This window comes from Falco biarmicus, chromosome 1, assembly GCF_023638135.1.
Source record: "Falco biarmicus isolate bFalBia1 chromosome 1, bFalBia1.pri, whole genome shotgun sequence".
Lineage (NCBI taxonomy): Eukaryota > Metazoa > Chordata > Aves > Falconiformes > Falconidae > Falco > Falco biarmicus.
The window spans coordinates 39,401,408-39,645,200 of record NC_079288.1 but is presented as its reverse complement, the minus strand read 5'-3'; the positions used below and the strand labels follow the sequence as shown (position 1 = coordinate 39,645,200).

Sequence of the window (243,793 nt, the reverse complement as noted above, 5' to 3'; positions counted from 1 at the left end):
CAGATGGAGAGGATCAGCGTCCAATTCTGGTGAAATACAGGAAATAACGGCATTTCAAACTAACCTACTTAAAGGATTACAAGAACATTAAGTCAATCAGTAACTTGTCAAAACCTCCACGAGACAAGCTGCAGCATAGCCGTACCTTGCAGTAACTCACTGAAGAACACACTACTGCAAATGCAGCCTTCTGCTAGGGGGAAAGAAACACAGGAAGCAAGAGGCAGCTAGTAAAAAAAAAAGTAAGAAAAGGCATAAACCTATCTATGGCAAAAATGAAATTCTGTAATATTCTGGGGGAAAAAAAATTAGAGTCTGCTGTGAAAGCCAGAGGGGAAGATGGAGATATGAATTTTGACAAGCCAGTTCTTGGAGTTGTTACAGACCTGTCAGTTATAGCTAAGCTCTCTTTAGTTTCAGGTCACATTTTCTGTGTTTTCATATTAATTAGAGAAGTTTCTAGCTGCCATTATCCAATGATACCTTTTTAAGAGTTCACTTCTTTGGCACAATCAGATTTTAGGCTAAAAAAAAAGAAATCATTAAAAGCCCATTACAGTGATGTAAGCTCACTTGCACTGCCCCCAGAAATCACACATTTCAAACCCTTGGCCTGAGAAGAACCTTTTTGTAGTAAAGTGAAAAAATCTGGTCTCTGAGGACTGCTCAAGTAATTATTTTCAAGATTTCATGGGAACAGTGCGATAGCTATATGAATATCAGTTTAAGGATCATCAAAAAAGCCTGACTCATCAGGTACACTGGAATCTATCTGCATTATTCTATGCTCACCAGTTCAAAACACTGATGATTTCGTAACTTTCTGGCACCAAAGAGAGAACATTTCTGCCTGTCTACAGAGAAACTTCACTTGTGGTTCTTTTGGATGGCTTCCCTAATTTAACTTCAAGCTGGTATAGTCAGTACAGTGGAACACACACACTCGAGTATTTACAAATATTAAATGTAGGATACTCACTACCGCAGTGTTCAAGTGACAGTCATTTTTTCAATAAGCTAATGTAATACACATCAGTGTATCCATGGTTTATAAAACAGCAGTTCATTTCAAAGCAAAATTCCAGTCATTCTATATATGCACAGTACTATGCTGATTTGGTAATACAGGGACACAATTTAATGATTTTCTTTGCATTTGTTTTTACAAGATTCAGATGCCAAAAACAAAACAGAACATTAAGTTACCTGATTTAAAAAAGAAAATCACATACGTTTACAACATCAAAAGAATAAGACGAAATATAAACCTTTGCTACTTACAATTGATCTATACAGATTAACCAAATCACAAATCTGTCACAATATAAACGTTTAATTGTTACAATGAATAAGAACATACAGAAAATGATTTTAATTTTTTTTATAAAATCTTCCTTTGCTTTTTTATTTTTAAACTTGCCATTAACTAAATTAGCTATGCAGGACTTGTGGGGTACATGACTAAGAAGGCACCAACAGTACAAAGCAAAGACAAAGCAGTTTGAGTATTTTAAGAGTGCTCTACACTGATACAACACAAGAAAAGGCAACAATAGTAAGTAAACCAGCTGCAACCTTTAGAAATTTGTTCTAGATTTACAAAGGTAGTCCAACTTTTACATTTCCTCCAATGTTTCACTTAGCTTGATCACAGCACATGCTACAAAAAACACTGTAAGCTTCACTTTACTAATGTGCACTTTTCACTAATTTAGTGTCTTGATTTCAATTGTTAACTAAACCATTTTGAACAACAAATGTATTTAAAACTTAGTAAAAGGATTGTGTGGACTTTTTTGTTTAAACCACTGCATTTACAAAAATATTTCCCCTAAAATCTGGGATTGCTTGAAGACATTGCTGTACAAATATAAAAGTACTATGCAAGGGACCAGATTCATGAGTATATGGTATGTATGTATAGACCTATATTTATACCATATCACTGTGCTGTAACAACACAATAAATTTATCAATAACCAAGGACTATATAAACTACACTAACATAAGCAAATATATATTAATAAAGTTTAAATCTATAGTACAGTTGCTCAGCAAACAACTTCGACATGGTATAAATATATCGTAGCATATTACAGTGGGCAGCAAAAACAGGTTCTTCTTTTTCTCATTCCGTAAGGAAAACCACGCTCAACTCCTTGGGTTTCGTTTGGCCACTGCTGAGTTACATCATCACTGCTACTCCTGAAAGCTCATAGTGCACCACACCGCTCAGCCCATGTAGTGTGTTGTACACTTCAGATTTGATACAGCGTGTAAGATTGATGAGGAAGAGTCTGGCGACAGTCAGGATAGCAGAGTAAGATGCTTGTTTGCCAAAGCATCCATGAGAATTTTACGTTTGCATATTTTTCTTCAGCTGTAAGGTTGGAATGTTTTTGACTGAACTGTTTACATTCCTTATTCCCAAAACATCTTTACCGTGACATATGCATGTTACTTTGATTAAGAGTTGCTGTTCTCCGCTCTAAAATACAAAAACTACGTAAAGAAAAAAAAATTTATAAAATGATGAAATAAGTGACCTAACTGTGTTGTTATAGGCACCTTCTTTTAAACTATTTTCAAAATCTGACCAAAAAAAAATCATGCTTCTGCATTTGACACATCAACAAGTTCAACCCAACAACATTTACTAAATTCAGTAAAAGACTGATGAATGTGGTTACTGATACCAATGGCTGCCAATTAAGATGCAGTAAGAATAGCTGAAGAAGAAAGCCCGAAAGCACCAGGTGTTAGGTAAAGCAAACCCTCGGCTTCTCACTCTGGGAAAGCAAGGAAGAACACACAGGTAAGTCTACATCTCCCCAAAAATCCAAAATTAAAGAAAGTACTAAAAAAAGAATTGGGAAGGAAAAGGGTGAAGTAAGCTGCCAAAGTTCTTCCTTAACTTAAAACTGAGGTGTTACAAACTGATTTCAGTAACAGTCATCTTTCCAACCAGGCCACAAATGATTCCTGTAGTGATGATGATGGTACAAGTAGCAGAGATTCTAGAAATATTTCAACTTTTCAAAACTGAGAAAAGCGTTTTGGTAAAGATGTGTAGAAATGTCAAGAGAATTTCTACACTAGTATCAACAGTCAAGTGCATATTTCTATAGAAATGTTTTTCGCATAGGTTCCATACCACAACTCAATGATCACTTGTGCAGTGTCCTGACAATGCTCCTAATGTGTTCCCCACAACAGATATTTATGTACCACAGGAAGTTCCTAATAGAAAATGCCCTTTAATGATGAACCCTTGCTTATCAAAAATGAGTTTTGGCAGACTAACACTTAAAACTATAGGAAAAAGAAAATTTTGAAATGGAATCTTGTAAGCACCCTTATCTATTGAAGTCTAAGTTAATGGCTTTCTAGATTTCTTTGAAGAGCAGACTAAATGGTATGAGGAAGCCTGGAGTTATTAACCAGCAAGCATCCTTATATACTACGGTAGCAATTGAACCTGATTTCCATTCAAACACATTACCCAAGAGGAAACCAAAAACTAATTCTTAATGTTAATGTGAAGATATAAGATTTAAATTTATTTCCAGGAATTACAAGTGCATTTTGTTCATATTAGCAAGCAGTCTTTATACAATCCACTCTTCACTGCTGCCAAAATAAAATGAGAAAAAGACAGCAGAGATATGAAAAGCTAAAAATAGAACTATTTTTCCTAAGTTATTTGTTGAATAGCATTTCAGTTGAACACAACTCAGAGGTAACAATAGATTATTTTTTTTTCTCAATCATAGGCATGTGGCACTTAGACAATCATCTTTGCACAGAAAGCTTTAACAGTCATGCGAGGGCACAGTAATTATTTTAAACAAGGCAAATTTCTCACCACAGAGAGCAGTGGGGAAAGAAAAGGAGGCACTGCACTGGAACATAACACCTAGTAAACTCCACATTATACAATTTCAGTAACAAATACTTGAAAAGATCATTAAAAGGTATACAATTTTAAATGTTATTTAGTGCTAGCTTTGTTTGGTTGTCCTAACTCAGCATTATCAGAAAAGTTTGATAGTACTTGACAACAGAACAGTACTTCATGTCACGAGCTCATGGAGGCTTGATTACAAATCACCATAGTGTAGGTTGCAAGAAATGAACTTGAGATGCTGACATGCTGTAGGAGCAAAAGTAAAATCAAACTTTCTCATTTAAAGATGCAGTGTTCCTCTCTGCAAGAATTCTGAACGTCAGTGATTAGATTCAAATGTAAAAACTATCAATCCTCTTTTGAAGCATTTCATTGGTATGCAGGATGTAGACCGGGTTTATTAACATCATATTTTGGTTTCTTGCTTGCCACCAGATATGGATGCCTTCCACAGAGAAAAGCATTCACCATTAGGTCATCATGCCATTTTGTTCTTTGTTAATCTTCCACCACACGGTCAGTAAATATAAGTTGGCGAGCTGCCACTCATTCTCTTTGTGCAAGTCTTATAAACACTACTATATGGTATGAACTTTGGAAGTACTATGCCTCCCCAACATGGTTAAACTTTAAATGATCTCTTTTAGAAAAGGCTGGGAGAAAAAGGTACAAATTTTGTCAATACATGGAAAAAAATGGTTCTTAGATGAATTCAATTAAGTTGGGTTCCTATGTGGCTCTTAACGCTGTATAGAATTACCTGTATGTACAGCATAGGACACCCAAACAAGTGCATAAGCAAGATTAACATGAACACAACTTATGCTGTAACCCATAGCACAATGGTATAAACTCTGCTGGATGCTAACCATTTCTATTTAAAAAGGAAGTGCAAAAAAAACCTGGGATGTCACTGACTTAAAGTGCCCTGAATAGTAGCTTTTCTAAAAAAAATGCCAGCGACTTCAGAAGAGTCAGAAAAAGATAGTTCATGGTGTAAACGTCTTACAGGTTAATGAATTATCTTCTCGGATATTGATCCAGGAGTGAAAGGAACCACTGCATCTTTCAAACCAGAAAGCAAGCAGTTAAAATACGGCCAGCAGTAGGTGCACTTACAGTACAGTACTGCAACAGGTCAACAATGGGCATTACGCATAGGAGTGTCAATTACAATTCTTCAGGCTTAAAAGATTCATTGAAAGCATGAAAAGCCAAAACTACCAGGAACTGCCCTCCTGAATGGCTCAAAGGAGTTAGTGGATAAGCTGAGAGAGGCCACAAGACATGACCAACAATAAAGAACTGGGAAGAGGAACAGCAACGTTTGAGCATGCCCAGTCCTTTAAGTCCTTGCCCTACAAAAAAGAGCAGAGACATGTTTCAGTGAAGAACATTTTAACATCGCCTTTTAAAACAAGCATACTTTCCTATTTCTGTGCTTTAGGTACACTATGTTTACCATGAGTCAGACACAGTGGTATCAATATAAGTTAAAAAAAATTTTGAACAAATCAGACTGGATATCAGTACATTACATTTTGGATCTTCGAAAGATTAGGAAGATTAATTGTAACTAACAAATGAAGTACATTATTTGGTTGTCTGAAAATCTGTTATTTTCACATTGCTTCTCAATTCCAAAAACTACGGTCAAGGTGGAAGTTTTGAATCTCAAGAAATAACATGCTGAGAAGAGCTAGCTGATACAGTGCAAGGGGGGAGTGCAGGGGAAGTAGAAATGCACAGGAAGAGACCGTTACTGTCCATTTTAAGCCAGTTCGTGGCAATTGGCCCTCACTGGGAGGCCGACTGATGTTTAAACTGTCGTGATGTGGAACAGCTAATAATTCTGGCCACAAATGACTAGGACACATTACCAGCATATCATTATCAAGCCAAGTACCATATTTAAATTTCAGTATCACATCAGCCAAATCAACTCTTCACAGCAGCATTTGGAGGTAACATTTTTAGCAAACCAGAAATTTCCATCAGCACCTGATCACTGATATCTTTACCCCTAATCTCTTTATCCCTTAATCTCTAATACAACCTAGGTAAGTATGGTCTGGGCAAAGAGGCAAGCAGCAGAGATCAGAAACTATGATCTACCACAATGTTAGCTACTTGGTCTCCCTTCCTTGATACTACATGGCCTATTAGTAACAGGTTTCATTGTACTTCTAAAAATTTACGTCATTTTCTTCCAGAACATACACATGTACTGCTGATGCCTCTTGTGCAGAATTAGCTTTAGAAAACATGGATGGGAAATAAGCATCACGCATGTCACTGTGTCCCAGGTCTATTTCTGTGGGCGATGCTCAGCTAGTAAGAGCCAGATGTATGAACCTCAGATTTACCTATTTTTTGATTATTTAAATAGTTTCAAATGTTAACTAATAAGCTCAAATAAACAAAATACAGTATTTATAAAGATAAAAATTTCAACTGTGAGCTTCTATACATTTGAATATTCAAGCCAGTGGCAACAGAAGTTACCCTACTGAAGTAAAAAACTGCTTTCAAGAGTTTCCTCCACATTTCTTTCCTATGAATTCACTATTAAATAAGAAAATGGGGAATACGCAATACTGAAACTGAAACCCCATTTTTAGTGCAGAAGAATCATTGCTTACAGCAAAGCAACAAAGCTTCTACACACTGCTATCAGAGCCACAGATTTTTTGCAGTGAGGAAGTTCACTGGCTCAAAACAACCCTTCTGCTGTGACTGCCAACAAAAGATGGTAATTGTAGGACGCTGCTGCGGATGGAGAATAGCACAGAAACTACTTTAAAGATTGTAGAACAGACAATCTGGATTAGCCTGTCTTCTTCAGTTTGTTTTTCTTTTCCAGTCACAAAACTTGGATACCTTATTAGTATCACAGAAGTTTCACAAGTATTACAAAAATTATTCAAGTCATTATTTGACCAATTTTGTATGAAACTACTAAGACTTGCAAGCCTCGTGGTGTATGAAGGCCAGTTAAGTTCATTGATTTTTAAAAAAAAAAAGTTGAGACCGTGAATATCTGTATATTTTAAATTAACATTTTAAATCCTCAAAAGATTAAAAAGATTATTTGTAACTAATTTAAGAATAGGTATCTAAATATTCTTATTTACTCACAGTTTCAGAGGTACTTAAAACTGAAGTTAAATCACACTGAAGGTTCATAGGGTTTTTTCCCCTTTAAAATAATTTAAAGGGATTTCTCCTCTGTACATTACATTTAAGGAAGAATTTTTAAAAGCCTTCGAAGCCATATGACAAAGTAGTCTATAATATATGAAGAACATTGCCCCCCTTAAGAAGTTTTTTGAATAAAATTTGCATTTCAAAGTGTTACCACAGCTTTTATTCTGAGAAGCACTATTTAAATTTAATTCTTATTCCTTAAACGTAACATAAAACCTAGGTAAACGTCTCTGACAATCACAAAACTTTATTGAATAAACAGAATAGGACTGAAGTCAAATGAATAAGCATAAAGCTATCCTTGAACAGCTAGCTATGGTATCAATAGAAAAGGTTAAGTTCTATGTTGCACTGGTGGTAACAAAGTTCCAAAATGCTTCCCCCTGCCCAAGTGGTTCCGTATTGCTGTGAGACTTTACCTATGCACAATTTAAGATCGATATCCTGGCTGGAATCTAGCAGTTTCCTCAAAGATCAGCTCTTTCAGCTTTTCTTTCGGCAAGTCATCCAACTCCATATCAAACTTGAAGGGCGCTTCAGCTACAGGCTTAATAATATAAAGAAATATTATTACTTTTTTTAATATTACTGTCCTGTTGAATTTCACATCATCTTTTTACGGGGGGAAAAGTCTGAAAATGTGCTTCATGGAATTATCTAACACTGTGCAGTCTTCATGGAAGAATTCATTCTCTTAGTCCTTTGTAGGCTTTATATATTAGTTTACCAAATTTATATCAAACCATAGTAAGTAGCTACTCAAATATAAACCACAAGTTAAAACATTTATTAAAGGCTCATAACCGAGTATCTTCCCAAAGAAAAAATTTCCGAAACATTAGTATTTCTTGGAGTAAACATATCTGTTCCTTTAGGAAAACCAGCTTATTTCCTCCTCCCCTACTTCTCACCAAAAGTAACCTGAAATCTCATCATAGCTGTGTGCTAAACTACAGCGAGTTCAGATTTGGGCATTTTAAATGCATCATCTGTTGGGAAACTCCGTTATTCTCCTCCTTTATCTCAGACATTATGGAACAAGACCATAGCGAGCTGACAAGCTCCACAGTCAGGAGAGCACACCATAGCATCTATTTACAGTGTTGTTCTAGTACACCATTGCGGAGGCACAAGATTTTGGTAAACTGATGCAATTAATTCTTCAATGCCATTAGAGCAGTAGAAATACTGCCCTTAAACTACTGAGGAAAATAACCTGTTGCATCATTTAATCAACACTTAAACAATGTCTTTACCTCATCACTTGGATCGTAATACTGCTCCAGATATGGATGGGCTAAAGCTTGCTCCACTTCAATCCGCTTATGAGGATTAAAGGTCAACATTTTATCCAACAAATCAAGAGCTAAGAGGAAAAAAAAAGTTAGCAAGAGTTAAATACACACTTCAAAGTACAAAAGCGTTATAACATTGACATCACACAGTAAATATATGCTACCCTAAATTCTGCACTAATTTCAATTTGCATCTGGAATTCCCCAGCTGCCGCAGCAGTAACAGAGGGAGCAGACTGCTTCCTGTAACTGGGGCAGAGTATCTTTGCTGTCCCAGTGGATCGGCATTCCTTGGCAACAGTTGCATTTGGCACCACCTGGTCTAATGGAGGTGCACCCTCCTTTCAAGGGCTCTTTGGTGTCGGGATGAATGTCGAGGGAAGAAATGCGTAGAACCCTATGGTACAACCTGGTTTTAACTACAGCAGAAATTGAATAGGATTAGGCTTTTTCTTCACTCGAATAGATGCTTTGTGCCAAAAATCCAAACCAAGGTAGAGCTTTTCTGAAGCGAGTAAGTAATCAAAAATATGTTCTTGTTCTGAAAAGAAAACTCGGCTGTTCGCTGACAAAAGCGTCATCCAGAAGTCATTGGGAGTTCTAGATCAAAGTAAACTATTGTAACACAACTAGCAGGCCAGAAGATACTCTCCAGCTAAGAAGCAAATATATTCATATTCATGAGATTCCGGCAAAATCTGTTGAAGACAACTCAAAAAGAATCCATAGAGAACCTGAAGATCCAGTAAGACAGACAGTGAGGTCTGATGAAATTCTGGACAAATGCTACAAGTCAGAGTTACTGCAATTGCTCTGCTACTTTGATTGTAAAACATTTTCCTTTTCCAGGAAAACAGAATGATGACAGTACCAAGAAGCCCAAAGATATCTGCACTATCCTAAATTCTGTTCCATTTCTTCTCCTCACCACATCATTTATGACACAGAACTTTAACGGAGGCTGCTTACTGCAGCAAGTAGCTGTAGCTTTGCAGTAGGATGAGATGCTTACCAAGCACTGCAGAAGAGGCAGAACTTTACCACTGCACTCAATGGCAGCTTGAAGAAGCCACAAACTTACATGTCAATTAACATCAAATATTTTGATGCGGTTTTCTCAATGCTGGAAACTGCTCTGTCAAAGGTACTCTGAGGATTTAGATGAAAAGGTGCTGCAGGAGTCTTGCAAACAGCATGTTCCCCTAGCAGCTCAGCCTATCACCATCGCTACAATTTCAGCAGTCACAAACCCATGGTAAAAATTCCCACACTGATGAGCACACTCATAAAAGCAGAACAAACCACTGCTGTTTCTCTCAACAATAAGGATAATCACCCTGCAGATAATCACATCTGCAGAAAACAGCTTTTACACGGTAGTTCAGTACCTGATCATATTCACGAAGAGTAAATTATCCTATCACTTTCAAAAAAACCAAAAAGTGACTTAACAGTTGTGTCAGAGCAAGCAGAAGAGCACTGTACTGTGCACACAACCACCCTAAAACTGTATGAAGTAGAATGTAAAAGGCAAGTTAATAGCCATCTAGCAAAACAAAATCACATACAGCCTTTGTGAAAGCCTTGTTACGAGAGGCAACGATCGTTACCTTCCTTGCAGTTATGGTAAGTGGAGCAAAAGTTATAAAAGCGTTTGTTAACCCATTCGATTTTAACCTTTCACACAGGGTAAGAAGCCACACTTCGGTATTACCCTGCTTGAGCTAGAGCTGACACATGGTTTGCACAAACTACACTGAGTTCAGCAAGAAGCAGCTCTCTCATATCTGACTTTAGAAACAAAGTTTCAAGATTTGTTTGATGCCTCTGTCAAAATCCAAAGCCTGTGTTCCGCACTTGAGTAATGTATGGTGCTCTCAAAGACTGTAAGAGGAGTCAGGATTTACGTTTTACATGTAAATTAAAGATCAAACACCGCAACACAATCTGAGTTACTGAAATTGCTTTAAAAAGATAAGCTAGTAGAGGGTTTCATGCTGGTTCATGATTTTATATTAGACTTATACTGCCGTTTTAAGGGACCTGCATGTTCTATTTCCAATATGGATAAAGATAAATTCTTAGGATGGTTTTAAAAATCCCACCCTGCCATTACTTTCTGATACAGTGTAATAGAGCATAAAATACCTTTGGGGTCAGCATTTGGAAACAGCCTGTTCCATGGTACCTTATTTTTGTGTGGTAGGGAAAGCAAGTAGTTTCTGGCCTTTAAATTTATTATACAATTCAAATCTTCTTGGGAAGGGGATCCAAGTATACCTAAAAAATACAAACAGTACTGCATTCTATGAAAAACACATTAAAACGGTTATATCACATTTGCTAAAACTCCATATTAAGACTGCTGGGAAGAAGATTTCAGACTACATGTTTTTAAGAGTACAGAATGCCTTAGAAACTTTAGACACCTTTAGTAAAAAGGTTTAAGTTACTTTTTCTTGTAAACAAATGCATTTGAGTTTTCTAATGATCAGTAATATGTTTAAAAGATCCCATTAAGTGGCACATCTATTGACATTTTTGCAAAAAGGTGACCTGGACCTAATAGTATATCTGAGCTTTTTTTAATTGTAAATTTATTTATTTTTAAACCACCTCCCCTGATGTAGTAAATAAATTCATAAATACCCTCTAGTTGGCCCCCAAATCAATTATTTGTTATAGAAATCACTGCAGAAATAACTCCAGGGAACAGATGATACACCTACAGATCCATACGTTATACAGTGGCCAACAAGGGAAGGAAACTAGCGACCAAGCCCAGTGTAGCTGATAAAGGTGGAGAGACAGACAGGTGTGGAAATGCTACTTCATATAAAGCTTACCAAGGATATGGTTAAGTTGGTCAAGGTAGTGTTTTCCTGGAAAGATAGGCCTGTTGGAGAGCATCTCTGCCAGAATACAGCCTACTGACCAGATGTCAATAGACTTGGTGTAACCCTGCAAGCAAAGGGAAAACACATTTTTGTCAAAGAAATTTTTGCATAATTGCAGCAACATGTTACTTCAGTGAATTGTGAAAGTGTACGCAAATAGGTTTTTTTTTTAGATGAGTCGTGCTTATTGAAGCCGTTTGGTTTTCTGTACAGAACGAAATAATTAAGAATTGTATATCAAAACACTGCTTTGAAGGGGTTGCAAGAACTGAAGTATGCAAGATCTGCTTTTCCAAAAGGATCCTCTAAGTTTAGCTGAACATATTACCAACTGCAAACTTTTGAGACTCCCTGATTTCATAGGAAATTTTAGTAAAGATGATGTGGGAAGGCCAACAACAGTAAATGGGATGTAAGAATGGAACAAGAGGCCATACTTTCATGCGTATGAATTGCCCGTGTCATGCATAAGAACAGGCTTTTATCCTGAAGCACACTAGTTACACCAGTGCCTGGGTAACGTGGGGCAAGTTTACCTCAAGAACCCCTGGCCCCATAAGCTCCCTGGCCTGACTGTCCCACACCCTGCTGCCCACTACCTCCCCCTCCCAACTAGCAGGGACCTTCCAACAATCGCTAGTAACTTTGCTGAATCCACAGCCACCTCGGCATTTGATCACCTAACCATTTGTTTTCAAGGCACTTGAATTCTAAAAGGAATCAGGCTATAGGCCAGGAAATTTAGGTGACCACCTCTTCATGGAACACACACAGTATTTTCTTGTAAAAGCTGCTGATGTAAAAGCAGCTGCTTGCAAAAGCTGCTGATAAATGTATGTGGATATCCAGAAATACGGTTAAATTGCCCTACGTTTATGGCCTTAATGTGAGTTTAATATACAAGAAGTAGCGGGGAAAAAAACCCCCTTGATTGCAGAGTTTACTATTTTCTAAAAGTGCATTAGACACGCTATTGCCAAAACAAATTAAACCCAACAACCGATGAAGCAGTAACCCAACAGAAACAGCAAAGTCTTCAAGGAATATAATAACACGCAGGTGCAGATGTCACATAGGTATTTTGCTAACAAGTGCACGGCTGTAGAAACTAATGCAAAGTTTATGAAAGGTACCCATTACCCACACCACACAGGGACTGGGTACACCTTCAAACAGCCGCAGAAAAACATAAGAATAATTCCAAGTATAAAAACCACAAAGGGATGATTTCATTAAGACTATGGGAATGCAATTCAGATTGACACACAACAAAGATCACAAGCCTTCAGCATCAGATGCACCCTCATTATACATTCTAAACCCAAATTAAGATGTCAAGATAACATTAAGGCAAAATTTGCAAGCCTTGATGAAGGAAGCAGTAAAATGCTCTTATTACTACTACTTCTGTCCTCCTCTGGAAAAGCATTTGATGGAAAGAAGTCTCATGACTGGCAAGGAATTGGACACATGGAACTCATGCCCACAATTACTCAGTTGTAGTGTCCAATAACTGTATCTGAAATCACCAATTTACTGCAAGCCAGCAGATGTACTGCAAATCCTTATCCTAAAAACATGGGAGCAGGGTAGGGGGGAAGCAAAACTGGTACTCCCAGGTGAACAACCAGCAACAGAAGCGCCATAGCAGCGCACCATGGTTCCTACCTTAGAATTCAGCATGATTTCAGGAGCCCTGTACCAACGCGTGGCCACATATTCTGTCAAGAATCCTGTGTGATCATGATCTGGATCTGCAACACGAGCCAGTCCGAAGTCACAAATCTGGTTTTAAAAGAAGAGAGAGAGAGAGAACACTAGGAGTATTAGATATACAGCTTCCAACACTTCACCCTATCCCAACCCATGACGTAACATCTACAAATACAGTGATGGTCACCTATATTTTTAGAAACAGGTTACTGCATAAAGGTTAAGGAAAATATTTTTCGTTAAGTATAACAAGTATCTGATTAGGCCACGGAGGGGCCAGGAAGAATAAGATTTGGGGGAGAGAAGGGCGGGGGTGGAAATTTCTTGGTGCACAATTTATGTTCCACTATGGGCTTATGTAACACCTTCTCTGCCAGACAGGTGACAAGATACACTGCTCCAACTTGTTATTAGAAATTTACAAAAAAAAAAAAAAAGAGAGAGAGAGAAAGATACTAAGGTTTCCAAAAAAACCAAAATTATCAACGAACACATTTGTAGCAAAGTTCAATACCCCTTTTTACAAAAGCTACCATCACAACTGCATCTTTGCACAAGAACCATCCTACCCAGTCATGAGATAATGGTAGACCGGAGAGATTATAGGTTGCTGAAGGAAGTATGAGCTTCAAAAAACCCCAAAACCAAAAAAACACAGGAAAGTATTTCTGAACCCTGTATCAGGAAAAAAGTTTTATCTAACCATGAAAAGAAAAATAAACTGATCTAGTGAGTTCAGCAAAAAGGAAAAAGTGTTTTTATCTATACACTGGTAAGAAGGCTCCACAGCTTTCTAAGCTATTTTAGTGTCCTCTCTCCAGAGAGAAATTAAGAAAACTGAAAATGTGCAGTGTTCTAAGTACAGCAGCTGTTCCTTTCCTACCTTCCAAAAGGTAAATGGCAAGCTTGTTGAGTGGTACATTACACACATCCACATGCTTTTGCTACCACCAAACAAATACCAGTTTATGATAATTATCAAGTTCCACACAAAGTGCATTTGCATGAAAGAGTATGTACTCTCAGGAAAACACAGCATCAGATGTAGGAGTGGCAAACAGGAGGTTCCTCTGATGCCGTTTGATGATACATCTGATGATGGTTTGTAATAGTTACTCTTTGACAGTTAATTGTGGACACTGATTATATTAAAAATGTGGAGTAAAAGTATGTTGTAGTCAATAAAGACTGTAATGGACAATCCTATCAAACCCGCAGAAACCTCACTGTACCCTGGCAACCTACTCCTTTGCCTTCCTGGGGGGGCAGCCTGCGAACAGTTGATAGGTCAGCTAAGGAAGAAGTGATGCAGCTGCCTAAAGGCTACATCTGAAAGATGAGATTCAGCAGCTGGCTGTCACACAGGACTGAGGAAAAGGCAGTGATGACATTCATGAGCCAGGCTGCATGGGATGACTCCTCTGACTTCGGCTACATATTAAATCAGCACAAATAACCAGAAGAGCCTCCTGTGAAGACAGTTTATGGACTTCAGAATATAATGTGCAGGCAGGCAAAACTGTTGTAATCTCTTCCTCCTAACCTCAGAAAAAAGCTACATTAGACTATAGGCAAGGAGACTTAACCAGAATTCTAATACCACACCTAAGCAAAGTGCTATGATCTGTTATTACTAAGACAAAAGAAGACAGACACTCTGGTCCACAATAAGGAGAAAGAACTGAATTACAGTGTCTGTGAATCTCCCAACTCAAACAGAAAAATGCTCATGGGATGGAAAGGAAGATTAACGACAAAGAGAGCTCATTAAAATGTCAAAGAGCCCCTGCTGACTAGAGCAGGAACAGGTTAAGCAGAAAAGAAGAAACACCATTAGTGAGAAAGGCATCAAGGTTGAAGCTGCATGAAAGAGGCTTTTGGCTGTGCGCAGTGTGTTCAGCAGCTGCAGAGCTGACCAGGAGCATTAGCAGGGCAGAATAAAAGAGAAGCTGGAGGGGCCAAGCATTCTGCCTGAGCTCCCAGGCGCTGGGGCCCAAGCACAGACTGACTGCACCCTGGTGAGGGCAGAGAGTTGCCCTGTGGCAAGTTAACAGTGGAACGCAGTTACCAAAGCAGCTACCCTATTTAGGGCTGGGCGAGGAAACTGCGAGTCCACTATGCCTGTTAAAATAATTGGTGAAAGTCAAAGCACCAGAAGGAGGTAGGCTTCTCGGTCAGAACTAGAACAGAAGAATCTGTGAGAGCAACACAATGACAGGCAAACATTTCTTGGCATTTTGACATAGTCATAGCACAGAATAAAAAAACTACATAATGGAAGACCCAGGTATGTCAGTCAGTGCTTCATGCCTTGGAGCGACAGAACAGACACTACCAAGAGCAAAGGAATGACTTCCCCACTAAATAAATAAATAGTCAGCATCCTATTTATACATTTAGCTTCCACTTCTCGAAAACAACGTTCTTGTAATCAGTATCAGGTATGCTTTGCTTTGCCTTTTGTTGTTTTTTGGGGTTTTTTTCCCTTTTAAACAGAGATGGCTTAAAATCAGATGAAGCTATCAAGCAGACAGGAAGATTTATGAGGATCACATACATATGACATTCACAAAGCAAATGAAATGACACTCAGCAGTGCACCTACTATACTGAAATATGTGAAGTTGGATCGTTCAGTAGCCTCTGTGTGTGTGTGTTTGTATAAAAAGAAAAGGAGAGGCTTCCATTAAGTTTAGTTGTCAGTGGTAAGATGACATTTGAAACAAGTTATGTCTCTAGAGGAACTGATAAAATCCTGAAACAATAACTTGCAGTTTTCCTCAAAAACCCCTTTCTCATCTCTTTTTTGTCAAGCCAATTGAGGTATCTAACAATGCTTGGATGTCTAATACTTGGGAGTATTCACTATGTAGATAGAAAAGCACAACTTATAAATAATATTGCTATAATGTGTTAACGTTCCAACCAAGTCAAAGGAGTAGATTCTCAGCTAGGGTAAGCTGGTACACTGAAGACACTAGTTGAGAATCTGTTCAAAACTACTTTGACCTCATTTTCTGAAATACTAATGCCACTGGCCTAGGAAAATTATATGGTATTGGGAGTTTTTATGTAACTTATTTCGTTTACAGAACTGTAAAACAGGTCAAACTGTTGGATGCAGATAATAATGAAAGCATGTGAAAGTATTTCTAAAAATGTTAGATACTGTTTCCTGCCTGTATACATTAAGTTCCTTCATGGAAAGATGCCGAGCTGCAAAAGAGAAGACCAGTATCTTCACCACCCAGGACTCTCACTGGAGAGAGATCCCAAGCTAGCAGTTTTCATGGACTCTCAAATCTAACCTTTCACTGAAAATGCGTAACAAGAGGCAGCAGGTAGGTGGAAGGATGTGCTTTCACGAGCTTTCACTCACTATGTGGTAAGTCGTATTTAAGGTCTCATTTAACTCTGTAGCATATACTAAGGAAACAGAAACAGCTTTAGGTTCTGCACTTCTGCCCTGAGCATTTCAGCTGCTTAGGACAAGCTACAGGATTCACAGACAAACTGTGTCAATAAAGACTTCTAACACATCTTTCCTGGAAATGGAATCTACTATGATCCAGAGGTCAAGATCATGTCTAAAGGGAAAAGAAAGAAGGAGCTCTTGCTACAACCTGTAGTACTCTGAGCTCCAGAAAAGATCAACAGCTTGCTCTCATAACGCCATTAAAGAAAGAAGCTAACGGCATTACCACTGAAGATGAACAACCTTTCTATTTTCCTCCTTCCGAAAGTGTGATTAAGTTGTTCATTTTCACAGTATGCTGTGTTTTGAGTTTATGTACAATAACCAACTGTGTAAGCACACACACATACAGAGCTGACACACAGACTTGCAGAATGGCCCTAAAAGAAACTAGTGAGTACAAGTTCAGCATTCATCCAACAAGGCCTAACATGCACTAGTTTTCTCACCAATTCTGTTGTTTTAAAGCTTATGTGTGGTATTAATACAGCACCAGAGTTCCCTTTAGGTTATGAAGAAGCATATGCTCTGTCACGCAGACTACCGTATTCTGCACTAGGAAGCACATATTGCAGTGGCACGCTGCTTTTAAAATGTTATAAATATAATGTGAACTTAGTGAACACTGTTACAATTTATTATTTTGCCATACAGTGAGCTTACGGTCTTTTTCATGACCATCTTACTCATGTTAAAACATTGCCTTTTATTTTTTTATTGCCTTTAATTGCACATAGCACAGAGCTACGCTCATACTGTTCTTTTCTACTTCTATCACACAGTCGTCATAGACTCTACTCCATTTTTTTCATGAACGGGTTAATGCCTCGAAGCCATCTGATGTAATAACAGCTGCTGAAATCCCATAGCAGGAGTCAGAGGTGACTGGTCCAGCAGCACCGTGCATTAGGAAAAGCTGACAAGTAGCGATGGGAATGTAAAGCAAACTGATCACATAGCCAGTATTTAGAATGAACCAGCATCTGAAAAGCAAGGACTTTTCTTGGAATTGTGACAAACTTGTATGGCCAACAACTGGTTTGCATTTTTAATAAGTTATTTTTGTTTTGCTTGGGTGTTTTTTTTAATGAGAAAGCTAGAGCTACTTTAAAAAACAAAGTGTAATTAGGTGCAACACAGTATGCAACACAGTTGTACCACGTCAGATCAAAGTAATGTAAGCTCCATAATCTCGCTCCATCGGCGGCCAACAGCATACACGTAATGCAGTGTGTAAAAGGGAACATACTCCAGTGCTGCTCTACTAGTCCCTCTCATCTTCCACGGATTTGCCACCTTGAGACTCTTATCCCGAGGCAGCAGCACTCAATAGCTGCTGCTTCTACTCACTTGCTTGGTGTTTTTCTAAGTCACACCATCTGTAGCACCTACAGTGCTCTGTGGTACCAAATTCCACAGCTCAACAATGCTGCACGTTAACTACTACGCCTTCACACTCTGACCATGCCACCTGCTCCTTTCATTCCCCCCTCCAGCCTTTTTAATAGGTAAAAACAGTGAACAACTGCTCTCTGCTCACCCTCCCTAGGCGTAACAATTTTATCACATTCTACTGTGTTCTTTCTTTTCCTCAAGCACTACCTGCCAGCAGAGGAGACCTAAGCTAAACAGTTCTTTCTGATACAGAGAGAGGTACCGTGAAGCGCCGGTCTCATTTTAAAAAGGTATCATAGGGAGAAGTGTGGTAACTATGATCACACAGAACTGAAGACTCAAACCCAACAAAGTTGTAGAATGGCATGTTTTCTGTTTTATTCTCTATTTCTGTTCTAATTCTTCACACTTGGTTTGCTTTACTGAATGCCGCTAAGCATTGAGCTGACATTTTCCAAGAGCTACAACACCTCTAAGATCATCCTTCTGTAGTATTAACTAGTACAGAGCCCATCATGGGAAATGTAAATTAGGATGTTCTCTTAAGTAATTGCTGTGCATTTAATCAGCACTGCATTTCACATGCAATTTTAGCTGCCCACTAATAGGAAGTCCTTTTCCAACAATGAATAATAAACAGTTTAAACAGAGAAACTATGACTTAAAATACACAGTTTTAAGTTTACTTTCTAGGTAAATACAGTTCTGCTTCAGGTAAATATTTTCACTTAAGGGCTATTTCAAAGTCAGCCTCCAGATGGAAACAGCAAGGGACTCATTAAAATAGTGTAAGAGCAAGTTCTTAGTCACTCAAATCTTAATTATTTTATCAAAACTACTAATGCTTTGGCAATTGTTCCAGGATGAAAATCACATTAATCCCCAAACAAAACCACACTCCTGACTATAGCAGGTACTTTACAAAGACCATGGGAGCAAAATTTGTAAGAAATTTCAACTAACCTTGAGATCACAAGTGGTGTTAAGCAGCAAATTGGAAGGTTTGAGGTCGCGATGAAGCACGTTGGCTGAATGGATATATTTTAACCCTCTCAGAATCTGGTAAAGGAAATAACAAATGTGGTCGTTGCTGAGGTGTTGAGTCTTTAAGAGCTTGTAAAGATCTGTCTCCATAAGATCTTGCACAATGTATCTGTGAGGCATCAGATGTAAGGCAGCAAAACAAACGGGGTGTCAGGTTATACAACAACATACAGTACCCAACGAAATGTCTGTAGCAATTTTCCTCTCTTTGTCTGCTTGATGACAATTACAAAATTATGTAGCCGCTCCCTGATTTACAAGTTTTTAATCAAATCGATCCTGTTACATGATGCAGCCCTTTACAGAATTAACAGGCATCAGCACGTGGCCCTCTCAAATTCATCACCATAAACCTCTTTTTTTATATTAGAGCCTGATTTTTATTGGAACCTTAATATGATCAGATTCCTACCCTGGCTGACAAGAAATAAAGACTGGTTTCCAGTTTAATGACTAATAAGCTTCCAAGATACTTACTTCCAGTTGCATAAAAGCATGAAGGTAGAAGATCTGATCATTTCTGATCAGTCTTCTCTGCCACCTCTCCACTTCAAAAATTCAGCTGCTCTTCTCCTTTACTATAATATTTGTTATGCTAAATTGAACAGAGCAGGCCTTTGCTTACCAAAATTAAAACCTAGTATTTTCAGTCAGATGATTTTTTTTTTTCCGCCCTAAGACCGGAACAAACAAAAAAAAGAGCTTTTTTTCTGCTTTGGCAAGAATAAGTTAAGTACAATTTTCTCCCCCTTAACTCAATTTGGCTGCAAAGCCCTTGGGGGTGTAGTTCCATGATCACTTTTCACTGAAACAGGATTTAGTGCAAACACACTACTATTGCCATTCCAGCTGGCGTTCCCAGCCTCTCCTCTGGACGTTCAGACTGGATCACACAGCTGGGGTGTCTTTTTGGAGGCAGCACACGCTTACATCAGTCAAACTGGCCACAGAAACGGAACCTCGGAACGCTACATTGGACCGATTGAACTCCAATAATATATCGATAATTTACAAAGTGAAAACATTCAACAGATTCAATTCAGTTTCTGCCTGCATGCACTTACACCTGTTATGGGACAGACACCTGCCAAGACCTGCAAAACTAGCAGGAACCTGCGCACACGGACTTGCTAAGCTGTGGCTGACTCTAACCGAGCCCTTCTATCTCAGGCAGAGTCGCCCGACTAAGACTATTCTCATGTTAGATATCCACATGAAGTTGTATCTAAACAAAGCCAAGTTTCCCACAGAAGAACAATTAGTGTAACAGAAAGGACAGTTTTGCATATATTAACCAAGAAGGTTTACCTGCCCACGTGCAGTTTCAGACTTTTCACATATGCAGGAAGCACTGCAGAGCTGGGTGCTGTGCTTTGCTGTACGGTTACACCCGCCCCCCACCCCCCAGGTGTATCCATTCTGTTCTTTACTGACATTGTAGACAACTAACAGCAGAGTCTGGTCATTTTATTTTCTCCTCAAAGCAATCAGTTCTAACAGCAGCTCTGTTAAAAGCAAATACAGTTTCAGGATTAAGCGACTACATTAAATCATCTCTACAACGTTGAGTTCTTTGTCTTGGAAGACAGAAATGAACATGTATTTTCTTTCCTGAAAAAGAACAAATAAAACTAGTGTTCACCTACTTATCAAATCTATCTATGTATCTATAAACCAATAAAATGCTATGAACTTCCCTTTCAATTTACAGTAATAAAAGTTGGCTTTTATTAAAACTTACTAGGGAAGAGAATGAAAAGGAAGAAATAAAAGAGTTGGCGGCAGCCATCACTAACTATGCAGAAAAAACTTAAAACTTTGAAAGGATACACATCTTTCATTTGTTCAATAGTCGGAGCTCTGATAATATCATTTATTCCAATAATATTCTCATGCCTGAAGCGCAGTAGGATCTTAATCTCTCTCAGAGTTCTCTGGCAGTATGTCTGATGCTCAAAGGGACTGATTTTCTTTATAGCAACTCGAACTTTGTTGACGTTATCATAGGCAGAACTAGAAGAGAATCAGCAACGTTAGTTATAAGGAATATTACATTCATTCAATTCAGAAAGCAAAAATGTGAATTCAACTGAATATAGGGGCAGAACATGTTCTACATTTATTTTTATCAAATGCAGAGAGGTGACAGCAGCACATATCTTTTAGTTTGATAAACAGACCAAATATTGTTGTTCTATCACCGGCCTATTTGAGTATCATTAAGTCCTTAGTTCCAACCGCATCGACAGCCTGCTGATTCTCAGGTACCTGAACAAAGAAAGAAGTACTCCTCGTCTTTATCAGCCTGTGGAACAAACAAGTTTGAGCCTTTTTCTATAGGCTGTTAATCAAGAAGAAGTTTAAGAGAAAAAGTTCATCTGGAGTTAGCCCATTCACTTTGGGGTGCAGAAAAGCCTTCAGAAATCAACTTCCAAGCAGCAAAATTCCACGTCCTCTAACTCATGTGAGTAATTTCAATTGTCACCACCTCTTCCTCCTCCATTGAGTTACACTGTTGGCACCTCCACGAAAAACAGACATGGAAGAACAAAAGGGATGAAAAATTTGTGAAAACACCTTTCCAAGTTCAATTCCAAAGATAAAAGAGTTCAAGAGAAAGACTGTATGTGACCCCACATGAAGCAAACGCAAGCAGCAGCATGATGAGGTAATAGGTGATTGTGACCCACGTTAACGAACACACTGGCTGCTACATTTACAGGACCGTCACTGCAGAGGCTCAGAACAGCATTCCCAGCTACACCAACAACGCAGCCTCGGCGTTTCCGTTCAAAATGCCTACACCTTTACGAAGAATATCACAGCCTGAGCCTAATAAAAAGGCTCAGCAAAACACATAATCTTCTAAAATTTGGACTTGCATTATTATTTAGTGAAAATGTTGTGAATCCTTACAAATTTTAAGACATTTTCTATGGTATAGCTTATACGAATGACAAAGATCTCATTATAACTTCTCTTTGTATTAAAAGTACATGGTAATTTAATTAGAATTTAAATGTACATATATGATTCTTGTTCCTTTCAAATTTCTTCATCCTTACTACTATATTGTTTGGAAGTTAAAGAACAATCAAGCCTACATTTAAACATCTGTTAGCCTCGATATTTCCTATAACAATATAAACATAATAGACAAACAGGGTTTACATACTACCTGTTTTCTATAATCAAGTCCCAGAACATTCTTTGAAATGCTCTTAATTGGCCTTACTCTGCTGAGATGTCCAGGTATCTGGTGATCAGATAAAGCAGAATGAACCACGAAAATCCAATTAGAAAAGGAGATCGAAAAGGAACTCAAATGCCTGGCCACATCAAGGTCCTTCTACTGCTAAGCAGAGTTACGGCGCAACATGGTGTTTGTGAGACAGTATCGTTACCACTGTATACAAAAGGGTTTAACATTTCTCACTTTCATTATGAAAAATGACATTGAATTTGTGCCGCCAGTAAGATTTCCATACACCTCATGCATATGCAGTGGCACCCTTTTTGCATGATTTTTCCACAGAATCCCTTTGACCTGTCTGCATCCGTAACTCCAGTCTGTAACCACAGACCGACTGCACAATTTATTCGCCTCTAGAAACACTGAACTCAAATGCTCCATAGGGTGCTTTGGAATTCCACATACTAAGCAAGTCCTCATTACAACTGTTGCTATTACATATGTATAGATAACACATTAGCAGATCCTAAGTCCCAAAATAGATAATAACAAAGTGCCATAAGTGGAACTTGGCATAGCCTTCAAGAGCACTTGGTCTACAGTAATTTTCTTAGTTAATCAGTTAGTGAACCACCTGCAGTGTTTACAATATACCAGTAAGGCAAGTCACAAGCAGAAAACAAAACTAGAAATAATGTTGAAGCACAAGGAACCTGCATTTGGGAGAGAAATGAAAGAATCCTATGGACCATTTTATCATTATAAACAAACCTCCTACCTCCTTCTTTGTATTGACTTAAGCTTACTATTTTTTCTCCCACAATGCAGAATCTTTCTTCCTTTCAGACTACTGGACAGCAGCAGCTATGCAGAGCAGAAAAAGGCAAAAATGTCAGTATTTGTAAATTGATGATGCTTAAATAAAAGTTCCTAATCTCTTACATTATTTGTTAGATGTCTAAGTTATTGCTTCTCAAGCCAAGGCTGGTTATTGATGAAAACCTGCATCTTTCCTTGTACAGATTCAATGAACCTGAGTAAATCAATTAAGTATGCCGATATTTCCTCTCTTATAGCTGTTTCACTTACAGGTCTTGAAGCATTTTCTTAGCAAAAGGTTTATGCTGTTACTTAAAAAAGGATGGGTAATTTTGCTTTCAGATGGTTCAACTATAAAGCACATGATTCAGTGTGGAAAAAAAAGCTGACTATTTGCAGGAAAGATGCAATCAATTTCCTCTCCAGTGCATACTCTGCATGCAGTCATTTTTCTGTTCCTATCAGAAGATCTCACCACACTACTGTAGCTAAGCATGCACCGCTGTTACCGCTGCAACGCCTCAGCTAAGGAGGGCACAACTGAAATACTACCTAGTTGAAACATTAAAAGGGACGCTGGATTTATTTCTGTTGTCACACTTTCTGAAACAGGAGCTTTTCGGTAACTTGATTAAACATGTGAAAGATTATCTCAATTCCTATGAGCGAGAAGCTAATCATACAAGTAGTGAGTACGCTTGCTTATGCATAGTATTTCAAATGTGGTGCATACTTCAGGTACACAGCAAATCCGTATCACAAAAGTTAACACCATTTCACATTCTCCATCACAGCCCCCAAAGCCAATACAGCTTTGAGTAATCTCTGCGACCCAGTGCTTTTTCAATTTGACACATGCTACAGAAAACTGTAAAAGCTACATATTAGAGTGAACTTCAGTAGAACCGAAGAGTCATGTGTCCTCTCATGCATATATGCTACGATCAGACACACATTTGGCCTATGGAGCCATACAGCAGTATCTATTTCACTACCTAGGAAACACTGTAAACTGACAAAATTGGGTCAGACTGAACCATTTCCCAAAGCTTTCCCTGCTCCTCACTATCTCCATCCAACTGCTACCTGCCACCAGCACCAGATTTACCCACTCCTCTCCAGAACGCTGCTGAAGGAATGTGCTGCTCATACACAACGCCCATTTGTAGTGTTCGCAAATGAAACAGCTATAAAAAGTGCAAATCCAAACCCTCGATGCATTAACTCACTGCAGTTAATATAACAGCTTATCACTTAACACAGGATTCATCTTGCTTAGCCTCAGCTAGAATTAAGAGATCTAATTTTATGACTAATAGTCACCTGTGCTCCCCCTACAGTCCAGAAAGGAACAGCTCCACGTACACATTCCATCCACCACCCAGCACATCCTAAATTTACATTATTTGTGTTCTGGAAGCGCTGTCCCAGTGTGCATGGCCTAACCTAGTTGTCTACACTGTCAGCTGCCACTAGACCTCACAACAACTGTTTGTATTTTCACCAAGGCAGTTAACTGGGACACCTTCTAAGGGCAAGAACCTTCCATTATCTACTTTTTTTCCGGAGAAAATAAATATTTGTAAAGTGGGAACAACAGTCCACATACAAACAATTTTTAGAGTGCTAATTTATAGCTTTTGGGTTCTAATCCTTAACCACAGGCACCAGTGACTACACACAGAACTTTCCCTTTAACAGTCATTGTGTTACTCACTTTGTGATTAATCTAGTTACTGACACTTTAAATATTGAGAAGGATTTATTTCCAGCCCAGTGATGTGCAGCTTCACAAGCTGATGCAACCATTCAGCTGTGAGCGCTATTTATCTGTAATGTGATAAATTTAAATATAGATTTTGCAACTGCCCAACTCCAGTATACACAACATTATTCCTGTCGCAAGCTGCGATTACCACCCTGTGACAACCTGCAGTAGCACCATTGTTTGGATACTTCTAAAGCACCACGTGAAAATCAACATGAGCTGTAGCAGTACAGTTTATCATTCCTAATATTAACCATCTTGTAAATACGTAACAAAAGTTTTGACTAAGTCAAATGCCTTGCACAGCCGTACAAAATAAACAAACGAGCATTTATAACCCAACAAGCTGCACGACACAACTTTCAAAGCCAGTGTTTTATCCTTCTACTTCCCCGGTACCAGCTTCCTTTCTAACAAGCAGCCCAGGGTGGGGCTGCTCCCAAATGCAGTGACCAGCAAGTGCCCGCAGTGCCTGAGCTGCCTGCAGACTACAGAACACAGCAGCTAATTGCTCAGAGGAACCTCTGACACGTCCCTCTCCCATTAACTCCTTCTCGAGGAAGGAAAGCTTTTCACCAGGCCGACCGGGACAAGTGCCAACACTGAGCTCCTTCTCCCCACAATGGCTGCTGCATGTTCTTCCATCCATTTCTATTCTTCACATGTTTCATTTCAGAGCAGAGCTGGAACAAGTGAGAGCATGCTGCAGCTGCCGGGAGGAAAGAAGCCAGCTCCTGGCAATAGTTGCATCCCACAGAGGGCTGTTTCTTCATATAACCATTGAAAAACAACTGCCTACTCTGTCGGCATCCCCCATCCTCAGTGCACTCCTTGCCATGCCGCCTGAAGGCTCGCCCCACCATGGGATATTCTTCCAGCACTCTGAGGATTATTCACCTTACGGCTGTTTTACAGGCTGCTCTCAGCATATGCATATACATACATACAGAAATACACAACGCTACCGGCAAACATCCTAATTTGAAGTTTAAAAGGGATATTTTATCATAGCTTTGTGTTGCTGTGGAAACAAGATTCCAAGGGCATATCCAGGGATAAGAATCTCTCTGAAATACTGAATAATTCTGCTTGCAACTAGGAGAGGAAAGGCAAAAATAATTCCCAGCAAACAAGCTGATCTGTGAAGATCTTTAATCTTTCCACTCAGCCTACATTTAGCTCAATCACGGACATTTCTACAGTGCTGACATTTACCAAGTTACAACACAAATAGCTTATACTTATTTTTAAGACTGCTGTAAGTAAAATAACGCAGTATTATGGTAAGAGTAATAACCAGCAGTACCGTAACAGGCTGTTTGCTACAATTTTCAGTGGTGGGGGAAGGTGGTGTTATGGGTGCGGATTTGTGGAGGGGACTGTTGTTGGGTTTTGTTTTGGTTTTTTTTTTATAAAAAAAAACGTCCCCAAACCAACTAGTCAGATTATTAACCCCTTCAGAGTCTTCAGAATAATTAGGTTTTAGTTCTAGATTAAAATATAGGGAGCAGCTGTAGCGTATTATTGTTTTACCGAAAAGACTGGAAAAAGGATAGAAGCAGTCAAAGACAGCTGCAGATTTGAGAACATGGAGAAATGTGTCATTTTTATATGACTGAATATACTTTTTGCCCCCAACTGTAAACACCTACATTTACTAGAAATATTATGAATAAATGGAACAAAGTCTCAAATATTTTTTAAGTATATTATTCATTAGACATTTTTTTATCAGCACTAACTTACAGATCAGCATCTGGTTTAAAAGGAATACACGCCTATTTAATACGAAGATATATTTGCCTTGTTTTAACAGACCCCAGTTTATGAAAAGACAGCCCATGCCTCACTGGGAGTTTGGTTTGCTTTATTAGCTTCCTGTAGAAGAGGTTCTCAATAAGAGAACATCTCCCAGGCTTCTCAGCTGTGAATTCAGGACACAAACTATAGAAACACAAGGGCACCTTAATATGCTTCTACTTTTCTCCATTAAAGATTTAGTTTTACAAATTAATTCCTACCATGTAGTAAAGTCAGTAGACCCATGAAAATGGAGAACTACCGAAATATCAGATTCTTAAAAAACAACAAAAAAAACCCCACCAGAACAAAAAACTCACCCTGAAGGCTCTAGTTGCTTTTCAAGCTACAAAATTTTACAATAACCAAGTACCACTTTTTTCATCCTGTTCTGAGGGACAGAAGTCAAACCAGTCATCATTCAGCACTCTTGAATTATCTGTTGGTATGCTACAGGCACTCCCCATTGATTATTAAAACACAGCTGTATGTATTATCTTCTCAATCTCTGGGAAACACATATAAGCACTAATAGCTTATAAAGAGGCCAGAAAACTTTAATTCAAACTGAAATACTTCAGAGTAAGCTTAGACACAAGAATTACGTGCTGAATCACCAAAAGCTTAGTGTTTGAGAAGTGGACCTCATCAGTGTCAGAAAACTACCTGACGCTGTGAACTACAGGATGAGCTCAGATTTAGCTGAAGTCTTGTTTTTGTCAGGGAAAGAAAGAGAATACACACTGCTGTGACACACAGCTGCCCGCAGATGCTGAAACTGACAATTTCTCCCCATTTTCTGGCACCTCATGCTACAAAAATGGCAGCAGAGGAAGACAGCAACAAGAGAATATTGAAATAAATATACAGTAGATGCAATCCAATTTGCAGTAGTATTAATCTGGCCCTAGCTGAAAACTCCTAATTGCATGCTATCTGAAAACCCTGATTTTGTTTTAGTGTCATTTTGGGGTTTTTTAAGTAGTTTTTCATTCGTCAGGATTCTAGTATCAGTAGATAGATTATTGCTTTGGGGCTAAGAAAATACGAATCCCTGTTTCTAAACTTTTTATCATGACCCCTCCGCAAAGCAACTGTCATACTTTACAAACTCCTCTTGAGTTTATCCATATCCTTTCTCTGCTGCTCATCAACAAATGATCACTACAATGGTTTTGTTTTTATTATAGAAAATATCTAAACAAACTATTTTTTGTTTGTCTTATAAAGTTGATTTTTGTTCTTTTCCAGTAAGGGGGAAAATAAATACAATTTCTAAGTCAGCATCCTTTATTTTAGCACAAATCCACGGCAAAGTGCCCAAGTAATGACAGCAGATTGCTCTGTGATGTTGTTAGTTAACCTCTGAGGCTTACTGGGTCAGAAAATAACCTTCACCTTTACCACCTACTTTTTCAGCCACCTTTCTCATAACATTCAAAATCAATCCTAATATTAAAAAGTTTCTGGTACAATTATGCCAAGTCTTTCCTCTCATGACAAAAGTGAGTAATTACTCATAAGCAATTTTACTCTTTGGCATTTTCTGATCTACTACAGGTTATTGCCCTTCACACCACAAATTTTTAAGGCTCTTTTGTAATCTCCCATAGGAGATCTGTTTTCAGATATCTAATTCTATTAGGTTACAAAGGCATAACTTTATTTTTCAGAATTTGAAAGGCTGAATCTGATGAAACCTTCCAAAGCATTACAATTTTAAACTATTTACTATGCACATAATAACAACTTAATAGTTTAATTCCTTAGATCACTCCTAGTATTTTGAAAACAAAAAGCTAGTCATGCAAAATGGAGTCTGTTAAATAAATTACTTTTGCCAGCAGCTCAGTCAATTCATAATCCCGGGTGTGGCAGAACAGATGATTTATGTTTTGTTAGCACCTACTAAGCAGAACTATGAAAAGCAGCAATTGTAGAACTACACCTAAACATTAGTATTGGAAAACCATTAGCTACTTCACCCAAGGTTCTGTACTATTTGGCTAAAGATGTCATTTAATTTCATGGTGTTCTGATCTATCTTGGTTGTTGGGGCTGGGGCGGGGCAGGGATCACTTCTCTCAATCTCTTTGAATATATATTTTTTGTTCCTATACCTTAAGCTACGAAGCATGGTGACTTCAAATCATCATATGTGCCTACTCCATGTGACTTCAGTTCAAGTTGGTCTTCAGAAAACAGACAACTCTTACATCTCAGTATTTCATCTGCTTCTTGCCTTCCCACTTATCCTCCCCATTTCAGAGGTTTACAGGTTCTCTGCTGCCAATACTTCCTTTGATAGCATCCATGCCAAATTTAATACTTAGACTAACTTCACTATTACGTCTAAAGGCCCCTTGGCTAACTGCAAAATAACCCCCTCACTCCAAAAGCATGTACTGCTTTTAATAAGATACAATATTAAATATCACTGCCTTTCTTCTCTATATATAAACTTAAAGACAATTCCTGCAGGAATCAATTTCAGGGTAAAGCTGTAAAGAGCCTGACAACATCCGAGACAAGACAACCTAAGGGCTCGGTGAACTGAAAGGAGTGGTTGTGGTTCACACTTTGTTGTGCCTGACAACCCTGCCCCTTTCTCACTTTCTTGGCTGGGGCTGTGCCTTTCTTTGTGCCACTTCGGAGAACTGAAGCAGCTCGAAGTCAGTGCAGCTTATGAACAGGAACAGTAAAGAAGTCTTCACCTGTACAGTCCTATTCCCTTTCTGTGTCACATGTTTTCTGAAGGAACTTTTCAGTTAAATCAGTTTTCCAACCCAGCTAACTACAGCTGTGCAAGCATCGGATGAAGGACCTGAGGCACGGCAGGCCAGGCACAGCCTGCGATCAGCACAAGGCAGTTATGGAAACCACACTGCCATGAAAACCCAACCTCTGCGCATGTGCGGATGAAGCACCGACTTCCTCCTCCTGGGCTTATGGCTTCTCAAGAGGCAACAAAAAGCCACTAAGACAGGGAGGACAGGCCAGGTACACAACCAACATTACTCCAGAACCTGGAAAACACCCCCACCCCTAGCAGCAAAGCAGGCTCCTCAAACCAGTGTAGGAAACTTTTCCCCTTTCCTAGAGAGGGGGGAGAGGCACCACCAGAGGGCTGTAAGTGCTAATGGTGTCAACAAATCCCCCAACATGGTGTACTCTTTTGTCTAGTAAGGTTCTGATTTCACTTATATCCCAAATACTCCTAAAATCAGCTTTAGAGAAAGGAAAAAAATGCAAGATCCAGAAAACTACTATATTTTTCAGTAATTAACTTATTTGATTCCACAATATAAACCTTCAGAAGAGAGAGTTCACAGTGTTTCACCCCAACCGAAAATAAAGAAGTAAACTGCTGAACAAAATCAATCGTGCATACTTAGAAGCAGAGGTTTTCCTAAACCTGCTGGAACATCAGTGCAAAATGAAAACTATCAAAAAGCACTAGAGAAAGAGAGCTCATTGCTACCGTCCACCCTGCCACAGGTAGTTCAGTATTCCACCAGGAAAACACAACAAAACAGAAAAACCAAACTGCCAGCACTGAGCATGCATCTCGCCACTATCAGAAGTAACTCCCCTTCAGTATCAGCTTACAAGGCATTTGTTGCATGGTTTTTCCATCTTTTTCAAAAGCCATGCCAACAGTAAACCCCTGACCCTCAACGTATTAACAGCTTTGTATTTTATTCTGACAGGGTCACAGCATAAAGACATGTTGGCTACTGTACTAAAAGGAAGATACTTCACAATTAGGAAACACTCAGAAAAATCCAGTATAAAAGTCCGCCTGAATGTCATTTGGGGTACTTTCCACCATCCACATCCCAATAAAACCGGGTACATTCCAGACTGAAGCAGTTTGAGGAGCAGAGCACTGATCTGCAGTGCTCAAATGGCTTCAAGTTTTACTTGGGACCCATCAGCAATATTTGGTGGAGCAAACTGCCTTCCCTCCAAACAGGTGAGAAGTAAGGTACTGTAGTGACAGCTGTTATTTTTAAGAGAAACTGCAAAACTAAGTAATTGCATATTATAAATAGTAAGCCTAATTGCAAGTTGCTGGTAGTTAAAACATACTCACAACACAGATGAATTACTTTCTACCATGTAACAAAAACCTCTCATTTACATTCTAATCACCACAGAGCATTTCAGTATTTTACAAAAATTCTCTCAAAATAAAAAAGAACTTCCAAGAGAAGGGATTTTCCCTTAACAGAACTTAGGTTGTTGTGATTTTTGGTACTGTGAAACAAGATAGTACAAACACATGCACAGCTCGGTTAAGAAGTGGACTGTCATAAAGATGCTGCTCAAATCAACAGAACAGCATTTCTGTAAAGCATTTGTACAAGGTAGATAATACATCACACACACACACACACAAATCAGAATTTCCCCCACCGCTGACAGGCAGCTGGGCCTGGGGAGGCACGCAGCAGCCGCCTAGCAGCATCCCTGCCTGCAGGCAGCCAGGGCACAGCGGAGAGCAGTCCCTTCTGCCCGGGACATGAGGCTGCCTCTGCGCCAGCTCTCGCCCAGTGGAAAGGGTGGAGACAGGAATGTTCTCCGAAACAGAAACCGACCTGCTGCGCACCGATGAAGTACAAGAAATCTCATCTTGCCAAATTACCTACGAATACCTCATCAAATAACCCCATCTGAATTAAAGACATTTATTACTACTTGGATCTGATTAACCTACCTGGTCAAAGCTGATAAACTAATGCGTATGTGGCTTTTAATGTACCTTGCAAAAAGGTGAGTTTGAGAATAGCTTCTTTATATGCCCAAAAGTTGTAATAACGCAAAGGGAAATAAGCTCCCTTCTGAAAAAGATTCATTCACAAGCAAACAACTCTTTAAAAACTGACCTAGCAATTAATAGAATCTGGAACTCACCTGAAACAAAACAAACTACACTTTGCTGCACTTCACATACACTATTAGTTTAATTTACCTTACACACAGTAAAATAAGTTACATTCTAAAAATAGGTTTAGGGCTCCATATGCTTTGAGCTGTTTGAGAATCAAAATCAAATAGATTTGAAATCACTTAATAAAATGTTGTGGAGGTTGGGGTTTTTTTCCAAGACATTATTTAAAATTGCCTAAAATGCCTCACTTTAAGTTCAAGTATTTTCTGTATCACCAGAACAATGTCCAACTTCACGCATCAGCAGCACCTGATCACAGCAATGAGGCTAACCACAGACCCGGCTGTGTTATTAAGTGCATAGCCAGCAGGTCAAGGAAAGTGACTACTGTTGTGAGGCCGCATCTGGAATACTGCGTCCAGCCTTCCTCTCTCCCAGTACTGGAGCAAGTCCAGCAGAAAACCATTGGGATGCGGGATGCACAGGAGGCTGAAGAACATGACATACAAGTAAAAAAAAAAAAAAAAAAAAAAAAAAAGGAGAAAACGAAAACTGGGTTTGTATAGGCTAGGAGGGGGGGAAAGGGGGTGGGGAGGAGGATTGGAAAGCATCTAATTTCTCTTTTAAGTTACGTAAAGGGAGATCAGAGAGAAAACTGATCCAGACTCTTCTCAGAGGTAAAAACTACAAAGGACAAGAGGCAATGGTGGCAAGTTGCAGAAAGGGAAACTCATGTTTTTAAGGGCAAAAGTTCCACTGGGCACTTGGTTTACCACTAGAACCAGAAGGTGCCCAGAGATGTTGTGGAATCTCCATCCCTGGAGATTTTGGAAATATTGAGTGGACAAGTTGAGCAACTTGATCCAATTTTGACATCAGCCCTGCTTTGAGTAGGAGGTTGGACTACATGACCTCAGGAAGTCCCGTTCAATCTATACTATGTTGTGAAATATTCCACAGCAAGACGTCATAAAATATTTTTATTAAATACCATATTGATCAGTTGATTTCATTTCTAATTCACAGCTGAAAGCTATGACAAAGCATCAACATAAAAAGCATTAAAAAAATTACTATTTTGGTGAAGCATTAGTTTTCAACTCAAGTTGAGCTGCACACCTACTCAGTTGGCAAGTATTAACTCTTCTGTGGGCTGTAGATCTCCGCTCCTAAACAAGGAGCCCAGTGAACTAACAAAGCCTGGTGTCCTACAAATACACATTTCTGGTCTCAAGAGTACCGATAAATCCATCCGTAGAACTGGGGCATCTGTCATTTTCTCTCTGGAGGAGTCCGACTTCACCCGTGTGACCTCCTGATGCAGTCTCTTCCTCAGAGGAGCAGCATATACGATCTGTTCGCATTAACAAAATACCTATTTTTAAGAAACCTGCAGAAACTTTCCATCCTTAAGACATCTACCAACTGTCAAATTTGATGAAAGGCAGGCAGCAGGTTCAAGAATCACATGTAGGGGTACAGGAGACAGACTGATGCAACCCCATACTGATACCGTGAACGTATAAGCCTTATGTCCTTAATAAATCATGTTTCAAAAAAACCCTAAACACAAGTTATCTCTACCTGTTTCTGTGGGCTGGATCATGCCATGTTAAGGAAATGTGTATTTATTTATAAAATGCAAGTGTCCCTGAGCTGCCCTCTTCAACTGTTAAGCCAGTATCCCGTTACTTTGGGCAGACAGGAGAAGTTGCTACTTTTCACCTTCCGTAACTCTTGGGCAGTAGCTGCTGTCCCATCGCTGCTGCCTGCTGCACAGCTTGCTGACCACCCGTCCATCACGGGGGAGAGCGGGGAAAGCAGCCTTCGCTGCTCCTCTGGTGTTTCCACAGGTTAAGCAAGTTTGAGTGACTGAAAGGAAATGCTTACCTCTGCCTTCTCCCCAGAGGGAAGCAGCTGATAACTAGCCACCAATTACATTCCCTAATGCTCTACTCTGATCCTTGCACTACGGAGGATGTAGTAGGGTTGGCCAACTTGTATCAGCTCCCCGCTCTCCTTATCACGCAGACCAGAGCATGTTAATTACCAGGTATCGACACCCATACACAACCCCTGCTCCCTAAAAGCACACATAAACAGGGACATGAATTGCTACACTTGCTCTACCACAGAAGAGTACTCTCTCCAGATTAAAGCAACTGTTCACAGGAAAAAAAAAAAAAATTACAGGCTGTTTCTTATCCCTGCCACTAGGCAGTCCATCCCCCAACCCCCCCAGTCTGACCCTGACAGAAGGATGCAAGGTCTACCTTTTTATGTAACATTGGACACACCCAAAATAATATTACACAACCATCAATCCCATCAAGGTGGGTTTTTTTTTGTCTTTTAATATAAATATCTATGCCTTGCAGATCATTTATTTCTGGGGTGGGTTGGGGTTTTTTCCTGTTTTGAGTCTCTTTATGAATATAGTTCCAGATTTCATTTTAAATTATCCATCCTCTAAAAGCAGGGCTCTTCTGTGAGACAGTAGAAAGCAGCAGAACTTTGGAAAAAAACCCAAATTGCTAAATGTTTTAAATATTCTTTTTTGTATTACTTTCACATTCATCTATTGACTACCTTAACTTCTAATATCACCCATCTGTAGCACAAAGATGTCTTTGTAACAATGCAATCAAATTCAGAAATGCAAGATTTGAGCGTCAAGATTGTTTTCCTCCAGCTGCATTCAACTTTACTATTTATATGGAGTTATTTGCAGCAGTGATAATACTTCACATAAGCCTGACAACAAAAAGGGCTTCCAAAAACTAGACTATAAACCAGAACATCCCTATCACATTCCCATTCACTTTTTGTTTCCAGAACGATTACTTGTTTTATACTGTCAAATTATTGTCCTTGCCAAATTACCACTGACCAACTAGATGAACTGGAAATTTAAAGCTCAACACTATCATGTTTTTATTGCTGTTTCAGTGTGTTTAAAATATGGCCTGTTAACAGGTAGCTCCCCCAACCACACCACCCCACCCACCACCAACAAAAGAAAAAAACCCACACACATTTAAGGAGGAGGAGACAATCTTAAAAACCTTTCACATTTTGTCTGAAAGGTAGTTCTGAAACTTTCAGACTCGGTCTGAAAGCTTACTCTGAGGTTGTTAATCCCTTATCACTGGAAGAAAGGGAAAGTCACATGAAGTACATTGCACCAAAACCCCACAAAACAACTCTTAAGTGAAAGAGGAGGGGAACAAAAAAAACACAAACCCACAATATTTGCATGTATTTGGATAAATTAATTCAGAGTAACAAACATGACTGTATGACTAAACAAGTGCTCAAAGAATGTCCTGCAGTCCTAGGAAGTGCTGAGGATTTTGGCTAAACTTTGTTTGCACTGTGGTCATCCCCTAGTTTCACAGGCAGGAATACTGAAAACAAAAAATAGGTTAGAAAGGACACTGACATGGATAGCCACATATTAACCACTTCACCCTCAGCAACAAATGAGTGAGAGGCAAGCCTGTATCAAAGGATGAACCTTTTTTGGCAGAGTTTAGCTGGAGGACATTAAGATGGGGGGGCTGCCTGAGAGCATGCCTTTTCTGCTTACGAAGCGGAGAAAGTGCAGCCACGACACAGCAGTAAATATACTGCTCTGGTAAGTTTATTTTTACCCAAAACCTGATTAGGTTCAAAATGACTGCACTAGGGAAAACAGTCAAATGCCTTTAAAGGTTTTCAAATCCAGATGAGAGAACATTCGCATAGAGTTTAGTCAGTCAACATCTTCCTCTATTTCCTGTGCTGTTATTTTATGTTGTGATCAATATTTCTCAAACATTATTCTCTCCGCTGCAAAATCAAAATGGAAGACTGGCTTTAACTGCGCTATCCTAAGGATACTTCATTTGCCCTTTCATTAATAGAATTAAAAGAACATTTTCATTTTCAACTCCCTAATCCAATAATCCAGAAACATGAAAGATTAGGAAAAAAAAACAAGGAAAAGAGTGAAGGTTTTTAAGAGTTAAGTCACTGGTTTTCCGTGTAACAAGCCTTACGGCACAATGCACTTGTAAACAACTAGCATCTCCCAACTTGTTCACATTAGCTGTGGGCCTAAAACAAAACCATTAGAGCCTGCAGTCTCTTTCCTTCGTTAAAGTGTACAAATTCAAATGGATTTTGCAGTCGCAGGAAACATCTCCCATCTGCACACTCATAGCTTGCCCTCTACCCCGCCCTCCAAGGGAGAAGCTTCTGTGGATCCCCACCGCATTAGCAATCAAAGCAAGATAAGAAACATAGTGTTAAACTGCACAACCCATACGTCTGTTGATTGACACGTAATCTTATTTAATCACAGTAGCTTGTATGTTAGGCACTACAATACATTACAGTTGCTATGGCATTAAACTACAAGTGCATCCAACATTTTCCTTATCAAGTATACAACATCAACTGGGACTTTGTTCCCTATCATTTCATACCCAAGACAGAAGAGCAATAGTTAAAGAGCACAACGCACCAAATTTAGTCTTTCACATCAGTAATTTTAGATTAGAAAACACAGAGACCCAAGTGTATATCTCAGCCGAACCAGAGATTTCAATTTTTTGTTAGTAATTTTGTATAGTGTTCACAGCAGACACAATGTGTTAGAGTAAGTTTTTAAAGAAAAGATAACCCTTAGTTTTGGAGGGGAAACAGTTTCAGTAGAGAGCTTAATAACTTACCGTTTGGAGGGGCAGAAAGTGGCCCCGTTTCCCCTGTGGCTGCTTACTGGCATAGTGATGCCAAAAAAGGGCATCAATTGCCATCCTACTGCTTTTTGTAATCTCTGATCTGTGGCGAAATAATTTAGCCTTAACGCGCTGGCTGTTAAACACACTTCTAACACCCTGTTGATACGAACCTGCCTGTACACAGCATGCGTCCTGGAATTACTGTTTCGAAGCACCTTCCTAAATGGGACTGCGAGTGTCAATCAGTGCAGCTAGTACCGAGGTTATCTGCACCGGTTTATTCGCCCTAGCTCAGATAATAAAAGCACACCTTAATAAAACACAGCCTATACCATAAGCTACGCTAACAAGTTTTGCACTGGATATACTGCTGTGATTTCTAACACTAAACCCATAACAAGGATATCTTCACACCATAAACAAGATTTCTGATTTACATTTTCAAGGTTCTTCCCACAGCAAAAAAGCAAGGGCCGCAACTCAAAAGTTTTTGCAAGAGAGGCTCACCTCACAGCTAAGCTCAGGCCTAGATGAAAGCTGCCACCCTGAAACGCAGGATGACTTCATATTAACAGGCCAGCACAATTCCATGACTATATGCAAGAACCGATAGCTGCAAAAATCTGTAACATACAGCTGAAGGCTCTGAAGAACCTTTGCTGAGAAATGCACTTGTTTACAGAAGATTAAGCACCAGAGAGAGAAATTAAATGCTGATAAAGCTTTCATGAAGTCATAGCCTGTAAACCACCTCGTTTAGTACCTCTGGTCAAAAAATGCTGAAGAAACAGATGCAGTGCTGGAAGAAAGTTGACAAAACAATAACAACAAAATATTCCATCTGCATCCCTTGAATTATTTCAGAAGTAAAGGGGGTTTTTAACCTGTTTTACTAATAGAAGACAGAATACGAAATCTTAAGTAAGGTCACCAGGCATGTCACATTTATAACCATGACACTAGATCTACCACCACGCAGCATCATCCCAACACATTCAGATTGTTTTAAAAAAAAAAAAAAACCAAACAAACCTCAAACTCTCAATCGGGTCTGCTCCCAATTTCAGCATGCTGCAGTTTACTCGCCTCGCTCCTTACGCCCGATATTAAGCCAAGCAAAGACACACGCCCGCTTTTTAGCGAGATCTGGCACAAGTCTCCCTGACCCACCAACACCCTGGAACTGGAAGGGCCGAGCGCACTCTCACCTGCACGCCGGCACCGCAGCACCACCACCCCCCCCCCGGCAAGGGCCAGGCCGTTGCGGCCGCCGCACGCAGCCCCCGGCCCCCGGCCGCGCCGCCAGGTGAGCGGGCACACCGCGCCAGGCCGGGCTGTGCCGGCACCCGCCGCCCGCCCCGGCGCCGCAGCCGCCCTGCAGGGCGCGAGACGAGCGCCCAGCTCCGCAGGCAGAGGGGAAAATCCTGAGGAAAAGCAGGGCACGGCTGAAAGGAAACGAGGCGTTCGGCGGCACCCGCCGATGGAGGCATGTTTGGGGGGGAGGGGGGAGCAGCGAGGGAGGAGGGTGATGCCGGAGGACAATCCCGGGGAGGCGCGGGAGGGCCGGGTGCTCGAGGCCTGGGCCCCCGCCGAGGGCCGGCCCGGGGCGGCGGGGAGGGAAGGAGGGAGCTGCTGAGGGCAAGGGCGCTGCCCCGGCGGGGCCGGGCAGCGGGCACTCACCAGACCATGCCGTAGGCCCCCTCGCCGATGTAGGAGAGGTTGGTGTAGCGGGGCCCCACGTCGAACACCTGGCCGCGCACCATCTCCGGGCCCCCGGCGTTGGCAGAGCCGCCCGCAGCCCCGGCCCCCGACACCGCCGCCATGTTGTCCGTGCCGGGAACCGCGGTGACTGCGTGCGGGGGGGGGGGGGGGGAGGGGGGGGGCGGAGGCGGGGGGAGGAGAAGGAAGGCGGGGGGATACGAGGAGAAGGATGCGGGAGGGAGAAAAGAGGCGCCGCCCGCTCCGCCGCACCGGCCGCCGCCGCCTCCCGGGCCCCCTCAGCGCCGTCACCGCCGCGGCCGCTCTGAGGAGACGGAGCCGGCCGCGCGCGCGCGCATCTGCCCGGCGCGGGAGGGGGGGGGGGGGGGAGGGGAGGAGAGGGCGGGGGCTCGCGTGCAGGGAGCGGCGGGGGCGGGGGCGGGGCCGCGGGGCGGGGCCGCGGGCGGGGCCGGGCACTGCGGTAACCGCAGCCGCTGGGGAGGGGGCGCGGCGCGGGGGGCGGGCCGGCTGTGCGGGCTGCGCGGCCGGCCGGCGCCATTAGAGGCGTCAGGTGACGGCGGGCGCGGGGCAGGAAATGGAGCCGGGGCCCGGCCCGCGCCCCCCGCCGCTGCCTGCTGAGGGAGGCCGGGACGGGCCGAGGGAGGCGGCGGGAGCGGGACCCGCGCCCCCAGCAGCGCACGGCGGCCGCCCCGGGCCAGTGCCGGTGCCGGTGCTGGCGCTGTGCCTGTGGGGGGGCCGGCCCCGGGGTGCCCGGTGCCCCGGCCGCACGGCAGCCGCCCCGGGCCGTGCCGCACAAGGGTACGTGCGCGAAAGCCGCGTTGCTGTAACCAGGGCGGGTTCATCCGACACCTCCTGGCTCCGGCGCACGGGTTTGCAGCCGCTCGTTAGCGAACGGTTTTATGCAGAACTGCAGCGTCCTGCGCGGTGGCTCCCACCGACCCGGGCCGAGCGGGAGGCCCGGGCGCACGGCTGGCTTGGGCGGCGGCATTGCTGCAGCGACATTCCCTTGGACTGGCACTGTGCAAAAGTCACGCACAAGCATCTTGACTCCACTTAACACATCAGCCCCTGCCCTGAAACCCTCCTGCTGGTGCCGCCCGAGATGTGCTCCATGTTCCGTGCCTTAGCAAACCCGTTCGGACGCAGGCCTTGCATCCTTGGCATGCCCACATCTCCACGTTTATACCCAGCACAGCCCGTTGGAAGACCCCAGTGTGGAATCATCCCGTTGCCCCTTGAATACCCAGCATTTTTCTTACACGTAGTTCCTAATTCTGCACTGCTGCATAATGGTGCTCAGCCAGGAGCTGTGGCACGACAAGCCAGTTGCTCCCAAGCTCTCACCGGTTGTACTCTGTCCCCTTCTTTTTCAACTTTCCTTTCTCAGCTCTGCTCTCTTCCTGTTGACGTTTTCACTATTGACATCCCTGCTGGCAATCCTGCTGCTCCGTGTCTGCCCTTGCCTTGCAAGTGTCCCTGCCCTCCTCCTCCCAGCTGCCAGAGGCTCGATGCTGCCATCCCACCCTCTCCCATCACTACCTGCCACAAGCCAGCTTCCTCTGCCACCAGCTGAACACTTGCAGTTTTCCACAGCTGCTTCCAAAAGCTGTACAACCTGCTGATTACAACTGTGCTAACACTTCTCCAAGCATCAGGGTTGCAGTTTGAGCAGTAGAGAGGGAAGAGCCAGGGGTTCCAGCCGTGTGGCCACCATTAGCCACACTGCAGTCAGAGCCAGAGCTGTCCGCACAGCCCCAGCCTGGCCAGACGGAGTAAACGCTGGCATGATGAGCAGCGTCATCTAATAAACTCCTCTCTATTTAACCAGCATTCAACTATTCAGCTTGGGGGTTTATGTATTTGAGTGGGATAATGCTTCTGAGGTGGTGTTTTAGGTTTTTTTTTTTACTTGTATATAACGCTTTCCATGATGTGTCCTCCTGCAGTCGAGAAAGACAGCATTATTTTTCTCAGAAATTTCAGACAGCAGTTAACGTGTTTAACTTTTCTGAAACCATATACAATATTACTTAAAAGGTTCTCAACTCTAAAAATGAAATTACGCTTACAGTTCTGATTATGTACATAAATAAATCTGTCATCAGCAAATGCAAAACAAATTATAATAGAGAATCCAGCTTAAACACAACCTGTCACAGTAAATTTAATTAAGAACTGGTGTATATCTAGATTATTTTCTACCTTCAACCAGGATGTGTCTGATCAAAAGGAAACCAACTGGGCAGACTAGGAAATTGTGGAAAGACTGTCAGCTCCTCTGACTGCTGTGTTCAAATATATGTCTAATCCAATTAAACCTAAATAAGTGGTCAAAAAGCTATGGCATGCTTTCCCAACAATTTCTCCGGTGACAGAACTTAGTGTATGCATTTCAATGAAGTACTAAAGTTACTGAGATAGGCAGACCCGACAGAAGTGTTATCAATTGCTTTTCAGCCTATTTAAATACACTGCCATTACCAGCACTTAATGTTGGGTCTTTTGCTTTAACAAGGTGACTTTAAAGCCTCAGTTCTGGAAAGAAGATAAAACATGTTTTGGGAAAATTCTTAGTTCTGAGATCAAAATAAAGGGTTATGCTGGGGGAGAGGAGGTGATGCTTACTAAAAAATGATAGCAGATAATAGAAAACATGAGGAAGGAAAACACTTTTATTTCAAACAGAAGTAAAAGCAGAGTTTGTCCAAACAGAAACACAGTACCTTCAGTTTGAAAGCTAGGAAAGAGCTGAGCCATACAATCAGTCAGTTTAAAAATGCCATGATTTGGACCGTCTCCATCTTCATATCAAGTTCAGGAGTCACATGGATGAGTTCATCCTACAAGCAGGATCTAGAAATTCTCTGTGCTGTTATACATATCTACTTTAACTGTTAAATTAATGTTCTGTAAATAGGTCTCTTCAAAAGTAAACGTCCTCCTACAAAAGGCCCTGGGAGTCCTGGGAACAGCATTCTCAGATTTAGGCAAAGGACAAACACTATGCAGCTGCCCTGCAGTGCCACTCTTTAGTGGGGGTAGGAGCGATTTCAAAATTTGGTCCTAATCTAAAACTAAAGCTACATCTCCCAAGATTATCATCATCATCATTATATTAGTTGCATTATTTGCGTGGGGACATTGAAGACATGCCTTCCTTGCTAGCTGCTGTAAGAACCATGGTGTTTGCTTTCAGAGTACCTCTGCATGACGCTGAACCTCCCCGTCATCCCAACAAAATGCAGGCATTAAGTACATAAAACAATTTTCCCAGCATTATTTTAAAAGACCTCAAGGCTGTGTGTGGGGGTGACGGGAGAGAGAAATAAGACATGTAAGATGTTTTATAAAGATAAATTTTAACTTCTAAGGCACTCAGGAACCATGGTGATGAATGTGATACAAACTTAAATTGCTTAGATATGAGCTCTGATCCACAGGGAACTATCCTAAGATTCACAAGGAGCAGCAGATGCTAACAACCTCTACTCAGTACCTACCTGGGCTTGATTTAACTGGTGACATATAGCTGAAATCCCTTGAGACCGATCCTTGTTTCAATGTTGACTGCTGCTCTGACGGTGTAAAGTGACCTCAACAAAAATGAGGATCTCGCCATGATCTTATGCTGTTGGGAAGTCAGAAACAGTCTCTCACCCAAAATGCTGGGCAACTGATGCCAAAACAAACTTACTTCCCCCCTACCCCAGTATTTCCTTTCCCCCCCTCCCTTCAGCATTCTGACTGACTTTGCAGGAAGCTTATGGTGGCTTACACACCACGGAGTTGAAACCAGTAAACAGATTGCTATGTTTGTTTTGTGCATGCCAAGGGGAGCACAAACGATTATTAATTGCAGAACTATACTGTCAGCAACAACCTTGATCTTGCACTGGGTATCATTCTGTCACTGTCAGGATCTGTCACTATCACAGGAGATCTCTTGTATTATCTATTGCATTCTTGTTGGATTTGCTGTTCACAAATATAGTTTGAAAACACAGTTGCAATTTCAAGTCATTTTTATGTTCCTTAGTTTTGTGCAAGTAGTTTACAATTACACTATAAATATTTTAAAAGGGATCCATTTTACAGCAACCTGAAAAGCTTGTTATATAATTCTAACCGTTTCAATTAATATACTGACATTTTGTTGTTGTCTATATAAAATTAAGTTGTTTTTATTTTTCAGCTGCAGTAGCAGCAGTATCCAGGCACTGTCCTGCACTTCAGTAATGGAAATTTCCCAGCCTCAAAGCACACTCTGTCTCAGTCAGCTGCAATAAAACTCTGAGTGATTTCAATATTGTTGTGTGCTTTACTTGTCCTCAGTTATCTGGAGCTGGTATCTTTTGAAAACCAACTACTCTTCAGGAGGTTGCTTCATCTTGCCCAAAACTTAAAATTCAGCAAACAAGCCATGGATGATAAGAGAATCGAGCCACCAGATAAAAAGTTATTTTACAGGACGGACAAAACACCACATACATATAGTCAATATTTATACAGAATGTTATAGTGACTTGTGAGGATCCCACTGAAGTCCTGGTACGTGGCCGCTGTTTTCTTGTGCCTACGCTTCCTGCACTGGAAGGCTATTACAAGTTTTTACGAGATTTAGTTAGTGCATAATACCCACACTCTCAATTTCTGTATTTCTGGTATTATTGATTCCTAGGAAAATACAATAAAATACAAAAAAGGAAGTAAGATTATTACAAAACCTCAGAAATCTAATGATTTACAAATACTATAATATGCAGCCTGCTCCCCTGACTTGTTTTCAGTTCAGCTGTAGACAGGACAAGTGATGCCTCCAACAGAGGCAGAAGTCAAAGAATGCAGAAACACGATTATCAGGGTTTTATGTTGTCCAGATACTGCAGTAACTCCATTTTTTTGGCATTTCTTGCTCCTACCTAAACATTTAGGGAGCATTTGTGATGAAGAAGTGGGCCGATGTGAGGACAGAGAAGAAATGATGATGAAGGACAGAATAAAAGAGAATACGAGGGGGGGAGAATGTAAAATAAAAGCAAAATGAATGGGGAACGAGCTATGGGAATGGAAGGGTTCTATTTGGAGGGGTGATAGCCAGACCCCACTGCTTCTAGCTTTGTGCAAGTAAGGCACTTGGGAGACACACAAGTCCCCTCATGGGGAACCAATCTGGAGAATGGTGTCAGTTCTTCTAAAAGGAAGGGCTTGCTTTCACTGATGTTGTTGCTCATCACTAATACACGTGCAGCTACTGATATTCTGGTGGCACAGGTATGCTTCCTGGTTGTCTGCTGGTTTTATTTATTTAGTGTAAATGACAGGCAGTGGCTGAAGAGAAACAAGCACTAGGGATCAGCACACTAATGGGATTCTGGTATCTTCACAAAAAATGACATGGCTTCAAAATTCAAGCAACGTTGATAACAACAGCACACGGTGAGTGCGTGGCAGCCTTTCTGAGCAAGTTGGAGGCCACAGCACAGTTATTCTGAATATAAGGTTCCACACAAATGCACTGTCACACTTGGCTTCCTTGCTGCTAGCCTTGGCAGATAACAAGGAAACAGGACTGCCGCCTCTCCTTTCCCGGCCGGATCCTGGCTTTGCCGACACTGAACTGCAGAAGAGGCACCCTCCTATTTACAGCTGAGACACACCTCAAGCACCTGCAGGGAAATAAATCTGCATCTTTGCTCTCTCATCTGTACCTGTGCTGCGGCAAGGAGGGAAGGCAGTAGTCCCTTCTCCGCGCAATTTGTTCAGTCCACGGACTTGAGAGTCCAAGGAGCCCATACTGTGTATTTTCAATAGATACTGTATAAGTTACTACAGTCCAAAACTGATGAATCATCATTCATTTTTAAAACAACCATTTCTTCTGCAGTTTTGCATATCTATAGCAGATAAGAACTGTGCAGACGAGAGGTTTCCTGAAGGAAGTGGTGTCACCGTATTTTGAAAAAAAGAGCCAAGCTGTTGGAATCTGTGTTGCGTTATGGGGGTAATGCAATACCGCCGAGCGCTTCCTGTTTATCATGAGCGATACCGTTTTCACCACATCATAAAACTTTCAAGCATTTGTTAATAAACAGTCCTAGAGAAAAAATAATAATATCCAAATATACAACCCCCTGTGGCATCTGTCATTATAAACAAAAGAAGGTTTTCATTATATATATATATATATACATATATCAGGGGACTATTTGTGTAAAAGAAGCAGCTTTTGAGGGCCCCATCCACCTCCCGCTGAAGTCCATGTTGCGCCTCTCATTAGGTCATTGGCATATGATTTTTCTTACATGTAACTAGTAAGATGTTTGAATGAGCAAATGTAATTTTTACTCTCAGCATATTTTTTTTTTAACAACGTAGGTACACTGAGAACGAACATCTGCAGAATCACAGCACAGAGCCTTATATGAAAACAGCAAAAGTAAGATTTGCTTCTAACAATGATCCACAAGTGTGGAGGTACCTAATCAAATATACAAATTGTGCAAATGTTCAGAGCAGTGCTGTCTCGCTGTGGCCTTTCTCACTTGACAGCTTTGATGTGTCAATTAATTTGTCTGGATAAACTAACCTAGCCTGAAAAAGGTAGTGCTGGGGAACAGAAGGGTGCAGATTTTTCAACACTAGCAACCTCGATGGTTGCAATTTGCACCCCCAGCAGATAAAATCTTTGGCAAGGAAATGCAGATTACTGAGACTAATTCAGGATGTTCTCGCCATCATAGCTACGACTTTGCCTGCAGCCGACAGGCGCTTGGGGTGGGGGGGGTGGGGGAGGAAATTCAAGGTTTCAGCCAGTTCTATAGGGAACAAGCATTTTGATAGGTAACTATACAACAATGCAAAGACAGGCCTTGTGTCTCATACAGCTTCACCACCGAAGGAGGCTTGTTAAGTTCAGAGCAAACTATAGGGCTTATCTGTTCAAGCTTTCTGGAACAAACGTCTGACGTTCTGGGAGCACCTGAACTGCAGTACCTGCAGTAATCCTGCCACACAGAAATACAGGATGGGTAACAACTGCATACAGTCCTTACTTCTTTAGGTGGCTATAACGTTTTACACTCCGCCTGTTAGACCAGGGGAAAGACTGAGCCTCAGCAAGCCATTCCCTCCAGCCACCAGCACTACATCTAGCTAAATTGAATTAAGACTTTGTAGCTTTTTGGATTTTGGAAGTTTTAACAATGGAAAAATTATCTGGCTCATATTACCATTGTCTTGCCTGACATATGGTGGTTATTACTCCAGATATGCAGAGCCTAATGATAAGAGATGCCTCTTATAAGTGCAATACACTCATTGTAATCAGGCACTACGTTTATCTTACCGCATTACTGCGTCTCTGGGTCTCGTACAAGCGACAAAATTGTTGTGAGGATCTATCAGCATCCTGCACCTCAACTAACTTTTCAATATGATGTCTCATTTCCCACTGATGTTAACAGGGCCAAACTGAATCCCTGGCTTGAAACCCTGAGAGAAAGACCAACAACCATGAAAAGTATTTGTTACTATTACAATAAAGTCTGCTTAAAAAAAAAAATAAAAAAAAAAGGGCAAGAGACAGAACGCCAGTCATTTTGAGAGATATGGCAACATGTCTGTAGGATGATGCTCTGATTCCAGTTTTACAGGTACCTTTAATGGCAGTAGGGTAAGATTAAGTAATGGTGCTCTGTCAAACAGTACGTGTGGGAGAAACAGACGGCAGATGTCCAGCCACTTAGGCCTAAGCTTTGCGCACCAGACTGTGGAATGGAAACACGTGTGGATATTTAATTGTTATTCAACTACAGGTTGCCTGGATTTATGAGTCTGGGAAGCACATATGCTGCAGTGAGAAATGAGTGTTTATTAACACAGTAGCTGCGCTGGCCTTTCCCGCAGAGAGGCAAAGCACCCCTGTCTATAGAAAATGGATTAAAAGGGGGCAGTGTACCACTCTCATGTCCCATTTACCTTTGTGAAGTGCAGCTGGATAAATGTCAGTATATAGACACATTTGCATCACGAACCCTGAACAGCTTTTACCGCTGCTTGTCACACACAGTAAAAACGCAGCAGCTGTCCTCTTATGAAATCCCAATCTGGAGAAATGTATACCTAAATAAGGGACATAAACAGGACTCCTCCTTCAGAGACAGCTACATGGATACACAAGGATAAACCCTTTAAGAGCTGGATTAGGAAGATGGGACCATTGCCCTGTATTCAAGCATTTTTCTGATGCTTGTTGCAGCAATATTCTGTGGTTGCTGTGAACGTGCCCCCTTTCCTCCTTGGTTCTTCTTCCACTACCCTTACCCATGACAACATCCTCCTGGGCTCCTGCAGTTCTGTTCAGTCCTTTCTCTGCCGTGGGGGCTGGCACAGGTGGATGACCTCCCTTCACCTATCCAGTCAGCCTCCCTGATCAGGCTGTGTTGATCTTGTGCCTTTCTGAGGGTGTCACTACCTATGAGGTGAGGAGGGAGGTTAGGCACAGAACAGCAGTGAGGTATCCCCCAGCACACCCCAAATCTGCAGCAAAGATCTGACTGTACTTTTCCCATTCATTGCAGTTCCAGTCTCCATTCCCACGGCATCAAACTCTCCTCCTCTCCTGGGCTGGGATATTTTTTTCTGAAATAATTTTCTTACAGTTTATTGAGCTGCACGAACTCAAAGGGCCAGACAAGCACCAGACCTGTACAAAGAAAGCAGCAAGGCTGGGAGCAGAAGCAGTGTCCCATTTGATACTAGCAGTCCATTAGATTTGGCTCAGCTGCCATGCGGTATCACTCCCTAAGACTAGTTTCATCTGTGAAACAGGGAGGGTTGATGTCACTGCTGAGAAGCCTTCAGACACTTCTATTGCCTTTGCCATCCTCTGCTGCACTTTTCTCTGTTCTTGAAAAATACAGAAACAAAATAATCATGAAGGCAGTTTTATAGTGACTTCTTTACCACCTCCTTTCTGCTCATCCTCTTCCTCTCCTGTTTCTGCCATTTACCCTTCCCAAAATCTTTCTGCTCTAATTCTCCATGCTCCTGGTGACCTTGTCCTAACATGTCACAAGCAGCTGCTGACCTCTAGAAATGCACTCCTGATCCAGGATCTTTTCCTTTGCATACACACTACACAAGCAAGACAGACAAACACAGGCCTCCTTTCTCAGGACAAGCATTTTTTTTTAAAAAAAAAAAGGCATTACACAATCCACAAGACATGCGCATTACTCACCAAAACAATCATGGGTATCCTATTTCTGCAGCCCTGCCTCTCAGTGCTTGTTTCCTTCCAGCATCGTACCCATGCACCGAAGCCAGGACCCAGTAACAACTGCTATGTACAAACCCAGCGCCTGCAATGGAGAGGACCTTTTTGTACAGCTATAGTAATGAGCGGAGGCAGTCCTACTGTGAAGGACAGAAGTATCTTGCCGTGTTTGTTTTGTGATGTGGTCTGATCACTTATACTGTTGAACTAATAAAAATTACAAGATAGAGGCTTTCCAAATGGAATCCATTGCTAACCATCGTTCATTATTCTTATTCCACACATGTTAAGAAGTGCGCATTATCTGGTACATCAAGACATAAGAAACAAATAAATGCCTTTATACTCTAAAAATAAAAAGCCCCCAAACCTTTCTAGAAATACTGTAGAAACATTCGCATCCTCTATTTCTGTCTTTTATAAAAGGCAGGCTGTGTCTTATTATCATCAAGGAAAAAGTAAACAAACGTAATTTAATCAGTTCTGTCTTTCATTGATTTGCATCAGCAAGAATAAAAGACAAAGGCAGAATGGAAAACAGCAGCTTTGTGCTAAAAGTTTGAATGCACAAAATACTTCTTTCTCCAGCTGTCAAACATTAAAAAATGCTATGCATACCAGTAATAATAAAAGTGTCAAACAACTGACCACAATGGAAATCACAATGCTTCATTAAAAGCTCTAAAGCAGAGTAGAAAAGCTTACAGCCATTTGTTAAACAGAGCTAAATGCTAAGATACCTTCAAAACAATGTCAGAAGATGCTTTCATCTAGCCTAGTCAGGCAGATAAATATCTCCTTGTTTAGTTCAGCTGGGTCTTGGAGCTCGCACAGATTCAGCAGTAACAGCTGTACGTCCCATTTGCTTTCCTGAGGCTGGGGCATCTCTCAATAAAACAGAAAAGGTTAATGTCCTTTCCAGCACTCAGGCCTTCATTCCACGGGGTGCAGGGATATAATCAGTAATTTTGTATTTACATATGTAATTATGTATTATTTGGAGAACCTAACCTATTTGTTCAGCTGACAGGCGATGTTGTGATAAGGAATTTCAGCAGACAGGATATTTATAGACCCTTTATCTCTACGTACAATCAGAACTAAAATGTCAAACAATACCCCGAATGAAGGGTTGTTTCAGTTCAACTTTTCTCCATTGTTGCTTTTCCCTTTTTTTTTTTTTTCCCTTTTCTCCCTCTGTCTGGTTACTGCCTAAAACTTGGCAGTGAGAGAAAAAAGGGAATGTGACTCACACCGACAACTTCATTTGCTGTAAGAGACCTCAGTAATTGCTCTAACCCACTTACAGGAAAGCTACCCCTCCTCTTTCTCTCTTCCTCCACCCTTGTAGAGACAGAGGCCATACTTGTAACAGGAGCAGCCGGGCTGATCTCAGAGGTCATGCTATCACTTATGAAGTAACCAGGCCTCTTTCTTTTCACTTTTCTTCTTCTGGATTCATGTTAACCCCTCACAAGCTCTTAAAGCAGCCTGAGTTTAAGGGGCATCTTCCTGCCACGGATTTCTCATGAACCTAATAACCAGCATTTCCAAAGGACTCGTGGCTTGAGCACAGCAGGGTTGAAGCAGCTGCTCTCACAACACACACCAGCTTGGCCGCCGGCACCGCGGTGCTGGGATAAAGCTACTGAGGAGTCAAACAATTGGTGCCTTTTCCTTTTTTTTGTAGGGTGGGGGCAGGGGACGGTAAATAGGAACAGGAGAAGAATCAGCACAGATGCCTATGCAGCACTCTACCAAAATGTATTTTCATTTTTAATTACATAATCAACATAATGAGAGTGGCATTCATAGTGAGGTGGCGGAACAGATGGCAAAGACTTAGTTTTCAGCAAGACGTTAATTAACAACTCCTGTTTCTGCTAGAAAAGGGGGTTTGTTCTGCTCTAGGAGGGTTAAGACGGGTGCTTACTACGCAGGACAAAACTCGGTTTCCAAACACAGATTTGTGATCTTTCCCCCCCCCACCTACATCCCTGTTGAATCTCCAGAATACTCTTAAAACACAGCAATGCCCTACATGCAAAGCCTTATTAAAAACCAACACAAGTTTGGGTCCTAGCAGTAGCTTGGGATTCTCCTTGCAAACACTTCTTCATGCTCTGTGGACACACCAATACAAAGAGGAAAGGGAAGAAGAGATAATATGATTAAGTAAGAAAGTTTTCTGCAACTTAAACTGCAGGTGAGGCTTGTGTAATATACAGCAGCTCCACAGAGATACGGTTAAAGTTAAGCTTTCTTCGATGCTCTATGTGAAGTTCTCTCTCCTCTTTCCCACACAGACTTAAAATCTTAAGCACGCTGATGCAGCTGAGTTGGAAAGAGCTATCCCAAAGGGGACTAAAGCAGAAAGTAGCTACGAAAGATATTTATTAAAACCACAGGCAGAGAATACATCACCCCCACACAATGAATAGGGAAATAGCACACGCAGCCGAAAAGTCTAGCCTCTATTTTTCATCTGATAAGCTGGCTGGACAGCCAGGCACACTGAACAGCCCACAGACGTCCAGCTCTTCCCTCCCTGTGCTGCCAGGTGACTGGGATTGCTTTCTCCTGCTTGGCATTCACCATCAGAGGCTCTCCAGAGTCATACACCTCAGTCTTGCAGAGGCCTGTGGGCCACATTCCTCCAGGGATTACATCCATCCCCAGCAGGAGAGAGGGAAGAGAGATGCAGGCCAAAAAGGATGGGCAAGCGGTGGGGAGGGAGGAGCCGGGGGAGGTGGGGAAGGTGCTAGCTGTAGCAAATACCAAGATGAACACAGGCAGGAGCTGGAGGACAGTACTGCAGGAAAGGGAGAAGGGAAGCAGTCACACAGTGTAACAATATTATACAAAATAGGGCAACAGGGCATCTAGATTCATCCGCTGTGGAGCTTGGAAATGAACCTGTTATTCCCACGTCTACAACACTCATTCCTGTGCTGCCAGCAAATATCTAACAGCTGACAAGAAACATCTCTGCCCATTCTAGTGACATGCACATCTAGAAAGGATGCTTTTCCATTACTCCCACTTAACTCTGCGCAGGCAGTTGATGGCTGTGGGTCTGTGCTGTAAGCTGAAAATCATGCTCCTACCCATTACCCAGGGGGAGTGAATGATACGGTTGCAGATGATTTTTCATTTTCTTTCAATGTGTGTGTTAAAAACACAGTTGAGATGAGTTAAAAATTACATTACATGAATATTGTGGTTATGAACTCAAACATTGAAAAATTAGTATATGCCTGAACTATGAATGCCTGTTCCACCTTTACAGCAGCTACTTTAATTCAAAATATCAGGTCAGGCTCCTGCACCATACTGCAATTGGCTATAAGAAAGTGCATCCTGACATAATTATCCTGAGCATAACTAAACCTGCAGAATTGTACCTGATTTGGGCCTCCACCAGCTCACGCTGTATTAAACCAGAAATGGGCCACAGAGAGGAACTCAGTATCTTGCATACATCAGATGGCAGAGATTCTTTGCAGGATAATTTTCAGAAGCGCCAGATATCACTGAAACTGTGCTTAGGAGGTGCAAAGTAGAGGAAAGAAAAGAACTCAACAAAATTGTATTCTGCTTAACCTGTCCTCCTTTTGCAAGGGTTAAGAGGGAGATGCGAGAACCAACAGAACTGCTTTTGTACTTATAGCTACTTTTCTGGGAGGAGAGAAGGGTGACTAAATCCCTTTGCAGATATTACCTTAAAAAAATAAAACCAACATAACAAGAAGTTAACTCTTTAAGCAAAACCAAAAAGAAAAGCAACCAACAGATGTACAGACAAGCACTGACTTCAGTGGAGCTACAAGGCTGAATTTGGCTTGAATCCTGTGAAGTACTTTCAAAGCAGGAGTGTACAGCATACAAATGAGCGTTAAATAATTTGCATCATTAAAAGAGCTCTGAGCAGCTTCTCTGGACTTTGAAAAAAGCTAAAGCAAACGCACATTGTTTGAATACCATTAGGGACAGTCATTAACTAGCATTAAGACATCTACAGTATCGACACTTAGCGCTGTAATAAGAGACCCATCCTCCTTTCCAGGTTATTTTCTTTATCGATTTGTAGAATTTCTTGTACACAAGATATAGAGTGACACAGAACTCAGCAATTCATGTAGGAATACCTATTAAAGAACTATACAATTACTTCTTTTTTATATTGCATCTTTTAATTTTGGTTTATAGAAACGTAGTCCTATCTGTTTGGTGTGGATACCATATAATTTGGTGTTTAAATTGTCTATCAAAGAAACAAAGACACAAATAGGTAAATGGATTTATCCAGGGTGACACAGAAGGATGCAGTGTAACAGAAACAGACTAAAGGGTCTAGATGCCCCATTTCCTGATTTAACTTTTTAACTTGACCAGCTCTAAGCAGAGCTGCTGTAGGACTAGGATAAATTGTGGCCTCATACTGTATCTCAAATGCTTGAAAACATATTCCAGAAGTAGCAGGGACAGTACAGAAGAGGTCAGGTGAAGAAGGGAAGTTGTGCAAAGAACCCAAGGTACAATATACTTTAATATGGTTGAAGGTATTAAAGTGCCAGAGCTGCAGGAGCTGACGGGTGATGGAATACTGAGAGCTAAATATGGGCAGCAAAGTGCATAGGGGGAGGCAGGGGCAGGCAACAGCCTACAAGCAGTTGAAGGGGAGCTGGAAGGAATCTTTAATGAAGGCAGAAATCATTCTCCGTGACTCAGAATATTGGTATTCACAAAGAGAATTGAGAACAGGCAAAAATAAATAAAGCTGAAAGCAAAACCCAAAGGCCAAATCCCTCTCAATAGCCAGAACACTGATATAATCTGAGCAACCAAACAACAGGTCCTTGTGAAAACCTCTCTCCAGCTACTTCCTGCACACCAGCCACTCTCCGCGGCTGGCAATGGCCGCCAGCAGCTCCCACTGCCCCGGCTGGGAGCTCTGCAGGCAGCTGCTGGACTGACACCATTTCCCTTGCAAAATGCAGCCCTGGTGGTCTTCCCCCCACACCCCCAGCCCTTGGCTTCCCCGTGACATCTCAACTAGCGCATTGTGTAACTTCACAAACTTCCCTTGAGCCCTGCGCAGCTCAGCTCGCCTTTCATTAGCTGCCAGCTTTTGTACATGTCACAGGCACACACATCGGTCACTGACAGATTCAAAGTCACAGCAGTTTTATTTATGAGTGGGTTTATGCTAGCCAGCTTCCACATCCTGCTGCCATCAGCCTCAAATGTATGCAGGCAGCATTCAACTAAAAACCCAAGTTCTGCAAGTTTTACAGTGAAGATGGAAAAACAGATTGGGGGGAGGGGTTAATACAAGCATGATGGTTTTTGCCTTTCTTTTCTAATTTTTCATTAAAGACTAGTCAAAGAAGTTACAGTTATATATGCTGGAACAGAGATCAGTAAGACTGAAGAACAGGAAAGACTTCCTGACAGTGAGATCTATTAGGCAATGGAGTAGCCTCCCAAAGGAGGCAATGGGAGCACAAGAAGTGCTTTAGCAGAGCCAGTATTAAGTGCTCCAAGTGATGCAGCCAACTCCTAGAGGACTGCCATGAGACACACGGCCTTCAGCAGCGCGGGACGCCTGCCATTAGCCTGCTAATGCACATCCTGGCTTGGCCAGATCATTGACTTAAGATTTCATTAACAAGAAAATATTAGAAGACAATGGTCTAATGGTAGGGGCAGGCCTTTGCAACGTATCCTCCCATTGCAAAAGGTGATTATTGGCAGGGGGAAGAAATGAGCAGTTTCCGAGGGTATTTGTATTAGGGTTTATTCATTAACCTTTCCTTAAACTACTTCAAAGTAAAAAATACTGAATTGTTTGGATCCTCCCTCTTTCTCTTTTCCCCTGCGGAAAACAGCTACTTTCCAGTCTCCTGCTAGCATCACCAAATAAGTAAAAAAGTAACAGCCACCTGTTCCAATGGGGATTAAGATTGAGAACATGGATCCTTAATTTCTTTACCTTAGAAGGCACACAAAACCAAGACACAAACTCGGGTACTAAAATTAAGGCAAGAAACAGCCTTATGAAACATTTTCCAGGAGGAGGAATATTGGGGCGAGGGAGAACTGATTACACTCTCTTTCAAAAGGTTTAATGTCAGTCCAAAACCAAGCACTTGAAATGCTGTCCTTGTAATCTTTTGGTTGGCATATACTGCACTGTGCTAGGAGGAACATTGTTTCACTGGGTCAGCCCCTAACTTCCAAACACTGTGTTTAGACTTTGAATGTAACCTTAACACTGAATGTCCAGGGTTTGATGTTTATTATCTTCACCACTCACCAGTACAGGTAATCAGCTCAGATCTGTGGTAAGAGGAAGGTCTGTCCATGTACGATTTGATATTTCCAACATTTTGAAGAGATAAAAATCCATTGAAGGGTGGGACAGAGCAAGGGAGAGGATTACTCTTGGTTTTTAGAAGCAGACTCACCAATGCAACAACAAAGCCTCCCATGCTGTAGAACCAGACCTTTGCCTCAACTGCAATGTTTCATTTCTTCAGAAAGGTGTGAGACTTCAGGTGACTGGTACGCTAGAAAGGGGGAATTGGCAGGGCCATTTCAGTGTCTAACTCATTCTCCCACCTCGAGTCCCTCAGTAGCCGGGGTTCACCAGGAGCAGCACTAAAGCAGCTGTGCTCCAGGGAGTCTTTTGGGAGCCAACACTAAGGACACGGTACCTTTAAAGAGCAATGACATTTGGCCAGTTAAGTCTGTCAGGGAAAACTCTTGACATGCGTCCATGCTTCACCCCATGCCAGTCATTCCAGCTGCTGGAACAGTTGTGTGGTATTAGCTGCATCAACAGAAAGCAATTGGGTGAATTATCTGATGTCAGTGGCCCAACTCGCATTACGTGCGCCTGTCTGTAACCCAACAATTACATCCATCGTTAGCAGCTCAGCTTAATTATAATGTAGAACTTCTTCAAGCATAGACTTTGCACAAGATTTTAAATGACTATAATTAATTATACAGAAAGCCTGAAGTGTCTTCTGGTCCATTGTTGAGTATTTTTTTCCTTCTCCCACACTGACACCAGAACTTGGTTCTGTGAAGAACTGGGCTGTAGACTACAAGAGAGGGATCTCTTCTAGCCTGATAAACACACAGCAAAATACCTTTTATGTCTTCTATAATGAGAGAGGCTTCAGATTTTTTTTAATCTCAGCTAAGAGATGCAAAAAGGAGTATTATTCTAACCTATAGTTGTTTAGTCCCACTCGTCACATGAGCGATTTCTTTCCTGCCTCCCATTTAAAAAGTTTTTTGCACTCTCCCTTGATTACTGCTGCTGGCTGCTCTCAGAGCTCTGGTATATCAGACAGCTGTACCCCAGTCTGGACAAACTACTTGCATTTTAACTAGCAAAAAGCAAAACACAGAATCAGTGCCAGAAACACTGCGCCTTCTTAAAAGATACAGGGAAGGAAGGAAGGTATTATCATGCAAAGAAACCTTTCCCACTCAGCTTTCCCACCTGCAAGACAAAAATATTTCGGGAGTGAGACATAAGCAGCAGGCGCTCTCGAACGGGCACGGTCAGGCTCTGCTCCCTGGAGGTTTTGCTGCGCGCTGGCCAAGGCAGGCGGGAGCCCTCTAGGGACAGAGCCCCCCGCGCCGGGGGAGCCCTGGGGCACCTGGCCAGCTGCTCCCCCCCAGGCCCTCCTGCCTTACCTGCAGCCCGGAGCAGCTTCCTGGCCTGAGCCAGGGCTCAGAAGCCGGAGGTCTACGCGGAAAAATGAGGCCGGTTAGAAGGAGGTCACAGGCTCTCTTCCTGGAAGTGCTCACCCTACCGCCTGGAACATGCTGTGGGAGTCAGTCTCTTTTCTATCGTTTGTGCAACCTTTGTCAGAGAAAACAGAACATCACCACACTGCAGGCTGAAGTACTGTTGCTAGTCTGGCCCACCACAACATAGCTAGAATTTTTTCTTCTAGGCTACGCAAAAGACTTGGTTTTGTTTTACTGTATGCCTCAAGCATACAATGAACTCTTGTATAAAATGAGCAGGTTTATGTTTGTCAAGGCACGTTCAAAATATTTCTTTCCAAGAGCTACTTCTATTTGAAGGCTAGATAACAACTGCACCATTTAAACATTTAAATATTTTCTCATTCTAATGAGAACTTAAGATTCCTTCCAAACAGCTCAACATAAAAACGTGAGAATGTGGCAAACCCAAACTTCAAAACATTTTAAGTCTGGTTAAAAAAGGACAACAACCAAAAGCAAAATGCAAGTATCGAAAAGCATCTAACAAGACATTCACAATTAGCTGTAGTCCAACAGGTAATAGATTCTGCTAGATGTCCAAAACAGAAAAGTTCAAGAACAGCTTAACACTTTGGAGAAAAAAAAAAAGGGATGTTGACTATAGGATATCTGCACAGTGACATATGCAAAACTGCATTATCAGTTTGGTGAAACAGGTAAATATCCATTATAGTCTCCACACAATCCGCAAGCAACTTTCTGCATGACATTCAAGGTCACGCTTGATTTCTTAAAAGAAAAAAAAGTAACATGAAAGCCTGTAATCTACATTAGTGCTACTTGAATAGCAAACTTTATCTAGATGCAGAGAATGTTTTGTCTGGCCCTCCACAAAGAGCAGGGACATGTGAAGTCTGCATTACTAGAAGAAAGGCCGATATTCTTACAAGTTCTCCCAGGCTCTGAAGAAGCACTTCTGCTCACTCCATTTCCCAGGTGTAAAGGACAGGCATTTCCAGACTGACCTGGTGGAGCTGAAGAATTAATTTCTGTATAGCAGCCTCCAGGAAAGTTTCATAGAGAACCTGGATGGAACCAACAAATCCTAGTTAAGGTAAACTGAGCAGCTCTATGTGATTTATAGCCCTCATTTGTGTTGTTACAGTCACTAATTCAGGCTAAAACAAACATCTGCCTCATCACTGCTGTTATTTCATTACTTTCTATAGTCTAGGAAATAAGTGGCTACAGATTCTACAGCACATTGTCCGCAAATACATCAAACGGGGGTGGTTAAACAGGACATGAAGATTTCTTATTTCTTGCTCAAACAGTTGAGGTGGATAATGCTTCTGTGTCACAAACCCCATCAATGGCATCAAAGTTTAATGTCATGTAGCTTTAAATCAAAGTTTTACACTCATTTCCACAGGCTTATTGATTGCTTCTTGCTCAAACCCACCAGCAACAGAGACCGCAGATGAGTGATAATCACAGAGCAGAAGGTTGGCTGTGAGCCCCATGCTCAACATGGTCTACTGGAGATCTGCTAGATGAAAAAGAACACATTCATCAGTAAGATAGCACAGCCAACAAGAATCAGCAACGTCTCAGTTTCACCTCCTACTAATCAAAAGGAGACAGTAAAGTCAATGCTGAGCACCAGCAAGGAGAAACAACAGTGATGTCCAGTCCTTTTCTCAAATGCAGCTGGAATGGGCTCAGATCTATAGGAAGATGGCACCCTTCGTTAGGAGGTACCAAAGATGCCTACAAGACACTAAAGTGGTTTTGTTCAGCTCTGTGTGATCAGCACAGAGTAGCTGCAGTAGCCTTGGAGTGTAGAGTTACCTGGATGATGGATTCCTGTAGTTGCTTTACATGATCATGAAAGAACAGCAGCAGTTAGTTGTTGCTTATGCTCCTTCGTGAGCATAACCTAACTTCTAAGTTCCCTAACTGCTGCTAAACCTAAGTCAGACAAATCCCCAACCTTTTCTGAGAATTTGTTACTTTTCTAGAGGTTATTACAAGTGAGTTTTCACCCCTGGAATTCCTACTGTTAAAAAAACCCAAACCCACCACCAAACCCAGAAAACATTTAGAACTATGAAATGAAAGCTATTTTCAAGAGATTTGAAGTTTTACCTGAAGTAGGTTCAAGTATGCCCACAACATGTTGAGCAGAATCTACCTGATGACTGATTACAGTTATCTTTATTTTTGTATTTCAAGAAATATTTTATCTGCTTCCTTCTGATGCAGCACCCTGGGCTCTTCCTAGAGTTTTATAGTTCTTCTTCACTAGGATAAATACAATAGCATTTAGACAAACCACCTAAAAGACTGCATCTCTGAGACCCCCAAGACTGTTAAAGCTTACTTTTTTCAGGTCTCTTATCTCTGTCCTGCTCTCCTTACATCTTCCTTTCCTGAGGATAGGAACACCAGCACTTCAGAAACAATCACAGAAAAAGAAAGATTAGTTTAGCTTCCAAGCCATACTTAAATTTTGAAAGTTAACATCTTTCTCAAAACTTCCCCTGTATTCTGCAGTAAATTAACCCTAACATACTCCAAGAATTCACTGTCCAGCCTCCCACTTCGGCAGTTAAAGATCACTTCTTTAGTAAGTATGCAAGTGAACAACAAATTGTCATGATCTCTGCTGCAATAGGGTCTTTCAGATCACTATCCCATTACTGTAAGACATTAGATCATACACCTAACTTAACCTGCATTATTACTTTTCCTAGCTGGTAAAAAGAATAAAAGAAAACGAAGATCAAATCAATGAATTAGAGGTACACAGTCCATTTCTAAGATGGCTTTAAGTGACATCATCTTTTAAAGTAAGCATGCTGTGTGATCCCAAGATTGTCTCCTTCTAGTGCTTCCACTGGTCTCTTCCCAGAAAGGCCCTATGGAAGAAGGTAAGATTTGGTGACAGGGTAACCACTCAAAGATGTGTAATATGACCACCGTGGATCCAGCTACTTGGAAGTATTAGAATGAAAAATACATTTAAGAGAAGAAACAAGCAATACTTCGAATCACAATACTTTATTAATACTTCAGAAACATCAGATCATACAGTGGAGAGTTCTCCCCACCTGTTCCCAATCACTGCTTTGAAACAACTTCTTGCAATATGCAAACAGATACATGAGGCACCGTGTGAATACAAAAGTGACAATAAAAAAAACCAAACCAACAATGAAACCTCATGCAATACATACATATATATATATATATATATAAAAATATGGTAATGTAGCATAATACACACGAGCACTATTAGAACAATCCATGTAAATGAATGTACAATATGCATAGCATTTAAGGATCAATGACAACAGGTTTCTGACCTGTGCACAAAACCAGTCAGCTTAAATAAGAGTTTTAAGATACTAGATAACTGGTTAAGCCACAGCTTATAAAACCTGCTGTACTGCAGCTTTTCTGCTCAGGGTCACAAGTGCAGATTAGCATACAAAATAAATAAGGACTAAGATTCTACAACACTTGGCTAACAGCTCCTATTTCAAAGTCACTGGCCCTCTTACTTTCATTCAAGGTTCGTTAGCCAACACAGTGGCAAGAAATGTGCCTAAAGCAACAGTTCTGCTCTTGTACTATTTTAATACTGATAAGAACACATATTTTTAAGTCAGCAGGAGTAGTTACAGAAGTCTAACTTACCACTAAATAAGTACAGGATTGAAGATACTGTACAGAGCAGACACTGAAGAGTTACACTGACTGAGAGGTTGATTAGCCATGGGGTATGCTGCAGTTACCAACCTGCCTGTTCCGTCAGCTAGGGCAAGAAAGAGAAAGAACTGAAGCGGTAAAGAAAGTTAGAAAGCCCCCCCCTTCTAAACAGTGCAAATGTCTGAACACACAAACTGCAGGAACAAGGAAATACAGAGAAAAGACTCTTTCTGAAGTCCTGTATTCAGGACGAGAGCTACTGTTACCTGAAATAAGCTTAAGTATTCCTGCAGAATAACATGCAAATAACAGGGTTTTCTTCTTACACATCCAATACTGGTCAATGCCAAAGACACAACAGTTGTTGTAATCTCTTATCTTCCTAGCTGACATGGTACTTTCTACACTCACGGTGTTGCAGACCTCCAACTCCAAAGATCAGATCACATTCACTGAGAACACAGATGAAATTGAAATTATAAAGTGGCAACTAAACTGACTTAAGAGCTAATGGAGCTTACAGTCTAAGAGCAGCATTTTGGGGAGGGGGGATGACAATGTAAAAGGACATAAAAGATAGAAGAAAATTGGGAAGAGAGTAAGAAGGAGACAGAACAGGACTGACTTTCAGAAAAGGTATTTCAAAGTACTTAATTTTAAAACTTTACACTGGCCTTTTTTTGCCAGTATGAAGTTTTAACCCCCAATAAAACAAACATCTTGCTATTATTAAACCCAATGAAAAGGAAAAAAAAAAAAAAGGAAAAAAAGGGGAGAGGGAGGAGAAAGCAGCCTTAATCATCCAGTATTAAGCAGAATGCCTTTTAACAAAGTTAGAAGGGGCAACATGAAAAAGAGGAAGTCATAGTATTTCACTGCCCTGAGAAGGTCCCCATTGGATCTCTCTAGTTTCCCAGCAATTATCTCTTCATCCTTAGACATCCAAAAGGAACCATTACTCATTAGATAAAAGGATAAATACTTCCTGCAGGGAGCGATGGTCACACCTTCCAGCTGTTCGCCGAAGTGACAAACCTTCCACATGCCACACAAATGATAATGAACTTCAAGAAGATCCGCTAGATCAGGGAAGACTGATGTTCTTGTGTGTGGAAATCCAGAACCATTTAATCATTAGTTAAGTCCAGTACTTGCTATATTAATATCTCCTGGAAATTAGTAATCGGGCGTAATACTTGAGAGAAAATTCAATAATCATAATCTAACTGGTTACAAAGCCCAGATACATTCAGCTCCTTAGAAAGTTAAATATATCTTCTCTCTTCAGACTAAAAAGCACATAACAACAAGACATAAAACCCTGACTGAGAGGAGTTTGTTAACAAAATAAAGCAGACATTACAAAGCAGCCAAATTCATTTGCTTAAAACAGTGATTTTCAGCTGACAGTGCACTGCCAACTCTTCTAGGTTGCTTTTTTTCATACCATTGTTTGCATTCCAAGAAGCTTGAAAAAATTTCTTTTCTTATTGATTTTGTCCTCTTCTGTTTGACAAAAGCTGCATCTTGCTGAATTTTCTATGCTGCCAACACAGCTGTCTTTTGTTTATTTTTGTGTGCACCAGCAGCCGCATGCACAGCTTGGAAAACACATTAAACTAGCAACATTGATCAGTTTGTGGGGAAGTCTTGTGTGAGTGTTCAGGTTCTGATGGGTCACACCAAAATAAAGGTTTAAGTGATTCTCTCTAACATTTTGGTTTCCTGTTCTATTCAGATAAGGTTATTGCAAGAGCCTACCAGTCCATTTTAAGGTAGTATTTTAAGAAGGTCTATGACAGATAAGTGTTCAGGTCCAGACTCTCCCTCATCTCTCCATTCGATTACTCCTCAGATGACATGACTGATACCACTAAAAATAACTTTAGATAAAGTAAAATCCAGTAAATGTATTACAAACAATCAAAACATACGCAGAAAGCGGCTGGCTTAGCTCTTAGAACTGTCAATGCTTCAAAGCAAATGCTCAAGAGGGCTGGCTGTTTTAGTGGGCTCCATTTAGGAAAGCAGGGAGGACTAGCCCCTTGGTTTTGGTGCTGTCAGTTTTGGAAGGTTATGACTACCCTTGGCAGAAAGCCCATTGTTTTCCAGCCCAACTATTCAAATGCGATCAGACCTGCTAGAAACGTGTGCTCATAGAGCATACATCACTTAGCGTACATTGGCAAGTTTTGCACTCATTTGAAAGCTCATTTTTCTCCCTCTCCAACCCTTCCTGAATGACACTTTGTCCATCAGGAGTTGTTTGCTCCTCAGAAAGGGGGAATGGACTATTGCTTCCTAGTAGGATTTTGTCTGATGGCACAGGCCCAGTTGTAAAAGGGACAGAAAAAGAAGTAAGCAGGGAAATTTAATTCAGGCTTAACTAGAGCTAAATTACATATGAATCATCTGCAATCTGCTCTGTTGTGGCTAACATCCCCCCGCCTTCTCCCTAAAGCATTTGCTTGATACTTCAGTACTATAAGAACAGAAATAGACATATCTGGTGCTGTGCATTAAGTACCTGCATCCACAAGAGTATGAGTAATTTAACCAACAGAGTCTCACTTACACAAAGAGTGGAGCTGCAATCTGAATTTATACTTCAAGCAGCTCAATTGTCTATGGCCTTTACAGTTTAAGAGTTTTTTGTGCAGTGCCATTTAGAAGTACCTGTGTTCCTCAGCCACTTGTTTTGGAAGCACCTTTTTGTTAAGTTTTTAAAGGATTGCCTGGGAGGGAAGTTTTAACCCCAAACAGCTGCTTTAAGCTGTCAACCCAAAATGGGTTTTCCAGTGCAGACAGCCAACTTATCTCCAGAATTCAGAAAGCAAGAGAAGCACTTTTCCCAACAGCCAACAAAAATATGGAAATTTTAGTGGCTTTTCATGAAAGCTAATAGCAGTGGAAATGCTTTTAAAAAGAGCAGTATCTCATCTGACTTTGAATTCAGATAAGTGTCTATTAAATGCTATTAAAGTCATCACTGTGATTAACACTATTCAACTGCCAACTCTGCTGTAACCACTCCGTGCCCAATTACTCATCTTCTGAGAGCTCACCAGCCGTATCGATTCATTAACACACTTCGTGGCATTTACTCATGGCAGCAGTTGCACGGTGACCAGTAACTGCATATACTGAATGCTCCCTCTTAGCACTACCTTACACATAAGGATGCTTAGAAAAACCCATTTAGCATCATTAGCTTCCAAGACAGTGTTGAGGGGTCACAGTAAGTCACCTCGGATGCTTTTACTGTGATTCCTTCCTTGGCTGTTTGAAGACAGCTACCACATCTGAGTTTTGCCTTTTTAATGGGTGTGTTTCCAATCCTTTCAAGCACTGGTATTTCACTCGAAAGAACTGACATTTGTAGCTCTATTTTCCAGCCCACTTCCATTTTAAAATAGGCATTAATAATACTTAAATGCATTCCTGTCTCTCTCTTTCACTCCTCCATCACTCAGAGGGTGGATTTTACTTAATCTCCCTCTGTTCTAAAAATTTTCCTGCATTTCTGTCCTCTGTATTCTCAAAAAAAACCCACCCAAACCAAGCCCCCAACAAACATAATTTGTAAAACTGTAATCTTGTCTATGTCAGACCCAGAAGACTTCACTGTCTTAGGTGTGTTTCTTCGTAGGAGAGGGTGGGACAGGGAAGGGAAAGAAAGACAGAAGTACGAATTAGCCATAAGCAAAAGAGATGCTGGATACCCACTACGCAGCATGACTAAAGCTAGTTTTCAACCAAACAGAATAAGAATTTAAGTGTGTTCTGTTTTAAAAATGCAGGCTCCTTTAAAGAGCAATTTTTCTGATGCTGGATGTTAAAAATACAGCAGCAAACATTCATTTGGAGTCTAATAAAATATGAAAACACTTTTATTTTTCATTGAACATTTGCCTTGAATCCTCAGCTAACTTCTGCAGCTTCAAGGATTTTGGCTAGACTCAAGAATTTCGTTGCAGATCCATCAGGAAAGACAACAAGGAAACAAGCAAATTAGTTAATTTGTCATTAGTCAATTTGACATTGGTGGACAAGTGTTAGTATATTGGAGATGACACTGGGAAGGCCCAGAGAGGTGAGAGCATTCTCTCACCCAAACTACATACTATTTTTAACCAAAGGAGGGCAGGAAAACAGAACAAAACAGCCAACACCAGAAATCCAAGAAGTTTTAAAAGGAGAGATATAAGAAAAGCTAATGTAGCAGATTAGTACTGCAAATTCAAAACCTAACACCGTTCCATATTTTGAACTACACAGTTTAACTTCATACCTTCTGCTAGAGCTCCTGTCCCTCTCTCCTCACCACTCATACTAGTGGCACATCTTACAACAGTATTATGCATTATAACTGGTGGCTTCTAAAAGTGGTATCAAAGTCACAAGTGAAAAAAAGTTGGAGGTTGCCTGGTCATCCCAAGAGAAGACCATCCTGATGACCATTTTCAGTAGAATTTTAGAAGCGCACTTCCAAAATCCATACTTGCATTCTGTGTCACGCTTTCATTGCTGATTTAACATCAAATTAAAATGTTGATTTTTCAGTGGTTTTTTTTTTTTAAAAAAAAGACAGACATTTCCGTAGGTTATGATCAGGCTGTCAAGAATAGATGAGACATCTCCAAAACCAACCTTCCTCCCAAATAGTATTTGGAATTTTACTGTAGACTACACATTAAGACTTACTTATTCCACTGACAGGATACAAACTGCCATTTTTGACCCAATTACAACTCCTATAGACCCAACCAGACCTTTCAAAGCTAGTAAGAAGTTTCTGAAATCTGTATGAGTTCCCAAAGACTGTTCCTATCCACTCACATCTGAAAATGAGGCACTAGGTCATTCTGAATGAAAACATCTATATAAGGGAACAGCTTCTCAGAATGCAGAATTTATTCCCTAGAGCACAGCTTAAGAATTAAAATATTTGATTACCACAGACAGGATTCTAAAAGCCCATTTCACTTAGATCCCATTAAAAAAAAAGAAATCTATCATATTTTGAAACAAAAAAGGATATTCTCAGATAGCTATAAGTATCCATTGAAAGACCTAAGACCTTTTCCTCTGTAAGGGAAATCTGCCCCAAAAAGTTTGAAATAAAAGGATCATTACAAAGAGTTTGGCTTGTTCACCTTCAATGTTTCAGGAAATTTGGCAAGTTTCAGAAATTAAACCATACTATGAAACCAAACTTACCAACATTTCACATCTCCCTTCATGAATACAATAGCTTCTCCCTCTCCTGATAAACCTCAGATAACAGTCAGAACATTAATGAGAACTATTTCCAAGACACCAAGAGGCACTAGTGGTCATCAGAATTTAGCATAACACTGAATATCTGGGTTAGAAATTAAAGAGATAGGAGATGGTAAATCCAAAGGTATTACAACTGAAGTCTAAAGGTGTCCTTAGCTCAGGTAGGTTCACTACAAAAATTACTACCTACCCTACCAGCGTGCCATCACAGAAAGCCTTGCCCACGTTATTTTAGGACAGCAAAATGCAGGATGGAAAAGTGCTTGCAACCTTCTCAGAGGAAAAGCTCCTGTTGTTGCCCAGCAAACAAGGAAGCCACTGTCCAAGTTGCTATGTAATGAGATGGTAGCTCACCGAGGTGTTTCTCTGTTAAACCCTACAATCATCCACACTAATCCAGCAAAATACTCAAGTCGCTCAGGTAACTGCACTGCCCCACACAGCTAAAGATTCAGAGACACTACGAACATGAACTGTGCTGCTCTGTTCTTCCATTTAGCCATTTCAACTCTTCTACCTAAATTTCCTCCCGAAGCAACATTAATGTTCAACACATTTTAATCAACAGGACTGACATATTGCAATGCCATGTGCTTCTAAATTAGGCATACAATCTTGCTGCCAGATGTAAAGTACTTTTTGTTTAGATACAGAAATTACTAACACATTTACCATTGAGCCTTCAGATCTTGTTGAGTCCTGCTAGCCAGGCAAGACAAAACACAACCAGAGGCTCCAGCATGTAATGGATCTAACAGTCGCACAACAACCTACACATTCATTAAAATTCTTTCATCCTCACCTTAGCTTCACATCTCCTTAGAAAGTTATTTAGGCCCCAAAAGTTCATGAAGTATGGCCAAATTAACCATCTATTAATCAAAAACTATTACCAAACTGTTTCTAGTTTGTTTTATGAAATTTTCTTGTGAAGGTCAGAAGTGTATTTGTTTTTAATGAAAGTCGTAACAAATCAGACCATTACTTTATGATTAACTAACCAGAGCTTTTTGCATGGAGCAGGGGGTAAGTCACAGTAAGTATTGTGAAGCTTTTACTACAAGCCACAAGTTCTGGCAACAATGAAAGAGATGTTTTCCTGAAACCTAGTTCCCACTAAAATAATTCACAAAAATGAAACATTTAAGTGCATTAAACATTAGTATTAATGAAATAAAAAAGGTCACATTTTAAAAATGTTATAAACTGGCTCACCAGAATATGACAAGAAGCCAGCAATCCTTGGGTGAAATATTTAAGGCACTTGAGGGTTGTCAGTTTTTAAAACCAGATAATAAAGACACAGCCACTTTAAAACTCTAATTTAAATAAAAACCACAATGAAAAAAAGTAACACTGCAAAAAATGCCTCCAACTGTACAGTTCAGTAAATAAACAAATAAACACTCAGAATAAAAATAAAATCCTCATTTGTTATAGTACACAAAGAAGTGGCAGAAAGAGCAGATTTAACTGCTACAGCATACATACTTTAAAGATCTCCCTCAAATACAACAATAAGGGTCCTTTCTTCTCAGCCAAACAGCCAATAAAGTGTGTTTGTTAGGGAGAAATAATCCAGTGCAGTTGAATATTGGATTCCAGTTTATAAACCAGAGCATCACAGAAAGCAGCCAATTTTGTATTTGCCTGGGATATCTCCAGTTTGCTTTCTTGCTCTTTTTCTGGAGCATTCAGTTTCATTTTCTCCTCTCCATACACAAAAAATTAAACGTCTCCGAATAAAGAGACCACATCATTCTTGTAATATCATCTTTGGTACAAAACAAAAGCAACTTACATAGCATAATGTTGTAACCCACCCAGTCTCTTGCACACCAAGCCTGTCCCTACAGACCACACACAGCAACAAGCTTTTCTGTGATAGTGACAGCTCCTCTCCTCCCAATCTCCAAAGTAACATCACAAGCAAATACAACATACAACACTCTTTTTAAGCGCTAATTTAGATTTTCACTCAGAATTCACAAACAGGTATCCTCACCCATTAGTTTATACATACTATGGTTTCTTACCACTTCCAGGGCAGAGAGATATGACCAGCAGCCCTGAGACACACTTTAGAATTCTGCTCCCAGAGACGATAGAGCTGTACAAATCTCCACATCTGCTCACAGTTTTTTGAAGGGAGAGGGAAGGAAGGAAAAGACAAATGAGAACTCAGTAAAAGCAGTCTTGCCTTTCTATTAAATGTTTGTCCATTTGTCATTTTTCTCCTGATACATTTTGCCTATTGTATTAGAGGCTTCTTCAGTGGAAGGCAGCTCCTTACGTGAACTTACTTGAACGCTCTGGATTAAGCAGATTTTGTCACTGTGTGGCTGCTGCCTCACAGCTGAGGAAATTAAAGGGTGAGCTCCGAACATCATCACCAGCCCCAAGGCTCTTAGGGTCTTTGAGACAGTCTGCCAAGATGTCCTGAGGATCCCTCAAGAACACCACTAGAACAGTGATGTTATCACTGGATCCGTTTTCCTTTGCAGCAGCCACCAGTCTCTCTGCTGCTTTGAGACCCACTCCTTTGGTTTGCATTAAATGATCTAGGACCAAGTCTACAACCTCAGATGGCTTGATAGCATCAAAGAATCCATCACAGGCTAGGAGCAAGTAATCTTCAGAACCAGTCAGCTCAAACGAATCTCCATCTGCATCACCAGAGATATAGGGTTTCTGACATATGTCACCTAAAACAAACAATCAAAAGAAAGGCTTTAGTACTTCAAATGTCAACAGTTACTTCTTCACCCACCAATTGGTTTTTTCCGTACTCAGGGACAGCCAGGTCATATTCCAGAGGTACCTGATGCACAGTAAGAATAGTGAAAAGCTATGTAATAAGCATGGAAGGCCTTTTTTTCTTTATAAACACTTGGAACCTACCTAAATCAAATGGGTTTCTAAGGAGTTACTCTAATTCACACTTTCCTAATTTTGCAGGGAAACTAAGAAAATTATTTTGAAATTTTTTCTCTCTGAAATATATCTGTGCCAGGAGGTAGCCAGGCTTTCGTTTTGCATGGATGCCTCTTGTACAGCCTTCAGAATGCTATGAAAATAAGATTTTTCTTAGCTATCCAGATATACAGCACAATGCCATAAGAATCTCCTCATTGTGTTTAGTTCATCAGTTTCATATGGGCACACCTATTAAACACGGGCTGCTATTGATCCAAATTATTATACATTTGTATAATACTATTTGCTTCCACTCATGCATTACAGTTATCTACTGTACTTACCCAGGGTCTTTTCTCTTTTTGCCCTTAATCTTATTTAATAAGATTCTGAAAAATTACAATTAAAATGACCTAACTTGCTGGCTATGTGTGATTCAAAGGAGCAATCTGCAATCTGATTTAAGTACTGCAGTCAGGAGAAAGATATACTAAAGTGGAGGGAAAAAAAGCCACAAAGCAGAAATTCAGACACATAAAGAAGGCTAAACGAACATCTGTCACTTCCTCCACCTTTACAAATTAAATGCTCCACATTTGTTAAGCTACTGTAGAACACAACAGTATCAGAGACATTTACAAAAACCAGAAGATTTAGAAATATAAAAGAATTAGGACTTTCATGGCTAGTATGTAAAATAAAACAATATTCTATGCTTATGGTAAAACCAGTAAGATTATACAGCTGCAAACTACGCAAGTGATATACCTGTAAGCTAGCCTTATGGCAAAGACAATGAGTGGTTTACTATTTGGTCGATGCTAAGCAAAACTGCATTCACAGTAAACATACAGTCTCAGGTGGGGTGTTTCAATCAAATTTAATATGAACTATACCAATTTTGATGGTTTATCTTACCAATTGCTCTGGAAACAGCCAAGGTACCATTAACCCGCCAGCAGTCCATATAGGTTACACAACCACCCAGAGTCTCAATACGTGCTCTCTCATCCTGAAAGAGAGAAGAATACAATTTTTATACTGAAAGCCTTCCCATGGCTTACTGACCTTGCCGTTACCCAGTCGAGGGGAAAAAAAAGACAAAAGTAAAAACTAAGAGCTGTGTCAGCTTCTGTATTTATACTATGAATATAGCAAACACACCTATCAGAATCTAGCTGGGAAACATGCTCCTAAGATTTCTGGATACAACCCACCTACTTCGCAACTGTACCACGGCTTGTCCACAAAACCACAAATTCTTGATTTTTTGTATCATGACGTTCTTTCCCATATAGATAGGTACCCTTTCCTGCCACTTCTTCTCATCCCATACAACAAGTGGGTAAATATGTAAATATTTGGAATGAAAAGCAAGATAACAAGACTATGTAGAAACAGTATTTGCATTGATCCTCCTTTAATTACTCAGTTATTACAAATATTCATGCTATGAAGGCAGAGTCATGCAATGCTATCTGAACTCACAAGATCCCCATCAAATTTCATTTAATAAAATATCTGGCTACACAATACACTTTAAGCCAGTTAAGCTAGTAGATTATCGTTAGCTTTTGAAAGATGGTATAGCATATTATGAAAGACTTGCATTATGCTAAGATTTTACAAAGCTGTAAGTCTCAAATTAATAAGTTAATTTGTAACAGGCAGTTTTAAATTCACACACATAAAAATCCCATGGAAGTCTTTAATTACTACAAATTTTGAAATGACAGTCTCAGTGGGAACTGAAGTCAGGACTACCAGTACCATCAGTACATTCAAGAGGGCACACCTGTAGGAATCACCTTTTCAAGACGCAGGAGTGGATGGAAAAACCAGAAATTACCAATTCTCTGAATCCTACCATACAATATACGTAATTATGTAAAAAACCAAGCACTCAAGAAGGCTTGATTCCAAAACATTTCAAGAAAGATTCTGACAACACACATATCAGAGAAAATAAAGTCAGACTTACTTCTCTCTCTGGTTTGTGAGGTTCCATTAACGTCACAGCTTTTCCTTGCTGCACAAGCATTACCTGTGAGTCCCCTAGCCATGCTATGTGTAGCTTGTTTCCTACAATCAATGCAGATACACCTGTTGTACCACTCCGCAGCTTCTACAGAAGAAAACAGGTATGTTAGGTGAATATTCAACAAGCCCTACTAGGCTACATGGCAATATTATAAACCTAAGTTTAATCACACTTAAATGCAGCAGAGTAGATCTGCCAATCATAATTCAGGCACCTGAAAAAAAGGTACAAGATATCAGACAGACTTGAAATAAACTATTTACATATTCTAACATGCAGATGGAGAATAATGCCTTTGTTATGTTCTTCCTTCTCTGCTATCAATTCCAAAACTGATCCAGGAAACTAAGACCTCTATTGTTCAAAACACAGAGACACACAGAAAAAAGGATCTGAATTTCAGTAGTATAAACATTTCACAAATACACACAGGTCTCCCCAGTCCCTTTCACACTCTCCACTCTGCTACTAGCAACTACAGACACCTTGCTCTGCATATAACCCCTTATCCTTGGGTATTTAAATGAGGATGTCAACAAAGCAAGGAACCGAACTCTCCCAGATTCCCTGTAAAGATTATTGAGAGTCAGACCTCATGAAGATGCTGGTCCCTTTTTTTGTACCTCATTGACAGAAATGACGATATTGACAACAGACTTCCATATTCAGTTACTGCTACAATAAAAGAGTTCTCATTAAACTATATAATAAACCATCCTCCCATTACGTAGATTTGAAGAAAGGATGTTCATCATACCAACTGGATTGAAACCTGATCAATAAGTTTAATTAATTTAAGTCCTATTTAAATCACATAATATTTTTCATCTTACAACCACCTGTGACACTAGTGGCAGGACAAGAAAGAGGAAGACAGTGACTGTATTATCAGGAAGAGAGAGACATCTTTTCCAGGTAAGAGGTAGTACAACGGAACATCTAGAGGCTAATTTAGGCAAAGAGGCAGCAGAGTGTTCTCTTAAACAATTGGTATGTCAGGATCATTTAAACCACTTAACACTTCTTTTTAATCACTCATCTTGAACTTGCAAGCACTGTCATTTTGTTTTTCCTCAAAAAAAAAGAAATAATTTGATCAAAGAAAACCTTTACACGTAGCATAATTTCATAAAGAAGTCAGTGATTCAAAGAAACTGTACTGCCAGAATTTTCTAGATAATACCATGTTGTCCAACAGTTCTCAGTGTTATTTAAATACAATGGAATTAATCTCTACCCACTCACCTCTCTTTTGGCTTTGAAAAGAAACATTTCATCTGTCTTCTGGAAAGAGCATTTCAAGGCCTCAGCTGGATTCTTAACAATCTCTTTGTGTAGCCCAACATTTACATGTAAATGGGTTGCTGAATAATTGGCAGCATCCACTCCACCATGGCCGTCAAATACCGCAAAGTAAGCGCGATCAACGTCATCCTTTTGCGGGGAGGGGGAGAGAGAGGAAGACACATTCACGTTCAAAACCAAAACAGCTCACAGACTGGTACCAGCAAGCAAAGATTCTTTATTCTGGACTTTCTTCCATACAATACCACATAGGTAAGGGCAATTTAAGTCAGTTTACCATGTACAAAATGCATAAAATGGGCAATTTGCAGGGGAATTACTTTTCTTTCTTTGCTGCTAAGTCATTTAATATTCTTGAAAATAATCTGGGATTGAAACAGCAGACAGCTGATTACGTAGTCCCACTGCAGCTTCATTAATTGGTGCTTATACTTGTACAACTGCTGTTCTCCCCCCTTCTTTTCTTAATATATCTGCTACCTCAGTCACAAGAACGTTGTAATTCCAACAAGGTAACACCAGGTGAACCACCCATCACCCTGTATCACAACGTGAAACCCAAGGTCACAGGATCCTTCTGTATGAGGGCAGTGGTTAGCCCCTAGTGATCTGAGTCAGTAAGTCTTTGCCTCCAGCACAGATGTGATAAATAATCTGTGGCAACAAATTCTTACCATTTCACAGATGATCCATCATGAGGTCATTGTGTTCACAGGAATGCTGAAAAGCTAACAACCTGCCCTCCCCAATTCTGCCCAGACTTACTGATAAACCAAACAGCTGATTGAACTCTGGGAGCAGAACATGGCGGTCCTCCATTTTCCGGCGAGTGTTACGGATGGCGTGGATGGAAACAAGCAGGAATCGCTTCAGTGGTCTCAGTGGTGGCAGCTGCTTCTGCCACTCAAAGCAAACATCCCGAAGCTTGTTAAAGAAGCAGCGCTGCAATGACTCTCCATCCAGCACTGACAGACAAAGAGAAAAAAAACCCATTGTTGTGCACCCCATCTTCCTACACTACTCCATCTCTTGGCCTCTCTTTCCTTCAAGTCTCTTTCCGTAGAGCTACATACACACATTGTCTTTACAGGCTCTGTAAGAATTAAAATAGGCTCCTGAGAATAATGTGGAGACAAAGTGGCAATGGAAAATAATACAATACTAAGGATAAGAGCAGCTTCTTTACTTACTAGTTCTCTTTCAAAACTGAGGCTTAACAAGTAGGTGATTACATTTCAAAAATCCTAACAAAGACCCCAAAATCCATCTGGCATATTAGATATTAATGTTGTTATATGAGTGAAATGCACAAGGTATAGTGGTAGGAGTGCACCCCTTATAAAAAAAACAAAAACAAAAAACAAAGGGAATAATCAAGCAGGCAGAAAAGCCTCAGAGATAAGAGACTGCTGTCTTCTTGGACACAAGGGTTGAAAAAGCATTAGCCTGGTTTTGGGTCAGGTTATGTCCTACTGAACCACTTCCACAGAAAACAACAAGGAAGTCTGAGAATGTTTTGTTGAGGTCAATAACTCAACTCACAGTTGAGCTGAACAGATTAGAATTTTAAGCTTTTTTAAATCTTTTTAAATACACATGGTTGCAGGAGCTAGAGGGACAGAAGAACACTTCCGCCACCTTCCTGCTTTGTCATTACAGAGCAGAACTGTAAACATCCATTGAGCATAGTGTGAAAAGCTCCAGCCAGACACTCAAATCCAATCCTTTTCTGACAGGTCCCAAAGATCAATTAATCCAAACTTATTGTTCATTAGACTAAATGGTTTGGTGTTTGGCACTGTGTCTAGCTTTGCAATGCTGTGTCTCTCAGAATAGGTAATAATTTAAAGTTTTGTTATTTGAGTAAGAACCCTGCCTCAAAGCTTCAGATGCAGCTCTGGTCCTGGTGAATTGAAAGCTTCAATTTAAACACAGATCTTTGATTAGCAGTCACTACCTATTAACCAAAACTACTTTCAGTTTGCTTAATATGCCGGTCTGAATGGGCAAGATATTAAAACTTTTAAATATTAGGTCATCCCATATAAAAATATAATTAAATAGGACAGCACCTTAGACAGCTTTGTCTACAGCTATTATTAGTTTACATATTTGTAAATGTCTTGACTAATACTGACCAGAAGACTTGGACACACATTGCTGTTTAAATAGGAAGCTTGTGAAATATGACATTAAATTTAGCACCTTAACACCAGAAATAATTCCGTAGTATACCACATCAAACAGTGGTACTCATATAGGCACACGTACATACTTTGCTTTCATATAATCACTTCTCTTTCATTCCAATTACGTTGTTTTGCCAGTGAGTTATTATTGCAATGCAGGAAGACAGAGTCCACACTATGCTGCAGCACAAGGAACATCTTTCTTCCTAGTTTTACAGTTAAAGTGATGTAATAGCTATTACAAGACAGGGAAAACAAGTACAATCCAAATGCACAGAAAAATTAATGCCTTTAAAGTAGATACTCCTTGCTGAGATTAGATAATGCAAACACCTGAACAGTAAGCAGATTGCCATAAAGTTTGATAGGGGAATGGTGAATAGGGAATTGAAATGACAATGGTGGCACAAAAATGACCAAACATAAAATAGACAGGAATACATATGATAGAAATTTAAAAAGGTTTCAGCCATCAGAACAGGGAAGATTCTAGGGCATTTGTTGACAAGGAGTGGTGAGAGAGGACCTGAACTAGTTCAAGATAGAACTCATCCAAGGAATTTCTGATTTTGCCTGCGCTATCTTAAAAGCGGACTCCAATCCTGTACCTTTACAGCTTTTACAGCAAAACAGTAGCAGGAATTATTGTACAAGTGTCACCAGTATAATGGGATCATACACAATTTCAGAGACATTACATGCTTGTGACCAAGCAAATGCCTGTGTGCTATCAAGTTCTTCATTACCCACTGTTTCTAAACATTATAATTTCTTAGGTGTTCAGGTAAGATTCACTAACTGAAGTTCCACGAGCCCAAGATTTTCATAAGGCCCAGAACTAGAAATTATAACCCTAGGCTCACAAATACATAGCAGTTCACATCTTGTATTACTGCTACAGTTCACCTCAAAGGTCATTACATGGGAGTCAATGAAGAGTACCCAGCAGACTGACTGCAACATGCTCTGCTGACCAGTTTCCAGCTGCTTTGTCAACTATTTGTGCCGAAAACCTACATAATTATTGTATGCGGGTTACAATATGCTGTTCCTTATTTTTCTATAGAGGTTGAGTGATAGCAAGTAAAGATACACTACTGGAGCACAAAATCACAACGAAGTAAGCCACAATTCTCTCTGATGTAAGGCAGAAAGTATGATAGATGCATTTATATCGCTTTTGACAATGGTGTATCTTATCATGTGCCTTGCAGCCAACGCTGCAAATGTAACATAGGGCTTCTAGTTATGGAAGATGTGTACTTTCATCTTCCCCTGCACAAAGCCACCTAGCCACGTAAAACTCCTCAGTGGCAGCAAAACCCACACAATTGCTCCCAGACAGACACCAGGGAGCGCAGGGACAGGGCGCTCCGGGGGGGCTCAATTCAAAGCGAGTGGCAGAGGCACCCGCAAGAACCTCTGAAGGCCTGCGGCATGATCTGGGAACCTGCTTCTGCACGGGTGGCGGGAGGGCCCCCGCAGCCCCACCGCGGGGCGCCAGAGGCCGCGGCCCGATCCGCCAGAGGGCGCCAGAGGGCGCGGGGCAGTGAGGGGCAGGGGTCCAGGCCGTGCCGCTGCCCCCTGCCCACCAGCCTGCCCTCCCCGCACCGCAGGAGCTGAGCGGGGGCTCGGCCCGTCGTTCAGACCCCAGCCAAGCTGATGCGATGCCAGCTCTTCCCATGCAATGCGCTGGAAGCTTGCTGAATCTCTCCGGCCAGATGAAGGCCACAAGCATTAAGGCAAGGGATGGAATATTCAGGGTGCAGCAGAACTGCATCACATATGTTCCCCCTCCTGCCGTTTCAGACTTGCAGGTGACTACTGAAATAGGTGTCTGGGAAGTGTGGTATCCTGGCTGTTGCCAGAGCTCTGCTTGGAGACATATCCTCTGGGCACGCTGAACCACCTTTCAAGTCATTACAGGGAAATGGAAGGGCGAGTATTTCCCCTTACAGACACACTAGTTTGCCTAAGACATCTGTGCTCCATTTTTATCTCCCACTCCGCCTGCATCCTGCTGCATTTAAATCCTTGGCACTGGGACTGAAGGCTTGGTGAAGTCTAATCTTAAACACTTCAGCATGTAAATGCCGTAGGGCCATCTGTTAGATGAGGCACAAACCCTATACTCAGTCACCAAGGTCTGCTCTCACTCCAGTTCACGCGGACAGGAGAGAATGCAGGCATCAGGCAGGAGACTCAGGCATCACGTTTTTCATCCCTCAGCATCCCATCTTTATAGAGGAAGGTGGGAAGAGAAGTAATCGATAATGACAGAGACTGCTGAGAAACTTGCCAAGAGAAAAATCTGGAGTTTCACAATGTTCAGGCTGTGGAGGGGGCCACAGGTCCCAAAATCTGGTTCCCAAGGACAAACAAAAGCAAGATGGATTATACAGATGAATTTAAGGTGTCAGCATGGCTGCACAACAGCAACTGTGATGATGCCAGTGTCAAAACGTAGGAGTCATTAGCTAAGGTCAATCCACCAAAGAGAAAAGGGCACACTTCAAAAATATAAGAGGTTATCAACTTAAGGTAGGAACTGAAGCAGTTCAATTTGAATGAAATTATTCAACAAGGAAAAGAAAACTTCTGAATCAGCGCAGTTCAGGAAGCACAGTGGACACAGTCATTAATTCTTTTTGGGAAGAGAAACTCTCTTCCCTTTCCAGAAAGCCAATCCACACAATCAGTCCGGGGCTCTAGACACCATGTTTGCATCTTGCCCACAAAACTAGCATAGCTACCTTTCATCACACAGATACGCAGCAGGAGCAAGTAAAGTTCTGTTCACTGCTGCTTGCCAGACAGCCTAACCAAATATTCTGGGAAACATTTCAAAACACTGAAGTCTTCCAAGAGACATCCTCTAGGAAAACCACAGAAGGAAAAAAGTATACTTACAGGTGAACCTTTCCTCATCTCCTTCTCCCTCTGTTTCCACACTTTGCTGCTTAAATTCAGTCAAGTCTGTTTGGAGAACTTCGTCAACCGCAGCATGGATCAATGATGCTGCAAGAAGTGGTGAAACACCTCTGCTGGTAAGAAAAGGAAGGGAAAGCAAAACAGACTGCATTAGTTTAAATTGAGCTACAACTTCGCTGTTTATGGCTGGTGACCTCGGAATTAGAAAGCATTACACACAATCAGTAATTCCAACTTCATTAGTAAACTAGTAGAGGAAACCATATGTTCAATATTTATTCACAGATCTTTAGTAAGATCTTCAGTTAGACAACTGCTTTCTCAAGAATGCAAAGAGGAAGATGCGTATGAATCATGTTTTCAAACTGCTGCCTCACGCTCCAGTCACAGATGGTACCTTCCTCTCTTGAGCTCTTGGATGGGAACTGCTACCTTCAGTTCTAGCCTCTGAATACAAACATTTTGGCTCTACTCACTACACAACATTTCTTGCTTGCAGTCTACTGTCTCACCACAGACAGTATCAGGATCTCTGCCTTGTGGTACATGCAAATCTCCAAAAAGGTTACTTAAGACTCCAATTCCCTTCCCTCCACAAGAGAAGTCATGCTCAGTACTAACCCACAGCCCCTTCACACTCAGTTTCTCCTGACTAGAAGTTCCCCAAAGAAATCACCCAGGAAGAAGGTGCAAAGAGTTGGCACTGGGGACTAGGATAAGAAAAGACTCCAAGGCTTATGATTCAGCTGAAGCATCTAGAAGACAATAATGATACACAATCTACACACCCTCTCCTTTTTACTTAATGCTTTATGCAAGTTATGTGCTTTACAGGAAGCTCATACTTGCTATAATGCTTTTGAATCTATAAACAAATAAGCCCAATCCAACTTTAAAATGGGGCTACTAGAAAATAACTCTTTTCTATTCACTATATTCCCATGGCAGGCACTAACAATTACAGTACATAACGCGCATTCCAGACATTGCCTATAAGCACAACGAAGAATAAGCGTGGATGTCCATAAAAAGCGTTTTATCTGCCGTTCATGGTGTGTTTGACACCCACAAAGCTTCAAATTATACAACCAAAGCAAACAACACATTAAGGCACCTGCAGCAAGTCAAAGACAAGACTTTTGTTTTGCCAAGAAACATTTAGAAAGTCCCACATAAAACTAGCTACAGAGTAAGAAATGGTGGAAGCAACCAGTCTCTGCAGATGTTCAACAGAGATGACTGGTTTTGCGCATACAGAAGAGTGGGAAGGGGAAGACCATGAGGTTTTAGATCCCAGTGACAACAAGCTGAAATGCCTTTTGCCATTGTGCTTCTGAAAGAGAGGCCTTGTCACAGCCTCACAGCCATGTATGAGTACCTCCTGTGGCAGCAAACAGAAAGCATTGTGTTAGTCAGCAGGCTGCTAACAGAACCGTGGTTTATGCTACACATTCGGTACAGTGATGGCCTACTTTAATGAGTCATTTTGGTACTTCAAATAGATGGCAACGTGTTTGCAGTCCTTTCAGTGCTAGCTACAGTCATATCACATCAAGGGAAGCCAGAAACTGGCTTTTTATTTCTTTTTTAAGGCTAGTATGTTTAAGGGAGTCAGTTCCTTTCCTACCCAAGATACAAGTAACAATGCCTGCTTACAATCACTCTGACACTAACAGACAACCTTTTAAAAAGTCAAGCAAGAAATACATCCAAAACTGCTCTGGCAAACCCCCACACAAAGTCCTACTTCCTGTTTTTGTTTGTATAGGTGAAAAAGAAAGGAATATGAAGATGTAAGCCACACAATGTCAGATGTGTAGCTGGATGCTGCTGAAAGTCAGAAGCTTTAGTTAAATCAGGTTTCAGCTCCAAGAACAGAGACAAAAAAATATTAAATGAAACAGCTATGCATTTAAATGCACAGTGAGGGCCACAGCTTCAGTCATCTTCAGAATCTCTCTGCTATGCTGGAGGAAAAATGCAAATCTTGTCTGGGTTTCCAGCTCAGCATCAGAAAAGGGCTTAATACTTTGATTTTAAACGTTGCAGACTTCTGCTTTCCACAGCCCTGACTTACTGAGCTGGGTCCACACAGAGAAGCTTAAACAAAAGGCAGTATACAAACTGCTGTAATTCACAAGTCCTGTATAATCCTCTGCTTACAGGATGCCTGTAACAAAGAAAAGGTTTACAAGTCATTATGTCACATCCTTCAACTTTTTCCAGTTGCCACCCAGTTCCTAAAAAGGAAATTCAGATTCCTCAGTGACGATACACTTCATTCAGCTTTACTTCCTATGCATTTCCTCCCCCTCCACGGTTTTGCAAATCTATACAAAGAAAATTGTTGTTTATTAGGATTTTATTTGTTACGCAGCCACCAACAACACTGAGCAGTTGATTCCGACACATTGACAAACGATAAAATAAAAGCCTAAAAAATGACACTACCCATTTACCTTGGTTCTGAACAGAACATATTTGTTGATAGCTTAATGAAATCTTAATGCTAGTACTACCATACTGGTAAACCTGGTTTTCTTCTCAAGCTCACGTAAACAGAGCTCCACAGCAATGGCATGTTCCGTTCAGTTTCAACGTTTACTGGTTCTAGTATCATCCTCTAAATCAAAGATTTCAAGAGTTAACAAAATATACAATTAAAGAAGAGTAAGGACTGCTGCTTTAGTTGAGAGCTACAAGGTCTCACTTGGCTCGAGAGTATTTGGAAGCAGGCACAGTACCTATGGCAACCAGTGTAAAAGTAGAAGCCCACTGCAGTTACCGTAACAGACTTCAAACCTCTTCTGTAAGCAAAGAAGAATGTCACTTATTGTTAAAATCTTACTTTCAAAAGAAGCCCAAGACACCCTGCTGACAGGCTGAACCAAGCATAATTTAATCTTCATGAATCATAAGAAATACTGTAGCTGCTTCCTAAGTGGAAAAACAACTGTGTTGGGAAGAAGACAGAAGCTGGTGGGGCATGCTATGTGGAAAACATGTTACCTTTTCTTAAGAGAATCATGTCAGCCCCATTTCTATGACACACACAACACTAATTACTAGCCTCAGCATACACAGGCTAGTAGTAGTACTTAAGAATTTCTTTGCTACAGGCTATTTCTTTGCTAACAAAAAGGGTGTGTTTTGACCACAACAAAAAAATAATAAAAAAGAATTAATGCATGTTGTAACAGTGCAGATGAGGCATTGTAGCTTCACCGCCAGCTAAAGTCAGATCGCCAGTGCCTGCAGCACGGAGTTCATAACCTCCAGCCACTTACGGTAAAATTCAAGCCTCATTTTTAAAACTTGGGTATAGATAAAAGTGGCAAGTTGAACAGTAAACCAATACTTATGCTAATAAAGAACACAAATGTATATGTCATCCTCCTCGAAAGATTCTGGACTACTGGACACATGCAGTGTTGTTGAAAGGAGCTATGCAAAGCTACTGTTGGTACACGTACCTGTGGGCCAAAATAAAGTTACACACGGAAGTAGAAAGCAATTACGCTATTTTGCATACTTTAGATTTGGCATGAGTTACAGAACAGAACTTACTTCTCTTCTTGTTTATCTTGTTTCTTTTCAGTTTAGTTCTCTATTTTATTTCACTTTAAAAGACAAGCTGTCATGCCACCACAGCCACAGCATATTCATGTATGCCAGATCAATCGTAAGACTGTTATTAACCCCTTACGTATCTGCCCTCAGAAAGAAAAGACAGAATATACGCATCTTCCTTCAGGAAGCAGAAACCCTAGTAAGATCACATATTTGGTTTTATTTGGGTTAAAAGATCCCCAGTACCCTTGCAGTGAGTGTTGCAAACAAGTCCCAAGTTCAAAGATGCCCCCACCTCTTCTTCCTCTCAAATTTAAGAGGGTTTATTCAGAAGTCTCTAGTAAACAGCTTTGCAGGGCAAGGGGGAAGCATCCAGAGCATCAAAGGTCAGGCCACCACATCTCATCCACAGCCTCAACTATGACTACACTTTTTTCAAAGGCTTGAAAATAGATGACAGACTTTCCGTTGTGCTCTATGCCCACAGCTTACAGCAGCTTTGAGAAAGCAGAGCAGCGCAGCAGATGGCAGACTCTGAACAGCTGCTCTTCAGCACTTTGAGCAGAGAGAAGCAAGCTCTGTGTGACCTGGCGGAGAGTGGTACAAAGCCTCACTAGGCCATATCAAACACCCAGTGTTTATGCAAAGCCTTCTGAATTTTTTACTTTTTTTTGGAAGGAAAATAATTCACAACCCCCAGCCACAAGTTCCCACACTGTCAGGAAACCTTTATACAAAGAGAAGCACAGGAGATTACTAATTGTATTGGTCATGTAGTTGATCATTTGTCACCATTCATACTGGAGGGGGCAGGGGGAGGTTACATGATGTTCTTTCTAGGTATCATTACCAAAGTCATGGCAACAAGGCAGCAGTGGTATTGCAGGCAAGCACCACTGTACGATACTCTTTTGCTTTCAGAGTGTGCGTACACACGCGCGCACACACACGTACGTTGTTGAGTGAAGAGGTGCTCTACCTCCTAGCAATAGCTTCTAGCACAAGCTTGCATACCTGAGGGAAGAGGTATTTGTGCACTTACTTGCTTGCTACATGGGCTCTGCAACACCAGATCACATACAGCACAGCTTTGCCAGTAAAGCAAAGTTTGTCACTGTGGACTCAGTGTGCATTTCTAGCACATTACAGCTATATCAGCAAAGTGTTTCTAGTGCAGATCTGCAAATGCTAGCAGTTCTCTAGTAAGTGAAAGATCCTCTCATACTGCCAAAATAATAGCAGGTCACAAGCTCCCTCATAAACAAAAGCTGCTTGTATTCAGTATTTTCTCCCCAATCTGCTAGTTTTATTTCCCTCCCCCCTTTTTATTCTTATAATCGACGACAGAATGTTTCCACTCAAGTGGCTCTAAGCATTAGTATTTATTACAGCAGCACCCAGAGTTCCCAGGGTGACGGTGACCAGAAAAGTACAAATATGTATCTGCTGAGGAGAGAACATCTGATATCCTACAACACATAGAAAGCTGTTTCCTGTGTTAATGACATCAGGTCTTTTCACTAGATGAACAAGATGTTATCAAAACAAATATATAAACAATGCCAGACACATAATTTCAATCTTTTATGTTTCCATCTTCACATGAAGCAGGTTTTTTTCAGTTTTATTTCTGCAACTATTAGAAGAAGCAGCTTTAGAATGCAGAATCTATCTGTTTAGGCCCTTCAGTCATCACTGAACAGTTTTACAGAAAATGTGCAATGGAGAGTCACCTGCTACTTGCATTTCATTCTCAGCAGGAAGAAAAACCACACAGTAGAACATGAGAGGCTTAATTTGACAAAAGCTACTTTTCAATTAAGCTCTAAATCTGTTATTTCAAAATAGAGTATTTCTTATCTTGGTGCCCAATCTGAACAGCAATAGAAAGGATGTTTCACACAGATTGTAAGAGCAAAATACTGAAGTCCTAAGGAAAGACAACTTCAGTTTTCCAAGCAAAACCAAAGAAACTGGCAAGCCCTAAAAGTTTCCTCATCATTAAGATTTGATCTTTTTTTCAGCATTTAATCAAGTTTCTTTTCTCTTATATTGCAGGTGTCCCCATACATACACTTTCTTTTTAAAGGCAAAATGATTCTTTCCCAAAATTACTACTGAGGGTATCTTGTAACAGGGAAAACTCCCTGAGAGTTTTAAATTAAGAAATGTATTCTAAAAAGCAATTTACTGATCACAAAATTAACAGTTTCTCCAACCTCTATATACTATTAGAGGCAGGTCAGAACTGACGCAAGCTACACAGCATTTCTTTCAAGCCATTTTACTGTCCTCCCAACATCTTCAGAAGCAGCAGCAAACAAACCACACACAACAGAAAATAAGCTAGTTTTAACCACTACCCAAAATTACCAGAGCCAGTTTTGTTAACTAGTAAACAGCAGAAGTGCCACATTCTTCCTATGCGTTAACTTTATCCAGACTTCCAATTCTAACTTTATTAATCATAAACCAGCGAGAACACTCATGTTCCTGAAAGAGTAGGCTGTTTCTGCTAATCCCATGCTTGCTTTTGCTACCAAACACAACTGGTCCCATGAAAACTAGAAAGTTTGTTTGCAGGCAATGACACGTGAAATTGACTTTCTTGTCTGAAGTAGATGGATCACCGATACTGTAAATAGATTCCTAGAAACGAGAAGTATAGTGCATTATAATAACATACACTAAATGGTACAAATTAGGAGCAAGGAAGTAAATTTTAGGGGATTTATTAAAAGCAGAGGTCACGGTAAACAGGGCATTACTAGTTTTCACAGAGGAAGAGACTAAAGGGAGTTTTAAGAAGAGACTGGGTAAACCAGAGGCAACAGTCCACCCCCCCACCCCCACCCCTTTCAGGCTTATATCACATAAAACCATCAAAATATCAGAACTGCTGAATTAACTATTCTAAGAGCAGTGAAATGCTGAAAATAGAGATACCAGGGCCACACCCTGGGTGTAAGCTTTACAGTGTAAAACACAAAGACACAAAACAGGATGCTGAGGCAACTGAGAGATGAAACACAGTGAATCGTTTGGGAGGGGGCAGAACAGGAAGCTGAAGTCTCACAACTGTTACTGTAGTAAAGTCTCCTCAAACAGGAAGGCTGCTGGAATTTCACATTGTTCTTTAGCTATGTCACAAGATGGTCATACAAAGTTTCTTTCTCCTTTCCCTTGACAGAAGCTTTTTCGTATTTGGGGGTCTGATTTAATCTCATGTTCTGTTTCAGAGCAAGTTAGTAAAATTTCACGTTAATTTCTAAAGTTTTGGAAGTAACTAATGGACTCTACATTCACATTCATCCATTTCCACAGACTGTCAGAACACATAGCTCTTACCAAAAACCATGTATTAATTCAAATTCTGCAAAACGAGATTATTTAAGCCTGTCTAAATTCTTCATAATTTTACATATGTATTTAGCTCCATACAAGGCAGGCAGTTCCATTGATTTGAATGAATTATTCAAAGAAGGAACCTGTGCAAAGCTTCACCAGATTAGTGATTTAAGTGCAAGTCCTGCCAGGAAGCAAAAGTGGTTGGCTGTTTTAGCTAGTGTTTGGCTTAGCTGCATTTGCCAGAGTCCATTGAAATAGTTCATTTCAGATTAGTAAAGACATTCAAGGGGGTTAGCCTGAGATATCCAACTGCTTCCACATAAGAGATGTGTGTAGCCTTAGAGAAGCAACAGCATTCAGAAACTCCTTCCAAATTAGAAAATTTGGACCTAACAAATGTTATTCCTTACCCCATTCTCTTCTCAGTGAAAATCCTGATTGGTGGTGGAGGAAGATTGTTTTGCCTTGCAGAGACACAAAGGTTTATGCCTCCAAACAACTGGAAGAACACGCTAAACATCACCGTATGTCATCTCATGAGCCAAGGATATTGCTGGACCTGTATTGGCTTGGGTCCTTCAAGGCATGACCCACACATCTGTGCAAGTGTAAATGAAGTATCTGACAATGCAGAAATGAGAAGCAGAACAGCAGAACTGTGTGCCAAATACAATTCCTAACACTTCCTTGATCTACAGAGAAATCCTTCATCACTACTAATCATCACGTACAATACATTCTATGATGCCGGAGTGTCAGAAGAGTTTCAAACTGAGGAAATACAGAACAATCATGAATGCCACCTGCCAGCAAGGTACATCCAATAACATCTTCATGGTGTTAAACCGAGTTATATCGACACTGTGATATTTGAACGTGTGTATTTTCCACTGAGCTGCCATCTGCATGTTAGGGATGCTACTGTGATAGCCTGCAACAGCACATCACTGGATCTAAGCTACAGTGACCTCTCGTGAACTCGCTTCCTAATCTGGCATCACTTCTGCACCTTTAACAACTTTTACACAAACTTTTAAATGTCTTCTAAGCTTCATCTCCCTCCCCTTGTTTTTCCTTAAAATGTTTAGCATCCTTCCTTCTCCTATTTCCTTACATTCCCTATCTATTTTAGCAAGGATCTAGGGGATTCTGATCAATTAAGAAGTTTATTTAACCTTTGAAACTGCATTTTGAGTTGATCTGCAGCAGTGAACGTGGAAAGAAAGCGTAATGTTCGGCGATTTATCACACAATCAGAGACTTCAGGTTTAGTCCTTAATTACATGGATTACGAGAAGGCGGCCTCCACTTTCAAAATACTAGATCCTTCTCTTGGGCTCTACTGGTCTTTTCCTCCACATGCAAGAAGTTAGCACACCCAACAGGAAACTGCAGCCTTTTTCAAATTGCAAAATTAGGTTTCTTTGCATCATAGGAGTCCAAAACTGAGCTGTAAATTTGCTGGGATCCCTACATTTGACACTTTAGGCACGATACACTGCACCCAAGCACACAGCATCACACACAGGGTTGCTTCACTGTTTTGCCTGTCGGCAGCCACAAGAATTTGTAAAAACATTTTCCTTACATATTTCTGTTTTCCAAGTACATTTTGTGAAAAGAAAGATAAATAGATTACTGCACTTGTATTCTGCTTTACTTTCTTTAAGAATCTGTCCTGGTTTTTTTTCTTTCCTTTTTTCTTTTCCTCCAGCTTGCAACTTAAGACGCTGCACAAAGCACGCTGTCTAATCAGATCTGGCTGCAGGGCAGGTATGTGAAAAATGCAGCTTCTGACAGGGCAGGCTCCTTTCTGTGTAAACACCAGAAGTGACAGGTGAGATGAAAGCACTCTAAAAGCAGCACTCTTCTGCTGCTTCCACCTGTTAATATGTCCACTAGAGAACAACAGAATGTTAGCAGATATGTTAACTCTGAAATGCTGTTATAAAAAAATCACTACAGTTTTAAGAACCTATACCCCGTATCTCGTACAGCTTCCTACCGTCCTCTCAGAAGTATTTTAGAAAACATTAGCCTGCCCCACGCAGCAAATGGGTTACCATATGGTAAGTATTTTTCAAGACTGGCATTGCTGTGTTCTTTAAAGTGCTCATCCAGAACCACTGCGGCTCCAGAGAGTTCTAAGATTAAGTGCATACAATGAATTTGCAATCTCATTCAGGAATGCAACAGCTATGTTTTGTTCAAGAGCAATTTAGTTAAAACAGGACTAAGCAACGCAATGATCATCTGGGTCTTTTTCAACTGCAGCCTAAAAAACTTTTTTTTTGTATGCATTTCTCAACTTCAGGTTTAGGCACACCATCTACCTGAAGGATATGTCCAGGAGCACCTCTGTAATATAAAGAAGTAACTTCATGTTTTAAAGGCAATTTGCATGCCTAAAAATCACCTGTACACTTTCAACAACAATATACCTACTCAACAATAAAAAAAAATACCTATCCAGTGTTCATAAATGCACCAGATGGTAGACAGACATGTAATTCAAACCCTGTTTTCTATCAAATTCCGCTAGTAATGAGGTAACATTCAGCATATACCTAAAGAGAACTGGCCTCCCTTAACTCCTTGTCTTCACTAGTTACCCTCGGCACAAAGTCAGCTCCCCACTTAGATTCTTTCAGGCCATCCATAACCCCTGTTCCCACTCTTTAACAAACACGTTACCTAAGCAGGCCACGGTAGGAACTCTGTAAGACCTGGAATGTGCAGGCCCTACCACTGAAGTGCTTCAGGAAGCAGCCACGAAGACAAGAGGTTACCAGGAGATAAGAGGTTAGAGCAAGACAACTTGTTCTTTGGTGGAGACTAACTTGCTGAAAGAAGCATGCTGCATCCAAATTCTTAGCGGTGTTGAAGTCTAAACTGGTCAGGATGAAGGCAGTAAGACGTCTCTCCTGAAATCAGGGACTGACAGAAACATTGCTGAGAGAAGTGCTGCGTTTCCCAGTGGCGGTGCAAGCATGCTCTTGGAAGTTTTGAGGAAACATCTACTTGAGAAGCCCATGCCAGCGTGTCCTACTTGCCGAGACAACCCAAGAGGGCTGGGAAGCCAAAGGCCCGTGTGGGCCCACTGCCCAGGCCTGGCAGCCCTGCAGCCCACCAAGCCCCCTCCCGCCGCAGGCCTGCAGGCGTGTCGCGCAGGTTCCCATAGGAGCTGAGCTCCAGCTGTTGGCCCTGTACCACAGGAATGGATGGCCCTGTCACACTAACTGCGGAGAGAAACGTAATCTCTCCTGCACCCAGAGTGGGAGAGAAACATCTCCGAGTTACTACAGAGGCACCGACCCGGGCAGGCCTGTGGCAGGAGCACGCTGCCAGAAGCCCCGCTTTCAGGAGCATACGCACAAGAACAGTTAAGAGGGGGGCGGGGGGCCAGAACCCCCCACGAGAGGCTGAGCGGTGCCCGCGGCCGGCCCCGAGCGGCCCCCGGGCCTGGGAAGGCGCCTCAGGAGGCGCCGCCCGCCGCCTGCACCTGCTCCGGCCCCGCGCCCGCCGCCTGTCAGCGCGGCGCCGGCCCTGAGGGGCGCCCGCCCGCCCGCCGCTCACCTGCCGCCCAGGAGGCTCCTCGCCCGCTCGGCCAGCGCGCCCGGCACCTCGGCCTTGCTCAGGGCGCCGCTGCCCGCGGAGCTCCACGGCAGCGGCTCCGCCGGGCCCAGCGGCGCCGGGAAGTCCCTCAGGAAAGAGCTCAGGGGAGCGCCAGCCGCCTCCACGTCCAGCGCCATGGCGGCGCCGCGCTGAGGCGCGCTGCCCGGCCGCCGCCTGCCCTGGGCAGGGACGGGCGCCGAGGGGGCAGGCCGGGGAGGGCACGGCCAGCGGGCGGCCGCGCCGGCGCGGCTCCTTTAAGCGAAGCGCGGGGGTGGGGCGGGGCCTCCGCGGCGGGGGCGGGGCCGGGAACCATGTCTGGAATGCGGGGGGGCGCGGCAGCCACGTGGCCGGACGGGCGGGGCGGCACAGGCGGGAGCCCCCCGGGGGCGGGGGGACACACAGGCGGGAGCCCCCCGGGGCGGGCGGGCCGGCTGGCAGTTCCCTGACGCGAGCAGGCAGTGCTGCCCCCTCTGCCCCCCGGGGAGGGCTGGCACCAGCCGGCGCGGAACAGACGCACGTTGGCAAGCGACACCCGCGCGCCGAGCTCGCCACTTCCCGCCCGAAGGCTGTCCCACCCGAAAACGCTGATTTCCTAATTCTACATCAGACTATAAAGAATTACGCGCCCTGGCAAGTCGGGTGCAGCGGTACCTGCGGCTGGGAAGGCTGCACAGGCTGCAGGTTCACCCAAAGTTACTCACGGAGACACCCCATCCCCACCCACCCACCCATCTTGATCCTCACGATCCCTTCGTGTTTCCATTTCCACTGAATCGCCTATAAAAACTGGCTTCAAAGCCGGATTTCACAGCCGAGCCAGGTTGTTGCCTATTCACTTTCAAAACACTGGCACTAGCTTTAAAAACCTTACCACTGGCGAAAATACACGCCACCGTCGCTTCAACAGACTGCTCACTAAAGCCATAGCGAGTTTGAAGAGAACTATACCAAACTGACCTGTTTCTCAAACTAGTTGTAGTTAAATAACCACATCCACCAATCAAATTTAACCTTTTCTGGCTCGTCCAAGAGTAGCTCTGGTGTAGAAAAGGGAGAGTGTCAGTAAACTAGATGGATCTTTGTCCCAAGCTGGAATCTTCCAAGAAGAGTGAATGAAAATCCTGCATCCTAGACTCACAAAAAGACTATGGTATCAAAACCCCCAGTGAGGTTAGTAAGATGCAAGCACCTAGAATCTGACCCTGCTCATAGATCTTTGGGGACCTTCTGGGAATTCACAGCGTATCAACTAAAATCCCATCTTGCCTCACACAGAGCAGTGTAACAGCGTGACTTCGCTGAAGTGTGGTACCACAGCACAATGCCATTCATTTATCTCATCCAACCAAGAAATGGCAGAAGTTTTTCCCAAAAACAGGACTCTAAGTTTATTACTTTGTCTACTGGCTTTCTGATTTTTAACACTGTAAAACACAGGCCTTTCGTTTGGGAAGTATTAAACACATAGTTTTATCAAGCCATTAACCTGAATATTCAGTTTGGGAAAAAAGCCCACCCGAACTTCCAAACTCTTTCCCCCTCCCCTCCCCCCCCCCCCCCCCCGACATCTTTAATCCTATTTGTATTTCCCATCTCCTCCTCAGCATTCAAAGATCTAGACATGAACAGGTGATGTCTTCCAAACAGCAGCAGTTTCCAGCATGCACAACTAGAAATACTTTTTTACTTCAGGTATTAGAAGAGTGGTAAGGATTCTGTCCTTACATTGGAACATCTGCCAGGGGTAACTGCATATAACAGAACATTTTTAGAGGAGGAAGGAATAAAATACCAGAGGCTGCAAAGCCAGGACAGACAGCAAACTACCCAGAAGCACTAGTACATGTTCAGTGAAATAACACTGCTGCAAGCATGTGCGGTACCTTGATTTCTTGTCTTCTCCTTCTCAGACACCTTTATTTCAGAGTACTCTCTCATGTGCTGTCCCCATTTTACTGAAAAAGTCTGCAAACACAATATACTTCACACTTTTTTTAAATTACAAGAGATCTCTGAAAAGAAACGGGAAGCACCGTTAATATTTTCAAAACTTGCTTGTTTTTATACCGGGATACTTCACAGAGGATCACATAAAAATGTTATCACAGTTTTAAGCAGGCTTTTAACTCAGTAGTTGGACGCTCCATTTTGTAAAGGATCTGAGTGCTCTAAACTCCTGCTGAAGCTAATAAAATTTTAGGATTCATGACAGACTGAAGCATCAGGCACAAAGTTTACTGTGTTCAGCAACAGAGACTGCTGAGGTTTTCAGAGATTTCCAAGCCATTGACGTTAAGGAGATTCCTATACCACCTCTTCCCTTCATATTCCCACACTGAATTACAGCGACCTGTATCCTGCAACATCCCTGCTGTAATCACTCCCTACCAGCAGTTCCAAAAAACAAGAAATGTTTTTAAATAGTTGAGTGATTTAGGAGAGTAACCTTAGATACAGAATGAAATCACCCCTTCGGTATTACTGACCATGAAATGGCCGCTGATCCCTTTCAGTCAGGTGCTTTTTGTCTGCACTGTATTCTTTCCCTGCTCCTATCAGAGATATATTCTCTTTTTTCCTTTCATACAAAAATAATTACTGAATTTTAAAAAACAAATAAACAAACAAACGACTGCATTTTGATCCTCTTTGTACTCCTGAGCACTGTCTGTCTTTTAGCACCAACCTTCTTGGAAGACCAACTGCTACTTCCCTCTCCCCAGGCCGACAAAAGCAAGCTCCCTGGGGCACACCAATGCCAGCTCAGCAGGGACAAGCATTGCAGCCATATCACACAGACAATTTTTATTCTTTTATCAGCTATGGGAGCCAAATCAATTCTCCCCTCTTGAGTGAACGATGCTATTTCAAAGGTAACTTCCTAAGTACTAAAAACTCCCCTGAGGTTTTTCCATGGAATGTAAACTGAAATTTCATATGCCATAATTCTTTTCTTTTTTCCCAGTAAGAACCATAAACACAAGACATGCAGTTTTCACCTGAATGTTGGTGAGATACACATATCCAGGGACTTCGTAATTTTAAGAAGTTTCTTGCTCTCTTGTACCTTTTAAAGCAATCCCAGGAATATGCCTGTCAGTTTTACACAGAAACCAAACCACTCATCACCCCTGCATTTTTTCCACTCCACTTTGGAGACCATTGCCACCACCAGCCTGTGTGCCAGGCCACAACACTGACAGGCGCTGTGGCACCTCCCGCACCGTGAGCCTTCTCCAGGGCCACAGCCACCCCGCGCTGCCCAGCTGCAGAGGGAGGACAAGCTTCCACAGCTGCTGGTGCAGCACAAACCCAATGCCTTCACTCCTCAGCCACAGGCACGGGCAGTTCGGAACAACTGTTCACAGTTACTGACATACCTATATCAGAAAGAACTTTGCTGTTTGCAGTAATTACAAGGGAGCCACTGAAATCTGCCAGAACACATCAATGGCTCATTCTAAGCACTTGAGAGAAAGTTCCCAGCACTTTATTTCCACCGGGGCTAATACAGCAAAGAGATTTTACAAGCAGAAGTTTGTCTGCAACTGGCCAAAATAAAAGCCATGCTTGGAGAAAGAGGAAAGTGCTCTCGCACCCCTCAAAAGCCATGAATAATGACTAGTGAGAGGTTTCCCACACTTCCAGGGCCATCGTCTAAGTAGGACGGAAATCCCAGCCAACAGCCAGCTCTCAGCAGCACAAGCCAGCTGAGCACACAGGTATTTTCAGAGCAGTATCCTAGTGTACCAAAGCAGGCTACAGAGCTAAGAGAGGACTTGGACAACTGAATCAATACAAGCACCCTGAAAGCTACTCTAGTTTATGCCAAGATCTGCAGCTCTGAGACACTATAGCAAGATGATCTTTAAAACATGAGAAGATACTCACTCCAGGCTAAGGGAGAAGCAAAGACCATTTGTTTTTACCAGGAGGAACATTTAATATTTAGGAAAAAAACCAAACAAGAACCACAGAAAGACATTCTACCTATGGCTGGGTCTTTTAAGCAATACTATTAAAACATAGTTCATGTTTGAGCTGTAACTGTATAAACATTTGATCAGAGGAACAGGCTTGGGGCTGTGGTGTTTCGTCTGTGTTCTCTTGTTCGGTAAATGCACGCACCGTGCCAATTAAAACAACCGAGTTGTACATTACCTTTTTGTAGGGACTTGTCTTTCCTCCCTGTTGCCAGTGAATCACGTGTCAAGTTGCTCCCTGCATATTCTGTGTTCAAATGCAGTAGCCTTTGCACCATGTAAAACTGCGATGGCATCCTCCCACCCAGCCACAACTAGTGCTGAAACTGTTTTGGGGGTACAGATGATACAAACTGTACTTGACCAGATGACCAGACATGATCAGCTATGCGCACATGGAAGGAAAGGAGAGAGTATTATGTATCTGTACAATTAGATTTTGCAGTGTGGCACCCAGTGCCACAGTGGTTAGATACAGCTCCAAACAAAACCATGAGGACACTGTCCTTTTGACGACAAAACTAACTGACACCAATATGACAATCTGGGGCACAAACAGTACAAACTGTATTTCATAGTATTGTTTAGATTGGAAGAGACCTTTAAGATCATAGAGTCCAACTGTTAACTCTGCACTACCAGTCTACCTAAACCGTGTCCCTAAGCACCACATCTACACGGCTTTTAAACACCTCCAGGGATGGGGACTCAACCACTTCCCTGGGCAGCCTGTTCCAGTGCTCGACAATCCTTTCATTGAAAACATTTTTCCTAATATCCAATCTAAACCTCCCCTGGCAGAACTTGAGGCAGTCTCCTCTCGTACTATTGCTTGTTACTTGGGAAAAGAGACTGACACCCACCTTGCTACACTCTCCTGTCAGGTAGTTGTAGAGTGGCAAGGTCTCCCCTGAGGCTCCTTTTCTTCAGAGGAAAAGAGCAGCAAAGGTATGCCACCTGTCCTCCAGCAGCAGGACTGGGACCCATTGACCAAAAGATACTAACTTGGCTGCATAGACCATAATCTGGGAATCACTGCTAAGGCAGATATTCCCCTTTACATTTATAATTTCCATTTTGTATGTCTCTTGGCAATATCCTCTTATGCAGCAGAGAGACAGATTTGAAGTAGTGCTCTTGCTATTGCAGATGTAACTTAAAAATATAACAGTACCAATCATTTATTATTTTTGAAGATTCAAAGTCAGATGAAACAAGTCTCATTCCACACCTAAAGACTACAGCAGCATAGCACTTAATCAGCTTTTACACTCCTGGCTTGTACTGCTGACAGAAGCCCCAGGAAGGGCAGTAGAGGGAAATTTAATTTCCTTTCTATCAGCCACAGGTAACAGTCTAGGTAGACTTTTTGAGTCTCCTACTATTTGTGAGCTCTACTTGGACCAATGAATTCCAATTAAAAGCTTTAAAGCTTATTCAGTTACTAACTGATCATCAAGAAGAATTTGTTTTGTGACTAAATGAAGGTGTAAATCTAAGGTGTTTAACTTTTCAGAGAACAGGAAAGTAGTGAAGATCAAAAATACTTAAAAATTAACTTGAAGGGAAACAAATTTTTATAAGAAGTTTATTTTTCTGTTGTGTGGCCATTATACAAAGTAAGCAGCCAGAGCTGCCATTTTGTCCTTGGGTTTCTTTGGATTGAGTCTTCCTCCAGGCCTCCGGCCTTTACCTCTTCCTCGACCTTGCCTTTTCCCTTGTCCCCCACGGTGCATGGGGTGCCTCATGGCTGCGTGTTTCAACTCCACCAGGTCTTGAAACACAGGATCACAGAATATGCAGCCTGAATGCTGGGTCTCATCACCAGGTAAAGGAGATTTGGCTTTGTTAAAATCTACGTCCACAAGGGCTGCATCACACAAGTCGCAGGTCTCCGGTGACACTCGGACTTTGTGGGCATTCTCAAAGAAGTGCACAATCACATTGCATTTGTTGCAGGCCATCTTCCACTTGGGACCCGATGTCGAGTCTAGCACCAGAACCCCATTCTCACATTCAACGCACTGCCCAATTCCAAGCATGCTAAGAGAATGCTGGCATGTGGGGTGGGTGCATTCATTACAGCCCATTCCTGGTGGAAGAAGAGTAAAACCATACTACAAGGAATCCGTTATACCACTACCCGCACTACCCAGTCTGGAGGAAGTGAGACACAGGAGTCAAAGACAGCTTAGTATATTATAGGTTTTCTAAATCACTAACCACTCCCCAAATAGCAACTTGCCTTTCACAGATTCAGAATAATCCTTTGCTCAAAAATTTTCTTCTAGAATGGCTTTCAGAATTGCCAGATCCTGCCACTGTACAGTACAGGCAGTTTGGATACATCAGTGACGGAAAGTAATTATGTTTTCAATTAAATGCCCAGCTCCTAACTGCTGTTTTATACTTGCACTATACCCTCTTAGTGCAAAGACATTTTTAATTAAAAGATGGTAAGAAAAAGACGCCAAAAAGCTCCTGATGCTAGGAGCCTCAAAGCATTACTTCAGGTAAGTTTTGGCCTCACAGTTACCAAACCAACTGCAACTTTTACCCCTTCTTAGCCCCTCAAACAGCTTTTGACACACCGTCTAACTCAGTATCAAAACACTCACAAGACCTGATCTTAATCTATAGCCCTATCCATACCAAGCATACTCCAATTCACAAGATGTCAGAATCTCAGTGTCTTTCACTGCATACTGAGTGTTACGAAGGTCACCTACTCTGCGTGCATGTACATTAATTTCTTACTTTATAAAAAGTACCCAGAAATGAGTTAATAAATTTTGGTCAGCAGGTTTGATGTGAACTTTAGGTCATCTGTAATCTCATTTGAATGGCACTTTATACTAAACAACACTGATTAAAAACTTCTAAAAAGCACACTGTACAGACTGCACCTAATTTATTTCAAGTGAAGTTGATTCCTGCATGTTTGCAGAAATCCTACCTTTTTTCATGTCCCTGAAGGGAGGATGGTTGTAACAGTATGGACAGAGTGGGTAGCTCTTTCCCCTGGATCCAGACGACCACAGCACAAGCTCAAAGTCATCTAGGGGGCATCGCAACTCTTTGTAGAGTTTAATGGTACCATTCTGTGGGAGACTGTAGGTTTCATCACAGTGAGAGCAGTGCAGACGACTTGGTTTGGCCTGCAAATGGAATACAAATCTCCTGAAAAACTGCAGTGCCAGTAGAGTTCAAAACTTGTAGTAAATCCAAGTAGGGCTGCTCTCTGGCTTGCTGCCTGTGGAAAACCTCCATCAAGCTTTTTGTTTTAGAAATGCACTCTTTGCAACTACATTTTAATCCAAATTCAATAATGGCAAAGGGGTTTCTACTCAATGCTCCCCAGAAAGTGAAATTTAAATTCCAAACATGAGGTCAACATACCTGAATATACTTCATGAAACGATGGCATTTACCACAGCGGGAAAGAGGCTTACCCGTGGCAGCTAAGGGTGAAAAAGACACTTCCATCAGTTCATCCATACCTGCCAAAGAGATAATCATTTTTATGTTAGAATTCCAGCTCTTATGAGGAAATCTCGCACAAAATCATCTACAAGACCTGTGAAGAAGTGAGAATTAAAATATTTTAGTCACAATGCTCTTCCTTGTTTACAAAGACTTTAAATACACAGTGTTTTGCACTGAGCATGCACAAACACACAAGGTTAAGCACTTCAGCTAGTCTGAAGTTTTAAAAAACTCAGCACTACACAGTCACAAAAAAATCTGAAGTACAGTTTTGGAGCCATGATTCAGTCCACTTCCTTTTGGACAGCAATTTAATTTCACTGGAAACTTACAGTCCTGGCACAACTTTTCAGTAAGTCTAAACCTCTGAAAAAGAAACCTAATACATTATTTTCTACTAGCATTTTTGCAACAATTAAGTAATTGTAGGGAACTTCACATGTAAAAGGTTTTACCTGCAATAGAATCCACAAAATAGTGAAATTTCCTTTTGAAAATGTCAAGGGTGTGCTCCAGGACCTGATGGTAATTCGCTTTACCCAGAGCTATTAAGTTGAGCTGCCTCTCCACAGCACTGCGGATTGTGGGAAGAACCAATTCTGCATCTAACAGAAAACCAGAAACAGCATCAACAGAGAAGCAGCAATGAAAGATCAAAAAATGGTGGTAGAAAACCATACATAAACTGACATCAAAATAAACAAGTTTCAATTGTTAATCTTTGGAATTAGTAATACTTTCCCAGATGCATCACTTGAGACAGAAATGCTACTTATACAGTGACAACAGCCCTTGACATACTGAAGGAAAAGAAGGTAAAAGGATGCAAAAAGAATATTTAACTGACCTATTTTGTAATAACCATGAACCAGAACAATGCCAAGGTTTGTAGGCTTTAGTCTCCGACCACTCTCCACTGTGACATAGTTTCGCTGGCAAATGTTGTTAATGTGGACTGGAATACTTGCATCAGTTCCTGCCACACAAAGGAAAACAATATATCCATCCTGAACAAAAAGTTTTCATCGAATTACTCCTGATTTCTCTGGGTTTATGTCAAATTATAAGGCTCCTGAGACTGCTTAAAATTTAGATACCTTTTCACTGTTAACCAACTTCCAGTGGATAACTTCTCTCTCTAGTAATTCTTACATTAATTTTCAGTTCTGAGAAGTCTGAAACATATGTTTTAACCTTAATCCTTTTGTCTCTTCCAAGGAAGACACTCACAATCACTCATTCCGGAAGAACACAGTAGAGTATGATATGTTTTGACTGGAAAAATTTATGAAAATGCACCAACAGAAACAAGTCAGATTGAAAAAGAAAAGTAATATTATGGTAAACTGTATAATAAGATATACAAGGACTACTGGAGCCCGCAAAGCTGAAGCAAGCTGTAAAGACAAGAAATCATTCCTAAGAGTGGGGAGATACCTGATGGGTGGAAGAATGTCTTTCTGACAGGGAAGTGACACGGACATGTTATGAAAGGATACTGCTTTGGCCAGAAATGAGGCATGAGGATAAGAAAGGGAAAGGAATATGGGAGAAAAGACAATCTACCATCTGCTAAGAGCTGCTACAGGCACTGTGATTTGAAGGGGAAAAGGGATAATTACTGTATGTATTCAAATAATTACTGAAAGGTCACTACTGACAGAGTTCAAAGGAGCAATTCAGACTCTTTGCACTCTTGGTGGATGTATTACAGGATAATCTAAGTTAAGCAAGTTCCTACCAATGCCATGCTTTTCCATCAGAGTGATAAGCTCTGCTTCTGTCAGGTAATCAGGAGGACTAGTTTGCTTTTCCAGCAATTTTATTTCACCAATTGGAAAAAGATCTCCCTTGTCACAGTGGGGAAGGCTCTCTTCTAATGGGATGCTGTGCCATGGCATAATTTCTGTGAACCCTGGAGGTAAAGAAAGAAACAAAAAAAAATAATGACAGCTTACCTTCACAGCTTTCAAAAAGCCAAGGCGTATGTTTCTGGTCTTAACTTGGGCTGCATTTTACAGATCAGTGTTAAGAAGTTGTCTGCCATACCATGCAGAAAATGCCTGAGGCTAGGAATACTGAGGAAACACGGTACCACAAGACAGTATCTCTCACTACACCACATCAGATGTATGAAAAAAAAGAGTAAACACTTCCCTTGAATGAAAGCACAGTGCCAGGATGGATGGGAAAAGTTTCTTAAAAAGGAAATACAAATACTACATCATATTAATGTAATAAGGGCTACTGGGCCAGCTTACCACAAAAATATCAGTGGTGCTGCTACATTCTTTTTACAGAGGCCCAAGAAAAAAAAAAATTGGCCTTTGTGTAATTTATCCCCCAAAAGACATCTGCTGTCTGTAAAATGACTGGTCTTCACACTGGCAAATATGGCACTGAAACTTTCAGACTACATGAAAAGTAAGACTTTTTCTATTGTCATTGAAGTATGGAAACAAAGACAAAGCTTTGGTCTCTGGTCTTCATAGCTTAAAAAATATCTTTAAAATTGTCCTTGTCCCCAAAGTGTCACTTTATATCCATTCAATGTATTAATGCAGGGAAAAAAAAAATAGGTCTGTAGCTGACTACTTATTCCCTGATTAGTCTTACCTGGCGAAGTTACCACTTTTCCAATACAGGTAAAACGTTCAGGGCCAATACTGAAAGAAATGGTGGTTTGTAGGTACTTGCAATCAGCGCTGACAGTGGCTATGAAATGCCTAGTTATATACTCATATAGTCGCCATCCATCTCCACCTAAGGATAAACAACATCTTACCCACAGAACTCACATCCTGTAGCTCTACATAAAGTCTGCACTAAAAGGTACCAGATTTCCACAGATAGCACAGGAAAAACTGGTACCTAAAAGAAAGTAACATTCAAAAATTCTTCCAGTTTCTTTTTTAAAACTTCCAGCCTATAAAACCATGATGTCATACAGACATGAGCTGCATGCAGATGCTTTTGGAAAAGGACCGCCAATTTAGCCAGCCTATCTCCCAGTCTTGCAACAAGTCTGAATGACAGTGTGAAGCAGAAAAGATTTTTCTTTTTTGCTTAAAAAAATTTTTCTGTCAGAGGTTATTTCACCAGTTCATGAAAACCAGAAGTTATCAATCTTCTACAACAATCTCAGCTATATCTAATAAACAATACAATACATTCCCTACACTTTATTATAACCTTAAAATAATTTTTGAGGGATCACAGTGTGCACAAATTGAAATACTACACCTTAACATAAAGCCCACAAACCACAGAGACTAAATTAAAATGCAGTTGAAATCTGACCTACAAGCACAAGAATACAATAGAATTTCAATACTTGGAAGCTATTATTCTGGGACATATTTCTCCTAGAGAATGCAGGCATTCAGTTGTCAACTACTCCTTTTTCTCAGCACTACCATGGTCCCTAGGATCAATTACTGAAGAGCAGACCAGCTGTGAACTCCACTGTCACCAGCAGTTTAAGTTCAGATAAAGCCCAAGCTCTATTCACTTCCTGCCATTCAAGTAATTCTGTTTTCTGTTGAAACTCAGGGATTTTCAAACTGGCTCCTACACCTCAAGGAACGATTTTCCTCATCCACTGTTCCAACACTACTGAATTTGCCTATACCTAATTCTGCTTCTGTTGCAGCTCTCATTGGGGTGATGGGAGGGTGGTCTCCTGCATCATGGCCTTTCCTTGGACGATTAATGCCTTCTGATAGCAATGCTTTTACCTGGGTGAACGAAGAGAGAGAAAACAGGCTGGCTGAAGTGGGAAACAGGGGTCTCTTAGCAGGTTAAAAACTTTGCAGATCAAATCCATAACAATACAACATCCATAAAGAAAAGCAATTACAGATATTTATTGTTTCTGAAGACCTGTAAATCATAATACACCAAGTAAGATATATTCTAAAACACAGACTAGTCAATAATCAGTACAGGTTTTGCTCTGCATACTCACAGTTTCTGCCCAGTAAGGATTATTGGTTTGTTGTCTCAAACATCCTTTCAAGTCAAAATTTTCTGGATAATGGGTAGTTTCCGTTCGAGGGTAGCTAATATAACCCTGTGTATAAAGACGCTCTGCTATTTGCATGGCATGTTGTGGACCCATTCCTAAGATGGGATAGGGAAAAAGCAAAAATCAGTCACAAATTACTGTGATTATGATTTGTCTGCTGCATTTGAAAGTGTACTTTATCAAAGCATTTAAATAAATCATGGTTTGTCCTTTCCATAAGACTTTTGTACCTTGATCTTACCAACATTTCACTTTTGACAAGCTTTCTAAATTTGATCCTTTCCCCAGAATGATGTATTACAAGGAGAGGAGGTTATCTAACTATATTTGGTATGTCCTTGATTATTTCATCTGAGAAGCCAAAATATTTTGCTTTAAAACAGTGTGAAAATCTGAACTTTTACACATACCTAAAGCAGCACTGGCCACTCGTAGCATTTCTACCGTGTTCAGAGCCAGTGGTCTCTGCTTCACCTTCTCTTTTTTACTCACAGATTCTACCTAGAAAATAGCATTTTCCCAGTAAAAGTTTTGAAGTTTGGTAACTGGTAAATGTGTAATTTCAATCATGCCTATAAACATGTGGCATACCTACCATTATCTATTGTCACATCTGTTTTGTTTTCTTAAAACAGTAGCCACTAATGTATTTTTACTTTAGAAAATCTGCCTGGAGACAATTTTACTATATTCTAAAGTTACAGTCCTAAGGTCCCTTTGTGCTATGGACCAGGTCAGTCCTACAACTGGGAACGCAGCAAGATGGCGTATTGCTGTTGTTATTCCCATTTACCTCAGCAGCACGTACTTTCAGCACTACAAGCATTTAGGGGTCCTAACTGTACGGATCCAGATTTGTAAAAGCTTCATGCAGTCTTTGAACCTTGATGGCTATAAGCACTTAAATCCAAACATACTGTCAAACAAGTATTGAACAGAGCAGAACTAGAAGTTAATTGGCTATAAAGACTGTACCATACACGATTAAAAATCTAACTACAGGAATATTGCCATATAAGTAATTAAATTCTGATTTATACAATGTCTCACAGGAAATAAGAGGTCTGCTCAGAGAGATCTGAATGGTATTTCTTAGCAGGTTTAGTAATGAAGACTTCCTATCACGAGCGATGATCGTTTCCGAAGTCAATACTAAGAAGGGGCTTCTGCTGGGATGACCACACTATCATAATATGAACTACAATAAAAAAATCTCTTGCCTTTTATTCTCATTTACACAAAGCTGAATGGACTAAAATCCAAGATACAGACGTTCTACACTAGTCTTTAACAACAACAAACAAAAAACCTCAATATGCAGCAAATGACATACTAATTTCCTTTATATGAAAGAGGGCTCCACTGACATTTAGTGAATATTCTTACCTTTGCTTCTTTTGCCATCTTTGTTATATTCAGGAACATTTGAGCAATCTCACGATCAAATACCCTCACTCTATCCCAATCCAAAGTAAGAGAACTTTCTTTTTCAGGGTTCACCTTTTGGAGGGGGAAAAAACCCAAACACTATTACCAGAAGCATGAGAAAGCGCATTTCGAACAATAATCCAGCAAGCAAATCCTAACACCACCTGTCCTAGGACACAAGTGCTTCAAACATGCACTTGTACTCTTTTTCACAGGGCTTTTTGAGAAAGACGGAGTACTTTGAGTTCTGGGGCCAAGGGAATGACTGGAATTATTCCTGCGGTTAACTGAAATACTGTTCTTGGTTTTAGTGCTGGGAACAGTAAAGGCTGAAATGGGCAGAAATTCTAAGTTTACCATTTTGATCTAGCAAATTCAATCATATGTATTAAACTGTAACTAGGTCGTGGTTTAACTCCCATGTACAAAAATAACTACGAAGCAACCAATGTAAGAAAGCACTAAACTCTGAAAACAGGCACAAATATTTCCTAGCATGACATGAGACGTGTCAGAAGGGAGATGACAGTAGACACCAGATTTCATCTTCCTTTATTTTAAAATCTAAAAATGGCAACTTTTTACCATCTATCCCTTATTTGTTTAAAAAAATCCTTGTCATCACAAGCAGTAAAACCATATTGGTTTGCTCTCAGAGCTTGGACAGCAGCGAGGCTATAAAACTGCCATAAGCTGCCAAAGTACTCAGAGAGCTCAACTGCCAATTAACACAATGAGCATTTTATTTGCTTTAAAATTCCAATACTTGGCAATGCTAGTGTTTGTTGGCAGCCTAATTAATCTTGGATTCAAATTAACAACAGAGTCAGTCCAAGGACCCCAGGGAACAAAAGAAAACCGTTTTAAGTATTCTTTTTGGCTGAATCTAAGCTTAGATGGTTAGCACTGAAAAATTCTTATAAAGCAGCAGACAATAACTACTGAAATACAAAACTGACATCCTGGAATGTGTTCTCGAGAGAATGGTGACACACATGTGAACTGAATGAGAACACATGAGTAAATTGTAGGCATTGTGAATTCTTGTCAGCAGCTACAAATTTATGAATGAACAAAATGAACATATAAGTGCATTTCTTTGTTAAAAATGTATGGTCCTCGTATACAAACACATATTGTAAAACTTACTTTAGCTTGCAACACCCAGTAAGTCTCAGGCTTAAATGACTGGATTTTGTCATGCCTTTCAACACAGAATCCAAGTGTTGGAGTCTGACACGGCCCAAAGGAGATAAGGGAGCTGTCTAAGTTCCCGTATTTCCCCTGGAAATATTTAGTCTGAAACCTGAGAGAGAGAAAAACAAAAACACAAAAACCCCAAGAACAAGTACATTAACATTCTCATTCCTATGAAAAGCAGAAGTTTTCATTAAGTTATACACACAAACACGAGTAATTTATTAAATCATTCAGGCATCAGGAAAAAGCATTCTGAGAAATATCATCTCTTACACCTAATTCAAAATTACTTTGCCCCACTGAATCCTGTTTATTCCCAGAGAAAAGTGGGAGAACATCATAAGATCATACCATAGTTGCTCTAAGTACTTTACCTAGCTCAGTTAAAGCTGTAAAACAATTTTTATTTTCTTTTTATTTGTCTGTGCATAAAACTGTTCGGTTTGGTGCTGAGCAGAAACAGCCACCAGAGTTCCGAGATGTACATTGTGGGCACAGCTTGTGGCTGGGGCAGAGTTGCTTTTCTTCACAGCAGCTAGTATGGGGCTATGTTCTGGATTTGTGCGGGAAAGAGCATCGATAATACAGAGATGTTTTAGCTATTGCTGAGCAGCGCTTACACAGTGCCCAGGCCTCTCCTGCTCTCACACCACCCCCACAGGCCGGGGGTGCACAAGAAGTCGGGAGGGGACACAGCCAGGACAGCTGACGCCAGCTGACCAAAGGCATATTCCATACCATATGATGTCACGCTCAGTGTATAAAGCTGAGGGAAGGAGGAGGAAGGGGGTGATGCTCAGAGTGATGGTGTTTGTCTTCCCAAGTAACTGTTACACCTGACGGAGCCCTGCTTTCCTGGGGATGGCTGAACACCTGCCTGCCGGTGGGAAGTGGTGAACTAATTATTCCTTATTTTGCTTTGCTTGCATGCGCAGCTATTAAACTGTCTTTATCTCAACCCACAAGTTTTCTCACTTTTATTTACCCTCTGACTCTCTCTCCCATTCCAGCGGTGGGGAGAGTGAGTGAGTGGCTGTGTGATGCACAGTTGCAGGCTGGGGTTAAACCATGACAGTGGACAGAGCAGTACTCCTGAACCTTTCAAAAACCTGTCTGTAATCTAAGCTGTCACCTTGTAAACGCACAGCCAATTCTAAGATCCAACTCCTGGCGGGCATCCACTGAAAGAGCTTCATTGCGATTGGGCTCTCCCAAGTGATTCATGGCATTGCAGATGTCGGTGTCAGTAATAGAACTGAATTTAGCTCTATAAATCGTCCTTTCGGTGCTACGAGGTTTGTTCATAACAGGAAGAACAGCATCAAGAACCTAATGAAGATCAGAAGCATATTTTAAGAGTATTTGAAAAGTAAGGGCTTAACTTAGTTTTTCTCTCTAAAGAAAAAAAACCCACTCTCCAAAAAATATTCGCTTATATGTAACTACTTTTTTAATTCACTAAGGTGTCACACCAACACACTAACTAATAAGCAAAAGCAGTATTTGTCTATCCACTCAGAAGCATATTAGGAATTAGAAAAACTGAAGGATTTATTTATTAAACAGCAACTGCTGGAAGTGAAGAACTAATCGTAGCTAAGTGCAAAGACATTCACCAGTGCAGCTGCAACACCTTTTGGTAAGAACATACCAGTTTCTATCTGGGCTTATTCTACCTACGTATTGCCAGGGCCCAGTTATGATACAGTGGCATTTAAAGAACTTAAAACAATTACTTGATAAGATGTGCTTCTTTAAACAAAAATAAAGAATACTCTTCAAGTAGACCTCTGGGAATAGGATGTTAAGAAATCATCTTTGCATATGAAAGTTTTAATTCTATACCTTGTATGTGCAGAGTCCAAATTCCTGCAGTAATCCTACATCTAAAAGCAGTCTCCAAGCTCAAAAGTGTCTAATTGCTTAATAATGAAGTTTTATAAGGACAGCAAAATAACTACGCCAGCTGCGAAATACAGACCAAGTCCCAAAGCACTGGAAAGTTCTAACATTTAAGAAACCTAAGCATTCACCTCAGATGAGCAACATCTATGAAACTGATTTATACTCTTTAACTTAGGAGTTCAAAAGCACACAAGTTTTTCTACCAATACCCTCCATGCTTTTAAAACATTATTCAACTTAGCTTGAATTTTACTGTATATTCCAATAAAACAATACACTGCTAGTATTGTATGTCACAAATCCAGTACAGTATTATAAGTCTTAGAAATTGAAATCTTACTTCAAAACAGATGTTTTCTCCTTCCTTATCACAGTCCAGCCACAACACAACATAATCACAACCTCTTCCTTCCACCTGTGAGAAAAATTAGCACAGTTCTTCAGCAACTCAAAGAAAGAGTTAGCCCTCACTAACTGTGTACTTTTAATTTCTACTTCAAAGTACCAGTGATAATTTACTTGGTGCAAAAAGTATTGGAAGAATATAGCAGAAGTGACAAGAAGTCTGCATGTACTGGAACAGTGGTCAAAGAGAGAAGCAAGCTGTGCTGCTTCATGGGAGCACAAGTCTGCCTACATGCTGCTTTTCTGCAGGGCCTGAAAAAAATCAGCATATCTCTATAGCAATGGAAGTCTCCTGAAACTGCCACAATACGTGTATGCAACCCTGGGCACAGTCCCTTCCCCTTTCTGTACCTTAATTTCTACTTCATTAAAAAAACCCAACAAAACAAACAAAAACAAAACAAAAACCACTTTTTTAGTTCATAAAGATACCACAAAGTATGAATTTAATCTGACAGAAATCAGTTTCACACCCCATGTGCTTGCCTTTCAGAAAGTTTTATTTTGTAAAAGCATCCAACTACTGCTTGCCTCTCAGAGGGGTGCATGTGAAGAGTGATCAGTAACTAACACAGGCTTATTTTAAAGAAGGCATTTATAAGCTAGAACCAAAACATGCACCTAATGCTCCAATTTTGAGAAACAGGATATCAACAATCAAAAAACCCAGAAGGTGATGGCAAAAGTGAATTCAACATGGCAAAGACTTCAGACAGTGTAAGAAACAGTAAAATTACTGAGACAGATATAACCATGACAAAAAGTTGCTTCCTGCAGGGAAGAAAATCCTAATTTAGGAACATACTTCTTTTCAACCCTAGAAGAACGCTAGCACATTGTACAGCATAGTGCCAAACACCGCCCATTTTTGGGAAGCAGATAAATAGACCCGCTAAATCAAACATTCAAGTCTGCAGTGTGAGAAACACTACATTCAGATGGCCTGTCTGCCTCAGTAGAGGGAAGATAAGTAACAAATGTTTTAAAGGACAGAGTCCTCTGGCATTGCCCTCCAACAGAAAACTATCTGTTGTGAAGACAGACTCAATTTTTTTATACTAGAGTGAACATAACTGATCCACTCTAAGGGCTGGAAGAGGGTTATACTTTTGGTTCTTAAATAAAGTTGCCTAACTTTATGAGTATTTTTTTTAGAAAGCAAGGCTAATTCATAACAACATGCTACATCTCTTTCAACTTTATTAGTATTTTTTATTGCTTTCCAGAACCACAGAATAATTTCACTTCTTTTTCTTGCAGGATAAAAATAGGTCTCATTGCTTTGTATCTAAAGACGAAGAATACAAACAATGAATGTTTGAAAATGGAATATGGTCCAGATGAAATAAAGAAAAAGAATGCCAAGAGAAAAAGATATCTCTCAAACACTACTCATAAAAAAGAATACCTGTAAAAACTTCACCATGGTCAGTTTTGGATTAGCTTCTTTCTTTTCTGTGGGAGCTTTGCTAAAAAGTTCTGCTGGATCCACTTTGTCCCAGCTGTTATATTTTCCTGAAAAGTAGAAGTATGTGAAGTAGAGCTATAAATCTATATTTTAAAAAAAACGTTACTTTGCAAAACTTTGCTTTCAAAATTCATATTGGAAAATTTTCTACACTAACACATCTTGCTTTACTGTGTATCAAGGGACGCCTTAGCTTTTTACACGAATTGCAACTATCACTTTGAAACATGACATACGAAGTAAAAAAAAGTAAATACTACACATCTTTTAGAAATTTTAACACACTTTCGGCTGTACAGTAATTGCTCAAGCCAAGAGGAAATAGCTTTCTTTCCTTGTTTTCACAGTGCACATATAACATGCACGTTGTCTGTTTTACTGTTCGTTACTTATGATTTACATTACAATCCATTTGTTCAGTTCCATTTCTCTGAAGTAACCATTAATAACATTGCTTAGCAGCTACACAAAACCAAACCTCTTTAAAGCACTGTGTGAATAACTCAAAATTCAGTCCTCATAAAACTTGTGAGGCAATTACCATTAGAGGAAATACAGTAGTTACACGACTAGTCCAACAATTTCAAAGCAAGTTAGTGACAGGATCCTTTGTGCATAATCCTTAGCAGACATCTATTTTGCAGTAATAACCTACAATGTTTCAGAAAACATCCTTTTGGACTCCGCACCCTTTAATCATTTTTCATCTGAATTGAACCTTGCCTCCCCTCATTTTCCAGGGACATAATTCAGGCACAGAAAAGGTAAGTGGCACGATCAAAGTCATGCAAGAAGTCTGCCAGACATCTACAAATAAAAATCAAGAACTTCTGACCCCAGTGGTATTTTCATCCTCCTTTTCTCTCTACTTCTGTCCTGAAAACTCTTCCTGAATGACTTCCACAATAACCATTTTCCTATCAGAAGTCCTTGACAGCTCAACAAGTGGTATCAGTTAAAATATCTTATGGACAGACACATACCTATGAAATCCAAAGTCATGACATGACCGCACACAGATGTCATCTTGAAATGGGCACTCTGTCCTACAAATGATCCAGTGTACTCATGCACAGAGCACACACCATTCAGTCCCTTGCGAGAGGACATGTTTCCTGTGAAAATAACATCATAAATGTCAACAAGAAAAACTATTGCAATAAGTTACTTTGTTCAAAATCACATCCTCCTTTTCTTAGATCTTATGGCTAGGGTCTTCCTGGTCGCAAAATTCTACTCATTTAATCAATGTTTTTATTTCAGTTAATTATCGCTTTACACCTTTTTTAAAGCACATTTCATTTTCAATTGAAACTATTCCTTTTCTCCTCCATCCTTTCCCTCCCACCAAAAAATCCTTATGAAAATACAGCTAGTTTTCTAGACCCGCACAGTTATAATTAACTCATTCTATTTTCCACGTGGTTTATAAAATATTTACTATAGCTTCAAAAATCTCAGCACAGCTACTTGATTGACACTTTCTGGAAACGCTGTGCACTAACATATGCCACAGTTACATAAAGTATAACCCCAGATTCCTTGATTCTTGGATTGTATAGGCACCAGCACATAAAAATAATCCGAATGTGAAAGGCCACCCAGTTCTTTTATAAACTGCAACTGTGGTTCCCAGCGGCAGCTGCCCCAAGATAACTGCCCGGGATGTTTCTCCATCTCACTTTACCCACAGCAATGCCTGGCAACCTCCGCATCAGTTTGCCCCCAGGCAACTAACCGGTACCCCCGCAGCTGGGGCCCGTGCTCAAGAGCACTTGGACGGTGCCACTGGTAGAACCAGCGGGACAGAACTCCACGCTTCCCTCCCTACCTCTCGAGAGGATCTTGGCGATGGACTGCGCCAGGGAAGGCTTCTCCGCCACCATCAGGACAGTCTTCATCTTCAGCTGACGGGACACAGAGTGCCACGGGGCCCAGGGGTACGGCCTGGCTCACGGCCCACCACGGCGCTCGGCCCACCAGCGAAAGCCGGTCCTCACCCTAAACAGAGAGAGTATGAAACAGCTTTGCCGCACAACCGCTTCCAGTAAAAAAACACCCCAAAACTGTGGAACAGGCGGTGACAGACTTGGCAGCTCCTGGGGCCGGGGGGGCGCGCCACCCCCTCGGGGCTCCGCCGGGCCCGCCCCGCCCCGCCAGAAGCCCAGCGCGGCGGCGGCCCGCTCCAGCCCCAGGCTCGATAGCGGCCGGCGGGCAACGAGAGGCCGAGGGCAGCCACGCCGCCGCCGCCCGGCCGCGCTCCGCACCTCAGCAGGCGGCCATGGCCTCGCCTTGCGCTGCCGGGTCACCGAGCCGGAAGGCACGGGCGGCCCCCCCGCGGAACCGGCTGCGGGCGCGCCCCCTGGCGGCCCGGCGGAGCCACGCCGTCCCAGACATCCCCGGGCTATTCCGAGGACTTCAACACGGAAAAGGTCCTTAGGGATTCATATGGATACAAAGCCCAACACAAGCACGTCAGAAAAATGTTCCGCCACCATTCCCTTCCAGAAGTCGCCGCGCACGCTGGAAGCGCCGGCTCCGTTCCGTGCCCGGTGCCCCGCAGCAGACCAGCAGCGCGCGGGTGCCTCCCCTCGGTTTAACAGCAAAGACCTACACAAAACACACCTTACAGAGCTCTCCAAGAACGCCCCTGCATGCACGTTGGATCTGTTTTATCCAGGCAGCCAGCCAACGCGCCCGCGCACACCCGTCACCCCGTGCCTACTTGCTGCAGCCTCCAAACGCTGTGAACAGTCTGTGCCACGCACAGCATCTCCTGCAGGGCAGAGATGCTCTGGGAGCGTTCGGAGCACCTGACTCCCTTGCACCCAGACGAGGTAATGGAAATCATGTTGATTTCAGAATTGTGCACTGAAAAAAATGCTTTTTTTTGCACACTAAATTTTAGTTGAATGTTGCTTTCTTACTTAGGCAGAAAGGGAAAGAAGGGAAAGGAGAGGGAGAAGGGGCGGCCAAGGCAGAAGCACGCTCTTTCCCCACCCCGCTTTCCTTGGGGAGGAGGCGAGGACTGCCCCAGCCAAGTCCTGCCCCCGGGACCAAAGCCCCTCTTCTGCCCTGCTGCCACTCCCGAGGATGCTGGGCCCTGCCGATGGGGCTTCATCAGCAGACTGGAGTGGTTTCCAACCTCTCCCGCAGCCTTCGACTCTTCCATGTGTCCTGAAACCTTTTTGTCAAGGCTAGCACTAAAGAGGCAAGCCTCAAGTTGATGAGACTTATACGCCTTCATGGAGGAGCCCAGCACTCTGTTTTTACCCTTGCGGCATGAATCAATCCTTGCCGATGTTCACAGCGCTTTTCCAAGAGCTGCTCAGCACCACACCAACCCAAAAAGCAGAGATTGGGCAGCAGCCAGGATGTGTATAGACTTCACAATGCCTGGAAAAAAAAGGAACTAATTCACCTTCAATGAGATTAGTAGACAATTAATAGATATCAAAGTTACTAAGTGAAAGAAAAATCAAAACAAACCCAGGACTCTTCATTCTTTGACAATACCAAAGTTAGAACTTAAATGTGTTCTGCTGTTTCAGTGCCTGGTTCCCTTTGACATCTGGGGAACATCTGGCACAGTCAGGATGCAAGCTGAAACCAACTCTTCGAATATGTCAGATACATATTTTTTCATTTCCTCTAGTAAAAGCCCTCTAAAAAACCCAACCTTTTCTTTTTGAATGCGCAACGTGATGTGCAAACTCAGACCCGCACGTACCGCAGGCGGGGGTCTCCACTGCGGGGCCGAGGGACCCCGGGCACCGAGTCCCGGTGGGCCTGGGGGCACACGCAGGCAGACCTCCCCAGCCTGCAGGAAGGAACCCCAGCCCGCCGCACCGTGCCGGTACGCCAGCCCCCCTCCGCCCGACCCAGGGGGCACACCGGGCCATCCGCTCACCCACCGGCGCTGTAGGAAGCCCCCGGCGCTTTGGGAAGCCTCACCCCATTTCTGGCCCCCGGCGTGGAGACGCGCCACGGCCGAAAGCACCGACCGCGGCTCGTCCGGCCCCGTGCAGCGTGCGCCGGCCGCTAGAGGGCGCTGCCACCGCAGGAGCCGCCGCTGAGGCCAGGCCCCGCCCACCCGGCGGCCAGGCCCCGCCCAGCGCTGGGCTACGGCTGGGCGCGACGCGCAGGCACATCGCTCCCGGCTTCACCGTGTTCTCCGCGGGAACCGGCTCCCGCCCGCCGCGACAGCCCCTCCGCTGGGCCCGGCTCCCTCCGCGACCCCCTCTCGGAGGGCGTCTGCCCCGCGGGCTCCCGCTGCTCCGGGCTTGCCCGCCCTCCCGCAGCCCTCCCGGCGGCTCCAAAGAGGATCTTGCCGTACCCCACGGCCCCGGGAGGCTCCTCGGCCCTACTAGGAAAAACGTGCCCCGTTTGCCAGCAGCCCCGGGGCAGGCTGCAGCCAGGGCTGCCAACAGCTGCCCCAAGTCTCCTTCGGCCCTGCTCGCTGCTTCCTCACTTGCTCACCGAGACCCACGAACACAGCGCTCTTGCTGTATGCATGGGGCACAATAATAAAACCCCAAAGCAAGTAGCTCCTCCTGTGGTTTTCTCCGAGAAAATCAAGTTTGTTTCTAGGTTTAAATCATTAGCTAGGTATTGTTTTACATCGACTTGGTAAGCGTATCACATCAAGAAAGCTACTGCTCCAGGTAGGCACTTTGCAGGCTGAGGACACTTCAACCTCCCTGGTCCTGCTGCCTGTAGAGTCCCAAGTTTTCCAAACAGTTTACCCCCCAGGTTATTCCAGTGAATGGTTATTTAAGAAGCCAAAGCCCTCACCCTGACTATAATGCCCACATATCACTTTCCATCAGAAGATCTTGCACAGCAGTTAGAGCCTTGGACCTCCTTGTTCTACCAGTGACTCACCGATTCACTCCAGTGGCCAGCACCTTGATGCCTCCTCTCACCTCCAGGACCATTTTAAGAGCAAGAATAGAAAAAGCTACAGCAATGTATACTATTGTTTGGAGCATGACCATCCCTGTTTTGCTTCCCTGGGCTCATTCTTGACCTTAGAGTAACTTTTCCCTGTTTGTTTCCAGCCACTTGAAAAGATTGCCGTGAAATTAATAAGTATTGACAGGAGGGTCAGGCAGGCAGAAACACATCTGGAAGGATGCCACAGACATTAGAAATTATGAAAATGCAGGTCAAATTATTAAAACTTGGGTGTTTTTTTAAAAAAAAAAAAAAAAAAAAAAAAAAAAAAAACAAACCACAAAATAAGAGGCCACAAAAATGTGCCTGAATCTTGACTACAAATCTGGGCTCCAGATACTTCAGTTCTGGGAAAAATGAGACAGAGCCTACCACATACAGAGCAACAACAGCGCTTGAAGTGTTTTATGCTGGAATGAAAGTTATGCTTGTGTCTCTTATAAGAAATTTTAAAAGAAATAATATTTGAATAATGGAAGGGAGAGAAGAGGGTAAATGCTTGCGTCTTGACTGTTCTCCCCTGAACTAGTAGCCTGTCATTCAAAGCAAAATGCAAAAATTCACAGATAACCAAAGCTCTGTGTTAGCAAACATCCAGGTTTCAGTTCCATACATATCCAACGTACATCTGCCAGTTAGTACAGTACTGCTTAGAAACAAAGGCTCACCTACTAAAATGTGTGTGTGTGGAAATACCAGAATAGAGTCTGTGGAGTTAAAAGTGCCCATTTACCATATGCAGCATTTCTTCTCACTTTAAGGCCACTTTAAATTGACGAAGAGATGCGGAAGGGATCTGTGTGAATGGATCCACAGGGATGGAACAAGACAAACCAGACACATACTTTTGTTCAGGTCTGATTTCGCACCAATAGCTGTACAATCCAGCTCATTTGTGGTACTGACAATAATTCATAATCCAGGTGGGATAAGACAGTCCCTCTCCAAATGTAGTGTGCAATAACAAAACAAAACAGCAGAAAGAAACCCAAAGGCGACATTGGAACCTATATGGGGCTGTACTGCAGACCCACAAGTATGGCTGGAGGAAGCACGGATCTCACCTGCTTTCATGGGGTTACCTGCAAATTAACAGCAACTTAGCCGTGGCCAAAGTCCCAACCTCCGAGCAAGTAGCTGAGACCTGGGTAGCGCAGCCCACGTGGGAGCCTGAGTAGAAAGATCTGCATCAATTGCAATCTCACCACTTCGGTGTAGGCACGCCCTACATGTAGGCATGCTATCAGCAGACTCAGCAGGCTTCACCTCAGGAGAGCTTATCCTCCCAGCGCTCCCAGGGAAGGTAACACTGTCTTCGTGTCACACACCAGGGAAGCCTCTGGCACAGGGACATTGATGTGCAAATTTCCCAAGAGCTGAGCTAGCCCTCCAGCTCCTGCGCAGGGTTTCCCAGCTCCCACGGTTGAGTTTCACCCGAGAAAACTGGCTCTGTTCTGCCCTGCACTGTGGAGTTTCTCATTTCCTACCCTGAAGACCAGCTACTGCTGCCCACCCTCCCTTCCACTGGCTCAGGCAGAGCTGGCGCTGAGACCAGGCTAATAACTGCCCAGCTGAGCCAGATCATGTAGAGTGCTCATGTCTGCTCCACGTCCACCCCACCTATACATACACTGCAGCCCCAATTACAATACTGTAACACGGAGACACTCCAGTTGGCCTATCAGAAACCCAGCACTGATCGGGCAGAACAGACCCACACGTGCTCTGACCGTGCTGTGCTTGCACTGACTATTGACTCTATTTGCAGTTTTGAAGTTCTTGTTCAAATGATACAAGTCTAGATTACAAAATAGCATGCCATAAACAACGCCACTGGAAAAAAAAATAATACCTGGATGTGAAGAAATACATAATTTGTAATTCATGACCATATGGGGAGATTTAGACAGCCTTGTAATATTTAGTGTATACCTAATTATTCATGTCCCTGCTTTCTAAATGTCTGAGTTGTGTAAGTCAGGGTTCTTGGCTGTCTTGCAGAAATCTCAGCTGGTTTTTGAACTATAGTTTTTATTGGGTTTGGAACGTGGTATTTCTACTTTGAATCAGTGCAGAGAGGGCTCCGCCAGCTGAACCCATGCGGAGCCAGCCAAAAGCTCATCTTTGCCTGAATTTCACATCTCACTCCACTCAGGATGGGGCAGAATTGCGGACTCTGAAAACTTCATCATATTTTTATATGTTCTATCCTTCTTGTTGCAACCACATTTTCTTATGGCCTTTTTCTATCTCACATCTCTGAAGTTAAAATGATCAAAAAAATTGTAGCTACATTGCTCACTCTTTGGGAAAGACCACCCATCTCCCTACAAGTCTAGGACCTTGCAGAGGTTGAAGCAGCTGTGGAAAAAACAAAGAACAAACTCTGAAAAAAAACACAAACCAAACCAAACAAACCCAAATCTAAGAGTCCTCATTACCAGAAATGTCTCAAAACACAGTTCACAATTACAGTGTTTTGAAAATTATATCTATGTGAGAGGTTCATATAGCCTCTTCCTTCCAGGGACTGTCTCTGCCACCTAGCCTAAACCTAAAACTTTGTGAGTTGTGGGGTTGCTGTTTCACTGCTTGTGGCCCTGGCCTTTGAGCTGTGAGTCAATTTTGCATTATACATTTTGAGCTAACACCCACGCGCTTGTGCTGAAGTTCAAATTTGCCTTGCATCTCCACTGTTTGGAAGTTGCTTTGGGTCTGGATCCATGCCACAGCTCCCTCACCACCAGCTCCAGGCACACACAGAGTCCGGGGAAAAAAGCCACCCCTCTTCACAACTGGCCCAATTACTTATTATAAAACCTTTTACCTCTCTCCTACAGGAGACCAGCACTTTCCTCACTCTTTACAACTAGAAGTAAAACCAAAACCAGTTGGGTAGAAATGTAATAGAGAGGAAGGAATCTGACATTTATTGTTGCTGACTCTCCTGCTTTGCAGCTCTCAGCAGCACATTGTAGCCTACATTGGTACAAACTGGCTTCAAAATCCTACCAGATGCAGCCTACAGAGCTCAGTGTCTGCTTCCTGAAGTGTTAACTGCAACATACGCTGAGAAAGCGTCCCTGAATTTTGCTTCCTTCTGTAAAGCTCATGTTAGTGCCTCAACCTCCCAGCCTGCCCTGGGCTCTGCATGCTTTTTGCATGGTCCCAAGGCAGCTCTGCCATTCCCATGTCATTTCTGAACAACTGCAGCACAGGTAAAGCATCCAAATGCTAGCTCTCTAGCATAAACTGTTGAGGGTTTGATTACAGAATTGCTGCACTGTGGCTCTCACTTGCAGCAGCGTTGGCACCTTTGTGAAACATGTCCTATCAAGACTATTTTACTAGAACACTGAAAACCTCTTTACCTGGGTTTTCTTTTACAGCTGCAGCTACCTAACTCCACCTGGATAGTAAAGGCTGTACAACTCCCATTCAGACTACCTTCAATTAATTTGTTAGCCCATAAATAACATCAATCAGCAATTGTTTTTGAGGTAGGGAAGTAACTTGACAGATTCTTTCAAAGGAGAATTAGGTTCCTAATTATCTGTGACCTTGCGTGTTTCAGATTCATTACAGGACATCGCTTGTCTTTACTTTGACTGTTCCTGCTTCCTTTGCATTCTACAACATTTTTCCTTTTGATTTTCAAAAGAAACTGATGGGGTCACACTGTGGCCCTCAGCAGACATGAATTCTCAGTACGTCTAGCAGCTCATAAAGAGAGCGTGGAGTGAAAAGCCATATATTGCAGGACCAGTTAAACTCTGAGCCCTGCACTGCTGCCTGGCCGATTGAGGCAGAAGCAATGTCCATACTGCACTGGGGTGGACTTGCCAGTTAGGAAAATCGCCTGAAAAATGCACTACCACCCTGGGGAGCTGCTGGGATAATTCAGCCCTCCTGGGTCCCTCCTGCCTGTGCTGCTGTTAAACCAATGCCCTGCAGAAGTGACAGTCAGGCACGCTGCCCATATTTTCACAGATATCCCAATGCCTGCTGCAGGCACTTGGCAGGAGTATAGCCATAGCTCTTGCAACAAAACCTTAACAGAGCAGAGCGCTTTGCACAGTGACCGGCTGGTGCGACTGGTCCCGAGTATTTTGAAGCTGCAGTCATGTTTGCAATTTGATAGCTCTAGAGGTATTTTAATGCACAGCCTGCTGCCATCGTGTCACCTGAAGTTGAGGGGAGAGAGGCTGGATGAGCCAGTGGCAATGTGGTATTTTACACATGTATTAACTATGAGCTCAAGCTGAAATCAAAGAACCACCAGCTGTCGAGAACATTTGTGCCTGAGGTAATTTTTCCATAGTTTTCAGAATAACTCAACATCTCTGCAGAATTGTCTGGAAAATATTGTGTCCAAGACACTTACTTCTCTTTCCATTTTTGAGTCTCCATGGGTGGAGTGATGGAAGGGGTTAACTGGGCAAGAGAAGCGTGAATTCTGGAGACATTTTCAGATACCTGGGGTACCTTGGCTCCACAGTGTTGACCTCTGACTCTCAAAGTTTATCAGCACGTTCACTAATCAGGGGTGTTTAATGGAACAGCCACACAGATTCCTGGCATACTTGAAACGTTATGACCCTGTCAGTTGTATGAAGACTAAAAGTATCCTGCTTTTGAACTCACTAGAATTTGCACTGTCTTAGAAGTCTTTGATAAATACTTGCTGGATTTCTTACCAAGCTGTTCTACTCTGCCCAAGGTCATCATTCCAGAAAAAGGGTTTTACTTTGTGGGCATTTGTCACTTCAATGAATCAAATCAATGTTTTCTCAAATTCTGGAGTCGAAAAAAAGTATTTTGTGCCATGTTTAGGAAAGCCAGCAGAGAAAAGATTTATTTTCATGCTACACTGTTTTTTTGTGTTCACTGCTAGTCTCTAGAGATCGGTAAAAAACAAATATTGAATATGTTTTTCCACAAAAAAAACAACCAACAACAACCTAACATTACTTAAATACATCTCACACAAGTACCTAAAGGTTTTATCAACAAGAGTCTGCATGCACGTTCTTCCTTCACAGTTCACACTAGAGAGTATAAGCACAAAGGTCTGGATTCAGTTACCATTAAAGATCCAACCCTGGCTGGAGGGATATGTGATCCAAAACCTGGCCAGAATTTACATGGACCCAAATTCAAATGGGTTGAATTCTCCATGAATGAGGTACCCAAGTCACTTTTAAAAAAATCAAACTAGAATTTAACAGTCACTTTGAGCACTTTTAAAAATTTACTTCAAGTCCAGCATACAAACATAGAACATCAATGTCCAAGTAAAATAGCTTGAATTTTGAGCAAGAAATATTTTTGTTGAATTTCTTGTGAATAAGTTCCATAAGCCTTGCTGGTACAAATAAGACTGGTAACTCATCAGTGTAAGAAAGCTTTGCAATCAGGGTACTGACAACAGGCAAAGAAAAGAGGCTGGAAATAACAAAAGTTAACAGGTGACTTGATATGGATGGCTGTCTCTGCCACAAGGCTTTTAAAAGCAAACAGTTCACATAATTTATGAATGGTTTCATAGGAAGGCTCACATTTATCCCAAGAGGCCATGCCTCAGCATAGCAGACCTCCCAGGAGACTTTTCAGGTGATTCTTCCTTTATCAACCTCATTTTATTACTCCTAGTTCTGTTCTTCTTCTGTTTCTCATGATATGTCTTGATATTTTTAAACTCATCACCTACCGGCATTTTGTCATTAGATTACATTGTTCAGCTGAGCTACGCACCCTTATTTTGAGATGGACAACAGTAAGAGCATGACCTTTCACAGGGCAGGGGAAAAGCATATAAAAAGAACTGAGGAGGTCAGATTCTGCACACAGTGGGAGCTGAGATGCTGCTGTTAAGCTGAGCATTGAGTAAAAGCATCTCACTTGCAGGCTAACATAATGCTCGCCCATTCCTTCACACACATCCTCCTCCTCCACCTCTTGGCTTTGACCTGATGTTGTGAGGAGCTGAGGAATGGGGACACACAGTGAGCAAGATTATTTCTGCTGCACTTGACCTCACCAGCACCCAGACAGATACCAGCTCTCACGTGGTGCAGCACAGGTACCTTGTGTTTCCTGCTGAGCCTCCTCATGTAGGCTCAGAACCTGGGAAGAATTTCACAGCAATCCCTGGGACATCTTGCTCTCCTCATTACCTCTCCTGAATTAGCAAATGGGGGGCAAGGTAGGAGTGATCTTTGTATCTAGGTCAGATCTTAAATATTTTTTCCCTTTACTGCAGAATCACTTCCTTCTATTTCCTCTCAGCTCTTTTTCAGGTTTGCCTTTCAACTTCTGGTTGATAACTTGTCTGTCATTCTCTCCTTCTGCCCTCTTCAGCTCAGGGCAAAATCATTTGTACTGAACAGGATGGCACTTTTCTTCATTTTCTGTCTCCCACTTTTTTTTTCACCCCATCTATCACATCCCCACATCTGACTGAAGTAATACAATGAGATGTGCAAAACAGATTCCCACCACCCTACGCACCCCCTTATGTAATGGTAGAGCAGAAAGCAGCCAGGGAGGCACTGGTGTAAAACTCACTTTACCAGTGAGACTCACCTGTCCTCAGCATCATGTTCCTGCCTGCCAGATTCAGTCAGAAACAAGCAGGTCCCATATTTTGGCCACATAGTTATTTGCTGTTTCAGTTCCTTTGGTGTGCGCATACAGGGATGTGCCAGTGCCAAGCAGCAGGCAGGCTAGATGGTCAGCTTGGACCTCAGCCCATTGCTCAAGAAATGTATGGCAGAGCAGGAACTCTGCAGGGCAGCCAGGTCCTGGCCTGGCATCTACCCCCATCTGATCCCTCTCTCAGCTTGCCCTCTAAGAGTGAGTTCTGCTCTCCTGGTAGAGGTACATTGAATGCTCACTAACACTAGGAAAGTACTGGATTTTGTTCCTTTGCATTTTTTATTTCCTCCCTTGTTCGTTTCAGTTCCTTGGAGGCTCAAACATTTTCCACTCACATGAGTGTTACTGGTTTAAGACTATAGGGCAAAATGCTCATTTATGACAAAGCTAGTGAAACGATAATGTGTCCATCCCCCTGCTCAGGCTGTAGGATACTTTGGCTACTGGTGAAAGTTTAATCATCCAAGCTTAAGTGAACAATATAGCTGAAGCGAACAGTTGGTTTCATGCTTCACTTACTGAAATGCTCTGAGCTGTGAAGCTCCCCGTTTGCTGCAGTTTGCTGTGCACTGCATGTGGCTTGCTCTCCATGTGTGCCACTTGTGTCTGCTCCTCTGATTCTTGTGTGCACCGTTAAATTAGAGCAGTGAGAGACTTTAAGGTAGACAAAGTGATAGCGGGGAACTTCAGTCACTGCCCCTACAGTTGGCACTCACAGAAAGCACCACAGCCTCTGTGGGCTGCCAGCGGGGAGGAGGCTCAGCCAGAGCACGGCTGGTTGGGACCAGCTGTGCACTTGAAGGCAGAGGCTGCTTCCACAGCTCCTCTGCTTCAGCACCTGCAGTTCTCCGTCTTTTGGTCCTTGGATGAGAAGTTATTTTTGGCTGTGTTTTGCTATATTAAATATTAGCTCTAGGCTTTCCCCTATGTACTGTGTAATCCTGTTCTGTGGGGGTTTTATATATTGTTCTTTTGACATTATCACTATTGCATATTAATAAATTAAACTTTCAATTCATGTTACTCTCTTGGGCCAATGTATATTGCTAGGGGGTGAAAAGAAGGGATTAAATCAGCTTAAGGTGTTCTGCTCTTGTACCATGTTACAGCAGACGCATAAGAAGGATCAGGGAGTTTTCTTGGCTCTGAATTGTTATATTAATAGCAGAACTATGGGGTCATAATTTTTATTACACTCTTAATAAGCAGACACATTTTATACCTATGGAGAAATATAATTATGCTGGAACTGTAACTCTGGATATTCTTAGCAGAATATCACAAGGTATTAGGGAGAGAACAAGCCTTCACGTTACACTGAATGAAGTTTTATCAAGCCTAGGGGGGAGTGAAGGTTCAAGATAAAGAGGAGTAAAAACAACCTGAATGTCTCTAGATTTGGGCTTTGAGTTACTGATTAATATAGCAACTGGGGAGCTGGTGGCATGGACTGAACTCCTCAACAGGAGTATACACAGGTGCACGATGTGGTGCTGCACATAGTCAACAAGATCCAGTAATAAGAATGTACTGGAGTAAAGCCCCCTGGTAGTGTACAGCTTATGCTGGGGCTTCAAGACTTACTTCGCATCTCTGTCTTAACAAATGCAGTGTTGAGTTGTGGAAAAATAGGGCAGAAAATGAACCAGTGTCAGATGCAAGCATCCCGTCAGCCAGCTCCAAAACAAGGGAAGTGCTAAAGCTGACACTGGTTTACTGAGATGGGGTTTGATGAGGCAGAAGACGTTAGATACTCTATGAAACCCCTAATAAGAAGCAGAATGACAGGGTTGAAAGCCTAGACTAGGAGAGGTTGAAAGCCCTGAGGTGGGCAGCTACCCTGTGTTAACTCCTATGCACCAGAGGAACCAGTGCACATCTAGCTGCTCTGCAAACATAGCCTCTGCCCAGACACCTCCACTTCTTCACTTGAAACAAAATACACACAAAAAAACCCCAGATTCATGGAGCTGAAGCCACATACTTCCCCCTGAAAGCCCACACCATGTTAGGCTAGGGCAGAGTGTCTGCTAGAAAAGGTGTCTTTTTTTGAACATATCTGGTAGCTCTTACAGCCTTTCTTACTCTAGTTCATTTCATGCTTACGTACCACCACCACGAGCCCTGCATCTGCACTGTATTTATATCCTGTCCATGGCTTAAAGACACTCTCCCCAGACCAGTTCCTGTAGCCTGGTAATCATGCAATACCTAAAAGATGTACAGTGCCACAAACAAATCTGACTACTATTTTTACTGTGACTATTGTTGTTATTATATCCTGCAGCAGTACAGATGTGGCAGCATCTTTACAAACATCAAAGGCAGTCAGTTCCTTGCTCTGAAAAATCTCTCCAAGAACAGAAAACTATTGCCTTAGCTCTTTTATTTTGTGGTTTGGCACTCGACATCACACAACAGCTGAGATACAGTCTAGTTCTACAGAGAAGTTTGCATTTGTGTCCCAAACGGTGACTCCGGGGTTATGATTCCTGCTTGAAGCCTTGTCAAAAGTACCTTAATTTGTTAACAGTTTTGCTCCATTAGGCTAACTCTGCTAAAAGGCTATAAAAAGTAATAGTCCATTTGTGAGTTTACTGCTATTAGCTACAAGTGTTAATTCATGTACAGAAAACTATATAGCTATATACATTCAGCCAGTAATGAAGTGGAGGAGATTACACAGTGGGTGAGGAAATTATTCCCATTGTAGATTTGGTACATACTTATCTGTAAACAGTCACCCTCCTGCCTCAAGAAAAAAGTGGTAACTTCTGGGTTTTAATCACACTTTGTCAGTTCTAATTGCTTCACAAACAACATCACAGGGTGGGTAACTGGGCCCTTCAGCTTCTCCATCGTAACAGCATGACTACTCAGGAGAGGAGAACAAATCCTCACCCATTCCACAAGCCAAAATAAAGCAAGTGATGGAAAGGGAACCTTCTAATTTCTGTGCAAGTCCTGACCTACCTGTGCAAGGTAACACTCACATGTTAACACTTAATTAACCAAGTAAGAACAGGGATCTCCCCAATAAGTTACTTGCTGAGGGATGCACAGGCAAAGCTATTGCATTTGGAAAAGTACAGACTCAAGCCCACCACCTGCTTTCACACCCATGCAAAGGAAGGTGAGCTCATTGCCACCTTTCACTGCCCTGTTTGTCAGCACTCTTCCTTTCCCCAGGACACAGAGAGAAGTAAACAAACCCTGGCAGGTGCTGGGCAGTAAATATTTCTGCCAAAATGCCCGTTGCCTCCCCAAGCACCAACACAGCAGCCACCACTCTCCTGCCCCAGGACTGCCTGCCAACACTGGGCAGAGCCTAGACAAGGGCCACCAATGTGCCTTTGCAGGACAGCAACAGCAGCATCAGGTCTTTTACTGATACTCCCAGGTAGGCTGACATCACCAAGCACAACTTGACTCTCAAGTAAGTTCCTAATTAAGCCCTAAATATTAGGGGTGATTCTTTTTTTTAACAGCAAATTCTGCAAAACTAAAATCCATCAAGAATACCAATTGAACTCAATGTTCCCTAGTCTCGTAGAGCAAAGAACTGTAGTTTTCTAAGATTATTTTGAATCATATGCCTTTTCAGGAAACCACAGAATGAGGAAAGCATGACAGCTCAACATCCCATTGCTGCAGCGAAATAATTGCTCAAACACATTGCAAACTGCATCAAGGAAAAGCCCCAATCCAGCAAAGTGCATGCTGTATGTGTGTGCAGCTTCGCTTGTACATACAAGCCATGCTTCTTGAGAAGCATTTTCTGGCTTTCTGGGTACCGCTACATCAGCGCTGTGACACTAAGAAATTTTTGCCTGGCTTTAATAGGAAAAATAAACGTGGCTGTGAAGATAAGATGAATAGGGAAATGAAAGAATTTATCATAGTTAAAGTAATACTCAAGTGAGACCACATGGAATGAGACAACAGGGAAGCTAAGCAAAGAAAAACATTAGAAAAATGCAGGTCGTATTTAGCGGAACAAGATCTTGAAAATCTGGGGATGTTTGCAAAGCAGTGCTAGTTCCTGTGGGATACCAAGTACTGAAAACCTTCCAGAATTTGTTATCGGGGGGGGTGGGGGGGTGGGGAGAAGCAACAATATTTCTCATTATTTTATTTTTTGCAAGTGGCAGGTCCCTCCCTGTACAAAGGTCTCCAGAAGAAGAAAAAAACCAGGTTGTGACTATGGGTGTCAAGAAAACAAAAATAAAGCAATATGCATGCAAGAGTCTCATGCTACACCACACAAACAGAGAAAGCCAAAGGGAGTTTAACATTACTTTGACTACCCAATATATTGAAGGAGGAGACACTAAATCTCATTTTAGCATATGTCTGGAAAAATGCTTATAAGCCGTAGGGAAATTATTCTCAGCACACCCTATGGGAATAGTGAAAACAGGACTAGTTTTGTGACACAATGGTCTGCAGTAGCATGTAGACACCGATTTTCTGTGCACTAGAGCCTATTTTATGGTCATATGCATATAAACATTATGGTACCTTCTTCCATGTCAAACCTGCCCTGACCAAAACTGTTATGGAAATATTTCATTCAGTGTTTAGCCCCCCAAAACAACACTTGTTTGATCCAAACATCTTGCTTGTTCTTATTTGAATGAATTTTAAGAGGGCAACTTTTAATTATGTTTTCGTTGAGTTCCACCTTGTTTGCATTATGTCACACAAAAACACACTGCAGGAAGGTTCTTCATAATACCGTTATGCTGTTAGTGATATTGCGAGAAATTGCAATATTTAAGTATCAACAGAAATAGCTTCATTGCCTTTCAGAAGAGATGGGAAAGGAAAGAGAAAAAGGGCCAATCAGCTGATACGTCAGACATCCATGTACAAACTGATGATTCAGAGAGGGGTTATAATGGTACCAAGGCTAATGAGACGCTACAGATAATATGAGACACAAAATTATGTTCACTTTACAATCTGAATGTATTATAGAGCTAATCAAGAGGAAGGAGGAAAACAAATCATTGCTTGTAGAAGTGGAGAGTGGGGGGGAAAAAAGTCAGTAGATGACTCAGTGCTGCTGGGTCATTCGGGTTTCACATATCCATCAACCTGCCTGGAGAAGTTTGAAGAGCACTTTTAAAAAGGTTTTAAGTGTGCACTATACTTTCTTGACTGAAAAGGCAAAACCAGGACAAGGAAGTGGGAATGGAAGATTTCTGGATCTGCCATTTACAGCTGAGGAAGAAACAGAGCAGAAGAGGGAGTCTTGATGGTAGCCTATTAGATAGTTGTGCCTGCTGCAGGGAAGCATGCATTCACATCAGCTAATACTGTTCTGTTGATCAAGTTTGGTTTTTTTTTAATTAAAAATATTTTGCACGTACTAGCCTTTTAATAACACAAGGTATTTTGTTTTAAGTTTTAGGTTTATATCTCTTTTATCACCCTGCTTTCCCTGTATGGGAAGGAATATTCGATGCTTTTACACTGTCGAAAACGCTCCCCTGCTAGCCAAACTGATGAAAACAGCAAGCATCCAACAGCCAGTAGTTGAAAGATCTGAGAAACGCCCACCCAGGATTCACATCTGAATACTGGAAACGAAAATGAGCCAGACTCAGGGTGCATCAAACTCTCTGTACCTCTGGGAATAGAACTCAGTACAGTGAAAACCTGACATTTCTTACTGCCTGCCCAGTTTCCTGAAAACTTGTTCTTAAGTGCTGAAAGTCAGAAACTCCTTTCATGCTTTGCTTTCCGAATCCCACAGAAGCAAAGGGACCATTCTGCAACTTCTGTAGCAAAGTATCTGATGATGCTGTCTGATTACAGTGGGTACCAGCACTGGAAGATTCTGGGTTTAGGTTCTTCAGAGAAAATAATTCAAAAGCTTCTGTAGCTGGAACTGATTCAACCTCTAGCAAGTTAAAGAGAAATTCACTAATATATTGTAGCCTTTTGTAGACAATGCATTATATTAGCCTGTGTGTCCTGTCATAATGTATTCCCAGTGATATGCGATGACGGCAAATCTGTTATCCATTAAGAAGGTGCTGAAGACCAGCTTGTCGGAAGACTCTTTTTTCCCCAATTTTACTCCTCATTAGTTTTGGAAGCCTGGAAGTTACAGAACAAAGTTCATGTTAAAGGCTACCACTAATATTATCATGCTGCTTTAATGCTGAAGTAATCAAATATGTGTAAACTATATTCCCAATTCCTAGCACCACATTTTTATTCTAAACATTAGAAAAGCACACACATCCTGGAGGGAAAAATGTTTGCAGCTGACTGATATTTATCCAAAAAGTGTGATTTCCTCAAAAGCAGCTTGATGCAGCTTCCTGCCTACAGGTCTCGCACTGCTGGGGCTCTGATTCAATACTTGCATGCTCTGCAAGTGGACACTAAGGGGTGTAAATTCATCAACTTCTACCGAAGTTCATATTCACATGCTGTTGTAAAGTGAAGTCAGAATAAGACTGCAGACTTCATTTAGCAGTATTATTCTCTTTTCATGAGCTTGGAAGGGTTTGGTTTGGGGATTTTTTGTAATAAAAATGCAGGGAGGCAGAATTAGTTTTATTCTTTACATAAAAATTAATGGACATTACTTTTTTTTTTTTTAGAGGAGGAATTGATTTATATTTAGGCATCAGACATTCTCCTCTGAATTGAGTCAGGTGCCTTCCACCCCAACCTTCACACAACTTTTAAAGCTTTCTCCTTATATCAGCTAGCAAGCCTTGGAAGAGACCCTCAGAAAGCTTTCCTGATCAGACACAGCTATTCTTCATTCCTGAAAAGCAGCTATTCTAAGAAATCTCTTTGTAAAGACAACAGTGTGAGAGCACATGGCAGCTTTCCAGTATTAACATTCTTTTACTAAAGGTAAAAGGACTTTATCAAGTAGTTGGGCTTTCCTGATCCCCGAAATGATCATTTGCAAATCCCTCCATATATTTGTAAATGTTTTTAAAGAAATTTTTGTTAAAGAGGGAAACACAATGGCAGAAGACCTCTCTGTGGCAGGGCTCCCAGAAAGATTTTACACTTCTGTTCCCCAGTAGTCACCTTCATCCTTGCTCTTGCCTAGAAAGTTTTGGAGACCTTCACTCACATCTCTGAGTACAAGGAAGTTCCAGCATAATTTTAAAGAGCAGAAGCTTGACAGCAGACACAACCTGCAGATAGAACTGTTTATGCTGATGCAGAATAAATGGATGGAGATCTCCATTAATTGTAACCACTGGGGTAAACCTGGAAGTGTTTTCTTGTACAGAGATAGCAGTGCAAGCAAGGAGTGCAATGGAAGCCATGCTATAACTGCAATTGGTTGTTTGCAGGGAAGGTTCCTGCTATTAATATCATTGCTATCATACCAGATAATACAGTAAAAGGCAACAGCTTGCAGAAAGGCTTAGGCTAGAGTAAACTGAGGAGTACTTTTTCGATTACAGCATAGGGTAAAGTCTGCAGGGTGTTTTCATATCTCTGCAAGCTAAACATTCATCGTACACCAGGACAGTCCTGCTATTTGTATTGCAGTAACACCTAACAGACTGACCAGGAGAGGGGATGACTCTGCTAGATGCTGTGTAAAACGGTAAGAGTCAGGCCTCAAAAAGCAGGGACGAAATAAAGGCTGGGAAATGGGAAAACACTGATGTCCATCACAGTGTGCTGGGACAGACCCTGATCCCTCCAGGGAAGGCAGGCGTCCTGTGATCTACCATGAAAGGCAGATGAGGTCCCTCTGAGAAGACAGTGACACTGCTTGGGGCCAGTCCCACCGGTCCCTGGCAGTACTCATGGTGGCAGACAAATGTAGTATGTCTCCACAAAGCTTTGAACCCTTGAGAGAAGTGTAGCTCTTCTCTTCGTGCACCAGTCTTTCCTGATCTACTTTCAGTTCCTTCCTGCAAAGCAGCCCTGTGCAGCAAGTCAGGGATGGAGAATTCCCCCCCCCGGCTTGAGCCCTTTGGAAATGGCTAATTTACTACAACATAGGAAGAGAAAGAAAGGATAGTGAAACACAGCCCAGCCTGGGCCTCAGAGCCATCTCAGGTTCAGGAGGGAAGGAAAGCACAAAGAGCTCAGAGACCCCCCAGCCTGGCTTTTTGCAGGACCTCAACATATCAAATTGAAATGGGCCTCTTTTTGCCCCTGGCTGTTCCTATAGTTTAAATGCTTTAACCTTTAAAGGTAGCATTCAGGAACCATGGTACTTAAATGTTAAAGCTAACTTGGAGTGTATTTTTGCAAAGGGGAAGGAGTTTTACAGGGGCTTTTAAGTCTCAGACTTAGATTTCATTTCAACATAGGCCACGTGTGGTGCTGGCTCTGCATATAACCTACCCATGGTCCCTCATCTCACCAGTTTCCTCAGTTTTGTCCCAAGAAGATCAATTATTAGGAGCAAAGAGGATTTAAGCCTTCTTTCACAGTGGTGCTGAGTGCCTGCTCCTCCTAGTAGTTTTGATAGGAAGAATGCTCAGCACTTCTGCAGGAGGCAGCAATTCATCTCTATCAGTGCTGTTCTTTGCCCTGGTCTTTAAAGATTATTGAAGACCCTGTGGACAAGAAATTAAGAAAATCCTTTCCTATCAAAAAAAATCAAAAGTTTCTTCAATTTTGTTGATACCAATATCTCTAACTACAGACCCTCTTCATCCTCAGAGCAGGCCCTGTACAGCCTTTCTTCCTCAAAGTTTTTTCTTGTTCTGCTATTAAGCAAGCCTTACCCCCATGTCAGAAGCATCACTTTCTTTTTTCTCAGGTAGTTGCTCATCCAGTCCCCAAGCTCCCGGGTTTGGTCCCCCTGTCCTTTTCTCTCATTTCATCTCCACTGTTATTTTCTATTTCCTTTGTTTGCTCCTATACATACAGATCTTGGAAAAGGCACTTTCTTGACATAAGCAGCTTTCTGCTTCCTCCTTCCATCATTTTCTAAGCTTTGCTATTCTTCCATGTGAAGACCCTTTTCCATTCCTCCCATGTGGCTTCAAACATCTCTTTCCACAAGCACTCTCAGGGGTACCAGTGGTCTCCTTACAGCTGAGCCAAAAGGGGACCTTTCTTTTCTTACACCTGAAGAACTCATCCTCCTTGTACACAGGCCAGTGTTCCCTCTTTCCAGACCTCCTCAGCTACTTGTTTCCCTTTTCCCTGTCTGATGCTCAGGCTTCAGTAATTTCTCTTCTGTTCTGCCAGTACCCTGGCACTCCAGGAGTCTGTTTGTCTACTACAGTCTACCATACAAATTTTTTCCTGCATATTTTAATTACCAACAACTGTCTCTGCAGGTGACCCCCCACTCATCTGGCAGTGAGAAAGGAATTTGTCTTCTGGGACAATTCACCTGTTACAGACTGGTTGCTGAGATCACCCACAATAGCTTTGAGAAGATACATTTTCTTGTAAGGATACCTCTACATTAAGAACAAGAAGCAATCAGTTCTTTTCATGCTCTGATTGCTATTAAGATACGCAAGTTTGGGGTTTGCAAGTAATTACCTGCATTCCTTATATATTATGAATATGGCAGAATTTCAGCAGCAATCTCCCTAGGACAGAGTAGTCACCAGACAATAGGTGGCTGCTTCTCAGCCTGCCTTGCATTTGAGCAGGGCAGAAAGGTGAACATCTCTACATGTCATTAAAACCAGGCTTCCAGCACAGCGTTGCAGCCAACAGCTTGTCAATGTTTCCGTGACTGTATATCACAAAGTAACTGAGCATGCATACTATGCAACCGATCCCACCCACCAGACACCTGATTTCAGCAAAGCCTTCAAGAGAAAACGTATTTCAGGTTTCTAGCTAATTCTTCTCTGAAATTGGAAAACAAGTGGTACCTCCACTTAACCAGGTATAACAAGTCAAACCTACTGCCACTAACACTTTAGCAAAGCCCTCTTACTCCCACCATACCCCATGATTTTCCTATTTTATTTATCACTTCTCTGGGCAGAGCAAGCCAAAACAAGAGATTAACTTTACTAGAAGCCAAAGCAAGTATTATTTTGGGGGTTTAATGGCACATGGACATAGCTTGCAGTCAAGTCCTCAAAAACTAGAAGACATTCCCCGCCATTAGTATGGTGCTGGAACAAAGCCTACATGTCTACCTCTTCCTCCAATTGAGAAATGAAGCCATTAGACTCACAAGCAAAACACAGGAGGTAAGACATACACAAATTGCTTCTGAAATAAAACCAAAGATGCACAAAACATCCTTATAACAGAGCAGGCTTAGCCCCAGCTGAGTTCCAGCTTAACCAACGCCCAGCACTCACCAGATGCCTCAAAACAGTCTTTAAGTAGTTGGGCTCTCAGAAAAGAGCAGAGGCTGTATGAACTCAGCACTGCTGAATGACTCCAGAGCTTGAGAGAAGAGCAAGCCCCACAGCCTTAGGATCCCAAGAAGATGCAGCAGTTGGCCAGAGAGCAGAGCAAGCCTAAAAATGCATTTACTGCCTGTAGATGCCTGTAGATCTGCATTAGTTCACCACTAACAAGCTTAAATAGGTTTTCAAACCAAAGGTGGTTGATTGTATTTTTTCTTGGTTTTCCTTTTCCGCTTTTTTTTTTCTTTTCCTTTAAGTATCTTTTTACAAAATAATCCTCATCTTTCCTAAATTGTTGTTTCCCCTCTTTGTCTCTTGTTGGTTAAGTCTGGGCTGAGGTTTGATTGCTGTAGAACAGAGGTATGTTAGGAAATTGATGCAAAGGACAAGAAAACAAAAATCAGAGGTATTTGGTCTGAAAAGAGGCTTTGTCCGAGGCATAATTCTTGTGTGTTTAAGGACAGAGTAATAGATTTGGAAGGATAAGTCATATATCTTAGGATTTTCTTCCCTGCCCCCTTTGATTGATTCATTCCAGTCTCTTCAGATCTTTGCCTGTTCCCACAAACCTGGAATCTCAGGATTGTTTGATTAAGTCATGGTTACCATGACAATAAAAGTGCCTCTGGCCAGTTTGACCTTTGACTGGATTCAATTCACTCTGAGAAATGGACAGAGACTATAGAAAAAGCTTCAGCTTCGTGTCCACTACTGCATAGAACAGTCTCTCCTGCACTTTCAGAGGGTGAGCTAGTTGCCCTTTTTAAATTATAAATTGGGCTGGATTGCTCTGGAAAACATTTCTAAGGTTTTGGTAACCTATTTCTTGATGAATATAATTTTAGATATAAAATGCACACAATCATATGGTGGGAGACTTAAAGTGTAGCCTTTAGCACAAGAAAAACAAAAGCTGAAATCAGGCTTCACATGTCTGATGTATACACACACAATTTAAAATCATGTCATATCCACATATGCCAAATGTTTTAAAGGTATTTACAAATATCTAGCTTTTTGTAAATATGTAGACATGTATAAAAGCAGATTTCTGACTTAAGACGCATTTCTTCTGATCGCGCCCTACCCCCACACTGCAGGCTGCAGGCATTGTGTTGCTGTTGCTCATATAGATAATTATTCCTTTTCAAATACTTTCATTGTAAATCCATTTCAGCAAAAATAAGGTGGGGGGAGAGAGATTTCAAAATTAAACCTGTTATGTGGTTTGTAAATGGGCCTGACAGAATGACAGCCGAGTGGCCGTTGCAAGGCAATTCATGCATGCAAGATTGCCAGATCCCTGGTGGGAGAGTACATGGTGCCCGTGCACATGCGGGGGCTCCACTTGTGCTCTTCTCCTGGCTGCTTTGCCCCCTTAATTTTATTGCTTTCTCTTTGCAAAGGAGGGAAATCTGTTCTGTAGTCCAGCTCAGAATGATAATTAAAGACAGCTAAAAAGAAGGCTTGCTTCTTGAGTCATTGGCTCCCCAAAATGCAGTGGGTCAACATGATGGCAGACTGAATCAATGGCATGAGCCATTTGGAAAGAGTGGGTTTCACTGGGCACACCACAGATGGAGCCATGAACATCCCTTCCTTGGAATATCCAGCCAAGGTGAATGTTAGCCAATGAAATGGCATGGAGCCAAATAAAGGGAAGAAAAATAAACCCAGGCAAAGTGAAAAAGGGTGTCTGGGCTGAGGTAATAGCTGCATTGACCTTACCTGGGTAATAGACAATGCCAGTTTAAAAGAGAGACCAGAGTGGGCAAGCTGTAACTTAGAAATTAATTTTCCCAGTTTGAGTCATTTTTTTTGGTTTTGTTTGATTTGTTGCTTATTTACTGTCAGGAAGTTCTTCCTTCTCACCTAGTTACCTTGAATTCTGAAGTCATGGGAAATAACTGAAGCACATAATTTGAGCCTTCCCACACAGGCTCTCATATACAGAACCCTCCTACTTTCCATGCTGGCTGTCAGGACTGTATTCTATCAATGGCACAATTTCAACAAGTTCAGTAAGAACTGCCATTGTTATAGGATTTTGGTTCCCAGAGCAAGAATTGGAAGAGATATTTGTTTGAGAGGGGACAGGAAATGGAGGATTTTGTTTGGCACTCCCCACCCTGCCCCTCCTTGGTGAATTACAGTGGAGAAAATGTCAAGAAGTGTATACAGGAAAATTATCAACCTGAAGAAAATATCTCCCTACTAGAAAAGCATTCTTGCCTCCAAGACAAGCCAAGGATAAAATTTTCAAAAGTACCTACCTGACTTTCAAGGACAATAAACTCCTAGAGAACCTCTGACTTCGGAAAAACATATCTGAATCCTTCTACTTCCATAGTTCATAAGTGAAACTCTGATTTAGATGATGATGATGATGATGATTATGATTTCACCTCTGAAGAAATAGCAGGCACCCACCTCACTGGCTTGTTTGCCATCCCTTGCCAAAAGACGAGAGAACATTATTGATGTAGAATTTGCCTGTTCCATCTCGGCCTTTTCCTCCCCTCATTCTTTTGATGCCGAGCGCTTCCAGTTGTGCCCGTCTGTAAACTCCCAACAATATTTTGTATTTGCCTTCATCCTCTCTCTCCCTCTCTGTAAGATTTCACCAGCCTATTAGTGTTAGAATATGAGTGTTTATTAAATCCAGATATCTATTTATCTATTGGTCTATCTTTATGCAATTCATATACACGCATGTCTGCTGAAGCACGGTCCCGGGTATAATGTTCCATTAGAGTGAAATGTTTACGTAAAGGAAACCGAGGAGTTTAGTTATTATAAACCTGGACACTGTCAGTTTACTTACAAGAATGTCATATACAGTCCATGGCCAACCTTAAATCGTGACCCTATCACATCTCTCCTTGCCTATCTGTCCCTTTTCGTCTTCACTTGCGGCTGATTGCAGACGTATCACGGATGAGTTCAGATGGAACAATAATCTTAGTATTAGCAAGCAGTATAATTACTGGCAAGACATTGTGTCTGTGCAGTGTAAATATCGGACTTTTTTTTTTTTTTTTTTTTAATCCCGAAGGGTATCTGTTGCTGTAACCTCAGAAAATTGCCACACAGACTGTTATAGCTGTCTTTCCCTCAGAAATAAATCTACACACAGCTACTAATTTTATTTTCTTTTCCTACTGAATAAAAACCTACTTGACAAGCCCCCAGTCCCCGTCCACCCAAGGTAAGCAGTGATTTTAGGAAGGTTAGGGAAGGAGGCAAGGGTCGCTGGATGAACCAGAGATACCTACCACAAGGAAAGCAATTTGGAAGCACCTACCTTTTCATACAAGCTAGATTCTCTGCTCTGGGAAAACATGCTTTATTTTTAGCTCCAGTAAATAACAGGATGTTCGGTGATCACCAAAGGCAGAGACTGCTATGTTTAAAACCCTGCCAGCTAGTTGTACTCATCTCCAGAGTAACCCTTGGCATAATCACAAACAACTGGTGTGATTTTTAAACATAAGTGTCTGGCCATGGCTAGCAATGACATTAGCTGAGGAGAGTAAAAACCAGCCTCTTTCCGCTCTCGCCCCTGTTGCCAGAGCCTGCTGATCGCATGGTGGCTCTCGCTCCCGGCAGCACGATGCTGCTGCCTGCACATTCTGCAACCCAGCTCCCTCCCGCCTCACCCCCTGAAAGGCAGCAGAGCTCTAATGACCTCCCATGCACTTACATCTAACAGATACATTTTTGAAAACAGAGTCAGACCTCACACATCTACGACCACTTTAAAAGGCTTCTCACCACACCTTCTGCTCTGTTCTCTACACACAGGTGGAAGAATTGCACAAATCCCCCCCTCTCCACCTAGCTCTTCCCAACAGCAAGAAAAACTTAGCAGAGCCAAAAGAAAGCTAAAGAAACAACTCTGGGTCCTGTCTGCTCAGGTGACAACTTCCATATCCTTCACTGCTATTAGACGGCTGGGTGGTGCAGCTTTACTATCACTTCTCTCCCTCTGTGTCCTCTGCTTTCCATGACTCCACATGAGGAAAGATTTTGTTTGCGGAGTCAAGCTAGTCAATGAGAGAATCTTTGCATCACCATGTCCCAAAGACTGCCCCTCTTTCCCTCTGATGCTCACCCATTCATGAAAAAGGGAAATAAAATAATCCCAGAATCAGTCTTGGTTCACATCTTCTCCCTTCCTTTATTACTCTTTAGTCCCACCCATCAGATTTATGGACTATCTTTTATTGACTGGTGTAGGCAGTGTCACACGAGGACAAATTTACAGGGGTGCATTAGCCTGCATGTGACACAAATGGTGTGCAGTCAGAGGCTGGAGACAAACACATGCATCACTGATACATTACTGGGACTTGCTCACAATTGCAGTGGTTAGTGTGGACACTCAAAATCGTGCAAGAGTATAACAGGCTTCCCCCCCCCCCCCCCCCCCCCCGCACCAAAACAAACAAATAAAAACATTGTGGTAATGAGTCACAACACCACTGTTTAGCTGGCACACCCTTGTACCATCTCCATGACAGAGAACTGAGACAATGTGATACACCTCTGGACATGTAAATTGATAGCAGAGCCAAAAGGTCTACTCAGTCCTGAGATAAGTCAGTAACATAGTGGAAACTAGTTAGGAGGTATTTAGCTTAGCACTGGTTCAGAAAAGCCACAGCCAGGTTAAAATCATTACTTTGGCGTAAACTTATTCTACAAATTCTGAATTCCTAACAGTTTGATATGGCAGTCCTCATATTAAGAAGTTTTACACCAGATCAGGTATCATCTGTCTGTGCCATTTTCTTGGTGCTGTGCCAGGTGCTGTACAGCAAAGCCAGCAAAAACTCTGTCATGTGCTGTGGGTAATTGAGCAGGACCACAATCATGTGGCCATGCCCAATTTGGATAAAACCTGGGCTGCCAGGAGGTCTGGCACTGCACAATGACACCTGACTTACTTTCCTTCACTTGCTCTAATTATGGCTCCTTTAAATAAATAGTTGCAGTAAGTTATTTTGCAGAAGCAGACCAGAAAGACCACTACAATCCATTTACTTTCAACTAGGAGATCACAAGACAACTACGCCTCCCTCCATGAGCGATTCTTTGTTACAAACACTTCCTTCCCAGCAGCCACTGACGGGGCTTTCTGTTCAGTGCCACTTGAACCCAGATGGGTTCTTGGGAAATGGTTTACCTTCCCCAAATAGAAAGCTGAGGTACTGGTTGCTTCTTAAAGTACTCATCTCTTCCACTAATTATTCCCCTCCTCTTTCACAGTCGCATTGCCTGCCCTTTGGTACTGTTCAGTCATGTCTTCCCTAATGCCTCTTTGGTGACTAAAAGAAAACAAAAGCAAAGAGCTGATTCACACAAACTAAAATGGGATTTGAACTTCCTTCAGTCCTGCATTTTTTCTGAAACAGAGCTGAGGAAACTGCCAGTCCAAAGCAGAGCCTCCTCAGCCAGTGTATTTCCCCACTGCTACCCCAACATCGTCCCCATTTTTTTGGAAGCAAAGAGATTCACTGTTAAGAAACACCTGAGGTGATGATTTTTCTGTTGTTCTCAGGCCAAGGAAAGCCTCTGGCTTTGCTGGATGCAAGGTGGCAATTTTAATTCTCTTAACTGCTTCTTCACTAAATCTGCACTGCCTGTTAATCTCCTGCATCCCTGTAGAAAAGTCATGACTGAAGACTCAAGTTGTCAAAACATCACTTTTCTTTTCCACCAGTGCTGGTGGAAGCATGGCTGTGCTCAGCCGGAGCAGAGTTGAGCTAGCTTTTAGAAGGTCCCTGTTTCCAATTTAGCACAGCTCCCAGGAGATATTACATTTCCTGGTGCAGAGCAGAAAACACTTTGAGATCCTCAAGCACAAAGCCTTGTTGTTTTCTTCATTTGTACTGCTGAGCAAGTTCTCTTTTCAAGGCTTCCAGTGGGGAAATTTCCTTCAGTCTCTCCATAGCAGAGTCCAGATTAAAGCTGCCTTTACCCTTTTAATGTCTAGAAAGCATGATTCCTTCAAAGACTGGCTTTATTTCCTGTATTCCTGGAAGATCTTTTTAATTGCAAGAAATACTCTGTTCCTAATTACAAAAGCATTTGAGCTCATCCTCTGTTCTGTTGCATTGTTGGCAAAGCCCCCTAGAAGACTTCTCCAACCTGAGACTTCCAAGGAATCTATTAGGAAACCCATCACAGCTTCCAGATAACATGCTGCCAGCTTTATTAAAAGAGCAATGCTCGAGCAGGCTCATACTCGCATTGCAGTCATTCTTGGCACTCCTGCCATTTCCTCCATCCAAGTATTCTGTGCCGCTCATTCCACTAGCTGCCTCTTCCTACCATTCCCACAACCAACGTACACAAGCACCTTCCAGGATCACCTGAAACACATGTACTTTATAGCACTTCATGAATTGCACTTTATAAAGACTCCCTGGTGTCATGTCTGCTTTTCCCAAGAGAGAAACCGAGGCAGGGAGCTGATGAGAGAAGACGTGGTCCGAGAGGTCTTTGCACCAGCAGACAAGGGCAAGCTGGCTGTCTTGTGAACCCGGGACACTCTCTGATGTTCTAACACGCTTAACACAACTCTGTCTCCAAGCACTGTGCTGCTGTTAACCAACCAGATCCCAGTGTTTTTCTCGAATTTTCTCCAGATTACAACCAGGGCAAGTTTGCTGCTGCTTCAAAACAATGTTTCTCTGATTACAACCTAGACTGACAATTATAGTGATTTAAAACCAAACTAATTCTGAAGTACTTTGATCATGCTTAGCACAACTTGTGGTTTGTAGGCTGCAAACAGTTGAAAGGAACCCTTGGGTTCACAATTTCCTTGAATATAAATTTTATTTTGATACATAAGGTATGATTTTAATATTAAAACTAACCTTGTGTTTGTTTTCCCCCTCATCCCACTCCTTCTTTGAATATTATTGCTTGTACAATTTTCTCTCCCTAAGCTTAATATTTACCACACAATTTGTTTTAGCTTAAACATAACTTTCCTTACTTATTTGCTTTTATTAAGAAGAATTTCCTAAAGTATTGGGGTTTTTATTTTGGTCTCAGACATGCAAGTTTTTGTTTGGCTTTTTTTGTTTGTTTCTTTTTGTTCAGAGCACATGGGTTGGCAATGCAACAAGGCAAATCGCTTTCTTGCAGGGCAGAGAGAGAAGGCATCAACTGACTCCAGACCTGGGTTACTGTGAGGATCTCTGCTGGTATTACAAAAGTCCTAGTAGCAATTTGCACTGCATTAATTCAGCCCATGCAGTTTTTGTTATCATAGTATAGACAATAAATCCCTCCATTTCTCTCTCCTTTCTTTGCATTAAGAGTATAGGACATTTGCTTTTGGAACAGCAACTAGCTGCATCAGTTGGTTGCAGCCAAAGCTCCTCTAAATGTTTCTTGCCAAGCACCGTACATGGATAGATTTCAGATCAGGTTAGCAGCATTCCTTGAGCACAACTAACAAGGTGGCGCAGACACTGACCCTCTTCAGTGAGATTCTGTTTCCCACCATCACATTCTGCTGCTTCTGCCCGTTCCTGGGACAAGCCTCCATCCTGGGCTGCTCTGGACTTTTCCTGCCTCCAGCCCAGTGCATGGTTGCTTTCAGTGTGACTTCAGGTATGAGTGGCTGGTTCAAAGGGAGGTGCACATGTTGGCCCCATCCCCGAACTGGCGCCTCTCTGCCTGGGAAACCTGAGAGTTTCTGTCCTTGCTTATGAACCGTGACATCTGCACATTCCTCGGGCGCTGACCCCCGGGGGCCAGAGGTCACCCCAAGGTCAAGCAGTTTCCTCTTTCACCACCAATAGAGACCTTGACTAGAGGTAAATTATGTTGCAGTTTAAGGAAATAATTTGAAACACTCTTGTAATTATAATAAATTTTGCTGTTTACATTTTAATCTTCAACCCTTTCACCCTCTGGTTCTCTTGTTTAAGAATAAAAAAAGTGGGGAATTATATATTTAACAGAAAAACTCCTGCCGTGGTGGACAGTTGAATAAATAACTGGAGTTCCAATAACACAACAGCTCCAAGGTCTTTTGTCTGCTTTCAGCATGAGCATGCACTTTTGTAAGTGCAAGATCTACTTAATCTTCAGATAAGTATGTTCATGCAGCAAGAATGGAAACATAATATTGTGTTAGGAATGTCACGTGATTCCCAATTCTCCATGTTGAGTAACTGTAAAGTTACTTGAAGAAAAATCTTGAGCACCTTACTCGGGCAAAATTCCAGTTGACTCCAATGGAATTTTGCAGTAAAACAGACTTTGACTCATGGCTGTAGAAAGAGCAGCTGTTTTACTGAGCATACATTGTCATTTGATCATTTTCTCTTGCTGCTCACAAGTGCCAATGGGCTTAGAAAATTGTTCGTTCAAAGGAAAATGCTCAAATAATCACAATAAAGTCCTGTTAGTTTTCAGCGGGGTACCATTACTCCATCCGATACTTTAAAACAAGACCCTGCACATGTACAACCTTTCCTCATTATCCTGATACACACCGTCATCTGAAAACTGAATTTGGAGCAACACATGGAAGAAGCAGAGCTGTTATAGTAGTAAGGTCTACGGTGACAGTAAGAGGTGCAAGAACAAACACTTGAGGAAAGCAGAGAAAACAACACAACTACTTGGCACAAAACATGAATTCTTAGGACTGAAGCATGGGGCTTTCCTTGCAAGGATACCTGAACTTTGTGCCCATCACCACCCTGAATGAGAATGAACTAGAACTCCCACCTGCAGGCGTCAGGGTTTTTGCAATCCTACCTCACTTCAAGGACCCTACTTGTGTGCTATGTAGCATAAGCACAACACAGTAAAGCCAAGGGAGCAAACAGAGCTAGCAGCTGAGATCACTGCACTCTATCTAATCTTTGTTCTGCAAGAGATGAGATGTGTGTCCTAGGGCAGGCAACTTAACTTCTGTCTGCTTTAGCAATGACACTTGCAAAGCAGATATAACAATCACCTTCATAAAATGCCTTGAGATTTACAATTGCAAGCTGCTACTCTTAGCAATATCTTGTTTGTGTTAGGTATTATTACAGTGCCGCATGTTGTGAGAGCCTTGGATAATAACAGCTTATGAAGAGATAAACATTGCTTTCAAAAAAGAAAAAAAGGAAATACAGAGAAATAACACAAGCTAAAGGTACTCACTCACCAGCAAACAGAGAGGAACCTGCAGCAAGGAACAGTCAGAATAAAGTGGCATACCCTAAACCTACCAAACTTAAAACCTAAACTCTCAGAACAGCAGGGCTTTCTGGGGACAGTGTTCCTATAACGGGAGGCTCAGTGCAGCTGGGTAAGTGCTAAGGAGGTTTGCCTGCTGTAATGAATAGCTCGCTAACACCAGGTGATCCTAAAGCATGGGCAAGATAAGGCACAACACAGCTTACTGGGAAGAGAAAAGGGAACACAAGGAGTCACTGATCAATCATTTTTTTTTATGTTTATGTTCATGTTCTTGCTCCTGGGCTGACTTGTATGAATGGTCTCCATCCCAGGAGGCTCCCACCCACCTGTCGATGCAGCGCTCTGCAGGGGCAGAGCCAAGGGGCAACTGCAGTTCCTCCCTTCCCAGAGCACAGCCCTGTTTGGGGCAGCACTACAGCTCTGCCCACGCCACTGCTGACCCCACCCCACACTTAGTGCTGTGAGTTATGCATTTGATGGATGCACAGGCAGCTGCCTTGTGGTCCTCAACTGAATTAATCCTGTTCTGGTCTGAAGGGGTAACAGTGGCAGGGAGGAAGAGTGGACCTCTTCTTCTGCGGGAGAATGGGAGGACAGTGTCTCTTCTCTGCTTGAGAGCACAGGGAACAGCAAGACACTGCTCTAAAATGTGGCAAGAGTCTGTAGCTGGCGTGTGCAGTCTTCCTGTTGCCAGGGCATGATCTAAGCCTCTCATCCTTTTTTTTTCCTTCCTGGGGAGCCCTTCCCTGGCCAGCTGGAATAGGGTACCAATATCTTGGTCTCCTGTCTTGGCACAGAAAAGAATCCTCTTGTAGCAAGCACTGAGGACAGCATCCTGTGCCTTTGACTAGATAGTCTCCCTAGAGACACACACGCAGCCTCCAGCCAAGCCAATGAAAGGTGTACCCTTGTGTCCAGAAGCGGAGTTTCAATCCTCACACTGATCCACATCAATGATTTCAACAGAAGATGCTTTTGGCTGGATAGGAACTGGAAGCTCTCCAGACCTCAGTTCTGGGCTTTAGTGCAAAGTCTATTTCTTTAGCACTCTGGTGCACTTGTACTGCACCAACACAGCTTGACAGTGTAATTCTACCTGCATTCAAAGTCAGCAACAGAAGTCCCACTGCTTTCAGATAGAAACTGTTCCAGGCCCTTAATCTCAATTAAGTGTCCAAATTAGAAATGAATCAGCCTTCCACGTTCAAAGAGTTGAAAACAGTGATACTCTATGTGTTCCTAAATCATGACAAATTAACCATTTCTAAACCCAGTGTAAAAAACAAGACTACACAAAAGCATTGAGCTGGTACTTAGACAGTAAAATAGAAACTCCTTTACATTGGATGTTACTGGTAAATCTGCTCAGTTCCCAGATCTGACCTTAATGACAGTCAGTATGGAGTATGGGAAATGAAACTTGGCTTCTGCAGTCCTTGCTTTTCATTCATAATGCCCATCTGCTGCTGAGAGATTTCTTAAAAGCAATCTCCACCTCCCAGTGCAGAAGACCTCCCATCAATAGCTGGAGTTTGACTACAGGGACTAAGAGAGGTTTCCCCATCCCTAGTTTCTATAAATACATTAAATTAGATCAGCATCTTGTTTCAGGACAAACCTAGGCAGATTATTCTTTTGATGTACTGTGGCCATGCCTATGTTCCTCCGATGACAGGATATCACAAAAATCATGTAGGAGTTTCCATGGATCCTCCCAAGGAGTAGCAAATACCTGTCATTCCTATCAGTAGTACTCAGAGACTTGGCAGCAGTGCTAATCCCGAGTCCCAGTGCACAGATGTGCATCAGTGGAAAGTGTCAGACAGTACAATGCAATTAAACGTTTTACTGTTCAACTTCTATGAAGTTTTAGGAAACAACGTAAAGCAAGGGAAGGCAAGTGAAAACCTGTCATTAAATAGGGTGGACCATGTTTTTGTCCAGCCCTCGGCTGAACCCAGAATCCTTCAGTTACTTTCTCCAGAGGAGCCAATTCTCAGTCAAATCCTAGAGACAAGTTTCTCTGGGAATTCAGCCATGGGACTCCTGTCCTGCATTAGCTGCAAACATGAGACAAAAGGATATAACTGAAATCCAAGAAGCCTGGACTAAGGACATGCCAGAGTATGAAAGCATCAAGGTACTGTGATCATTAGCAATCTCAGTGTCATCTGCTAAGAATACGTATTTAAGCAGATCCATGTTCTGAGGATCCTCTTCTTTATTTTCCTGTTGACCAAGAGACAGTTAATAAGATTCATGCTCAAAATTTCTGCTCCCTCTCCCATTTTCTCTCCAGAATGGAGAGCTCTATGTCCCACACACAGCTAACCAGATGGCATGGATATGAGGAGTAGAGGTCAAGATGTTTGCTTTGCCCAGCAATACGTAAGTACAGGATGGATCAGGGTAAGACTTCATGATTTTACCCTTTGAGAAGCAAGCAAATGTCCTAGTGACAAACTCATGGGAATCCAGTATTACTCAGAGCATTTTCTCTTCTTGCATCCAAACATGGATGATCATGCATGACCAAGTTGTAGTCACCCTGCAAGAGGGATGTTCTACCACAGGGAGATGGATGGAGGGACAGGAGGAGCAATGGGGAAACTTTCCCCTGCAGAACCTCTCCACCCTCCTCTCCAACCTGGTCCAAGGTGCCAATGATGGCTGTCCAGCACAGAAAAAGGCAAACTGAGCTTCTTTCCAAGAAGCACCCAAGTTCTTGTCCTTCCTTAGGAGAACAGTTTGAGAAAACTGCTCCTTCCTTCTGTGGAGACATTTGAAGTTCTTATTTTCCCTGTAATTGTGTGAAAGTTTTTCGGCTGGTCTGGAAGAAATGTTTCCATCCCTCCTTCCTGAGCATTCATTTTCTTCTCTTACCCATCCTAGTTTTGATTATTTTCTTACAGTTGATTACTATATCTCCAACTTCCATTTTGATTTAGTGATAAGAAGGCTAACAGGGAGGTTTCTGCACCACAGGGTTAAAGACTTATTCTGATTTATTCTAGCTACTTACTCTTTCTTGAAATAGTGAAGTTAGCTATTAAAATGTTTTGGTAGATTTTGGTTGGTATTCAAGCAAACCCAAAACTCAGCTGGTGCTTAGGTAATCCTATGGATCACAGGAAAGCATTGTGGGGAAGCAAATGGAGAGGGTAGCTGATTCATCTTTCTAACCTCCACATTTGTACAAGTGTCTGGTACTCAGATGAGAAGCAAAACATGCTGCCTGCTATCAGTGTGCTGTCCTGGTTGCCTGTAAAGCAAAAATTGGTTGTGTTGGGATAAACTCTTTGCCTGAGCTTTAAAGCAGTCCCAGGATTGGGAATGGTCAGTCCCAGCCAACAATCAAAGGAAAACCAGGGTGCAGAGCCGATATACCTCATGTTCTCTTCTGTCTGACTCCAAATGGACACTTGGCTGTTTAGCTGAGGCTGCTTGCAACAGCGGAAGGGCTCTAACCCCTGTGGTGCTTGTACAGCATTTGCCCACTCTCCCCTTTATTGAAACAGCTATTCTTCTCCTGAATCAGTGCAAGCTACTTGGGGCTCTGACATTTCTCTCACTTATTCTTCGTGCAAACCACACAGTTCAGGAACCCACTCCTGCTTCTGTTCAGGCAGCACAGATTATTCATGTCTCTGTTGCCTGACTTAACCCTTTTTAGGTCCTGTATCCCCACCAAATGTAGAACTTCTGTTGTGTACAACAGTGCTGTCAGGAAGCAATGTGTCCTGATGCACTTGACATCTAAAGAAGGAAGGAACTGCAAATTTTCATAGGAACTGAAGAAACTGCAATAGGGAAGGGAAGGATTTCAGTCACATCTCATAGACAAGGGCTGCCTTACAATGAGCATGTAAAGCACCTAAGGCACCTGGCACCAGAAGCCTCTGCCTCATCTGCTGCTGGGAGGCACGGTGGCAATGCAGGAATAGTGGAACTCTCACAGGACAGATATTTATGTGAGTGACCTGTTCAGCCAGTGAAATCATTTTGAAAAACAAGACAGCTTTTTTCAGTCTGAAGAAATCAGTCTGTTCACCCCAGCCACTATTTATTTTATAAGTGTCCTGCATATAATGAAAGGAACAATCTTTCTTACCATCTGCCTTACTGAAAGGCACATTTTGTGTGCTGAACAGTTTCAGAGAGCTGATGGCAAAGTGCACATTACTAGCCCAGCAGTGAAAGCATTTGTAAACATCATCATCATCAAAGAGGCCTAGAGCTGCAAAGGCTGTTTTTTGCCTTGTGAGTTTATGTCTGTAAATGACTAATTGGTAAAGTTTTATCTGCAGAAGGTGGTTGGTGGTGGAAGATATTTACAAGAAAGAAAAGCAGGAAATAATTCATCTTGAGAAGCTGAATCTAATCTGAGATGTTCATGAATTAAAATGGGCTTTTAAAATGGGTCTATTTTCTTTAAAAAAAAGGTATAGAAATACAACTTTTCATTAAATGAGAAATAGAAATGCACAGCCAGAGGGTGTAAAAAGCTAGAAAATAAGTGAGAATGAGACCGTATATCTCCAGCTGTTAGACCATGCAGGAGTGTTTTGGGATGGAGGTGTTGAGCACTTGCACCCACTTGCTGCACTTCCCATTAATTTATTAAAAACAAACAAAATACCAGATTTTGAATGAAACAGTAGCTCATCTAGGAAAATAACCATTTGCATTTTATTGCTTTATTTAGTATAACCCTCCAAAAACTCTTTGTCTTTGAAACGAAACCAAAGAGAGAAAAAGATCTTGTAGGCTGGAGAGCAGTATTTTCCTTTAGGCACTGAAGTTGTTAAAGTAATTTCAAATGAGCTTGGTGTTTAGTCTTCACTGCAGGAAACATTGTTCTACCTGTCTGAAATAGCTCTTATCAGGAAAATAATGCTGACTACCTATGCTGAAAAATCAAGAGCTGACTCTTTAAAACAGTTATATGACCTTTAAAAAGTACACAAAATAAAGGAACAACAAGGATGCTGGAATCCCCTTTAGTTAAATGGCCTCCTAGGCTTTCATTGGGTTGTGGATGTATTTAACTAATAGAAAACATCGCACAGTCTGATTCCTGTCTTAGAAGCAAAATAGGTATAATTTAGTATCAAGAGTGATTAATGTCATTTACTTACCCATTTTGTTATAGCTGTTACTGAATTTAAAATGCTACTCACAAATTAAATATTTTACAACCATTTTGCTCCTAATTGGTTGCAGATCACAGATTTCCTTTAAACATAATGGCTGTTTAGGTGGTGGGGTTTGCAATGCACATTAGTTTTTTACAATCACTTTTGACATTTTGAGAATTTGTTTAATTTTGATTAATTTCAGTTAAATAAGATGAGAGTTTATAATCTCTTTGGAACGATCTGTTGTTGCAAAGTGTAGTTTAAGTGTGCAACATCCTTTGGCATATTAATTTGCACACTTTGGCATATACATGTTGGCCTTTAAGAGTCTGAATTAATGTAGCTTAAAGAGATGTTATCTTGATTGTTATTTGGATCAGGATAGTTTAACGTACCCTTAATAAAAACAAATACCCTGTCACATAACAACGAGACTTAATTTTTTAGGGATTTCTTTTGATGATATCTTTTAACAAACTGTTTAATTCAAATGAGAAATAGTGGAGAGTACACATCCTCTACATGAGCAGCAGAGAAAAGCTAGTTACTTTTTTCCAGCAGACTAACAAATAGCAATTTTAGCATGTCAGTGACTTCTTAAAGTTGTACTGAAACCAACATAGGTCTGCCAAGAGCCAGGGAAGAGCAGTAGACTAACTTTATACTGTATTTGAGTCCACCCCTGTTAGACAAAGCTTATACTCATTCTTGGAAGAAACCTTAATAGCTTGTTTTAAATCTTATCAAGGTGTTCTTATTGTGTGGTTTTGTGGTTATTATTATTTTTCTTGTAAATCACAGTTGATCTACACCTTTCTTCTCTTAAATTTTTACACAAGAAAGAGAAAAAATGTCTGAGCTGAAACATAATGATGCCTGAAGTTTCCATTGCCACATCTTAACAGCAATTTTTCAGCTTCATTCTAAGCTCAGGTCAAAACAACGTGCTATCTCTGGTTTCTGCCAGAAAGTGCAAGTCTTCCTCTTCACTGGTAATATTACATCAAGTATTTGGAAGAATTGGGGAAGTGATTCTGCTCTGCAGTCACTTGCGCTTTGCTCTAGTTCCCTGTTAATATTGTCCACACAAAAACCAACCCTTCTTTGATGGCATTGTTAATTCCTCTGAATTTTTCCCTGCCTAGTGGAACTGCCCAGTCATGAAATCCTTCAAACATCCTCTAACCATCTGAATAGCAGTCCTTTTCTTGCCTTCCTACAGCAGCTTTGCCATGTGGCAACATTTGCCCACCTCAAAAACATGTGGGATGTGCTACAGCAACAATGTGCAGGTTACATTTGCCCCTTCCTTTCCAAATTCAAACATTTGCTCCCTGATCATCCAAATATTGATTTAAACAGTCTTTGATGTCTCTTGGGGAAACACATTTGAATGTTTTAAATGTGGACTTAGTCCACTACAAGGAATACTCAGAGGATTGAGACAAACAGGGACCCTTTGCACTCTGTTAGCTAATGTCATATTCCCTGCAGCATTTACTAAAATCATTTAGTCACAAAGATAACATTGTGGATAAGGAATATTTTAAAATGTTTTGAAAAGACACTGTTATCTGTTTGATCTTAACAGATAACTTGTACAATCTAAATTCCATCTTCACTGATAGAAAAAACTCCTATTCTGTAGGAGTGTTTACAGTGAACCATATCTGCATTTGTCCTGGGTTTGGTCACAGGCTCCTAACAGGTTTGAGCTCTCATTGAAAAATTAGTTCTTCTTGTGGGTTGTTATTTTCCAGGTACAGATTTCAATTAGCATGAAGAAGCTCTCATTCCCACATAAATATTCCTAGCTACAGACTGGTATATTTAACCAGGACTTCCAGCTTCTAGGTGTATAAACACCAAAATTTCATTGCTATTTTTCCCCCATTGACATGAAAGGCATACATAAACATGCTCAAGAGCTAACAGTGTTGACTGAAATATTTCTAAAGGGTCTTTTACACCTTAAGAACCCGCTACTTTCCTGTGGTTAAATGCACAATGTGTGGGAGATGTTTACCAAAGAAATTCTGTAGTTGCAAAGATGATTTTCCAGGGTTTGTTAATTCATTTATTTTTCATTTTCCTCTTGTCCCAACAAAGTCTTGCTTAACTAGTTCAGTGTCTTTCATTAGAAGTGATGAGGAATGTTAGATTATAATTAAAGGTAGGTGCTCTACTTGGTTAACCAGAGATGCCTGGAAATGGGGTGTGATCTAACAAGTGATATTTTAAATATAATTGAAGAACTAATCCTTGATGAACTTGAATAACTGGCATACAGCTTGAGAGAAAATAATTTAATAAAATGCCAATATTAATTGTTTTGGATTTGTGAGAAAAGCAAATCACACAAGTTTTAAAGGAAGGGGAAATTAATCTTGAAACAAAGTTTTTAATAAATGTTGTTTAAAATTAAGCCTTACTAGTGCTAGTGAGCAATACAAAGATTAAATTTAACTTTGGAAGAATTCACTAAGGCTGCAAGCTTAAAACAAAGTTATATTGGTTAACAGCTAAAAGCAATGGAAATGAGTTTTCAATTCATTTCTACTATGCAATTCAGTAGCCATGCCAAGCAAAACTGTGAATGCTTCTTTCTGCAGTTTTCTATTTCGTTTTGAAAAGACAGTTTATGAGATGCTCAGGATGCTCAGACTAAGATCACAGCCACATGTTCACCCCTCTAAAACCCCCAAATTTAAGCTGAAGCTTCACAAGCCTTTTGAACTAAACTGTTTGTTTGATAATGAAACCATAATTTCATAATTTTATTTGTACAGATTGGTTGCTTTTAAATATACCAACTACATCTGCACAAGTGTTTACTGGTGGGATTTTAGGGTTAAAAAAGGAAAGGCTGTTTTCAACATTTAGCAGAGAAACAAATCAATCTGCTAACACTGCCCAGAGACTGCACTCACACCTCAACACACACACACACAACTATCTTCACATTTAGCACATATTTTACAGATACCATAAGAGAGAGAAAACCTTTATAATGATTTATTTTCATATTAAATTCTTAACTCAGAAGTGAGATGTGACTTTTGGATAAATCTCCCATAATACCCTGCTGATTCCTCCCGTTTGGTCAGAGCTAACAGAATCATATTAATTGGCAATTCTGCTGGGGGATAAAGAGGTGGGTTTTTTCTCCAGCTGCTTTTCTTGAGTGTCAAACAGATTTGTGCACTAAAATGTCTTGAGAGAAAAATATGCTGCAGATTTCAAACAAATGAAATTCCAAAATTGTTTGTTAAGGTGAATTCAGTAAATGAAGGAAAGAACTATCTTTTTTTCATGCTCTCTAAACTGCAGGTCGTACACTTTATTTTGGTTTAGGTTAGGTTTTTTTTAATTATTTGGAGAAAAAAAAAACCCTAAGAAACAGATTTGGAAAGAAGGAAAGAACTGAATCCCAGGTTTCACTTCTGATTAAGTTTTGTGGATTGTTTTTATTAAAAATATATATATATAGCCTGAATGTTCTCCTTGCCATTAAAACAAAGAGTGAGATCCTGAAATACTTTCAAGTGTAGGTTTTGTCACTTTAGTGCACTCCTAAAAAAACCGCTTCAAATGTTTCACAGCACAACTCTCTCCTCTCCCTGCCTATCTGAAAGCACACTTCAATTGTTTGGTACAGCAAAAAGATCCTTATACCTTTGTTCCAAAAAAAGCCTGAAGTACAAATCCACAGAATTTTGGAGAAGAGCATATCCTAGGTATTTTAGGAAGGCATTTTATTTTGTAAATATTTTGTTTTAAAATGTACATACAAAAGCTAGTACAATGGTGAAAGGATGAACTTCCTGAAATTAGTTAAGTGAATCCTGAAAATGATTCTTTCTATTTAAAATTTTGTTTGTTACTAAGAAACCTAGGGTTCTCTAAAATGAAAATGTCCTGGAAACCTTCCTACTGCATATTCTGGACTAGATAAAAATAAGTGTTCCATATGAATATGAATTAATACAAAATGTGTGGGCAGTTTGTGCTAAATAAAAATCATTAAATAAAATTAGGAAGCATTTGAACTATGACTTAAATAAAATTTTACATTAAACTATCTGTAAAGACATACTCTTAAATTTTAACAGTATTAGATAGAGAAAATAATTTAAAATACTCCTTGTGGTTTTTTTTCCATGTACAGCTCCACTTAAATTATCTCACTGAAAGTAGTGCACTTTTGAACGAGTAAACTCATTCTTAAGTTAGTGTTACACTGATAAACTAATTTCAAACAAATGTAACTCAGTGCCAACACACAATTTCAACAAGAAGCAGAATTACAACCACAAATATCAAACGAACTATTTGACTGTTTGAGCCTGTGTGAAATCTGAGAACGGTGGATTTCTCAAACAATTATTGTAGGAACTTTGGGTTGTTTGTTGGTTGGGAGCTTTTTTCTGTTCGATGCAGTGACGTTAGATTTTACTGACTGAACACTTTCAGTTTGGGTTTTGTTTTTAAATTTTAGATTGAAATAAAGCTCCAAGGCACAGCTATGAATTCTCTTTTAAATGATGACTAAGAGTTACTTGCTTTCTAAGGAGAGAACACAGCTATTCGCTTTTATGCCCATGCCAAACCTCTGCAGTATTTCTTTGAGCTAACCTTTATCCCCTTTCTGGACTTGTATTGGTCTCTGCTAGAAAGCAAGTCAGCTGTAATTACTTACAGGTGAGTTATTCCATCCTAATGAAATAGCTCTATGAAAACGATGTTATTGAATTGAAATGTAGATGGCAGAAACACCTTGATTTATTTTGCACGGATTTTTAAACGCTTAACAATCGCTCTCTCTCCCCTCAGCGCTAAAGAAATTAAGATCCAGCAGAGAGAGAAGTGAACGTGGAATTCACTTGTAAGTTAGAATGGTATCATTTTTGCATGGTTTGGGGGCAGAATGAAAAATAAACTTGGTTTAATAGTTTCCTAGTAAAATGTCTCATTTTTTATTTCCAAAAGCCCAGTGCTGGACACAGCAAGGCACAGCACCCTTGCTCTCTTACCTTCCTCCTGACACTAACTGAAAGATGAATTTGTTTACTCTGTTGTGCTTTTTTTTAAAAAATGTGGGTAACTCCACCCATAACTCCGCAACTTCCCACTCACCCAGTCCTTTTTAACCTCTTAAGCACTGCTCCTGATCCTCCATCCTCCCTGCCACTGGAGCAGGCATTTTCAAGCCACATCCATTTTTATTGACCAGAGCCAGACTGAAACGTCCAGCTCCCAACTGCAGCCCCCTCCCAAAGTGCCCCCAGCAGCTGTGAAAATAGGGGCTCCTTCCACACCAGCCCGAAAACACCTTAGCCCCGGGTTGGCAAAAGGAGCCCACTGCCCCTTGGGTTTGTCTGCAGGGAGGAGGCTGCTCCAGCGGGGCTCTTTCTTCCCCTCTCGCTCCCTATACATATATATTATTATTTTCTGGAGGGGGAGGGACAGGATTTTGTTTTGTTTTTACAGCAGCCATCCAGAGCCCTGGGTATTGATTTTCGGGCACATGAAAGGGATTTTTTACAGGCCTTCCCTGTGGAAGGGAGCAGCAGTAAAAGGTGATACCACCCACTCCGAAGGAATGCTGTGCATGCAATTAGGAGCAAGCTCCCAGCCAGGGGGTTAGAATTCAAAGCAAGGCAAAAGCTCCCCACCTCCCACAAACAACAAATCCATTAAAACTACCAAAGCCATCAATACTAATCAATGCATCCAGAGGCCGTTAACTATTTCGCTGCTTGGGTTTGGGTTCCCCCCCACACCCCTACTCCTTCCCACTCTTCCTTCCACCGCCCCGCAGCCGCATCCCTCCCGCTGATGAAATCCCCCCACGTTTGGGTCCGTAGCGTTTGATTTTCCCACTTTTTCCCCGCTCCCGGAGCCGGCCGGGCACTCCCGGCGCTGCAACCGGCCTCATTAAATACCATTAAGTACAAGTGACTTCAAAGGGCCAGCCGGGAGCGGCGGGGCCGGGAGCGGGCGCTGGGAGCCTCCCCGGGGCAGCCCCGGCCGCCTCCTGCCCGCCGGCCGCGGTGCGATGCGGGGCGCTGCGGGGGCAGGCGGCGGCTGCAGCGAGGCAGCGCGGAGGGGTAGCACCGAAGTGGTTAATCAATACCAGGGCTGCAGGCAGGGGAGGGGCGGGGTGGAAGGGGGATAAAAAATGCAGAAAGGAAGGAAATGGAGGGAGTGAGAATTAGACTCACTATAAAACCTCCTCATTCTGATTTACAAAAGAGGGAGGGGGGAGAGACGGGGGACGAGTAAGGGGGATGGGGGGGTGGGGGAGAGAGACGGGAGACGAGAAAACGTGAGCCGCTAAGCACAATGCTCCTCTTTCCTGGAGCGAGGATGGTTATTGGGGTTTGGGCTAGAGATGTTTATAACTACGAGCCCGCAGACGCGGTGGGATCGGAGGGAAAAATCACATCAATGTAAAACCCATGGAATTAAACTGATTTTTGCATTAGCTGTGTCTCTCCTCTTTTTTTCTTTCTTTTTTTTTTTTTTTCCCCTCCCTTCCAATCCCTCATTCATAACTTGCATTTAGTGACTGTTTTTCTCATTCATGCTCCCCTCCCTCTCGGACACTGTCAAACCGAGCACAAGAGCCTGCTTTGTAGAGGTTTGATCAGCAGAGATTTGAGCTCTTTGGGCTGACTGCATTTTGGTTACATTCAATCACTTTTGAAGCTATCGATTGGATACGTTTATGGAAACATGCAAGGTATTTTTGGCCATCTGCTAGCTAGGAAATGATTAAGGTTATTTCTTTTTAGCGAAAGGAATGAGATTTCTCTGCCTTTCTTATTTTCAATCCTACAGACAGGAAAATGTCCTTAAGAAACTATTGCATTTTTATCACATTAAAACGATTGTTCCATCTAAATAAAGATGTGGTGGTGGGGGGTGAGCTTGGGTGCATTTTAAACTTTTAGAAATCGTTTCTGACGACTTTTAAATTACTGAAATGTTTCAGAGGATGCCTTTTTGTTGTGAATAGTGCTTTTGTTTCTATGTTTTAATTTTAAAAATCCTTTAACAAGCTGCATTTGTTGAAAAACAAATCTGGGGAGGAAATAAAGAACAATTTGGATTTCAGTGATATGTAGGCACATATATGTGGATAGACATACACATACATCAAGTAACTTTAAGCTGTTGTATTCTCACGTGTATGAATCAAAGCCCATTCTAAGAAAACTTTTTTGTAAGCTACTTGGCTAAAAATATGGGTATGGTGAAATCTCACATAATTTAAGGCAAGTTTTAGGATCATTCAAATCAGTGTTTAAATAAAGGGTCCACTTGGTTTTACAAGTCTGTGTGGTAAAAAAAAGAAAAGTCAGGGTAGCTGTGCTGAATGAAGAAAAGAACTGTGATTTTAGATGAGCTCAGAGGCAACTTTGATTTCCAGCCTCTCTGAAGAAGTGATAGTGATTTTTCTGAAGTTGAGGCAAACCAAAAGTCCAGTCTGTATAAGTTTAAACGTTACTAGTCAATGCTGCCCTGTGAACATTTTATGAATCTATTTGTTCCTGTTTCCCGTGTTTTATCAATTCGTTTTGAACCCAGCCTTTTAAGTTTTGTCCACAGGAGCAAATGTTTGCAGCTAGAGAGCTGGGAATAAAAGACAAAACACAAAAATCAAATCTATCCTTCCTAAATGTAGCAGTTGTCCACAAGGATGGATTTTAAGGTTAATTTGTAACAGCCTCTGTAAATATCTTTGGAAACTTCTGTGGAATTTTTCTTGCCCTCCTCTCTTCTCTTTGTTTCTGCCTGTCACCCACATTCACAAAGCATATGTATGTTCAAGACCTAATTAAGAAGGTTTTATATGAGTTTGTACATGTGTTTTCACACAGACGATAACGGTGAAGCATGTTACTGTGCTGTTTGTGCGGGACATTAACCTTGCAGATGGGGAGAGTGTTATGAAAGAAATTATAATTAATAGCATTAAGAAGCTGATTAAAATAAAAAACGCGTTATTGCAGCAGGGGTCTCATTAAGGAATAGTCATGCCTGTCTGCCACAGATTTAAGAACTTTCAGCCACAAGGCCTTGAACTGAGGCAGCTCCAGTTTAAGCAAACGCAGCAGAGACTCCACCCCCAGTGACATCAGATTGAGTTACACTGCAAAAACACCCCAAGATCTGGAGGGAAAAAAAATAATATCAGCTTTTCTCCCTCCCCTCCTTGATGTTTAAAAATGATAAAAACACCATTCTTCTCCAGCACTGGACATTTGCAATGAGCCCTTCTTTAAAGCAAACCACCAGCAGAACAAATGTGTTTTCTCAGCCTTCCTTTCCAAAGGGAGGGGACAGCACAACTGCACATTTGCAGCAAAACAACACATACACACACACACACAAAATATATATCCAAAGAATTCCCCAATGTCCCCCAGCCCTGAAACACACAAATTAAACCAACCAATCCAGCATTACAGCAGAGCGATTGTCCTTTCACAGAGCAGGAAGGAGACCCGCAGAAAGGACTGTGGTACACAGCGACAGATCTGGGGCTAGGGACCAGAGACTGGTGATGGGCACCTTTCATTAACTTTATTTGCAGTTTGGCCAAAATTAAACTGACAAACCCGTTTGGAGCTTGCTGTAAAGTTACATATTTTTCACGTAAACATCCAAGGCAGTTGCCTTTCTCTAGGATGTGTCATTTCCTGTGTAGCTATAATAATATATTAAGTAAAGGGATAGCAATGGATTTACATATTTACATATGTATAGGCACTGTGCATAAGAAAGATAGCAGAAATCGGCAGAAAGGGGTTTTGTTAAAAAGTTTGGGAAATGACCACACTGAAACAAGAAACACACTTCAAATATTCTTGGCATTCAAGACAAGGCTGGCAAGGAAAGATTTACTGACAAGTCAGTGTGGAACAGGAAAGCTTCTATGTTTAAAGATTCGGGGGAGGCGGATGTCATGCTCAGGACACAGGTCACCAAAAAGAGCTACAAAACCAACTTAGTTCTTACCTGCTCCCCACGGGCTTTATTTTACTCTGAATCGTGCAATGCTAAAACATTTAGCAAGGCAGTCATAAGGAGACGCTCTGGCGACTGATAGCAAGCTGAAGGAATGAACTGCAGGGATACAGGGGCTCACCTTTGCTCCAGGAAGGACATCTTTCTTTTTGCTGTAAGATATCTACTTTTTTTTCCAGCAGTAAAGTGTCAAAACCACAAAGGAAGCGATATAATTAGTGCTGGTACCTACTGCAAAACTCGGATCTCTGAAGAGAGACCAGTGCAGCTTTTCAAATGTCTACCATTTTGAAACCAGAAAAACATTTTTCTAACAGACAGAAGAATCCCTCTTGAATCCCCCCTGGCCCTTTTGAATTCACGCCCTGCCTTACATCAAACGCTTTTTTGCTGATTAACTGCACAATCAGGTCCCTGCAGATCAGGGGAAGAATGGAGAAGAGAAAAGCAACCTCTTTTCCAGAGAACAATACCATTATTTCAGCTCCATTGGACAGGAATGTGTGATTTCACAGCCCACTGCCCTTCTCTCCCATCTCCAAAAACACTGCCAGAGATCCACTGCTCCAAGTCCCCACCCATTAGTACCCACATCCAGTATTTACAACTTGGGTTCAATATTTGTACGGGGGGGGGGGGGGGGGGGGGGCGGGAAGGGGTGGGGGACGACCCACGCAAATATATGCATACATATATGGAGAAAATAACCAAATCAGAACCCTCTCCCAAGCCCAAGAATAGAAATAAAGGAAGTTTAGTTTATTTTTAAAAGTAACTAATATCCTTTTTCTTGTATAATGTAAAATTCCAGTTCACACACACATGAGTTGTATTTTGGGGTTGGATTTGGTATGAAGGTAGTTAACAAATGAAAGGAAAAGAAACTTTAAAATTCAAATAATTCATGAGTTTAGAGGGAAATATACTTTTTTCAAAGGCAGGTTACTTAATAAAATGCCACTAAATATAGGGTTTTTTTAAAAAAATAAAATAAAAAGCCTTTTTGCCCACAAAAGTGTATTGCTTTCTCACAGTTTACCGAGTTTCTTTGCTGTTAAGTTTGAGTATAAACTCAATTTATACTCCATTTATATTGGACTATAAAACCATTTTCATTTTACAAACATCTGTTGAAATCAATTGTTGAAGAACTGAGTCCACAGGAGGAACTATATATTTTAAAGGGGAAGCAACTTCACAGTTGTGAGCTTGTTAGTTAACAACATGGCAGAAATATTTCCAAAAAAGAAAATCAGGAAGACATCTATCTCCCTGTAAGAGAGACTGTCTCTCAATGACTCTCTCAGTCTTTGTTTATTAATTTTTCAACGATTCCTACGTTTTACAATTTGCAGGATAAGAGAAATACTAGAGAGCTTCCCTCCCTAGCCCTTAAACTTTGATATCGCCTGATTTCAGCTCACCCGCGTGCACAAAAGGAAAAGCTGTTGTTGTCATGAAAGTGCACTGAAGTGACCTGGTGTGTTTTAGTCGGTCACAATTAAATCCCCTGCTTGGCTCAGCCCGCGGAGAGCGCGGCTGCGAGAGGAACGGGCGGGGAGCGTGGCGGCCCCGCCGCTGCCCGCCGGCCCGGGAGGGAGAGCAGCCGTGGGCAAGCACCCCCCGCCCCCCACCCCCGGCCAAACACTCCCCACCTACAGCAATAATTGCTATTCGGAATGTGACAGATGTAGCGGTTTGTTGTGCCCGGGCTGGGCTTGCTTTTCTGCTTGCGGGAAAGAGGTTGAGCTTTGAAACCGAAATACACACAGAAAAACTGCAAGCTCTCGGGCAGAGCGGCCCCCCCCACCGACCACACCTCTCCGATCCGGGACCGCTGGGGATCAGTTGTGTTCCCCCAACACCAGCGCTGCCGAACAAAAGAGAGAAAGAGGGAGAAAATAATATTTGCTCAGGTCCCCCCTCTGTTCGCCTTTGATTTATCTGTTTACAACCGGGACCCCCTCAGTTGAAACAAAAAATCAATGAAAATGTAGTTGGAGAAAAGGCGGGCAAACTACTGAAAAAAAAAAAAAATTTGTGAATGGAAGAATGTGTTTGTGCATTCATTGTTAAAATAAAGAGCGTGCAGTGACGTGAGCGCCCGAGCACCAATGGGCGAGGGGATAATATTTTTAAATATCCTCCCCGGGAGCCAATGGCGGAGGCGGTGGCAAAGACTAGCGCAGGGGCGAGCCAATGGCGGGGGAGGTATGCTAATGAGGAGTTGGTCAGGCAGGAGCTGAATGTCAACTAGTCAAAGATGGAGGCTGGAGCAGGGAGGCCATGAGGTTGGTACTGGAGGATTTGCCCACGTTTTGATCGATCAGGGAGCGACGCCGAGGCGCGCCCGGGGCGGCGGCGGCCGGCGGCGCGGGGCGGCGGGAGGCGGGGGTGGGGTGGGGGTTTGCGGAGCCGCGCCGCTCTCGCCGCCTCTTTTGCGCCTCTTTTGGCAACTTTCCCCCCCGCGGCGCGGGGGATCCGTCCCCCCGCCGCCAGGCACCGCGCCGCGCGGGCCCGCCGGCCCTGCCGCCGCATCCGCCGGCCCGGGCGGAAATGGCGGGAGCAGCGGGCCCCGGGCGGGGGGGGCGCGGGGTGACGGCGGGGCGCGCCGCCGCCGCTCTGACAATGGTCCCGCGGGGCGGGCGGCCGAGGGGCTGCCCCTCGGCCCGGGCGGCGGGGGCGGGAGCCTGGCGGAGGGAGCGGGGCGGCCTCGCGGGGTGGTGGCGCCCCTCGCCCTGCCCCGGTGCGGAGGCTCCCCGGCCGCTCGCCGGAGGGCTTTGCCGGGGGAGCGGGCGGCCGCGGGCGGCTGCTCCTGCCCCTCGGGACCGCGGCGGTCTCCCGGGCGCAGCTCTCGCTGGTCGGTTTTTTTTCCGCCGCGCGGTCTGTACGAGGCGTCGGAACGAGCCGGCGGCCGGAGCCGCGGGGCCGGGAATAAAACTCGGGAGCGGCGGCGGGCAGCAGCCGGCCGTGGCGGCCGAAAGCGGGGAGAGAGGAGGGGACGGGGGCGGGTGTGCAGCGCGAAGTGCTGGCGGAGTACGGGGGGAGCCGATGGCTGGCAGGCTTGGCTGAAAATCTCTAGATAGTGGTGAGCCGACAAACCCCCCCACCCCCCAAACATTTCACCTACGCAAACACTTCGGAGCCACCGAGTGTGATCCCACGAATCGAATTCTTGTCGCCGGAGCTGAGCCCGCTCCCTCCCCGCCCCCAGCCCGCGGGTTGTGTTTCTCGGGAGTGTTTGCGGGTGCTGCCCGCTCGCGTTTGTACCACCGGGCTCCTCTTGGAAAATACTATTCCCGTTTTCCAACGTAGCAGAACTCCTGTCTCCCTAGAAAGCACGGAAATGGTTTTGCTGAAAGATCCTGATTTCGACCCCCCTTCCTCTTTTTTTTGCTCAACCCCCCCAAAGAGCGAGGCAATAAGTCACATGCTATCTCCAGCCAGTATTTATATTGGCTTAATATTTAAATCTCGTAAAACTAATGCTTTGCTTAAATAGTCCAGAGTTTTTGCAATAAACCAGGGTGCGCAGCCCAGAGTGTTTCTTTGGCATTCTTGCACTTTGCCCCAATTCCGCTTCGTTTCCCTCCAGTGTGTGGTCTTCAAGTTGTGTAAGGAAGGCTCGTACCCTCGAACACAAACCTGGGGCTCTGGAATTAAAAAAAAAACTTCCTAAAGTTTAAAGCACATTCTTTCTTCTATTTTTTTTCTTTTTTCCTTCCTTCTTGCTCTTTTTCTCTCTCTCTTCCCCCCCCCCCCTTTTTTTTTTTTTAACATTTCCAAACTAGCCTAGGTTTCCGGATTAGGAATGAATTATTGTACAAAAAAAAGGAGGAAAAATTAAAATCAGAAAATAAGAACGATACAGTTTAAGATTCTAATTAGGTTGTGACATGACCAAATCAATTGGCTTTTTGTTAATACTGCTCTGAAAATTTGACAACTAGAATTCATTCAGTGCATTTTCTCACTCAGCCCAAACTCCCCCAGACTTGAATCAGTTTAATTCATTTTAGCATTTGGTACGATTCTTCCTTGTCTATACAGTTTATGGAAAGTTGTTTCCAAGTTTGGATTTCTTTGCATTGTTTGAAGTTCGAAATAAAAGTATTTTGTAATTTCTCAAGTGATTTTTATTTAACAAATAGTTACATTTTCCAGCTTTGCGTTTGAAATTTAGAGAAACAAATGCTAAACAGTTTGAAGCCTAAAGACTAACAAGTTGACTTTTAAATGTTATTTACTGCTAAAATTATTTGAAACGTCTGATTTGTAATGATTAACTGATGTTTTCTCCTTACTACCCATATATTCTTTTTGGAAAAGGAAAATTACAATAGTGATTGTTTTCATGCTGCAAGTAGATGATTTTTAAAGGTATCTCACTCCTGGGTGGCAGTTGTTTTTGAAAGCTTGTTTAGATGCTTGTATAAAATAGCAAGACTTGCTTAGCAATTAAAAAGAAATAATTTAAGCTACTGGCAAGCATGTATGTAATAAATACCAAATATTTTAGCAGACTATTCAGATGGAAAGCAATAGAAAGGATATGAACTTCTCCTCCATTGTGTCTTTAAGATAATGCTTAATCTAATTCATTACACCTACTTCTGTAAAATACTGGGGGTGCTGAAATGCAAGGAGGACAATCCCAGTTCTGGTCTTTGCTTTCACATGCTCTGGTGTGATACATTTACCATTGAGAAGAAGAAAAAAGTCTCTAAAAAGAGCTTATCTAAATTCTTGCTGAAGTTAATTCAAGGTGGAGTTGTGAAATATTAAAATCTAATTTTAAAGAATGACATTGATTCAATGTGGTTGTTGAAGAAACTCCTTTTTTTTGAATGTAACAAATCTGTTTTAGAGTAAATTACGCACAGAAGGCCATCACTTGGAGAAGTTTCTAACTGATTTATCATTTATTTTGGAAAGTCTCTGAAGCATGCTGTTGTCCAGAGCCCTTTTTCTGTTGTACTACTGGCAATTATGATGAGCAGTGCAATATTAAAAGGGCATTGGCTGGCAGAAACATGACCCCCTTTAGCAGCCCACCCTCTTCAGAGTGGGCAAACAACCCTAAAATAGATGCCTCCTCCAGTGTATTTATGCACGTGTGTGAAATAAGGTTTTATACATGTGGGAGTGGTTTTAAATAAGGAGTGAGATTCTGGGTTATACATTTTTATATGTCTTTCTATGGAAATGAGCTGGAATAATTTAAACACATCCTATTTAAAACGTAAGCCCCAAATGTTTCTGGGGGCTTTCAAGGCATCACATTACCTGCTTTGTTTACCAATAACTTGTAAGTAATTATTAATTTCTACACACTTCCATACAATATCTACATTGAAATTTTATAGTGATTTCTTTATAGTTTTCCCCTTTTAGAAACTTTCCCCTAGATGTTTAACATGGTCCCTATCAACATCTATAGGATTTAATGCTGTTGATTTGGTTTTAAGAATCTGTGGTGTTTATACTGTGATTTTTGAGTGGTGACACACAGATACGTGTGAGATTGAAGTACAGGCATTTTTGTACACAAGTCTCATCATTTCTGTAATATTTTCCATAGCAAATCAAAGCACTGTATATTTATACCATTCTATATACACATACATCAGCCTTTTTCATCTGTACTGGTCAACCACCATAAACTACACAGCACAATTAAGACAACTTCTGAAGGCAGAGGAAAGGGCTGGCACTTTCTGTGATTTATTTAAATTACATAGTTTAGATTCATTGACTGACCAATTTGGATTTTATGGAAACACATACATTTGAGGATGCTGAATTATGTCCCTTGTTCTTTTATTCTCCATTACTGTAGCAAAATATTTTCTTGTATAAAACCTTTATAACATACCGTGTCTAGATATACTGGGCATGTAGCAAAAGACTTGAATGGTTTGTTTAACAAGCCATACTAACAGTGGTCTCTCTCTCTCTCTCTCTCTTTTTCCTTTCTCTCTTTCTGTAATTTTTTTAAACTAACTTTTTGTTGTTGTTTTTTTACCTTGTCTAATTACGATTGCAAATAAACTTTGTCATGCAGAGTTTTATTGAGGCTAAACATAAAAACGTTATTGTGGTTAACACTGTAATGTAACAGTCCCTTACAAAAGGATGCAGGGACAGCTGTGCAGAACGTGACAGTGACTGCTGGTATCGCTGGCTCTGACAATGTTGCACTACTGTCTGCACAAATAAAGCAGTGCAATAATATTGTCAAAGCATTTGGTTCCAGTCCTAATACATCCTTTATGATCAGTTACTGTTGCACACCCAGCCCCTGACATTATGGGATTGTGTAGTTATTTAATGCATTTTAGTAGAGAACCAGCCCCCTACTCTGATTTCTTCCCTCCACCGCAAAGGCTCGAGCAAACGTTAAAATGTAGAAATTGCCTAAACAAATCCCTACCCTTGTGTTTGTTTGTTTGTTTTGTGTTTAGGTTGAGTGGTCTGTATGGAAATTCCTTGGGTTTTGTTCCCTATTTTGACTGCTTCAGTGTACAAAATGGATTGCCCTTTCTGCCACTAGCGTGGGTTTGTGTGTCGAAGTTGTAAAATAAAAAGCTGGCCTATTCACATTTTAAAGCCCTCTTGTCCTCCTTTAGAGCAATCACTACCTTTAAAAATGTCCTGACCAGGTTTGAGTATTTTCTTGCTACGGCTTTAAAAATTAGAGTTTTATGAACCTGAGGATGTTATTGTTGTGTATAGAATTCAGTTGACTTTAATATATACACATGTATTCACAGGCAATTTAATTTTTGCTTCCTATTGATGTATTTTTCAAGTTCCATCGTATTTCACTTTCAGAGGAATTACTGTTAAGATTAAAGCAATATTGATACCTTCATTTTAATTTAAAAAAAAAAAGTAATAGAAGGCACCTAAATAATAATCAATAGGTTTTGAAAGACAATCTCTCCCTGCACTTCCCAATAGCAATGTGGAGCGAGTCTGATACGCAGGGATGATGTAGGCCTAGGAACAGGAATATTGCGTTCAGAATTGATCTTTAAATAACAATATGTTGGTGACTGTCACTCGCGGTGTAGTTGGAGGCAGATGTGGTATTTTCTCTTGCAGCTGCTAAGAAGGGGGTTTGGAGGGCTGGGGGATGGGACCTTCCTCTCCTTTTTTTTTTCCTGAAGCCTTGAGCTGTTACCTTGGGAGCAAAGGGTGGGGGTGGGGAGAGCCGTCATATTGGAAATCAAATCTAGGTAAAGGAGCATTTTCGGATTGCACTGCACATCCCAAGCCAGGCTGGAGTGTGCTAGTGAGTGAGCCATGGGGAAGCAGAAAATGGAGGACCAAATGCTGAGGGGGAGCGTGTGTCCCATTTTAGAGGGATGAGGGGAAGCAGAATCCTCAATAACACACTCCAGTTCTTCAATGAACAAGGGAGCAAACAAAAGACACCTTTTCAGCCCCTCTGTTTCTGGTGAGGAGCTGAAGCCCATCTCCCTTGCACACCCAGAGAAGAAGGCTAAGCCTCCGCACCTGAACTGGAGGCAGGGTGGTGGATGCAGTACAGCTCCCAGGCCTCAGTGGAGGTAACCTGAGCCGCCATGGCTCCCTTTCTCTAGAGCTTTTCTTTTCATCCATCTCTCTGCATTGTAGCACGGTTGCCATTTTTGTGTGCATTAAGGAACGGGGAGGCCTGTTTAGCTTTGGCACTTTCTCCTCCTAATTTTTTGATTAATTAAAAAGTAGGAGAGGGTGAAATCTGTATGGGCTCTGCTGGGGGGGTGTCTTCTCCCCCCTCCGCCATCAATAGGAGCATAAGAGTGACCGGAGTGGAAGCGTGAGGGGCCCTTCCCTGCCCCTGGCCAAGGATTAAGGGAGGAGGGTGGACCAGTAAGGAGCTGGAAGCCACCCTGGAGCAGGGCAGGCTTTGTTCTGTGTGTGTGTGTGTGTGTGCGCGCGCTCATGGAGCCCATCAGCGAGTGGAAATAAACGCTAGTGAAAGCCTTGGTGGGGCTGATGCCGAGCTGTAAAATGGCCTCTCAAGATGTGTGAGCCTGCCTTGTTTGGAGGTGGAGAAATCACAGGGGGAATAGATGCATACTTGTTTTCCTGTATAAATGTATGTCTTTAAAAATAATACAGTTGCTGCACTTGAAACCTCCCTGGGCGTGGGGAGGATTTGAGGCATGTGATACAGGGAAAGGCCTGTGCGGTGACAAGGACCATGTCCCATGCACAGAGGGCAAGGGGACACCTCCCAAGGCTGCTTGGCTCTGGCTGGAGTGATGGAGCCCACGGAGGGCCCAGCCCGGAGTGCCAGCTCTCCTGAAGGCAGGCCCCAGGGATGCTGGGGGCGAGGATGGGGTTCTCTGCAGATCTGGGCCTGGGGTGGAGGTTACACATTCCAAATCCTCCCTTCCCCACTCTTTCTCTCTTTTTTTTTTTTTTTTTTAACCCTGCCTGACTGAGGAATGTAACAGCGAAAAAAAAAAAAAGAAAGAAAAAGAAAAAAGCACTGGAGGAAAGCAAAAAAAAAAAAGGGGGGGGGGGGGGATTCGGAAGCAAAGGCCCCTTCAGGAGTCTGTATTTGTGCAAGGGAAACCATTTGCATGTGTGTGGAGATGCCAGAGTTTGTCTCCAGTTGGGTCGGAGGGGGAGGGCGCGGGAGGAATGCGGGGAATCAGGTCGGGCTGCGGGGGGAAGGGCTCCGGCAGAGCCTCCATCCTGTTGTTGCATAAACTTGTTAAAAGAACCCCTCCTCTGTGGAGGCAGCACACATAGGGTATTAGTGTGGTGGAGGAGGCCAGACCTGCGCCCTGGCTACACAACCAATTGGAGCGGAAAGTGAAATCAGATGGTTTAAGTTTTCAGAGGGATTTTTTTTTTTTTTCAGGGGGACTTTTTGAGTCATTGCATTGAGTGCTAGATCTGTGTTAAGGTCGCTCCTGCTCTCGGCGCTCATGGGTGGTTTGGGGAAGGGAGGCGGCTGGGCGGGACAAGAGGTGCCGCTTCCCCTCTTCGGGTTTCTCTGGTCCGGCCGGGCAGGCTCGGCCTTGGAGCCCCGGGGAGCAAGCGCACCCCCTACCCCTGCAGGCACGTGGGCGGGCAGTTTCTGGGCAGCTGGGGTATGTAACAGGGGAGTCTGGCCCCAGCCATGGGGGAAGATTTATTTGGGGGACCCTAAGGTCAGCGCTGCATGTGCTCTGGCCCCAGCCAAGGCAACTACAAGAGCTTTCAGCTGCCGTGCTGCACATGCAGGGCCAGGAGTGGGATTGGCACTTCCAAGGTGATAGGATTTAGCCCTATTTTGCTCCTGCATTCAGTACCAGAAGTCTTTTTTTTTTTTTTTTTCCATCAGACAGCAGAGTGCTGGTAAACACGATGCAGAAAAGCCGTATTGTGGGGTTACAAAGTCTAGGCTGTTTAAGGAGCTCTGTCATTCCTTTTAATGGAGCTCACTGACGCAGATCTGGCTTCTGCCAGGCGAGGAAATGTTGCTGCTGAGAAAAGGGTTATTGAAACCCACAAACTAAATATTATAAGTAAGAATCAAATGGCAGGACATTCTGGAGTGTAATCCCTCCTGATTTCAGGAGAAGGGGAATGTATTGATCAGTGGCCATGGGTGACAGAATCCCCAAGCTCGGTGGGTGAAACGCGCTTGGGAAGGTGGTGTTTTCAGAGAGGATTATCAAAACCCTTACTCTCCAGAGTCTCACACCTGGACAAGTTGACTCTTGCATGGAAGCAAGAATCCCCTTTTTCTCTGGATGGATTTGTACAAACTTGCTAGATAGACTTAAGGAGCCAGGACTGGAATGCTAAGAATTTTCTCTCTTAAAAAAAAAAAAAAGAGAGAGAGAATTAAAAAGGCAACACTTCCCAGTTTTAAAACAATGATAAAATTATTAAATAGGATGGAAACCTCTAAACCACCTCTCAGCCTACAGCTGTTTCCAAAGTGTTTGCTCTGACCTTTGGTAATAGTGTCAATTCCACTGCAGAAAATATATTGAAGACTATATAATGTTTTTAATTGCAAGATGGCTTTTAAACTGTCTCCGTTCCTCAGGCTAGTGAAACGCTGTGACCAGGGAAACAAGACTGGACTGAAGCTTTGTTGCCCTGCTATGTTTTGTGTGGTTGCAACCGAGATGAAAATTTAAAAAACCCGCTTGCCCCAAGTGGCATCTTTAACCACAAGAGAAACAAACAAACAACAACAAAGGGAAGGGGAAATGGCTTGCTAAACTAGACCAGTGAAGACAAGGTCTGATCTCACTAGGAGCAGAGGCCTCTCAGCACCAGAGAGTCAGCTCACTACTTTATTTATCCCAAAGCTTCATCATAAGGACACTTCAGTCTATTTGTCTGCTAATGCCAGAAAAGGGGGGGCTTAAATGTACAGCAATGACTCCACTACAGTAAAAGATAACCCCCACACACACTCCCAAAACCCCAAAGGTTTCCATTATTGAGCAACACAAAGTCTTATTTCCATACTAGTCTGGGTGACATTTCCATTTAGTTTCTATAACTGTGATTACAGGCAAGAGAGGTTTCTAAACATATCTAGAGATGCTGAGCCTTCTGGTGTATAAATAGCATGCATTTCATAATCTCGTGTTTAAATGTTTATTTTAAAATAACCCCCATATACATTCCAGAGAGTCTCCCTGCTATAGGACATAGCACGACCTAGACGTCGTGCACATTGTTTGCAAACTGGGGGAATATTACTGGAGATTGAGTCAGTCTTTATTTTCCTGGTCTTGTTAAAAAAAAGGGCTAGGTGTGGGGAGTCCTGTGCCAATACACCACTTGGAAATAAGGAAAATTTTTAGACACATCTAGGCTCTCAGCACAGATCCAGAAACAAGAAGACAAAGTATCTTAATTGCCTTTGCTTGGAACATAACTTGTGGCTGACATTTCTAATTACATCCCTTACACTCTCCTGCCAGTTGTAGCTTCTGCAACTACTGAAATTATTAAGTTGTGGAGAAATTGTCAAGTTGTGCTTCTGCCCCTCCACTACCGATCCATTATTAACATTACTTCATGTGCAGATTGTATGCTTCCACTGTAAACTTGCCAGTGGGTTTGTCTCTCAGGCCACTGGAGAAGTTAAATTGTGTGTATTAAGTATAAGTCTTGTTTGAGATAACATCGAGGCTGAAGAGTGGAAAAGACATGGTAAACAATAAACAAAATAGAGACTGGACGGGAATAGATGGAAAGGTAAGGCTGAGCCTAGCAGCGTCTTTTTTTTTTTATGTTCTCAGTCTTGCTGGATGTCTAGGTGCCAGGGATTGTTGAGAAGAAGTGGCAGGATTTAACAGGAGGTTTTGCCAAGGAAATGAGAATACAGAAGTTTGATAAAACTCATTCTGAGCTGCTTACAGCAATCTCTGTGAACATGGCCTTTTAATTAGTGTGAGCAGAGGTTAATACAAATAAATAATGTGGAAAAAAAGATCCCTGTTTGCTTCCAACAAGCATCACAAAGGATGGGGAGAAGGAGGGGTTGGGGCAGATCCGAGATTTTGTTTATCAGTCCATTAGAAAAAACAAACAATTAACGGAGCTTCCCCCCTTCGCTTTTCTTTGGCTGTCCTTGGTTTTCAGATGCTTTGGGCAAGTCAGGCAACATCAAAGGGGACGCAGGGCTGCCTCACACCAGCATGCCAAACGCCAGGGATCTCTAATGGCAAAGACCAGATCAATGTGGCATGCATAAATTAGCCAGGAATCCATGAATTAGGGGATTGTCTCTCCATTACGCTCCTATTTAAGCCACTGGAAAGCAGGCTGAGGAAAGAGAAGCTTAAAGTGTCAAAATCATGACCTGGTTTGGGATGGCCTGGGAATGAAGTTTCCTTCCTCTGGACTCTCAAGCGTTCCTACGTGACAAATGCACTGGGGCAGGTTAACTGCGAGCCAGATTGCAGAGGAAGAGTCTAGTTGGCAAAGCAGCCCTGAAGCTGGAGGTGTCTCAGCCCCTCCCTGGGAATCATTTCTGTGGCTGTTAGCACGTTCAGTGCTAAACCAGCCTCAGCAGAAGATTGTGCCTTCCAGCCTAGGACAGAAAAGGTGCTGGGGAGGGGAAAGAGAAGAAAAAGCCAAACAAAACAAGCTAGGGCAAAACACGCGTGCGTCTCCAAACACCATTTAATCTGTGTGCATTAATGTAAAGTCAGTGCTGGATAGCCAGCCCCGGAGATCCTGTTTCGCTTTCTAATTTTTGGTGTGTACTTAATCCTGTGATTTCCAATGAAGGGAGGGATATTTTAAAACATTGGGCTCTCCAAGTAGGACAGCCCTAGAAAGGAAGTTCTCTGAGGGCTTGATGCCTGTGACTAAGAGGTTCAAAATACAACTATCAGTTAATCAAATAAATAGCACTTCTCAGCCTCTAACAGCTAGGCAGCTAATTGACTGAGGTTATTAATAAGGGAGAAAAATTTACACAGAAGAACGTGAGAACTGGGGATGGAGGTGTAAAAACCTGGGTAAAATCCACACTGGAGTTAATTATGTCCTGGGAGAGAGGGGTAGCGCCCATGCACAGATTCTGTGGGGTCAGAGGTTTACTCCATTCCTGCATCCTCACCCTCCCGGGAGCACATGGTGCTGTGATCCATACGGCAGTGCACTGCTTTCTAACTTTTTACCCCTTCCCCATTTGCAGGCATGGAATGAAGCTCCCTCCAGTCACCTGCTGCAAGACACATTATCCAGCTTCCTAACCTTAAGGATGAGACCCTATCAATATTGCCTCTGCTTTTGTGATCAGGGTAGTAGTGCAATATTGCTTATAGGGTCTTTTCTTTGGAGGGTTATTCTTCATGGAGAGAAGAAAGCCACAGCAGGAAAAAAATAATCCTATGTGCCCATCGAGTTAAGGGAAAAGTTGTGAAATGCTGAGCGTTGTTAGATAGGCAAGTAATTGTGCGGAGATATCTGACGAATAATCGTGCTATTGCGGTGACTCAGGTTGTAAGTAAGGAGTGTATTTTTGATGCTATCGCACAGGATTCAAAACGGCCTCATGTTTAAAACACACAAGCAGTGATTGAAACCGGAGAAACCCATCATGGCTCCATTTTAAAATAGTATGAGTCCCAAGACGTTTGAAGGGTGCCTATTTTACATAATGATGTAAACACCCACCAAGGGATGGGAGGAGATACATAGCCGCACTTGCTGTTTCTGTGCCTGATCCCAGCCCGAAAACCAGTGCGATGCGAAGCAGAGCACAGCACAAAGAGGCCGAGGCTCTAATCCCAGTAACCTCCTCGAAACAAAGCTCATGCCTCTGCCCGGCGAGCGCGGGCAGCCAGCCCGGCGGCCGGGGCTGTTGCGAGGTCGGGCGGCGCAGCGGGGCTGGGCGCTGCCTCCGGCCCTTCCCGAGATCTGCTCACCGAGGTACGTGGGAACGGAGCCGGGACGGGAACGGTCAGTCTCGTCTCCGCTTTGCGAGGGATCAGCTGGGGGCTGACAGCAGCCGGGTGGGTGGCCCTGCCTTCCATTTCAGGTGGTCCCCGCGGTCCCTTTCGGGACCTCGGGGGCCCAGGGAAAGGGATGGTGGGAGGGGATTGGGGGCCGGAGCAGGGCGCGGCGGAGGAGCCGCTGCCGCGGGGCTTTCCGAGCCGGTCCCCGGGCGGCGCGGAGCTGCAGCGGCTCCTTCACTCACGGCGGCCGGGCTCGCCTCGCCGGCCCGGGGGCGTGCGGGGGAGGGACCGGAGCGCTGCGACGGAGCCGCGCCCGCCGCCTCCTCGTACGCCTGACCCTGACGCTGCCCTTGGTTTAAACCCCCCCACCCCCAAGCATCATTCCGAGCTCGGGGACAAAGCCAGGACATAACCCCCCCCGGCCGCTCCGGGCTCTCCCTCCGTGCCCCCGGCCCGGCGGCCGGGCTGCAGGCCGAGGGGCGGCCACGGCTGCTGGGCCAGCGCTGGGACCACCGGGCGGGCTGCCCCTCTTTCCCTGTTGCACTACTGTCACGGTCGCAGCGAGCAGTGCAATAATGAAAGGGCGTCAGTGCGCCGGGGAGCGGCGAGAGCCGGGGACGAGCCGGTGACCGCGTGCGGGAACGGGACGTCCCACCACCCCCCGAGAGCCACCTTAACGGGGGGGTAAGGGGCGGGTAGGGGGGGCTTCGCTTGGGCAACTTTCTTTGTTTAAACACGCAGCGGCGGAGAGTGCGCGCAGGGGCAGGGCAAAGTGACCGGCTCCGCGCACCGCCCTGCCCCGGGCCCGTCGGTCCGGCCGCCCCCCGCTGTACCCGGCCGACACCCAATAAATAAAGTGACTCCCACGTCCCCTCTCGCTGCCTTTTCTTGCTGGTGGGTTTTCTTGCAGGTCACCAGCCCTTCCCGCCTCCCCAGCAGCCACACACTGATAAAGAACCCCCTCGACGGGATTTTGTCCAGCAATGCAGCGTTATATTCACCCATTTGGTCTTTGTGGGGAGAGGGTGGAAATGCTCATAGGAAAAGGAGCATCTTCCTTTGCTGTGCAGCCTGAAAAATGGGGTCAAGTCGTGCCCCAGTGCTGGGTTCAGCAATGGGGGAGCACAGGTAGGGAAGGGAGTGTGTGGGGTGGAAAGGGAAGGGTTTGCCATAATGGAGACGAGAATGGTGCTCTGCATCTGGGAGCTGTGCTGGGAAGACCAGGAAATAGCCCTTTGATTATTAGTGGCCATGGTGAAATGGATACTTCTATAAAGAGGGTTGGGGAGGGGGGTATTTCCTTTAGCAAAGGACCTTTCCACTCTGGCCTTTTGAACCTGTACTTCTCCCTGGGACTGTTTCTGCTTCATCATGACTTTTTGCAGAGGAAGGTGAGTGCAGAAAGCAGGCTGGCTGTAGGAGAGGGATGCAATCTAATCCTGATGAAAAGGCTTTTACAATCTATGCTTAATTTCCTATTTCTTTTGGATTCTGTCTTTCTTCTGTCCCTCACATGCACAAGCAGATAGAAAAGCTAAATCCTTCCCTGCAGTCTCTCCCAGGGAAAAGTCGGCCCCCTCCCCAGCTTCACCTTCAGGCTTTGCGCACACAAAATGGCTGCAGCAGCCTGTGGGTGGGCATGGAAAGCTCAGGAAGCTGCTTTTCTTTTTCCCACCCTGCCTGCCCAGGAAGCCCTTCTGCTTTTATTTTCTGTGGCATTTTGCTCTTGCATAGCTCTGTGCAAATCCAAGGGGGTCTCCTATGTGTAATCTATGCATGGAATGGGAGCTGGGGAGGGAAATGGCCAGTTTGCATGAGAAGGGGACCTGTCGGGCCCCAGTGTTTATTTTTTTGCTGACCTTCTGGGGATATGGTCAGCGAGAGCTGTGACAGCTGCTGGAAGCGGCTGGGGCTTTGAAGATTGTGAAGGTTGTGACCTCGAGGCCCCTTTCCTCCCTCTGTCCCAGGAGCTGCTGAGTCAATCAGGGAAAAGGGGAGGTGAAATGGGGGCTGCTCTTTAGCCATTTTTCAATTGGTGAATGAAACAGGAAAGGACAAATGCAAGAAGAAAAAAAGAGCGATTACTTCCACTTTGGTGCATTACTGAGAAGGGGGAATCTCTCTTTGGCAAAAGATTATAACAATAATGGGAAACCACTGTGCTCCTAAGATCCAGCACCTTGAATAAAGGATTTAACTGGGCAAGGAGCTGATGGCAGATCAATAACAGTAAATTAGGGGGAAAGCCTACAAACTTCTCTTGGTTCAAAGCAAGAGGAAATCCACCTCTTATTTCCACCTGATACCAGCTCTAGATATGGCAGCAGGAACATGTTCCCAGTTGGCCCACTAGCTCCCACCATCTCCTTGACCCTACGCTAACACATCTTCATCTTTGCTGAGCTCAGCTGAACCCTGTGGCTGGGGTTGCAGAGGCCACTGTGAACAGCTGCACCACACATGCCAAAATAAAGGGACAAAGTACATTGTGTGGGGCTGTATCCTTGATGTGCCTGTGCTTTCAAATGGCACCAGCTCCCTTGGCAATCCACACCCCTGGGCAACCCAAGAGAGGGCTCTCACTCAGTCCCAGAGCCCTTTCTAAGCCCAGTGAGTGGGGTTTAAGTCTTTTTCACTTTCTGGATAACATGATCCTGTGGATCTTTCCTTTTAAAATAGTAATCAGAACAGCAAACAGAGCACCCAGCTTTGGTTGACCAATACACAACAGAGGCAAAGAAAGCAAACAGCAGGCTTTTCAGTTAGTTTACACAGGGGGCACTTAAATACTGTATTGGTTACATAATACCATTTGGGGGTTGGGTTTTACACATTCTTCTACTAAGTATATCTGTGAGATTTGTTTTAAAGTGATCAACATAAATCCAGCCACAGCTTTGAGGGGAAAACTCCTATGATTAGACCCAATACCAGCAGGTAGCTCATAGCATATTTACTGAAAACCAAGGCACAATAGATTTTTTTTTTCCTCTGGACTTGCTGGTCAGCACTGCACTCACTCCACTGCAGTGGAGGGTGTACACTGCCTCTAGAAGGGCTGCCACAGCCAGCCACTTCCCTGCAGGAAGCACAAGCTGCTGGTTTTTAGGGCCATATCCTGCCACTGCTCCATATCCAGTCCTCAGGATTCATCCCAGCACACACTGAAGACAAGATACTTTCTGGCAATTATGACAAACTAAGTGCTAAGAAAGAGGGTGAGGTATATATTAAAAAAAAATAAAAAAATCCTAGCTGCCATTGATTAGGAAAAAGGTATTCCCTGTTAACTCCTCCAGAGAACCCCATTTACATGGGGTACCTTGAAAGTATGTATATTACCTCCTGATAAGCCCTGCAGTAAGCATCCTGTTCCCATCCAAAGGAAGTAGCAGGTGGCCAAACTGCTCCACTGGAGGGTTGACAATGGCATTATCCACCAAGCTTTTCAGCTGAAGCCTGGCTCAATCTGTACACAACTTCTGAGACTCCAGCTAAACCCTTCCTGGGAACAGCAAGCTTCCCCAGGCAAAGCCTGGATCTAACAGATCTGTGCCCATGCAAAGGACCCATCCCTCTGCTCAGAAGTGAACAGATGGGAAGAAGAGTCTCAAAGCATCAGAGCTTTAAAACCATGTTCCTCTCTTTAGTGTGTTGTCACCAGAAGCTCCACGGGCAGAGATCTCTGCCATAAGGAACTATCATAAGGAACTAGCAGAACAGGCGGCTAATTGAGAATGGAAGTTCCTTGGGGCAAACTAAAATAGTCTTTGTGGTACTACATGGAACTAGGTATGCTGCCTGGGCTCAGCATCAAACACAGACTCAGTAAAAATCCTGCTTACTCACTCACCTGGGAGGTAGGCAAGCCCTTGTCTTGTAAACCTCCTTAGACACACAGAATAATCAGGTGACAACAATAAGCTGCTGTGCACAGTGCAAACTCACATGTGCCATTCTGCATGGGTGTAATAAGTCAAATATTTTAAAGAGTCACCCTGCTACTACTACTTCAACAAAGGGCAGGGGTCTCCTCCCTCACACAATGACCTCCTGAGAAGCAACACCTTTACCAAGAGTCGCTACATCTTTGCCAGCAGTTAGCCCAATTAAAATCAATAGGGAGTTATACAAAGTATGAAAGCCACCATCACAAAGTGCTAGAAGACAAACTGGTTTGTTCCTCCACTGTGAATTCCCATAATGTTTCAGAACAAGTTTAGGGTGACAGCAATCTGGTTTTACACAGCTCACCAGCAGAAAATTCTGTTGCCTGTTTTCTTTTTACAGTGGTTACACCTTTAACACATATCTAAATTATTTTGAAAAATCAAACAAAAAGGAGGCTCTGCTCCAGGAGAAGCAGAAAAAGAAAGACTTCCCATTCTGAAGGAAAAGGGGATCTCTCAACATCTTTAGAGAAGTATGGAGGCCACCTTCACATGCAAGCTGTTACAGACAACTTAAGTACCAGCAAAGCTAAGGATTCCTCTCTGCCCAACCCCAAACACCAAGTGATTCATTTAAGGAGTTTACAGCAGCATTTGGAGCAAGTAAAAGGATAGTTCTGGTGTTCCCCTGTTGAATCTTTGGCCAAATTTACTGATTAGAATTGATCCCTTCTTCCCCTCTTCACACACATACATCCCTATGGAAAGGTAAATGATTACAAGAAAAAAAACCCACACAAACCAAAAAACACACAAAAAACCCCCCACCAATCCCCTAAAAACACCTCTCACACACAGAGAAAAAGCATAGGAGAAAATTTAAAGAGAAGCAGGGGGAACCAGGATAGTATTTAAATCGGGAAAACGAAGCCATTCATAATGTTGTCCATTCGTACTTTGTATAAGGGAGCTGGGGTAACGGGTCTTTGAAAGCCTCGACCAGCTGAATGGCTGTCGGCACTACAGCAGGGAAACCCTTCGCGGGTGGGTTAAAGCCAACAGCCTGCCTCTGCTCCCGGCCTCCGCTCCGCGTCCGCTGCCCCGACGGGCGGGACGGGCAGCGCCGAGCCGCGCTGCCGCCGGCAGAAAGAACGGGTTTCCGTGCCGGGGTCTCATCTTCGGTGCTCAGCAGCCGGCCGAGCCCGACAGCTGGTGCCGAGTGAAACCGGCCTCTGCAAAGGGATTGCATGGGGATTTCGGAGGGTCTGTGGCTCGTAGCTCTTGAAAGGACCCGCGGACAGTCAGCGCCGCCGCTTTGTTTGCAGGGCTCTGCCCGAAGGGAAGGTGTCCAAGCCCGAGGAGCCTCCCTCACCGGGCCAGAGGAGTGCAGAGTGCGGCCCCCCTTCTGTCAGGGAAGGTGTGCTCGGAACGGCTGCCTGCCCCTCCGTGGGAGGCTGACACAAAAAATCACATCCACCGGCCCTAGTGGGGGGGGAGCAGGCTCAGGGCCGTGCAAAGGGGACATCGACTAAAGCCACTGCTGGACACAGACATCTTGAAATATTTTTATAAACTTGGAGGCACACAATAAAATGGGGGGTGGGGGAGGTGTGGCGGGGGCGTGGAGACAGATATGCAGCAGGAAAGACTTCTCAGTAAGTATTTCTCAGGCTATTCACTCACACATTTCCGATTATTTCTACCTAAAATAGCGTTGAAATCCAAGCACATCCTTCCTTGGCTCTTCTCTATTCAATCGTAAACCCACTGATGCACACAAATGCCCCGAGAGCAGCCTGGAGGAAGCCCGCTGCTGCTCCGGGTGCACTGCCGGGAGAGCCTGCTTGGGCACCCCGGGGGACTGTGGGGCGACCCCGCTGCCGCACTTCCACCCACAGCCGGTCGGTCCCGGTGACAGAAAGGCGGCAGGCACCGGGCAGAGAGGGGCTGCGAGGCATGGGGAACCCCTGTCACCCCGCAGAGCCGAGCAGAGCCACAGGAGCCCCCGAAGGGGCGCTGGCTCCCGGCAGGACACCTAGCCTCCCTCCGGCCATGCCTCGGCTCCCACCTGCACCCGGAGCCCCCGGGCAGCCCGGCAGGGCCACACAAGCTGCTGCCTTCGAGGGACAGGGTGGCCATCGCCATTTTAACCTGCTCCAAGCAGGCCCAGGGGAGAGAGGTAGCGGGTGACCTTCCGCCACTCTGCGGAGCTGCAGGGGAAGGACACTGGGGAGGGCAGGGGTTGTCTGGCCAGCCAAGGGCATGTCACCCAGCCTTCCTGCTGGCTTCCCAGACACCGGCCCCAGTCCCAGTGCACCGCTCAGACCAGGCAAAGGAAACCTATTTCCTCTTCCAGGTGGGACCAAGAGGTACCAACATGTTGTTTGGGATTACTCAGTTCTGCAGCTACAAACCAAGTACTGGCCATCAGTCCCAGTCCAGTACCTTAAGCATGGCTCCACCTATTCCTTCCAAAAGACCCCTCGACTTTAGCTCACACTTTATTTGGCTCAATACTTAGCCTAAAACAAGATCCATCCTTTCTTTCAGTATGAACCAGTGTCTCATAGTGAAAAACAGATAATCATTGTTCTAAGGTTTCTTAAGGCACCACGAATAAGAAAATATGATCCTAGTGTCAAGATGTTTTTCTGGAAGGACGATCTAGACTGGACAACTTTCCTATGGAGAAGAGCACAGAAAGCAACCTGGAAAGAGGAGCCGTTCTCCATTACTATTTCCCCCTTCAAAAATCACCTCTTCATGTAGCGTCGCGCTCAGCCCAGCCCTCCTAGCACCGCCTCCTGCAGCATCCCTTCCCGCGGCACGCAGCCGGCGGGAGCTCCGCCGCCGGTGCTCCGCCGCCGGGTCCCAGCCAGGGGCGTGCTACGGGGCAGGGAAGGGCTGAGGATGCTGAAGCACCCTCCTCTAGCCAGCTCTCATTGTACGTCCTCTCCACGCGTGCGCCCTGTCCCACGCAGCCCCCGCCCGCCTGCCCGGCCCCCTCCCACCGCCGCTCGCCCCCAGGTCCGCGCCCCTGCCCTGCCGGGGACCGCCGGGCTCAGAAACCCTCGTTCTCCATCACCGACACGCATATTCACTTTGTTCTGATATTCTCCGCATTTGGGACCCCACTTGCCCGCAGAAAGGAGCCGCCGCCCCCCAGCGCTGCGGGGACACAGTGCCCAGGCGGGGCTCGCTCCCTGGCAGGGCTCTGGGCGCTGGGGAGGAGGCTGTAAAAGTTGCGTTGTGAAACTTCAGGTCTCGGGAGCGTTTTCAGGCTTTTCTTCGCTACTCATCACAGCTCTCCCGGAGGAGGGCGTCCCTTCCACTCCAGCTGCCGCTTCCAAAAATCACAGTTACCTCTACCTTTTTGGGTAGGGAGGAAGGATGCTGTGCTCTCCCTGCTGAGAATTTATGCCCCAAGGAGCAAATGCATCTATTCTGGCCGGCCGGCCGGCCACCCCCATACCCCCTACCCCGCCTTGCTGAGCAGCATCCTTCCTGCCCTTCAGCGCCTGGCTGTAGCCCCGGGAAAGGCAGCTTGCCCAAGGGGCAACACGGAGCACTTTTATCCCCAGAGCCGAGACCGGGGGGGGATTCGAGGTTGCTAGGACTTTTTAGCAAGGATTCAGTTCATCACTCATAGTGAACAGCCTCCCATCTCATGAGGGAAAACAGCGGCCATGTAGGGAGACAGACAGATTTTAACATTTTAAGGTCTTCTGCCCCGGAGCCCGAAGTCTCTAAGCTCGACTGAGAGCCACCCTCACCCCTGTGGGTTTGTATTACTGAGGAAATGCAGCACAACATAAACGTGTTTTGCTGTGCAGCTGTATAAAAAATTGCCTCCAGCTCCACAGTAATCATCTCCACACCCGCACCCAGCAAAGGCAGAGGTAATGCGCTCAAAAGTATAATATTTGCAAGAGAGACAGCAGATGGTGCTCCCTTGGGTGCAGTTTCAGGAGAAGCCTCACATTCTGCACACCTCCCGATGTCTGTTTTAGCCGCCCGGGCTTAATGCTACAACTGCCTTTTTTTGGTGATGGAGTCACAAGCACACAGGACACAAGCCCAGTATCAGATGTTGATGGCACGACTCATGAGCCTTCTCGTTTTGAAGAAGCAGGGAGGACAAAAGCAGAGTAGACAGGTGATTAAACAAGTGCCTATACAATTATTTTATCACATCACACTCCGTGTGCCCATCGAAGCCAGTTGCCAAGCTAGATCAGTTTGTAGTATAATGGGAACTGCTGGAGACGCATCAGTTTCCTTTACAGCATCAGCAGCCGAACAGGGCTAGAAACCCTCCAGCAAGCCCTACAGCAACACGGTTCGAGGTTCCATAAGCACGGAGTCCTCCGGACACCCCAGATGCTGTACAAGCGGTCCGGGCACCCGGGAGCACCCGTGTTTCCCTTGGCTCCCGCTCCTGGGCAGGTACGGACGCGCTGCTCTCTTTTCTTGGCACAAGGAGGCACCGCTCCCCTGTAATTCCCCAGCCCAACGCTTCCGTCTGTAGCCTTTCGGGCTCTTGAGCTACCGCGCTTTCAACTTGCCACCTGGCTAGAAGTCGGATGGAGGCAGCAGGAAGGGACTCATGCTCTCCACCGGGCACAGGGCGGCGGCGCTGCCGTGTGCAGCCCCCCCGGGGTGCGGCCGGCGAGGAGCTCTCCCACGCGTGGGAGCCGGACTGTGCCCACGGCAGCGCCGGCACACGTGGCTCGGGGCTGCGCGCATGAGGTGGGACCTCCCCGCTCCCCTCCACGCCTCGTTGCAGCGGGCGAGGCTGAACAGAGACCACGACCGTGCCCGGCGGAGAAGGCGGAGAGGAGGTGGGGAGGGACGAGGGGAGGGGGCAGAATGTAGCGGGAGGACGGTTTCGGCTACGGAAAGCAGGTCTTGGAGAAAACCTCCTCCCATCACCCGAGGATCGCCGTTAGCAGAGGCTGGCTGTCAAGTACTGGTACCCGGGATCGCAGAAGGCTCCTGTTCAAGATTATCTTTCCGCTCTGCTAGGAGGATCGGCAGGCAGGTGATGCTGAGAAACCGAACTTGCACTGCCGGGCTGATTTGCAGACAAGTCTAAGTCTACCTAGCAAATGAACAAAGCCCTCGGCAGTAACCGCGCCGGCAGGGAGGGGAGCTGGACCCGCCAGCCCGCAGTCCCCACCGAGAACGGCTAGCGTGGCGTGGCGCGGGTGACCCACGCAGCCCGTGAGAGCTGCAGCTCCGCAGGGTAGCGGGGAGAAGCCGACGGTTGCAGCCTCCCACCGGTTCGCAAACCGACACCGTCTCGGTAGGGGATGGTAGTTCGGCGTTCATCCTAACGCCAAAGGGAATCCACGGCCGGTGGCACAGAACCCGCTCTAGGGAAAGCGGTCCAGGCAAGAGCCGGGTGAGTTACACTGGGAACAAGATGCGTTCATGTGAGTATTACCACTGACGTGCAACATGTCTTATACTGGCTAGAAACTGATCATTTGATTTTAGCTTTTGCTTTCGACATTTCACAAAATGCAACTGGGTTGTTACAGATGACAGAAAAAGGAGAGCTCCCTGTTTAACTCCTTTTGTGTCTTTCCTCCCCCCACAGAGTGCAAACCGGTTTTTAATTTTATGATACAGGTAATTGCCTTAAGTGTCTATTGTAAGCAAAAAGACTTCAGCCTTTGCCGCATTTTATCGATCCTCTAGAAAGATAGTAAACAGAAACACCTGAAGCATCGCTTCATAGCCCACGCCAATATTTAAAACTTGCCTTTCAAATAACCGAGCGGTAACGGCTTGGCAGAGCGCACTGAACGCGAGACGCGGCCGCACAGGTCTTACAGCAGCTGATGGCCTTAGCAACGTATAGCGGGGGGAGCGGATGTTATTTGTTTCCCCTCGAAGAGCATAAATTTGCCGGCGATCAAAGCTACGCTGCAGAGACCCGGCGGGGCTGCTCCCGGGGCGGCGGCGCAGCGCTCACTAGCGGCCGCCCCCCGGCCCGGCCCGGGTTCCCAGGCGGAGCGGGGGAGGAGGAGGAGGAGGGAGACGCGCCCGCCCCTTTTTCCTCAGAACAGCCCTGCTCGCATCTTCGCCACTCGAGGGTGGATGCAGATCATCAGAAGAGCCGTTCCCTAGGCAGGACAGAGCAATCATCTGGATTTTAAGCGAGTAGAAAAACTCTAGTGGCAGTGCTGGCTGGGGGCACCGGCAAGCCCCCGGAGCAGCGCGAAGGGGTTTGCAGCTGCCCGACCCTTCCAGCCCAGCGGCCGGGCAGGTAGAGATGGGGCCGAGAAAGCATCAGTAGAAGAAAAGTCACATTGGGTGGGTACCCACCGTGTCTTATGTTTAGCTGTAGTTTGAGTTACACTAGATTCACCTCAGGGACTTCTATTTTCAGTACAGCACACAGCTCTACTACAACCAGTACTCTCACAAAACAAAGGTTAGGTGAATGAATACATGACTATCACAAAGATCAAGCAAAGAGTCTTAGATGCAAGTCCAAGCTCAACAGACCTCCAGACACGCAGAGCCAGCACATGTGCATTATTTTCATAGTTTAAAAAAGCATATAGGAACTGATTAGGCAGCTTTATAGCTTGAACACATTCCGATTAATTTGTAATGTGTTTCATGAGGGTTTGGTGCCCTTGAGATGTCATACAGCTTCTAACCCTAATGAAGCTGGACACCATTTTCCCAAAGGATTGAAGACAGCTGAATCCCACAGAAAACAGTGGCTTGACAGCTAGAGCTGTCACAGGAGAATTCCACTGCAAACTTCATGCTAATTTAGAATTAGTGCAACACCAAATATAGTAAAAGGCTTTTATAACTGCTTTAATTTGCTGCATTTTAAAGAGAAAGATGTGTTGACCTGTGTGGATGCTGAAGCCTTTCAAGGTGCCCACTATATTCCCTCCTTGTCTCATACACACCCAAAGTAATTCAGTACTCAGAGGAACCGTCTGACCATGCCTCAATCAATTCTCACACATCGCTGAAAGTATTGCAAGTTTGATTCAGGAATCAGATTAGAAGGAGCTATTCCTGGTATTCTGTCTTTTTGCACAGAGTAAAAATAGGTTGTGAGGTATCAATACTCAAGGTCCTGCTGAAGTACTTAAAAGCAGGGGAGCACTGAGGTACTTAGAATGTCAGCAGGAGGAGGGGAGAAAGTGTAATATATTTATTCCTCTAAGTATTTAAAACAACCTTAGGACCCTAAAGTTTATTACTGTTTGTGACTTGCATACATAATAAACACTACATACCCTAAGGTAAGTTTTAATTGCCTTGTGTTTCCAATGCAACTCCAGGTTGATAAGGCTGAACATTTTATTCTTTCTCCAGGAAGCAAACCATCCCCCGTGCTTCCTACCCCACAAGACAGAATCAAGGAGACTAGAAGAAGAAAGCACTTCCTTAGCTCTGAGAATTCCTTTTTAAGAGTAACTCTTTTTTCCTAAACTCTTTCCCTAAAAAGCTTAATGACACAATGGGTGGTATCTAGTAAGGCCAAACACATTGGCTCCTGAAAGGCAAATGATGTAACAGCCACATTATGAAGCAATTAATTATCAACAACACTTGAATGGTGGCCCAGACCTGGATTATGGGAAGATGTGTTTGAAGAGAGAACTGCAGAAATCAAAAAGGCACAGATAAGAACTCAAAACTGGGAAAAGAAAGCCAGCAGCACCATGGCACCCTACACATGCAAATCCCTCACAGCTCTCAGCAGGGAACCCAACCAAAAAGCCAGTAAGCATGCCAGCCAGGGCATCCAACACCTGGTGAGATGCTGCTGCTAGGAGAAGCTATTTCTAAGGTTCAGCCCCTGCCTAGTACAGGTGTGAAACATGGTGCATCTACAGCGACAGCTAGTGCTAGAGAAGAGATGCAGAAGAGAAAGAAGATTCAGCAAAACCAACTGGCTTAAAAATAATGCTGTGAGCATCACTGTTACAGGGTTGTTTTGATTGTAATTTTTTTGTTTTGATTTTTAAAAATATATGCTAATTTAACTTAATAAGAACAGACAGACCCAATTACTATTCCCAAACATGATAAAATTAAAACAAAACATTGGTTTATGCTTAGCCTCCAAAATTAACATGTCTAAGGTTCTCTTTTGTCATCCTACATTGAACCAGATAGATACGTATATGTAAAATGCCACATCTGACATCGTTTTCAAAGTAGGTAGATTGCCTTTAGTAAATATTCCCATTGAGAACAACCATAAATAAGGATCCCTCTAATTCTTTTTCCAAAAGGCTTTCTAGTTTAAAGGACAAACAACAACACTGGTGCACCTTTCCAGAGTTCTTGTAGTAGCAGCAAGCAAGAAATTAGAAAGCACCCATCAAGATTTTTGAAAGTTTTTCTGCTAGCATCAGAAGCCAAAATAGTTTTCACTTAACCTTGAAGCGTATAGAGAATTTTGACAAAAGGTATTACAAAATTCAGTTTATCACCTTAAAATAAAGGGAAAGAAAGAAGCAAAACAGCATTCCAACTTTCGTATCTACATTTCAGTATTTCGTATGTTTTACCCAAGAGTCCCAACACCTTTAGGCAGATTATAAAAGTCATACGGAAAACAAATAACAAAACCCAACAACATAAAACACGGGATTCTTCAAGTCTTTAGTCCTCAGCTGTGGAGGAAGGACTAAAAAATTGAATGGTAAGCAGCCAAAAAAAATAAACCCACCTGAGTTAGATTCTGAAATCTCAATACTTCAATTTGAAACATAAAATATGACATTAAACAGATATTAACACAAGCCTTTTAAATCTAGAAGTTATATAGAAAGGAAGGCACATTAGCACAAGCCATAATTTTTCACAGCTGTAAGCTTTAGCACTTCCTACATTAATTTATATGACTTTTGTAGTTTGCATTTAGCATGTTATGAGTACCAAAATTTATTTTAATGCTGTTAGACCTTCCCGAAGTAAGATTCACTTTAGCTAGCCTTAAATAAGAGTCTGTCAGCACAACTTTTATAGTAATACAAACTGAAAAAAAAATATTGTGACACGTGCAAGTGAAATATTAAGGCCAAGAGATTTGCACTTTGGTCAGAATCAAAGGTGAAGGAAATTCAGGTCACAGGAATACTGTTGAACATGTCTTTAAATAAGGCATTCATGGATACACATGTGCGAGGAGGCTTGGCTCCTTAGGAACAAAAGGTACAAATGTGTTCAAAACTGGTATCATATTAGAAAGTAAGCAGCAAGAATGAAAAGTCAGTTCTTTCCCAACCTCAATAAACCAATATGTCTCAAATCCAGAACAGAAGAAGAAAGGTCCAGTGAGATCCCACTCAAGCATAAGACTGATAAATACCTTTGCTAGGGACAGAAACATCCAGGCAGAGATAAACAGTGGGTAGGGACAGTACCCGGCACAGACTGAGATGAGCAACACAGCTCTACCCCTTCTCAGCCAAGTCAGTATTCCACAGGTGCACGAACACTAAGCCCATATGGTTTAGGCATAAAGTGTTTAGCTCTTAGTGACAGAGAACTCATTGCCAAATTTCTTCCTCCTGACAAAATGCTACCACTCTTTTTGTGTTTACTAATATACCAACTTCAAAAGAAAAGCCCTCCTTTTTAATAAAGGAAAGGAAGAGTCGGCTTGTTTACGCAGAAGGTTCGGTTTGTTTTTAGTTACCCTTTATAGCTACAACTTCAATACCAATTAGTCAGGAATATCAGTGAACCTGAAACATTCATCACATAAAAGTTTACTTCTAATACAAAACAGCAAAAGCTAGTTTACTTACACTCCAAAAATGCCCATAATCCTTAAGTACCTACATGCAACTAAGATTCATTGAAAAACAGTCTTCCTTTGAAGAAAAATAATCAGGTACACAAAATAACTGTTACAGAGGTTTCTTGTTCCATAGGGTATGAAGGATCTTCACTAGTAGTAAACCCTTAAATAAAACCTAAAGCTAGCCCGTATAGCACAACTGCATGAGGCGTAACAGAGTAGGAAGCACGTATCAGCAGGTATATTTATAAAGCTCAACTGCAATTGCCTGTTGCACCTTCTCAACACAACACTAACACCACAGCACGTGACTGGAGCTGTAAAAGCAGTAAATCAGTTTCCTGCTTCTTTAACTGATTGACTAATTAAGACCATAATTGGTAAACTATTTACACATGGAGACAAGAACATCTTAATTATTTGACTTTTCACACTCATTTTGTGAGCTTTCCTGTTTAAAGCAACTAGAAAATGTACAGTACTTTGAATTTTAATCAGTACTTCCAGTAACACCATGTAACAAAACACACTCAAGAATTAGGTTTTTTTCACAGAGGAAGAGGAACACAGAAATTCATGACTCGTTAAATGAAGATTCCTTGCTAGCACTCCAGAGCATAGCATTCTGTCGAAAAGCAAGGACCAAGCTATTGTCCAAGATTCTTTTTTCTCTTCTGGATTTACACAAAAATACCCCACATGGGTATATGCCCCACTACTTATTCATCTGGATTCTCATACTGATCTTGCAGAGTGACATGCAAGTCCAATGTAAGTCAAATTCAACTGTTCCTTTGCACCACATGGAATTTTATAAAATTCTAATATTAATTAAAGAAACCATAGCTTTCTGCATGAGTTCATTGAACAGAGCAGTCTTACCATTTGACAAGTAGCAGTATCACTATTACCAGAAAATCTGAACTTTTTAGAGAGAGTGAATAAATAAAAACTTGGTCTTCTTACTCCAACATACACAGTATTTTCAACTCTTCCAGTACAGTATGCAATGAAACTCAAGAAAGACATTGGAAGCAATTTTCAAATGGATGACATTTTCCTTCTGGAAGGTTGAATAGCTGACTTCAAACCACTCAAAAGACACCACATTTGAGAACTATTTTTCCCTTCCTAGACTCACTCCATCTCCTCATTAATAACATTTTCTCACTAAGAAGTAGAAATCAGTTTCCAAATATTTAATTATAATTAGAAAAAGATTATAAAAGACGAAGTTTTATTGTACTTGGGACTACAGAAATGTATTACTTCAGTTTTTCCATTTCCTTCAAATTTGAGAAAAAGGAACGAGCAAAACAAATGACAACAAAAACTAAGACGTATGAACTGGTTCCACCCATTAAGCTTGAAAATTCAGAAAAGATTTTGCCAAATAAATTTCAATGGCTGAATGTGGCAGACGCCACTCCCCATGGAAGTGCTGCATTCCTAGAATGAACTAATGCCCTTCAGTAATACCAAACGTCAGTCACTTAGGCAAGGCGGGACTTATAAGAGACCAAGGATTAGAATCTCCGGACACTGGAGTAAGCTGAAGCATTTTGGATCCTCTATCAATTCAGAGCTCATCATGTTTTGCAGGGTCCATACTGGGTTTGATGAAGACTCCTTCCATTGCTTTCCAATAGTTGTGATGATTAGCAGTAGGCATGCCATGAACTTCCCGTTGGCCTCTAATGGGATGGCCATACTGCTCCCCTGTTATTGAAAGGAACACCTCAGTTCCCACGTGCTTGAAGCGCACTGCATCCTCCCGCTCCCAGTAAGTCCCACTGCATTGCACAATCCATATATCGAGGTCATCTCCTTCGCCATCATCACCAAAGGCACTTACTTCCTGTTAGAGACATAAACTTCCTGAAGTGAAAATGTAAGCAAACACCTCCAATACACACACACAAAAATATCAACCGCAAAGTCAACAGACTTTAAAGGCAAGGATGAAGAAGAAAGAAAAAGTGTGGTTGCATTGCTTTGTCAAGTTATCAAATCCAGAAGCAGTAACTTTCTACCACTACAATCTGAAGACAAAGTGCCAACAAACTCCAACATGTAATCTGAGCAAAAAGTGCCAACAAGCCCCAACATACATTACAAATTAAATGAAAGAGGACTTGAGCACAGAGATCGGAGCAATCCTTCTGAGAAAAAATTCAAAAGAAAACACTAATGCCTGATGCAAATTTTCCTCATTCAAGATTTTGTAACTGTAGACAGTTAGTTTTGTAGTATGACCACCTTCATAGTTACCACTACAACAGTTTTTTTCAGCATGTGTTTTTAATTACAATGTCCCAACAATTTAGCTTATTAAGTAATCACATTCCTTTTTTACTTAATTATACCAAGCTTACAACTGGGTGAACAACTATTCTGGTTTACACTCTTTCTTCAGATAGACAGATGAATAACTCTTTAAAAAAACAAGGACGACCACTAAAGCAAATGAATTCCTGTTAAAACAAAAGTTAAGAGATTAGGTTTCATTATGCACAAAAAAAAGCCAAGCATTTCCAGAAAACAGACAGGCTAAGCTTCAACTGTTTAGGACTCCAGACAGCCTTTAATTCCTAAAAATCTGGTAACTAGAAGTGATGAACAACTTGAAAATAGAAGTGCAATACTGTGTGCCTAGCAACCTAAAATTTTAGGGTCATGTTAATTCAAGTTTATGTAGTCCAAAAACTGCGAAAGACAACATACTAACTGAAAATCCAACTTCTGTTAAGAATATGAAATAAAAAAAGTTTGTGTTCATAACTACATCATATTTCAATAATGTCATAAGTCACAGTCCTGTCAATCTCTGGGAAGTCATGCAAACTTTCCTTTTGCCTACATACCATGCAAACACGTAGCAAAACCAAAGAAACACAATGACAGTTGCTGAATAGTTTTACATCAACGACATTACACAAATTATCTAAACTGACAAATGAAAACTGGGGGAAGGGTTAAGAGTCAATCTGTTCTTTAAATAATTCTTCTGAAATGCTATTTTTCCATCACTTCTTTTGTTTTAATAAGATCATCTAGATAACCCTACACAAAACTGGACCTTATTGTTTCAGCCACTTTACTCATGGTAAAAGACAAAACTTCTTCATTAAGAGTCAGTTCTTCCAATCTTGGATGTAATGATCTATCTACATAGCCTGAAGGAATGCTAAAATGACTACTAGTGACAAACTTTCAACAAATTTGCATTAGTTACTTTAAGAGAGATTTTCAGTCTTGGAGAAGCATTTGTTCAAGGACAAGACTGGGATGTAATAACAGAAATTATACTCTTCTAGATATGTACAAAATGATAATTAAATATCTGATTGTGAGAGCAGATTCATTTTTCCTGTTGAAGGAGAGCAGATAAATACAAACAGCAAACTAAAATAAGGATAGCAAGAAGATGACTAGTAGATTGGATCACCAAGGAGCTTGGTTATAGGAATGCCTACTGTTATAACACATTAGTTGCCTCGCTCTGGAGAAATTTTCACAATGTTGAGGAAGGCGCCCAGTCTCCCACACCTTGGAATTGTTTAACATTTCAGAACAGTCTTCCCAGTAGCAAGTGCAGAATAAAAAAAATATGCAGATTTGTTAGAACTAGTACGAAATACCGACAGTGGTATATAGTACATGTTATATCTGTCAGGGACTTAAACACATTATTCCAATATGCAGAAAAGCAAATACTTGTACTCTGGATATGCATAGACACACTGTTTCTGGCAGCTGGTACCCAAGCTTGATTCTTCAAAAACATGAGAAACTGGAGAGACTATTGTCAACAGCATGCACTACTTATACAAAAGCTTAAGATTTAAAACAACTCACTTGGTTATTGGAGAGTGGTGATGGGAAGTGATGAGTGTGTAAATTTTTTCCTGTGTTAACATGGGTAAGTCGTATAGCTTGCCCACATTTCACTGGCGTCCCACGCTGGCAACTGCCGTCATTCTTCCCACGAATACGCCAGTAGCTGTTAGCATCATCTGAAGCTTCAACTCCTGTCACTGACTGCTGCCCACTTCCTGTTTGAATAGAATGGCAGGAGGACTTAACCCACTTCCCCAGTTCAAAAAGTCCTGAAAGAACTAAAGAAATTTGCTTTAATGTTCTCATGACTTCATGTTTAAGAGATGTTTAATTCTCACAGTACGTTTACTGACTGCAATTGGAATGCTGGTACCAAATAGTCTTTCAGATCAAAGAAGTTAAACAGAGCATGTATTAGTAGATGCAAACTGTCAAAAGAAAAATCTGACCCATGATGGACGCTGTCGACACCATCCTGCCTTTCTCAAAAATACTACCAAGTTCTTTGCATCCCCAAACAAACCAGCACCCCTGTTGCCAGCACAGAGGCTGCGACGACACCGCTGAGACCCTGGACACAAAACAGGGCTTACCTCAGGGACGAGGGCGAAGCATCCCTGTCACAGCCCCGCTCCCGCGCAGCACGGCTGCAGTGCCTTCCCGCAACCCAGGTCTCAGCCTCCTCCGCTGCCGGCCTGGTCTCCAGCGCACCCCACAACACCACCCCTGGCCTGCTGCTCCCTCCGCACCAGAGAAGCGAACCTCAGCAACCTCTGGCCCCCGCCCTCCCGCCATTTTCCTGCCCCTCTCACTGCCTGTCCCCCAGCGCCTCCACGTTCCCGCCATTTCCCAGCCTCCCTCACGGCTCCCCGTTCCCGCCACTTCCCTCAGCCCGCAGGCCCCTCAGCACGGCGCCCCCCGGCCCAGCCCTGCTCACCGGAGCCGTACTTGACCTCGTGCGAGTGGAGCCGCACGCTGTGGCGGGTGTTGAGCAGCTTCAGCACCGAGCCGCAGGTAACAGCGCCCGGCGCCGGGTCCCGGCCATGGCACAGCCCGCGCAGCAGCGCCAGGAGCAGGAGCGGGAGGAGGCGGCAGCCGCCACGCATCGCGCCACAACCCTCCCGGCACCGCCGCCCCTCCGCCTCCCTCAGCGGAGCGCTTCCGCAGCCCCCGCCAGCTCAGCCAATCGGCCCGCGCCAGCGCCGCGGCCGGCCAATCGCCGCCCGGCCTCTGCCGGGCCTCGCCTCCGTATTGGGCCACGGCTGAGTAACCTCCCCACCTGGAGCCCTGCAGCAGGAGGAGCTCATTGGGCCAAGGGAAGACGATGGCCAATCAGAGCGAGCGGCGTGGCACCTCCCAGGGAGCACGCGAAGGAGGATCGCGGAGCTTTTACCTCAGCACTTTTACCTTAGCGCCGCCTCAGGCGGCTCTCCGGGCTGCGAGGGATTCGCGGCCCCAGGGACGGTCCCGTGGGCCGGGCCAGCGCCCGTCGGGGTTCGCAGCGCCCCCACCTCCAGGTGCCTTCGCTCCCGAGTTCAGAGCATTGTCACCCCGGGTGCCGGCCACTCCAGCAGGCCGCAGCCCTCAGCGCCGCGGGACAGTGCTGACAGGACTCCATGGGCTACTGTCGCTGGGAGCTGGCTTTTCCCGAGAACTGGTTTATGTCGGAGGAGATAAGAGCAGGCCAGGTTTGTTACAGCAGCCCTCTCATCATCTAAGGTAGTCTGGGCTATAAGCAAGCTGGGTCCCTGACTGGCTGTTAGGGGCCTTGGGAGAAAACATGCTGCAAGTAGGACTAGTCAATCAGTTACCATCAGAGTCAGGGAAGAACAAATCTCTTCACAGTGAGAGCATTGCCAGACATAAATCAGCTTTAAGATCACTAGTCCGGGTATGAGCAATGGTCTAGGTACAGCCTCGAGCAGTCAGAATTGGCACAAATAGGTCAATCAACCTGTGCTGTTGTGTTCAGGCCACTTTGAGCTCAGAGTAGGCAGGTGGCACGTTTAGGTCTGCTCCTCCCTGCAGTTCTGGCTCTTACAGTTGGGTAAATATGTACCCATTTTGGGGGATTTACAGACAAATGTAACAATGTTGAAAAACAAAGGAAACTCATGGTACTGAACTCTCTTGCATAATATACTACTGCTCCAGTCATTTCATAATAGAGCTCCTGATGATAGGGCATAAATACTATACAAAGAACAACTAACAATAATTGCTGTTTCATTAAGCTGTAGTGATTACACCTTTGCTTTTGGATCTGGAAATTCACCTTCTGTGATTCAGTCTCTTTTGTGAAGTTTTAACAAAAAGAGGTTATTAAGCTCTATGCTGTGTTAAAGATAGTTGCAAAAATTAACATATATACTGTCCTTCACGGGACGTTTTTTCAGACTGAAGGCCCCCCAAAAAACCCAACAACACCCAAACCACCAAACTTGTCATTTATCAATAGGAAGCAGCCATGAACAAAGGACACAGAAACTCCTCCTACACAGTCCGTTAGCTTTTGACTCTGAAACTTCTCATTGGATTGACCTGTATGTCACATCGCAGACAGTCTGGTGCATGTCTGGGGTAACACTCCAAGGAATACAAAGTAATTTAATAGAGCAAAAGCTTTTGACCATCTTAGCAGCAAGGAAACAAGTAGAAGGGCCCCTGCTTTGGTGTGTAAGTCTTACTTTGTAACAATAGTATTTTGCGTGTGCAATAGCAAAGAACTGCAGCACTGCACTTTCTGTTATAGGATGATTTAGAAAGCACTTCAGTGTCCCTGTATATCAGAAACATTGTAAGATGCTCAGCTGACTATCTCTACCACCAGTCTGGGAGTTGTGAAACTTTTTCCTACCTATGTGATACCACTTGTTTGAATGGTTAGTTTTCTTTATGCTGGCTTTGGCCCATTTTACGTAGCTACACCTACATGTAAGAAAAATCTCAGACTTAAATGTCAGGCCTGTATTAAAACAAGCTTAAGTACTAAACTCAGGCACATATGCACACACAGACTCAGTGTGTTTTCTGAGGACTAAAAACTCATTTCCTAGTGCCAGAAATATAAATGTTTGTTCACAGAAAAACAAAAGATGATCCATTGATAGTCAAATGCCATATTCCTATGGTGTTCTAAGAAGCCTTGCTGTAATAAAACAACAGCTCTCATTTGCTGCTGTTGCTATAAATGGTGCAAACCCAGATGTCTGTGGTTGCCATTTTAGCCGTGGAAAATCAATCATATGGGGCTTTAGCTGGCACCTGTCTGTCTTTCTGGGAGGTCGCACGGTCTCAGTGCATTTAGTGCTATTTACATGGTGCTCCCTACAATGCTTTTCAGTGCTACTTTAGAAACATAATTGGGTTAGAACGGTTGCCAACAAAGAACCCCATCAATGCCAAACACCCATGGCAATTAACAGCCACCTCATTGCTACAGGGCCCACTATTGTTTCTAGTAGACTGCTATAAGCTACAGGTAAAATTGCCTCAGAAATTATGTGGCGGTGGACATCGGTGATGGAAACATCAGCTTTTGTGATAGGAATCTCATTATAATTCCTGTTTATGCACATGAACAATAATTATAATTCAACAGTGCTGTAAAAGGGGAGAATGTAAAACATAATTAGAATGCCTTCTGCCTTCAATCATTTAACCCTGCAGTCCTTCTGCACACTTGATTTTCAAGGATTCTGGAAACGCCTACCATTTCCATGCAGGTGCACCTGTAGGTATAACTTGGCCCTCCCTGAAAAACAGGTTTTAGCAAATTTGGCAGTGCCAAATGCTTTTAGCGTACACGAATGAGAAATCTGTGGCACAAGAAAGTTTCAGAGGATGTATGCTGGCCCAAGGCAACATATTACAGAACAGGATTTTCCTTCTTTTTATACATGCTTTAAGCTTTCTGTTTTGCTTTGCATGACAAAAGCAGTGACTGACAACTAAGGTGGCATAGCAAGCAACTCCTGGGCTTGATCTAAACCCCAAAAAAGCACTGGTGCATCTTTGGGTACGGATAGCCCTTGATTTACAGAGAACACCGCTAACATCCCCATGGTTCTTCCTCAGACTGTCACTAATCTTAGGCAAAATAGACAGGGCACAGTTGTGAAGATTGTAGTACCTGATACAAAAATAAGTCCACATGACTTCCACTGACTTTTGTCTGCACCTGGTCCTTTCTCTTATATCAATAACAATGAACCATACTAAAATCAAGGGGGTAACAGTAGAGAATCAGGCCTGTAAACGTTCTGTGTTTTTTTCTGTCTCCTCCTTTCACCCTATGCTGATGAACAGATGGTTATAAACCTCACTTCAGATCAAACATTTGTATCCATTGGCATGCCTTACAACAGAGCTCTTCTGTGACACCTAGGCATAATACAAATAGAAACCAGTAGTAATAACAATAAAATGCTGTCACCCAGGGAGAAATTGAAATGACAAAAAAAGATTGCTTCCCAAAAATTTATAGAATGACATGGTTTCTTATCATTCATCTCAAGTTCCTTGAGGACTAGAGAGACACAAAATCAGCTAGTCAGATTTTTGCATTTGGTAGATACAATGTAGAAATAAGCAGAGGAAGTAAATAAGCAGCAGAGATTTGACAAAAAAAACCCTATTAACATACACGTATTTAAATTGAAATTTTTTTCATCTGGGGGAGAAGAATTGATTTTTTTATTGCTGTCTTCTGTTTCTAGTCTTTGAGGAAGAGAGGACTTCTTTGAGAGTTCAGCAGAGTCCTGGCAATCTGTGTCTGGTAACAATGTCAGCACCTCTCAACTACTCTACTGACTGATGCTAGTCCTTCAAGAAGATGGGATCTCCCCTCAGAGCTCCAAAGGAATTATCATACATTTCCATTAAATCAGCTGAGATTTTCCAGGTGCTTTCAGTGATGCTGGGAGATGACAACAATTGCTGTAAGTGATCTGCCAGATTAATTTACATGCATAGTAACATTGCTGAGGAGTTTCTGATGTTCTCATTTGTAATGCTAGCTCTTTTGTAGAAGGAACTCTTTTGAGGTGACAAGTAATACTCATGGTTCTACAGCCATCTCTTCTTCCACGTCTGATAAAATAGGTAGTTCTCCCTTGCTATCATTTGTACTACTAGATTTTTTTAGAGGTTGCTGTTTCTTGTTAAAGCAGTAGCCTGCTTTAGTGAGTCTTCTACTGCTCGTGGTAGACTTTCAAGACATTTTGGAGGCAGTTTGTCATCTCTGGCAAAGGAGTGATACTTTGGCTAATGGGTTTCTTGGTTAATTCTACTTTGCTGATACTCATTTTTTGTTTAGGAAAAATAATTTTGTCCCCCATTTTTGATGTAAGCTTTTGAGATTTATAAGAACTCTTCAGATTACCTTGCTTCAGCCTTATTAATCTGTGCTGATAGCCTTATGCCATTGCCCTTCAGTTTTTTAAAGCCAAACATAATCTCAAGGTGTACTTTTTTAACAGGAACAAACATAAATCCAAGCTAATCTGCAAGTATTTTTTCACAGTTAGATAAAAGTGTGTCAGACTGCATTTTCAGCAGGAGACTCAACAATCTCCTTGTGACTTCTGAAAAGCCTGTATCCTCCCAAGTTCACTTTTTTTGCTTCCCCACTCCATCCCAGCAGAGTGCTTAGAAGTAGAGAAAGTGCAAACTATTTCCAGATGTCAAAAAAAACCAAACCCAAAACCCAACAAACACAATGATTTAAAATGTTATGCATTAATACTTCATATGTAAAATATAGCTTTTTTCTTTTTCTTAACATGAGTACCTGCCCCTGGTATCTTTAATTCATTTTAATGGCTCCTGATCAACATTTGTCAACATCAGATTCAGGCTTAACTCTGCTCTCGCTTAGGCAGTGTAAATTGAAACTGAGGAAGTTACTTTGAATTTGTAGACATAGATTGGAATTGCAGTTTTGATGACTAACTTTCTATTTCAGTTTAAGAATGTAAAAATGCAATGTATGTCACATCATCTCAGGCAACCTTTAAAATAATTTTGTGCTTAACGGGATTTGAAAAACTTCAAAACACCTATTTGTTTCAATAGTAGGTAAATATTCATGTAATTCAGAAAATTCCATTGAACGTCTATGCATCTTTTATAAAATCTGCCCCTTTCTGACTTCAATAAATGTGTTATTTTGCCTAGAGATAACTTCCTCTAGGTACCTTTATCATAAATACCAAAAAATGAGCTCTGGATAGTATAGTAACATCTAGAGAGGGCAAACCGAAGTCCTGAGGTTTGATGCAATCAGGCAGTTAAAGGAGTCAGTCTAGGTTAAGCGATTAATGCTCACAGTTAAACAGCACCTATTTTGGACCCATCATTTAATTGTCTAGTAAAAGGATTCCCTGCCCCAACTCTTTCATGACCAGGCATCTTTGTATATTTAATAGACCTCAGTATCAGGCAAAGAGGCACCTTGAATAGGAATGGGCAGGCTTTACATCATCTGAAACCCAATCAGAAATCACAGATGCTGTAGCTTAGTTCATATTCAAATATTTATTTTTATCCATGAGACACTCTGAAGGAAACACAGCACAGAGAAAATAATCTTGTGAAGAAGGGGAAGGTGAACGATTAAAATTCATGATCAACGAGCAATGCATAGGCTCACTGAAGACCGGAAGCCTGCTAGCTGTGTCGGGGAGCATTTGAGTTTGCTACTTCACAGTATGCCAAAATTTAATACAAATGTCAAGTTAATAACAAGGTCATAATGGCAAAGTTTGCCTTTCACTTTCAGCCACCTTGCTAGCACCAAACACCTTGTCAGGTATTGACATTACTTTGCACAGGTGTGAATTCATTATTTCAGAAAAAAGGGAAAGGGAAGGTGACAAGTATACCACCTAGATGGCCTCACGTGGTGTGCAGAGGAGCCTTTTGACTCTTAGTTAGCTGTACCTGAGTTTGGGGGATTTCAACTCTTTTTGTGCAAGATGGAGGAAGCCGTTTTATGCTGTGTATTGCAAGCCACAAGTAGGAGGACTAACCACAGGATTTTGGTGTGTTTATCCGGTATTATGTGATTGGTTTTGCATCAGTTTGGAGCCACGCTCTTTGCTGCTTTTATGAGGTGACAGCGCTTGTGCCGAGGGTCACCCCTGGGCAGCACCCACCTGCTACACCCCCCCCCCCAGGGGGGGCGAGGGCAGCCAAGCCATCTGGCACGCCCTGTACTTGTGCACACCCCAGAGCTGCCCAGGAACTGCTCCCTCCACCCGCCTTCTAAGCCGGGTGCCATGGGGAAGGCCAGAGGCAGCTGCAAACCCCACGGCCAGCTCAGGCCCAGCCCTCCAGGGAGGACCCCCTCAGGGCTGCCCAGCAGCTGGGCGGGCAGGGGAACGGGCACACGCTACTCCCCTGCGCCCTCGCTGCCAGCTATTCCAGCCCCGCACACCTCCCCTCGCCACAAAATGGCGCCCGGTGCCCGGCGGCCCCTACCCACAGAGCCCCGCGGCCGCGCGCGGCACGCCGGGAGCTGTAGTGCGGGCGGGGGGCGCCGGGGGCCCCGCACCTACGGGCAGCGGCCCGCAGCCCGCCGAGCTCCCCGCAGCCGTTCTGAAGGCCGAGGGAAGCGGCCCCTTGTGTTCCCCGGGGCTGATCGTGCCTCAGAATCCCAGGAAGCCGGCCGCTGGCAGCCCAGCTCTCCTCGCCGTTATATTTCTTCCCTGCTGTTTAGGTCGGCTCAGCTCTGCCGCCGAATATCGCAGCTCAGGAACAGGTGCCCCCTGCGGCGCTCTTGCATGGCACCTACCTCAGCCTCTGCAAAAGGCTGCTTATTTGCTTATCCTTTCTGCACTACACCCGGCTTCAGTGCCCTCCGCCTCCTGCCCCAGCTGACTGACCAGCCAGTTTTGTACCTGGGCTATAGATCATTTTGTGGGCTGCAGCCTCAGAGCCGCATGCTGCATCGGCTTGTTGCAGGACCTCCATCTCTGCTGCAAAGGAGGCTGGAATTGGCCAAGGCATCCCACTGCTACTAAGAGGGAACTGGGACGGGTGCTGACAGTGTGGACACAAATGTCTTGTTTCCTCTGAAAACCGACCTCAGTAGAGGGATGGAAAGGCTTTAATTTAAGCATTTCTACAGAAGCCACTGAAATTCTAAGATTTTGTAAATCTTTGAGACTGGGGAAGAGGAGAAAATGCTAACATCCTGCCATTTAAAAAATGGATTTTCCTTTGTCTCATTCAAACGCCTTTTACAATTCATACTTTCAACAAAATTTCAGGCAAGGAAAAGACAAACCAAGTCCTACTGTGCTACCATTGTAATCCCAAATGAACTAACTCACTGCAGCCAAGGGAACAAGAAAAAACATTTTTTATGTCAACATGTCAACAGATGGCTTGTTGGAAGCATTAATTGTTAGGAAATGCTTTTGTGAAATACAGGAAACCTCTAAATCAGCTACTGAATAACTCAAAGTTCAGGGAAAGAAATTCAAGCCCCACACCAGTGAAGCACTTGAGGATGGAGAGAGCTGCTGCTGGCTTCTGCAACTAAGATAAGGTAGGGCTGTGTTTTGTTTCAGTTAAGCTGGGAGATGCAGCCTGTGCTTAGTACATGTCCTGGCTTATGCCACTCCACCAGAAACACTGGCCAATATTCTCATTCTTGTCTTCACTGAAGAGGAGAGACTAGCCAGAGGAAGCCTGCCTTGCCTTTCAGCTCCAGGCTGAATCTGTAAGAGACTTTCCTCCGGATTATGTGGGGGTTGGCTGCAAGCGCTGTTTTGGCAGCCAGCTGGGGTATGCAGGCTGCGGAGTAAACGTTGTGCTGGGATCCAAGGGTGATGTGGCACAGTGGCAAGATTGCTTGCTGGGGAGTTTTTGCTTCCAGTCATGGGAAGGAAGGCTGGATAAACAGGAATGAAATTGGGAAAGAAAAGCCTCCAGGAACTGCATTCAATATTTAAGAAGGATGTTACTGCTAATAGTATTAAATGCATACTAAGGTTAAGAAGGCTGAGAAGCTAAGCTTAGTCTAAGATTCTTATGTAGTGCCGCTCACCTGTGCGGAGGCAAACAGCATTGACAGTACTAGAAGAGGCAGAAAACCCCAGAGTTTTTATTGGTAAAGGCAGGAAGTACTTGTTTTTGATTCATGACATTACTTCAGGGTTTGCTGACTCCATCTGTTAAAGTAACAGCCCTCAGCAGTAAGTGAAGCCTTGGGCATATGTGGGCAGGCTGTAAGGTTCATCTCCCAAAGGGAAAGCAACTAGCAGTTGCACCAATACCTGCTTGGAGATGCCAAGGGCACTGGAAACCCTTACAGGGCATCAAAACCTTTTCTGTAACACAGGCATACAACGATTAAATTATGGAAGTGCTCACAGGAATTGCTAGAATGAAGATAGAGCTAGTTCCTTACAACATTTTAATGTGATTTGTTTGGAACTTCATTCCATATGATTTTTTCATGAGAAAGGAGTCACTAAGGGGGCAGAAGGCTGTCTCCAGCTCTCATCATGATTTTCTGTAGTCAGTGTTCATTTACATGTGTGGGAAGAGTAAGCTCTAGAAAGTGAGGGACAGCTGATGTCCACTTTAGATCCAGCAGAAGTTTTCACGCTACCCATTTCAAGGCCTATAGGGAGAGCACAGCCCTATTCTTCCGAATTCTTCCATGAATAGCATTGCTACCACCCATTCTACTTCTATCTTCCTCCTTCAAAGTATCAAAATACTCTTAGAAACAACCATCCAAATCTTAGCTGCCTCCAAAAGTGCCCTCAGGCTAATGGAAACATTTTTTTCTGCGGCAGAACAATTGGAGGTGGAGGCAGTCATTCTCCTCCCAAAGTTCTGTGGCACTTCGCTGTGTGGACTGCAATCAATGAGAGCCTAAAGATCAACAGTGCTGCAACCTGCCCCGATTCACTGAATCCAAGTTCCTCATGGAGAAACAGGCATGGAGAACTGACGTGCGGAATTAGACTCTATAACTCGAAAGTTATAAAGTAGGTATGTTCATTGCGCGCAGATGCACGGGGGATCGCTCCTCCACAAGCGTGCATACCCGAAGTGACGAACCATCTCACATTTATACAATGAACAAATGAATATTCAATTAACGCCTATACATATTCGTTACCTAAACCCCGCTTCGTATGTTAATTAGCTTATCAGTCCGTTTCCTGGAATGTGGTGGTCTTGCAGGTTTGTAGGTGATTCATGTTCTTGTGACCATCCGATCTTCTTCAGGTGATTCATGTCCTTGTGACCACGCAATCTTTTCCAGCAAGGAGACTTAGCACTCCCTCCCTCTAGATAGCATTTGAATGTCTCTCATCTTTTCTCATTCTCTTTTAAATAGCCCCTTTGTTAGAGGAAGAGGGGCAGGCGTCTCCCCGTCTCCCCTTTGTTAGAGGAAGAGGGGCAGGCATCTCCTCAAAACTGTAGTTGTCACTGCACCCATGACTAGTCACCATACCCACATTCCTTAAGCAGACACATACAATCACAATCCATGTCCATTATCCCCATTTCACATTATTTCTCCATATCAGAACCACTGGCTACACTGTATGCCCCACATACAGATGTTTCATACCTCAGCTCTGGGTGTGAAAGCAGGGGAATTCCCTCCGCTGAACTGTGCTTCTTTATCTCCACAAACTGATGGTTCTTCCTTTGCTGAGAAGGACGGTCAGTCTCTGGGTGTGCCTGCACATCATCACTTTAACTTTGGGGCTTGGCTATGCTGGCTGTCTTTCAGGAATTGAATTCTGCAGAAAGAGGGAACACCTGGAGGTTTCTTTATGCAATGACCACCCAGAACTGAGAACAGGGTTGCAGCTGACATGAAAGAGAGCTTTTAGCCCAAATGCCTTTTCAAGTTACTTTGCCTTAGCCATGAATTAAGCAGCAGGATGGTCAGTCTGTTTCCACAGAAACAACCACTGAAGCCTTTTTCAACCTGTTCCACGCCAGCTGCTCTTCCAAGAAGTCCATGCTTGGCCTGGCAGCTGTTTCTTCTCTTCCTCAGCCCTCTTACCTCCATGTTGGCACAGGTTCAGAGATGGAAATTACCATCGTCCATGCAAGGGTCCCAGTCCCAGTGTGATCCCTGCTTCCTGGGACAGGTCAACAGCAGCCACCAAGACAGCTACGCTGAATCCATGGACATGTTACCCTTGCACTTTCTGAACTATCACTTTCTCCCTGCCCTGAATACTGGCTGCTTGTTTCTCCTGCAATAGCAGGAGAGGGTGTATATTTTGGAACAGCATTGCAGACCAAGAAGGAGCATGTTCTACTTTGAGAGAACTTCATCTTCTCCTTCCACAGGTGAAAAACACAGGCCAATAATAATATATATATAATATAATTTAAAAAAAAAATCACCTGCTCAACATTTCTCAGCTACTCCGTGCTTTCACTTTAATTCTGGTAGATCAAGAATAGCTTTTCTGCAGTAAGAAAAAGCAGCAGTTCACTGCCAGGTCAAACGGGGTTTTATATGCAGCCTGATGGGGAACTGGCTTACATCCAGCACTGACTGACAGCATGCTGGAAGCTGCCCTACCTGGAGATCTGTCTGTTCTCCCTGCCCTTCCCCAGCCCAGTGTCAAGAGCTGTGGGGGCTTTCTGACCAGGGTTTACTGAACTCTAAATTCACGCTGCTGGCAAACCGAGGTGGGGGAAAAACAAACAAGTGGCTGCTACGGAGATCACTAGTTGAGGGGTTGTATACCCACGGCCTTGTTAGGATGACTGACTGTGCACTGAGGCAACCGGAGCGCATGACCGAGCTCATGTCCCACCTGCAGCTACAGGTGCAAGCCTCATCTCGGGCGTCCGGGGCAAAGGGCCGCACCTGCCCCGCACCCTGCCCCGGCCTGCGCCCCAGCAGCCCCGCCGCGAGCCGTGCCGTGCCGTGCCGTGCGGCGCTGCGGGCCGCGGCCGCCAGGGGCCGCCGGCGGGGCGGAGCGGCCACCCCGGTGCTCGCAGCACTGCGGAGGCGCTGGGCGCTGCGGCGGGGCCGCCGCTCGCCGCGGGTGAGCTCCCGGCTGGGGCCGCTCGGCAGTGCCGCTGGGGGGGGGGGATGCGCGGCGGGGCGGCGCGGGCAGAGCTCCGCCGCCGGGGCCAGCATCCCCCCCGGGGCAACGGCGACAGGCACCGCGGCGCGAACGGCGGCGGCCGCAGCCGCCCACACCTGGCGGCGGCCGCCCGGGGCACGGGAGCGGGCAGGAGCAGAGGTACGCACCGGCCCGGGCGGGGCCCCCTCTGCCCCCGGCGCGGCGGGAGGGCCGGGCCCGAGCCGCGCCGCCGGCGGCCGCTCCTTCCCGGTTCTCCCCGAGGGCACGGCCCGCGCCCCCTCCAGCCGCCGGCAGCAGACCGGGGCCGGGGGCAGCGCGGCTGCTCCAGGTGCTTGGCGCCAGCGCCAGCTCGGCGGGGAGGAATTTGAACCCCGGGCGCACCCTCGGTGGGTGAACGCAGCCAGCGGCCCCTGACCTGCCGCGCCCCCTCACGCACCAGCAGCGCGCAGGGTGCCGGCAGGCCCCGGCTCCCGCAGAGGGGGAAGGATCTGGCGCTCGCCCGGCAGGAGCGGGCAGGTACGGCGTGTGCCAGGCGGCCGCACGCAAATCCGGCTGCTCCGCAAGCTGTGAGAGAGCGGCGGGCTGAGGTGGAGCAGGAGGAGTTAGTCAGGGGCTGAGTCACGCTTGGGTTCGCCCCCGTTGGGCCTGTCTTTTCCTGTTTGCTTGAGATCGGCAGGCTGCTGATTGTCCCGATTTTCCCTCTTTTACTTTTTACTAGGGATGACCTCTAAGGATGCTTCAGGTGAAGTTAATAGTAACTGGAGATGACTTTGGCTATTGTCCTCGGAGAAACCAAGGCATCGTGGACTGTTTCCTGGCTGGTGCAGTATCTAATGTGTCCCTTCTAGTCAACGGAAGTGCTGCAGCAGATGCAGCCAAGCTGGCAAGGAGGTAAGCTACTTTATTTAGCTCCTTCGTGGTCAGCCTCCACAGGCTAGCCACGGAAAACCAAGCCTGCAAAATCTAGTATTTTGTAGCCCCAGTATAAACACTGTATCAGTTCAGGCTGATATAAGAAAACTGGATTCCAGGCATATTTGCTAAGACTCTTCATAGGAAAACCAGTGACCTGCCAACCTGCCAACATAATGACTCTTTCTCTGGTATTAGCCACTGCACTGCACCTCTTTTTCTTCAGGACAGAAAGCCACTTACACAATTTGACTAGTAGAGTTTGGGTTTGTTGGCTTTTCTTTTCCCACCCAGAAGATGCAGCAGCAGCATGAGAGTTCACACTATATACCCAGTCCAAGCTGCTACCCCCTAAAACTACTGAAGGCACAAATCTTTAAATCTCATTTAATCTGATGAATTTCAGGCAGGCTGACTGCAGGGTCAGCAGGGTTCACCGCAGAATCAGGGAAAGGTGTGATTCTGCAGGAGCTTAGTTATAAATCTGGGCAGTGGAAGACTTTATTTTTCCACCCCAGAAACCTTTTAAAAAAACATCTCAGTATTTCTGTTAATTATAGGCTTGATAAATCCATTTGTAAAAAATGCATACATAAAGAGAGGCACAATATCTTGTATGTACCACCTTTACTCCTTGACAAACTTTTCAGATGTTGCTGGTGCAGTTGGCTCTGTAGCAAATCAAATCCATCTCATGGACTAGCCCAGCAAATCCTGTAATAGGAAGCATTACTTGTGTTTAGAAGGTAAAACCCAGCTAATGCTTCAGCTCCAGTGTGGGCTGGAGTATGTCCTGAAAGAGAGAGCAGGGTTGAAAAACAATTTAGGAAAACAGAAAAGGAAAGGAGCTGTACTGGTACCATGAGAACGGAGACCTTATACTTCAAATACAGTTGTTGCAGGGGTCACTTTCAAAATTCATGCTGTCCTTGTTCTCCTTGAGCATCTCTCCCCAATTTGGCCGTGATTTTAGGGGTACTTGGAAGTTGCTTGTAGCTTCTTTGGTGTTGGGTGGCACAGGAAAGCCAGGGTGCAGCATTAGTGGCAAATTTGTCTTCTGTTAGAAAGGTTAGACATCACACACAAACACTGAGAGAGGAACTGCCTCTGGGCTTGTCAGGGGAGAGACAGAAAGACACAACATTGTTGAGATACCTAAAATCCTGTTAATAAATGAAACAAATGAAATGTAAAACACAGAGATAAAGCCAGCACTTCTCTCGGACACAAAGGCACCATGAAACCCTTTAAGCTCCAATACTCTGGTGATGTTGTCAGCTATTTTAGCTGTGGTCTTTAGCAGGCTTTTAAATATAGAATCCACCTGGCCTCATTTCCATAGCCAGAAAGTAGGCCATGTAATCAGAGGTTTAAAAAGCATCTTTAAATCCAGGTCGTGACATTTGTAGTGACAACTGATATAGGTGTGAAAAGCCAGCTTGGAGGGCAGGCAACAGCAGAAGCTGCAACCTGCTGCTATGATTTCATTCTTTTGGGGGGCAGTTTGGAATTGTAAATGTGAATGAAATGAATTAAAATCTATTTCTAAGAATATAAGCAGGGTGACTTTGGGAACATCTGTTAGCACTGAAGATGAACAGCCCAGGTTGTGCAGTTCCTCATTTGTGTAACTCTCTGCAGCTGTGTTCAGCCCTACCCACACACGTGGCAGGCATTTGCAGGTTTGGGGAAAAGGGTTGGTCATATTCTAATGCAAGCCCCACTTTAGCTGTTGCTAGTGCACATGCACTTAATTGGCACCTGTAGCTGTAAACAAACTTCTGCCACCCCTAAGATATTTGTACCTTTATTGCAAAGGTTCATGAAAACTCTTTTTAGACACAGGGGTCTAAATAGGTCAGACTTACTAGAAATGTCATTGAAACCTCCTCATCTTGTGATGCAAAAATGGGAAAGTATCACTGTTGCTTGACTACCTTGCCCACTGTTATTCCCTGTTCCCCCTGCTCAGTGTTGTCTCCCATCCCACTGAATATTGAGGCTTTGCAACATTTTGCTTTTCATGGGATGAAAGTCTTCCCTGTTTTTTTCTCCCCATGGTTGTCTCTCCCCACCCACCCGCCCCCCCAGACACCCAACTAAGCAAGTACGATATAGGTATACACACATGTGTATATGCTTAACTCCACAGCAGACATTTCAGCCTTGACCAGTGGTGTAAGCAGGAAGACTGGATCTAACAACAGCTGAGAGAAGAGGCTTGAAGCAAGTAGCTTGTTCTTTCCTGTGGTGCATTCCAGTGTTTGGGATTGGCCTTTTGCACACGTGGTGCCAGGATTGTCAGAGTACTGCACAGTTTCTGTGGCTTGTGGAGATTATCTGGGTGGTTCTTGATTAACTGTCTGTGACCTGGTTGCTGGTCACTTGAGCTCTCTCTCCTCACCTGGTTTTCAGTTAATTGGACACAGGCAAAGCTAATTAGTAACAAGACAACTTTTCTTGCAGGATAGTCCTTCTTAAGCACCGCATGCTGCCCTGTGATATTACGACTCAGCATCCTTCAGAAAGGAACACAGTTCCTCTAGAATGTTATTCTTCCCTTCATTTTCACAATTCTGTAGGCTTACGAGTACACCATCTGCTGCCCTGTGTTTTGATTAGAATCTTTGGCAGAAATGTGATGGCAGTCAGCAGATCTTTGTACCAGCTCTAACACAACCTAATTGCAAACCAGCAGAACCAAGCAGTGAATAATAAACCTTCCCCAACATCTAGGTTCTGGATCTTGGACTTTACTCATTCACTGTCACAACTGGGCTAAAAGAAGGGACCCACGCAGTTGCAATTGAGTATTAGGACCCTTCAGGCAAAAAAAATTTAAATAGTTTCAGCAGAGGCCTGATTCATCACCAAATGACAAACTTATTGATAGCAACTGCCAGAGCAGTCCATAACCAGAACAGCAGGCGGGAGAACAGACTTCCATTGTAAGGATATTTTTTTTTTTTTTTTTTTTTGTAACTCAAAACTTTTCTCTTTATGGGGCATAGTCAGACTGCGACTTCCTGGTTATCCATATAATACGATCTTGATTTTCTATTTATCAAGCCCCACCTTGAAGTCAGCCACTCTTCCTGGTTACTCCAGAGCCCTTCCCAGAGATTGGAAGGGTTATTTTGTTACCTGAAATGAATAGGTTCCTTAATTTTCCCTTAGAAATGTGGAAATAGTAGAGACACCTAAGATTGTTTGCTGCCATATTTTCCCTCCTTTTTAGCAACCAGCTCAGTTGCGACTGAGTATTAGGACCCTTTTCCAGATGATTATATCCAAATACTTGATGAAGAGTGACATATTTTAGAACACAACCTCAGTCTTCCTATTTTTTTGCAGTTTAAATACTGAACATCAGCTACACAAAAGCTGAAGCCCCCACAACAGCTGGGTACATTTAGCAGAAGAATCTAACAAAACCACATTTAATTGCTGTCTATGTTTTCACTTCCTTTCCCATCAACACTAATTGCAAAATGTGTGTGCAAATTGTGACTTAATTCTGACCCTCCCAGTCAACATCTGAGTAATCTAGAAGATTCTCAGGCTTTCTCATCACCCTTTTATCTGACTGTTAATCACATAGCAGACAGTTCCACTGTTTAACTGTGTTTGGATTAGGGGTGGAGTCCAATCTGAAGCCTTAAACTAGAATCCCAGATCATATTAACTTTACTGGCAACAGCACTTTCTGCTGATGTAAGGGCACAGGAGCTTCAGTTGATACAAAGATGTAATCAAAAAGAAAGTCAAGTCCCTAAGCTATGTTACAGTACCAGTTCTTAAAACTGCAGAGGCTTTGGAGTGTTTCTTCCAGCAGAAATAAGTCCTTAGCAGTAATGGAGCAAGACAAGGTGCTATTTGATGAAAGATGGTTAGATCTTACAATTTGCTGAAGGGTGAAATTTGGGGCGGGGGGCCTCAAAGTATGCAAATGCCAAATGGAGAAACTAAAAGGTGCATAAAACATACTTTGCTTTGTCTTGCTTCAGGTGCTTGGATGTTTACTGAAGCAGGATGGCTAGATACAGATATTTATATGAGGCTCTTAATCATGTCACACTTGGGATGAAACCTGATGAACCAGTAATTTCCCAGCGAAGGATACAAACAGGGTGTTGAAGGTGGGATCTAAATAGTGATCCCACTAAGGAAACGGCTAAGTGCCATGTTTATGGCACAGCAAGACAGCTGGGACTGTGCTTGGCAAATCACGTAATTCCCACAGCCACTGCAACTGCTCCCAGGAACTCAGGGACTGCACAAGAGTCTGTGCCGTGGCCGGGCAAGGACCCAGGGCACTGTTACTCATCCACTAAACTCAGAAATGTGCAAAGTTGGTGGGCGCTTTACAGAGTGATTCAGTATAGTAACAGTCTCCAGGGACCCTTTACTGCTAAGGATATGAATGAATAGGGACTGCACAAAAGCCCATTGCCTCAGTAGAGACATTTGTTCAGAGCACTCGTGTGGCAAAACAAGCAACTACTTGAAAAGGAAGCAGTTTAGCTGATTGTATTTCCCCTCTATTTGATAACTGAGGGCTTGCTGACTCAGAAATCTTTCCAGACTGAATTCCTTGTTGCCCCTTGTAGCATTTGTTGTAAGAGTGTCTCCATATCCCCCCTCCCCCAGGGGATGCTGAGCAGAGAACCATAGAGCAGGGCTGGCTTTAACAACCAACTTTGTCTCAGTGGGAACAGCTCACTAACGGACTAATCTTAGCGGCTACAGAAGCTACTGGCCTGAACCTCTTCTCAACAAGCTCACAGACAGCCCAGTCTAATGCTGCTTATGCTGCAGGAGCACACACTTGTAGACACTGTCCTTTGGCTTTATCAGGAGTGAACTGAACCCTGGGATTAAATCCTGCCTCACACCTGTGCATTCCCCAGGGCAGTGGGACAGACTTGCCAATACCTAAGACATGGGCCTCAGAAAACAGATTGTAGAAGGGTCATTGCTCCTCAAAACAACACCAAAAAGGGCTTAGAGACAGCAAGCGGATTCCTCAGCATAGTTTTGTTTTGGCAATAGTAGCTATTACTGTAGTGCTTTTATTGCAGAAACTAAACTGTTGGTGAAGTTCAATGCCAATCCTTTTATTTTGAATCTTGGGTGGAGCAATTAGTGGTTAGACTTGACTAGCAATGACCAGCAGGGCTCACCCTGTCCCATCTATAAAGGACTTAAGCAGAGTGGGTATGAGGCCAAACCCACAACAGCTGAGCTCTGTGCCCAGTGTGGCATCACATGCTATAAGCGGCTTGAGCTGCTGGTCTCTGCTTCAGTATTGCAGCCAATAAAACAGCAGATACTTTACAGTCCTTGAAAAGTGTGTTTGTGTAGCAGAAACAATCAACTGTTCTCTGAAAAATGGGCCATTCCAGGATATTCCCATTGACCCATGAGTTTTTGCACATTTATGATTCCCCCATCTCACTGTAAGGAGAGTGAGTGGCTGCATGGTGCTTGGTTGCCAGCCAGGTTAAACCATTTGACTTTCCTCCCTTCCTGTTTTACAATACAGCATGCCTTGGCATTGCTCTTCAGTTGCAGTAGCTACATTTCAGTGGTGAGAGGCATTTGGGAGCAAGAGTTAGTCCAGTGTGTATAGTAATCAGTGGGGAAAAAAGCCTGTTGGTTCAGTCTTAAAGCCTAGGCCTCTGGTTAGGACAGAGCATGACTGGAACCCTGTCTCCTAATGCACAGGTCTCCTAATGTACAGCCCAGGTAATTGCTATAAGGCTTTAAGTTTTGGTCTTGTTTTCATCTCAGGATGCACTTAGGACTTCAGTACTCATGCAGTATCAGGACTGTTAGGAATAAACATGGGGCAGCAAGACATTTGGTGCCAAATAGGAGCATCATCTGGCTCATCACATCCAGAGGAAACACACGGTATTTAGGTACAGGCAAATGCTAGCTAGCAGCAGAACCCTGCTGTGCCCCCTGCATTGTCCTCATTCCCAAATCCTTACAGCTTTCCCAGCATGCCTTCTTCTGTGCATCTCCCACAGTTAAGTGTTCCCAAACAAGTTTCTCACATGCTGTGTTTTGATTTTGGTTTCAGTCCCTGTATCCCAGAGCCATTAAACACTAACAGTTCCTCTTTAGATGCTTCAGCATGGACAGTCTGTCAAACCAGCTAAGAGAAAACTATTAAGATATTCAGCTGGTGTTAGCCAAAGCTCCAAAACATGCTCTAACGTTACAGTGAGAGTCTCCCCTTACAGTGAGAACAAGGCCAGCTCTCTCTGCACTTCCACATTCTGCACATTCCCCAGCTCTGGGGCTGGTTTCAGCTCAGGCTGAGGAGCAGCTCTAATGTTACACAGCACAGTGCTTGGCTCCTTGGTGTCCCACACCTGTTGGAGGGGCTTGCCTTTTCCTGGAAATAGCTTCCCTTGCAGCACTTGAGGCACTGCACAATTGGAGGTAGTTCATTCGATGCTCCTGGGAGACAACGCTGAGAGGCTCAGCTGTTCATTTCTTGCCCTCCCACAACACATGAGAAGGAGAGTGCTCAACAAAAAAAGTCTTCCATCTGCTGATTCATGGTAACACATGAATGCTTTTTCTTGCAGACAGCAGTGGCTGTGGTACAAATAATACTATCAGCTGACGCAGTCAGAGCTCCCCAGAGACATGATAAAAAAACTGGGGAGGACTTCTAAAAAAACAAAGCAGAACCACAGGCTCTCCCTCTACCTACAGGCTCATGCAGGGTATGCACAGGTCACAGGGCAGGGGGGGAAAGCTTTCCTACCACAGCACCCCATCTGCACTGTAGCTGCCTCCTGCCCTGCCGTTAGCTGCCTGCTTAAGGGCCCCCACTCCCAATGACAGCATCTTCCAGCTCTCGTACGAGCAAGGAGTTAGTGTGCACATGTCATGTGCTCAGGCCACATGTAGGAAAACCAGAAGAACATTTATCATCAATTATATAATCAGGCCCTACTGCAGACAAGTCACAAATCAGAAAAGCCAGAGAGGACCTTTGTCTCCACAGGCTGTTTTGCTCCATTAAGCGAACATTCAAGCTCCCTAATCGCACAATGGACTGGAAGGACACGGACTCATTTTGTTTCATAGAGCTGTCCGTACAACTTGACTTATAACATTTATGTCTCTGAGAAGCAGCAGTATCTAGCAATGACTACGCTATCCACCTGGAGCACAAGACATGGAGGAGCCAGGAAAAAAGACTTTCAGCCCTGCAAGGCCCAAAGCCTTAGGGCCTGAAGGAGCTAAATGACTCTGACTTGGTCCAATTCATTCACAATCCTTCTGTCTCCAGTAACTTGGTGCTTCACTCGTCAGCTTCAGGGCAGCAGACAGAAGGGAAAGATCTGTTTTTTGCACACTTTGCCTACATGGAGATTGCTTTTGTTTTCCTCCTTGTGGCACAAGGACTGTAACAGGGACAGACCATGCCCAGTTTTAGCAGCTTCATGCAGAAGTTCCAGGAAGGATTTAAAGCATCACAGACTTGTTGCCTTAAAATCAGCTCTGCACCATGACTCAGACCGGGCAGCACAGAAGGAACACTACAGTTCTGTCATTTTCTTAGTGGGTCAGCCAGAGGCTACGGGTTGTCTTGGAAAAAGTTTAAAAGCATCATTTTGGCTACTGATTCTGAGGATTTCTAGAAGTGCTAATGAAACTTGGCACAAATCTGAGCAGTTTTATTGTAGGGGGAATCCACAGCACAGACCAAGAAAGAAACACCAGCACTCTGCAAAGCCCTGGCCCTGTGGCTGAGAGGAGCTCTGCACACACACTAGTTCCATAGGTTTGGTTTTTTTTTGTTTTTTTGTGTTTTTGTAATATTGCAGAGCATAACTAGTTAATAAATTGTACCCTTGTGATTCCTTAGCAAGGCTTCACACTTACACTGCAGACCCCCCTGCAGTAATCCTTCCTCTGTGCCAGAGAGATGCTACTTTGTACAGCTTAGCCTTGTCACTCAGTGAGTGATCATCCGCACCAGTAGACAGAAATCGGCTGCTGTAAGCAATTTCAGCTGCAGCCTCTTGGACCAGGAAACTCTTAAACTCAGACAGTATTTACACTTGTAGCCTATGCTGTTGCCATAACAGTTGTCTTGGGCACTGTTTATATATGACTGGATTCTATTTAAGGGCAGCTTTAGAAGTCGTCAAATAAAACTCAAATGCAACATCTTTAACAGGGTGAACAACTCAAAGGAATACCTAGCAAGGGCTAATGAAGTGCTTTAGAAAAGGGTTGCAAGGTCTAGATTTTTCTTTTAGTCTCTAGTGACTGCAGGGCAGTTACCGGTACCATGCAGTTACAGCATTTTAATGCAGTTAAGAGCATTTAGCTTGAAATACCTTGTGGCTGCTCTCTCCACAGGTCAGGGTAGGAACAGAGTTGGGGGAATCTCACACTGGCCCTTAGAAGACTGCACAGGGTTGTTACCTGGAAGTGTCCTACTCTGGTTAATGTCATTCTGCTTTCCTTTCTAGAAGGGCAGATATACAAAGATGTACTCCATTGAGTACAGCACCACTTTTCAGATCAGTCTAGATCTTTGACTGAAGCTCCTGCTTTGGCCACAGGAAGGAAGGTAGAGGTGCAAAGCTTAACAGATATTTCATTCCTGTTACAGACACAACATCCCAATAGGCCTACATGCCAACCTCTCTGAGGGCTCTCCTGTCTGTGAGGTACTCAAGAAAAACTCTTCTCTGCTCAACCAAGACGGATTCTTCCATGGGAAAATGGGATTCAGAACAGCTCTATCAAAAGGTCTCCTGAACATGTCAGAGGTAGGAGAAAGCCACATACCACCACGCAACTTGCTTTCCTGATACAGATCAGCCTGCGCTTATCCCAGTACGTAACAGCTGAAGAGCTTTCCCAGGTCCCACCTGTGAGTAAGCTTACAGATGAATTTTGACTGTGTTGCCTGGGCAGCTGGAGCTGGCTTTTGGGGTCCTGAGCCTAATTCTGCCAAAGACTCTGCAGCCTTTGAGAACTCATTCTTCCCTGCTTCAGTGCCAGCATACACTAATGTCCTGTTGACTATTTATCTGAGGGGGCAGAAGAGGCATTGGAACAGATACTTACAGGCTTTTCATCACCTGGTGAGAGGCTTTTGTTCTTTTGTCAGGGAGATGGCTGGTTTTGCCCCATGAGCAAGAATGAATGTGTTCAGGTGATCAAAACTGCCTATGGGATATAAGCACCCATTTCCCCATTCATTTTAAAGGGAAATGGGCTAAATACTCTATGTGTTTTAGAAAATCCCAGTATCAGCACCATCTACATAACCAGTACCATAGAGAGACCCGCACCTAGGGGAGGTTCTGGGCAACCCAGCAGCATTGCATGTCCATTCATACATCATAGCACTCTGTGGCTCCCAGGGCCATGTACTGAGTACCAGCCAGCACAGTCTCCAGCAGCTCCTTGTGCTCTCCTGATCTCAGCCTGCTGACAGATCTTGCTCTGACCCTTCTCTGCTGTGCAGGTGAAGCAGGAGCTAAAGGCCCAGGTGGAGCTGTTCCATGAACTGACAGGTCACCTACCTCCTCACATGGATGGGCACCAGCATATCCATGTCCTCCCAGGTAAGAAAGGAGTCCTCTTCTTCCCGGTGACAGCAGATGAGAGAGTCAGAGTCTCAACTCAGAGGGGACTCCCCCTGGCATGGCTCCCTGTTTGGGCAATAAACCTCACCATGAGACACTTGCTCTACAATTACCATTTTCACCTGGCCCAGTTAGGACTGTATCCCCCAGGCCTGAATGGGCTGCTTGGTGACCTGGGTCTTCCTGTAGCAGTGCAAGGGGATTAATGGCACAAATGGCCCAGGTTATACCTTTTCCTCCAAGGAAATGAGGTGATCATTCACCTCGGTAACCTAATTCCATGCTCCTGGCCACAGGGAAGGAGGCAGACCAGAGCTAGCAGCAGACTGGCCAGTTTAAACTGGAATGCTTGAGTTTTTGAAGTTGGTAGCTCTTCCAGGTGCTACAAGAACTCCATCCTGTCAGTTGTGTTTCCACATCAACCTGCCTGCAGGTCTCAGCATGGTTTACAGAGATGACCAAGTCTTTTCTGTCTCCATTTTGCAAATAAGGTGCTTGTGGTACAGAGGTGGAAGACGGAGTGAGCAAAACACCCCACACTTCCCCACTCCTGCACTCAGCTGCCTCTGAATGACATCACTCTTGGCAATTTACCCTCACCACAAATCTGGCTGTGCAGGGGCTTGATGAAGAACTTGCTCCTGACAGCGCAGTCACCTCTGGTGCACTCTAGGACCAGAGTCGCTAACGTAGAAGGGGTTGCTGGGCTAAATGCTCAGTGCTGAAGTAAAGATAAGGCACCCATAGCAGCTGTTGAGGGAGTCATGTTTCCAGTATAGAAGGGGACTCCCATCCAGATGATGGAAAACCATTTCAGCAGAAGATAAGGCAAATGGGATTATATTTTCTTAAACATAGAAAGGAGACATCTCTGTGCTAACAGCTTGCAGGGGACACAATGAGCTGTTTTGATTCCTGACTATAGCGTCTGTTTTTACTTACAGAGGTCAGGCATGTATTTGCAGAGGTGTTAGAGGAATATGGGATTAAGTACACACGTGTCCCGATAGAGCCAGGCCTTCAAAACTGTGACTGGATTCCACCATCCCTGATGGACTTTTATCTGGGAGTAGAAGAAGATTCTTTTAACACAGTGGATGTGTTTACAAGGCATGGAATAAGGTAAGACAGGCATTACTCATCCTTTCTGTAGTAAAGCTTTAAGATCTTATCAGTTCCCAATAGCATCTTTTCAGAATGGAACACCCACCTTTCTCTTTCCGGGCTTACAAAAAGGCTCAGGACTACAAAAGTGCTGGGGGCACTAGGGTTTAATAAGAAGTTTTGTTTGAACAGAGATGACTCACTTCTCACCTGAACAGAAATGTTCTTCTCAGGGTGTGTTTCTCAGCCTTTCTAGTGATGCTGCATTAGCCTGGCATCGGGAACGGTAGGAGGCTGAAGTGCTGTATCAACACTGGAATTTAAAAAGTATGATCGAGGGAAAGTTTTCAAGAAATAACTTTTCATCTCCCTGCAACAGTGGAGAAAGGGTTTTAAGTAGCAGGGAAGAGACTCCATTAGAAACAAGTGTGTGTTGTTAAGGGGAGGCAAGATGCTCAAAAGCTTGCAGTGCCACAGCTCTAAGCATGCAGTCGTGTCAGTGTCCTGCATCTCAGAGGCCAAACCCAAAAACCTCAGCCCTGTACCCTTTTCTTAAAAGCCCGGACAGTGTTTTATGGATGAAAGACATTTCATTTGAGACCCCTGCAGTTACTTGTCCTTTGAGGCAGATTTCATTACTTTCTCAGTCTACTGGAAGTTTGTTTTTTGTATATCCATTATTCTGAACTCTAGCAGCATGCTGGCATTCCACCCTGCTCTTTCCAGCCAGAGCACATGGACTGCACTGAAACAGCCCGTTTCTGAGGGAGAGAAGGGCACAGCAACTCACACAGCAGTTCATCAGGAGAGTGTAACCCTCCTTCTGAGGCAATTTTACAACAGGGACAGTGCAGGGGAGTTTAGTGGAAACCCTGCATGCTCCAGGGCTCCCCGTGCTACTGAAGGGGCAGGGCTGGTGTCAGTCTACCTCTGAGAAGCTGCTGCTTTGGCGATCCACCTCTCCAGGGGCGCAGGGAGGAACTCGTGGGGCTGCCTCCAGGACCTGTGCATTTATACCCACCTGGCCCACAGCCATGGCCACCCGGCTTGGACACACTCTGTGCTCCAGCTCATCTCCTGGCCTCAGGGAAGGCAAGGAGGGACAAACTTACAAAAGGAACATGTAACATGAGGAAACCCAGGAAAATGAAGAGTGTGGTCAGCTGAAATCATCAGGAACCCAACTCTGCAACTCAGTTTCACCATCCGTGCAAAGAGGTACCACCCTGGAGTCCCTGGAGTTCAGTTTGTGATGCTGGAAAGCACACAACTGTGCTGACTACATAGTGATGAGGCATTAGCAAGTTTAGCCAGTTTACAGTTAAAAAAAGTTACTTTTTCTTCTCCTAAGTCAGGCAAACTTCTCAAGAAGAGCTGAGTGTTCAGCTGAGCTCTTCCTTGATGCAGGTAAAGGCTCCAGCCTTGGTTTCGTCCAAAAATGTTTTCATTCTGCCCTCACATATACTCTTGCACCGCCCTCCTGGGCTCCTGAGTGCCATGGTAGAAGAACAGAACTTTGTAGCTGGACTTGAACAAAGAAATGTGTTAAAGTTACATTAAGAAACAGCCTCTAGCTGGTGTCCTCTTAGCTGTATGGTCTTTAGTAGTAAGATTTCATCCAGTGTTTTGTCTTTTGTTATGGCTCTTTGATACATTCTAGCAGAATGCTTTGTTAGTATGGTTTCCATTTTATTTCAGTCACTTTTCCTGTTTTCACTTAGCCAAAGGTTACTACCTAGAGGTGGTTGTTGTTCAGCTTTTGATTGACCTAGTAAGTTATTTTGACAGTGTGGCCTTTCTCAGTTTAGCTCAGCTCTCCCATTTTGTGCCATCAAAATGCACCTGTGAGCTCACGGACACCAAAGAACCCTTGTGCAGTGACACAGTACATGTAAATACAGTAATAATAGCAGTACTGGTACTGGGGCTTTGCTAGGACTTTCTGTCAGACTGAAGAACTGCTCCTTTAAATAGTATCCTGGTTTCAGTAAGGAAAAAAAAAGCATTACTGGCTTATAGTTCTGGTTTTACTTTTGTTTATTATTAAAAGTTTTAAAGTCTCTCCCCACCTCCCCTCTTTCTATCTTAAGTTTTAGGTAAATTTTGATTCTTGATCCACTGGCCGTAACACACTCTTTCCTAACCACCTCGTTAGCATTAATACCAGCGTTCCCTCCTCTGGCTACAGGTGGCCAGACATTTACATTGGTTTAAGCACCATGGGCAAGAACATGTCTGTCAGTAACATCTGGAGCGCCATCGACACAGCCATCGTGGAGTTCACATCCAAGGCTCCCTGGCCCGCACACCCGACACCACAGAGCAGGACTGTAACGATTGAACTGATGGTGCATCCCGGGTACCCCAGTGTCCCACCTGTCGGCGGCTGCGGGGAAGGACCCGATGATTTCTCACAGTCCTGGGAGCGCCTCCATGAACTCCAGACGTTAATTAAGCCAGAGCTGCAGAGCCATTACAAAACCAGGAACATTCAGCTCTGTTCATTCAAAGATCTTTAAGTAGACAAATACACATACATACATTTATTTACGCTCTGAAGACAGGCAGTTGCTAACGTCCTGAGCAGCCAGACCACCGTTATCAGTGTAATACCTGTAATACCTCCTGGTACAACTGATGGGAGCTGGGAAGAGGAACACCCTGCGAGCAGCTACAGGCTGTACCCCAGAGCCACAACTGGCAGCTTTTAGGCCTCACCATCTCCTCTGACCATGACAAACCTCTTCCTGCGTCACCCACTCGCACACTGTTCCAGTGCAGCACAGCGGCCAAGGCAGAGCCCGCCTCCCAGGGCTCAGCTCCTGCCAACGCAACGGCGAGCAGCACACAGATGTGCTTTGCTATGAGACCCAGCAGCACACTAGCACCCTGGTGGTTCTAATCGTTTGGCTTTTTGGACTTACCTGCAAAAAAAGAAACATGCTGGGGAGCAAGTGCTGCTTCGGAGCAGCTGCTGGGTGTAGGTTGCCCACGGGAGGCCTGGCAACCTCCAGCGTATGGTTTTCTTTAAAGCAGTCATGGTCCCTTCCCCTCCACACATACCTGCGCAGCGCCGTGAGGGGAGCGCAGGGGAATGCCACCTTCGGAGCGGGGCTCTGCTCAGAGCAGCTGGATCACAGGTTTAGCACAGTGGTGTCTGCAGCCATAATCCACGCGCAGCCTCAGCCAGCAGTAATTACGGCTTTTCCTATTTATGTTGCCCATTGGCATTTAAGCCACCATAGGAAAGTAACATCAGCTACAGCCCCTTCAGAGAGGCTTTTCTATTTTTTTTTTTTTTGGATGACTTTGCAAGAACAGCAACTGTTGACCCAGCTGCTATTTCAGTAACTGCTGCATGTGAGAGCTCACCAGCAACTGTTCCTGCTCTGCCCACCGCCTCTCAGCAGGAATGCGTGGGATGGCTGCGTACCAACTGCAAGCGAGTTTTCAAGTGGAGAAGATCCTTGTGTTTGGCCATTTTTACTCCTGTCATTAAAGCATTCGAACTTCAACAAGCCATAATAATACTGATAAATTTCACTGCAGCTCTGTCACTCACAACTTTCAAATGGGAGCAAAATATTTGAGATTGTTTATGCTCATTTTCTGCACAAAAGTGATCTATTTATCATAATCATTTTTGGTTAACCATTTTTTTTAATATTAACAGTTTCAGTATGATCAACATTCTTTTAAGTGAAAAATAAACTCAGGCCTTTTTCTACTGTAATGGTTCAAGATGCTTTTGGTTTTAGTTTGAGCTGGAGAGCAAATGAAACCCACTCCCCTACCTGCCCCGCCGCGGCCACCTGCGGCACGCTGGGAGGCTGCTGCCTTCCTGTCACTAGTGGGAACTATCTGACCTTCCCTGTTAGACATCCGAGCAAGTTTTTGTTCTGTACAAACATGAAAAACAACAACCAGGACGCTTTAGAAAGTATTTTCCCAGGTTCTTTCCTAAATGATTGTCACAGAATTAATCTAATATGTGACAAGTTTGTTTCTAAAAAAAACCCTTCTCCTGTGCAAGTCCTACACCGCACGGCCAGGCAGAGGGAGTTACCTGCTGGAGGGGCTGCAGTTCTGACGCTTGTCCCACCGGTGTGTGACGGCCCTGCTCCGGCCACCCGGTGCCCGAGCACACCCCCCCCGAGATAGCAGAGCGGCGGGGAAGAGCTGCAGCTCCCGAGCGCACTCGAGCCGTGAGCGCCACCTAGTGCCGACGGCGCTGCGAGGAGCCGGACGGCAGCTCCAGTGGTTCAATACAGATCTCAGCTTTTTATGTAATGCGACCATATGTTGATGGATTTTGTTTTATACTTATTTTTAACATTTAAATTGCTCCGTATTCTTAACCGATCCATTTGCTCTGATCACAGCCATCAGGATCCTCATCACACGCCTGTCGACTGTTGTATGCGTGGTCTGCCAGTGGCACACTGAAAACACCGAGTTGTGTATTGTGAACAACAAAGAGAAATATTTTGCCAATTCCGTATTTTTAAATGAACAGCATTAACCCCCGAATTTTCTTTTAAACACAAGGGAATTTTAAATGGAGAAACATATAAAGAACTACTAAAAGACTTCTAAACGGGGAACCTTCCAATTGCATAGAACAGAAGGAGATAAGGAAGTTTCTCAGTGGTTCTGCAAGAGCTTTAAAGACAACACAGAGTTCAAATTAGAAGCACACTCATACTGCTACCTGCAAATGCCACTGCACCAGGATACTTAAGAAAATTCTAACCCCCAAATCTCTCTGAAAATAAAACCATGCCACAAAGCCTTTGAGAGCAATTTTTATTAGGGTAGCAGAATGGAATTGCAGAAAGCCTATACCAGTACTCCTGGGTGTAGTTTCACCAGTACGTTGTTTTTATTTTGGGTATTAAACTGCACGTTTAGAGTTCAGCATGGCTTAGGGAACCGGAGAGAACAAGAGCTTGATTTCCTGAGTTAACATAGGACTTGGTACTTGATTTTTTTTTTTTTCTCCTCAGACTTCACCTGTACAGTACAGTATTTATCTCTGTCTTTTCTCAGAAGGCTGCCTACAAACAAAAGCCATCACTTAGGTTACACATCTTGTAGTTTAGAAATTGAACTATGAAGAACACACCAAGAGAACTGATAGCAACATCTGTCTTCTACGTGACCTTTGCAGATGAAATTGGAACAGCTGGAATAGCACTGCCATGGGCCTGTATGAACGGACTGGAGTTCCTTGAATGACACAGCCCTTCCAGTTCCCTTTCAACAGCATCCAAGTCACACCAATTCAGACAAATGCAGTCTTTGTCCTGAGAGGCTTACAACCAGAAGGTATACTATTTAGTAGTAATGAGGGCAGTAAACTAGTGCTACGGTTTTGTTTTAAATAAAATTTAGAGAATGGCAAGTTCCCATGCCAAAAGACATGATCAAAAGACAGTGACTCATGTGATGCAGAAGTTACACACTTCAGTTTGACAGATAATTTGGCATTATTTTATTATGAATCCGAGTGAGCGTGAATGAAACAAAATCAGTACCAACTTTCTGCAAATGAAGACACAAAGATGTGAAAATTTGGTAATAGGCAGTGCTCTCACAAGCCTGAAAACACTTAGGAAATGCAAGTTTCCGTAAATAAGGTGAATGTGGTTTAGCTTTATATACCTGCCAAAGAATCTGTCTAAGAACACTTAAACATAAAATTTCTTAGCTCCCTAACTTATAAAAAAATTTCCTTTCAACAGAGGTGAGGTACTGGGCTGTCATTGTTTACACTAAATCAGAAATGAAAGCCAGATGTGACGGATGAATGAAGAAATAGCAAATACACAAGACATTAAAACGAAGAGAAACCTACTGCTTGACACACTAGTTCTGAAAGGTTGCAAAGGCAGAGGCTGTATTAAAACTGAATTCAGGAGTACAGACAACCATCTGGGTGCGAGGGATTTTCTAACTTGGCTTCCTGGACATCAAAGTGATATGTGCTCCCAGATACCTATGGATTTCTGGAGATAAATGTTTGCTCAGTAACATACCCAAGTTCAACAGGCAGGGAAGAGGCGGCAGTTTGACTGTATGGCAGTTTGACTGGAGCTTATGATTGCACTTTACACTGGGGAAAAAAAAGACAGGCAGTCAGGAGAAAAGCAACAGACACAGTAAAGGATGCTCAATTCTGAACAGAAAGGGCTTCCTTCAGCATGCGTAGGTGTGCCCTGGAGCAACGGGAAAAGAGCTCTGCCTGATTAAGTTAGAATGATACTTGAAGTACTCATTAAATCATCTAACCCATGTGTTTTTAACACAGGAACAGTAGCAGCGAAGGGCACTCCATTACAGCTTATTGCTTAATCCTATTCTCACAACATTTTCAGTAAGAACTGTACAGCAGTCGGGCTGGGAAGAGGCACAAGTGCCATCCCATAAAACACAGATGTTTGTTATGCATTCTGATGGAAAAAATGTTCTAAGACTACTAGCAGTGCTGTCAGATTTAGCATCTGAATTAAAAATTAACATTTCCAATATACCAATTTTTAACTCAAAAAGCAGTTTATCACTTTGGTACCTCTTGGTCCCCAGTTTCTGAAACACTGAATGGCTGCAATGTTGTTCTGTGCACGTTTCCCTAGTTACTCTGCACAGCTACTAGAAATAGAAGTGAAAGTAGTTTGTAATCACATTCCACTACTCATCTGCTGCAGAATTTTTTTTCCAGTTTTCCAAAAGCAGGACATAAGCCACATTTTAATTCAATGACGCACACAAAAACTTGAGTTTGCCCGTTTAATAAACATTTTGTGGTAACATCAGCCAGATTTACATAAGACCTGGACATTATTTGTGATTGTTTTTGTGAGGTTTGTTTGATTTTTGTTTATTATGTTACAAACTGAAGGGGAACTTGCAACAAGTCCCACAAAGCACAGTGCAACATTTAAGAAAAGTAAACAAAACTGCCAAACACTCAATCATTTTCTGCCAGAACTGGGATATTTTTTCTAAGACATCAGTTTGGGGAGGGGGATAAAGTTCAGCGAAGAATTAAATGAACTCAAGATAGTGGGAACTGCAAGGAAAAATAAGAAATGACAGCCACAACCTTTTCAATTTAAGGGCAGAATATAAGTCTAAGATATTTTTGATAAATTCTGACAAGAAAAAGAAAACAGCATACTTTAAAGTATATTGAAGCAGTGATTTTTAAACAAAGAAAGCAGAACTAGAACATCTTAAATTTTAATCCTTTCTTTACAGGTTACCTAGCCCACTTTTGATTAAGAAAACTGTAGAAAGTTAGTAACAGCCACAAGTTAACACCGAAAGGTGGCACTTGTCAATTTTCCATAGAGTCCTGCTTTACGGGGTGTCTCAAATGCACTGCTCCGATCTTCTATCATACGTTGCTGACATCAACTGTGTCAGATTTTAGTCCACTGGTCGCTTTTCACCATATTTCTTTGTAAACTCTTCAGCGTTCTTACAGAATTTTTTACGGTCCTTAGAGTATTCTTCAGCTAGGTCAGCCCGAAGGGGATGCTCGGGCTGTGGATCATTCACCAGTGCTATGAGGGACTGGATTACTGTCAAAAGAAGTATAAATACTGTCAGAGACTAAGATGGTTAATTTCTAAAAGTCAAAATGTAAGCAAAATTCCCCAGTAAGAAAAGAGCTTTAACTGCATTTAAATACACCCCCATAAATCTAGGGTCTTTTCAAAAAGCAGAGCATGAATAAGCTATAGCAATATGCCAAGATTTAGTTCAATGACTCTGAATGAACACCAGAAAATCGGTATTTGTAAACAAAATCAACTTGAATAGACCAAAACACACTACAAATTATTTCCCGTGTAACTGGCATCCTAGCTGAAAAGCTCTCCTATGGCTAAGGAAGAAACTATGTTTCACAGACAAGTTGGTCTAAAAGGGGCTGGGTAAAGATGGAATTTCCATCATAATTTTTTCCCGACACCTGTCACAATAATGCAGTTGTACCTGGGCCTGCTTGTGGGAACCAGCTTTATTTTTCTGACTCTCACCTCCCCTATGAACAGCAGACAAATTTTCCCTTTAGACTAAACTGCCAAATACATCTACTAGTAGAAATACACTGGGAAAACAAACAGAAAAGGACTGCAAGATGCTTTTCACCACACCGTTTACAGCCATCTCATCAACATTCCCCTATTGCTTCAAAGGAAATGTCATTCTTAAAATAACTGAACTGTACTTGACATTTGTGCAGCGAGCCTCCCATACCACAGTGCCATTTATTGTTACATTTTCCTCATATGCATTCTCACGTCCATTTAGAGCGAGACAGGTCACACCAGTCAGGAGGTCTCATACCCATCCACCAAAAGGTGTACGTGTAACTGGGCAAGGCTGCGGAACGCAGGGACACAGAAAGAGCATTTCGCTGTATGACAGTATCAGTAATGTTCTGTCCGAGTAACACACCTCAGGAGTATTTAAAGCAAGTGTAACAAATCTCTGCTACCTTCATGCATTGCACACGATTCAGCTGCCGCCTCCTGAACTCCCTGGAACACCAACACTAAACCGCCCAGCAGCAGGAGTTCCACAACTTGGCTGCATGTTGGACAAAGTCACTTGTTTGTTCTCAAACTGCCACTCAGCAGTTCAATGGGATTCTCCCTAGTTTTGCAATGTTAGTCCTTACAATACTTATCACTCCATTAGATGCTAGAATACCAGTCTTTTCCTGCTCACACTTCTCCACCCTTACCTGATAGGAATGGGGAACACAGAACAAATACTCAAAATTCAGAGGATTACTGCTCTCACTATTTTGCTAAACAAGAACATTTCCTACTGCAAATCAGAGTTTAAACTGCAACAGATTATCCAAGGAATGTAGAATTGTTATTCGCTTACTTCACAGTAACTCAACAATCCTGGACTTATGACAACTGTCATCATATTAAAGACTGCTTATGAAGGCAGCATCAGTGCTGCCTGTGACAGTCCCTTTTCACCCAGTAAAACACGCTAAAAACACTACACAGAAAGCATCACTGTCTTATTAAGGTTATTTAACACAAGCTGGAAAAAATTAGGATCATCATAACAGGAGTTGCCTCAATATCCTAGCATTTTAAAATGATACTGTTGCAACAGTCTGTTTTAACATTAAGCATAAATTAGGAAAAAGTACAGCAGTACGATCCACATTTAGTAAGTGAAAGGTGAGTTAATTTTTGCTAAACGTAATCTCCCCACTTTCCTGACACCTGACTGATCAAAGCCAATCACTTTGATGCTGTACTAATAATGTTGCATTATTCCCTTGCAAAAGGCCCAAGCAGCAAACAGAGTGGTTTATCTTTCAGCGCAGAAGAGCTCTGGAGAAAAAGAAATCTACACTTAAGCAGGGCCATAATTACACTGTTGCAGGTTCATGCAATGATGTAGTAACAACAGACACCAGCGCTAAAAAAACTTCTTGAAGAAAGGCTTGAAAGACAAGACCACAGAACAGCAGAAACAGAGATTTGCAGTATTTTGGTACCCAGGGTTTGTTCCAAAATCTGATTTTAGCATAGTTGTTACTCACTGTCTCAGATAAAGAGGGGATTGCTACTTCTCAGGGAGACGCTACTTCCTGCATGAAAACAATTGCTTCAATAGCTCCAACTAACGCCAACTTGCATTTCAAGCTAGGTAGAGACATGTCGTTCCTTTACGTAACTAGAAAAGGCTCATAAGATTAAGCCAGCTGCTAAGGTGTTAACAGAAACCCTCTACACATTGTTTCCATTTCACCTTTCCCAAGCATCTTTGTCCCTGATAATCTGGGATAGATCAACAACAAATCATAAGATCTTTGTTGAGCTATTGAACAGGTTCTTTTTGCTGCCACCTCTACTTTCCCCAACATTCAACTGCTTGATTTTTCTGAAATTACTACAGGAATTTTCCTGTTTTATCTCTGGGGCAAGATCATGCAAACTGTAAGTAGTTTTGGTAGCATACAGAAGTACACAGACCTTGAGTGCAGCGTTGTTTACTATCAGGAACACAGCTCAAGTGAAAAAAACTTAGGAGTTCGGAAGAAGAAATACTTCCTCCTACAGAGCAAGACACTTCAGTGCCACTGAAGCTCTTGCACTGAACTGAACTGCTCCTCAAAATCTGAATCAGAATTATGAAAAAATACACAGTTTTTGCAAGGAAACAAAATTTTGCTCTTTCTGTATGTGCAATAATATATGCTTAATATCAAACTAATCATTATTAATCATTACCTGTCAGAAAACACGAAATTCTCACCCCAACAGCTAATAGAAGCAACAACAACAATAAAAGCCAGCTCAGATCACACTCTGCCACAGAGCCTGATGAAACTTTTTTCCTTAAAATGTTTAAATTCTTATCCAAAGACACCTACGCAGTAAGCCTCACAGCAGTAATCTTTTTGGAACTAAGAGTTAATTTGTTACAATTTCAGGTTTTGTTTATGACTCCCTAGATATTTCAAACCATATGTTCAAACCACCAAACACATGGCAGAGACTATACAATACGCAAAGCCCTGAGGACTTAGACCCTTTCTTTCCAACATCCAGGAAGTACTGAACACCTCTGGATTATAAAGTCACTGTTTAAAAAGCAACGCAAACTACCACCAGAATTGTTAGGTATGTCGAGGACAACTACCTGAATAAACTCTGCAGGCATGAAGAGTTTTGTGGTTTCCTGGAGGTGGAAATGCCACACGTCAGCATCATTACTTTACATTCCAACAACAAAATGAGATTCCAAAAGAGTTGCACATTGTGCTTACAATGCGCAATTCATGACACAAACCTTATGACAACAAATATAAGAGCAGTGACCAGCTGACAAGCTGAAACACTATTAGCTGTAAATTTAAACACAATACAAAGTTTCTTGGTATCCAGTTTTTTCTCCATATGGTGTCCTACCTTGGTCAGTTTTGGTTGCTGGCTTCCAGTTTTCAGCACTAATTACTGGCAGACAAACCTGCCCCTTTTCATCGATGTTAGGGTGATAGATCTTTGTTTTAAATGTAATCTTAGGAGGTTTGAATGGATATTCTGCCGGAAAGTTGATTTCGATTCTGAAGGCTCCTTTATCATATGGAGGATTGTCCTGCAACGAGAAGGCAGAATGTCAAGAATCTGGCGTACTCTAATGGATACAGTTAAGAAAAAGCATGCTCCTGACTTTGACCTATCAAACAACCTCTTTTAAAGGCACTTGCTTCCAACACACACTGCCATGGCTGTGCCAGGCACTATCTCAACCTATCTGGTAAGAGAGAGGCAATACCACCTTGACATTTGTATTCACCCTGGAAAAAGCAGATTACCATTGTCCTCAGCGTGGCTGACGTTGCTACTGGTTAGAAAGCATCCGATCGCATTTACTCCAGACTCGCTAATAAGTAGTTTTATTCCCAACTTTGTATTTCAAAAGATGTTGTAAGCCCTTTCCAAGATACCAACAGGACACCTGACAAGGGAAATTGGTTTCTCTAAACCTAGTTATTTTACATGTCTCACAACATGGTGGGATGAACAGCAAAGCAATTTGATTTGTCAGATTTCCCTACATGTTCCGAGAATGTTTTTGTGCTGACTACACAAAAATCTGCTGAGCATTCATTGGTACTAAAGATAGATGTTCTCATCAGCAGACGCAGTGAACATTCTGAATTTGTATGCAGTTTTAGCACCCACTCGTACCAGATCATTTTTGAAGGAGCACGATGAAAGAACCGTGAAGTAAGCAAAGTAGTTCTTCATGCTGAAACAGAAAAAGGTGCCCAGAGCCTCATTTAGAAAACCTGTTAGACTATTGATACTGCTTCAGATGCTAACTGCAGAAGAAAAACAAACCTTTGCTACATTTAAAGCTTATGAAAATGCCATTCTGCACTGAAAACAGTAACAATGGCAGGAAGCCTTTCCAAACACTCTGGGAACAAGAATCAAATGATGCGAGTTTCCAGTTGTAAACTATCATCACACACATTCTTCATTAGCAAACAGACTATTCCCTGCAATCAAACCCACTCCAGAAATTAAAAAAAGTTTACCAATATTTGGGGGTGGGGAGGGTTCTATGAAATAATTATTCAGCAGAAAACACTTAATTTTAGTTTCATCCATATGGAGAAGTCTGGTTGTGCTGCGCATTTCTAAGAAATACAGCACAATTTCTGCAGCCAAGGGGAAGTGTAACTAGAGTGGCTTTAAAAAAAAAACAACCAATCACTTTTTACCCGAGCAACCCTAAAAGCTTTGGAAGTTTAACAAGTAACTTTTGGTGGTGGTGACAACTTAAGCAGTTAGCGCCCTCTCCTCCCACGGCTCACTTGTTCTTGCCTCCATCACATGCTGTAATTTCTGAGGATGTTCAGTGAACTGATATAGGAACTGACCTGCCTTAAAAATGTCAGTTTTCTGCTTGACTCTCAGTCAGAACAGTTCTTCACTACAAATCACCAATAAATTGAATGAAAAATGTATGCAAAGTTTTAAGAACTGTTTTAAATAGCCAAAGCCACAGAATATTCAAGCAATTGATTTCCAATAATTTGTTAAGATTTATTTTGACACTGACAAGGGAGAGAAGCAGAATTATAGAAACTGACACACAAGTGACAAACACAACTCACATTCACCTGGAATATTTTTGCTTTGCAAAAGTTTGTCTGTAACAAGCAATTTTGATTAAGTGAAATGAAATTCATGGTACAGCAACAGCATCTGTCAAGAACAAAGAGCCTGGGGCAGATATTCTCGTTTCGATGTTTAAATCGAACAGATAGTGTACCTGTTCAACACACAGTACATAAACTACCTTATTTTACAATTTAGAACAGGAAGAGAAGTTGGCAAGCTATCTTCAATTTCCTTCTCAATTGAGCGAACACCCTTAAGAACTAACAGTTGTTCCCAAAACCAAAATACATTACATACAAAAAAAACTTCTAAGCAGTTATCTTTCCCAGTAATTCTGTATGAACATTGCTAAAAATCTTGTTGATTTAAAAAAAAAATCTAGTAAGGAATAAACAAAATATTTAATACCTCAGGGTTTTTTCCTATGATGATGTAGGTTTTGTACTTTAAGCTTCATGTCATATATTACAAACTTCATTCGCTTCCCCCTCCCAGCACCTCTCCCAAGTAACCCAGGGCCACCACCAAGCCCAAAGCCATCGCCAGCTGCAGCCGTATGTTGGACCAGGCCTACGGTTATGGAGCATCCAGGTGGGCATCAGCCAGAGAACTCTACACCACCTTGCAATCACATACGGATTTTTCTTCAGAGTAGTTATGAGAAACAGCTACAAACATTATTAGACTTTGCTAAAACAAAACACAGAAGACACTATATAAAACAAGACAGGAAGGTTACACTATTTGCCCAAGATTACACAAGATGTCTGAAGAGAAGAGACAAGAATTAAATCCAAGCCACACTTCACTGCCCAGAGCATGGTTAAGATACTGTAGTACACACCTAGACTGTGTTTGTGCACAACTAGCTTTTGCACTAACCCCCAACTCTGAAATCCAGGTTTTATAATAGGGAAAGAGTTTCTTGTCAGGGTGCAAAAATTATCTAATGGTCACCAGCGGCACTACTGAATTGTGGATTTATGAGAAACAAATGATCCTCATTTTATTTTAAAGCTCATTAGAATACGGAGCAGTCTATACTCACAGGAACAATAAGCCCTTGCCAGGTCAATAAATTAGCTTCATCAACCTGGATATTACGGAAGTTTTTCATTCCACATTTGCGGATTTCTTCAAGCTCCTGAAAAGAAAGCAAAGTGTACATTAATAACAGGCAAGATACTCATATTTATTTTTCAAAATGCTTAGAGATCAACGTGGGTTTCTTTAATACTAAAGAGGCTTGAAGCTTTAGCGGTGGCCACCCACACAAATAAGATTTTGTACCTGTGAAAAGTAAAATTATCTGAGATAAAAAAACCCCCTCAACTTACTTTTTAATGCATCAGGAAAATACAAAGATGCCTTGTTATTAACATTGTTACAGACACAACGAAATAGAAGTATTAAAAAAAGTGCATTTTAGAATGTTTTATATGTCAAATGCAAATCAGTGCCTTCGGTAACAGACCATTGTAACTGTGAAGCACAGAAATAAAATGCAACTTAGGGCCTTTCTGAAGGAAAAATGGTGATTTGGAAGAATTATTTCTAACAGTTTTGAACACAAAATCACTGAACAGGCCGATTATTTCAACTGAAAACTAACAAACTGCTGCATGTTCATCTTTAATACAAACACAGAAAAATACCTAAGCCAAACTAGCCTTATATAGACTAATAACTAAAGAAGCTTTATCTGCTTTGTACCTCAAAGTTAATAGTATGTATTAAGATATCTTGTTCAAGAGCGATACAGCTATAGAGAGGTATCTTCCTGTACCAGTCAGTCACCAGTCGAGCCATTTTTGATCGGTTAGCGATCATCCTGGTAACACCAAAACAAGTATTAGGGCATTTTAATATTTAAAATTATGTATAAGCCCTAGTGTAGCAACTGTTCCCTGGAATATTTCATAAGACCTAAAAAACACCTCAAAGTTCCACTTTCATTTCCCCCTTAATAGTTATAGCCCTTTGTTGTTGAATTCAGCACTTTATCTTAAAGTGAATTTAATTCAAAATCAAGCCATCCACAGTGAAATATAACACTTTCCCAGTGCTTTCAAAACTGAAGCACATGCCTGTGTGCCTACATAGGTTAGGAAAAATGTTGCTTATACAGCAACACTGGTGCGCTCCACCAGCACACAGTCCTTCCCTGGGTCCTAGCGCATTTGCAAAACTAGACTGTATATTATTATGATAAAAATGCCAGCTACAAGCAAAGGCAGTGTACCCTGAGACCCAAAAAAGATCAATTTTCCTGGTACAAGTCCTGTACTGCCCAAGGTTTGTTGTTTTTTTTCTAAACTACCTCTCTCTGTGTTCATCTTACATCAAACCTTTCTGCATCTGACTGGCAGATTTAATACTAGCAGTAATCTCTTGCATAAACTTAGTATCATGATAAAATGCAAAACGAAAGAAAAAAGGACATTTCCAAATGCACATCAAACAAAAATCCCATGACAGCCACACATCAGAAGATGAACATTTACATTCCCACCCGCTGTACCTACGAAAGCAAAAGCATCCTCAGAATGCGGAAGTTTAACCTTGAAGTTTTGGATATTGAAATGATGCCCAACACAACGTTCATGACACTAAGCCTGACTATTTAGTCTAGACCTGTGGATTAATTCCCAGATTCCACTGCTGCTAGATTCACACAATATCACAGGCAGTTTGGGCATTTTTTTTTTTAAAAAGGCTAAGAGGATTATCATATTTCCTTAAAGTAGGAAAACACATGAAACCCCCACAAAAAATAATCCCATGAAGCACATTTATAGGGATGCAGAGCAAACCAAAATATTCAAAAGAAAATAACATTTATTATTGCAGCTATAAGAGATCCTTTACGATCACTGAAACGGCAAATGCACGCAGCCACCTTACCGCTGGCTCTGGGTGCTCAGTGTGAGTCTGAGTGACACCAGACTGACTCTCCCCTGACACAGGGGGGTCAGGAGAGTAACTCGCTCAAGCATCGTTTTGAGTAGCTCACTCTCTACACCTACAGAGCTTTGAAGTCCCGGCAAACCACTGCTCCACACCATGTAAAAGGGGTAAATCCCATTCCACAATAGGCGTAACACATCAAACATCGAGAACAAAATAAGCCAATTAACCAGCAGGTATTTAAACATGAATAAACGTGCATCACAAGTGCCTTCACTCTAAAACAGGGAAAGGAAACTGGGTTTAGACAATTTTCTAGTTACTATATTAAAAACATTACACATAGGACAGAAAACTCCCCCGTAATGTCCCAGCGGGAGCACAGCTTCCATGCAGAAGCTTTTATTACAGGTTCAGCTGATGGAGTTACACTGCTGCTGGCCCAGAGAGCAACTGTCCAGACGCAGAAAGAGGGAGGACCAGGACTCTGTAATTCAGGTATGTTATTAAGCTAATAAAACAAATTAGAAAAGCATGGCTTCACATTATTGGAAAGTTAAACACACATATTTTATAACTAGATTTAGGTTAAGAAATTGGATGCTGAAAGAAATGTAAGAATCCAGTACACAAATCGGTACAAATTTGTAAAACTTTGTATGAAAGCAAATTTTAAAACAAATACGCAAACCACTCCCTATTTTCCCTCAAGTCCAGTGCATGAGAGAGGGAATCAAACAGCCTAGAAGCCACTGAACAACTCACCGAAAATGATTCGGGACATCTTCCTCTTTAACCTGACTCCCGAAGCCTTTGCAGGATTCACTTTCAAAAGCAAAGAAGCGGTAAGTTACTACAGTGTATCAGGGCTATATCCTGTGCTCCTGCTGCTGCCCCCGCTCCTGCGCCAGTCACTGACAGCCCGAGAAGGGGATAGATGGGGACAAACCAGGCAATCCTTTCCCTCACACGCAGGCAGGGCTGCCAAAGTCATGGAGAATCGAGCCCACCTTAGCAGAGGACTAGCCTGAACTACGTGCGTAAGAGAAATTATTTTCTTATGCTTGAAGTATTTAAGGTTTCCTACGTCACTCCAAATTAATCAATCCCTTATTTGGAAAACTTATTTCTAAATAGCTTTTTTTCCCATGTATCCCCACAAATGCAATGTGATACTACACGCACAAGTCATTTTTTGAGTCTACTGCACCAGGAGTGGTGAGAGATTCACCACTCACAATTTAAGGCTGCGAGGGGGGGCTGTTTTGGCTTTTTCCCTGACAACTGCCAGATCTCACAATACAGCTCTGACTGCCTCAGAGCTAGAGGCAGACACAACTACCGCACAAATGTACTGCTAACAAAGTGAATAAGCTATACTTTTAAATAGCACAGATTAGAAGTTTATACTGCATTTGACATGGGCCTGAGCAACTCCAGAGGGACAAAAATTACTTTATGAGGTAAAAGGATATAGTCCAGGTATTTTAAAATAATACCTGAGTCTAGGCAGACAGTAAATAGATTAATTCCTTCTCTTGTCCTCCACCCCTTAATCTTGCCAAGTAACATAATTATAAGGAGCACAGCAGGAGTGTAACTAAAGGTTAGAGGATGGCAGCAAGAACTTCCATCAGCCTTCATTCCCTGCTCTGTTATCACCCTTGCATGTGAGCTTGCTGCATTGTTTTCCTCATTTGTAAAACAGAAATGTCTTATTTTCAGGGGGCTTTCTTGAGATGGGTGGTTTGTAGTTTGGGTATGTTCGGAGAAAGTGTTACACACGGCACATGAAATGGAGAAAACATTGTTTCAGAGGTGATACCTGATCTTGAGGTATAATGCTGAAGTTGTCATAAAAGTACATGCTACCTCTCATATATAATCCATAAGGATTTCATTTTTTTCACTATTGTGCTGTCCAAAGCAAAGATTAAATGTCTGAAGTTAAAGAGAAAAGTGTTATCAGCTTAAAGTGTAGTTATGTCTTTTAAAAACCCTGCAACTGTTTTGCCCTTGGATCTTTCAAGTTTTGTGACTTCTCTAAAAATCCAGGCCAGTGAAGACAAACGCTTGTAGGAGTACAATCCAAGAATAGGAGAGTAAAGGTAAGCATTCACACTAACTACAGTAAGTTCTGCGCTGAGCCCGAAATGCTATTAAATGCACAAAGAAAAACAAAAGCCTACTGAAATAACTCTAAACCATGATTCCCCACTGTTTACAATTTATGTTTGCTTGTTAATATGTACGGTCTCTAAAAGAAGCATGACACAGTTAAACAGACTCCAAGACACTGATAAGAAACTGGCCAGTTTTACTTTCTGAATTTCATACAGTACAGAGAATCATTAAAACACCTTACAAAATAATTTTACCAAAAAAACCCAGAAAACCAACTAAAAGCGCAGATTCTAGCTCTATAAGAACTAATAATAAAGTTTCCTCTGCAACGTTCTAATCCTGTATACTCACATGTCTTTTATACACTGAATAACTGTACTTTTTGGCAAAGTGTTTTCATTTGATTAAAAATTATTTTGTCAATTCTCAGTTTGAAAAAGGGAAAACTTGCTTCTGCGTAAGGACGACCACACATCGCTCAAAACCCTATTTCCCCTGTTACTAAGAACCAGTGTTTGGATCAATTTAGAATTGTTTTTCAAGTATCAAAGTTGTTTAAAACCCCTCTATTTGGAAGGGCTATGGCGTTTACAGGCACACAGTGGATTGCAGGCCATCAATAGCAGGTACCTGGGTGTGGCCTTGTGTTTGTATTTTATCTTGGAGTTCAACAGTTGCATAAATGTTTGACTATGCAATTATGGAAGCAGAGTAAAAACAGTAAGATAAAATAATTGTCTAGGTACCTCACTTCAGAAGTGAAGCGTTGTTTACTTTTTAACTCTATTTTCAATTTTTAATACTAAAGATACTTCTGAACTCCTAAAAACCAGGAAACAAAAGCACCGATGTTACAGACACCTTCGCTCAACCATAACCGAAGATCGGCACGGAAGGGAGCAGCTCCAAGTGCATCTCAGTACCACACGTTACTACACCACCAAGTAAGTACTATGACTATCCAGCATGGAAATAGCCTTCCCTTTGCGACTACCCACCACCTCTCCACACAGCACTTAGCTACGGATCTCGCATGGAGAGCGGCTTGTTTTACATTAGTGGGTGGCAACTGTGAAAAGCATTTCATTGAAATCCCTGGCATGTCTCTTGGAGATCTATGTTCCCAATCATACATGTTTGGAGACAGTTTGCTTTTTACGAGAAAGGGTCGTGAAGCAAAGTAGCTCCCTTAAAAGAGAAGCCCTAGATCCTTCCCTAAATATAATTACTCCCTATTTGTCTGTTTTTACCCTAAACCGTAAGAGATCATCCATAACAACATATCCTTGACAAAGACTTCTTTATTCCCACCTCTCACATTTCAGGAGGAGTCAAGATCTGACAACTGTGGCTCTTTGAAGAGGTGTAATGGTGGCTCATAGATCAAAACTCCATCTCAGATGTCACTGGAAAATGATTCATTAGCTATGTTCATTTCACATTTTTGCTAACTTAGGTGTGCTCCTGGGAAGGGCACACCTCCACTGACTTTTTTTTGTAACTCAGCAGAGAAAACTTCAGTTAAGACTATTTGATGGTATAAAGCTCTGCAAAAACAGGCCATAAATAAGGTCTTTGGCCCAGGAAACGTGATTTGCTCAAACAAACCCTGAGATAACAAGGCTTGTTATAACTTGACTTCATATTTAAAATTGAACTGTGCAAGTACAATGGCAAAATTTGTAATATTTCTTTCACAAGGAGTTTTGCCAACAGGAGATACAAATGGCTTCCACAATCTGGAAAGGACCCCCATCTCCACCTGGAAGGTGGAACTATGCCCTCAGTTTTCTACGAGCAGACAGTGTGTTATTATGAACTTACTACATCCAGTCTCTTTAAGCCATTGCGATTAATATGAATAACTATGACACATGACAGGAGTCCAGAAAAAATGCAGTACTACAAAATGTTGGCAAGACCTTAAGGAAATGGGAATTGCTTTATTTTATGTGACCTATAAAAGGTTCAAAGTTTATTCTCACTTACCGAAGACAAACTCTCTATGTAGCTCAAAGAAAACACAGTTAATGCTTTTCCTAAATTATTTTAAATATAACTGAGTGACACACTGAAAAAGTCTATTTCCTTTAGTTATCATCACTCTACAATGCTGAGAAAAGACACACCACCGACTCTTCCATATTAGACTTTTTAAAGTGGATCTGTGAATCTGGAACTTAAACAATGATATTAGGCTGATACACACGCAAGTTTGGACCTTCAAAACATCATGCTGCAGCAATCCAGATTACATCATCTGTACAAGAGCTCTACCTTGTTCCTACCAAGATGAATGGCAAAACTCAAAGCCGTTTTGGCTGACCTGACTCTCCGAAAGGCATGACGGCAGCTGCTTATTTAACAGCCTTTACAAGTGGTGTGGTACAGCACCTCACAGCTCCTGGACTGGCATAAAAACCACACGCAACATGCGCAATCCACAAATGTCTGGCAATAAAAACTGAAAGCAAAAATATAAGAGGGAAGTTATCAATGTCTCCTTCCTTCCTATACCACTCCCTCCGAGAAGCAACGGCCATACCATTTTTCTAGAAAAGAAGGTCACATTGTCAAGCCCATTTTTATGGCATTTTAGTGAAAGATTAAAGTACTAACTAATGCTTAGAAGTGCAGTGGAACTGGGGGGGTGGGGGTGGGGTGGAGGCTGAGAAGCAAGAGGCACTGCAGATATTAATAATTTTTCTTGCCTTTCAATTTTTTATGTTCTATTTTACATTTAAAAAAGAAGAAATAATTGGAAATATATTTTTTTCCACCATAGCAGTAGTGATGTGCTTTTGAACAATGCATTTTTTTTCAGAACAGGGAAAAAAAGATGCCTTACAAAATACAAAATTAAGATGGTTGTTTACTATCTGAAACTAAGGGGAACCTTAGAAAGCAACAGACATACTGATCATGATAGTAACACTGTGACAAAACTTAACAGCTATCGAAAAATTAAACAAAAGAAGTTAATGCCATCACATCAGGATCCCTAAGGACAATTAAAGGTTTATGCCTACTGATTTAAAATATGAGTGACACTGCGCACAATATATCTACTATTAAATTTTTAATCACTCCTCAGCACATTTAAAATAACAGAACTAGCCTTATGAAAGCACTGCTGAGCTATTGGTTTCTTCAAAGGTAACCAAGTTATAATGGTTAATTATGTACCTACACAGTTAAGGAAATGCAACTTCAAAACCTGCCATCTACATGTCCTAGCAAAATCCCAGCCCTACTAGGGGTACACAACCTCGAAACCAGCTGTAAAATGGCATTAAAGATTAAGTTTAACAGAATCGGCCATGCATCTGTCAGATCTTAGAGCACAGTTATGTTGCACCCCACAGGAACAGGTTTTTTAATAAGGCTGAAGCACCGCCTGACAGTTACAGGGTCTCTGCCCGGTGTTCCACAGGACCAGCCTGTCAAGTTCATTGTTGTATGTCACAGTCACTCTGCACGCAGATACCGTAGGGCATCGCCATAGCATTCCGCAGATGGCTAAATCTTACACCACTGTGTATGCACATCCCCGGCAACCCCACTGCATACGCTCTGTGATGTTAATTAGCAACAACATACAACACATACAATAAACTTGCACGCTTCGGGGGCAACGGATACCATTTTCTTTCCAAGTACCACCTTACTCCTGAAGCAAAACGAAGCGGAACATAATCGCAAGCAACATTTTACAATAAACTACACTTGCACTTGGTTACAATCCCTCTGAGGCCGAGTTTACAAGCACGATCCGCGCTGGAAAACAAACACAGCCAGGACAAACCACCACCGCGTCCGCAGCGAGCAGGGAAACTTCTGAACCCGGGTCCATATTTCAGCGCGATAAAGCCCGTAACTGGCGCAGGGACGAGGCTGCTCCCGAAACAACGACACCGGAGGATTTCTCTGCCAGGCGGGTGGGGAAGGCTCCCCGGCGGGCAGGGCGCGGGGGGAGGCGGCAGCCCCGCCGCAGCCAGCGGGGGGGGGGGGGGGGGGGGGGGGGGGGGGGAGGAGGGAGGGCGCACCCACCGCCCGGCCGGGCCCTCCCCGCGGGCAGGGCCGGGGCCGCACGGCTGCGGGACGACCCCCCGAGCGCCCCGGGGACCGGCGCGGCGCCGGGCGGGGGGCCGAGGCGTCCCGGCAGCGGCGCTTCCTTCCCCCCGGCCCTTCCTCTTTGCTTAGTCACCGCGGGAGCCCCCCGAAGGAGCGGCCCGGGGCGGCCCGCGGCGCCCGCCGAGCGCGCTCGCCCAGCCCCGGGCGGCGGCCAGGGGCCGCGGGGCGGCTGCCGGGCCGCGGGGCGGCGGCGGGGGAGGCAGCCAGGCCCCTCACGGCCGCGGCCTAAGTGCCGGCTGCTCCCGTTCCAGCCGCCCCGACCCGAAGCGCCGCCGAGGGGACGGGAGGAAGCCGCCCCACCGAGCCGCGGCAGGGGAGGCGGCCCCTTGCCCCCGGAGGGGCGCCGGGGCGGAGGAGGGTGCCCGCCACCGCCCGCCCGCCGGCCCTTCCCGGCGCGCCGCTGCCTGTTACCTTCATCAGCCTCCTGCTGGCCGCCATCTTGGCTCTGCTGCTGCCGGCCCACAATGCATGGCGGCGGCGGGCAGGGCGCTAAAGCCCTGCGCTTCCTGAGGCGGCGGGCGGGGCTGTGGCGCGGCTCAAGCTCCGCTCCCCGGCCGGCCCGCGTCCCCCGCGCCCGACGGAGGGAGACCTGCGGCCCGCCGGGACCGGCGGGCCGCAGGTCTCCCTCCGTCGGGCGCGGGGGACGCGGGCCGGCCCCGCCGCGCAGCCCTGAGGCGGGCCGGGGCCTCCCGTAGCGCCCGCTGCCCGGGGCCCTGCCCTCCCTCCAGCGCTCGGCGGTGGGTTTCGCCCGCGTGTGTTTGTTACCGGCCGGTCAGCGCTTTTCAGGTGGCGGTGCGGGGCTCGCATGTACCGCGGGCGGCGGGGAGGAGGGACGGCAGGGCTCCTGGGCAGCCGCGGGACCTGCCTGTACTATAATGCCACCTCAAATGCCACCAGGCTCTGTCGCCAGACACCTGGCTTGCTCCCTCAGGCACTGACCCAGGGCACTCGGGAATTACTCCGGGATCTGCCCTGCCGGGGCCTTATTCCCCATCCCCCCATCAATGTCCTCGCTTGAGGAGACCCTTGTCCTACAGAACCTCTAGGTGAGGTGACTCGTCCCAAGCTCAAAAAGCCCCTTGACAGACTCAGCCAACCTGGCAGAGGAAATGTTGTTGTTACAAGGGACTTTCAAAAACACGTAAAAATGCAACAAAAGTTGTTAATTATAAAGCACAGGATTCTAGTATGCTACCTCAAAATTACTCCCTGAACAGCTATTTGATAATATTTTACATTAATATAGTGCTTATTGCTCCAAAACTCAATTAACATTTCTTAATGAAGCTCTACAGCACCTACAGGAACCAACTTAATATTCACCTACTTCATATGGGTATTATTAAATTTAAAAATAATATTAAACATATTCAAAGAACATGGGCAGGTATACACCATGTGAAAACATGCTGCAGAGACCCTGAGGATTCTTGATGTGCTGCTGAAACAGGATGCTGGTGATGGGGATTTAAAAATGCTGACATCTGATAAAAGGGCTAGTTCAGATTATATGATATTGAAACATAGAAATACTTAAACCTGATACCATGGTAACTTGGAAGAACAGTTCTTACAACTTACTTTTCCAAATGTCTACAAATACAAAAACCAAGCTGCTTCAGATACTATCTTGATTTATTTGCCAAGACTATTCATATCTTCATCTCATCTTTGACTGCATAATTTTCCAAGACCACTGTATGTCTCCGAGTATTCCCTGAACTTTTTTCCCCCCAAATAGGCCCTCACCTATGCCTGCACTGAGACACAGCTGCCACACAAGAGACAGTACTAGAAGCACTGCAGGGAATTCTGAATTTACTGTCTGTAATTTTACTCCACGAATGTATAGCTTGTAAGACAGTGTCAAAAGTATCTGAGATAATTATAAGATAATCCGCACTTCCTTTGACAAGAAAAAAATACCACCCACACAACTAACAATAGCCCAGCCAGTTCTTAAGAAATTGCTGTCGAGTGTAGCTGTCCTCACACACTGCCACTTAATTTTGAAATCCTTTATTACAGCCAGGTGGTTCAGAAGTGTACACAGAACTAGGCACATTTCACATACCTGCCACCAGCATCCTGGATCCTTTCAGTATCTAGTTCCCGACTGGATCCAGAGCAGATCCTCTGGCGCTAACAGGATGAACAGGGTCTGTGCAGCTGTACGCACGTTGCTGGATCTCGCAGGCATGCCGGTTCTGGCAGTCATGACATGCTGTTGTACAGCCTTGAAGAAGCATCAGGAATTTCCTTTCAGACAAAATTCCATCAACACTACCTTTTACCTTTCCGTTAGCAACCAGACCCAGGCATTAGTTACACCCAGTTGTACAGATGGTTCTGCATCTTTTTAAGCTGTTTTCTGGTGTAGTTTCCAGGTTGTATCCATTAATTTAATTGACAATTAAGAGCATCCAGAACACAGGTTTTAGTGCTTATCCTGCATCAAGGAACCAGGCACTACATTTATGCCTGCCCACTCCCAAAGGTAACTTTTTATCACATTTTCACCGTTTGCAGGAACATAACCGTTCAACTTCAAAAAAAGAAACTGTATAATCAAACTTTCCGAATAGGTGAGCCACAACACAGCCCAACCCTTGAAAGCTTTAGAAAAAAATTCTCCTTGCTTTTTTACTGCTACAAAATGGCCACCTTAAAGAAAACAAAACAACTCATGAAAACTGAAGGGGAGGAGGAAAGAATAAGAATAATTTGGTTGCTGTATGAAACCTTGGTACCCCCACATCTTGCTTACCAGTGGGACAGGTCTGCACACCTCAAGAAGAATACAACAGCATTAGGGGAGGTAAAGAGAAGGGCAGACGCAATGTTCAAGAGTGTGGAATAGTGCCATACTGGGAGAGACTAAAATGGCTGGGGCTCTTCCACCTGCAGAGGAGAAGGCCAAGAAAGATATCATCAGGACTTACAAAATCATAAAGGCAGTGGCTAAGGTGAATACAAAGTTGTTATTTACCAGATGTTACAATTCTAGAATGAAGGTGCGCACGGTGAGACTAATCGGGCATTACTAACAGCCAAAAGACAGTGCCTTTTTTCACAGCAGGTAATTAATGTCTGGAAGTCCCTACCACAGGCTGCAGTAAAGCCAACAGTCAGCAGTTTCAAAAAGAAACGAGTCAAACTGGGTAACAGGTCTATAAACAGATAAAGAAAGAGAGAATAAGCATGGAATCATCATCTAATTGATCTAGATCTCTCTAATTGATGCCTAGTCATAATTATGGATGCTTGGGAGTAGATGAACAGACTGTGATTAATAGAGCATCCTCTGCTGCCACGGCAAGGGAGAGGGTAATGGTCTAGATGGATCTCTGTTCTGGTCCAACAAGACACTCCTTACATTCAGAATTCCTTGGATATGCTGGTTTGCAGAATATAGACAGAATTCAGTTTTCAAAGGGATTCTAATTAATGCAAAACACATTAAAGAGATCTACCTGTAATCCACAAGGGCAAAGTTCATCTCCAGGAGCAACTAAAATAAAAAATTATAAGAATAATTATTGCCTGAAATAATTATATGACTCTTCATTGGGATTGTTAAAGCTAAGATGGATTTTTTCTTTAAAAAACCATGGTAAATTTATTTTTTGTTGACACTCCTCCATCTTATGTTCCTGTAAAATTGCCAACAAATTAAAGTTTTTATATGGGTTTTCTTGTTCCTTCGGTTTCTTAGATAGCATGCTTAGAAGCATTTTAAAGCAATTAATTATATATGATGATTGTTATCTGACATTTTTTCTATCAGGTAAGTATCTACTATGGAGTTATAAACTAATTTTCTTCCTCCTGCATTTTGTATGTCACGTAATTAGAGTGATTATGTCCTACACAGACCCCTTTCCTCATAAATTCAGTATTTCTTAACTGTTTATGAAAAACTAAATACATGAAGTCCCCTTTGCCTTCAAGAAAAAAAAAAAAAAAGGGAGTTCCTTTTATTTCCTTTGTACTAACAGTAAACACGTAAGACACTCCAGCTCAAGTTAACGCTGCACAAGCCCTAGTAGATTCTCCGACTCTTTTAGTACTACGAATATACCAGCTCATGACCGATTTCTTTCATTCTTAACTTTGTGAATTGTTTCTCCTTCCACCCGTGATCCCGTAACACCTAACAGACTATGCAGGAATTTGTAGTGTAGGAAGTCATGTGTGTCACTGTTTTTAGCTGCCTTGTAATGAAACACAGCAGCATGAAAGAAGGGGCGAGCTTGCACCCCAGCCTTGGTCAGCGCTGCGTAAACAGGCATGGAGCAGAGAAAACACGGGAGAACTGCTCAGCTCAGACCTCACCTGGGGCCAGCAGCTCCACAGCTCCTTAGTGCTACAAAGCAATTTGAAAAACATTCTCTCATAACTACATAACTGTGCTGACAAGGTTTTGGTAGGAAAATGTTTTAAAATAGCTTTGATAAAATCATTGCCAAATTACACTGTGTTTCAACAGCAACTGTTGAGTGTGCTGCTGAAAACAGACGGCAGCAATGTACAAAGTATTACAGCAGCTATATTATGAACTTTGTCGCAAGCATGTGAGCTTTGTATTCATGCTGCATTAGCTTCTGTCAGCCTGAACCAGAGATAGGGTTCCACAGTGCTAGAAACTCTGAATATCACATGGAGAAAGACCATCTCACACTGTAAAAGCCTGAGCAGCCTGTGGTGCATCCATCTGAATAACCCAGGAGACAGGACAGCTGATAAGCGTGCGCCATTTCTTGGAAGACCATTTAATTGCACTTTACGGCAGATTATCTTGGGGGCTTCTCTGAATGCTGAGGCCAGGCAGGTCCCTGTGTCTGTAGAATTACCCCCCCTGCCCTAGTTTGGGGGTGGGGGAGGGCTGTCCCAATATGAAGGTTTTGGTGGCCCTCCTGAGTGACAGTTCAGGATACAGTAACAAACACCAGACCAACAGCTCTACAGATAAATTGTTTCTCTCTAAATTAAGTACAGTAACAAATACTAAGCAGTAGTACAGCTGCTTGGATTGAAACAACAGCAGACCCAGTAGTTGACCAACACTGGGCTAAGCTGCTATCCAGGCACACAGCCTCCCACGCTCATGTGCTATCCAGCGCTACCTGGACCTGTTAACGAACCATCGTACCCCTCCCCGCTCCCCTCTGTGCTGGTGCAGTCCCTGCTAAGCATGGGTCTGGAAACATCACTGCTAAGGGATGACCCTGGCCAGCAGCTAAGCACAGCAGGGCAGCAGAGAGAAGAGGCAGAGCAAAAGTCAGAAAGCTCCTGGGTCAAGATAAAGACAGTTTAATAAGCAGAGGAAAGGAAAAAGAAGTTAAAAAATCTGGCAAGTGGCTAAATGGAAGCTCAATCTTCCCAGTCAGCGCTACAGAAAATATTGCCTTTCTCCCCAAAAGCCACAGCGCAGAGCAGTGGGAAACCTGCAAGGGTTTAGAAGATGCTCACCTCTAGCAGGAAGGGAACAGCATGGTGGTTCTGCTAGAGGCTGTGGGTGAAGACGTGGTGCTGCATGGCTCGGCCTCCCTGCTAGCAGCATGGGCAGGCAGCGGCAGGTCTGTGGCAGAGCACAGCATGCAGGCAGCAGGGACAGCCACCCCCAGGGTCCCTGCACAGAATATGAAGCATCCTTCAGAATAGGAACTGCCTTCTGAGGAAGGGAAGCTGTCTGGCAGCCTGGCAGGAGGAAAAGCAGCTCAAGCAGAAGAATGCTAAACCACTTCCACTACCAAGCAACCAGAAGAAAGATCCAGGCAACTACATAAGACCGCTTTCATGGCAATCAGGTCTTGATTTCTTTCAGCTGATGACACTAAACGAGACACAGGGATCAGCAACCAGCAAATATTCCTTAATCCTAGAGTCTCCAAGACAACCACCTGCAAAATTTAGAGCACCCTTAGCTTGACACAGCTGTGACCCTTTTGATGGTCCTAACAAGCACCCTGAAGTAGGGCTTCCTCTAACTACTAGAGAACATGGTTTTTATCTTTCGAGATGTGGATGAGAATGGTTTCTTTGGGGGTGAGCTGACTGATGGCAGAGGAGGACAGGTCTCCTCTAATGTGACAGAAGTTTCAAAGGATGATGTGATGATATGCTCTGAGCATCTAGAACCAAGTGAGCTTTTGCAGGTCACAAAGTGAGATTTTTTTGCAGCAGAAGCATGAGCAATGGAGGAAAAAAGGGATGGTCTTGACAAAGGGATCTGAGTCACTGTGTTGGCTGATAGACCAGGAGACACAGAGATTCCTCTTAATCATGCAGCAGGACCTTATCCAAGAAAGCTCACTCTAATCAAACAATTTGCAAGAAGTATTATTATTGGCTGGGAGCCTCTGCTTGTGCTAGCCATGTAGACACCAAATGTAGCTTAATACAGCCAGAATGTGAGATTCAGCTCAGAGACTGAAGACTTGGATTTTACAAAATCAGACCTACCAAATTCTAGTTTAGAATTAGAAGTGTAACAGAAAAAGGAAATTCAGATAAGAAGCAGCATGCTATCCTAGTAAGGAAAGATTTCAAAATAACTCCAAAATGTTTGAAACTTAGGAGCATCATTCCCATTTCAACAGAGGTCACTTGGATGCCAGGCAGCAATTATTTGCATACTGTGTACCTTAATGAAAGAAACTGAGTTGCAGCAAAGGCAGAGGTCTACTGGTCTGCTTCCCCAACCTTGCAACGCAACACCCATCAAGAAGCAAAAATGAAAGCATGGCCTGAAGACATGAAATGGCACATTAACCAAGAGAAGCAGGAGCAAAGTTCAGCAACAATGAGATTTGTTACTCCAACCACACAACTACCTCATGCTCCACTTCATGTTCAAGTGGAGCCTGGCCCATCAGTGGATGTTTTACTTATCAGCTGACAATCAAGTATAATTAATGCTGGAAGATCTTCCAAAGGAATACAATTGCCGTGTATGTCAGTGGACAAAGAGAAGTTGCATCTCCAACACTGGAAGTGCCCTGGTGGCTTACATGAGAGTTTAATATTATGCAAGACACTCCTTTCTTCAGCCAATAGAAGAAAACCTCACATAGTTGTTCTCACTACATTTTATTTTATCTGGCCCAAACTTTGTAATTAAATTTGTGTTATTTAATTAAAAAAAAAAACAAGCTTTCTTTGATTTTAGTTGTTGACACACAAACGTCTCTTCCCCCATAGATGCCTGTATGGTGTAGATCTGTATTTAGAAAACCAAACAAATGCACCATTTTCTGTTCCAATTGAATTAAGTAGTTTTTTCATTGCTTTATCAAGTGTTGGATTAACGTACCAATTCTTTTCTATCTCTAGATCTAAATACAGACATTTGTACCATAAATATGTATGTCTTAATTGATATTGCAGAGAGGAGTGACTGCCAAAACCATTCTTCTGCTAAGACATGAGTTAAATAACTTTGCATACTATAAGAACTACATATAGACAAGAAAAAGCTTTCTTTAGCACACATTTTACAAGAAAGGATTCTGCTCAGCTAGCACTAAGGATCTGATTTTGCAGCAATTCCACCCATACGGGGAAGTCTCCCTGCACCAACTTACAACCAGAATCAGTCACCTGTTGTGCACTTTATAATAAAAATAATTTTCTTATGTAGCTCACTGAATAATTTTCCTTGTAGAGATTTGTTTGCTTGAAATGTTACAGTGTTTTACTTAACTTGAATTTTTTTTATATATAAACACTTGCCTTATTTCTAGTGTGATCGGCTCTAACTATAAATGCTGTAAAGGGTGGCTCAGCTGAATTAAATGTGGAATATTTTAAAATAAGTGAATATTCAAATATTTAAATTTAAATAACATCATTTAAGATGACTATTTGTTTAAATTGGTGGAAGGTTTACTGTTTTTAAAGCATTACTGATTTCTGTACCTATCTCATTGTTTGTCTTAAGATACAGATTTGTTGAAAACAGGGATGTTGGGAGATATCTTTATTGTAATAAAGGCTTACTTAAAACAAGCTATTTCTTGTATTTTTTCAGCATTTGCTTTCAAAACCACCACTTAGTGAAGGATAAACTTGTAAAACCTTATTAAAGTTATTTAGCCCTTGCATTGTGTTTATTTCGAGAGGTAACTCAGGAATGAATCCCTGGGATGCGGAGGGGACTTCGCAGGTGCCGGGCTCTGCGGATGCTGCCCATCTCCGCGGGAGCCAGCCCCGGCCTGCCAGGTGCTGGGGGGGCTGGGGGCCCATTACCCCGGCTCCATAGACACTGGCCCAGGCACCGGTCTGCCCCTCGGCCTGTCTGCGCAAGGACCTACAGACCCACCCGTAATTCGGAATATGCTTGTAGTAACCTTCCCGGTTTGGGAGCGGCAGCTAGCTGGGGGGGCACGGAGAACCCCTGCTTACCGGCTGCTGGTGGTATTAGGAGCAGCGCAGAACCCCCGCTCGGGGGTTAGCAGAGGCAGCACTGCTAACGCTCGGTCGGGTCGGCTTCTGGATGTCCTTGATGAGGGAACCCCCGGCGAGCGGCGGGCGGCAGTGCGGGGCCGCGGCCGCTGGGTGGCAGCAGAGCCCCGGGAACGCCCGGTGCCCCCGCAGGGCCGCGCCGCTGCGCCTGGCGGTGCTGGTGTCACCGCGGCGGTGCCCGACGGCGGCCGGGCCGCTGCCTCCGGAGAAGTGACGGCGCTTCCCGCCTGCGCGCATCCCTCCGTCCGCCTCCAGTCTGGAAGAGCGCGTTTACAAGCCTCAGTTCCGAGCCAAACCTGACTTTGTAGCGTGCATTCCTCAGCCAAGCGTAGGGAGAACACTTCCTTACAGAAATGTTACTGTACTTAGCAAGTTTCATGGCTTGTTTTTGTTTGTTTGAGGGGTTTTTTTGTTTGTTGTTGGGGGTTTTTTGTGTTCTTTTTTTGTTTGTTTTTTGGGCTTTGTTTGTTTGGGTGTTGCTTTTGTTTTTTCAATGCCTGCAATGCTACAAAGAAGTATCTAAACCTAAACATAGCAGAAGGGAGCAAATATAAGACTCCAGGCACTTAAAAAGTGAAGCACTTCTTACAGCAAATAAAACTGTAGAGGTGGTTTCCAATCCTTACAATACTTTGATACTTCCCCACACTACTCTAAAGTATGTTTCATTGTGACTGGAAAAGGTTTAAATCTCACTGTCCTAATTGGAATAATAATAATAATTAAAAAAAAACCCACAAAAAAGTGTAGAAACATCATGTTTTACCACAACCAGCTTTACTAAAGATAGCATGAGCTCAAGTGATATAGAAAGGGCCAGGGGAACTACGAAAAGTCCATTTCTCTAGCTGCATAGCTAGAAGTTTGGGAAACAACAGATAGAGGAATAACCCAGCAGTCTAGAGCTAGCAAGGATGCTGAAGATGGGCCTGGGGAAGTCAGGGGTGGGGTGCAGTGTCAAGGACAGCTTGGAAGGGGCTTCCAGATCATCTGTGGGGAAGCCATGGGGATGGCAGGAGCAGTCGTGCTCAGCAACACCCGCTGGGAAGGAGGGAAGGCATTGTACAGCTGCTGAAAGCCTGGAGCAGCCATAACCTTATGGATCATCAGCCACTAATCAGGTTAGATACCAGCTTGCGGCAACCAGTAGGACAGTGAGCTGGGCTCTGTTCTTCCGAGTATTTATTAGCTATGAACTGGGCTGCCTGCCATTGTGGAGGGGACATCCTGGCTCATTAGCTGGAGATCACACAGAGCGGTGCTGAGCCAGGCTGAAACAGAAAGTAATATAGTAATAGATGTAACACTGGACTTTTCCATGGCATCATAAATATCACTAAGTACAGCTGTCTTGGATATCACCATCCACACGTGACCTGCAAATTCACTGAAATATTAGGCAGATGAAGGACAAAGATGATATCATTTGTCTAATGTTTGGCAATGTATTTAAAGGGTGTTGAAAGGATAACTGGCAGGTCTTACACCCCAGGATGTGTTGCTTTTAATTAAAACAACTGAAATTTCCTCAAGATGCGCAAAGCCAGACTAGTCAAAAGGGCTCAAAATACTACAAAAGCAACTGCATTTTCATAGGGAGGCAGCATTAGATGACTGTTATTTTCATGTTTAATTTCCATGTTTAAATAGGCCCATAAAGCCCCAATTTTATATTAAAGGCATACTTTATTCACACACAGGTTTTAACCTGAAGAACTATTGAGAGGTAATAGAACTAACCAGAATGCTGAACACAGTTTTTAATAAATCAACTTCGAAGAAAGGCATCATCTCTCAGGAACCACACTTCCTGCACAAAATCAAGAGAAAATGGTCCAGACGCCTAAGTTGAGGTTTTGCCTGTATCTGTGCCCTCAAAACTAGATTCCCATACTGTGCAGGCTGGGAGCTTCTGAGTGTGGGCTCAGGCATGGGTGAAGTTCACCCCTTGGAGCACGCAGGTATGCAAAATGCCTGCTGGATGTGTGGCTCTGCCAAACACACACCCCCACAGTGTGGTCCACAAGGTAACCCCACAACATGGAGCCAGAACACTCCTGCTTGCCTCACTGCAGGAAATACTCTTGGAGCAAAGCTGACACAGGCTAGAGATGCATGGGTAGATGCCCTTCCCAAGCAAGGCTTGCAGTGCTCCTCTATCCTTAGCTCAGTTACCTCTGTACACGCTTGATGGAGCACAGCCTGTAGAATAGCATTAAGCCAAGTCTACTTCTATTAGATCTCAGTATTTCAAGCCCCCTAATATTATTCTAACCAATGAAAAGCAGGAGTGTCATCCACTCAAAGGGGATGTATTTTGCTAAGACTTTTACTCCTGACCTTTTCTGCACAGCACATTTCATTCTTGTGACCCAAGTGCAACTGGTGCTTGCTGTTCAAGGATATACAAGGATATGTCACATCCATACAGAAGGAGAAAGCGGGGCTGGCATCAGCAACCTGCTGCTTATTCACAGAGTCAGGCCAGTGACAATAAGACAGATCCCCAAAGCAGCATCCAGCCCTTGAGGCTGGCACGTTCAGAGCATGCTGGCTGGCACAAAGATTCATCTGTGTTAGGTATGCCCTTCTTCATGGTGTTCTATGGATACGTCTTCACCGTTTATTGCCCATCGATAAAGATGTGATGAACATGGTTTGGCAGGGAAGGTTTCAATTGGGATCTTCTTATGATAAATTGCCAAAGAAAGTCACTCTTTATGTCACCTATTCCCCCACCATATGACCAAATGCATGTTCCCAGCCAAAACGCTGGCATCCTCCATTATATAATGGGTTGACTTCTGGTTACATGCTAGGGGACAAATGCCTTCAGCCAGCGTCTCCATGGGTGCCTGCCCAGTCACAGGAGAGCCCAGCCTTCCATGTATTAAGAGAAGAGATTAACAGATATGACAGTTGAACCACCAGTGGACTTTTGTCCACATAATGGAGAAAGCAGTAGACTGAGCCAGTATAGTGGGCCAGAAGATTGTTCTGCTACCTTGGATCTGGCTCCCAGTCCATGGTTCTTCACATTTGCTTTACTGAAAGGATCTTTTCCAAAATAGGTGGAATAACAGTGTTTCTCACTCAGTTGTTGACTGTCCCTGCTGCATTCCCCAATTCAGCTACCCTTCAGAAACAGAGGAGAAGTGGCACGAGTATTACTAGTGCAAAAGACAACTATCAACTTCTGCTGTCACTTCTTATATTTAACATAAATTTAATTCTTAAAAATTGAAGAATATTCTATGTATTAGGTCACCTTAGTTTCTAGTTCTTCGTCAGTAAATGTTGCCGTACTTTTCCTTCAGATCATACTAGTAACTGAGTTCAGAAAGCTCCAGCACAACAGGGTTTATCACTGATCTGTGAAACATGAGGACCAAAAAGTTGTCCTGGAATTTTTGATAATGATATTCATCCCAAGCTAAAAGCACATGAAGAAAGTTCTTAATGCTTTGAATAATCAAATCACAAAGTAGGAAACCCACCTGAGTTTTAAAACAAACTCATCACACATTACTGATGATCTCTGAAAGGGCTCCCAGGTGACAAGAAACATGGTAAAGACAAAAACATTTTTTCAGTAGCACAAACATTACATTCTGTATTGAAAAACAGCCCTCCAAATTCTAACAGGAAGCATCATTACTCACCTTACCCTAGTAAAAAAAAAAGACAAAAAGCCTAGGGACACAGAGCTTCCAGGGCTTATGGCTTTTAGAAATTACCTGCCAAGTGTGTAATTTTAAAGGGATTGTCTTCCATTAGGGCTACAATAAACAGCATGGTGGAAAATTCAATCTGATTAGCTTTTCTAATGAGCTGCAGGAGGTTGTGAAGGCCAAAGCAGAAGAATCTTAAACATTTCATCACTGATTACAAACCTACCTCTGAATTAATCAGATAATGAAGTGCATAGATTTAATGAACCTAATGCTGATCAACAAATTACCAGTGATCCTTGTAGATTTTTGGCAGGCTAAACACCTTTCTAAGATTTCCTAAAGCAGGAAGGTTACAAAAAGTATGTGCTCTATATGTAGTTTTTTATGCAATAACCAGTAGATGTAAACTTTACAATTTAAACAATTTTAGGTTAATTTACTCACAATGTGTTCCAGTTCCTGTTGGGTCTCCAGGAGGGCTGTTGTTATCACAGATGCAATTGAATTGAGACAGCAGCAATTACAAAGACGAGCTAAATCCTGAGAACTTTTAATTACAATCTCACTGGAACAAATGGAGTTCTTACTCTGGAAATGAGAGCAGAACAGGTTTTAGAAGTTGCCAACGTACTATGTGCAAAGCCAAATTCCTAAACCCAAACCACCCTTTTGGTAAAACTACCCACCAGTGCTAGCATTCAAACTGCACCCACACCGACCTCCTGGTGTCCACTCTGCATTCGTCCCTTCTCCAGCTATTTTTCCCTCCGTGTTTCATTCATGTGGCCAGAGTTTAATTACGTGCTTTCATTTTGCAACAGAGAATCTGGCTCCAGTACCCCGACGCAGTTGCATCTAGCTGCGCAAGAGGACAAACCCAACAAACGCCGTTGTACACAGCGCTGTGTTTAAGCCTCAGCAGCGCCAGCGCTCCCTGCGAGGGTGACAGCTCCGCTGTGCCTGAGCAGCCTGACACCTGTTCCTTGGGAGACAAAGAGCTCGAAGGCGCAGGCAGAAATGGTTTCACTTGATGGTTCTTCTCCGTTTTCGAATGCTTTGCTCTTGGGATTTCTTTTCATTTTCTGCTTAGTCACCAACTTAATACTTACTGAAAGATCAAAGCCATTACTGTTAAAATCTAATATACTGCTCTTGGCTACTGACAGAATCAGGGTATAGACTAGATAGACCTTTGCTCTGATCCAGTATGGCAGGTCTTATGTTCTTATTATGACTTAAAATTTACTTTCCCCAAAGGGGTGTGCTTGTAGAAGTCCATCTGTCAAGTGATTCATGAGAAGTGGACATAAAAGGGAACTGCATATGACTAACTGAATACATTAAAAAATTTAAACAAGTATTCCTGGCAAATGAATACTTGAAATATCTGAAATAAAACCACAAAGAACTTGAATTTGTCACCTCTCTAGTATCTGTTCTGCATTTTAAATGGTTGCACCTTTGATGAAAAATTTTTTTAACATTATGTATTGCCCTTTTCTTATAAAAACATATGTGGCTTTTCCTTTCTATCTCAGTTGTTTTGGATTAAAGAAGAAGAGGCAATTACAGCAATATCAAAGAAAGAGACAGAAGCAATCGCATGGATCAAATTATTATCTCATTGAAATCCAGGGGCCTGTTACTTGCAAGTTCAGTCAGATCAGGATTCATCCTCAGTGCCTGGAACAGTGGCAAATTTGTTTTAGTCCTTGTGCATTACTCATCTGTGCCCAATATGATTTATCCTGCAATGTTAGCCTTTCGGTATTTGTCTGAATGGCTTTTAAAAAAGATAGTTCTGGAAATCAAAGATGCCCTGAATAAAAATGCCAAACTTCTTTTGTAAAGTAAATTTTGTAAGAAATTTCATTTCTTATTTCAATTACCAACTTCAAATGTTCAGAGCCACTGTGAAAGTAGAGCTGATTGATAGACTCGTGTTAGAAAGTACTTTTTACAATGCTTGTTATTGAGGAGTGGGAATAAGCTCATTTTTACGGCAATAACCATTTCATACATTATTCCAACATCAGTGTGCATGCTTTCAAGTGGTGGCATGCATGTGTTGTAAATACAGTATCTTTGTAATTCTGATAGGGCATAATCAGAATAGATCAGCCAAGCCAATAGAGACGTGACTGCACCTAGGGGGGGAATGGCGTAACACTGACAGTCACAGAAAATAATCAGATAACCTCAATTTTCTGCCAGCTGCAGACAAAGCATTGCTCACTGTGGTTTTGAGAGTGACACATGTCTCTAAAATGTCTTTTTCTAAGCACAATTTCAAACATCAACTGTTTCATTGGAGTTTTCATGACAGGCTTCATTTATAATGTTAGAAAAAACAGGATGCTGGAGCATCAGCAAGCTTTTCAAAAGCCCTAAAAGAACAGGAATTCTGCTGGATGCCATCTTAAGCTAAATGGAAGGATGGCAACATCCAACAATAAAAAAAGATGAAAAGTGTGAAGTGCTTCACACCTTGCTCTCTGCTGGTGATTTCTGGATATCAAGCCCTACACATGCAAACTGAAAATAACCCGGACAACCAAATTAATAAACCTGAGAGTCAAAAAGTGAAAATTACTTTAAGTATGTTACTCATGGTAGATTCAGAGTATTAACAAAGAGAAACATGAAACATTTCTCACTGGAATTTGGACACTTTGTAAGTTTCTTGCTGTGCTGACTCACTGTTCTCCCCCAGATGTCTTTACAGGAATTTGGTAATGGATGTGAAAAATCTTTCAAAAAATCCAGAATTAAATGGTTACTTCTCAAGATAAAATACCTAAATAAAGATTTGTGGTGGATGATACCTACTTTCAGAACCTCTGAATTTCCAAAGTATTTTTGATATTAAAGCTATGACTAACATTTTATCTGTTGTGTCTGATGCCAATTGTTTTTATTCTTTATCAGTTGGGGATATTCGGTTAACTCATTTCTAGTTATTTTGGGGTAGTCCATGCAGCCGACGCCACTTTCAGGAAGCCCATTAATAAGCCACCAAGACCTCACCAGTTTCAGGAGGCAAAGATACACAGAGAAATAGGAGATTGTGCTCATCTTCTGCAAATCATAGAAAGGATTGTGTCTAATTCAGGCTCAAGGAGGCAGTTTGGGTTTGCTTATTTGTTTTTGCTTTTTCTATTCTTTCTTGAGAAGAAAAGCAATGGCAGCTATATGTATTCAAATCTTGTTCTCACCAAGTTTTTCCTTTAATTTCAGGGAGGCTAGATTTGGTCATGAAACTTCACTCTTCCCAACAGTATGATTTAAATAACTATTTTAGTACTAAACAGTCAGCAAATCTTCTGCAGATCTCTGTTGATTCTTCCACATACCCCATCTTATGAATCACAAGCACTTCTGTCCAGACATTTTTCAAAGACTTCTAAAAATGTCGGGCTGGACGGATCCTCAGGATGTACACATGAGCTAAGCTCTCTGTGAGCTGTGATCAGTAGCGATTCTTCAGACACAAGAAGGCGTTTTCCATATTCCACCTACCTGTACAAACAGACAGTGGGAGAAACAGGGTAACAAAAATAATAGGTTTTTAAAATAAAATTTATTTATATTTTTATTTATTTATATTTATATTTCATCTGGAAGATGACTATTCAGTTTAGTCTAAAAATTTTCCCTCTCTGGAATTCCATATCCTCCCCTGATAATCTGTTCTGCTGCTCAAGTGTGCTATCCACACTCAGAAATGAAGTCCTACTATTTAACTTAACACCCCTTGTGTAAATTAGCCAACTGCCTCTTATTCTGTGTTAGTGAACCTAGCGGGTGATGATTGACATTTCAAAATATAAAAGAACACCACCATTTACATTTTGTGAGACTTGTAGCTTCCCTTATTACTTTGCTAAATGTAACAGAGACAGTTCTTTCAACCTTTCCTCCCAGGTCACGTTTCCTAAATCTCGTGGTGCTTCAGCTCTCCTGCTCTTTCCTTCCCGCACTACCTCTCTCCCCAGTTTTGCTCTCTTCAAACTGCAGATCTAGTCTGGAACTAGATACAGCAATCTGGCTCAAGTCTCACAAATGTTAAACGGAGCAGAGCAATTGCCCTCTGTTTCCATATGTGCTTTCCGCAGACACATTCAGCCTGTGATCAATGACAACTCTTCCTGCCATCCAGCTACTTATACACTACATTCCCGTGCATTTACCTCATGGAGAACTGAAGTACAGCCACAAGTAACCAAGAGGAAAAATCATCCTTGATTTTTAAAGCTAATTAAATGGCTAAGAGTTAGCAAATCTCCATGTGTTCCAACCCCGAGCAGGCTCAGCATCATTCCAGCTGTGTACTGGGGTAAGTGTAAGAAGGCAGTCCAGAGAAGTCTGTTTACTAAAGCATTATAATGGGTCAAAGAAAGTTCTTGGCAGGCTACATAAGCTCATGGGTCAGATGTTATGCAGTCCTGTTTTATGACTTGTCTTTTAAGTATGCAATTCTTGGGAAGTTCTTCAATAGCAAAACTTCTGTTGCTCTTCTACATGTTGTTCCAATGTCTGAAAATCTACAGACTGAAAATCTAGGTGCTTTTGTTTACAGATGCTTCAATTCACACACTTGCTAGGAAACTCACTGCCAGTAATTCCAATCCATTTAACAAATCTAACATTTCCACATGGCTCCCAAATTCCTGCACTTCTAGGTCCTTCAGGAGCACAGTTAAAATTGGATGGGAATGCTGTAAAGGATGCAGACAGATACAGCATTTATCTGGGAGGGTGAATCTTTAAACAATGGAAGATATGCAGGACACTAATGGATCAATGTGTATTCTTTATATGAAGCTGAGAATGCAGGCAGTTCTACAAAGTTGTTTTTCTTTCTAATTTTCTCCATTTTTGCAGAACCCTCTAAAAACCAATGTCGTAAATAGTGGTTGGTGATAGGAGAAAACCCCATTACCAAAGATTTAAACTGTGCAGGAGCAAGAATAACTTTCAGGTCAGTAATGGATTTCAATGAAATATTTTTTAAATATCCATATGCTTTTAGAGTTGTGATTTTTAAATTATTTTTTTTATTTTTCATTTTCCCAAGAAAATGAGAGGTTTGCATTTTCAAATGCAGAGCAGGTACATTAGGTTACAACAGCACAACACAGGGCCAGCTCCAGCAGTCCTTGCTCAGTTCTTACCCGGCCAAAGCTTCCATTGATCTCTGAGTGAGTGTAAACTGGGCAATGAGTTCAGGACATGGCTTACAGATGGTGCTTCATCCAGAGGCTTCTTGTCAAGGTTATTATAGAATGAGTCTTTTGGTATGAATTCCCTTAATTAAGAGCCCAACAGTGTTTGTAATAAAATCAGTGGAAATTTTTCTACTGTCTTTAGAGAAAGCATTTTGGGGCATTTCACCAGACACTCACAAGCAAAAGCTATTGCTATATAAGTGGGTTAGAGGTTGGGTGAGGCTTTAAATGGACTAAGAATAGAATGGAATAGAATCAACACAAATGGAATAGAATCAAAGAAACAGGGATGCTCTTTGGACAATGTAAGAGCAGTTTATAGTAATAAATGCATGGAGAAGTTCAAATTCACTGCTGTCATCAGCTGCTCTGACTCTCTTGATTTAAATGAATTTCTGTCCTTTTACTCCAAGCTGACCAGATCTCCTGGCCAAATACTTTTGAAAGCTTCCAGAACATCTAGTCACACAACAGAGGACTCACTGGATTAACTGCCTTGTACAAATTTGAGTGACCCAACTGCCACATGTTCACTAATCACTCGGGCTGCTGGCACCCTGGACCTGTGGTTGCTTTCTCAGCCGTGCAGAACTGTGAAGGCTGCAAGTCAAATCCACTTTAGCTGAGCCAAGCGACTTGTATGCCGTTTTTTGAATATATAGCTCTATAAATCTCAGTATGGCCTTTTGAACTGTATATTACTATAGAACTGTGGGAAACCCCTTTTGGGAGAGAAAGTGGCACAGTTGATATTTATCACTACAAAGTCTATTGCAACACACTGTCTCTTCCCTTTGAAATAAAAGCTTTTGAATTACAGATGATCA

At 43.0% G+C, this 243,793-nt stretch overlaps 6 protein-coding genes and 3 long non-coding RNA genes across 25 annotated transcripts; 3 read left to right on the top strand and 6 right to left on the bottom strand.

Moving 5' to 3' along the window:
* Positions 1–1,115: 1,115 nt before the first annotated feature.
* MAPK1 (mitogen-activated protein kinase 1) lies at positions 1,116–38,132 on the bottom strand. The gene is made up of 9 exons (XM_056334245.1): positions 37,812–38,132; positions 20,764–20,946; positions 18,853–19,042; positions 12,975–13,091; positions 11,256–11,370; positions 10,558–10,689; positions 8,371–8,480; positions 7,534–7,661; positions 1,116–5,265 (listed from the first exon to the last, which is right to left on the bottom strand). The coding sequence occupies exons 1-8, from the start codon at positions 37,952–37,954 to the stop codon at positions 7,545–7,547; spliced, it is 1,107 nt and encodes a 368-aa protein (XP_056190220.1). The 5' UTR covers positions 37,955–38,132; the 3' UTR covers positions 1,116–5,265; positions 7,534–7,544.
* Positions 38,133–40,504: 2,372 nt separating this feature from the next.
* On the bottom strand, positions 40,505–55,042 carry LOC130143757 (uncharacterized). Of its 2 annotated transcripts, XR_008819859.1 has the most exons (4): positions 47,868–48,689; positions 47,092–47,212; positions 46,173–46,323; positions 40,505–41,478 (listed from the first exon to the last, which is right to left on the bottom strand). It is a non-coding gene; the product is annotated as an uncharacterized LOC130143757 (long non-coding RNA). The 2 variants fall into 2 exon arrangements; XR_008819860.1 differs by lacking the exons at positions 40,505–41,478; positions 47,868–48,689 and adding an exon at positions 54,844–55,042 and having other exon boundaries at positions 41,791–46,323.
* A 2,884-nt stretch (positions 55,043–57,926) lies between these two features.
* On the bottom strand, positions 57,927–86,054 carry PPM1F (protein phosphatase, Mg2+/Mn2+ dependent 1F). 3 transcript variants are annotated; one of them, XM_056347529.1, is made up of 9 exons: positions 85,756–86,054; positions 75,241–75,374; positions 70,907–71,106; positions 70,082–70,270; positions 68,777–68,920; positions 67,714–67,807; positions 66,460–66,584; positions 65,916–66,007; positions 57,927–59,048 (listed from the first exon to the last, which is right to left on the bottom strand). In XM_056347529.1, exons 1-9 carry the CDS (start codon positions 85,929–85,931, stop codon positions 58,979–58,981), a joined length of 1,224 nt encoding a protein of 407 aa, XP_056203504.1. In that variant the 5' UTR covers positions 85,932–86,054; the 3' UTR covers positions 57,927–58,978. The 3 variants fall into 3 exon arrangements, with proteins under 3 accessions (XP_056203504.1, XP_056203353.1, XP_056203430.1); XM_056347378.1 differs by having other exon boundaries at positions 57,927–66,007; positions 66,183–66,584; positions 85,756–86,053; XM_056347455.1 differs by having other exon boundaries at positions 57,927–66,584; positions 75,241–75,371; positions 85,756–86,052.
* A 5,297-nt stretch (positions 86,055–91,351) lies between these two features.
* On the bottom strand, positions 91,352–107,728 carry TOP3B (DNA topoisomerase III beta). Of its 4 annotated transcripts, none has more exons than XM_056347075.1 (18): positions 107,611–107,728; positions 105,528–105,697; positions 104,680–104,811; positions 103,637–103,743; positions 102,164–102,238; positions 101,051–101,247; positions 99,868–100,024; positions 98,677–98,790; positions 97,701–97,791; positions 97,231–97,385; positions 96,895–97,000; positions 95,880–96,026; positions 95,005–95,178; positions 94,111–94,239; positions 93,719–93,868; positions 93,177–93,277; positions 92,734–92,935; positions 91,352–91,869 (listed from the first exon to the last, which is right to left on the bottom strand). In XM_056347075.1, exons 2-18 carry the CDS (start codon positions 105,595–105,597, stop codon positions 91,388–91,390), a joined length of 2,589 nt encoding a protein of 862 aa, XP_056203050.1. In that variant the 5' UTR covers positions 105,598–105,697; positions 107,611–107,728; the 3' UTR covers positions 91,352–91,387. The 4 variants fall into 4 exon arrangements, with proteins under 4 accessions (XP_056203050.1, XP_056203219.1, XP_056202960.1 ...); XM_056347244.1 differs by having other exon boundaries at positions 107,651–107,668; XM_056346985.1 differs by lacking the exon at positions 107,611–107,728 and adding an exon at positions 105,964–106,037.
* A 43,564-nt stretch (positions 107,729–151,292) lies between these two features.
* LOC130142628 (uncharacterized) lies at positions 151,293–163,353 on the top strand. Its single transcript, XR_008819473.1, has 2 exons — positions 151,293–151,336; positions 161,725–163,353. It is a non-coding gene; the product is annotated as an uncharacterized LOC130142628 (long non-coding RNA).
* A 12,151-nt stretch (positions 163,354–175,504) lies between these two features.
* On the bottom strand, positions 175,505–181,179 carry SDF2L1 (stromal cell derived factor 2 like 1). The gene is made up of 3 exons (XM_056326768.1): positions 180,951–181,179; positions 180,032–180,228; positions 175,505–178,031 (listed from the first exon to the last, which is right to left on the bottom strand). The coding sequence occupies exons 1-3, from the start codon at positions 181,117–181,119 to the stop codon at positions 177,753–177,755; spliced, it is 645 nt and encodes a 214-aa protein (XP_056182743.1). The 5' UTR covers positions 181,120–181,179; the 3' UTR covers positions 175,505–177,752.
* A 185-nt stretch (positions 181,180–181,364) lies between these two features.
* On the top strand, positions 181,365–207,481 carry YDJC (YdjC chitooligosaccharide deacetylase homolog). 8 transcript variants are annotated; one of them, XM_056326761.1, is made up of 8 exons: positions 181,371–181,701; positions 184,732–184,953; positions 187,734–188,567; positions 192,821–192,993; positions 201,665–201,824; positions 202,529–202,628; positions 203,594–203,771; positions 205,942–207,481. In XM_056326761.1, the coding sequence occupies exons 4-8, from the start codon at positions 192,836–192,838 to the stop codon at positions 206,270–206,272; spliced, it is 927 nt and encodes a 308-aa protein (XP_056182736.1). In that variant the 5' UTR covers positions 181,371–181,701; positions 184,732–184,953; positions 187,734–188,567; positions 192,821–192,835; the 3' UTR covers positions 206,273–207,481. The 8 variants fall into 8 exon arrangements, with proteins under 8 accessions (XP_056182742.1, XP_056182736.1, XP_056182734.1 ...); XM_056326767.1 differs by lacking the exons at positions 187,734–188,567; positions 205,942–207,481 and adding an exon at positions 204,480–205,837 and having other exon boundaries at positions 181,365–181,701; XM_056326759.1 differs by lacking the exon at positions 187,734–188,567.
* Positions 207,482–210,528: 3,047 nt separating this feature from the next.
* UBE2L3 (ubiquitin conjugating enzyme E2 L3) lies at positions 210,529–226,161 on the bottom strand. 4 transcript variants are annotated; one of them, XM_056326770.1, is made up of 5 exons: positions 225,270–225,352; positions 218,147–218,264; positions 217,482–217,577; positions 214,709–214,895; positions 210,529–211,339 (listed from the first exon to the last, which is right to left on the bottom strand). In XM_056326770.1, the coding sequence occupies exons 2-5, from the start codon at positions 218,261–218,263 to the stop codon at positions 211,185–211,187; spliced, it is 555 nt and encodes a 184-aa protein (XP_056182745.1). In that variant the 5' UTR covers position 218,264; positions 225,270–225,352; the 3' UTR covers positions 210,529–211,184. The 4 variants fall into 4 exon arrangements, with proteins under 4 accessions (XP_056182745.1, XP_056182744.1, XP_056182748.1 ...); XM_056326769.1 differs by lacking the exon at positions 225,270–225,352 and adding an exon at positions 220,106–220,165; XM_056326773.1 differs by lacking the exons at positions 218,147–218,264; positions 225,270–225,352 and adding an exon at positions 226,010–226,161.
* LOC130143859 (uncharacterized) lies at positions 216,694–225,263 on the top strand. The gene is made up of 4 exons (XR_008819898.1): positions 216,694–217,024; positions 219,752–219,838; positions 220,053–222,408; positions 222,790–225,263. It is a non-coding gene; the product is annotated as an uncharacterized LOC130143859 (long non-coding RNA).
* Positions 226,162–243,793: the final 17,632 nt, after the last annotated feature.

What these genes read in the sequence shown, in the direction of transcription:
- MAPK1 (XM_056334245.1), bottom strand. Translation starts at nt 37,954, where the DNA reads ATGGCGGCGGTGTCGGGGGCCGGGGCTGCGGGCGGCTCTGCCAACGCC. An exon ending in GGGGCCTACGGCATGGTCTG is followed by an intron (nt 20,947 to 37,811) that starts GTGAGTGCCCGC and finishes ATTCTCTTCTAG; the next exon opens with TTCTGCCTATGATAACGTCA. An exon ending in ATTGAACAAATGAAAGATGT is followed by an intron (nt 19,043 to 20,763) that starts GTATCCTTTCAA and finishes GATGCCTCACAG; the next exon opens with ATACATTGTGCAAGATCTTA.
- PPM1F (XM_056347378.1), bottom strand. Translation starts at nt 85,931, where the DNA reads ATGGCGCTGGACGTGGAGGCGGCTGGCGCTCCCCTGAGCTCTTTCCTG. An exon ending in AGATGAGGAAAGGTTCACCT is followed by an intron (nt 71,107 to 75,240) that starts GTAAGTATACTT and finishes TTTGTCTGTCAG; the next exon opens with TGCTGGATGGAGAGTCATTG. An exon ending in ATCAGCTGTTTGGTTTATCA is followed by an intron (nt 70,271 to 70,906) that starts GTAAGTCTGGGC and finishes TCCCCGCAAAAG; the next exon opens with GATGACGTTGATCGCGCTTA.
- TOP3B (XM_056347075.1), bottom strand. Translation starts at nt 105,597, where the DNA reads ATGAAGACTGTCCTGATGGTGGCGGAGAAGCCTTCCCTGGCGCAGTCC. An exon ending in CGCCAAGATCCTCTCGAGAG is followed by an intron (nt 104,812 to 105,527) that starts GTAGGGAGGGAA and finishes TTATTTTCACAG; the next exon opens with GAAACATGTCCTCTCGCAAG. An exon ending in TTTTGTGGATTCTATTGCAG is followed by an intron (nt 93,278 to 93,718) that starts GTAAAACCTTTT and finishes TCTCTTTGGCAG; the next exon opens with GTATGGATGAACTGATGGAA.
- SDF2L1 (XM_056326768.1), bottom strand. Translation starts at nt 181,119, where the DNA reads ATGCGTGGCGGCTGCCGCCTCCTCCCGCTCCTGCTCCTGGCGCTGCTG. An exon ending in CGAGGTCAAGTACGGCTCCG is followed by an intron (nt 180,229 to 180,950) that starts GTGAGCAGGGCT and finishes CTATTCAAACAG; the next exon opens with GAAGTGGGCAGCAGTCAGTG. An exon ending in CACCACTCTCCAATAACCAA is followed by an intron (nt 178,032 to 180,031) that starts GTGAGTTGTTTT and finishes TGTCTCTAACAG; the next exon opens with GAAGTAAGTGCCTTTGGTGA.
- YDJC (XM_056326759.1), top strand. Translation starts at nt 192,836, where the DNA reads ATGCTTCAGGTGAAGTTAATAGTAACTGGAGATGACTTTGGCTATTGT. An exon ending in GCAGCCAAGCTGGCAAGGAG is followed by an intron (nt 192,994 to 201,664) that starts GTAAGCTACTTT and finishes TTCCTGTTACAG; the next exon opens with ACACAACATCCCAATAGGCC. An exon ending in TTTACAAGGCATGGAATAAG is followed by an intron (nt 203,772 to 205,941) that starts GTAAGACAGGCA and finishes CTCTGGCTACAG; the next exon opens with GTGGCCAGACATTTACATTG.
- UBE2L3 (XM_056326770.1), bottom strand. Translation starts at nt 218,263, where the DNA reads ATGATCGCTAACCGATCAAAAATGGCTCGACTGGTGACTGACTGGTAC. An exon ending in GGCAAGGGCTTATTGTTCCT is followed by an intron (nt 214,896 to 217,481) that starts GTGAGTATAGAC and finishes TTCTCGTTGCAG; the next exon opens with GACAATCCTCCATATGATAA. An exon ending in AGCAACCAAAACTGACCAAG is followed by an intron (nt 211,340 to 214,708) that starts GTAGGACACCAT and finishes TTCTTTTGACAG; the next exon opens with TAATCCAGTCCCTCATAGCA.